The sequence below is a fragment of the Echiichthys vipera genome (assembly GCF_963691815.1).
Source record: "Echiichthys vipera genome assembly, chromosome: 1".
Taxonomy (NCBI): Eukaryota; Metazoa; Chordata; class Actinopteri; order Perciformes; family Trachinidae; genus Echiichthys; species Echiichthys vipera.
The window spans coordinates 32,753,046-32,978,781 of NC_139826.1; the positions used below are offsets into that span (position 1 = coordinate 32,753,046).

At 40.3% G+C, this 225,736-nt stretch overlaps 5 protein-coding genes across 5 annotated transcripts; 3 read left to right on the plus strand and 2 right to left on the minus strand.

The window, feature by feature from the left end:
* The first annotated feature begins 692 nt into the window (after nucleotides 1–692).
* adamts7 (a disintegrin-like and metallopeptidase (reprolysin type) with thrombospondin type 1 motif, 7) lies at nucleotides 693–84,628 on the plus strand. Its single transcript, XM_083912803.1, has 24 exons — nucleotides 693–1,080; nucleotides 6,295–6,662; nucleotides 15,919–16,102; nucleotides 17,043–17,242; nucleotides 22,026–22,109; nucleotides 22,973–23,097; nucleotides 24,469–24,618; nucleotides 26,043–26,186; nucleotides 38,087–38,231; nucleotides 44,238–44,330; nucleotides 45,685–45,830; nucleotides 46,611–46,780; nucleotides 47,829–47,962; nucleotides 50,124–50,244; nucleotides 51,899–52,143; nucleotides 52,403–52,544; nucleotides 61,110–61,236; nucleotides 63,519–63,732; nucleotides 65,385–67,184; nucleotides 67,588–67,740; nucleotides 69,027–69,200; nucleotides 69,516–69,662; nucleotides 70,894–71,056; nucleotides 79,674–84,628. The coding sequence occupies exons 1-24, from the start codon at nucleotides 960–962 to the stop codon at nucleotides 79,856–79,858; spliced, it is 5,535 nt and encodes a 1,844-aa protein (XP_083768929.1). The 5' UTR covers nucleotides 693–959; the 3' UTR covers nucleotides 79,859–84,628.
* A 530-nt stretch (nucleotides 84,629–85,158) lies between these two features.
* LOC310951979 (calmodulin-like protein 4) lies at nucleotides 85,159–90,784 on the minus strand (the record flags this gene model as incomplete). Its single annotated transcript, XM_083920466.1, has 6 exons — nucleotides 85,159–85,256; nucleotides 88,169–88,357; nucleotides 90,064–90,204; nucleotides 90,412–90,442; nucleotides 90,549–90,674; nucleotides 90,773–90,784. The coding sequence occupies 6 exons, from the start codon at nucleotides 90,782–90,784 to the stop codon at nucleotides 85,159–85,161; spliced, it is 597 nt and encodes a 198-aa protein (XP_083776592.1).
* Nucleotides 90,785–91,003: 219 nt separating this feature from the next.
* LOC310952655 (ceroid-lipofuscinosis neuronal protein 6-like) lies at nucleotides 91,004–104,128 on the minus strand. Its single transcript, XM_083921321.1, has 8 exons — nucleotides 104,027–104,128; nucleotides 100,635–100,755; nucleotides 100,406–100,504; nucleotides 98,462–98,650; nucleotides 96,120–96,175; nucleotides 93,821–93,943; nucleotides 92,877–93,157; nucleotides 91,004–92,793 (listed from the first exon to the last, which is right to left on the minus strand). Exons 1-7 carry the CDS (start codon nucleotides 104,089–104,091, stop codon nucleotides 92,887–92,889), a joined length of 924 nt encoding a protein of 307 aa, XP_083777447.1. The 5' UTR covers nucleotides 104,092–104,128; the 3' UTR covers nucleotides 91,004–92,793; nucleotides 92,877–92,886.
* Nucleotides 104,129–108,595: 4,467 nt separating this feature from the next.
* LOC310945789 (neuronal acetylcholine receptor subunit alpha-7-like) lies at nucleotides 108,596–133,329 on the plus strand. Its single transcript, XM_083911997.1, has 10 exons — nucleotides 108,596–108,722; nucleotides 115,107–115,246; nucleotides 115,569–115,613; nucleotides 121,009–121,118; nucleotides 123,383–123,462; nucleotides 124,962–125,129; nucleotides 125,245–125,439; nucleotides 128,801–128,887; nucleotides 129,178–129,287; nucleotides 130,952–133,329. The coding sequence occupies exons 1-10, from the start codon at nucleotides 108,668–108,670 to the stop codon at nucleotides 131,495–131,497; spliced, it is 1,536 nt and encodes a 511-aa protein (XP_083768123.1). The 5' UTR covers nucleotides 108,596–108,667; the 3' UTR covers nucleotides 131,498–133,329.
* A 3,711-nt stretch (nucleotides 133,330–137,040) lies between these two features.
* trip4 (thyroid hormone receptor interactor 4) lies at nucleotides 137,041–213,806 on the plus strand. The gene is made up of 13 exons (XM_083912146.1): nucleotides 137,041–137,209; nucleotides 140,224–140,405; nucleotides 140,623–140,753; nucleotides 140,960–141,178; nucleotides 141,302–141,380; nucleotides 141,476–141,581; nucleotides 141,743–141,958; nucleotides 142,059–142,188; nucleotides 142,428–142,618; nucleotides 142,770–142,894; nucleotides 143,023–143,114; nucleotides 165,041–165,143; nucleotides 213,534–213,806. Exons 1-13 carry the CDS (start codon nucleotides 137,130–137,132, stop codon nucleotides 213,596–213,598), a joined length of 1,719 nt encoding a protein of 572 aa, XP_083768272.1. The 5' UTR covers nucleotides 137,041–137,129; the 3' UTR covers nucleotides 213,599–213,806.
* The last annotated feature ends 11,930 nt before the right edge of the window (nucleotides 213,807–225,736 follow it).

Sequence of the window (225,736 nt, forward strand, 5' to 3'; positions counted from 1 at the left end):
AACGGAAATGTGTCACATTAATGTGTCACAGTGTCAAATAATTAGTATGCGTTTAAGCGCGTCGGTGCTCCATTAACATGCTTGCACATTTATAACAAATGAAGGAGTGTTATAACATATCGGAATGGATGTACATCTTCTAAAACATGTGCAGTATCCTCCCTGCATCAGTGGTCCATCCTGCCCTCATTCGTCCGCTAGAGGGGGTGCTAAGCTTTCACAGATGAACACAAATAACAAAGTAAAGCGATGTAGAGTTTAGTGACCATGTGGATTTGTTTAATACAGGCTTGATTCCATGTAAGTGTAAGACTTTGTGTTGACATGACTCCGAACGGTTTTTCGGATCAGGATCTTCACTGATCTGCTTTTAACCCCAGTTTCCTGCTTCAACACAGTTGAGATGTTTTATAACTCTGCACAAAGCCTCTGGATCTGTTCATTTTCTCTGACTCACACTGGTCCTCGTGTGACCCACTGGAAACCCGAAAGACCTCAGCTTCGGGAGCAACTTGCCAATTGGATCGAAGCACTACAGTATATCCGATTTCTTGAGTACCATTCCCCTTTAAGCCCCAGTGCAAGATAGCCCATTGTCTTAAGTCCACCCATCTGTGGGGGTGGCTCTCTGCGAAGTTTGCAGAGAACACTTTTAAGCTGTCTCTAACTGTTGGTCGGAGGCTGATGGAGGACAGAGGGGACAGCTACTCGCAAGCAAACATTAACAACGAGAAACAAACAAGTCCAAAGAGGCTGAGAATGCAACAGAAGCAGCCCGTGACAGCAGCCGATGTTCAGGCCTAAATTGGAGTGTGTTGGGGCTGTCACAGTGTAAGTGAATGGTAGCAGCAAAGCGAAAACTCCATCCAGCCCAGATGGGAATCATTTGAATTGACAACCGACGCGGTGTTAGAGGAGGCACTAAATGTTTCTAAAATACAAGTCATCGTCCTGACAAAATGACCCGTTTGGACTGCGGGTTTCACGCTTTCGGACGAGGAGTCTCTCCCATTCACCTCTTCATCGCACTTCTGACGGTCCTGGAAAACTGCAAAACATTGGGATTATCACATGAACCAGGTTAGTGAGGCTGAAAACAAAAGAGTTGACACTTTGCATTCATGATATCGCCACGTCCTCTGGTATCGGGGCTGCTTTTGTTGTGCACATTTGTTTCAGAGCGCATCTAATTCAATCCAGAATCAGGCCAGCAGGAGAGGCCAGCTGTGACTTATGTTTACAAAGTTTTGTCCTGCCCATAGTAATTAAACCCAAGATTTTGCAGCTTACTATGGTAGCCGAGAGACTTTATTTCCACTGAATCACCAGAGCCCCATGCAGGAAAGCATCTGCCCTGCCCTTGAGCCAAAATGCAGGCTCTCAGTGCAGCTGACACTGACCTCTGACCTCAGCAGTGAAGGTCAGGAAACAGAACTTTTCTAAGGATGCATCATCAATCTCATAGTGAAGCTGGTTTCCATTCTTTCTTTACAAAGCGTACAATATAAGTTGTCCATCCAAGTGGATATCATCACATCAGAGAATTCATTCTCTCTTGGGCAACACTCCCCCGCCTCCACTCCCTGCACTTTCATCCTCTCGGTCCCTTTAGTCTGGTTTGGATGTTAAAAGTCACAACTCTCCTGAGATTACAGGATGCACATTGTCTCAACCAGTATAAATCAGGTGCAGCCCCTTGAGAGGAAAACTAAGTGCTGCAATAATGATTTCAGGTGATAGATGTTGGCACAGGGATCACAGAGTGTGTAATGAAATGACTAAGAATCCAAAATGGAGAGACACTTGGACACAGGCTTCCTCCTGATAACACATTTGGGGACGTTTTGTTATTTTTCTTTTCTTTTTATTTATACAGGTCTCTCATTGAGACACAGGGCCTTTTTCTCAAGAGACACAACAGCAATACGACACAAAGTTACAGACAGACAGCAAGACAGCACATTTGTACAAAGACAAAATAGGACATAAGTCATAGAGTGATAAGTGCCAGAGTGGTAGTTCAACAAGAACAAGAGCAGACATCCACAGATGTTTCAAATCCCCAGGGGGACTCATGCTGGACAGCTTCAGTTCCTGCCGCAGCTTGTTCCAGGTTGAGTGGACTGAGTGGATGGAGAGAGTAATACAGCCATACATAATTGTGTTCATTATAAGCGTGAAGAAGCTGTGGCTTATCTGCTATAACTGTGCTGGATTCCTCTAAATTGTATCTGCTGCAGGTAATTGATCAGAACCGCACTGATGTCTTCAATTCCAATTACTTATTTTTCCACCACACATTCACATCCTTTCTGTACAACCGTCTGCTGATATAGCTACTGGAGAGCTGGCAATAACGTCTCCACAAGAGGATAGCTTCTCCACAATAAGTAAAAGTGGGGAGAGAACACCACCTGAATACCAATCCTCTCATAATATCTCGCTCTTGTACTCAACTCGGTGAAATACATTTGTAGTGTTGCCGGCTTTTGGTGCTATCATTTTCTACCGTAGCTTCAGCTAATTATAAACCTGGTGTAGGCAGTTTATTTTTGGTGATTATGGTAAAAACAATCCATAATAATCTATCATCATATTGTAATTCAAGTGTTCTGTGAGAAAATGACTTCAGCGACTCCTCTCGGCTCTGTTTTCAGGATTTAGAAACCCCAGCCCATGAACGGGAGACTTTGGCCAATCACAGGTCATTTCAGAGAGAGCAGGCATTCCTATTGGCTCAGGGCAGAGAGGGAAGAGGGAGAGCCGCAGGGCTTTTTGTTATTTTTGCTTTTTACCTACAACATCTTTAACTTAGAGTGCAGTAGGAGCCTGATCAGTGTTGCTCATGTTTGTCTGTCGACCTCCTGGCAGGCATTATTTTAGTGACCATGAACCATGAATAAATTAAATTGAATTTTCCTATTGTTGCCCTTATGGCGTGTGAAATAATAATTGCTTTGGACCTGCAGCGAAGGCCACAGCTGCTTCATGAAAAGGTGTAATGAAGTCTCTTTAATTTAAAATGAACATCTCTGTGAGAGATGCTACATGTAATTGTTCCAGATGGAAAAAATCCTTCATGTGTTTTTCATGATTAGAGCCTCGTGGGACTAGACAGCACACCTCCATCAAGGCTGCATACTGTAGCCATATACATATTTCTTCTTTAATATCCATCTGGATGCATATCTTCCTCATAATACACACAAAGACAGCTATAGTAAGCCGTAATGTTTGAAATAAATCTTACTGTTTCCAAGAATACTTAGTTGAAGGTTGAATCGTGCAAAATTTAACAGCACTGTACTCAATATGGAGAACATGAATAGAAGAAGAAGAAGAAGAATTACTTTATTTTTATCCCACACGGGGAAATTCAATTTTCACTCTTATTATCGTACATGTTACACACACAGGCCCGAAATACACACATGCACAAACAGGACCTATATATGCAATTAAGGAGAGATGTTAGAGCGAGGGGGCTGCCAGTGCCCAGGCTCCGAGCAGTTGGGGGTTCGGTGCCTTGCTCAACAGCACCTCGGCAGTGCCCAGGAGGTGAACTGGCACCTCTCCAGCCACCAGTCCACGCTCCATATATGGTCCACACAGGGACTTGAACCAGCGACCCTACGGTTCCCAGCCAAGTCACCTATGGACCGAGCTACTGCCGCCCCATAAACATGAATACACTGCAGCGAACAACTATTTCCCACGAGGCGATATAGTGAAGTAATGTTCTGAGCACTCTCCCTCTGTGTGTGTTGTAATCTGAGTTTCGCTGTCTGTTGTGATAGAAGGTCTGACCGCTCGTGCGTGTTAGTGCATTTGGCCGTGACACAATGTCCTTATTTCACATATTGGGGTGAGAGCCATGAGCAGGTAATCCCAGCCCAATATTTCTCAGTATTTTCGAGCAGCACACCTTTTTAAAGCGGTGCACTGTATTTTGTGATTGGCAACACATTTCAGATGCCATTCCAATAAAGCTTATTGAATTGAGGTGACGCAGCTCCATTGACTTCTTGCCATCAAATATTTTTTGCTGCTTGGCTTTTTAAAATGGGTGAAGTCGTTTGCACTTTAACCTCACCCTCAACCGACATTCTGCTAGCTTAGATACTGTAGATATTCATGAATACAAGTGAAAACACCTTAAGTGACCTTGCAGCAGAAAACGTTGAATGTGTGCTTTCCTTGCTCTTCATTCAGTGAGATGTTCCAAGCAGCTCAATGCCAAACATATCTAGCCCACATGGTTATGCACTGATGTATTGATGAAAAACATTCGTGCAGAGATAATCCAAGGCGAAGCTAAATGGAGAGACTCCTTTATCTTGTTGCAAAGCTCTCTAAAATAATTGTTTGCATTCTGCTAATTTCTTTTGAATGACATTAAGCTAACGATGGCGGCATTATGGGGGTTCAGGAGCAGGACTAGGTTATCTGTGTACATGTGAAGGCAGTGTGTTTGGAAATCCAGATGCTTCATGGTTTTATTTGATCTGTGAGCTGTGCAGAATAAATAAGACATTATTATAAAACAAAGATTACAGCCGTTGTTATGTATGTATTGGTCAAACACATTGGCCACATTTGCTCATGTGGTTAACATGTTTGTATGTGCAAATCAGGGATTGCTGATAATGCCTTGAAATAATATAACGGTATTGCAGTGTAGTTGTGTAATATTTATTGAATGAATTGAATATGATGAAATGTAGAGAATGGTTTTAATTGCACCAGTAGTCTGTTTCTAACACGTTGTTTGCCTCTCCTCGACTCAACTTGATGAAATAAATGTGTTGTGTTGCCAGCTGCTGCTGCTATCATCTTCTTACAAAGCTCACGTGTTAAAATGGTTTCTACTTCCACACTTTCTGAGTCACTCCACTTATTTAGAAGAAACTCATCTACAGATTTTGCTTCCAGCCATACTTGTTGTTGCCGTACACTATGCAGTCAGGAGTAAGTAGAGACTCATTATCGTACACTTATGCACTGGTTAATGGTTATTGCTTCAGGTTCCCAAGTGGTAGTGACCGTGCCAGTCAACAGTTTGTGTTCTCTGATGCTCCTATATGTGAGGCACTTCTGAGACATCTAATGTACAGTTACCTGGCTGAGTCGGAGAACAGCATCTTAGACTCTTTAACTAGCCCAAGAAAGAGCTGCTCAGTACTCATCCAGGCTCAAATCAAATCAACCTTTCTGTATATGGCGCTTTTCATACAGAAAAGTATCGCAAAGTGCCTTTCAGAGATGTACAGAAAAAGAGAAACCAACGCTCCCACCCCCACAGTCATGCACAGAGACATACACAAATATGTATAAGTTCATACACGCATTCACACATACACACACAGCCACGCTGACACACAGACACACAGACAGTAAAAAAGGATAAAAAAGCTCTGATTAGCACTGCCTAAAAGAAATCAAAAAGATTTAAGATTTCAATTAAAAGCCTGGTTAAAAAGATGGGTCTAAAGCCTCTTTTTAAAAACCTCAGCAGTCTCCGCGATCCTGAGGCTCTCAGGGTCAGGCAGGCTGTTCCACAGTCGGAGCCCATAACAACTGAAAGCCGCCTCCTCGTGCTTTTTTGAACTTACCTGTGGTATGGTTAAAAGGCCGGTGCCAGAGGACCTCAGGGTCCGCGGCGGCTGATAAGGTAAAAGCAAATCAGATAGGTAAGAAGGCCCAAGACCGTTAAGACACTTAAAAACTAGTAGAAGAACTTTAAAATCAATCCTGAAACGCACGGGGAGCCAATGCTGCGACAGAAAACAGTGGCAACTTAGCTTCCGTATGAATGTTACTTTATGGTTGAAAAATTAACCATAAAACATAATTTTAATGCATTTTTAATACAACTTCATGTGGAGGAAAAGTCTTTATAATAGAGAGCCAAATCACGTCAGCCAGAACAGACTGCTTGTAATCCATCTGCTCAAGGTACATTTTCTTTATCCTTGCTCACAATAGAGATCTTCTCACACTGTCTTTCCTGCTGCTGATTCAGCTAGTTTAAATAACAGGAATTAATGAGTATTTTTTTTATCAGAGTAATGAATTTCCCCAACTTTATCAAACCCTGCTGCAGATGACAGTAAAAAGTCAAAGAGGGATACACGCTATATGCACTACAGCTCTATTTTAACATAAAAGTGATGGATGAGACCCCCATGTTTCCCCAGTTTGTTTACAGCTTTACAGCCACTTTAATTACTTCATTACCCTCCTCTTTCCCATGATTTATTCACCCTTCTTCTCTTCCCACCATGGCTTTGACAGAGAGATCTCTGCAGGATCCGCCTCTGTATGAAGTGGTTCACCCGACTAGAGTGGATGCCAGAGGTCACTTCCTGTCCAACTTCCTGTCTCACCATGCTCGCCGTGTACAGCGCCGGGAAGCCTCAGAGGGACCGGCGGATGTCGATCGAGTGTTCTACCAGTTGCGGCACGGCGGTCACAGTTTGCACTTTAACCTCACCCTCAACCGACACCTGCTGGCTCCGGGCTTCCTGACAGAGAGGAGGTACGGTGGTCTGGATGGGGCCCAGATCCAGCCCCCTGGATCTTTCCAGTGCCATTTCTTAGGTGAAGTGTGGGATGATGCCATTGGTAAAGGAAACGCAGCTATAAGTACCTGTGATGGACTGGTGAGTAATTTCAAAAGCTTGAAGTTGTATCTAAACACAGAGGTGTCAGCTGCAGCAGAGCCCTGTATTCAGAGCTGAGTGAAGCGCGTGTTATAGATAATTGATATGAAAACTGTGGACCTCATCTAATCATCTAGAAAGCTCCCTCAAAATAACCATTTGTGTATCAAATACTCACAGTGTTGCCTTGAATTCATGAAGAAAACATTTTTTTCTCTCTCTTAGCCTCCACAAAGAAGAGAGAATCACAAAACAGAGAAAAGTCTCAATGCGTTGAAGAAATAGGCGGCCGCAGTTGAACAGCAAAACTATATCAAAACCTCCCTTTACAAACTCTCACACAACTCCCGGAGTATAATCCAAGTCTCTTTTATCCAGTTGTATGCTCAGTACTATCGACAATGCAACTACTTGTCTGAGAAGCTTGCACAGGCGCAATACTCACAAAAGGCATGTGTTCTGGAAGTACTGATCTTACCATCGGATAAAGGATGCTTGGATTATACTGCACGAATATAGAGAGTTTGTAGATGTTTGATATAGTTCTGCTGTTGTTAAACGCGGCCCCCATTTCTTCAATGCATCAAGAATTGTCTCTGTTTTCTGATTCTCAGTTGGAGGCATGTACAGATACATAAATTCAAGGCAACAATAAGAGAGTCATTCATATACAAATTATCATTTCGAGGGTCATTTAAACAGCTACACACCCCGAATGGATTTTCCATGCAACATAGGGGTGTCTGACTCTGAAGCTATCCACAATACAGACTTTGGATTGAAGTGCTTTTGTCCGGCCAGAAGATGAACGCAGCCTGACAACTATAAGCTACAATCTGCTCACTCGTATTGAGCGACTGTTCCTTCAAAATGCAGCCAGCCATTCATGTGGTGCTCTGTCTCTGTGGTCACAGATGTGTGCTCATAACGGAAAGAATCTGTGGACTGCTGAAGGAGACATCCCAGTTCATCAGAGCATTCAGAGATTTTAGACCAGATTTAATCTTTGATACAAAATTCTTAAAAATGTTGCATTCAACCCCCTCTCTTTCCTTTTAATTTCCTGTCTGCCTGTTGCGTATACAAACTATATTAAAGGTAAGACCATCTCAAAATAAGAGAAAAAGATGACGGGCCACCTCGGAGGCTTGGACTAGGTAGACATTTGAGAGCAGCCTGAATACAGAGATCTTTCCCTGCACATCTTTTGAATTTAAGTGACCACCTTAAGTTTCCACTCTGAACGTGGCACAGGGTGAGCAGATTTACACTTACACTCTCACACGCCCCGAGCCTCTGGCCTCATGCAGAGATGAGGAGTGGACGACGAAGGGCTACACTGCTTTCTAACCACACAAAACTCGTTGTCTTCAGCCCCAAATGACGCTGCATTTTATCAAATTTCACAGAAAGCTTTATGCAACTTTTTTACACATGCAGTACTTTGTCCTCAAAGCAATTTCAGGCAAAAGCAACTGGACTTAACCAAGTCCAGTTGCTTTTGACTGAAATTGCTTTAAGGATAACGATGACCTGGACAAATGAGAACATGCAAAGGCTCATGCAGTAGTTTGGCGTGTAAAACCAGTGGAGTTCCTCTTTTAAGGTGCCGGCCTGAAAAGCTTCACAGGATGCAGTCACGTCCAGAATTGATCGAGGAGTTTACACACACATGGATAAAATGCATTATCAATAATCTGTTTAATCTTATAGATTTATTTGGAAAAGAAAACACTCAATGTTGCTTCAAGTGGACCACATTCCCACTGAGACAACCCCTTTTAGTTCTCTGTTTTTATTTAGTGTGCTTGACCACGTTCAGTTGTAAAGCCAAGCCTGGTATTTTACCAAACACTACGACTCCACACTGGACTTAAATAATAACAAACATTGCCTTAAGGAAGTTAGAAACAGTCTGTTAATTCCTGATAATTCCTTGAGGGTGAATGCTGTTTTGCCATGTAACAACACCTTTCTCGTCAACCGTAAAGAGGATTATGATTTTATTAACTCTGTTCTTTATAGTGCTTTATAGTATCTGGGGAAGATAACTGTATGGAATTGGGAATCATGTATACACAACTTAAATAGTTATGTGGTATGGCTTCAGTGAGATGCTGGAAACAACAGGGACCAAAATGTCTCGAGACTATCATGAACTTCCTGCAGAGTTTTAGCTGCAAATCCATCCTGCAAACTGCATTTGAAAGAAGATTCATTGGGTCGAGATCTAAAGTGTCGAGTCGCTCACATGTTTGTGTCACAATTGTGCATTGTCTTGCTCGGAATATTCAAATCGAAACGGGTGCAGCGATGGTACAGATACACCCATTCAGCAGCATCACATCATTGCGTGTGTTAAACACTCCCCACACCGCATCTCGTGTCCATGGATTCATGTCGTTCAAGGCTAAGGCTCTCAACTCTCTCCACATCATGAGCTTTGTCTGCCCACGACCAGGACAGAGGCAATTGTTTTTTCACTCTTAATCCATTTATTATTTGATGATCCTTTGGCCCCTGCACTGTCAAGTTTTTCATCTTAGCTGTCAGAAGTAGACGAATCCTGCCGCTATAGCCCCTCTGCTTCAAGGTTATCTGGGTACAGAGATTACCCTCTGCTCACAACTGTTGTAACAGCCTTATTTGTTTTTTCTGTTGGCTAACGTAATGGCAAATGTGTTTGTGAACTTCTCACAAAGCCCTTCAACGGATATATCGGAGATGTCATGTTTTGCCCACTGCCCTTTCTGCACCTTTTAATGCTGTCATGTACAAAAATCAAAAAACTAAAACTGCTTCTGAAATGCTGATATCACCACATTTTGCACTGATCTAACCCAGTTGATATGCAATTAGATTCATATAGACCACACATCTCACAAACTCTCATCTTTAGCTGAATACTAACACACATTTTGACCATGTCCGCGTGCTGCCTGCATATATTAAGCTACAACTGCATGATTTACTGTTGTAGCTGCCTGTTGTACTGAGTGGTTATGTATAAAGGTGCCCTGTGGCGATTCCCTGTAAACAAACAAAGGCTACATTTATATTCATTGTTTCTCACCCAAACTCCTTGAGGTCTAACAAATTTGTTGAATACATCCTCTTCCTCACAACACATTGAAAAGCAACTTTTTAAAAGGTGTTTTAAGCCCTACATTGTTGATATCCACATATAATTGCTTGCAGTCTTCTCCCCTGTCTTCTCTGACACATCGCTGCATTTCATTAGCTTGACATTGCCAGACGTAATTGGAATTACGAGTTGGTCTGGAACCTCTCTTTTTTTCTGTTTTGAATTTCAAGGGATGTTGTTTACAGCCGTAGATAGAAAATGCCCCCCGAAAATCCCAGCTCGGCCCCAAAATGCAGAGGGTCCCTCTTATATTAGAAGCATCACTATACTACTCGATGTTATTGCAGAAATATAGCACTAAAAGAGTGGGCCAACATCCTACATAGTGTGAATGCACTTTACACTATGTAGTTATTCAATTTGAGATTATTAAGAGAATGTATTGGATGCCTATAAACTGTTTAGGGTGAAGTTTAAAAAAGTATTTTAACCTTATGGAAGTGCCCCAGTGTACGGGACCTTCGGTCATCAGTCCAGAGAATTGTTGGTCAGGAAGTTCCTTTTTTGCTTTTCCCTATTCCTCTTGGGGGATCCATCCACCCTGAGCAACACAACGTCCTCTATACAGTACATGCTGAATGGGCTGCTATCATGCTGGGTAGGAGACTGCTTGTTCAACAACGGAAGTCAGCTCACGCTCCATCAGTCACGACTGGCATACATTGCTTGCTAGAGTGGCAGCTTATGAATGGAAAACCTTCTCTTTGCCGGGCAGGATGGAACGGTAATATTTGAGATGGGAAAGATCTCTTTACTACAATACAGGTCCTTAAGGACAAACCCGGGGCTTAGCTTCTTTTCATTCAACACACTCACATATGCATTTGCTCACCTGGTCCCAATAATAATGCAGCTTCAGTTTTATATATTTATTAATGTAGTTTACTGTAATTCTTTTTTTTTTTTTTGTCTTAGTCTGCTGTTTTTAGTCATATGTGTGTATATTGTCCTTATTGCATGTTTGTTTGTATTCCTTTGTCTCTTTAAATTCAATAAAGTGTTAAGTGCAAAAAAATTAAATGCCTCAATGGTGCTACTCCATACTAAGCTAGGTTTATGCTCACCGTAGTGTCCCTACGAGAGGTTGTACAAGCCAAAAATGACATCATCATGTATTTTGCATGAAGGCTCCCAAAGTTGTCAGACATAGTATAAAGTGGCCCCATATGAGATAAACAGAATTGATTGGACCAGGATCTGATTGGCTGTCTGGACAGGATGGAGACATTTCTGACAGAGCAAATGAAACATGAGCTTGCTGTCTGTCTGGTTCCCAGACTAACATTTCAAGTTCACTTGTGGATCAGCAGAATAGCGTGAAAGGACCTTGTATCGTGTCACCAATCTAAAGTCAAGTGGGGATCCACTTGTAAAAAATTGCTCCACAGGGAACCTTTAATGAAGTGGTCTCTGAGCAAACACACTGTAGAAGATGAGCACTTATCCACACTCTTCTTAGAGGAGACCAAAAGCAATTTTTGACACTCAATAATAACAATACATTTTTAAAGGCATGCTTTTTGATAATTAATTGTTAATCCTTTGCAGACATTTATTTTCTGAAGTCTACAATCCACACACATCAGCACACACATGGTATCCACATTGGTGGTTCTCTGCCAGGTTCGCACAGCAGCCAGCTTCACTCTTGGCTTGTTTGAAGCCTTCAGTCTGGTCTGCAGCAAGTGAAACACATGATCAGCTGGATGGAGGCCAGTGAGTTTGGCCCTAAAGATGATGCTCATTGCTTTGTTGTTACTTTAGACATTATTGTCCTGAAGTTTTTTCAAATCGTTTTTGGCAAATTTGAGATGATAACTAATGTTGGTCTCTGAAGAATCGAACCATTTTAAACTTGTGTCTGTGAAGGAGGAGTTATGAATACTGATGAAAGACGAGGAGAGAGTCCTGCAGATTCTTTTTTAATATCTTTGTCTTTGTCGACAAATTAAAGTCTTGCTGTTGGAGGAGTTTTCAAAAGAATTACATGTTCCACATGTCAACGGATCCCATTCATTTTCTATGGAGAGCAAGAGATCTGGCCACCAATTGCATGATGGACACAGTGCGGCGAGTTGACGCTCAATGTATCTGAATTTGCTTAAACACCACTGGACCTCAGCTTTATGCAAATTAGGTCCGTCCACCGCAACGAACCAGGCTAGCAAACTACGAAGCGTCTGTCAAACTAGGCAGGGCTGTTACTATACTGCAAATTTCTCGCTTCAAATGTTTTTAGAAATGTTTATTAGTGTGCCATTTACGTGTAAAATGAGAACATTTGGGGCAAAACAGTCAAGCCCAAACCAAAAACCACAGTCCGTCTTGGGTTACAACATGTCTTTCCGTTAGTTTGAAGGAGTTGATATATCTCCATCAAAAGGCAACTAGGAGGTACTGTAGGGCCATACATCTTCATATCAGTGGTAGTGAAGTCCAACAGTGAAATCAGCTGGTGCACGTGGCCATAAAGAAACGTCGGTATTTCACTTGGAGAGTGCTGTGTGAGAGCCATGTGGAGGCAATCCCTGCCCGAGTTTCTTTTTTCTCCATATTTTCAGTACACGTCCTTTAAGTACTTTATTGTATTTTCAAACTCCATGGTTTGAAAACTATTGTTTGAAAACTATTTTTTTTTTATGTCACTGTCATTAGCGGTCTAAAAAATACCTTATTTATGGCGTATCTCTGGACAACTACTGTGTGTTTTGTATGCAATCCCATCATAACCTCCTGCGACAGATTACCGAAAAGGTTAGGAATCCATGGGTCTAATCAACCAGAAACTTTTTTTGCCAGAATATGTGGCCGTGCAGTAAAACTAATTGTCCCACAAATAGGATTACGACATGGGAAGGACTTACCTCTATCTGGAAGTGCATGTCCTGCAGCGCTGTAGAAAAACAAAGGCTGTTTTCATCTTATTCTTTATTGTATTCAAGCAAAAGTGTGTCACTCCAAAGCCTGTGCAATTGTTCATCCAAAACACAACACAGGATAGATCCCAATACAAAAGTTGCAGTTACCATGAATGTGAAATGAACATACTTCCCTTTTTATTTTCTTGAAATGTTGTGGATCTAAAAAAAATTTGTGTCAGACAAAGTTTGTTTTTGAGGTGTTGCATTCGTGAACCATAGAAAAAAACAAGAAGCTAAAATCGTATTTGTTCCCATGTATAAATAAATGTGTATTTCCATCAGGATGTATTCCTTCAAGCTGTGCGATGTCACAGTCCTGTGAGGTTTGGGTCAGGCTAAAAATACAATAACAGGAACTCAATGAGTCACAGGTATAATGGATGTTGCAGAGGTTGTGTAGGTGACAGTGGTGCAGAGACGTCTTGATATTTACAGGAATTCAGAGCACACACAAACAAACGCACACAATGCAGGAATAAGCGTTATTTACATGTTAATGCACATAATTGAAAACAGTCTAAATACTGTATATACATAACAGCAATGTGTCATCCCTGACTATGGTGTGATTATAACAACAAAGGGTGTTTGCATCCCCTTTGTGTAGTTGTGCTAAAAGTGTGAGTCACCTGATATAAATAAATCAAAAACCAAACCCACAAATCATGTCTGCACTTGATTGCTAAGACAAATGACTGCGCTTGATTATATTTAATATGACTTTTAATTTGCACTGCGACCAGCTTATAAAGGTTTAGAGTCACAGGTTCATTTACTAAAACAAGAGGCAAAAATGTCTACACAGCTGGTGCCGTGTTCACAAAGTTAGTAGGTCCTAACTTGCTGATTTAGGAGTAACTCTTAAAAATAAGCGGCGTTTCACTCCTAGTTTTAGGACTCCTAAGTCACTAAGAGTAAATCAGGAAGGAGCTAACATGGCTGCTGCAGTCAACATTTTGGATAAATTAAATAATGGTGAGCTTTTAAAAAGGTATCGCCTTAATAGAGACGGCGTTATGAACGTGGTAGAGTTGATCAGGGATGCCATCACATCACCAACAACGATAAATGTCCTATCCAGACCCCACATAGTGAGGCAGTTCATTCGCTTCCCCATTTGAGTGTTTTTATTATAGATTTCACTCTCAGGGACTTGTTCCCTCTCAGCCAATCACTGTGGGCATAGAGGGAATGAACATGATGTCATCCATGGCAACGAGGTCAACCCCGCCCTCAAGTCTTATCTTAGGAGTCCCTCCCACTACTTAGTAAAAGGTCTCAGAGGCTTTGGGAATAGGTTTAAAGACATTACTCTTAACTAAGAACTTTTAGTGCTCCCTAGGAGTACTCTTAGCGCTAATATAAAATGTTTTGTGAACACGGCCCCTGCTCTGTCTGTGACTGCAAGACGTTCTACTCCACAATTTTCCCCACGTGGGACTGCACAGTTCATGTAGCACCATCCCTCCTGTCTGAGCCTCAGTGGGACTCTCTGACAGCTGAGGGAGAGTTCATACTGTCGGAGCAGAAGGTGGACAGAAATTAAATATAGGGCAAGGATGGTCAAGAGAAAAAAGGAGTGGGGCTACTGGAATTTGGTTTTGGCGCTGTGCCGACGTGGTTTCGGGTGCAGTAATTTATGTGACATCTGATCTTTCTCCTGCCTCAGATGTGCCCTGAATGTCTCCAGCAACTTAAGACATCAGACTGTTTGAACTGTTTCACTTACTGAGTTTTTGTTTTTGTGTGTGTGCTGAAGACGTGTCATTTTAAGGAAAGATTTAGCAGTTTTGTCTGATTTCCAGTACTGAATTTATATTAACAGATTTTCTCAGCTCAAAATTGCCCTTAGGTGTGAATGGTTGTCTGTCTCTGTTCGTCTTTATGTGCCCTGGGATAGACTGGCGTCCTGTCCAGGGTGTACCCCGCCTCACGCCCGATGTCAGCTGGGATCGGCTCCAGCCCCCCCCCCCCGCGACCCTGACAGGGACAAGCGGTTGAAGATGAATGAATGAATGAATGAATGAATGAATGAATGAACTTATGTCTAATGGGGCTTTTGTAAAGATCCCCAAATCTAACTTCCATACTAAGCACTTAACTTACAGGAATATCAACACGACATTCAACAAAAGATGTTTCTTTTCCTTTGAGGACTTTAACTGTGAAGCACCTGCAGAATTTGATGAGTTTGCAATTCAGCTAATTGGAAAAAAAGGAATAATGCATTGATACCCGCACTAACAAACCGGCGCACACATTTAATTTATAGTTTATATTCATGCAACAATGAAAGCTAATACTGGAGACTTTTCTGTTTGCCGCTACCTTTTCCGTAAATACAATCATTCATGAATTGCTTGTACTGCACTGTAACTGCTTCTCTTACCTTTTGATATGCTCGTGTTTTTGATTACATTTTTAATTTAATGCCATTTTATGTTTCTTCCCAATGCTTTGAATGTTTTATAATTGAATGATTGCTTGACTTTGATATTATTGTCATGTTTTGTTCGTGTTGTATTTTAAATGTAATGTTATATGCGGTCCTTTCCAATGCTTTTAATGTTTTATGTAAAGCACTTTGCACAACCTTGTTGTTGAAATTGTGTTATACCAGTAAACTTGCCTTGCCTTACTAATACTTAAAAAGTGGGGCTATCGATCATTTTCATTATCTATTCATCTGCTGGTTATTTTCTTTAATTAATTCATCACTTTGTGTATAAAAAAATCAGAAAACACTGAAGAATAGCACCACAATATTCTAAAGCAGAAGGTGACGTGATGTCTTGTTTTGTCTTGTTTTGTCTGAAAAACCCCAAAATATTAAATTTGCTGCGATGAAAGCAGATGATTTGAAAGAAGCCCTTTTGTTCCCAGGTCTGAGCTACTGCAGCCCCAATTCTCACATTTAACAACTTGGAACCACCAATTGTTTTTTGCAGTTTTGCTCAATTAACAAAATAGTTTAGTGGTTGATTTTCTTTCGATTAACTATTTGATTAATCGACTGACATCTCTAAAGTTAAGTGATGTGTCCTCTTATATCCATTAGTTACAAATGTATTGTGGCAGAAGAGCAAATAAAATACACAAGTACATTGCATTGCTTGAAATTTTAATAATTACTGTTGAATTATTTGTAAGAGAAGAAGAGAACTGACGAACATCCCTTCTTTTTCTTCAGACAGGACTGTTCAAGGTGTCCGATGAAGAGTTTTTCATTCAGCCTCTGGAGAAGTCGAGCGATGAGACCGCAGCACCACAAGCCCACGCCATCTACAAACGCCACGCGTCCCCTCCCTCCAGGGGTCCAGTCGTACAGCCCATCTCAGGGAAACCAGCTGTCAACGGTACCTGTGGAATCAAAGGTAAATCACAATACACACACGTTCATGCATGCACCATGTTAAGTGACACCATTAACAAGTTTTATAATGCTTTGAACTTGTTTGATGTTCCTCGAAGTATAAGTAGCCTACATTTTGCCAACTCGTGTCCATGTGTGAATGTCAAGAGTTCTGTTTCTCTCTCTTGAGTCTGTCTCCGGCAAATAATCTGCAGTGGTCCATAGAATAACAACATAACATCAGCCACTTAAAGTAAAGTATGCTCTGTGTGTGTGCGCGCGTGTGCGTGCGTGTGTGCGCGTGCGTGTGCGTGTGTGCGTGTGCGTGCGTGCGTGTGCGTGTGCGTGTGCGTGTGCGTGTGCGTGTGTGTGTGTGTGTGTGTGTGTGTGTGTGTGTGTGTGTGTGTGTGTGCGCGCGCGTGTGTGCGGAGGCTCACATTTTTGGGATAATGGGAGTCAATTTCAGTGGTGCAGGAAAAAAAGCAGATGGGAATCAGAACAACAATAGGTCCCGTGCTTTAATCTGCCATTATATATTATCTGTCAGTTATATCACAATGTCAGATTATATTGAAATGTACTGTTGTGCAGTTTCTGATAATTCTAATATTCATGAAAAAAATAAACAGATCAAAATGTCTGTTTTTGTCTAATCCAATAAATAAATAAAAAATACCTGACAAACAAAGAAACATCATCACAATGATTAAAATATCATATTCCCCACAGTGGCCTGATAAACCCTGTGTGTTATTAATCATCCGACTGATTAATGAGCCCATCACTTTGTTATTAAGCCTTTTGAAGAGCAGTTACTGTATTACCCTAATATTTTAATAAGGACAGTAAGAATGATAAAGGCAGAGAAGCCAAGAGCAGGATTTTGGGTCCAAGAAAAACGTGTAGGCCTTTCTACGCGTTAAAAGTTGGCACAAATGTCTGTTTCTATCTCTCATCTCCAGAAAACCATCAAAGTTTTGGAGACATTGAGAGGCAGCGGGAGCGGTGGGAGCTCCGCCAGCAGAGGAGAAGGAGGAGGATTCGCCAACGCTCAGTCAGCAAAGAGAAGTGGGTGGAAACGCTGGTGGTGGCCGACCCTAAAATGGTGGAGCATCATGGGAGCAAAGCTGTGGAAAGCTACGTCCTCGCTGTCATGAACATTGTAAGTATTTGACATTAACAATAACGTTAACATAACATTTACATTCATCAGAAAATCCTGTTTGAATAATAGTTTCATCATCGAAGCTTTCATCAACGCACACAAAAGTTTTTGTAAATGCTTTTTTGCTTCATGTTGAGTTATATGAGAACATTGATTCAATGTTTTTACATATCTGCTCAATTGTAATTGTGTTAAATTGTATTTTTCATCTTGCTGAAGCATCGTTTTAATAAATTAGGACACTTATTTGTAATAACCTGCACACTGACTGTAATAATAAGCTCATAAACTAACTCTAGCACATTTACATTGAGTTGAAAACTGAAATGTTAATTAATGTGCACTACCCCAGGTTAATTACTACAGCTAGTGTAGGTGTTTAGCTCGGGCACAATCTTGTATATTTAATCTGTACAAAAACCTGAATGTAATGACAAAATATTGTGGTTTAATACAGCTGGAAGGCAGATTTTGGGTCTTCTTGGTAACAGCTGTTAAGCTCGCTGTTTCCCCCTGTTTCCAGCCTCTGGGCCAAGCTAAACTAAGCTAACCGCCTCCTGACTCAAAGTTTTCTATTAAACTTGGTTAGTTGATATACAAAATAACTAATGCTACGGTGGCCTAGAGAGCTCAATGCAATTAGACAAACACCAGCAAATGAAGAAAGCTTTAAATACTAAAGACTTTTTGATGCACATGTCGGACCAGCCTCCAGAGCTAAGCAGCAATTCCTTCTAACATTTTAAATAATATTTCTTCAGATTATATCATACAAAATAATAATAATAATAATAATAATAATATTTTAAAAAATGATAAAAGGTGAAGGTCTAGATACAATTTATTTATTGTAGCAGGCTTAAAAATCTCAGTCATAACCTAAATCCTAACCTTTTAACACTTTGAAATGATTAGCAGATATTATTATGAGTAACTGAATTATGCAGTTAAAGGTAATATTAAAGAAAAGCTTCATAGATTAATATAAATGTTTTGGATGATAGTCTGGGGCCAGTTTCCGTTTTTCTGTCCTTGTGTCAGTTAATAACACAATGGATCAATTAAACTCTACTCATTTCACGCTTGTCATTACTGCCTCCAACTTAGGGGGTTAAGCAAACTGACTCTGTGCCTGGTATTGATTAGCACATAAGTGGTTTTTCCAAAATAAAGTCAAGTCTTTTCTCACCTCGGCTACTGAAAGAGCTATCCGAGGACAGAAAATCAGGATTCACTGAGAGAGAGAAGCCTGCGGATTAACAGACCTAACAGACAATAATACACAGAGGAAGCCACCATTATTCCCCCACATCCTCTCATGGTTTGTTTGAGTCCTCTAAACTCCAGCTTTGAACTTTAAAGCCCCAGTTTTGTGAAAACAATCTTGCACCGCATCAAGGGAAACAACCTCTTACCCAAACAATCAGTAATGGCATCAGCTGCTCCATTGTCTCATCACCGACGCCGTCTTACAGTTGTCAACTTCACGAGAGGTTCATATTTTTGTGTTCTGCTGTACTGAGTGCACCCCGTGATATGATTTACACCCAGCCAGGATAGTGGATCTCAGCAACAACAAAAAAAATGGAAGCCCTTCTTAAAAATAGCTCCGTACTTCCTTTCACATGGGTATCTTATTATGACTGTATATTAACACACAGACAGATCACATGGACATAAAAAAGATGCAGTTGAAATTCAAAAAAGCTCTATTTGCCCTTCAAGACTGGGTGTGAATGTGCAGCGTGTGGCTTGTGAGGAAACATGTCAAATCAACAGCATATTGTTGCTTTTTAAATAGCCGCAGCTCTATTTTTATTCACAAGATAAACAATAGAGAAGCATGGATATAGATAAACTGAAAGCAAATTTAATGTTGCTGTTTAAATTTGTTGCAAAGTCGACAACAACATGCACACAAACTACTACGAGAGACAACAGCAGCACATTCTGATGAATTAAGTCCTTTATGTGCCCGGAGTGCCTTCGTTACACAACTTGCACAGAAGACTTTTGTGTGTCGACGTTTTGCCCGACAACAATAAAAAAAGAAATACAACTCAGCTCAACTGTCATCTGACTCTAGCGGATATTTATACATGCAGTTATGTTATGAATGCAGAATAAGGGGCTCTCTCTTGCAGGGGTTTTCTTCTGAAATCTGATTGCCCCCCCTAGTAGAAGTCTGTGGAAGTGTCTTTAAGAAGCTGTAGCCGGATTTAGCTTAACGTCTGAGTAACGTCTGAGTGTACTGGTATCATAAGAAACTAAACGATCTAAGGAATCAATCAGTACCAACCTCCTCATGCTAGCTTGTTGGTAAGGGGGCTAAATGACGCTCCAAAGGCTACATTTTCAAAGGGGTCCCTTGACCTCTGACCTCTAGATATGTTCATGAAAATGGCTTATATGGGTACATATGGTAAGCATGATAATCTTGTGCATTATGTTGCATTTTTTCTCATGCAGTACAAGCAGTTATTTAGTCCTATTGTAAAATGGTGTATTTAAATATTCTCACATACTGGGGTCCATAAACAGTCTCCAATTGTATAAATTGAGTTGGACTGGAAAACTGAGACTCTTGTGGATTAAATAAGCTCAATTGTATTCATGTGTGATGATGTTAGTCCTCATAGTTGCCAGTTCATTGTAGTGAGAGCATTGTTTTAAACTTGTATTAAATGAGCTGTTGTGACCTCTAGGATAATCACAGCCCCATGAAACAAAGATCTTCACTCTAGATTGATAACTGAGTTTACTACAGCCTCTGAAAGACAAATAGTTGGCGGGCCCACTGGAACGTTGGAACGTTAAGAGGTTTATGTTATTCCAATGTGTGTACGCATGCACATACATGCAACCCCTATATAATTCAGAGCCCCACTTGGACCAAAAATCTTGATACGCCACTGCTCTCTTGCTGCTTGGCATCAATCTGTTAGTTTTTCAACTGTTTATTTGAATTTATCAAAATTGATGACCACTTACTCTCACTAAGTAAGCATCAGAGTGTCACGTTAGATGCGACTAAACAGTGACACATTGTTGTTTTGTATTGAACAAGACGTTTGTTGTGTTGAAGGGTTGATGGAGATCTGTCCCTTCATGCATTATGAAGTATTCCTGATGACTGAATGACTGTGAAAGAGTTTCAAACTCAATCTAACAAGCATTTTGTTTGAACGTACGGATATTTTTAAATCAGGGCTGCCCAATCCTGCTCCTGGAGGGCCACTGTCCTGCGTGTTTTAGGTTTCTCCCTAATCTAACACACTTGAGTCTCATGATTTTCAAATCTGTGACAAGCTTCAGCTGCTTAATAACGAGCACATCATTAGGTTCAGGTGTGTTGGAGCAGAGAGAACCCTAACACACATGCAGGACAGTGGCCCTCCAGGAGCAGGATTGGGCAGTCCTGCTTTACACTCTTCCTTTTTCCGGCTTCTTTACATTTGCACTACATGCACTTAGTCATTTATCTGTTATTTACCCGTGCATTTCTTTGCTCCAGCTCCCGCTTTCAGCTTTGTTGTGTTTTTTTTACGGTGTGCGTCTTGACTACGTATGTTAAGCAGGTCAGACGCTTATTACTGGCAGTGTTTATTACAGTGAACAATTATCACTATAGTTTAAAGCAATTATTACCGTTCTGGCATTTTCACACTTTTCTTTTATAATCTTAAAATGCTCCTAATAAAGGTATGGCACACTAAAATGTAAAAGAAATCCACCAAGTGTTGAAACTCATCAATATTTGATTCTCATATATTTCTGATAAAAGTCGGTCCGAATAAAATGATTTGCCGAGCTTCCTGCCCGTTATCCATCGCAGTGTCCCTTCCACTGTCACAGCTTGTGAGTCGGGGAGGGGGGAGCGTCAGAGGTCAGGCAGGGAGAAGAGGCAGGGAGAAGAGGGAGGCGGAGTTGTTCATGTTCAAATGTTTACTCAGGGCTATGCAACATACCAGAACGGTAAGAATTGCTTTCCTAGAAAATAATCCGACATGCCTTTAGTGCTTTTATCTGCAACGCCAAGTGTGATGAATGCTTCTGATCTCTTAAAGCAGAACATAATGATGCTCACAGTCTTGTATGCCGACTCCTGCTCAGCAGAGTGTCAAAGTTTCAGGCTTATTTAAATGCTGATTACTTGTTGACCTGTTCGTTCAGGGCCGAGGCTTTTTATATTCACCAATAAAGAGATTTCTCAGAGTGACTCAGGTCAACGTGTAAATTCTTGCATGAAAGGAATGAAAAATTGAAAGGGATAAAAAAAAAGAAAAGAAATCAATGTTTCTGAAAAGGAAAATGTTTCAGTCATCATAATGGCAAATTGTAAATGGACTGTGTTTTATAGCATTTATCGCTTTTATCCAAGTCACATTTCACTAAACTCAAATAACCGGGGTAAAAGCTTTGACATGGTCTCTAACAACATTCTTTCTTTTAAAATGAATGTCTTTTTTTCTTGATTTATTTTCTGAAATACCAACGTTTTTTTTACCATATATGACTCATGGCAGCAACCTTGAGCAACCACAGTTTATAGAAAAGCTAATTTTATGGATACAATAGTAATAGTAATTATATATATATAGATATAGATAGATATTTATATCTATCTATATATATCTATATATATATATTGTATATATCTCAACAGCTTATATATTGTATAAATTGTCTCACTTGGAATACTTTGACCCAGTGCCATGGCAGTAAGGACACATGTCCAACCTCCAAATTACCGCCGTTTTCTTTTCTTTGTGTTTCTCAGGTGGCGGGTTTGTTTCATGATCCCAGTATTGGAAACGCCATCAACATTGTGGTTGTTCGTCTCATCCTCCTGGAGCAGGATGAGGTAACACATGTTTGTCTATGACGATGGAAGGTGAAAGAGAACAGAAGCGTTTTGTTTACTTTCTTATTTTATGTGTGTTTCTCCTTTATTTTTTTTGTATTATGAAAAATTCATCCATATCCAAACAGCCATATGCTGTTAGTGTGTTAATGGTAATGTTTGTGTTTACATGTATAATGAAGTGAGTCTTCAAGATGTGTGTTTGGGTTCCTGCAGGCTTGTGTGTGTCTTATGTCTATGACTGATGCATTATATTTGTGGAGCAGATGGGTGTTATGCACTCACTAAAATCACTGATAAAATAGTGTACAAGTTGTGTACTTGTTGTGGGCAGTATATGTCCTTGCCATAATCATTCCCTGTCTAGGGAATGCACCTCTTCAAGCACCTGAAAAGTTTTTAGGAAACTCTTCTTCACATTCACCTGCAAATTATATATTCTATCTTGTTTTTTTTTATGTGTAAATAAAGAAACAAACAAACAAGTGTTTCACATTAGCTAGTTGATATTAGTACTCAAAAATAAATAGTAGTTATATATATACTGTAAATAACTAATAACTTTTAAAAGCTATATAAAAAAAATGTATGTGCATCATTAGTTAAGCTGATCATCATGTGTACAAAGTGCAAATACAACACAGTGACATCCTGTGTGATGCTTTCCTTTTGTCTTTGTCTGTGTAAAGGCGCACTATAGAGCTGAATTGAATGCTTAAAGCAGAGATGGTGCACTAAATGCATTTATTTTATCGCACTTTTGGTCAAATCTAGCCTCTATTGTTCTCTTTGCTGCGCATCAGTAGTGACCCATGCTGTAAACTTCTGCTACTCTATGTTCTTATTTGTACTGTGGATAACAGGAGGACTTAAAGGTCACACACCATGCTGACAACAGCTTGAACAGCTTCTGTAAGTGGCAGAAGAAACTCAACATGAAAGGAGAAGAACACCCGCTGCACCATGATGTAGCAGTACTGCTCACCAGGTAAATAACAACTCAATTCACCAAAGTGATTTCACGTCATCATGTCTCCCAAAAGAGTCATTTCATAAGTGTTGTTTCATGATTTCCTCCCGGAGCAGTTATTGATGAAATGATTTAGAAGGTTACAGAGAGACAAATGGAGGCTCCATGAATCTGTCACAAACAAAATGTATTTGTTGTTGTCTTTTTCATTTGATATCTAACAGATGTCAAGTCACCCGCTGTAGTTCTCTGCCCTTAACAGAACAAAAATCAGATCCCAGAGGTCTCAGTAAATTAACCGCAGGGGCAACAAAAAGGTTTTCTTCCTTTTTCAAACAACCATTTGAAACCATGTGGGTCATTCATACAGCGTCCCGCAACTCAGTCGTATCCTTCAAATCCTTAAAAGAAATCACAAAATGTAAAACGCTACGGGACCAAGAACAGTAAATACATTTTTTTTTAAAAACTATTATCTCAGATCCCACACTAATTCAACTTTCTTCTTCTTTCAAAGCAGTGTAAACTGCTTCTGTAGTGTTCTGTGATAAATTACAACAGAACATTTCTAACTACACCTGTGAATCTTGTGAATCACTTTTTCATTTAAAGATACAAAGATACAACAAATACCATAATAAGTTCCTTATCGGGGTCCAGTTCTTTGTTTACCCCATTAAATATTATCTCACAAAAAAAACCCAAGGAAAACTTGAATATAAAAATAACTACTTGATACATGACAAGGCTGTTACATTTCTTGTTCTTACATTTTTTGTTCTTTTTTACTGTCTGCTCCCAGAACACTGTCTCTGTGCTGCTAATGGCATCCGCTAGATTCCACTGTACCCTGACTGACAACCAATCAGAACCGAGTATCTGACGCAGTTTCAATGATTGCATTTTCCACCTCGACCCCCATTTTGAGCACAACTACATGACTACACTGTTACATTTTGTGACTGTATCTTGCACGCTCCGATGTTATCACAGTGAAAACCACAGACACGGGAAAATTCTCTAAACCTCCTGTGTTAGTTCCCACAGCTGTAGGTGTCTCCATGACTACATTTTGCCATGAACACAAACACACACACACACACACACACACACACACACACACACACACACACACACACACACACACACACACACACACACACACAGACTCAGAAGGTGATAACAAAACCAGCGTTGCAGATGTTAACAGACAAATGGTGGCGAGATATTCGATAAATAAACGCAGATTGTAGCAGATGGTTTTCTCCTGTAGTTTTACACCTCCCTTTGTTTTAATCTGTTCTCCACCACCTTATATTTCCGATCTCCAATGTGCCGTCTTTCATGTTGCCTTGTGAAGCCACTGACTCCACTTTCCACTTTTCACAGGAAGGACATCTGTGCAGCCATCAACATGCCCTGTGAGACCCTGGGTCTGTCTCACGTGGCCGGGATGTGTCAGTCACATCGCAGTTGCAGCATTAGTGAAGACACTGGCCTCCCGTTGGCCTTCACTGTAGCTCACGAGCTGGGACACAAGTAAGGTTTTACTGCACACACACATGCACACAATATATACATACACCTCATAGACGGAGGGAATGTGCGGAGACAATTGTTTATGTCTCCTATTCTCCATCGACCCCATTTAACAGTTCTACATGCAATTTGCAAAATGAAGTCCCATTTTCTTCAGACTAATTCAACTTGACTTCAATCAATGCAAACTGTGCGCGTTTGATAAAGTCATTGTATTTGTATCTTGATTGATGTCTTCCAGATGAGTCTGACTGACCTTTAAAATTACTTTTTTCTCCACTATATTGGCATTCTGTGCATCCATCTATTGTGTTGAATGCATGAACAAGTCCTGGATTGATCGGAGCTTGATGTGAATACCAAGCATCCCTCTTCTCTGTAGGGAGAAAAATAAATTGACTGAAGCTCAGGGGAACAGGGGACTGACAGACTGAGGTTGTTGTGAGGATTCAAAGCACAATTGTACGGCTCTTTTCTTTTTTTTGTAAAGAAAAATGTGTTACTTTCTCATAGTTAGACCCAATTTACACAACACGATCCAGTAGCATACAGTAGCAGAGACCTGCTAATAAGCTGTCAACCGAGCTTCAGGGATTAAAGGCAGTGTAAAAGCAATCACAGAGGTTGGATCTTTGTCGCACTGCAGTCAAAAATATCATCATGTATGAAAAAAACAAGGGTTTAAAGGATAAAAACTAAGCAGTACTCTCTTTAAAGCGCTGGAGACAATTATGAACTGTAAAATTGATGCTTCAACCAGCTGCAGGAAGAGAAACTGACACGTGTTAGTTTTAAGCTAACTATAGTTTCTGTAATAGACACTTAATCATTTTAGCACTAAGTAAGAGCACACTTCGTTTTATAAGCACGTGAAGCACATTATTTTAGGATGCGGTCGTGAACGTGATGCTAATTTCCGTTATTTTGCATAAATGGTAATTTCTTCTTCTAAAAGCCAAAGGGGAAGCTTCATCACAGCACTATGCATTCAGTGAGCCAGACCAGTGATACACTGACAAAATTAGCAAATTGTAATTCACAAATTCAGTTGACAGACACAAACAGGGACTGAATTTATCCGTTGAAAACCCTTATGTCCTAAAAAGTTCTTTCACAATTAACTTATTTTTACAGCAGCCTTTAGCAGATGTCATTCTTATTGCTGTGCGTCCTTCCTCGAAAGATCGTGAACAGTATAATGTTTGTTTTCTTTTATCATTGCTGTGCACAGATTTTTGTTGTTGTAATGATTTTGTGGCTCACTGCTGTTACACACACAACGACAAAACACTTTTAAGTGTTGGCATCTATCCAGTACATGCAGTTCACAGTCATGTATTTATTTGTTGTAGCTTCACCTACGTGTACGTGTTGTAAGACTAATTTTAATTGCCCTCTCTGTGGGATGTGCTTTTATGTCACAGCTTTGGGATTCAGCATGATGGCAACGGTAATGACTGTGAACCCATTGGGAAACGACCTTTCGTCATGTCTCCACAGCTCCTGTACGGCACCTCCCAGCCCAGGTGGTCACGCTGCAGTCGCCAGTATATCACCCGCTTCCTCGAGTGAGTGCCACTCATGCTGTATGACTACAATGCTGTCTGAAGCGCGTGTTTGAGTTCAAGGTTTCCTGTGCCCACAATGTTTTGAGAGCGTTCTTGTAAAACTCTCAAAAGCCATCAGTAACATAAAGTTTCTGTTGTGCCTGAGCCTTTATGAATTCAAAATGAAGCACACACTCTTCCATCTCAGGACATCGCTGACTGTTCATATAACGATTTGTTCTGCAGCTTCAAAGGGGAGAGAGACCAAGGATAATACCTGACATAGTTTTTGTCTTGTTTCAGAAGGTGCAGGGGGTGATGCAGGTATATTCAGACGGACAGTGGGAGAAAAAAAAGTTTTTTGAACATTCAAGCATGTAAACATTAAGGATGTTGGGGGAAAAGGGATCAGCATGGTATTGCGGTATTTTGCGTGGCAATATTTTATCAATCTTTTTATAAAACCATTTGCTTTTTTTAGTAAGTCAGTTTTTCTGGTGAAGCTGTATTGTTGGAAATACTTGTAATAGTACAGTAGCCAACACACCTTAGCATTCAGATCAATTGGACCGTAGACTGTTTAACAAACAGTTCAGTTTGTCAGGTAAATGTAACATTCATGAGGGTTGGTCAGTCTGTCTGCTTCACAATCCCAATTGAATGAAATGAGATAAACAGACTCAAAACTTTATTAGAATAAACAGATGTTGACAAAATCTTCCTTTGAGGACATCATTTGCATTTGGAAAAAAAGTCAAAAATCCCATTATTCAGCAATATAGTTCATGGCAATATTCGGCAAAATGAGAAAAAATCACAATAATATTGTATCATAGTTTAAGTGTTGTGATAATATCATATCGTGGGGCCCTTGGTGATTTCCAACCCGAATAAAAATGTTCAAAATACAAGTTTGAACCTCCAAATGAGCATGATATGGGACCTTTAACTATATAGTTGTAGACATGTTATGAGACAGCCTGTTAAAGTTAATCACCTCAGTTAAGTTGTTACTATTTCCTGACCTGAGGGCAGACACACCGGCGTGTTCAACTCGCCTCATACATGTAACACACAGTCCCTGCTGCGGGATCGTTGGTGTTGTGTTCACATACAGACCTTATAAACAGCACTCGGCTGCCGTGACCAAAGGCTCTTCATCTGACCACTTTATGTGAACTTACTGTACAGCGTGTGCCTCTTTTTTCTGACCCGCTAAACTAAATTGCTCCTCCAACGTTTTGTCAGTAATTAGTTGTAACGTCCATCATCATTTTCTGAGCAATTTCACCTTTATTGAGCTTTGTTAAACATGCTATAAAAACTTTTCTGAACAGGCGTTGCTTCAGACGACTGGTCATGAAGTTAAGGTGTTACATTTGATGATCATACACACTTCAATGAGCAGCAACTTCATATGTTTTAACTATTGTTTTCTGCCCTTATTAGTAGCATGTTGACAAAGAGGTAATACTTGGTTCTAGTAAATGGGAGGTTTGTTCATTTTGCACAAGCTTACATGCATATACAGTATATCTTGAATGCTAGTATATATCTATTTACAGTACTGTGTGCGTGCGTGTGTGCGTGCGTGCGTAAACTGCCACTGTCAAAGACTTGCACTGTGACTCTGTCTTCAACAGAACATGTGTTGAATGTCAGAGATATTTCACCATGGTTGCCCCAGTTTCTCAGCTCCGAGCATCTGGAATTCATTTAGTGGGTGTTCAGCTACTTGACAGCATTGTAGCTTCTCGACTCCGCTGTGGAAAAAAAAGGGCCGCAGGGTGATATTTACACTCGTGGGAGGTATCTACACAAAGGCTACTGCTTTGTGTGCATGCGTGTCTGGGCAGTGGTCATTAAAAAGGAGACAATAGAGAGTTGTCTCAGCACTTCAGAGCCCCATTACCGACACATTTTTAGTTAAAAGTTTGCATCAAAAGGAATTGGCCTGCCTTGACATCTCTTCTGGTCCCTTTTTGTTGTTTTTAAATTCTCTTTTTATTATGATTTCCAGGTCCACACAATCATTTATAATACATTTGATTTTTCTCATTTAGCCATCTGTAAATTTACATTTGTAGCTCAGAACAAGGTGTCTTAGTTAATTAATTATACAGAAGCAAGCAAGGACTAACTGGACATTAATACATACTGTATCATATTCCTAACCCTATTTTAGAATAAAGTGAAATAAGATAAGAACAAGAACTAAATCAAATAGAACAAAATTGTTGGGTTAAACCTCACAGACACTCGATCTCTCTGTGTAGGGGATATGAAATAAAACAAATGACACAAAAAAATACACTTTAGACAAATGATGGTCATTCTGGACATAGATTATCCATCTTTCTCACCTTTAAAAAAAAAAAAAGTGATTCCCTGTTGCAGCCTCAAAGCAAAGGTTACTTAGGATCTGAAATAAATATTTGTCTTTAGAGGAAGCACTGTCTGATGGTAAATATAAAGACTCCAGAATAAATTGATCGTCCGTGGGAAAGAAGTTTTGCAAAACTTTGTGACTCTCTCGCCAGAAAGGATTTAATGATGCACAAAATCAGAATATGTAAAAAAAGATTTGCTTCGAGGAGGCACCCACACTGTCGCCAGCATGAGGGAAAACTGGTGTAATGTTCTTCTGAGCTGGAGTTATAAACGACCTCATGAGCTGTTTTTCCAGCAAAACTCTCGCCATAAAGTTGAGTTTGTAGATTATATCTTTATATCTACATATGAACTATGAAGTTTGTTTTTTCAGCATTCATGTTCATAGTTTATAACCGAACAGAAGCAGACTTTACATTCATTTAAATATATCCTATAGACATGATTGTACAGTGTACAATATTAAACTGCAGATTCATCCTTATACACAAAATACCAGAATTTTAAACTTCTAAACAACATTAGCATTAAAAGAAACAGTCAATATCTAGTTCAATACCACAGTAAAGAAATAAAAGTCAGTTTTATTCAAAAGAGGATTATTTTTTCCCTGATTTTTTCATTAACATCCTGCACACAGCGCTGCTACAGAACAGGTCTGAACACAAACCAACACAAAGTTCATTTTCTTCCTCGTTGATTAGTTTTTGCAAAATCTGATTGTAGTTCTGCTTTTCTACTTTTGTTGCTTTCGCATTATTTTGAAAGGTGGTACTGGAAACCCATACATTTATACTCATACAAATACACTAGCAAGTACAGCCATACACTTCTTACACAATAGTGCATATATTTAAAAACACACATATAGAACAAACCTCAAAGACTTCACCTGTCCATCTTTTCTTCCATTGGTCTCTGTATTGGATGGATTGCCATTGCTTTTGGTGCAGTAACTCATATTCAGTGATCCCCGTGGCTTTACAGCGAGCACAGTTATCATGTCTAAAAGCACCGCCAGCTGTACTCTGTGTTGAGTGCTAATTAGAAAAATTTTAACATGCAAAACTAAGATGGTGAACATGGTAAACAGTACACCTGCTAAACACCAGCAATGTCATTGTGAGTATGTAAATGTGGCTTTGGACTCTGGGTCACGTATGAGCTTAGTATTACTAAGAAAATCTCTCTCTACGGAATAGAAATATTGATCGAATGAAATTGACAGACATTAAAATGACAGAACGCGGCTGATTGAGACACCAAAGAGAACAGCTACAGTTAATTTGTGATCCAGAATAATACATCCTACATTATGATAAAAAAAAAAGCATTTACAGTCGTCTGAATGATTTTTAAAAAAGACTAAGACTTGGTGACTAAGACGAGATGACCATTGAAAGAAAAAGAGATGAAGCCTTCTTCCCACTCAGCCCCTCTGAGCTGTCTCTTCATCCAGCCAGCCACTCCAAAACCACTTCATCTGGATTGATCATTTTCAATCCAGATGAAGACGAGACTTGTTTTCCCGTCTCATCTAGCCGTGGGTGTTCGTCTCGAGAACCTTTAAAACTGTTCATCCGATATCCTTCACACTTGGCAGGTGTATTGCCGGGGAAAGTGCTTTGTGTCAATTTGGTGTCCTTTAGCAAGATGGTGGCGCGATGAGAACGCACTTTACGCTTTCACCTGTAACTTTTGAACTGTAAGTCTCAAAATTCCTGAATCCCGGGGGTCCGGATAAATCTATCTGCCATCAAACTGTGCCTAAATCTGTTTTTCGTTCCCCACTCCTACGACACATTTTGAGCTACGATTTAAAAACTTGGTCTTCATCTCTGGACCAAACCAGAGAAATGAACTATTTCTGTTTTTTTTAAATATTCCATAAAGTTTGCTCAAAACTTGCAGGGCTTATTACAAAAAAAGGTGTCAGCAGCACTTCCAGGGTCCAAGCATTCAGCCTACTCTGAACAGGCCTGTATTTAAAACAGGCACATGCTCCAAATGGGCACGCCCTCTCCAACAGCGCTGTAAGCAGCAATACCCAGAGCTCTGAATTGGCACTGCACCAGTTGTCCTAAATGCCAGTGTTTCCCCCCATTTTCTCTGTTTTATCTCTCCCGCTGTCTGCAGGACAAGGCTTCCATTGTACATGGCTTTAGTTGTCCCGCAGGCCTCCACTGCTCCGCGCTGCTTCAGAGGTTTCGCTCCGTAGGTGTTATTTTATGAGGAATGTGGAGGGTGACACTGAGCTGAGTGGTTTAGATATTATCACATAGATGGGTTACTCGTAAACAGAGACCCCCCTTTAATGTCCCTAGGAGAATTCCTCAAAGGCCATGGGAGCCTTGCAAAAAAAAAAAAAAAACCCCAACTAGTTTCAAGTTCATTTAATTGCTGCATGGAGGAACCACTGACGCAAAGAGCCTAAAGATGTCTGGCACATTTCATTGCATATTTCATCAGTTCAGTCACTTAATTATCTGAAATGGGAAACTTTATTTGCATTTAGGTGTACAAGATATAAAAACACATACAGCATGTTCCATCACCGCTCATATATTGATGGTATCTAATTTAGAGGTGGATGAACTCGGTGAACAGTTAATTAATTGACGTAAACATTTCCAGGAAAGCCGGCTTTGACAGAAGCCGCAGTAGAACCTAATTTGCCCTCTGAGCTGCGTTTTAGTCCGGAGCCACTCATGGAGAACTTTTTAATTGCTGCTGTTCAATAGTCCGTGTTAGGTCATCTCAAAGTGCTAAACAATCAACCCCCATGTGTTTCAAATGATTTAGGTTGACTCATGAGTGTAAATATTTTCTAGAGATGTGACCTATAGATATAATGTGTGAATACTCTTTATCGGCTTTGACGAAATTTGAGCAAATGTTCTCATTGGAAAAACTTTGTTCACCATTTTATAACATTTATTATTTATAAAATGCTTGCTCCTAAAAGTTGTTCTAACCATATTTTCATATAAACAATGTATGAAATTGTATAATCATCTTCAGTTCTACAGAACATTTTGTTTTTTACGGCCCACAACTTTACCCTTCTGGTCCACCCTCACCGCTCTCATCAGCATTGTTCTCAGCTGCAACAGCCAGTTGTTTTCAATACAAAAGCTCTTATAAACCCACTGCACACTACCTCCTCAGCACCAAAGAGCAAACAGACACAGCTGACACCTAGCTGTTGATGATAGTGGAGGTTTTAGCACCTAAAGAGGCAGATATATCTCCTTCAGGAGTTAATAACCAAAACCGAGCTTAAAGAGGAGTGAATATTGGACTTGCATTCATCAGGTGTGCAGAAACACGACTCCAAATCAGTTCTAATGTTGCTCTGTGTCTGCCAGATATGTAAATAGGTCATAACATGTTAAGTCCACAGCTTATTGGACTTCTGTTGCCTTCAAATGGCAACAAAACAATTACTGCAGGTTTAAATTGAACATTTTGATTTGTTCCAGGTGGCGCAGTGATAATGCACACAATCACAGTAATCACAATATTGTGTTTTTGCAGTAAATGTCACATTTTGATGGATCAAGAAAAAAATAGGATAAAGTACAGCTTGCTCACATCAAATACAACTTTTTTTATCGCAACTGTACACACATAATGAGGGAAATTATCCTGTGCAAGTTAATTACATCTTGTTGGCAGCGTCATAGCACACTGATTTGATTGCAGCTTATCACAGTAGGTGGTCAGTCATTACTGTGTAAAGTAATTTAGCATGTTTATTCAAGAGTAACACCAACACTTGGCCAGACTTTACATATATATTTATTTTCAACAGAAGCCAAAGGAATAAGAACATCCGCACTTAGGTTTGCTTCACTTTCCTCACAGGTGGGCACTGTACAAGGCCAAAACTCAATGTTGGCTCTTCCTAATTCCCTCCCGTTATCCCCTTGATGAAAACTCTGTAACATGGTAGTGGAGTCTGGGAATGTCAAGGTCAAATGTATTTATAGAACACTTTTCAAACAAACCATGCGCAAAAAGATGAGCACAAAACACGAGTACTTAAATACATGCATAGATACAGTATATAGTGCATACATACAGTAGAACATACAGTACATACAGTACATGCACACATACACACATAAAAAGGCATACAGACATTCATGCATATTAATGTAGAATGCAAATAATGTCAAGAACAATTGCAGCGGGAGGCAAGGGAGTAAAATTGTGTCTTATGACACTTTTTAAAGGAGTGAAGAGATTCTGCTGTTCTTATATTTTCAGGGAGACTATTCCAGACATTTGGGGCAGCTACTGAAAAGTTTTCGACAGATGGTGGGATGGTTAAGGACCCTTGATCTGTAGATCTGAGGGGCCTAGCTGCTGTATGGGAATAGAAGTGCTGCAATATAGCTCTGGGCGAGACCATGCAGGGCTTTAAACACAAACAGGAGATTCTTGTAAGGAATTCAATACAGAACGGGGAGCAAGCTCAAAGATGCTAGTATAGGCGTTTGTTTGCAGAGTCTGGCTGTAATATTCTGTGAATAGGGGCCTGGTGGATACCAAAACAAATAGAGTTGTAGTAACTCTTCAGGATATGAGAGCATGGATGACTCTTTCTAAATCTTTAGATTCAAGATTCAAGATTCAAGAAGCTTTATTTATCCCAAGGGTAATTATTGTGCAACAGTTTCAATACAAAGATGGGAAAGGATCAGAGTAACAATAAGCAGTAACATAATCAAATAAAATAAAGCTAACGTAAAATAAATCAAACAATAACTAAGTGTGACAGAGTGCAACAGACATTGTGGTTAATACAATATACAACAATACGCAGCGTGCAGTTTAGCAGCAGATTGGAATAAAATAAGTACAAACTAAATAAGTGATAAGGAGCGATAAGTGATAACAGTGTTAAAAATGTAGCAGCATTTAATACAGAACTTAGTTACAGTAAAGTACAGTGAAGTGTAGCAGCATTCTGACTGAAGTAAGTTACAGTACAACTAAATAAAGTGATGCAGTGGTGATATAAAGTGACAAAGCGACAGAGTGACATTCACATTAGTTGATAAGAAAGTCCTGATCTTGGATATAATTCAGAGCTGGAATAAGCTAGAATGTGACTTTACGATCATTGAGGACTCTTCTTTTTATGGTGCATTGCGCTTTTTATTGTGACATTATTGATCAGTACAGGGCAATGCTTATGGATTGACTAAAGCAAATAAACTATAACTTCGACATCTTGCCTTGGTAGATGTGGCAATGCAGCTCTATATCTGCTTGGTCGTGTAAGGTCATAGATGTAATTTAAATTCATATCACAAAGCTCACATTAATGTAATCACCTCAGGGTCATTATAATCCCTTTAGAGCTGTTATTATGGATATTTGGGTGCTGGCTAATTTTCTAATGACATCCTTAAGTAATTTGGTAATTTATTTCCTCAAGCATTTGATAACAGTGAATTATTAGTGTGTGAAAGCTGTTGTTTTTTTAATTTAATATTTATAGTGTTATGCTGTTTATTTTGTCATTTGGATAAGTGGATTGTAAGTGTGCATGCTGTGAAAACCTGGTTATCTGCCGTCTTATCATCTTTGCCTGTAGAAAACCAACTTTAATAATAAATTATATGTATTATTTCCCATCAGTTTTTGTAAAACATGCACCCTGCAAGTTATAGATGAGTTCCTTTCATTGAGGTAGCCTGTGTCATCGAGGTATTACAGCTTGGAGTTAAACTTGTACCCTATAAGAATTGAAATACTTGTTTCTAGCGGCCTCTTTGGCGGTAAGATGTAACTACACTCGAGCCTGTTCTTTCAAGCCTCCGTCTTGTCATGTTTGCGGTCACTAAAGCTGGGTTCAAAATCGTTCCCTATGATAGAAGTAGTGCACTATTTAGTGTGTACGCCATTTTGTAGTGTTGTTGAATTCTCCATGGTTCAGTAGATACAGTAGTCCACTATAAAATACCCACAATGTAAGTAAAAGTAATTTGAGTGCACATACGATGTACACTACATGTACTCCCGTATACCTCAATGCAATGTGGTTGTGTTTTACTGGAGGAGAAGAAGAAGCAGAAGAGGTGCTGTTACCAACAAGCGTTACTCATGAGCTGACTGCTGTTACTCGCTCGTGAAATACATTTTTCTGTGGGCTATTACAGTTCGCAATCAGGACACACAACCATTGTTAACAAAACCACACTTTAAAACTAATTTCAACAATTTATTTGGGATGTGACATTTAAATTAACATTTACATCAATACAACCTTTAACGGCCCTCCTGAGTGCAGGGTTGTATCATAAACAGACTATGAAGTAAGTTTACAGTTCAGTTTGTTTACATGATGCTGGACGCACTCGCTTCCATCACACATATATCCGACACATCTACTGACGCAACGATTTGTTAGAAAATTCCAGTGTAGTGTCCGAAATCTCATTTGGTCATTCCCTATATAGGGCCCTATTTAATAAACACTAGGGAATAGTGAATGAGCGAATGAGGGAATGATTTCAAACCCAGCTTTTGTGTATTAACTTTTTTTTGTGCTCTTTTGTAAACTTTATTGAAACACGTTCACCACTTTACTTCCAGTCCGTCTCCTATATGTTACCCTCTTGAATCCACACACACACACACACACACACACACACACACACACACACACACACACACACACACACACACACACACACACACGTTCCTATTATACTTCTACCATTACTACAAGCCTGGCTCAGAAGTTGGAACTTCCCTATTTTCAATTACAAGTGAACACAGCATAACCCTTGGTGGCAATCTGGGTCGGCTGATCAACCGCTGTTGGCAGAACCAACCGCGGTCTGCAGCGTCACTAACATGGTGGCTTATTTACATCTAGGGAGGGAGTGTCACCACAGACACGTATTTTCGGCAAAAAGGCAAGTAGAAGTGCTTTCATTAGTGGGTCATATGATCAATCACCATTGTTTGAACTCACTCTTTGATAGATAGTAACTGGCAATGAGGCATTTAAATAGATAAAAACCTTGAAAAAAAAATACAACTTTTATATTAATATTTCAACATAATACTAAAAAGTGTGACTGATGGTATAATTGGCTAATAGTGGGAAGCTATTATGAGACACTTGACCAATAATTGAATGATGCCCTTCTCTTTTCCATTCAAAAGTGACAACATTAACACAACATTGTGTCCGTTTTAGTTTCAGTCCAATCATCCATATTGTTGCAGTCACCGATGGCTGCATCACTACAGACCATTTCACAGTGGTAAACATAAACTCTCTAAATGTGTCCCGGCTTGTTTCTTGTTGCAGTGAATGTGAGCGGCACGTAGATTATGGAGTGACATCAACTGACAGGAAATTAACAAGACTGTTACCTAGCAACGGAATTCCTATGAAAAGGTCCACAGAGCCCAAAACAGATTAGTCTGAGGGCAAAGACAGGATCGACACACACTGGAACGGGCTGGACAACTTAAGCAGCTGCAAGGGTCGCACAAACTGCACCGACTAACTATCATCATGTCATATTGTCAGGCGGTACATACAGCTGTGGACTAAACCATGATATTTACTAAGTTGGCGATAATGGCTAAGGTATACATTTAAATTAAAATGCACAGTCACAGAAGGATATTACATTCACTTTATGAATGGACCGTTCCACTTTTTCCACATCGAGACGCAGTCGTTTAGTAGAGCACAGAGTGTTTGCTTTAATTCAGCCAAATTAATTGATTCAGCACACGAATTACCATCAAAACATTGTGTCATCTATCTATCTCTTATGATTATGGATCTTTTGCTGAACGACGCCAAAAATAAACTGCCTACCCCAGATTGACCTTCATCAACAGTTTTAATTTTTCTTGATTTAGGTGCCCACTTTTTGCCTTAATCTGCAGCTTTTGATTGAACATGATTGAGGCAGAATGCGTCACAAACACGGGAACATCTGGCTTTATCCTTTATTTCTATAGCATGCTAACACTGGCTGACTCAATAATGAAAAGGAAATCTATAGGAAACAGTCATTCATTTTCCTGTAAGAGTCCATTATGATGCTTACAATAGAGTATTCAACCTGGTAATCACATATTTAAAGACACTCACACTTTCTGTCTTTGTTTGTTGTTTACCACATAGTGGGAGACACTGTATTGTTCTTGCATACAAAAGCTGATACAGTAAACAAAATGCTGCAGTGAGTGTAACGCATAGGTAGAATAGTATTAAAATCCAGGTATCAGTTGGCTTAAATTGTGACCTTTAATTAGAGTATCTCTATCAAGACAGTTAGTTTAATTTATGCCAGAGCCCTCTCCCAATATACACGATTCCTGTCTTGTTTGAGTTCAAATGAATGACCTTAAAGACCTGCCAATCAGACATAGGACCTGGAAATAGTGTTTGAAAGGGCACCACTTAAAGATCGGATAAGCATCTTGTCGTCTGGCCAGGCAGTGTAGGACTTATTGAATTGTTTAGTTAACATGAAATAAGTTTTGTTCATAATTTGTTACTATTTCTATCAAAGGTGCCTTGGAGTTTTCGTTTAAAGGTTTTCCGCGCATACATACCTGTATGCTTCCTTGCTCCACAGTACTACTAGTGTTTACTGGCTCCAGATTTAGAATCTGCTCACTCCACAGAGTTGAGGGTGTCGTCTGCCATCCTGACATGAAAGTGTTGTTTCTCGGATAAAATCCCAGACAAGACGATGAATGTTACAGGGGACTGATGATTAGCCAATCGGTGCTATGGGCGGTACTTACAAAGCCTTCTCCATTACAGCTGTAAAACGATGAATTACTTGTTTTGAGCATTGCAGTTTGGAAACATTTTGGAAAGTCTAGAAGAGCCACACAATTTAATTATTTTACCCCTATTCAAGTTGGCATAGCACTATACCGGATGCTATAGTCTGTTCTTTTTCTTTATGCCATTGTAATATAAGAACATTTTTTTGTGGAAGTTGGACGGGGCAGCAGGGAAAATCCCCTTCTTTGTTACCCTCTAATCTCAGTTCATTTTTAATCATTTTTGTTACTAGAGCTGAGCTTAAGGATAATTGGTACAAGGATCACTGCACTAATTTGGTGTTTAAGTGGTTGTTTAGAGGTCAATGCTCAAGTGTTGCTCCACTGCAGTTCTCAGATATCATTTTAACACATGGTCACTATTTCTCGGATTGTTTGAAGAAGATTCTTGTTGTATTGATTTCTGCTATTTATTAAAAGCAAACCTTGTTGCCTCTGCAGGAAAATTCAAATTCATTGGGATACAGGATATTTCCTGGTGAAGACCGGGGAGGTGTGTGTGTGTGTGTGTGGGTGTGCGTGTGTGTGTGTGTGTGTGTGTGTGTGTGTGTGTGTGTGTGTGTGTGTGTGTGTGTGTGTGTGTGTGGGTGTGTGTGCGTGTGACAAAGACACCTTTAATAAAATGTGCTTATCAGACTCTGTTCCCTTTCTCTTAACCATCCGCCCCCTCCTCCCACCCCTCACAGTCGCGGCTGGGGCTGGTGCCTTGATGATGCCCCGGTGAAGGAAAAGCTTTCTCTGAACTCGGTGCTTCCTGGGGTTCTGTACAGCGCTGCTCATCAGTGCCGACTGCAGTACGGATCTGGGTCCCGGCTCTGCGACGACATGGACGTAAGATTTGAACAACAAATATATCAAGTTAAATCCATACAAAACCATGTACAGTTGTGCGAAAAAGTATGTCCTGTATTCTCATTCGTTTCTTCTTTCTTTTCTATACTAGTATAGTAGAGTACAGCGTGTACGTGTGTCCTCGTGCTCTTTCTATTGGGTTCTGTCTTGTTTTGTTGTCAGTTTTCACATACCCTTCAATGGTTTTTAAATTGAATGTGACCTTCTACTCTTAAAGCTCTCATAACAACATGTTTCTGTTCATGCTCAGTACCTCCTCCATTCTTCCCTGATCCCATCATGTCCTCAGTACGGTGTGTGCTGTTGAAACGTTCCCGTCTAATTACTGTACCAGATTGGTCACAACACGCTTCCTATGATAATTATTGCACAAATTTAAATAATTTTTAGTTTCTGATGAATAGAATGTCGGACTTTAATCGTTACTACACATCTTACTGCCTGAATTGACGTTTGTCTTCTTAAAGGCTCAGTTTTTAAGTTTGGCAGCTTAAAAAACTATGGTTCTGGGTTCTTTACCCTGTTGGAAGTGCATCCCACCACACAGCAGCCTTAAGGCATTTTACTGTTGTTTGTTAGCATATGGAATTGACAAGGAGACATCCTGACGCAATAAAGAGTCAGTGGAGAGTAATGAATGGTTTTCCCATCTGGTGTGGGTGAGACTTCCCTCTGTGTCTCCATGATGGCAGGAGAGTAAGGTGACAATGTTTAAAGAGATCTTAGTTAGAAAATAATAATTATCAGTGGCACAAAAATATGATTTTGAAAATCCCATTCCCCAACGGAAATTGCTTCCTTAGAACAACCAACAAGTCGGTGGTTTTTCGTCGGTCGTATTCCACTGGAAAGGACAAAAACAAAAAACGAATGATACCTCTGGGGGCGCCCCGTGTTCAGTGGTTAGAGCAGGACCTCATACAGAGAGTAAAAAGCCTCGCCGCAGCAGTTCGACTCTGACCTGCAGCCCTTTGCTGCATATCGCCCCCTCTGTCTCTTTTCTCCTTTCCTCACAACCTCCTACTACCCAAATAAAGACACGAAAGGCCAGTGAAACAGTGAAACCCCAATTCATAATCCACAAGACTAAGACAAAGTGTGATTGTGAGTTACAATATTAAAGTTATTGAGTTTTCGACATTTCCAATATCCTGAGGTAATACAGGTGTCTCGATCTCCAGCCAGTCCTCACTGTTGACTGCAGTGTAGGTCCCTTCGCTATCTTAATGAGTCTTTACACATGCCTCCTTCATGTGCTGTAATAATTAAGCAATATGTTCTGCGACTGAGGACATGTTTTTTTTTTAATTATAGATGGACAACAGGATTTATGTTAGCACGTCTGCTGTGCAGCTTCCAAACCCCTTTGTGTGTTCATCTTTGGGATACAGGATATTTCCTGGTGAAGACCGGGAGGGTGTGTGTGTGTGTGTGTGTGTGTGTGTGTGTGTGTGTGTGTGTGTGTGTGTGTGTGTGTGTGTGTGTGTGTGTGTGTGTGTGTGTGTGTGTGTGTGTGTGTGTGTGTGTGTGTGTGTGTGTGTGTGTGTGTGTGTGTGTGTGTGTGTGTGTGTGTGTGTGTGTGTGTGTGTGTGTGTGTGTGTGTGTGTGTGTGTGTGTGTGTGTGTGTGTGTGTGTGTGTGTGTGTGTGTGTGTGTGTGTGTGTGTGTGTGTGTGTGTGATAATTAAGTAATATGTTCTGGGACTGAGGACATGTTTTTTTTTAAATTATAGATGGACAACAGGATTTATGTTAGCACGTCTGCTGTGCAGCTTCCATAGCCCTTTGTGTGTTCATCTGTCATTATTCACACTCTACCAGGTTCGAGCCTCTACAATAATGATCCCAGTTAAATCCAGGCAGGGTCCGACAGATCCTTTAGTATCAGTGTTAGAAGATAGTAACTGCTTGTAACTTTATATTGTATAGGTTAAATAGATCCTTGTCTTATAACAGTTTTACCAGTTGTAGACATTAGGTCACTCTGCCATTAGCAATTCATAAGAATGTTAATTGAGATGACACCTTAAAAGCTGACCTTTCAAATGTTGGATCATTTATGAACTCGTTTCACAGTCTGGAGGAGACGTAGCTCTGACTTTAGTGAGAATTGTAACACAGTGCCTCAGGCAGTATTCAAACCGAAAGCAACATTGTGTTAAAAGACGTACTGGGGTCGTACTACAATTAGTTTGAGGCTTATGAGACATTTTTAATTTAGTTACTGTGCACAATTTAATTACAATTATTGACCAATAAAAATAATGTATACAGCATATTTTTAAATATTGTTTACAGTAGCATAGAAGGATTCTACAGCCACCATCATTTGTGAGGATGTTCTTCTGTCTTTCCAACTCGATTATAAAAAGCCCCTTTCATTCGGGATTCAATAACTTTATTGCATGAAGGTTACAGATTACATTACTTAACAATAGCGCTGCAACTAACAATTATTTGATTATCGATAAATCTGTTTGTATTCTCGATTAATCGATCAGATGTTTCATCTATAAAATGTCAGAATATGGTAAAAAAAATGTTGATCAGTGTTTCCCAAAGCTAAGATCAAATCTTCAGATGATTTTGTTTTGTTCACAACTCAAAAGATATTCAGTTTACTGCCCCAGAGTAAGAAGAAGAAGAAGAAGAAGAATTACTTTATTTATCCCGCACGGGGATAAGTAGTAAAGGAACCAGAAAATAAACACATTTAAGAAGCTTGAATCAGAGAATTTTGACTTTATTTTCCTAAAATGTTCACTCAAAAAGGTCTCATTTAATTTGAGTAGTTGACATCGTTGCAACTCTCCTTGAACAAGAGTCATCCCGCAGAAGAAACCCACCTTTCTTCAAAACCTTCAAAAAAAAAAAAAAAAAAAAGAGGTTATGTTCAAAAACAACCGTGTGACCTGTTGTTTGTCCTAGTGTTTATAGTTGTTTTGAATGGCCACACGAATGAAAAGCGAGCTGTCCTAGAGAGACGCAATGTGGTTTGAATAGTGGGATTACAGGGCACCTTTTCAGGCAGTCACTCTACGGTGGCATTCAAAATGTTGCACTTCACATGAAAACTTACACACATTTTTGTGTCAAGAATGAAAAAACAGAGCTTAAGGGAGAAAACCAAACGCTGCTTTCTGTCTCACCTCCACACAGATGACAGATCTCTGCATGAAGTGGGTGTGAATGTTGGATTGTTTGTGTAATAAAGTTTGAGAAATGGTCAGGCACAGCCCCCTCCTCTAATCCGACATCGGAAAGCTGTTGACGGAGGTGGTTTGAGAAGCTATTAAACCGTCTGACAAGCAGGTCTGATTGGGCATACTCGAGCCTGGAGTGTTTTTCTAACAGCATACTGGTTTCACTTTCTGTACTGCATCTGGAAGCAGCTCGGTACGGCCAGACAGAACTGCCATCCCTTTTTTTAGCACAGGAAACTCCCCTCTCTGCATTCATCAATCCTAGAATTATGACATGAGCTGGATTTAAAATCACTGCAGCAGCAAAACGATCATCTTACCCTGTAGCTGGTGGTGGTAATGTGGGTCCCGCATTGGCATGAGGCTGTCATAATGACTTGTTTGAGATTTTAATAAGCCCATGATTAACATTGCTGGAAGCGGTGTCAGTATTCAAGCTCACTGCTGAAGAATCTTACAGACTTAAGAAACAATGCACATGTTTTTTTGATGCAGGATTTGCACTGATTGACTCCTTTGGGGGAGTTTTTGTTCTGTTATGTGTAAGAGTAAATGCTACTTTGATTAAATCCTCTCTGCTTTCAGTTTTTTAAAGGTTTGTGAAACTGCTGTATATTATGTCTGGGAGCGCAGATCTAAATAATTTAAATGCAGTAAATCAGGCCAGAGCAACAGAAGGGGCAAAGGATTGAACGGACGGAGACCACACACTTGCATTTTTCCACCGGCGATGTAATCACTCAGAGTTACAACACAGTGTCTCTATAAATATCAGTTTTTACATTTTTTACAAGCATCCCCCAGGATAGAAAAGCAACAGTGGGACGCTTACAGATTTACAACACCTTTCATACAAATCCATTCCAGTCACGTAGTTTCTTGAGTTAAACGTTGAGTAGTGCCGTTTTTTTTGTTTTTTCTTTTATAGCATGGTAACTAACCTTAACGTTCAAGTTCACTTTTATTTATATAGCACAGTTAGAAAGACCTGTAACTGTCACCTGAAGTGCTTCACAGAGCTGGGACAAAGGGACCTTGTGGATTTTTCTTGTAAGCAAACATGGTTGTGTGGGAGGTTGTCACAGTACAACAGTGTACAGTAAAACAAATCGATATTCTATACCTCTTCAACCTTCATTCAGTCAGATGTTTTGTACTCTTGGTTAAAGGGATTGTTGAAGTTTCTCAGCCACTGTGACCTTTCCATTTTCTCTTTTCATTTATTTTCTTTTGGAATTTCAACCTCTACATTGCGTCGATAATGCCTTTCCCGGACTTTATATTTAACAGTGAAAACAAGTTAAATTAGAAGCTTTAATTATTGCATTCTGAAAGTGCAAATGCTTAAATTGTTTACATCTCATAAATCATCCTAATCTGCAGTATGATGATTTTGGCCGAATGCAAACACATTCATCACAAATGTCAAGCAATAGCAGCAACATCGGGCTCAGACAATTGCAGCGATTAACCAAGACACTCGTCGTTTATAAACAGTTCATTTGACCTTCTGGTGTTATCAGTCTTCACACACACAGATTTTTCCACTGTAGAAAATAAACAGCTTGTTAGTGGTCTTGATTTGTTATTGTTGCAAATACAGGCCAGACTGTCTGAAAAAGTTATCTTTGTATTCTCAATGAGCTGATATGTTTTTATGCTGGAGATGCAATGCGACTAAAGGAAACACGTGCAAATACACAAAACCTAATCAAATGAGTAATTTCAGTTAAATCAGAAATGATTAGGAAGATGACAGTTTTAAATGACCATAAGTTTAAATCCATACTGAGAAATACTTCACCTTCTTGCCAAGAGTTACATGACAAGATTCGATGAGCAGCATAATTTGGGAAGGAGCCAGCCAGAGCGCATTGGCATTAAGTGTGGCAGCTCACTGTGTTTGTCTTTATTAAATCGCCTGAGAACAAGACTGGCTGCTACAGTATCACCGCAGATCTCTACACACATCAGACTGCTCAGTTATAACTCGACTCTGCCAGAAATTTCTCAGTCCTTGGCTGAGATAGACGCCACAGATGATGCAGTTTATGGAGGTAATGTGGCAGACTAAGAAATAATCCGTAAAACTACTACATGTCGCTTCTACACGCAACTGGTTGTAGTACAGAATAAACCAGAATTAACATCTTATTTAGTGAGCTTTTGAGGTGCTGGATCTGTGATAGATCAATATTTATACTGATATATGGTCTGGCTCTGCACAAAACAAATGGCTACTGCATACCAGGATGAATTATTAGAATTCAGTTAATATTCATTTCACACACCATCATGCAGGTCTGGCTTTATGGGAGATTGGGATGTCAAAAGTGATGGCTGCATACCTCCTGCTTCTAATCTTTATCTGATCTGCTGTATCTGAAAGGATGACACAGCTTAATCGCACAGAGCGAGAACAAACAGTATTGTAGGCTTTGGTAGTGACTGCATGCTTCGTCCATCAATATTTTCTTTCAAGTACATCCTTTTGTACTTGAACTCCAGTGGAGCTGCTGAATTCAGGCAATTTAGTCACACAAATACTGAATGTAACTCTGGGGAATAAGTTTGTATGGACTGATGAGAACGTGAGATAAATACAACCTGTAGATTGCAGATAAACTATATTCATTAAATAAAGTATATTGGAGTGGGGAAAATGCATTGCTTTCATGCAAAATATCTGCTTGTGTGTTGAAATAAATGAACAGTCAATAACAGCATTTTAAAAATGCAAAAATGTTCTGGTATTAAGAAAATAATCTTTCTCTGCTCTCCTAGAATGTATGCAGCACGCTGTGGTGCACTGTGGGAACAACCTGCCACTCAAAGCTGGACGGGGCTGTGGACGGCACCAGCTGTGGGGAGGACAAAGTGAGCCTTTCAATGAGTCATGAGTATTGTGATGAGAATGTCGATGAATGTCGTTGTTTGATTTCTAAAGGGAAGATCTTTTTCTGTTTGCAGAATTTATTGTGTTCTGAGATCACAGAAGTTATCATGTGGAAACCAGGCTGGCCACCTCACAAAATATGGTTGTTTCACACTGTTGTATGGCCATTTTGCTCAATTTAAAAGTCACCCCTGTGAAGCAGACTGCAAATAATTCACAAAACATATGTCTGGCCCCTCTCCCATTCAGACAGATTTCCAGCCAGCCAGATCCTGGGGAAGCCAATCCCAACTATTTATGACAATTACTAACAGTGGAGCATCATTCAGTTTTACATTGTTTTGTCGCTCTGATTGGTTAAAGGGCTTTTCATGGACGAATTACTGAACAGGGCTACTTGACACAAGACTAGGGAACCATAAAGTAAGGGGCCCTGACTCATAAAATGTTGCTGGGAAAAAAAGACAAAATGATCACAAATAGATGCTAAATGACCAAAAGGAGCACAAAATGACCAAAAATGACCACTATAAGACAAAAATACTACAGGGATGCAAAAAGATCATGAACAGATGCTTGAATGACTGAATATAAACACAAAATGACCACAGAGAGACAAACATGAAACAAAGATGCTCAAAATGATTAAAAATAGATGTAAAATAACCACAGAGAGAAACAAAACGATAACATAGAAGGAAAAAATGTCTAATGATGATATGATACAAAACAATGATACAAAACAACTTAAAATGGATGTAAAATGACCACAAAGAGAAACAAAATGACTACTAAAGTAGACTCTTTAAATTTGGTTTTCTTGTTCCTATGTAGACAGAGCGGGGGGGCCTTACATGTATGTTCCCTTTATCTCATAAACCATCCAGTTGCATTCAGAGGCATTTTGGTCCGCACCAGCAACAACGGTCCAGAGGTTCCTGATTTTGTAATGCCAGGCCAGCACTTCCCCTCATTATCCTACAGAATTTTTATGTCACAAAAATATATCAAGTCATTTAAAGCCTCCACTTTATAACACTATTAACACAGCAATTACACACTTTAAAACTTCAATTAAAATAAGGAAATATGACCATAAAATTAACCTGATAAAACATAAAAGATATATTCTCAGCTCATGAAAAGTGAAGAGAAAGTGTCGTGATATTTAGAGATATAATGTATGAGAAAAGGCTACAAACAGTTGTGCATTTCAGAGAACATGGTACAAGTGGATGGTCTCAGCTGCAGAAGACAATGCTGCATTCATTTCCTGTCAAGTATGTGTTCTTTTTAATGATTAAAACATTGCTGTATGTGGGTTTTTTTTACTAGCGGTGTTTCAGTGGAGAGTGTGTGGCAGTTGGATATCAGCCGGGAGGTGTAAATGGAGGCTGGGCATTATGGAGCGAGTGGTCGGCCTGTTCCAGGACGTGTGGGGCTGGAGTCAAGAGTGCACACAGAGACTGCGATAACCCAGTGTAAGTTTTACTTTTCAGCCAAATCTATTTCAACATCGTTATGTCCCCATCTAGAGGGGTAGTGGTGCAACATAAAAGTTAGAAGAGCCTGAATCTGGCTCCCTAGGATACAGCAGAAAACCAAAGGGAAAACTGTGTAGAAGAAAATGACAGCTCAGCCCTACGGCTTTAACAAACAAAACAAGGTAACACAAGGTAACGTGCCGCTGTCACCTCGCTGTTGGAAAGCCGTCAGGATGGCAAACGCATAAGCCATTTTGGGCAATACGTGTACGAATCATGATTGGCATATAGATAATGGAAAAGTTGCATGCAATCTCCTGCACACTACCTAACATATATATATATATTACATCTAACAGACACATTTCAGTACTAGACCTTCAGGCAAACTTTTGACCTGCTTGTCTCCCTCCTCCGCACCTGTCTCATGAAGTAAATGTGTGAAGTATTCTTCTGATCTATCTCTAGATTGCCAGTGAGAGACAGTAGATGCTTCTACTGGCTGGAGCCCAAACAATAAGCATGATGATATGAGCAATAACATCACAGATAGATGTAATAGAATCAGTTTATGTTTGCAAAAAAATTTTTATGGGTTGAATTTGTTTGTATATCTGACATTAGTTTTTAGTTGTTGAATGAATGTCTTTTTTTGAACAAAATTTAAAAACATATCTAAAGTCTCCTCTTTACTTCACCATTTTCCACTAAATCCAAAAAGTTTGAATATAAAAGTAAACGAGCAGCCCTGGAATGATGTCTTTGACTTTCCAACAGTCCTAAGTACCGAGGGAAGTATTGTTTGGGAGAGAGAAGGAGGTACAAGATCTGCAGCACCACACCGTGTCCTCAGGACCTGCCCACCTTCAGAGACATCCAGTGTAGCCATTTCGACAACATGCCATACAAGGGCAAGCTCTACAAGTGGGAAGCAGTCATCAACAGAGGTGAGTAGAGTGGACTTCATTCAGGCTGTGACAGTATTCAGACAACATAAAAAGTAGTAGTAGTTTTTCAAACTATTACTACAGTGTCACAGGGATGATGTAGTTTTGTAACCTAACGCCACCAGATGTATTGATTACCATGATTCTCATTTGCTCTGCATATCAATGCAGGAACTCTCGTTCTTTTGGGAAGGGGCAAAAATACTGGTTGCTGATTGGATAAACCAACTGTCTATCACCAACATACGGGCTAAATCAACCAATCAGATTAACGAAGCATATGATTGTGCTAACAGCGTCGAGGCAAAGCTTAGACAGTAAACAACATGTCGGTAAAGGATATTTGGCGTTTGTGTAACTTGAATTTATGGTTAAAAGGCACAATTCACGTGCCCTGTCCATATTCCAACAGAAGGATCCAAGAGAAAAAAGCGTTAGCGAGTGGTTTGCTCGATAGCTGAGATCATCTAATCCGCAGAATCCGCCTTGTTGTTTACACTGAACAGTCGCTTCTCGTTTCGTCAAACTTAAACCCGCCTCACAACCAACGCTGATTTGACGTTCGCTTGGCAAGCGGTTCCAAATTTTCTCCGCAGCACGTTTCAGGATGCAGGATGGTCTCATGAGGCTAGTAGTTTTGTAGGCCAACCTACAAGAATCAGCATTACCCTGGTTCCCTTGGCAAAAAGCCAATGGTATTTTTCAATTGGCTTTTGGATTATTGCAGAAAATAAGCTCTGTGGCAAACACAAGTTTTTTCTTTACTTAACTTGTTCAGCAAGATAATCTTCACAAATGAAGTCCTCTTTAATGATTTTTGAAGACTATGTGTTATGTCCAGGACTTATAATACTTCATATACCATGATTTCAAACATTTATAAAGAGTTTTACGAAGCCTTATAAATAATTGTAATCCATGATAGACATAAGGATTCTCTGAAACATCAACGAAGTGAATAAATAGGAAAATTTCTTCTGGAACCAGAGTGGTCACTCTAGAGCCGTATTCATCACAATCAATTTTGTCTCTCCTAAAACTCTTTCAGTGAGCCCTTGTGAACTGTACTGCCGGCCACTGAATGAACATTTTTCTGATAAGATGCGGGACGCCGTCACTGACGGGACGCAATGCTACGAAGGCAACAAAAGCAGAGATATCTGCGTCAACGGCATCTGTAAGGTATCAGCACTCTACCTACTATTCCACATATTCTCTGACAAATGCTGTGTGTTTTGTTGTCTCCTCTTCAGTGTTTGATCTGCTTCCTCTCTTTGAAGTCTTGATTGTTGTTGAAGTCTTGTGTTTCTTATTCCATGCATTGCTGCTCTCTTAGTCATGCAGTATATTCAGTTTGTTGTCTCTGCAGGCGAGTGTTGTACATTTGACATTCTGCATGAAAATGAGCTTGTTGATAGAAAACCGTTGTGGCTGTTATCTCTCTACCCACACTTCCAAAATGCCAGACACTGATACAGATATCGTTTGGATTCTGAGTGGACAGCAGTCACAGACTCTGATTTCATGACATTTTGTGACATTTTTGTCAGGAAAGGGGGAAGCCATGTATTTTCTACCTTACCTGGAAGCCATTTTGTGTTTTGAAGGGTTGCTGTAACATTAAAGGCCAAATCAGTATTTCAGTCTTTCTCAGTTGACTGTTCATAAAAATACACAACTCCCACAATCACATGCCCCTTCACAACGTCACCCAACTTTGTATTTGTTATTGTTTGGACAAGAGATCTCTAGTGGCACTATGCAATGAAAAGTGCAACTTGAAATGAAACTTGAAAAAATCTGATATCGTAGACTTGTAGGCTCTCTGGAAATCTTCAGGAGTACTTGAACCCTTTTTAGAGTACTACAAGAGCTTGAAGGAACCACTAAATATGGATGACTTGAAGAATAGTGCCAGAGTGAGGCAGCTGAGGCAAGAAAGCGGCGTAGAGGCTGCAAGCTGAGCTGCCCTACGTCCCCTCAGCTTGTTTCTCTGATAACTTCAGGCACTTTCACACCTGAAAGTCTGTTTCTAGTTCACTTCCCTGCTGCACACAAGACGCGAAAATGAATAGGTTTTTTTTTCCAGCTAGTCTGGTTCACATTCACACCTATTCATTTGATCTGGTCCGAATAAGTTGATGCTGAAGTAAACCAAAATGTAGATGCACTTCGGCTCACTAAAGGTTTGGGACAAACTCTTGCTGACGTGTTGTTGTTGTGGTGACAGGTGAGGTAATCATTACGTAAATCAAGTAATGCCAAAATGCGCAGTGCTTTCTGCAGTTACTACAGAACCAGGTCCAATCACGTTCTCACCACAAACGAACCGCAGCAGAGCTAGTTTGGAAGCGGACCGAGACCACCTCTTCTACCGGGTTTCCATCCGCTTATTTGGTCCACTTCTGTTTCACACCCGTGTACGATCGCCTCATTCCCACCTGCACAAACGAACCGTAACAAATGAGGAAACAAACTCAACTTCAATTCAACCGAACTAAATAAGACTGGTGTGAAAGCCTCCTTAGACACACACTTTTTCAAATCCTTCATCTGCTTAGAATATATGATTAATAACAACCAAGATCTTTAAAAAAGTTTTCTTAACTGGATGAAAAAGTGGATTTATGACAGCTTCTGGCAGACAAACACCACCCGGACACATGCACAAAGGAGATAGTACCTTGAATAAAAGATCCAGATTTTTCTGGGTTTGAAAATTGTAAGACAAAATTCAGATAATGTAAGAACACGACTCAACGAATGACATAACATTGGTCTACTCGTCTTGTGAAATTTAAATGCAGAAATGTAACATATTATACATTTAAGAACACAAACACTCTTAGTCCTGTCAATCATTTTGAGAGTGCAGCTTGTTCCCATCCTATATTTTAAATTAGGGTCTTGTGGGATTACCTCTTGTTTTTGGAGCACATGTTGTGCCTTTTATGGCACCAGGTGGGAGCAGAAGCCGCACAGTTTGGGCCGTGACAGTAATAATAATAAAGCAGCACAGAACATTGTTAAGGATTACTGTGATTTTCACTTGCTGCTTCTGCTTTACCTGAACAAGTCAAAGGCACATGGGGTGTGGCAGGGTTGTGTTCTGTGCGGTTTTTGTGGCTTTTAAAAAGTGATGTACGAATCAACATCATGAACATAACCCTGTAAGTCTTACTAAGTCTTTTTTGTGGACGATGAATAGAAAATATGACTTTGATCTAAATAGATATTCAGTCCCCAAATCACAGCATTATGCCTGTTATCTAATTTTGCCTTTGTTGTGTAATCACTGTAGGGTTTATTTTGTGGAGTTTATTTTGTTGTATGTGTGTTGCAGAATTTAGGTTGTGACTATGTGATCGACTCCAATGCTGTAGAGGATCGCTGTGGTGTGTGTCATGGTAACGGCTCCACCTGTACGACTGTGAGGAGAACATTTGAGGAGACTGAAGGACTTGGTATGTTTCTTGATAATTGTGGTTTAGCAGTATATCTCTTCGTGGAGGATATTTTGACATGGATGGCGATTCAAAGCGAAACCACAATCCCCTTTTTCCCTTTGGTGAAAGCGTAAATATCTTAGTGGTGGCATGTGTCTCTGTCTTCTCCACATTTTGTCAACTGTATACAATGGTGATGGTTTGTGACATATTGGTGCGTGAACAATTTCATTTAATTAACACCTCCAGTACAAACAGCACAACCCACACCCACATCTGCATTAATAATGTAACTGCTGAGAGGTTGGAGTGCTTTAGGTAATTCACACTCACCTTGAGCTACACACACACCGCTGACATCCACGAACGCTGCCAACAAAGACCATCCGCAAACTCAAAGCACTTTCTGTTGCTGCTGATTTGCCTTCCCACCACCAACCTCTCAGGCCTCATCAGCAAAGCCATCACAGACATAGCACATGACCTCAAGCATCACCCTCAACCCACTCTTCACACTGCACACATCCAGCCGTAGATACTGATCAGTGGCCTGGAAAAAGGGACTCTATGGCAGGAGTTTTGTCCCCTCAGGCATAGTGGCAACAACATACAGAAATAAATGTACACTGGAGATCAAAATTAGAGAACAAATGATTAGAGGCCTTTGCTTTGAATGACTTCAGCACATCTGCGCCCACAGGACATCACTAGATTCTCATACTGCTCTGGTTTGATCTTGGTCCATTCTTCTTGCAGTCTCTCCCACAGTTCAGTGACTGTAGTTAGTTTCTAAGACATTACTTTGTCACCACAGAGATTCTCTATGTGGTTTAGATCTGGACTATGATGCCTTCTCCTCCAACTTTAACTGACTTCTTTAGACACTTTGAGTTCAGTCTTTCCCAGTCAGACACAGAACATAATGTTTCAGACCCAAATATATTGAACTTGACCAATGTCATGGAATGTTTTCTGCAGCAGGAGTTGGGCCTCTTGTACAGCTAAATGGGAGGGTGAATGCAAACGCTGACATGAACCTCCTTCTGCAATATGCAATACCTTGACTGCAATTGTCTCCCAATCGGCCCGTATTTTTCACGCAAGACAATGCCTCCTGTCACACTGCAAAACAGGTTATGCCAATGTCCAGCCCAGAGTCCAGATCTAAACCCCATAGAGAATCTCTGGAAAATCCTTGGCAACAAAGTAATGTCTTAGAAACCCAGTACAGTTACTGAACTGTTGAAGAGACTGCAAGAAGAATGGACCACGATCAAACCAGAGCACTGAGACAAACCAGTAGTGTCCTGGGGGTGCAGATGTGCTGAACTCATTCAAAGCAAATACCTCTACCCTTCCTATTAATTTTTGAATCCTATAGATCTAAGAAAACAAGGCTTGTTAAATTACCAAAAAATTATCTTTACAAAAAAACATGCTAGTTCAGCAGTGGTATAGCCTCAGCAGATATTCTATCTATCTATCTGTCTATAGTTTTTATCGGTCTATAGTCTATATCGGTCTATAGTATATATGGGTCTATAGTATATATCGGTCCATAGTCTATATCGGTCTATAGTATATATCTATCTATAGTATATACTTGTCTATAGTATATATCTATATCAGGATACCTTGTGTTTCAATTTCACATATTTAAAATGTCCTTCAGGCTATGTAGACATCGGACTGATCCCAGAGGGAGCCTGGGACATCCGTATCGAGGAGATGGCTGAAGCTGGAAATTTCTTGGCGCTACGAAGTGACAATCCCAACAAGTATTTTCTGAATGGTGGTTGGACGATCCAGTGGAACGGAGAGTACAAGGCAGCCGGGACAGTATTCACCTACAAGAGGGCAGGACACCTGGAGAACCTGACGTCTCCTGGTCCCACCATGGAGCCACTGTGGATTCAGGTCAAATTCATTCTTTCCTTAATGTTTGAATTCTTATTTCCCCCCTTAATCAATACCAAAACTGGTGACAACACATAGTGGAGAGTTGAACCTAGCTCTTCAGATGTGGTGGAAACACGTAACAGGAAATGTGCAAAAGAGATTTTTAGTTTGTGATCTAGTTCCTGGCAGTATTTTGTGAAGAATGACTGGTAGCTTTCTGTACATGGTCCTACATTAGTTTTTGTTTTTTTATTTGATATTGTCTTGTGTGTTACAGCTTCTCTTTCAGGAGACCAATCCAGGAGTGCGGTACGAGTACACAATCAGTCGAAATGTCTCGGAGGACAACAACATCCCTGCGTCAGTTTTCTTCTGGAAATATGGTTCATGGACTGAATGCAGTGTCACCTGTGGAACAGGTGAGATAAAACAACTTAAGGTTTAACCATCGGTAGGCTGGTGGGTAGATGATGATGGTGAATAAATTCACCTTTTTATGGCAACTGAAATACAAACACAAGAGTGGGATATGATGATGGTACTTGATTTTGATTTGATGATATTCCTGGCCTTGAAATTCATTTTGCTGTACTTGGTGTCTGTGTGCCGTATAATACAAAAGGTGCGGTTACATGGGCAATATTTCTTCAACTGGATTGAAATGATTCTAATTAGAAATAATCGGTTAACTGATTACATGAAATACATAAAGTGATGCTTTAAGATGTCCGTTTCCATGCCCCAGGGCATGTAATCAGAATACAATCAATCTCAGCAGCTCATAATTTGGTTGGGGGTGTGAGAGGACATTTATCGCTCGAGGACAGTACATTTGGATACCCCTTCCTCCGCCAAAAACCAGAAGCCAGGGGATGAAATCGGAAGCAAAGACTGGTGGGAGAGCGTTGTTTTTTTTTAGTTTACCGATGAGGAATGGAAGTAAAATATCCGAATGACAAGACAGTCGTTCAGGGGAGGCGATCTTTTCTTCTTCTTGGACAATAATACCACATTAAAGATGCAACTCATGGAACAGTGCTACACGAAATACATACCAATTCTTCACAATCGCATTCACGCCGGCAATCATCCATACACAGTGTGGTGTTTTGTTCTCTCTCTTCAACCAGTAGAGCCGGTAGTTCTGTCCTGAGTGGTGGACCTTGAAGATCTATTAGTGGCTTTACAGTGTGACTCACACAGGATGTAAAAGCTTTTCTAAAGCTAAAAGCTCTGTGTATGTTGGTGGAATATGTTTTCACGTGTGGGCGGTCTAGTCTTTTTTTCAAATTTTTTTGAGTTTGTAGATGGTCAAAGCAGAAAAAGTGTGACAATTGTACAGTGTGTCAATACATCTGCCTTGAAGATAAGAAACAGGAACAAAAACAAAAATAGAAAACCAACATGAATCCCCCTGTCCCTCCCAACAACCCAACAACCCATGTCAGACATTGTCACAGTAACCAGCTAAACAACTGAACAACATACTGTATAACATAAAGTACAGTGAAACCAAATAGAGTGAACTCCATAGCTAATGGCAAAATAAATAAGGTAATTCAAGAAAAATGGAAGGAATAAAATAGAATAAAATTAATTTAAAATAAAAACAATATTAATAATAATATATTTAAAAATTTTAAAAGGGGGGGGGGGTGTCCTCTCCTTCCAAGCACTAGAAAGTGTCCTCAGCATCATCAGGAGTAAAAGTAAGACTATTATTAATAAGCAGTGGGTCCCAAGTTTGCTGGAATGCTGTCAAGACCCCCTCTGTGAAAACTGTCATGAGTCGTTGGAGAAACGCAACATTATCCATTCAAGGATAATGTTGCGTCTGGCGAGCAGGGTGGTAAAGGCACGACACGTTGTGTAGTAATGGGCAGATCTTTAGACGGAGGGAGCCCAAAAAGAGCAGTCAGGGGATTTGGTTCCAAATTTGTGTTGAGAGCCTGTTTGAGGGTTAGGAATATACCAGACCAAAATTCAGCAAGCTTCGTGCACGTCCAGAACATGTGTGCGTGGTCGGCTGAGGACTGCTTACAGTGGTTACAAGCATCACTGTGACTAGGGTATGTCTTAGCCAATTTAGCGTTGGTGAAATGGGCTCTATGAAGTACTGTAATAGGCCGAGCCTGGCACAAATCGAGGATGAGTGGGTGGACCAGTTTCAGAATGTCCCTCCACTGGTCATCAGTAATTTCTACCCCTAAATCATTTTCCCATGCATTTCTTAGGTGCGGCAGTGGGGACTGGGCTTAGAGGAGCAATCGTATTATAAATGACAGATATCAGTCGTTTGTGTTGTACGTTGAGAGACAGGAATTGGTCCATCTCAGCTTCAGGGCGGCGGTTCAAAAAATGTGGGAATTGCTTTTGGATAACATGTCTTATTTGAAGGTACCGAAAAAAGTGGCTATTAGGCAGGCTGGATTTGTCCGACATAGATGCAAAGGATGCAAAAACACCTTCGCTATACAGGTCCTTAAGAGTTTTGACGCCCTTATCTGACCATATGGGGAATGCAGGGTCGGTGCAGGAAGGGAGAAACGCATGTTTATTCAAAACTGGGGCAAGGACCGAAGCCCTTTGCAAGATGCACTGCTTACTGAACTGGATCTAAATTTTAATGCCATTAACGACAGCCGGATTGGATGAGACCTTGTGGGCAGTTATGGGGAGCTGTGAGCAAATTGTAGAGTGCAAAGAGCAAGAGGAAGACGTAATCTCTGTATGAGCCCATGGCGGACAGGCGTCTGCAACTTCACCGCAGTAGTGTAAAACCGTCTGGACCAGGAGATTGCCTGTTCTGCATAGACTTGATCGCTTCTTGCACCTCCAACAGAGAGATGGGTCTACCGAGCTCCCTAGTGATGTTTATATCAATCTGAGGGTGTGTTAAAGCAATCTAAGGGGTTGGGGGTCGCTGCAGTAATTGGGCTGCATTCAGAAGTATATAATGCGGTGAAATATATCAGAAAAAGACTTGTTGATCATCACTGGATCAGAAGTTTGGCTACATTCTGGTAGTTGAATTTTAGGGATTAGTCTGGAAGCACTAGCTGCACTGGCCTGCTGCGCCAGGAGTCTCCCTGCCTTATCTCCCTGCTAAAAAAAGTTTTGTTTGGATTGTTGCAGCTGTCTCTCCACAACGCGCATCATAAAGAAGCTGTGCTCTGAATGTAGTAGCAGCTGTTTCTTATATAGAGGGGAGGATGGAGAGGTGGAGTAAGTTCCATCGAGTTTTACCAGTTCCTACGCAATTTCCACCAGCCTAGCTCGTTCAGCCCTTCTCATTTGGGAAATATAGGATATCACTTGTCATCGAACAGTAGCTTTAAGCACTTCCCACAGAGTGCCGCTGCTGACATCAGGGGTGTCATTAAACTCTATGTAAGAGCCGATTTGAGTCGCAACAAAACCTTTAAACCTACTATCCGACAGTAAGTGTGAGCTGAACCTTCATGGTGAACGTGGGATTGTATCTCGTGGAAAGCGGATGTCAACTGTGGTAGGAGCGTGGTCAGAGGTGACTATTGGCTAATATTCACATGCATTCACACAGCAGAAGAGGTTGTTTTTGAGTAAGAAGGAATCAATTTGGGAGAATGTGTGGTGTACATGGGAAAAAAAGGAGAAAGCTTTCTCATGGGGGTTTCTAAACCTCCAGGGATCAGAAATACCTAACTGTGATGCATGTTTTTACTGCGTTAGCTGATTTGGATAGGGTAACCGGTGTAGGAGAAGATCTGTCAAGAGTCACATCCTGCATCAGGTTGAAGTCTCCGCCTATGATAATGCGATGACTGTTAGCGTTTGGGACTTTGGCGAATAGCCTTGTAAAAAACTGTTCATCGTCCCAGGTGGGCGCATAAACCGAAACTAAGACCACTGGTGTGCTCCCGAAACTACGGCAAAGCGGCCGTCAGTATCTAGGATTACATTTGTTGGCTCAAACAGGACCCTCTTATGAATGATGATAGCTGCCCCTCTAACTCTATCTGTAAATTTCGAGTGGAATAAGTGGCTCATCCACGCCTTCATAATATGTGGGGTGTCGGCTGTTTTAAGATGTGTTTCCTGCAGAAACATCACATCGCCCTTAAGGTGCTGCAACTGTGTCAGGACCTCACTGATTTTGATCGCTATGTTCACTCCCTTTGTATTCCAGGAGATCAGAAGCACTCCAGTACCTGTCTTTACAGCATTAGCCATAGGAACAATAATAATAATACGTTGAAATGACACTGCATGACCTTAAAGTAATCCGTAGTAGTGGAGGAAGAGTGGGCAGGAGGGTAAAAAAAAAAAATCCCAGCAGAACAAAAACTACAAAAACAACATAAGACAGTAACAGTGCGACCAATTTGAGGGATACTGCCATAGAAAAAACACATTCTGAGCTCTCTAGCTCGAACTAACCATTAAACTGAACTTCCGGGGTCTCCTCCCTAAATAAACAGTGTCTGACCCCTTAAAGTCACATGAGAGTTATAGTAAAGATAAAACATAAAAAATGTATTAAAACTTATTTCAGAACAAACATTAAATTAGTCAGAAGAGGGTGCCAAGATGCCATGGGGCAGACATGAGGGTACTTTTCTACCTCAGCTCAGATGAATAGGATGCATTTATAAAACCCTCCACTCTGCGTTAGAATGCACGCTGTATCGATAGGTCACCTCTGCACATCAGACCATAAAAAGTGTCAGGCTTCAGTAAAGCCCTTTGACCAAACAGAGGACATGAATACTTCAGATAACACTGTGGTGGTGGGTGATAAAAAGTTTAATTAAAATAAAGCTGTGAAAGAAATATATAATAACGATCTGAAATCCACATGACGAGCTTCCAGTGCTCGGCACGAAGGTCGACCAAAGACAAACTGAATTCACATAACAGTGTTAGCAGGCACAGAAACAGGATGAAGAAACAGGAATTTAAAAAGCATCCCTGGACCTCGAATCAATATGTCCACAGTGTGTTAAGATGACACTTAGCAAGTCCTGTTCAAAACTTTAACAGACAGAAAGTTGGCATCCTGTCAGGACTTTAACTGTTAACGAGGTGGTCTAAAAATAATCCAAAATATATAAACTCTGGCGGTCTGGGGCTGGCTAAAGCACAGCTACACAGTTAGCACCACGTCGACTCACGGTTATTCAGACAACATGACAGTGGCTCGTCTGTGATGAAATCAGCAGCTCCCCGCGGGCATCAAGTCTCCTCCGTGTGGGTGGATGTTAAGAAGGTTTTCACCTCGTTGACCAAAGAGAGCCTTTTCCTCCCGCCGTCCTTCATCATGATGACCAGCCTGGCAGGGAACCGCAGCGTGTGTCTGAAGCCCAGGTCATAAAGGTCAGGTTATAAAGCTCCAGCATCACCTCTCGTTATTTCTGGCACTGCTCCACCACCTCCGGTGCATAGTCCTTGTATATGGCGATGGGGGAGCCTCTTTAGTGCAGCTTGCCTCTCCTAGTGCGGGCCTCGCGTATGATTTTCTCCTTCACCTGGTATCTGTGCAGCCTGATGGTGACTGCCCATGCTTCTCGGAGAGTGTGCGGTAAGTCACATTCCAGTGGTGACTCCAGGAAGCCTTCACCAAAAACCTCCATGAGCACTTTCGCAAAGAAGGCTGTTGGCCGCGGCCCCTCCACAGGAGCACAGGAGGCCTCCAACGTCGCTCATCTTGTAAATTTGCATGTACCTCGAGGGAGCCTATCTTCTGAGCGTGGTCGGACACTGTGGTGCGGACGTGGTCCAGCTTTGGTTCGAGCGTTGAAATAGAGGCTTTGAGATCGGCGGAGAAGGCTTTGAACTTGGTGGAGAGGGCTGTGCGGTGCTCCGCCCAGAGGTGAGCAATAGCCACCATGCTAATCTCACCGCCTGCCTCGTCTGCATTGCTAGCCCCCCCCCCCCCCCCCCCCCATCTGTCGGGTTGCATACATTGACAGATTGTGACAGTGACATTCGGGGTCCTGAAACTTGAAATTATCAAAAGTTGCGGGAGCAAGACTCGAGGCGTGTCTACTCCATCTCAGCCAAGCCGGAAGTCTTCGGGCTGTCTAGTCTTTGTAGAATTATATCACTCTTAACGTCTGTTCAGAGCTGAATCCCGAATAATAGGATGCAGATTTGTTTTTACGGTGGTGTTGCAGAGTTGTTTGTAAATAGAGAGCAGTGCAGCCAGTCAGAAATACCTGCATGAATAGACTTGCCTTTTTGACCGTATTGCAGTGTGAATATATGAATTGTGTAGAAGCACAACTCGAACAGAATATGTTCTTTTAACCTCATCTGGCTTCAGTATCTATCTTTGGTATTGTGGAAGCGGAAATAGCTGGCCTCCTTTTTTCATTGTGAAGTAACATTCTTATTTCTCTGTCCTGTGCGTGGCAAGCCGCGTCATAAAAGTGAGTGTAAATGTCTCTGTAAGGTCTTCATTCCCCTTTACGACATAATTTTGAATCAGCACATCAAGAGTTACTTATCCTGTTTCCATATGCCAGAAGAGGGTTTTACCCTTTTAAAAAATCTAATATCTACCAAAGCGTGAGATCACTGAACATTATACTCAAGTCGCCATCAACATGGCTCCTGGAGAGCTACTGCCTTGCATGTTTTAGGTTTCTCGCTACTCCAACACACCTGGTTGTAATGATCTGCTAGTTACTATCCCGCAGCTGAAGCATGTCAAGGGTTTAAATATGCAGGGCAGTAGCAGGGGCAGCAGGGTTGGAGACCCCTGACTTAGAGTGTTTTCCTGCTTTTTTTCCCTGACTTATTCTTTTTTATGTCGTGTTTATGTGTTCGAGACCTGGCAGAGGACAGAGTACATAGTAGGATGTGACCAATAAGGGATTTTTGAGACTAATACCGATTTTAGAAGGAAAAATTCATAGATTACCGATGTAGAGAAATTTTGAGCTGGAGTGAAATAGACCCTTTCTGTGTGGATTGTGCAAATATGGCTCTGCAAGGGTACTCAGAAGGCAGCTTTCCTCAACAAATAACTTTAATAAAGAATATCGAGCTGTGGCTCAGCGAAAGAGTCGGTCGTCCTCCATTTGAGAGATCGGTGGTCGATCCCAGCTCCCTCGCATCCCATGTTGAAGGGTCCTTGGCAATACACTGAACCCCGAATTGCTCCCCGTGCTGCGCATTGGTGTGTAAATGTGGTGTGAATGGTTAGTTTAGACGGTATGTAGATGTCCACTGCCATCAGTGTGAATGTGACAAATAGTTTGAAAGCCCCTTGAGAAGGGAGAAGACTAGAAAGGCGCTATATAAGTACAAGTCCATTTACCATTTAATTGTTTTACTTTATACATACAATAGATAACTCAATAATGATCAGTACTGTTTGTTCAGTATCAGTCGATTGCAGTGCAAATTCTGCTGGACAAAATTTCTAAATTACCGACTAGCATCGTTTTCTGCATCGTATGTTGAAAATAAATTTTCATACTGGTGCACATCTGACCACAGGAGGGGGAGGGAGGGGGAGGGAGGGGGAGGGAGAGAGAGAGAGAGGGAGAGGGAGAGGGGAGAGGGAGAGGGAGAGAGGGAGAGGGAGGGAGAGAGAGAGAGGGAGAGGGAGGGAGAGAGAGAGAGAGAGAGAGAGAGAGAGAGAGAGAGAGAGAGAGAGAGAGAGAGAGAGAGAGAGAGAGAGAGAGAGAGAGAGAGAGAGAGAGAGAGAGAGAGAGAGAGAGAGAGAGAGAGAGAGGAGAGAGAGAGAGAGAGAGAGAGAGAGAGAGAGAGAGAGAGAGAGAGAGAGAGAGAGAGAGAGAGAGAGAGAGAGAGAGAGAGATGAGAGAGAGAGAGAGAGAGAGAGAGAGAGAGAGAGAGAGAGAGAGAATATCCTGAATTCCTCTGTACCCTGTAAAAATGGTCTTTAGGTGAAGACAAAATGTTTTTCACTGTAATCGTACATTTTAAAACAGTGATACTTCTGTTTCACCCCCCAAAAATACTCTAACCACCTTTTAATTAAATTCCTTCAAAGTTGTAATTACAGATACTTTATGAGTCTGTGCAGACAAGGATGTAAACTGCAACTTGACCCGGCTGAAGTAAGCGCACAACCCCGAGGCAGTACTTCTGGTTTCCTGCCTTATTTCTTCTAGCCTTTCTTTCTCAATCTGGCTTTCAATCTAACGTAGCCGTCTCAGAGGCATCTTTGAAGGTGTAAATTAGGCTGGAGCATGCAGAGGTGAGAGGTGCCTCCTGCTCTGGGGGGGTTAAAAATCCCCTCAGGAGGGTGAGAGTAATGATGGAGAGAGCGATCGCACGAGGAGATCAATCTGTCACTGCTTTAGGAGAAGAGTCCTTTCATGAAACCTCTATGTGACACTTTTTAGTGTGGGAGATACTGCATTGTATTTCTCTTCAGTCTTATTTTAGATGGGGGTTGTTAGACCATAAGGGAGACTGATTTGTGATGTTCTACTTGAGTTACATATGCAGGTCAAAATAATAGTAAACCGACAGAAATGTGCATAAAATGGGCAACCTTGTTTTACCACGTGCAGTGTTGACTTAGTGCTAGTTGCATATTTATGTGTTCCAATAGTGTTGGTCCTGGTTTACAGCATAGAGCATGCATTGTTCTGTATTTAGCAGTGGTGGAAGAAATACTCAGATCTTTTATTTAAGTAAAAGTATAAATACTCTGCATTCAAAAATGTTACTAAAAGTGTCAATTATTGATGCGTTAATGTGTGAAGCATCACATAAATGTTTCAGCTTTGACTTGCTCTATATTTTGCTGGGTTGCTTAATCTTTAATAATGCATCATCATTTATTATAAATTGATTTATATGTTGTATAAATAATAAAAATCAGCAAAGCAACTAATAACTGAGCATAGAACAGAAATAGTACCTCAAAATAAGTAAATGCACCTTCCACCACTGGCATTCAGTGATGTTATTTCTGGATACGTCTTATTCACCAAAGCTTCACTCTCGTCCCTCTGGTATTCCAGGTGTTCAGAGGAAGATTGTTCACTGTGTGGAAAAGACAACTGGTATAGTGGAGGAGCACCTCTGTGACCCTTTAACCCGGCCTGATGATAACCAAACCAGCTGCAACAAGGATCCATGTCCAGCCATGTGAGTTCACCCTCCAGACATTACCAAGCAGTGTTCACAGACACACACTGCAATTAAGGTACTTGTTTTTCGACCCTTGCAGGAGCAAACACTAATCCTTGTAGCGTGCATGGAAGCAAATAACCCACACTATCAAACCTCAAGTTAGTTCTGGAGTCAAAGGTTAAGTATATTTGTGCAGTGGAGAAGATGACGTTGAAGATTACGTACTTTGGAACTTCTTTCAACTCCACATGAACAGTTTTAACAACTCACCTGTCTGTAAATGGCAACATTGATTGCTTCAAATGTCAGTTACGTGCAAGGCCAGTTGCTACTCTGCTACTTAAATCATATCTTAACAGACTGCCGTCTATCAAAATGTAAAAAATCCTACATCTGCACATAAAAGTACATAAGAATGCATTCAGTTATCTGTGATGGTTATCAGCCTAGGCCTGGAAATTGCAACAATATTCTGGTTTATGACGATATATATAAGATAAATAATTTATACTGTAGTGAGATTTTCACAGTGGTAACAGTTAGTAAAATGCAAATGTGTGCAGATATCCACTAGAAACATGCAAATTACTGAAATAATGACATCAAACTTGGTTAGATTATTGTAGCCAGATAGAATATATATGTAGGACTAGAGTGAACTAGAAAACATGAAACCGTTTTGTGCTTCCAGTTTATCAGGACTATTTGCGTCCTTGGGTCATGTCTTGATGTCTGCAAGTGTATTTCTAATATACTACCTGGAGTGTTTTGTACGAATTATCAGTGAGAAGCGTTCGAAGATAAGGGGGACCCTATGGAGAATAAAACTTGTTTTCTTCCCTCATCAAACGTTCTTTTCAAAGTCTCCCAGAACTGAGGACAACTCATGGTTGTTAGGTGACGTGAGGGATGACAGAAAAGGTGAAATAACTGTCTAGACACCGCTGTCAGGTCGCTTGACTGAGAATCACCATTCCCCTGACAGTTTCCCTCCCACACATTTTATTGAACGTAACCGCAGCTTGTTAACCTTAGGTTGTCAGCAGTGAAACAGCTCATTTTCATTTTAAAGAGTAGGACTTTTGTTCAAAAGGATCAGCACTCGGTTCCTTTGCTACAGATGCTGTAAGTGCACCAACACGCACCGAGCATGAACCATTGTCCACTCTTTCTGTGGATGCTACAATTAATGATTAAAGGACAATATTAGGTTGTTGAAAGTTAATTCATTAGTCAATTCATCAGTGACAAAGAAACAGTTTTAACAATAATCAATCCTTATGAATCTTTATATAAAGGTGAAGTCATTTTTTTAACTAATGCCCTTCCCTTATAAAGATCATTTTTATTTTCACTATTTGTGGTGGTCTGCTATTACCGAAACGCATTAAGGAAGCAATGTATGCACACATTGCTTTGTGCCTGTCGTAAGAGAAGAGCAGCAGCTCATCACTTTCAAACAGATCATGGGAGTTGTCTGAGTTGCAGTCACCTTCTCCCCTTTCGGATTCCTTCATAGGATTATCTGCAGAGTTTTCCTCCTCTCCAAAACAAACGCACCTAGTGATTAAAACTGATAAAAGCACTGATAAAAAACGCTGTCATATTTAAACATCAGTCCCTCTCCAACGCTGTATGGTGTCAAAGGACATCCTGGAGGGGCTGTGAGATGAGCTGCCACTAATGTTTGCTCAGCTCGGTTCTCTGAAACTTTATTTCCAAATGTGCCTGGATAAAAAGTCCATTTCTGACAGCTCCTGGCAGACACCACAGTTCTTGAAGCCATTGACAGGCCACCAAATTTAACAGACCTTGAATAAAATTACAGATCTCTCTGGTTTGAAAATTGTTGGAAACATTTGGGGTAATGCAAGAAAACAGTTCAACAAAATATATATATACTGTATATAACATAGATCCAGTCCCTTTTAGACCTTTTAATGTCAATGTAAGTTAAGTAAGAACATGAAATACTTTCGGTAATACTCAGCTTTGAAACACCAGTATACACAACCTCTATGGAAGAGCAGATTATGAGCAAACTTTCTCACTTCTTCCAAAGCAAGTGCAGTAATAATGGTGGATTTTTGGCTTTTCTCTTGTAACAATGCAGTTAAAGTTTCTTGAAATATATCTGGGACTTCAAGTCTTGAGAGGCAGAAACCTCAACATTAAAAATGAAGCAAAGCTTGAGACATTGGTATTGACCACGGCGACTTTATCATCCTGAAGACACAATATATACATTGCGACTTTAATTTGCAGGAACCATTTGCATCTTTTATGTCCCTGTGTAGATGGTGGGTCGGAGAGTGGCAGAAATGCTCGGCGAGCTGCGGGAGCTCAGGCCTGACTAAAAGGACAGTGATCTGCATTCAAGCACTAAGTGTTGAGGAGCAGAAAGCCCTGCAGCCCAGTGAATGCGAACACATACCCAAACCCGAGTCATTATCCTCCTGCAATGCACACATCCCATGCCCAGCAGATTGGACCACCAGCAGCTGGTCAAAGGTGAGTCTTGGCCGGATTATAAGGTTCTGGTTTGTCGCCAATGGTGCTGATTGAAATGGAAATGGAAATTGTTCTGTGAACAGAAATTTTGTCTGTCACATCTTCTGAAAAGGTCTCTATGTGAAAGATGATTTTATATTATGTAGTGATTGTGGAGGAAGTCATCCATGTGCTTCTAGTTGTACTTGTATAGTGCAAATCTTAGCCAAGACCATTTTCATTTCTCAGGAGTTAAAGGTATGACTGGCATCTGCAGGCAGACACACATTGCTGATTGCTTAGAGCCAGCATATTGTTTTACTTCTTCAGGTTTTTGACCAGAGCTGTAACTACACAAAGGTCATGTCCTTTGTGATTTCTGTCATATCCATCTTTTTTTTTTAGACACACAACACAGTCGCTAGAATAAAATGTTGGCATTGTACATTTCTGCAGACCGTGTTACAGTTACAGAGTTGGAAAGCAATTATATTTAACGAGTTAGCCACGTATTATGCTGTATTTGTTGCCTACAAACACTGTAGCAACACACATAAAGGTGAAAGATGAAGTATTGTGTGTACAGTGTTGTGTCTACGATTATTTAATGAGACACAAAGAAGTGAGAATAAACATGTTTATTCCTTCAGCTTTGACTAAAGATGAGCAGACAATATCCTTCCCAGGTGTTTGGATTTAGATGGACTTGGAGATTAGGCTGCCTGATCACAATTAAACTTAGTAGAAAGTAAAAGCATTTAAATGTTGAGATTTTCTGGCTACTTTGCTTCCATTTAGGGGTTTATTTTACTAAACTGTCTATGTGTGTTTGCAGAGTTCTCCTTAGTTCACCACAAGTTAACATTAGATCATTCATTTCTCATCCCTCATTTGCATATTGAAACATTACAGTAAACTTGTAATCAAAGAATATTTTTCTGGGGGAAGTTTTATGGTTAGATAGGTTTACTGTTACGGTTTGTGTTGGATCAGGACCCAAATGCACAACTCGACTCTGGTTCAAAGTGCAACAAATAATCTTTAATGTTCAAAAGGGTGCAAGCATAGGTGCGAGGTGGAGGGGTAGTGCGAGGTCCCGGGATCCTGATGTGGTAGGTGAAGTCACCGAGGAGTGCGTGGATGCAGGTGGCGTGATGTGAGGTCCGCTGTAGGGGAATGGTGATGCAGTGAGAGAGCTCCGGGGAGCTGGCAGCAGGCAGGCAGGTCCACAGGCAGCAACGCTCAGGACTGCACAGCAAAGCAAAGTAATCTGAAGCAGGTAGCAAAAACACAAGGAGATTAGCTTCAGAAGCTAAGCACAGAGCACAGGGCAAAATATGCAAAGAAGCAGGGATCCAAACCACCACGTAGACTGACGAACAATCTGGCGATGACCAGGAGAGAAACCAGTGGCTTTATGGGAGGCTTGATTGTAGAGTGAGTTGACCTGCTTCACCTGTGGAGCAGAAGCCACGCCCACCTGCACACACAGCACAGACAGGGGGAGAGACACAGGAGGAATAATACAGACAGAGACACAAAAACACACACAAGGAAAACTCAGGGCTGCCATGGTGGAATCATGATATTTACCCTATTCATCTGAAGTATCACCCCTTAAAAATATGAGCTTGGCCTAATAACGCTCTAATGTTGTCTTTTTTTCTGTGCAGTGTTCGCTGACTTGTGGAAGCGGAGTACGTCGCCGCAATGTCACCTGCTCCAGAAACACCGGTAGTGACTGTGACCCTCAGAAGAAGCCCCTTGCCGTCAACACCTGCTACATTCAGGAATGTCCACCAGTGGCAGATAATTTTGGAGGAAACGACTTGTCTGGAAGCGGCTGGCCAAGCAACGAAGTGATCAATGAAATTAACTCCATACCTGACGTCAAACCTCCTCCCAAATACAGCACCACCAGAGCCCAGCCAAGAAGTAATAATAATAATCTCAACAACATTGTCGAGGGGGACTTTCACTATCACAATAACATTGAAAATCACTCTCCGGAAAACAGTGTTCAAGTTGATGATTTTTACTATGACTATAATTTTATCAACTTCCATGAAGACTTATCGGATGACTTTGATGGAAAAGATCCAGGGGACAGCCACGGAGTTAATATTCCACAGGGCACTGAGCCAACCGCCAGTGTGGAACAAAATACTTACATGGAAACTACCAGAGCTCCTTCAGCAGCCGTTTCTACAATGTCAAAGGCCACTGCCCACACTTTAACAAAAGAGCCACAGAACAAAAATCTGGACGAAATGAATAACAACAAGAATGCAGCAACAAAGGAGTCTAAGCAAACAAACTCTGACAATTTGGATGAGATCCTTTCTGAGGATTATCTTCTGCCTGTGTCTACCACTCACTCACCGCCTTTGTCTGCAACTCAGCATTCACCAGTACGTAAAGAGACACGTGATGAGGATGCGTGGTGGCCCGAGAACTTTGGCACAATGCCGCCTCGTCCGTTTTTCACAACAGAGGAGCCACAGGATGTGAAATGGGAGCAATATGGAGAGGATGCTGAAAATAACTATGACATTTTAACTGAGGAGGAGAATCTTGCTCAGGATGTCACGGTGCCGCCGAAACATGCTGCTTCCACTCCTGGACACCAAACCATTGTTAATAATATTGTCGCTACAACAATGAGGACTCAGGAGACAGAGGAACCTGATGGTTACGAGTACAGCTACAATGAAAAAAGCACACTAGGTCCGGATATCTCTGCAGAACAGGAAGACGTAGAGAGTCCAGAACCTTTAAGCTCTCCCACGTCAGAAACTATAATTCAGGTTAAGACTGGACAAAGTGCTTCAGACATACCTCAGACAACCAGTCAATCAACAACATTAACAACGGCCTCCAAATTGGAGGATCTGGACTTGGAGCAGACTAATTCTAATACAGTGTATGTCACTAGGGACAGAAATTCATGGGATACAGATCATGACCTCAGTACAACCTCACTTCCTGCCTCTGAGACATCCACTCCTCTCCCCATTCCCTTTTTGCTGATCTCAGGTAACCCAGATGACTCCACATCGTTGACTGGAACAGAAATCATACCTCCTACAAACCCAGAGGGAGACTCTCAGCCTTCTCCAGCTGGTTTCCTGCCAGCTGCAGTGAAACAGATACCAACAAACCCTGCCTCCACGGAAAGAACTGGAACAGATTACACATCGCGGGCTTCACCGTTTGATTCAGCTGATTTTGACTACAATGAAATAGTCGTTCCCCCGATGGTGAGGAGCAGCAGCAACACTGATCCTGGCCATTCATACCGGCTTCCAACAAACGCAGCAACCACTCCTCAACTAGTACAGCACATGGAATCACCAACACCTGCTGGTCCCATTTCACCTCTTCTGTGGCCACTTCCAGTGCTAACACCTGCCCCAACTTTAGCCTCCACACAAGTCACTACTGCCTATTGGGTCACCGGCAACTGGAGCACTGTGAGTCTGCATTAATTACACTTTCTGGTGTTGTACTATTGGAAGAAGCACAGCTGTGTCTCATTATGTTAAGCTGACACACAGCTGACACACAGCTTTGGTCCCCGCACACATTTTAAGATTTTTGGAGACACCATTTGATTTGACCTGAAGCTAATGCAGTTTATGCCAATTTACAGCATGTATTTTTTTTAAGGCACATTTATCAAATTGGTTGCTGCTGCTTAATCCCTTGCTGTGTTGTTCAAAACATTTGAAAGAATTTGCATATCAGGAAAATGCTTAAAACCTGACCCCCATTGTCAGTGAGGTTTCTTGTGCATGCTGGAGCTGTGCTGGACATCCAACCCTGAAATCATAAAGTGTAAGTAGCGTTCTCATGTGTTACTACATTTGTGCACAGTGCTCCACCAGCTGTGGTCTAGGTGCTATCTGGAGGACTTTGGCCTGCAGTACTGGCTCTGACTCTGACTGCGATCTGGCCAAGAGGCCCCCGCCAGCCCAGCAATGCTATCTGCGGCCCTGCTCCACATGGAAAGTTGAGGAATGGAGTAAGGTGAGATTACGTGTTATATGATATGCATGATATGGCCATTGTTTTACTGGAGGTCCTTACAGGTTCAGGAGGTTCTGGATTTCAGTATTTACAGTATGCATACTGCACGCAACATTACTTTTGAAGGGCATCTGCAGTACATATTAAGTATTACGTAGCCAGAGTAAACATACCTGGTAAACATCAGCATGTTTGCATTATCATTTGATGTAAATTTAGCTCAGAGTACTCTTCTGCCTGTGTGCAGCCTCACAGAGGCCCCAGCATGGCTGTAGACTCTTGGTAGATATTCAGTATAAACACTGATAAAAACAAAAACGGAAAATGATGAGCCTGAAATGAGATAAACTGTACCAGACAAATGAGGAAGTCGGACAGAGAGAAGTGTTTGTACTATGAAAGCTGTCTGAACGATTTTCTACTTGTAAATATTTACAGTTGGGAGTCATTCAGGTCAGAGTTTATCTTGTTCAGTAAGTCAAAGGACGCTGGGACTCCTGTTTGGTCTTGAAGATGTCATCCATCACTTCAGTTCATATCAGTGAAGCTTTTTTCAAGAGTCGTTTTTTCCCGAAACCAGTATTGGAAATGGCTCAGATACTGCCAAAATGACCGATGTGCTGATCTACTACCACATAATTTGTCCCCTGAAGGAAAATCTACTTCAAAGTAGTTTATTTATTTAGATATCAAATTAGAAAATGAAAGAAAGTGTGGCATTCATTCACTGTAAGCATTAGTTCATGGTTTACGAACCTGAGCCAGGCCATTCACAACAATAGAAATCATATAATCATATCTACAAAGGGTTAGTATTATACAGCTGGGAGGAGGCCTCGGGGAAGACCCAGGACTAGGTGGAGAGATTATATCTCCACACTGGCCTGGGAACGCCTCGGGATCCCCCAGTTAGAGCTGGTTAAAGTGGCCCGGGAAAGGGAAGTTGAAGGTCCCCTGCTAAAGCTGCTGCCCCCGCTACCCGACCCCGGATAAGCGGATGAAGATGAGATGAGATGAGATTATACAGGTGATTAAAAAGCTATCATTTATAATAATACATATATAAAACAATCATTTTCTATATATACAGTATATCAGATCTGTATTTGGTATCGGCCGAGTCATAAGTTCAAGTATTGGAATCACTATTAGAAAGGAAAAACTGTTACTTTACTTTTTGGATGAGCAATGAAACACATTAAAACCAGTTGCCTTTGACTCACTTCGACTGAATACTCCAGAAGCTCATGCTGTTTGAATAACAATGAGGCCGTGTCTTCTCCCAGTGCTCCAAGAATTGTGAAGGTGGCATTAAATCAAGAGAGGTCCAGTGTTTTGACATGCGCGATCAAAGGCCTCTACGACCTTTCCACTGCCGAGCCATGTCATCCAGGCCGCAAACCCGAATGACCTGTAACCTTCAGCCATGTCTCGACTGGTACGCCTCTTCCTGGGGTCAGGTGAGTAATGCAAAGAAAAATCATTAGAGACACTGTGAAAGCTGCTATGAAGTATTTTCTGGTTTGTCTGCTAGACAGAAGGAAAGCCGACCTCCAGAACAAGCTAAAACAGGATGATCTTAAAGGATTTAGGCCAAAGTTAATTTTCTTCCTATTATATGCATATCAAAGCATACCAGACTGTAAAGTATTTTAGATTTTGTAATTTGCCTCTTTTCATTTCAGTGCAGAATGAAATTCTACTTGCCATGTTTTTTAGATGATGTTATTCTTGAGTATTAATGGTGTGTGTGTGTGTGTGTGTGTGTGTCTCAGTGCTCTGAAGTGTGTGGGGGAGGTGAGCAGCAGCGTATGGTGACCTGTCCAGAGGAGGATCGATGCAACTTGGACCTTCAGCCCAGCAACATCCAATCGTGTAATAGCCAGCCTTGTGCTCAGTGGCTCACTGGATCATGGGAACAGGTAGGCACACACACACACGCATTCAGTGTTTTGTGTTTATGGCGATCTAATGGACTTGTAGATGTGACCTCTGAGGTCTCATGAGAGTGAATGTGGTTGAGGAAGAAAAGAAGGAGGCGTATCGCTGCACAAAGACAGCGTCATTATGACCTGATGTAGGTTCTAAAGGCTATTTAACATTTCACAGGGACGCAGATGATGAAAGGATTTGAGGGTGACCGGAGAAATAAGGGGAAATGGATTTAATGGGTCTATGATTAGCTCTTATTTTAATGTTTTATTCATGCATTTGTAGAAGGATAAAGGCGGTAAAGACAGAGACAGTGAGGGATGTAATGTCTGTTAATATCATCATCAAAGCAGAAATTAAGCTGTTCACATCTAACACAGAAGCATCAGAAGAGAAAGGGGAAAAAAAGAAGAGCAAGCCAAATCACTCAAGAAGAAAAGACAAAAAACGATGTATTGATGTATCAGACATGGTTTGATGTGTTTTTGTTGAGCATACAAAAAGTTTCTGCTTCAACTATCCTCTGGTAGATTGCTGATAGTAGCATATCATCCATCATCATCATCTGTGGGTAGAATTTCTATCTCCCAAAATCCACATGATCACTTTATGATCTGTGGTGTTTATATAGAAAAACAGCTGCAGGCAGTCGTCTCATAACACTGTAACCTGGCCCACAGGGAATTATGACCATTATTGGAGTTGCAGCTCCTTCATCTGTCTCTACACATGACTCCAGTCCACAAACACGTCTTTTTTAATCCCTGAACCATATCAGCAGTGTAAAAAACACACCCTCTGTAGTTAATCTGCAGCAGTCAATCGAGAAACATCGTCTACAGCATCATTAATATTATCCTCATAGTTAAAAACATGCATTGAACACGGTATGAGGCAGCTGATACCAAACTAACAAAGTATGTCCAAATACTGAGAAAAATATCTTTAACCCAACCATTTGTCAAAGAGCTTTTTTTTTAATTTCCATGACAGTATGTGGCTCCGCAGATCCTCCCTGTGATGTTCTGAGACTGAATACAAGCAAGCAAGATGAAGAATAAAGTGTTTGGTCATCAAATGTACAAAATAAATGTTCTCTACCACTGTGAAGATTGCACGGCAAATCATGAAATAAAATATATTTTTTGCAGCAAGAAGTTCCTATCCATTCAAATATGTTGTTTGTAAAATAGTTGCACACTCTCTATACTCTCTCCGCAGTGTTCGGCCTCATGCGGTGGCGGCGTGCAGCGTCGACTCATCAAATGTATGAACACAAAGTCCGAGACGGACGAAGAAGTGGATCTAACTCAGTGTGACCATGAGCTGCAGCCTGAGGGCATCCAGAAGTGTAACTTGCAGGAGTGCGAGAGCGCCCCCTCTGGTGAGTAAATCAACGTGGTGAACATTGTACCTGTTTAACATCAGCGTGCTTGCATTGTCCTTGTGATTACGTTAGTCTGCGACTTTAATTCTATACACTGTTGTTACAACTCATAGTGCAGATCAGGAGACCAAGGAGAACTGTCTGTCTGACTGTTTGACTGAAATGTCAAACTACAGCAATTACCAAGACCCAACATGAGTTATGGTTGTGATTTTTTCAGAACTCCAACAAAATGGGCATAAAGAACACACAAAATGTACAAAATACACATTACACCCAAAGTTTCTGAACAATGTCTAGAATTCAAACTCAAATTCAATGCCCTGAATGTTTTATGTATGCAAGATGTTTATTTCAGGGGTATTCATTATTAAAACATCTGCTGGCAGCAGCTTTTTGGAAGTAGTGTGCCATGCCGTGCATCAACAGAGGCACTGATACACTGGGGATCCACCAGCCCTTCGTCTAATGATGCCACATCATAAACCAGTGGAAAGGCTGACTACAGTAGCCTCAGAGGTATTCTTTGATGGCCAGGCAGTGTAAAAAGTTCCAGCTAAGATAGAGTAGAAGAATACATTCGCAGGACATTTTTAGACTGCACGTCTTCTCTTGCTTAAAACGCATCATTCATGGCATGATTTCTCCCTTATTTTGCTTCTCTGTCACACTGTATCCCAAAACATTTTTTACCAAAGTGTATATCTGGCTTTAAAATGCATCTTTCTTTGAAGACTAGACTTTTTGCTCCAGGAGACTTTATTGGAAGGCGCATGTTGTCTACAGAGAAGAAGCAGGTTATTGATGCTTTTTTTGTTCTTTTTTTTTTCAGCATAAATCGTCCTCAGTTAAGTCAAATATTAGCTTAGCATTGTGGATTTTAATCATTTCAGCCAGCTACAAAATACATCATTCAAACTATCCAGAGTACTAATGAAATTATTTATTGTATTATAATAAAGGCATTTTAATTCTTAGAAAGAGAGTGCCGTGGAGTGTAATTTTGGCTTTGGTAAATGTATACTGATACAATAGTTGTTCAAGCCCTATAAGCTAGTTTGGTTGAAGGTTTCCGACCATGTCGCTGACGTCTGTCCGTACAATGGTGAAATTGACACAAGAGCGAGCACTGACTTAGTTTCTTTAATCAGCCCGATGAGTCGGTCGGCTGATTTATTTTGTTGTAATGTGACCCATCCTTCTGCGGGATATATTACTGCCTGAGTGAAGAATTATACCAGATACATCTGACTTCTCACGTCTCCATGATCCTCTCAATCCTTCCCTAGTTCTTTCTCAAAGACAACAAAAGGTTATTTGTATCTTTAAGCCTTGTGACACTTTGTGAGCTTAGTGTCTCAAAGCCGCCTACTCTACCTACTGTGGCTAAGATTGTACCTCACTTTGGACAAAAGCGTCTGCCAAGTGCCTGTTTTTTTCTGAAACACAGCGTCATTCCTGTCGAATATCATAAATAACAATCCACATCAGAGCTTAATTCATTCAGATCCATTCGTATGCTTTGTTTAAACCAAGGGCAATCACGACTGCACAGTAATTGGACGCAGTTTGGAAACATCTCATTAATGTTACCGGAGAGAAGACATGATGGGAATAGTAATGGAGCAGAAGGTCATTTTATCCATCTAATAGTCCCATATAGTCTTTCTCAACTACACTTTTTGTATTTCCATGCAGACAACGATGAGGGAGGAAGGCTTATCGGATTGCGACATTTCATCTGACATTAATAAAAGTCTAGCCATGTGTCAATGTGCTGTGCCCTGCTGCGATATATTGACCAACACAATATACAAAGTCCAGTGGGTGGTCAAGAATAAAACTTCTGTCTGTCGCATGTTCATGCTTTTGTCAGAGCCCGTAAGGTAAAGGCTGCTCCAAGTAGCCTCCCGTCAAACGTGGACTGAAGCTACGGACCGAAGCTGTGATTTCCATCAGTTTAGTGTTAAATCAGTGCAGTGACAGAGGCGTTTGTAAGACCACATGTGGAGCTGTGTGAGCCCAAGACAGATTTCCATTTTTCTGTGCCTGATAATACATCTTGGCTGCAGGTCATTAATATCCCACTGGGTTTTCTTACAGTAGTAGGATGAGAGTTCATCCGTCACAGGGACTGGACACGTGCTTCGAGCAGAGGATATGCAGTATTTACCAGGAAAAAAACTGACAGCTTTTGCCATTAGTGACATTTTCTCTATGTAGGTGTTTATTAGGTTTTTTCCAGTTCTCAGTCGATACGTCACCCTACAGCATCAACTGCAGCGGGGGTACTGAACTCGCTTAACCTGAGCTCTGACCCCTGGAGAAATTTACATGTGTTCAAATTAGTTCGTTTCAATTGCTGTGTGCCTGTGTACATGAGGCAATTTGGCTATTGTCTCAATGTTTAATTAGAATAAAAACCTCCAACCAGTCCTTTAAGTTGTAAAATGAAATAAACCTTAGGAAATGTCACACATGAGAGGACTCGAGGACTAGACGAGAAGGCACCACGGCAAAATGTACTTTTTCTTCATTCATCTTCAACCGCTTATCCCGGGGTCGGGGTTGCGGGGGGGCTGGAGCCGATCCCAGCTGACATTGGGCGTGAGGCGGGGTACACCCTGGACAGGACGCCAGTCTATCGCAGGGCACATAGAGACGTACAGAGACAGACAACCATTCACACCTAAGGGCAATTCTTGGAGTAATCAATGAACCTAACACGTGCATGTCTTTGGACTGTGGGAGGAAACCGGAGAACCCGGAGAAAACCCACGCAGACACGGGGAGAACATGCAAACTCCACACAGTAAGGCCCAGGCCGGGATGCAAACCTGGAACCTTCTCGCTGTGAGGCGACAGTGCTAACTACTACAAAAAGCCAGCAAAAAGTACTTCATTAATATCAATTTAAACATGGAAGACTTCGGAAACTCTGTGGTTTTCAGTGAGTATGCAAGAACACATGAAAAGGAAGTGGTCAGATTGGTGCAGGTGACATTACTGTTTTGTTTTGTTTATTAATTGTGCATTAGTGTTTGCAGACAGTGTTGAATGGTAAAGATCTGTTACCAAATATTGATAGGTAAATAAGATGTGCCTGGGTGCTGGTTAGTTAGACTTCGTCTTTGGAGAGGTCTCTGTCTCCACTGAATGGTCTTATGTTATAAAAAGTTAGAGTAGAGTGGAGGGAGAGAAAGTTAGATAAATATCAGCACACATGCAAAGCAGATACAAACAATTTAAATTCATGAAGTCAATGACTATGCAAATGAGAGTTAAATCATGGTCATCTCAAATGTTTATTCATTTACACCATTAAATTACAGTATAATTATGGTAATGTAAGCCATCAATAGTTGTCAGATAATTAGCTATTGAATGAGTGGAACATTTTCATTATTGTTAATAATAATTGTACTCTTAAAAGAAAATCAGTAGAAAATCTGTCCAGGCTCTCCAACTGTAAAGGCCATTAGCTGTTAAAATGTTGTGTTGCTTAATATAAAAGGACGTGTTGATAACACATAAACAGTCTTTCAGAATGCTGTCACTAACATGTAGATACAAACTGTATGCATAAGTGAGGTGAGTACGAGTCTGGGAGGGAAAATCACAGTATACTCACTACAAAAGAACTACAGTAGACTACACCATTGGCCAACATAGACTTAAACAAGGCAACGACAATACAGCTGCATGACTGAAACATGTGTCAGCCTTTAACATACCTTCTTACATTACAGTTTAAACAAAGAACTTGATCTCTAATGGATTCTTTCACTGAACGACTTTATAAACACATTTTCGTTTAGTGAGCAGAATACTGCCATTTAGTGTCTCAAGATCGTAGTCGCAACAACAAAAAATAATTCCATCACTCAGGTTGCCAGGTTGGTCAGACCTGGTCAAGTAGCCTACAGGAGACCAGAGTCTGTTTGAGCCTGTTTGAACACATCACCTCCGGCAAATCACCATAAAAACAAGTATTGCCGAGGAGTTTGACTGACAGTTAGCGTTAGCCGTTACAGCTAAACATGAAAGTTAGCTTACCAATCAAGGAGAATCGTAGCAATTTCAGCTTGCGTTTTAATGCCGTTGAACTCCCTTATCTCAGTCCATGGTGTAAATGCTTGGCCTATACTGACTTTACTTTTTGCCCGTCTCCTGTCACTCAGCTGCTGGGACAAATAATCATCTGCAGGATTGGCAAACTCCATTTCACCCAGTGCCAGCTTACAGTAACTGCGCTGAACAACAGACAACCCTGACAACCGTGACAGAAAGTCATTGTCAAACCCTTAAAAAGAAAATGTAAATACTCATTCAGGCTAAATATATTTTTAATAGAAAAGCATTCTGTACCGCTCAATTGTTTGTTGGTTTGTTTTTAAACATAGCTTTTAATAAAGATTCTACATATCCAAGCTTTTAAGTATCATTGATCAAATATATTTATCCCAGTAAAACTATCTTGGATGTACTCCTTGGGGTCAAATTCAGTAATGTGGCCTCGTAAAATAGGTTTAAATTTCCCAAATCCCAGAGCTTAACTTCTCGTGAAAATGTTCTGAAATGTAACAGAAATTTTCCACCCTTTTTCAGCCATAATACAGTAAATAACTCACGTTGAATGCCCTCACAATGCACTGTAGATGTGGTCTTTATTAAAGTGTTACTGATATATTCTGCTAAAGCTGCTGCCCCCGCGACCCGACCTCAGATAAGCGGATGAAGATGAGATGAGATGATATATTCTGCTGATTTCAATCCAGCTCTGTGTCATGGCAGTGGGCAGAGTGTGCAGAGGAGTGGTGTTTGACTTCCGTCGGTGGCCGCAGAGGTCTGCTGGGATTCGCAACATCCGGTGCATTTAGGTTCACCTCTGCCGGATTTCAACCACAGAGGGAAGCCAAACACTGTTTATCTCTACACACTGCTCACACTGCCATGACAGAACTGGATCGGCTAAGTATCCCTTTAATATAACTTTTGTTTTTAGTATCCCTTCTAAAACAGCTGTCTGCATTCACAGACAGCTTTGGGACTCCTGATTTCTATCAAAAAGCTTTTAAATAATCTAATCTGTTAATCATATTGTCACACCTATGCAGACTTTGAAGAGTCTGATGAGTAAACATCCAGCTTGATTTGCTGTCACTGGCATTAATGGATTGAAAAGTGAATAACATTGCAATCTGCAGGAGGTTAGATTGACCTGTAATACTTCAGTTGTCTGTTAGAGCCATCAGCCGTCGCCTCCGCCTCTGAACTCACCTGAACTGAGATTCCAGGAGGAAATTGTGGGTTGTTTTTTTTTGTTTTTTCCACTTTGACAGATACTACAGTGTGTGAGCTTGTGGGAAGATACAGGACAGATGGTAAAAGGGACTTAATTCCTGAAGGACCTCTGATTCCTGCGCAGTTAGCTGCTTTTAAATGAGAGGACAAGGAAGCTGAATACAGGAACAACATCAGGCTCTGAAGAAGTGAATGTCTGATGAAGTGTGACGATTCAATAACAGCCCACCCTCAAATCGCTGTCTGGACTGGTTTTTCAATTTCATGCTTCTGCTGTAACTGCTGTGATCTACAATAACAGGTACTTGATAGTCAGAATGTGTGCACTTGTTGACGGAGACCAACCTGTATCCACAAACAAGTTGGCTGCCCTCTGACAAACGTTTCAAGGACACATACTTTTTAAAAATATATATTTGATCACAGCTACTAGGGTTACATTTTGGTGCTGATTGCAGTTTAAATGTTAGTTTTACATTTTACAAGTCTACTGAAAACATCAACTACTGGCTACCAAGACATTCCCTCGTGATGCTATTCCTATGAAAGAGAAAATCCACACTACCTGATCCGTGTAAAAATGTATTCTACAGTTCAGCTGAATGAGAAAGCAGACATACCTTTAGACTTCGACTTCTCTTATTGATCCCTTTGGGATGAACTCCCGCAAGGAAATTGAGTTTCCAGCAGCTTACAAAAGACACAAGGGAGGTATAAAAAATACAGTATAGGATAACTAATAAACTCTTAGCTAAATAAATACAGAAGGTATAAAAAAACTATAAACAGTAAGCAATAAACTCTTAGTCATATATATATTTGAGGTAGATGTAAGAATGCAGGTCAAATGAAATTCACAGAATGTAAAGTCAGATAAGTTAAATGTAGAGGAAATGTATAAGATAAAATATGTATCACTGTATATGACAGAAATGAGCAGCAAGATGGAAATTATTGCACTTAAGTGGTCGATCAAGTATTTGCACAAAAAAGAAAAAGAAGAAGATAGGTGTTCAGGTATGTAGGAGTAGATAACTAATTGCACAGTGAGTGGCTCCCACTCCTTCCCTTCGGTCCTCTTCATTTCCTCCTCTGCCCGAGTGAGGAGTTGTAGAGTGTGACGGCCTGATGGACAAAGGCGTTCTTGAGCCTGTTGGTCCTACACTTGGGCAGGAGCAGCCTTTAACTGAACAGTGGACAGGTCCCTTGAGGAGAAATTCAATTGTTTGTTGTTATTTTACCCATTATGCACACACATTTTCTCAAGTCAGGAAATTGACACATGCATTATTTGAACCTTCAGTTCCCAAGTCAAGTCACCACGGACTGAACTACTGTATTTTTTAACCTTTAACCCTGTTTCCCCATGTATTTCTGTGTAAGTGACTAATCAGGTCGACTTTTTTTGACATTGGTCCTGTGTGGCTGGTGCAAACCGCTCACTCTCAATACAATTTCGAAAAAAGTTGTTGCCATGAGTCACTTACACAGAAATACATGGGGAAATAGCGCCCATGTAATATGCTCGCACCATGATAATCCTTTGTAAATATTCTTATGATGTCAATCTGTGATCTCTAAGGAAACAAAACGACGAACACACCAAACTCAAAACAATAGCATTAGAACTGGCTGTCACTCCGCGATTGATTGACAACTCTTGTTTTATATGGAGTAAATACAGTAATTCAAATCTAAAGCTGCAAAAGGTTCATTTACCTCGGTATGGTTGTGTTAAACACAGTATGTCCTGTTGTTGTTGTTGTTGATGGTATTAAACAACTTAAAGCACTCCTGTTCGCATCCTTCTTCTGTAAAATCTTGTCTTTCCTTTTATCTGATGGCATAAAGTCTCTTAATTCAGAATCAGAAGTACTTTAATAATCCTTTCAAATTTCAAACTCCACCTAAACAAACAACATATTTAACAACAACGATACTATATAGATAACATATATTTATTAAAACAGAAATATAAAATATACATGTACAGTATAACTATATCTATATGAAATATCATATTTCAAAAGTACTGTAATAATGTGCAAAGTACCGTAAAAAAAAGTGCAAAAGAAGAAGTGTTAATGATTGAGTCCGTATTACAGAGAGGAGGTGACAGACTCTCTGAGGGATGCATTGTATAGTTTGATGACCACAGGCAGGAAAGATTTCCTGTGGTGCATCTGGGTGCGAGGAGTCTTTTGCTGAAGGTGCTCCTGTGCTGGGCCAGTGTGTCGTAGAGAGGGTGGGAGACATTGTCCAGGACAGACTGGAGCCTGGACAGCATCCCCCTCTCTGCCACGGTCCTCAGGGTGTCCAGCTCCTCCCCCACGACATCACCGGCCCTCCTGAACAGTTTGTTCAGTCTGTTGGTGTGTGCAACCTTCAGCCCACTGCCCCAGCATGTGACAGTGAAGAAGATCGCACTTGCCACGACAGACTCATAAAACATCCTCAGCATCGTCCGGCAGATGTTAAAGGAGCTCAGCCTCCTCAGGAAGAAGAGTCGACTTTGGCCCTTTTTGTAGACAGCCTCTGCGTTTCTAGTCCAGTCCAGCTTATTATTAAAGTACACCCCCAGGTACTTACAGTGTCTCCTCTACAGTGTCCACAGTCTCTACAGTGTCCACAGGGACCTCCTGGATGGAGACAGGGGTCACGGGTGTTTCACAGCATTTATATGTTGTGTTTAATTTACATGAGGATTATTTTGTCACCAAGGTAACAGCTACAACAAATAATACAAAGTGCATGTTCTCCCACAAGACGGTAGTGTCTTTTATACCCGGAAAATAATTACAGTAAAAAAAGTCACATGGAATGGTGATTTCTTTTTTATTCTCAGGAAATCGAAAGTGTTTCAGCATTAATTCTCAATCAAACAGCACATTTTACCAAAAAATACCAATCCAACTCACTATTAATCAGCATTGTGGCTGATTTGATGTTTTGTATTTCCTCTGAGCATTGTCTTGTTTCAAGGTATTGGGTTATAAAAGAACAGAAACATTTGTTCTACCAGGAGTATTTGTTAATTTCTTTTCCCACTTCTACAAGATGAGAAATAAATCCTCAGCACGTCTCTGAACGCGATCAGTGTTGAAGCAAGGACAAAAGAACATGAGCATAATGTCTGGGATTACTAACACGTGTCACAGTTAAACTTAAAGGGCATGTCTGATGATGTTAAGAGGCTTACAGCCCTCACACGGTGCCTGTGATTCATGCTGTAATGATGCAAAAGGATAAAAAGTCTGTATGTAACCTCTCTCTCTCTCTCTCTCTCTCTCCCTCTCTGTCACCCACACAGGAGCAGTTTGCCTTCGTGATCGGCTCACGTTTCGCTTCTGTCACACGCTCCGCTGGCTCGGCCGTTGCCTCTTGCCCAACGTGCGAGCACAGTGCTGCAAAACCTGCAGCCAGCGTTCCCGCCCCAGCAGCACATCTCGGCCGATGAGCCGCGACAAAGTAACCACTCATCCACAGGAACACTGATGAAATGTCAATCATCAAGTAAAGTCAACAATCTGAGCCCTTTCCTGACTTCTTCACCACTACAGACTAATTATGAATTAGTCCCACTCCAAATCTCTGCATGTTTGTGCTGGTTACTTTTTTCCTACCGCTCTGAAATTAATAAGGAAAAATAACAAAGCATAGTCTCGCTCCTATGGCAAAACAATGAGTATGTAAATATTTGTTTGCACTTTTTTATATTCTACAGTTTGACCAGAATGACATTTTTCTACTACATCAGGGCTCTCTCGTCAGTGCAGCCAGCGTAATAGTGCATTATTACACCTGTAGATAAACCACTCGTTAACCTTTATGGTTGGTACAATGCTTTCATTTTACTGACAGCAGCAGAAACGGAATAAAACACACAGGTAGACAATTTTCAATGTAGTTTTCACGTCCAATGTGGTACAAGTCTCATTGGTGCATAAATGCTTCATGTGACATTTATAAAATGATTAACTGTTTGCTTAGTGCCGCCCCTCCTTAGTTACTGTTGCTAGGCCTGTCAAACTTCTGGTTTTGCAGAGTTACTATTTAAATTATTTGGCATGATTGAAACAGTGGTTCATTGATTTCAGACAGAAGTATGAAGAGAAAATAATCTTTGTCTGTGGCCGCTGTGTACCATGAGACTCAAGCTGCAGGTCCCAGGCAAAAAGTAAACGTCCTCATGTCATAAAGAAACAACAGTGTCCCTGTGTTGCAGTGTCGAGCTAGTCAGCCCTACTATTAGGCGAGTAAGATTAAACCATTTTCTTTATTTTCACAGAGACTTGAATTAGGATAACTTTATACAAGCAGGTTAGATTCATGCTATAATTTTTTTTTCATTTTTTCATTTTAATATAACAAGAGAATAGGCTTTAGGGATGTTCATCTCATCTCATCTCATCTTCAGACTCTTATCCGGGGTCGGGTCACGGGGGCAGCAGCTCCAGCAGGGGAACCATAACTTTCTTTTCCCGGGCCACATTAACCAGCTCTAACTGGGGGATCCTGAGGCGTTCCCAGGCCAGAGTGGAGATATAATCTCTCCACCTAGTCCTGGGTCTTCCCCGAGACCTCCTTCCAGCTGGACGTGCCTGGAACACCTCCCTAGGGAGGCGCCCAGGGTTCATCCTTACTAGATGCCCTAACCACCTCAACTGGCTCCTTTTAACAAAAAAGAAGCAGCGGCTCTACTCCGAGTTGCTCACGGATGGCTGAACTTCTCACCCTATCTCTAAGGGAGACTCCAGCCACCCTCCAGAGAAAACCCATTTTGGCGGCCTGTACCCGGGACCTCGCTCTTTCAATCATGACCCAGCTTTCATGACCATAGTTGAGGGTAGGAACCAAGATTGACCGGTAAATCGAGAGCTTTGCCTTCCGGCTCAGCTCTCTTTTCGTCACAACGGTGCTTTAGAGCGACTGCAACACCGGGTGTTAACAAATGTAAACGCTCAGATGATCTCTCAGGTAATGAGTTCAGCTCACAATAACGTAATTAGCTAATGATATGGTAAGGCAGCGTTACTGTAGATAGCTATGGTTAGCCAGTGAAAATCATGTTTACAGCTTACATTAGGAGCAGAAAAGCTCACTTTTTAATTAATTCCTTACACTCTGGTTTTTAGTTTTTGAAGAGGATAAAGACACCACCCTTCAAACATTTTACATATCCAGTATCGCTCTCTGTACAGCACCAGTGTTGGTAACTCTTTTCCAACGAGAGCAGCTAGCACTAGCTCAAAAAGTCTCAAAAATTCTCTAAAAGTCGTAGGATGATATAAGTTCAGTGGTTTAGAGCCGAGGACTGGGATGAATTACATCTTCTTTATTTCTTCTTTTTCTCCCAACAGTCTGAATGAGTGGCTAAATTTGTCGCTCGTAGCTTTTAAGAAATAAAGTCGCTGCATCTAACACAAAAGTCACTAATTGGCAACACTGCAAAGCACTTTTCACGCATCTTCAAAATGTGGAAAGATCCAAAGCCTGACAAGCCTGCAGTGCCTAACAACGGTTGCTAAGCTATGATTGGACAATCGCTGTTCGAAGGAGGGGTTTAGCAAATGGTCAGTTGTTTTGTTTAATGTCTGCAGCAGCTTGTAAAAAACAGTTTTTTTAGTAGTTGTGTCAGTAACAGCTGTGTAAAGTCACACTCACTTTGTTTTTAAAGTCACAAAGTTTTAAATTTCTAATGTGAAAAGTGGAACTGCAGAAAACACTTGGTGCTAGAGGCAACACAAACATTTCGAGGGTCGGGTATTGGCCGGCCCAGTGCCTTATCTACTTGAATATGGATAATTAGGTGCTTTTGTTTTTTTACTTTTATTGAAGTATGAGTTCAATTTCTCATGATGTTTTTTTTTAAGTGATTGTGAAATTACTCAAATTAGAAAGACTTAATTTTCATTTTTTCTGCTCGTTTCTGCATTCACAGTTATTGTTAGCACTGGTGCTTTCTGTACTGCCTGAAGATGTAATTCAGTCTTTTCAATAGGAATTCAAAGACTTATCAAGGTTGTCCAGCCCAGACAGCTGCCGTGCTATCATACCCTTTAAGCTGTTATCTCAAAAATCAATGTTGTGATTGAAGTTGTTGCAGCACTGAAGATTCAATGTCAAAGGACTTTGCTGGAAGAGTGGAAAGTGAAAAGTGCTGGGAACATGAAATCTCAGTCATGTTTGATGTCTTTAAATTAACATGATACCGCGCTAACGCTACATCATGATCATGCCGGAAAGACTAAGGCTAAAGCTTAAAGGCCCAGACACACCAAGCAGATGCCAAAGAACTAGGCCAAGACCGAGTCTGACTGCTGCTAGCATGTACGTTCTGAGCCTGCGTGAGAAGAAATTACCCTCCGTACCAGCAGGTGGCTGTACTCTCTATTCGTCATTCAGCAAAGGGAAACCAGAAGACCATCAGCTTGGCTCAAGATGCTAGTTAGCACATTAAAAACATACCACACACAAATTATATAAATTGTGCATGGCGACAAGCTAAATTTTGTTAAAGAGCTCAATGGTTAGCACATTTTTCGAACCTGTTCGATCTTACAGCCTCTTGACTTTACTCATTTGTTTCCTCTCTCATGGACTGATTCACTAACCTGACTATCACCAGGTGATTTTCGGTCCGACTTGACTCCACTCCACTCAACCATCTGGGATCGTTCCATTGCAAAGGGATTTCAGGGTCTGCAAAAAATGGTCCGGCCAATACGGACCGCCGGGCGGGGTTTTATAGATGGGACGTAGCGGAGATGTGACTGTTTGTGATTCAGACAACAATGGCGGCTCGCATCGAGGAAGCAGGCGTCAACATCAATGCTGCTATTTCATCCGTGTCGTCCAATCTAGCGAATATTTCTTCTTTAAAAGAAACAGCAGAGATCGGCTCTGAAGGCTTTTTTTGGTGGAAACTAGGTTTTCGCCCCTCGCTCTCATCGGTCTCAAGGGGTTGGTTTCGATGCGAGTGCTTGAAGTAGCATGTCTATAGAGATGACGGACAAGTGTTATATCCAATCATATGCAAGTCGAGTGATCCCAGAGTTAAGAGAGGTGGAAAGAAATTCATCTGGCGAGAGTCAGGTTACTGATTCACTACAACTGAACAGCCAATCAGAGTGGTTTCTTTCAGGCTCCACCACCGATACAACAAACTGAATTGGCCGAAAAGCCACCGACTATAGTGCCAACGGTTCAGGACACACAGCAAAAAATAGGGCGTCTGACGCTCAGTAACGGCCCGACATTGACCGATGGACAACTGTCTGCCCTGTGTGTCAGGGCCTTAAAGGTGTCAGCCAAAAAGACAGAATGTTTCATGGATGGCAACAGATGGGTTTGGCAAATGTATCATTTGTCAATTTCACCAAATCCATTGCAGACCAGGACAAAACCACTGACCTTTGATATGGCAGCATCTGGGACCAGCGGGGCGATTTAATGTAGCTTCCAACCCGTTATCTAAGTTGGTCGGGGAGTGTGAATGTAAGCAGCTGACCTTGGAGCAGAGGCACTGTTGAACAGACCTTTTTTCACAGCAGCCATGGTCTGTCGAAGCAGGAAGAGCGCAGGAGTAAATAATCACATTAACGATGGCTCCATTCCATTTAGTCGGTAAGTGTGTGCACAAAACCAGAGCATTGGCACCTGCTTGCTAAATGGAATGCAGCCGTCATTATTGGCATTAACTCCACTTGTGCTTTTCCTGCTGTCAAAATCTTCTACAGCAGACATTTGTGGAAGGAAGGGCACAGGTGTACGCAGACCTTGTTATTGTCATTTAACAACTGTGCTTTTACTGCTAACACCAAATATCTGCTGTAAAAAAGGTTTCTATTCTTCGCACTTTTGCTCTGGAGATTTTTTTTTGTTCATGCACATCTGTTATTTTGTTAGTAGAGACGACTCCCAAGCTTGACGCACTTGCCGTGACTTATTATAATCACTAAAGGGATTGGACAATCAAGACAGGTCTGTAATAAATGGGTCAATCAATTGACGTGTGACTGCAGGGATTATGCAAGCCTTTATCTCTGGACTGACTTTCTGTACTTTTTTTCTGTTTCAAACATACATATTTGTACATTTGATGATTATGTTGGTTTCCAAGCACAAATCAAGATTCAGTTTGTACACTACTACAATCTCTTCTCTCAAATCCCACTGTAAACTTCATTTCATTGACATGTTCTGGAGAAAATGTTATTCATGTATTAATCAGTGATGTGTTATTACATATGGATATTTATATACTGTGCTTTATACTACAAAATAAAAACCTGTGGGGGGGAAAAAGACGAATTACAAGTTGCTTTTGTAAATGAAATGTTTCACAAATGTCTGACAAATTTGTATGCAGGACTTGAGATGACAGAAACAGCTGAAACCATCAGAAAGAAAGATACGGATGAGGGTTTATCAGACAAGTTTAGGAAGAAAATAAAATGATGGGATGTCGACGGTGCCACAGAGAAATTACTTTATCCATTGAAATGTGTAATATATCTCTCATGAACATGCAGAAGTACATACAATACACAAAATATCAAACTGGACTCCAATTTGTTTAGGTGAAGGCTCAGGTTTCAGAATTTAATGCTTTTAAAACCTAAACCCATCAGAATAAGTCAGTTACAATACAGAATAAAAACAAAGTGAAGAATACTTTCTGCCAGCACAAAATTTCCAGTTTCCACATCACGTAGATTTAATAAAGTATGAGATGTCTGCAATCTAGAAACCATCCACTTCAGCGTATGTAAAGCCATTTCCCCATTAGAAAATCAGTAATCAACAGGCGGCAGCGTCACCATCTGGGTGAACTCTTCGTAGTTGACGACCCCGTTTGACTTGACGTTTGCCTCTTTGAAGAGTTCATCCACTAGACGAAGAAGACAGAGAAAACGGCTTTGTAGGTGGAATTGACGAGAAAGAGCGCTGCCTGAAAACTCATTTGTCTGACACTATTATTCAGAAGTCCACAGGCCTGGAAAGTCTCTGCTGGTCTACTTGTGCCTGTGGGAGTTTTTTTGACTGTCTGACAACTTCAACATGCAGAGCTGCCAGCAACTATAACTTGTGTGCCGAGCCAGACTGTGAGTGTGTTCAATATTCCTGGAGTTATTAGCAAAACTGAGAAGTTTCACCTTATTAATGAGGATTCCTTCTTTGATTTAAAAGCTCACAAATGTTTCTAATATTATGAAATAGATAATTAATTTAATTATGAGCAGTATTGGTATTAGTGCTGTTGTTAATTTGAAGTGTTTAACACAGTCAAGGAATATAATGGGCATATTTACTCACATGTTGTATTTACTGGTTACTTTTATGATCAGTTTACTTTATATAGTATGATGCATTGTTACACTTAACTACAAAACCGTATAAAGCAGTTGAAATTAGTTCCACCTAAACCAGCTACAACAGTACAATGTTAATTGATGCACTAGAAAACATAATTGAACAATATAATACATAATGATATACACACAAGGGCATTTTTTCTGTTGTATAAATGCTGTTGATAATGTTGTACTTTAACAGGACTTTGTAATGTAGTATTTTTACCCTGTTGTATTACTTAAAGGTGCTCTACTCGAAATATAGATGTATTTCTATATATTTCTATTTTTACAGATATAATATAGATTGCAAACAAATGTTTTTGCGCTAACATGGACATGCGACCGGACCTTTGGAATTCTTCATCCTGTCAGTAAAGCTTTGTCATCTCTCGTGAATGCTCAAACTGGGGTATTACAGCAGCACCAGCGCACTCATCCGCACCACAGTTGCTTACTATCACCACCGTTACAGAAGAAGCTGAACATCTTCAAAGCGTTATTGTCTGCTCTTTACACTTTGGGAATCCAACAACTTGATGGATGTCTCCCCACTAAGAGGCGGCTGAGCTCCATTTAAAAATTAACTTTAATGTGCACAGCAGCTACCCAGAGGCTGGCAGTACTTTGAATAAAATCTTGACGTTGCTTTGAAGCCACTAACTGTATGAATGAAGGAGCTCTGACTTTCAAAATCAACCCCAGCTCTACCATCATCACTTTACATATGAAAGGAAATGTTGACATGTCAGAGAAGTACAGAATCCACTTAAAGGGATCGTTTTGGATATATCAGTGGGGTTGTATAAGGTACTTCTCTATAGTCAGTGGTTCACCTACAGTAGATGATGGTCAGCATGCCCCAGTTTGGAGAAGCAGGCAGGAGTATCGACACAGAAGCTAATCAATGTGCTGCTGTCGACGGGAGCAGCAGCGAAATGTATTTATCCAGCTGAAAAAGGCTCGCCTAAAAGAACATAATTTCAGTTTTAGTTAATGTTATTGAGAATGTTTTTGCTGCTTCACCTTGTCGTCACCTTTACGTGGTGGGAACTAGAGCTATTGTATCTATGCTCTTATAAAAGCCACCAGACTCCATTGAGAAAAACAGTAATCTACAGTAACCTTGCAGAGGAGAAGAGTTGCTGGTCTAATGCTGCCTCCATTTGTTAGTGTGTATTATTGTGTGACTGTTTTTTGCTTGGTGGCATTGACGAGAGCACAGCAACTGCTTCCGTTTCATCCATGTGAACACGGATGTCTGACAGTAAGGTGAAATGTTGAAAATATTCTAAAGGAAGCACACACTTAAAACTAATATGAACCTGTATAGATGGCCACCGTTCACAGAAGGACATTTTTTGCTCCTATTTTATTTTTATGATCCAAGCTTGTGTAGAGTTTTTAAAAATCCCAGCTGACATCGGTCGTGAGGCGAGGTACAGCCTGGACAGGACGCCAGTCTATCGCAGGGCACATAGAGACGCACAGAGACAGACAACCATTCACACATACGGGTGATTTAGAGTCATCAATTAACCTAACGTGCACGTCTTTGGACTGTGGGAGGAAACCGGAGAACACCCACACACACGGGGAGAACATGCAAACTCCATATAGAAGGGCCCCATCCGGGATGCGAACCTAGAACATTCTCGCTGTGAGGCAGCAGTGCTAACCACACTACAGTAAGGCAGGAGTAACGACACAGAATATGGATGAGTATACTTCAAAATAGCTGAACTATCCCTTTAAGGGCTTTAAAACTTCAAACCTCTACACAAGCTGTTCTTGGATTATCCAAATAAAATAACAGTAAACCAATACTAATCCTATTTTCATCTTGATATGATAGACTTCAGATTTCCACCACAGCCTGACTGCATTTCCAGTGTGTATTCAGGAGGATACACAGCAGAAAAGAAAATAGTAAGGTTAAGTTCATGGGAAATGGAGGAAACATCAGGAGGAAAGTTGTATTACACAGATAAGCCATAGGACTGCTATGAATGGGGCGAATTGTCGTGGATTTAAGGATGCAGCTTGCACTTCCCTGTGAGATGCTGATCTGAAGTCTAAAGCCAGACTCACTGCAGTCAGTCACCGTGATTGTTGTCTTCGTGGGGCTAAACAGGGACATGCAGTAAATGTGACATAAAGGAAAAGACTGTGAAGTGAGGAGGAGGAGGAGGAGAGGCCGGCCGGGAAGCTATTTTTTATACTGAAATGTATATTGATTTTTGTCATCTCATGGGTCAGTTAGCCTTCTCTAATACTAAGCCAAATGCCATCCAAACATTTACTGACTGCACTGTAATACCACGCATCCATGTGTGTATTGATTAAAAAGAAGAAGTTGCTGCTAGCTTCATAGAGCCCGCACAGCCCACACATTCTGCAGATTTTCATCTCAGGATTGCTCATTTATCAGAATCACTATTTACTTTACCTTCTTTGTTTGTGAGTTTCTCCCCCAACATGGTGAGCTTGGCCCGGAGCTCAGATGCCTGGATGTATCCTTTCTTCTGTTTGTCCGTCATCTTCAAGGCCTCCAAGATTTCTGTCTTGGGGTCTTCCTGTTGCATCTGCCTGTGCATCATCATGAGAAACGTAGAGAAGTCCAGCTCACCTGTCTTTTCTGGATGTAAATGAAGACAAATATTAGGTCTGAGTCAAATAATCGTGATGAAATGATGCATGTGTTGGCAGATTTTGACAAGAATTATATTACACTGAAGATGAGCAGTAAAATTGACTTAGATTGATGGATTGGTAAAATCGTTTTCCCATATATCAGTACATGTAGGGTGTCTTTCTGTATGTTGTACATATTTTCAGGTATATAAACAACTTTGTTTTTTGTTTTTTTACAAATAGGCAGGTGGGTTTCTTCAGTGTTTATAAACCACTTAAGTTACTTAAATGTATAATTGCCTTAAGACATTACAATAACACTAGAGCTGCAACCATTAGTGGATTGAATATAAAAATCACCACCACTTTCATGCCAAAATGGAAGAAAGTGTTGTTTTCTGTCTCTTCAAAATGGTGCTTTCCTGCTTTCATTGGGTTTTGGAGTGACACGACAAGACATTTAAATCACTTTGGACTTTGAGAAACATACTGTTTATTCACCTTGGGTTTGTTTAGAAAAGGTCCCTCACTTGGATAGCAAAGAGGCAGTTGGCCCTGTATTCTTTTCTTTTTGTTAAATGGGGAGAGCTGTTGCTGCTGATCTGTGATTTTATAACACTGCATTACGAAGGATGCAAAGTGACAAAAAGGAGCAAAACTGCCAGGGATCCAAACCCAGGCTGTCTGAGTGGAGATTACCTGTTTTTTTTATCACTACATTATTTAACAACATGAATGACTATAACACAAGTAAAAACAGAAACCATTAATGGGCCCTAACGTGGCTCTTGCATCTGTACAAAATATCCAGGTGCTGTCTCCATTTCTGTTGACATTACACACACTACACCTCTGAGACCAATCTGTTAGTGGTTCGCAGAGTAAACTCAAATCAAGGGAAAGCATCTTTCAGTCATTATGCAACAAACAGCTGGAATAAACTTCCTGAAGATGTGAGACTTTCACCCACTCTGACCACTTTTAAAACTACACTGAAAACTTTTATGTTCACCTTAGCTTTCTGCTAAATCTTTGCACTTTTAACGTCCGCACTGTTTTTATTATTGTCTATGTTTTTATTCTCTTTGTCTTTCTGTAATGCATTTGAATTCATGACATGTTGTGCTGTGAAGCACTTTGAGTCTGCCTTGTGTATGAAAAGTGCTATACAAATAAAGCTGCCTTGCCTTGCCTTGCCTACATATCTGCAAACTAATTTGTGTTTGAATTATTGCCTTAAGACATTACAATAACACTACAGCTGCAACCATCAGTGGATCGACATATAAAAATCCCCTCCACCTTCATGCCAAAATGGAAGGAGATGCTGTTTTCTGTCTATTAAACATGGAGCTTTCCTGCTTTCTTTGGGTTTTGGAGTCACGACAAGACATTTAAATCACTTTGGACTTTGAGAAACTGAGATGGACATTTTATACACCAAACAATTAATCACTTAATCTAGAAAATAATCAGCAGAGTAAATGATAATTAAAATAAGTGTTAGTTGCAGCCTTAATCCAAATAATAATGTATATCACGAAAGAAAAGCACTTATTTTATTTATTTATTTCACAATTGTTGCACCCAAAACAACCACACAGACAATTGACCACACTTTAAAACAAAGTCCACCTCAAAGTTTTAACATCTTAAACCACTGTCACAACTTTAACAAACTTATTAGATTTTCAGTTTGTTATACTTTACCGATTTTGTGAACTTGTAGATGTCTTTGGATTTCACCGAACGTTGGACTCGTACCCAGACAGCGCATGACTGTGATCAAGTCCTCGGCAACAATCTTGCCCTTTTGTTTCTTGTCATACAAGGAGAAGCACTCCTTGAACTCTGCAAGGGAAACGTAAGAAGTATTGGATTGGATTGTTGAGTAAGGAACATTTTCAGCTTAATTTATGCGTTATACACTGGCATTGCTTTATAGGAACTATAAAGACTGAACAAGGTCGGCCTTCCTTATGTGCCTCCTTATTTCTGTTTCCACCTGTGGTCAAAGATAAGTGTGCTGCACTTACTGCACACATGAAATACTCTTACCATTGATCTGAAGTGGCGTGAAGAATTTAGCCTGCAAGGTTACAACGATAAGGCATCACTTGGCAGGTGTACACAAAAACAGTTACAGAAATATAAACACATGGGAAATATGAAAGGAAAAGATTTGCTGCTCTTACCATTCTTGTAGATGCGTCGTTTCTTTTCAGGAAGAAGAAGAGTTTCCTGCAGTCGGCGTCAACTGTCTCTCCACCTCTGTTTAAAGTCCAACACCTGTAGGTCCTTACGTAATTTAATATGCGTTGCTGTGGAAACACAGATACCAGATCCACAGTGCTGCATTGTCCTTTCCCTTTCCCCTCACCGCTCCAGTAAAAGGAGGGGAGCAATTATTACCAGTCACCATATGATACATTGTCGTTTAGTAACAGGAAGTAGTTTGTAACCACATAAATGGTAAGTGCTAAAATCATTTTAACTATATGTGTTGTCACAAATAAAACCATAACAAGCTATCTGTAAAGACCTTTGATTTAAAGCACATTCAGGGTCAAATACGGTGAGTTAATATCAGCAAGTTAAAGTCCATTTCAACATTTTTATTAAGATGAACGTATGTAAAATCTAACCAGGGAGAAACCAGTAATATAAACCGTATTTTACCAGCAACAAAGTGATCTCAAGCACAGGAACAATACTGTAACATCACAGTAACCATTTCAATGTTACATTAAGAACAATAACATCATGTAAAAAAGAAAAAAAATCAGCAAAGTAACAACTTAACAGTTAAATTCTGTTTCCATTTTTTTTTTTAAGTGTAATTTGAATATCAGAAGTACTCAGCTCATGTTGCTTGACCTCTTGAATAATGTAAAGGCAGCTGTACAATAGACGTGTTTTCATTGCGAACACTGTAAAGTTGTACATTACTTACACACACATTGAAAATGATGCAATAAAGAACAGTAAGTTGTCGATGAGTGCATGTTGGTACAAATGGATGACAATATAAATACCTGAGAATTCAAAATAATACAAATTTAAAATTGTTTTTTTACACTTGCCTCTCTGACTAAGCAGACCCTGTTGTTTGTACATTACAGTACAGTAATATTGTAGTCATGTCACCAAAATACTTTTTTTTAAACATTCTCTTCTATCCTTTTTTTATGTCTTTGTAGTATTATATTTGTTTGTTGTATTTTCGGCAGAACTTTTGTTGTAGTTTCTAAATTGTTGTTAAAAGCGGTTGTTCTTCAAATGGTACGTTAAATCAATATCTTGTTATGAAAGTGTACATCTCACTTGAACTGTTACGTAACTTGTAAATGTATTTTTAACACTTTTTCTTTTTCTTCATCTCTTTCTTTGTGATCGGTGACCGTCACCTGGAACCACGAGTGCATTTACTGAACATCCCGACGTTTCTTCTGACCAAGGCAAGATGTTTTTTTCAGTGAATGTAACACGCATACTGTTTATTCACCTTGGGTTTGTTTAGAAAATGTCCCTCACTTGGATAGCAAAGAGGCAGTTGGCCCTGTATTCTTTTCTTTTTGTCAAATAGGGAGAGCTGTTGCTGCTGGTCTGTGATTATATAAGACTGCATTACGAAGGATCCAAAGTGACAAAAAAGGAGCAAAACTGCCAGGGATCCAAAACATGAATGACTATAACACAAGTAAAAAAAGGAAACCATTAATGGGCCCTAATGTGTCTCCTGCATCTGTACGAAATATTCAGGCCCTGTCTCCATTTCTGTTGACACTACACACACATAGTGCATATCTGCAAACTAATTTGTGTTTGAATTATTACAAACTAACAGAAAAACCTTGGGCTTGTTTGGTTTCTGGGTTAATTGGGTTGGGGAATGTGTGTGTGTGTGTGTGTGTGTGTGTGTCACTGTCCTGTTTTAATACCTTGAATAAACAACAAAATGGATGCGGTCCAAATAGGTATAAGCAATTATGGTAGTTATTAATTCAAAACACGCTGCTGAGCTGTCTGACAGCTCACACGAGGCTTTGTAAGAGTAAAATGGGATAAACAGTTTAAGGGTGAATCTTAAATGTCTCTCGCTCCAAACTCAGTAAAGCAAAAGTTCAATATGAGCGGTGAAAAGGCCCAGTCATCCTGCTAACCTGCTGTATGTCGGTGCTGGCCTAATGTATGATATCTATCGTAGTCTCAGATGTCACAAGATCCAAGCAGTTTTTTACAGATCTAGTGTATGCATAAATTCAGACCAAACATCACAATTCCAACCCATTAAAGTATGCGTGTATCAATTTGGAAACAGACAAATCCCCTTCTGAATATATGGCTGAAGCCAGCAGAAGCTTTTGTTCAACGGTGAGGTTGATGCACATCCACAACCTTCAATCGATCTTTGTCGTTGTCTGAGTGCAGTCGCTACCTCTGAAAAGAAAAGATAGACGTCAAGTCACTTAGTACAAGCGTTAAGTGGCTTCTGATTCAGAAATATTTTAAGGGATACAGACCTGGAGAGATTCAGTGGCTCTCCTTGATATGTAAGGTGTAGAATGACCAGGGTTCTGGTACGTAAATGAGTCCTGGGTATTTGTTGCGTAGCACCGGGTCGTTCCACAGATATACTACCCACAGAGCCACCAGGAGCACAGTTATACTGAAACTACAGAACAGGAACAGGCCGTTGCTGTCTGGGCCGAGGCCGTTACGCCGTTGATGTATCACCATGACAACCATGGCAAGGAAGGTGAGGAGGAAAAGTTCAGTGATTTGTCCTTCGGTGACCAAATACCTTCAAGAGATGAAGCAAGAGATGTGTCATGAATAGAGAAACACGAACTTTGAATTACAACTTAAACTTTTGCAATAACCATACAATACTGCTGTTTACTGTTACTTAATTTATTACAGTTCAATTTCAATAATTTTATGGAGAAGCAGTGAGTTTTTTGAGGAGCGCAGCATCCAACTGAAATTGGAAATAACTGAGCTTGTTTTCATCCCACAGAAGAAGCCATATGGGGTTATTTTTTGTTTTATATAAAACCATTTCCAAATAAACAACTGTTCCAGTCAGTTATCATGGCGACGTCAATTGGTTTTGTTAATCTTTGTTTTATGTCATTATGTAAACAATTAACAGTGTAAACAATGTTTTTCACAAACGTTTCACTTTATTTACTGGCAATCTGGAAAAAGAAGGAAATGCTCTGCATGCATCTGAATACTACTGCATGTATGTAAGGATGACGTGTCAATACCAATCCCCGATTTTCCCAGATTTCAAAACCAAATTGAAATGATCACAGAGTAGAAAACACATACAGCATTATTCAGATTACTGCAAATCCCTGCTGATGACGAAAACGTTATTTTCGGTTTGACAATACCATGTGCTGTACGTATGTAACGGTTTATGTAAGAAGGTTTTCAAAGACTTGAGAAGGCAACTGACCAATAGTAGAGGGCGCTGGGTCCCAGCAACAGCCAACCAGAGACGGGTATCTTCTTCTCTTCTTTGGCCTTGGTAAAGCAGCCGGTGAAGTAGATGAACAGGATGACGAAGAAAGGAATATACCTGGAATAAAAGGAGATGCAATGCTGTATGTGTCTTTTTACTTTAAAGATAATTTTAGTGTCAAGGAGAGATTTGGTTAGAGAAAGGTTGAACAATTTACACTGATAATATCTGGGAGAATACTTATAAATTATTTACCATTATTATTATTATTATTATTATAATTATTATATAATTCATTAGTATATATATATAATAAATAATGTGCCATGGCTGTAGAAAATTGGCGTCAGGTTTCTGTTCAAATCATCATATCAGGACACAGTTTCACCAAGCCTCTGTGTAAAATCAGTATAGCAAACTGCAGGTAACCATAGGAACACTTCTCATACCAAACTCTCTATTACAAGTTGTAAAACAAAATAAACCAGCTAGAGCTGAAATTAATATTTATTAGTCAACTGAGAAAAAACAACAACTATTTTGTTAAAAACACATAATTGTTTCAGTCATTTTTCAAGTAAAACCTGTTAATTATATGACTATTGATGATGAGACTTCGATGAGCCTCTACGATTAATGAATGTATTCATTAAGAAAACATAATCATTGTTTATCAAATTGTAGTTGTTAAGCTAAAGTTTAAATAACAAATTGAACACAGTCTGTCTATTAATTATATTGTTGGTAACCGAATGCAGTATGAGAATAATAATAAAGATAATATAATTAATGCACTCATCAGAGGTAATGAGGCTCCATGAGAGTCTCTCTCTCCTCTCACTCTCCTGCTGAAAACACTGAGAGATTTGTTCATTTTCAATTACTGTATGTTCTCCATCAACCGGGTTATTCAACTTTGAATTTCAAATTCAGTTAATAAACCAATTAACTCAGTGAACTAGAGGTGACTCGGGCCGGGTTTACACCTGATTGTTGCTTTTATACCAGAATAGTCAAACAGTTTTTAATATCACTCTATCTTTGTCACAGTTTGAAAAAAGAAAAACAAACAGCTCCTTATCAATGTACGTGTCCATGTGAAAAACAATATTGTGGGTGCCTTGGTGGTTAAGAGGTGCTGACCATGAATCACAACATCTGTAGTTCACATCCGACTGAGGACCTTTGTTTTGTTCCTCATCTCTCAGTCCAATAAAATAATAAAGCCACACACACTGTTATTAAAAAGATTACTCGAGGAGCACTTTTGCCCTTTGGGGCGGCATGGAAGAGTGGTCGTCCAGGAATCTGCAGGTTCCTGGTTCGATCCCTGATGCCTCCAGTTTGTGTCAAAGTGTCCTTCAGCAAGCCACTAAACCCTGACCCGCTCCTAATGAGCAGGTGGCACCTTGCACAACTACCTCTGTCATCAGTGTGTGAATGTTTGTTAATGGGCAAAGGTTGGTATGTGTTGTAAAGTGCTTTGAGGGGTTGAGAAATGACGTCAGTTTACTTTGTTGAATAGCTAACAGTAAACAGCTGTAGAGGAACAGGACATGCAACAAAGATATCAAACCAGGAAGATCGTGGTTATATGGGATGCGTCTTAAATGCTCAGCCAGCAGGATGCTAATAAACTAATTTGAACCTATCATCTTAGATTTCTGAGAGCGCCAATGTGTGAGAGGATATAGTTAAAACGGTTGCTGTTGGTTTTGCCAAATCAGTCCGTTCTGTCCAGAGCTGCAATATTCAAACCACACCCACAAGAGTATCACCACACGCTGAATACAGCAGTATCATCCAAAGCAAACTGAAAATCTGTCAGAGCTGGAGTGAATACAAAGCTGAAGAACTGATTGAGCCATAAAACTACCTCTTAAAAAATGGTGAAAATGGGTTTCATTATGAGCAGTAGGCTTATTTGAGCAGTAGGCTCATAATGAAAACCATTTTCACCATTTTTTAAAAATCATTAAAATACAGTTTTAAGACAGAATGTATCTGATTCTGCCCCTCTTTTCCTTTATGTCCTTGGATTCATTTTCCAGTAAGCACTCGCAGCTTCACACAGCTGGTGTGATCTCTCACCACAGTCAACTAAGCCTAAAATCTTCTTGCATCTATGTGTTTTCAGACATTCATAACAATCAGATTTATCATTCAACTGGTAGCAGAAAAAGGCAAACAGACTTTGTCTCATAGCAAAGCATTTGATCCTGCATTCTGCTACATTCCAGTCATTTCCCAGCACTATTCATGCACAACTATAATAATTATCATAAAGACATACCACATTAGGTGTCCTAGCTGCTCATCATAAAAATACAGCAGCTCAAAGGAGTCAATCTGCAAAGAAAGGACAAAAAATGTATTAAATATTTCTCATTACAACATTAACAGGTATGTTTTAATGGCACGATATACTGTGTTATTCTGCATAAGTAAGGAAGCGTTGGGGTCATCCCCACTGCCTTATGCAACACTGCCACCTATTGTTCAAGTACCATTTACACTTTACTGTATTATGGCTATTACGTAGAAATCACATTTACAGACTTGGCAAATTAGGGGGAAAACCTAAATAAATGAGCAGAAAAACAAACTGAAAGCAGTCACCAAATCTCAACACAGTTGAACACCTATAAGCAACTTTACAAGACAGCGTTCTCCACCACCACCACCCCCATCAAAATGATCCCAAATCAGTTCACACTTTGTTTAACCTTGAATTTGTCACCCATCATAGTTAAACACCACACCAGTTTCCCCCCGAGTGTTTGTATTGATCGACTCCTACAAGATTTAGTTAATCTCATCTGCTTTTGGTTCTTCTTTGACATTTGAATGGCATTCAAGCACTCACCAGACCTTTATGCACATCTTGATGCTCATTATTTTAAAAAGTCAAGTAATTCCAGCACTTTACATTTAAATCAATGCCCCTCCGGACCTCTTCATGTAGATTTATAATGTCGCCTTTAATCCCTTGAAACAACTTCTTTCAGCAATGCCCTTTGCTTACTTTTAATTAGCTGAAAAAAAAATGCATTGCAAAAAAGTATTGCTTTTCTACAAGCAGCAAAAAACAAAAAAAAGCTCTTCAAAAAACAAGCACAGTTTTACAGTTGGTTTTAATTCACACAACTTACGTTAAACCACATCAAACGGAGAAATCTGCACTAAAAGCACTATGTGAACACGTCTCTGAGTTTTATTTTGATCAGACTCATCTTAAAATTATCTCAGATATTGGTGTTTGACAGTCAAACATCATTCTTATTGTGTTGACCTTAACTTAAAGTTCAGTTTGTTTTGATATTATGAAAATAGATTATGATGTGGGTATCACTAAAATGTGTATACTATTGTATTGAACCTACAAAGGAAGAACAGTAAGATGCTTCTTGTTCCTTTATCTGACAAACTCGAACTGTGATCTAAAAGTCAACCAAAGATTCACCAAGTCTTGTACAAGATATCACTGAATACATGAACATCGAATAGACTCTTATGTTGTAATGGTGTCACTGGGTTCACATGCGCCTCGGTAGCTTAAATATTCATCTCTCCGCAGTAAGAGAGCAGAACTTTTCCAAGAGAAACCTGGATGGTGCACAAAGCTCACAGCATCACACACAGCTCATAGCATATCCACTTGAGAACCCTGATTTTCATGGTCTGGTACAGTATGTTCAGAACTCAGTTTGTAACAGGTGTTTCATGTGTGCAGTTGTATAACAAAGACAACCCACAGGAGAAGAAACAGCAGCGTGGTTGGATGAAAGTGTTATTTCTTGCAGTTGTGCATCTTTGTATCAAAAATAAGTGAAGACAAAGTCGGATTTGCACTAACCCGGAACTAAAAATAGTCTAAATACGTCACTTCAGACACATGTACACAGCAAACAATTAAAACTGTCTCGCTGCAGCGCCTGTACTCTCTCTGAGCTGCCAGTCAAAATGCTCTGAATACAATATACAAAAAAACAGCTTCAGCTTTCAATCCACTTAAAACTACTAATGTACAAGTAAATGAGTTATCATAATAGTGCAGTACATCTAAACATGTATGATTTCTGACTCTCATTAACATGTTTTATTTTGTGCGAGTACTGTATGCAAAGTCTCAACTGTTTGCTCCACAGGCCAGGAATCCATAGGGAGATGACAAGACGTCAAACCTTCAGAGCTTTTATCCTGCCCCAGATATGCCGTACATCAATCTTTAATATCTTGTTGACAACCGCATGACTGTCAAAAATAAGTTGCTCTGCTTTTAGTCAAGAAATGTCAGGGAGAAGAATGAGCTTCACTCCTGCCCCACGGAATAAATATGACAATATAGATATATTTTGTGTGGTATGTTGTCAGTTTGTGTCACAGGTTGTAAAGAAAAGTAATTGAACTGTCTCTTGAGTGTCGTAATGAGAAACACAAACAGATTTGTGTTGATGTTTATTTATGACATTACTTCAGGTGATAATAACCAAAATATATTGTTTCGGGATCAGTAGTTTCATCAAACACTAGCCAAACATGACCATAGGTAAAAATATTCTGTCAGTGTTCACAGTAGGCCCAACATGGAATAAAACTCTGTCCTTCTCTATATAAACTTAAACAGATACTCACCAGCGAGGCAGGTTTGAGGTCTTTGATGATGGGGTTCTCTCTGACTGACAGGTGGAGCTGATAGCCACTCAGGATGAGCCGATGATTGATGGAGTCTCCCACCAGGTGGATGCTGGCTCCCATGACAAATGTGATGATGCAGAGGTAGACCGCTGTACGAGGCAGCGCCCTGGGACTGCGCTCAATCAGCTAAAGGGAGCGGCAACACACACACACACACACATCATGTACTGTATATACCAACTTCGTCTTTTTTTTTGTTGTTTCATTGTTTCCGTTACATCTTTAGGAATTAATATCAATTTCCAATGTGCATAATACATAATAAGTAGATTTTTTTGTTTAATAAAATACATCCCTTAAAAAAAGCAGGTAACTTATTTCAGATATTCCGCCCTGTTTACTCCATTTCTCTGTGATTTGCAGCTCTCAGTGCTGTGATGTGGCAGACTCCAGACCTCCAAGAAGAAATCCTAAGGTCTTGGTGGTTATGTGCAAGAAACTCGCCAATATGCCTTGAAAAGCAGGTATGTCACTTTGGGCTGCCTTAGTACTTTTGTTTGTAGTACAATTGTAAATTTATCGTTAGACAAATCTGCAACAGGGAAAACAACGTACAAATCTTTACTGCGGCTATTCTGATTCTTAAGACCAAAACCAAAAGGGGTCTGTATCATCTTGTCAGCCAGCTTAGAGTAACAGTACTAATAGGCTCCATTCCGCCTACATTAAAACTTTGGATAACTGTCTCATAACGCTGATAATCATGCGGCTCACTTAAATCTGAGTCTACCCATCCAGCTAAGCTATGATCATATTCACGAGAGAGATGGGGTTTGTAATTACAAGCCAATCATATGAGAAAGTAGTTCAATGCATAATCAATAAGTAATATTCAGAAACATAAAACATCGTGTAAACAATATAAACACAACACAACTTAGATTTATATGAATAGTAGAGAATGATCAGATCTAAATCTAAATCTAATCCTAATCACGATCAGAGTTTACATCATATGAAGTGGTCTAGAATGAGGCAGAGAAGTAAATTTTGTTAGGGAGATGTGCTTCTATCTTTCTCAAGATGAACAAACTATGATGAGGAATGGAATATAAGCATTACTAACATTAGAATAGTGAAAAGTAAGTACGGGTTGATGCTGGAAAAGTAACACAACAACAGCTCAATTTGGCCTGCTGCAACTGTAAATAAAAAGGCTTGAACAGATACAAGATTGTTTGATACTTATAAGGCCTGTGTGACCAAAGTTTTGCATGATATTCAGTGTAAAGGCTTCAGCAGGCTAAACTAAGTTTATGTAAGGTAATTCTTAGTCATGTCGGGTTTCTTTGCAGTGATAAGAGTAATAAGAGTGCAAAAGCAACCCACAGTGAACCAATCACTGTCAGGCATCCTGTCAGGAATTTAAGACTTTCAGCAGTTATTATGCACCAGAAAATGTCATTCATAATTGGCACCTAAGGTTAATTAGCTTCATCCTGTACGTGTGAAGCCGTATCTGGTCAACTGATTGTGCTGCATACATTTTTCATATGGCTCATTATCCACTAAAGATTACACAGTAATTTCCAGACATGACATACAATTTTTAAAGTTTTTGTCTTTGTCACTGGCAGCGTTTCTGTCCATTTAGACATGTCTGTTGATTGGCTGAGAAGGTGAGCTTTTATGGCTTTTACATGTTTTATCCTGATGGTTACCAAGGTGTTTAAAATGTTAATGCTATTCAATTAGAAAGATAATGTGCTCAATTACATTTGGGCCTAATCAGTCTGATTAAAATAAATTGCAAATATTTAACTGCAAATAGTGTTTTTAATATCTCTATAGTGTAAAAGTAGCTTTATTGTCTCGTTTTTTAATATTCTTTGCATTTGTCTCTTTCAAACCCTCAGTGCACTTTGTTGTGTTAAGACTTACCTTGAGCATTAGGAATGGTGTAATGACATTGTAGGCCATGTGGAAATAGTCTCCAGCACTGGGCTTGTTGAGGGGAAACCACTCCAGAGGAAGGATAAGCTAATACACATTATGATAACCGGTGGCATTGTGTTAATGAAAAATGTGGTTTAATCATCCATTTTAACATTTTTTTTTGCAATATTACAAGCTGCAGCAAATAAGTGAAACGTGAATTGATCTACCTTACCATAACAATAGGCCTTCCAAAGTCCAGTATCCAGTTCTGCAGAGTCAGGCAGAACCACAGGACAAAGTGGAAGTGCTGCCTTTTCTGCTGCGGCACGTCTTCTTTGAAACCATCAGGAGTGCTGTCAACATACATTTAGAGTGACTGTAAGCAACATTAGGAAAGCAAAGGGGAGCACAGAGCTTTTAATGTTAGTAGTACCGAGTGCTGTAGTAGTGTTTACTCACAGTAAATTTAGATTTAAACCCATGGTTGCCTTTGCTGCTTTTTTAGTTATCTACTTTATTACTTTTATGCCACATCCTTCATATGTTGATCGAAATAACTAAGGTTTTATTGATAACAATGCAATTATCGATTCTGCTTATCGGTGCGATTCGGCCTACACAGGTTTCTATTGTCAGCACAATTGTTTTATTGTCTGAGTCCGAACATTGTAAATTAAATGAGAATACATAATCTAATATTTTATTTATGAAAACGCCATGCTTTAGACCATTATTTCCTCTATGCCATGACTGCTTATTGTTGCAAGTTATGAGCAGCGTAGATGAGTCACTGTTTTGCAATGTGACTCATGTTTTGCAAAACATGCCTGCATCAATTAAAGGAATCGATAAGCTTGGAGGCACAAGTATCATTCTGGTCCTTATTCCAATTTGCCACCTGTTCTCGATTCCTATCCCTTTTCATATAATAAAGGTGACAAAGGTTGTTACTTAATCTTTGTTTACATATAACTATTGCTGTGTGTAAATATTTAATGAAAATAAAAAATTGTATTGTATTTAATGTATTTCAGAAGACTATGCTTAATGTGTAACGGTGAAATTTGGATATTATTTTTCTTCCTGCACTATGAAATCACAGTCAGATGATGTTTGCCCCAGCAGTTGTGGATTTGCTGACCTTTTCAATTTACGGAGCATTGTGTGCAATTTCCTGCTGCGCGCTGAACACATCCACTAAGTTTCAGCAAATGTACCGGGGCAACAACAGGATGAGTGCAGCTGAATGTGCTGTGCGGGTCCTTCAGCCCGACTGATCAGGTCATGCAAAAGGGAGATTGGCTGCTTGTCAACACCAGGGAAATAGATATGGTTTACTTATAGAGCTGTCAAATTCATGTCTACTGGAAAACACTCGTCATTCAAACATCCAGACGGCATTTCAAGGAAACATGGGTCCGGGTGAAATTGCAAACCTTTATAAAGTCACTCAGGTTTTTGCAAAACTTGAGTACAAGACCTTTCAGTGGTTTCATTATGTTGCTATTGGCAACCACGACTGACACGGTTACATGGCAGCAACAGGCATCTTTTATCTAATCTCCCCGTCCCCCACTGGGACATTATCTGTAGGTATTCTGTTTGTTCTAGTGGTTTTGTGATTAAGTGGAATTTAAAAGAATTACTAATCTGACAGTTTGATTCTATACTTTTTTGGATGACGTTCCCTTGTTACTGTTGGCCTACTAACTAATTCACAGTGCCTATAGAAAGTCATGAAACCCTTTTGAAATAGTCACTTTTTGTGTTTTACAGCCTGGAATGATAATGCATAAAAATATATATATTTACACATTTTGCCTTACAACATTCAAGTGAAATTCTTATTCAAAATGTTCTGAAAATTTGTAAAAAAATGAAAAACTAGAATAGCATGGTAGGAATAGCGATGAGTCCCCAGATGTAATACTTTGTGGAGGCACCTTTTGCTTTAATTACAGCCATCAGTCTGTTTGGTTATGTCTCTACCAGCTTTGTGCACCTGGATTGGTAAATATTTCCCCAGTCTTCCTTGCAGAACTGTTCGAGTTCAGTCAAATTCTGTGGTTAGCGGCGATGGACTGCACTCTTCAAGTCCATCCACTGTTCTGTAGGATTCAGGTGAGGGCTCTGACTCGGCCACTCTAGGACATTCACCTTCCTGTCCTTTAGCCACTGTGTTGTTTTTTTTAAGTTATCAAAGCCACCACAATTGATGTCACTGTTTCTGTTTAAAGAGGGCGGTTGCCGTAGTGATGCAAAACATTAGCTGTCCTCGTGAATGCCTCTATGTTTAGTTTTTCATGAACGTTAACCGTAACGTCACCTACCTGATCAGTCTTTATAGTTTTGTTTGAGTAAATGTGTTAGTGGCGTTGTACGTTGCTTGTTGTTACGGTAAACAGGACGTGAGCAACTTGATAATATCTTTGAGTAAACATGTGTGTGACACAGAATTTTACACACCACTTTCAATGGTTTAAATAGTAAACTTATTCATGGTAAATTGAGTGTATTGCCTTCAAGACACTCACTCACTCACTCACTCACACACACACACACACCTTTAAGGTTACCACACCAAATAGGCCTACCCCAGACATAATATATTTATATATTTTTCGCAAATAATAATGCAGTTTCACACAATTATAAGAGATTTTTGCATAAAATTATATGTATTAGCCCTAATTGCGAATATCTAGAATTGAAAGCCATGAATGGAAAAAGTAACGTCATTAGTACTAGTAAGAATAAAATTGTGGATATCTGAAATGACAGTTGTTGGTGAATCCTTTATTTATTATTGTATCATGAATTACTCCTTTTGTGATGTGATTTACTTTGTATCCTATTACATTTTGTCAATTTGTGTTGTATGTATGTATATGTATGTATGAATGTGTCTTATGTCATTGATGTCTGAAATGTTCTTTTTGACTAGGAAGAATTGAACTACAGATATCTGTAAAACATATCCATTCTAGCTGTAAAATGTTAAAAACATCTCGGCATAGTCTGTTTATTAACCACGAACGGCTCCATTACGACAACATACGTTTAAGATGACCCGTGATGACGTTGAGACATTCGAGCCGTTTACCAACAGCGAATTCGCGCCGCGTGTTCGCTTTCACTTGCGCGTCCAACAGTTGACTTTGTATTCACCGCATCTCCAGTATGCGTTTCTGGACGAATGCGAGCGAAAAAGAGCAACACAGCGTAATACCGAACACGTAACAAGAACCGTTAACCGACAGCGAATCCGCGCGTGTTCGCTTGCATTCGTGCGCTCGACCGTTGACTTCGTATTCACTCGCACAGCGCCCTACAGTTTTCGTTTTTGGGCACAGGCGGGCGAACAGAGCGGAATACTGAACTTCTAACAAGAACCGTTAACCAAGAGCGAATCCGCGCGTGTTCGCTTTTGTGTGCGTTCAACCATTGACTTTATATACAGTCTCGCCGCCTCGCCAGTATTCGTTTCTGGACACATGCGGGCGAACCGAGCGGCGGAGCGGATACATGAACTCGTAACAAGAGGTAATACAATAACGTTTCCGGATCGTCTCCTTCACTAACGTCAAACGGTTAATAACGTTAATGTGAAGTGTAGCTACAAACCTATGTTGTGTTGTGTGTGAGCCGCTGCCTCGACGTTTTCGTACCGACTTCTTTTTCGGTTCCATATTAGCGACCGCTGGGCTAAGCTAAGGGTAGTGTTGCTAACGGTGACAAACGGTGGAAAGTTAAACTACCGTGTAAACTACAGTAAACATCTTTCTGTCACTAACCTACAAGTCATCTTCACTTCCTAGTTACCGCCTTTTCCCGCCCATCCGCCTCATCCACCAATCAAAATGCAGCAGAGGATTTTTTTTGAAACAAACTTTATTAGCAATAATATTTCATTACAAAATGCATTAAAGTACAGAAGAAGAAGAATTACTTTATTTATCCCGCAACGGGGAAATACATTTTTTTCACTCTTATTAATAATCATGTTACACACACACACAGGCCCGAAATACACACATGCACAGACAGGACCTATACATGCAATTAAGGAGAGATGTTAGAGCGAGGGGGCTGCCAGTGACCGGCGCCCCGAGCAGTTGGGGGTTTGGTGCCTTGCTCAACAGCACCTCGGCAATACCCAGGAGATGAACTGGCACCTCTCCAGCCACCAGTCCACGCTCCATACATGGTCCACACCGGGGCTTGAACCAGTGACCCTACGGTTCCCAGCAAAAAAAACATCTAAAATCACCTGGAAATGTAGTCCATAGTGTTCCTCAACATGTGAGAAGTCTTTAAAGCTTTTTTTGTTTTTAGATACTTTACCTACAGTTAAAGTCACCTTAAAAACAAGTTTGTGCTCGGAAGAAACTAAAGAAATCTGGCCTTGTTAATATGATATTTGCCCAAAAGACACAGCGATTTTATCACGTTATCAACTTCCTTGTTGTCAGACTCTGCATTGAAAAATAAGACAATATATGACCATATATGGAATTGACGTCATCTACTCCGCTGTTGCCCAGATACAGATGCTGCATCCTAACATTCCCTCTCTCTACTGTTTTTTATTTGTTGTTTTGTTTTGTATATATTATTATTGTTAAAGTATATTTTCCATATTTTGTTGTATATATTATTACTGTTTATTGTTTATAGCACACTGTGCACTGTATATATACACTATGTATATATTGGATTCTATTTATGTTATGTACAAAGTTTTTATTTGCTGACCCACTACTGCTGTTACAAAATAATTTCCCAGTCTGGGATCATTAAAGTAATTCTATTATATATATATATATATAATTCTGTGATCTCTGAGGAGCTATACCAAAGCACCAAACGCTGGTCTTTGTTTTAAACTGCAGTTTCACTTCCCATATAAACCACCGTTTCACTAATCTCAACATGTATGCAGTCTACATCAATACATTTTTTAATTTCTACCTGCAAGATAAAAACTTCACATTCCACAGATAATGTCCAGGCCCCTGAAAAGGTCGCTATCACTCCTTATATGTAGGATTGTTATTGGGTCCCCTCTTGAAGCTGGGCCCCAGAAAGCTTTCCCATTTTTCACCCCTGACGGGCGGGGGTCTGCACATTCCTTACTGCCTCTGGGGCCTGTGAGGATCACACTTCAGCAGATGTTCAGTCTCATATGGTTTCTTTGTGAGGCAGCCTGAAATGTGAAGCTGTAATGACAGGAGGAAATATTGACACATGAACCAATCGTGTAAAAAAGACTAAATTAACAGTATGTTGAGTACTTTTCTACGATCCCTTCTTTATCGTGTAGCATAGGCCTTTGACCACAGTCTTTCTTGTGTGTCTCTGTTGACGCCCCTTTGCAAGGTGTTCAATTCAATTCAATTCAATTCAATTCCAAAGTGCCAAATCATAACAAAAGTTATCTCAGGACACTTTACAAACTAGGTAAAGACATAAAACATAGACCCAACAATTCCCCCGTAGAGTACGGTGGCAACGAAAACCTTCCCTATTAAAGGCAGGAGCGTCGGACAGACCCAGCTCTGTGGAGGACGGACATCTGTCTTGACCGGTTGGGGAGGAAGAAAAGGAGAAAAGAGAAAGAGTTCTTGTTTGTCTTTCTAGTACCTTTGGGGTTGTATATGAGGACCTGCCTGGTGATACTTGCATCTTCTTCTCTAGATCTCTTCTTGCACAGGTCAGGGGCCTGTTCTCTCCCTGTATATTGACTAGTGGACCCACATTTGTGTTTTTAGCCGTTTCTGTTTAAGCACTTTTGAAAGCACACTGTTACTCCTGATAGTCACCTTTGTCATTTTGCTCATTTTGATTCTGTTGACAAGCCTTTTGCCACAAGCAACATCACCTTATTTTAATTTAAATTGACACCATGTTGGAGGCTCAGACAGACCGGAGGGGCAACTGAATCTTGATGACTTAACAGGTGATTATTTGACAATATTTCTACCTCTCTGACCTCACCAGATAATACATCAACTGCTCTGTTAAGCTTTTCCAAGTAATTTCATTACTGTGGAAACCTAAAAATATGTGTTTGTGTTTGTAGAAACACATTTTGCAGATGTTAGAGACACCATGTATTATTATTTTTTATTATAAAGCAGGTCAAGGTGCTATATAAATATTTAAATCATCAAAACTCAATCCACGGAGAAATGCACACAGCCCTTATAAAGAAACTGTGTCTTAAACTGTGAATTTACCTCAAAACTTTCTCTAAATTAATAAGCTGTTAGGCATTCACCTTGTGGGTTTTTTAATGATTTTCTTTTTTCAAATTAATTAAATTTGCTCATTCTACATTCTTCATGTAATTGTTATTTCTTTTTATAAACCTGAATATGAGCAAAATACGGGAACTTTAAACTACCAAATGTCATTATTAAATACACAGAACTCATTATAGAATTAAGATTAGGAAAACTGATGAATCAGTAAACAGTAAAATGTCATACACCCTGCTAAAAGCTACTTATCATGTACGTACCTCACAATGGGATAAGGACCAAAGCTGGTTTAAAGTCTAATTTCCTTTTGACTTGTGTGTACATTTAATTAGACCAAGCTCTCTGCCAGGCTGATAAAAGCATGATGAAATGTGTTTGGCAGTTTAATTATCCAGTGACCACAGTGCATCTTGACGGATGAAGCATCATTTGACATGCAGCGCACATACTGCAAATACATACCTTTTAAATCCACCTGCCAATATAGCGGCAATAAATTAGCTGCCCCGCTCCAAAGCAAACACATTAGAGAGTAAATAACATTTATGTTTGTGCTTTCCTTGTATTTATGCAGATATCGTCTCACCATGGGGGCGTGTAATGGAGGTTAATCATCTAAATACAGTTATTCGACTCCTGTTCACACATGAGATGAACTCTGATTTGTCATAAGATGCATCAAATTAATGTACTTTTAGTTGTCTAAACTCATCTCATCTCATCTCATCTTCATCCGCTTATCCAGGATCGGGTCGTGCAGCTTTAGCAGGGGACCCCAAACTTCCCTTTCCCGGGCCACATTAACCAGCTCTAACTGGGGGATCCCGAGGCGTTCCCAGGCCAGCGTGGAGATATAATCTCTCCACCTGGTCCTGGGTCTTCCCCGAGGCCTCCTCCCAGCTGGACGTGCCTGGAACACCTCCCTAGGGAGGCGCCCAGGGGGCATCCTTACTAGATACCTGAACCACCTAAACTGGCTCCTTTCAACGCAAAGGAGCAGCGGCTCTACTCCGAGTTCCTCACGGATGCTGAACTTCTCACCCTATCTCTAAGGGAGACTCCAGCCACCCTCCTGAGAAAACCCTTTTCGGCCGCTTGTACACGCGACCTCGTTCTTTCGGTCATGAACCAGCTTTCATGACCATAGGTGAGGGTAGGAACCAAGATTGACCGGTAGATCGAGAGCTTTGCCTTCCGGCTCAGCTTTAGATCCAGGAGTTTGAACCACAAGACAGTCTGAGCGGCTGAGGCTCCATGACTTTGACTCAACTTTGAGATGAACACATGTTGGGGGGGTAGTGTGCAGTTCTTGTAAAAATAGACTGATTAACAATAGAAAAGAAGAAGACAAATAAATGACAAAATACAGTTGTAATTCTGTTCAGTGACCAGCAGATGTCACATTATTTTGCAAAAAGTAAATGTATTGCAGATCCAGTCCCAGCCTGGTCAGATGTGTACATGAACTGATGAAGCCTCTTGGATGAGAGGTGAAACGTCTTCCTAGACAAACAACCAAGTCCAGTTGCTTTTGACTGAAATTGCTTTGAGGATAACGATGACCTGGACGAATGAGAACATTCACAGGCTTATTGCAGCTCCGTATGCTGTGCAACTTCTTGTGCTGTGCATCATCTTTCAGACTCCATAAACTCATTTTGAAAATTAAAGAAATGATGCAGCGGACATGCAAACATGTGGGCTATTAGTTCATGACAAAGCATGAATTTGTAGCAACAGCATATGGAGATGGAATCGACCTTTTTAACGTTTTTTAAACATGGAGTCAAATGTGCGCCCGTGATCTTACAACAAACCTCATGGCTGTCCAACCAAAACAGCAGCTATATGCATTAGGAGGAGGAGTCATTTAACACACACACATGCACACACACACACACACACACACACTGACACACACACACACACACACACGCAGAGAGAGAGAGAAAGCATCATCAGCCAGGTTCACAGAATAACTGGGGAGTCTGCTCGGTTCAACATGGGCTCACTGAATGTTCTGCTCTTCCTCGCAGTCAGCGCCTTCACAGTGAAAGGTAAGCTGTCAACTCGCGCTTTAATTGCTTTATTGTGTGCCTGTAGTTTTTATTTCAGTATTATTAAATATTTTTGCGTAAAAGTTTGTAACAAGTGTCCGACCGTCGCCACCACATGCGCAAAAAAAACAAACAAACTATCAAATCGAGCAGCTCAATTGGAAATGTCATGAGTTTTCTCAACATATAACATAAAAAATACACAAGATTTTTCATGAGTATGTATCTGGTGCGTTACACCGCCCCTTCCTCTTGTGCTGTTAGGTTGGTTGGAGTGCGACTGTGACTAATGTGCTGTGACTTAACCATTTCAACAGGAGAGTCAAAGTCTCTGTTTTTGGATAAAACTGATTGATGTGATTTTATTCATCTTTCATTCAGGACCGTGTTTTCTGCAGCTGCTAAGAAACATATTTAGGTCGTTGTTTGAATTATGAACACTGAGAAAAGTGTAAAAATATATTGTTGAAAATGTGCAAAACATCCCCTAAAGGCAAAGCTAACTTGGGGCCCCAGTCTGCCTCTTTTTTAATGAAACTCCCCCTTTCCTGAGCTTTTTTTCCCCAATGCAACTGTTTTGGAGGAAACAAACCTGGTGGCAGCTGGACACAGGCTGAGAAACTTACTGATCTGAACCTAAACCCTGATATAAACTATTAGGTGTAATGTTGGAGTGGATTTCCTTGCATGTGCCAGGACCTGCACTTAAATTGAAATGTCAGAAAGAAGGAAAAGAGAAAAAAAGTGTGAGCTGGAAATGGTTATAAAATATTATAATAAATAATAATGTACCGTAATGAAATGTGTCAGCGAGTAAGTCTCAAAGTTTACAAGTATGTGTTCAGGAGGAGAGAGAGGAGGGTCCAATTCACTCCAGCTCAATTAACCCCTGAACGCCACAATTCGTGTGTGTGTGTGTGTGTGTGTGTGTGTGTGTGTGTGTGTGTGTGTGTGTGTGTGTGTGTGTGTGTGTGTGTGTGTGTGTGTGTGTGTGTGTGTGTGTGTGTGTGTGTGTGTGTGTGTCCGTCCGTCCGTCCGTCCTCAGGGCACCTCCCCCCTCCAGTCCCTAAGGGGTGACTTCATTAATTTGAATACTAATGTATAATATTTTTTAACTCCCATTATTTTCACTTTTCAGTCATTTTTACCTTGAAAGGTACAAGTAGAAAAAGAAGACGAAGAAGAATTCCTTTATTAGTCCCGCGAATGGGGAAATTCAAGAAAATAGAATAGTCATAGACGGGCCAATTAACTGCTGCACAGGTTCTCGTGTTATCTGAATAGTTGAGGAGTGACACTTTTTCTAACCTGCTCTAATGCTCACATTTTTGACACTAGGCGAAACACTCAAGGCACGTTCAGCAGGGTTTCCCTTTTACACTAAAAAATGTTGGTGTGTGGGCTGTCGTGGTGAAAAAGTATTTTGATATGACTAACCGTCACCCGTGGTGCTTTGGGTGGTCCACTCATGGATGAACGCTGCCATCACACTCAGTGTCTGGCTAATAGGGACAGTTTAAAGTTGGATTCTGTAAGATTTTCGTCTAGTTAATTGTCTGTTAAGTTTTCATATGTCACTAAGTGAGCTAAACAATGGTGATTGATCATATGAGCCACTAACGAAAGTGCTTGTTTTTGCTGCTTTGCCGAGAAATACGATCGGAGCGTCTGTGGCTACTTTCCCTTCTCTCTTCGGACCTCCTATCAGTGTGGAGCATGTTAAGGCATCAGACCGCATCGTGCAGGCGAGAGCTGCCAATCTACTAACGTCAAAGAGTCGACAGTGTTCGGTTTCCAACGGAACTCTGGGAGATAGGGTCCCAGAGGCGCCGCCTGCAGTTACATCTTACCGCCAAAGCGGCCGCTAGAGACAATGTATCTCAATTCTCACGGATTACAATTTAAACTCTCAGCCTATCATCCTATCATCCATGTTTTTTTATGTGGGCTGCTTCATCCTCGCCTAGCAGGACGTGTCAAACGGCGGTTTTGAGGTGCTGGTGCCGGTTGTTGTTGTCACGGTATGTGCAGCACTGGAGGTTTTTTATTAGGAGGGTTGGTGGTTGAATTTTCTTTTGCTTTTCATCTGTGGATTGATTTGAAGGCCTCCTTAGCGTAGCTGTTGAGTCAAGGTTTGGTAACAATATTGTTGTATAATGCTATTTCTAATTACGAGTATATAGTTTTCTTTTTTAAAAAACCTTCTCATTATTGCCCTGCTGGACTTGGATTAATTTGAATCAACACATGTTGTGAGTTCAAGCTAAGTCCATATCAAAGAGTTAATCCCCTGCCGAATGTGGGCAAACTGTATAAATGTAATGATGATGTAACGGTGCAGCCATCAGCTTTGTGCATGTGTGTGATTGGAATTGGTGGAAATGTGTTTTCTCTTCCTTTTGAAGCGGTTAAATATAACATAAAGATGCTTTACATGGGCATATATAGAGTAAGGGAACAACTGAAAACATGGTTTGCAGCTGACAGTGATTACAATAAGCTACGTGTTGAACTTCTCTCAGTTTTTGTTGATGCTACTGAGGCAGTTTTGGAAAATAATGAGACAAGTAAGTGAGAGAGAGAGAGAGAGATTGACACATTCAGATTGAGAGACAGCTCAACAACACCGGAAATGTCACACTAAGTTCATCATTCAAAGACCTTTATTGTAGTGGGCAGCTGAACAAAAGTTTCTATATTAGAACGAGGGAAACACTGTTCTTGTTGTGGCTTTCGCACTCTGCTGCTGCTGTGTATGAACCACAATCCCTGCTGCTGCCTGTGCTCCGTCTGAAAGGACGAATCACAAGTCACCCAATGCAAATTTGAAAAACTAATAATAATGTCTTTTTTGAATAAGGAACCTCGTTCTTTGAATGGTGATTAGTTCAGAAAAACTTCAAGACATGCTGCGTCTCATCAATTTTACTGCAGATCGGCCCTGAATTTTGAATATTTTTATTGAGGCCGTTGATTTAATGCTCTTGACTCAGACTCTTCAGTCTGCGCTTGATGAGGCTTCCCTGAGAGTGGAGCATAAGGAGGCAGAAGGAGAGAGAGGTCTTGTTAGTGCGCGCACAGGTCTGAGCGCATATCTGAGGTACTTAAAAGCCCTTGTCCGTCTCTCATTATTAAAGCTGTTCAATTTAATCAAGGGGTTGAAAGGCTTCGCTTCTCCCTTTTATGGCTTCCGTCTCACTCACAATATATTGGCAACATATCAGCAATGTTCTTTGTGTGCTCTGATAGCTACTAATGTGCTGGGATTTATTACAGCAAAATATTCGGACAATAACAGACGTTGATCTCATCTTGCTGATCTTCATAGTGAAATTTGATTATGGTGAAATTTGGAGGGGGCAAGTCAGCAGGGGATTGAGCCGTGGACAAAGACAAGCTTTCAGCTAATCTTTTTCAGTCTTTTTATGAAAGAGCCGGATGCAACAGAGAGCAGAGGAACAGGGAGATACCTACAGAAAACAAGATCCATGCCAAATCATTGGGATAATGTGCTCCTCAAAGGTGGTTTAGCATAATTGAGTTGTGGCTATTAGTGAAGTGAGTAAATGCTGCCACAAATGATCCACAACTCGAGAGGGGATACGGGTGTGTGTTTAAATTAGCGACCGGTCTGACTTGAGACTGCACAGTGAGATGAATCCAGTCCAGGTAGTTTGTTTGGATGATTGGCCTGTCTGAGATGTGTTTCACCACCCTAAACTTAGTTAGAATATTTCACCCTTTGATTTAATTAATTAAGACCTCGCCAAACATATGCATCAACACATCCTCCTACTTAAATGACAGACCATTTCATTTAACGATGAATCCCAAAACGACTTATATGACTGTTACATTTAACGTTGAGAGACTGCAGTTTCTCGTGCACGTTGTGAAACAGAGCTATATTGGTTAAGTTTGGGCAACACAATTATTTGATTTTGGTTGGGATAAAAATCTGACTCTAGATGTGCGAGATTCGCTCCCCGACGACTTATACTAGTTTTTTTTTAAATTAGTGTTTTTGGTCAGACATTTTCATTGAAATCACATAGACATTATCACGATTACATGAATGACTTACAGTAAGTCTTCTCTTATGGTCTGTCCAGTCTTTTTCTTCTTCTTCTAAACCACTGAAAGAAAAACAAATCTGCAGTCAGGCAACAGAATAAAATGTAGCCAGACAACCAACAAAAAAAAGAGAGAACCCTGTATTGAGTTTAAATACCCTTCACGCTCGGGTAGGTGGCATCAACCTTTTGTATCCAATAATTGGTCGAGGAATGAGCCCCATATTTAGTTAAATAGATCTTCTTACAGAGCCACTCTGTAAGTAACCCGCTCATAGTTAGCCATTGTGCTCAAAACCTGAGTCCATTCTTTAAAAGCAGAGAAGGTTGAGGATTTCCAGTGTCATAGAGTTATCCTACTCCCTGTTATCATAGCTAATGGCACCAAAGTTTCCATTGTTTTAACCTATTCTAACCGTATGCCCAACGTAGCCATAACCATCTATCCGTAACCATTCAAGGTCAATGTTTAACCTTAACCATCCCACCTGACTTTTGCAAACCTTGGGAAGCTATCTGGACGAGAACAAGATCATGGATTGGCTCAAAAGTCACCAATGTAACTACATTATGGACTTACATCCGTAACAACGTTGGTGATCTTGAAAGAGTCAACGTTAACTTTTGGTTTCTTACAGGACACGAACACACACAAAGTTTTGTTTGAACCACCCACCAACCTGACCTTCTTCCCTAACAACAAATGTACGGAGGACTGTCTGAATGAAATGTGAATTATTCTAAAGTGATGGGTTTTAGAGCAGACTAGACTTTACAAGAGTCTTGCCTCACTGTGTGTAAGGTGGAGCTGGAGTTGGGATGGGAACCGGCAAGGTGATAGATAGATTATAAATTGAAAGAGACTTGATAATGAGCCAGAAATTCAGAGAGGGATTGGATGATGTAGGAATGGAGTAAATGTAGCTTTGGCTCGGTATCACCCTTGGCCTTCAGTTCCAAAAAAAGTTATAACTTGCACAATCATTTTAAGCCACGGTAGCATTGTGTCTTCAGGAAAGGCAACATCGGTCAGTCTTTGACTTTGGTCGAGACCGGAAAGTCACAAGCGAAGAGACGTCTCTGTTGCATGAGGCTGCCAAAGGCTGTCAAATCTGAATGAGTGCAGACTGTTGCCCTTGTTTCCAGACACAGAATAACACAACGCTTAACTAGGAACTGTAGAGGCTGCACTAATGTCCCTGGATTATGACGTTCCCAAAATTGTAAGCAATGTACAGTACAGTATACATACTGCAGCAGTAGTATTTTTAAAAGCTAATCTACTTAAAACACAGCCTTTCAGGGCGCGCTCACACTATCCTCCCGGACCGAGAACCGGACTTTAGGGTACTTGTCCCCCCTCCCTCCCCCCCCCGCGCCCCAGCCCCGTTTGTACTCACACTACCAGGGCCTCGGCCAATGCTTCTTGCCTGTCCATACGCCATCATGCCGTAACACGTCACACGCATTGATCGCGTGTGTGTGGCTTTGTTTACAAATCTTTCCATAGGCCTCGGAGTTTTTGTGCGTCTTGTCGACTGTTTTTGAATATTTTCATCCGACCAAATCTGCAGTAAACACTCCACCTCCGCATCACACCAACATGAACCTTTCACCGCCATTGTTGTTGTTGTTAAATGTCCGCGCATGGTCCGTCCTTCTATTTACATGTCCGAACAGGCGGACATAACGCTACTGCCGTAGGGCTCGTGCTCGTGCTCGTGCGCGTACACGTGCGCACGCTCGTGCTCGTACATGTGCAAACGGCTCCGCTAAAGCCCACCTATTTCAAGCGGGCCGTGGAGGGCCAGCTGGCCCCAGTTGAGCGCGGAGCGGGTGCGCTCACACTACTTAAAGGTACTAGACTTTAGCTGAAAAACCGGTTTTGGCCGCGGCCAAAAGGATAGTGTGATCACGCCCTCAGTTCCCACAGCTACATACAACAGATATAAGAGAATAGTAGCTTGACAGTGCAGGTATTCTTTGTCAGGACTAGGGCCTCTCTCAACGACTACTATGAAAAGTTGGTGAAATTCTCTCTTTCTCTCTAAACAAACTGCTTTTGCTCTTACTTGAAGAAGAATTCAGTTATATAAGACAGAGATTGAGCTGAAAACAGTCTCAGGCAGTCAGTTTATCATAGAAAAATAGGTTGTTTGTACTGCCGGATGACTGCCTAAATGGGAGTTTGGCAAAGCAATTAAAAAGGTAATGGCAATGTATGTGATTAACAGTGTTTGTCTTGCTTGTTTTTTTTTCTAACGTGATTATAAAAGTATATTTACTGTCCAGGTTTCTCTGTCTTCTGTAGTTTCTCTTCAAGGAGTAAATCAGAGCAGACTGTACAATGCCCTGTTGGCTGCCTACAACCCTCTGGTGAGACCGGTCCACAATGATTCCCAGAGTCTCACTGTTGAGTTTCACTTAAACCTCATGCAGATCATGGATGTGGTACGTAAATGACTCAAAACATTACTAAGTAGATTTACTCGAGTACTGTCCAGTACAAACCTGACGTACTTGTGTATTTCCATTTTCTGCTACTTCATTCCTTGTACTCCACTACATCTCCGACGGGAATATTGTACGAGAAGATAGAGACAGAAACAGTCAATTCTTTACCGCCGCCGTGACACTTCAAGCTACTGTGGACGTTTACATGTTTAGAGTTGTGTGATACTTTACTTTTATGAAACTTAAAAAGTGAAAACAATAAACTCCAGAATACCTTATTAATAATGTTATTTAATATCACTTCATCATTTTCTAACAGGATGAGAAGAACCAGGTTTTGACAACCAACATATGGCTACAAATGGTAAGACCTTTTTCTTTATGTGGTGACCTTTGAAGAGAAAATACAGAATTGCATTGCGGCATGGATCAGAGCAGTATTCAAACAAGAAACATGATATATTTCTAAGACATTTACAGGCTGAAAGGAACAAACACACTAATTTGTGTGTATTCCACATTTATTTAATTTATTGCATGTGTCTTCCAAGTATTGAAAGCAGGAGACGTAGTACAAGACAGCGAAATGCTGTTAGGGTGTAGGTTGGGGTGTTGAATGGATGCCAAAACATAGAACTTTTAACCGGGCGAGCGGGTTGCTTCTTTGCTTCGGTTTCTGATTTCCCTTGTGTAAAAATGTAAAACGAGCTGTCTGATGGTAAATTATCCATCCATCGATTAATCTTCAACCACTTGTCTCTATCGGGGTCGCGGGGGGGCTGGAGCTGAGCCCAGCTGACATTGGGCGTGAGGCGGGGTACACCCTGGACAGGACGCCAGTCTAATGCAGGGTGCATTGAGACGAACAGAAACAGACAACCATCCACACTCACATTCACACCTACAGGCAATTTAGAGTCATCAATTAACCTAACACATACATGTCTTTGGAGTGTGGGAGGAAGCCGGAGAAAACCCACGCAGACACGGGGAGAACATGCAAACTCCGCACAGTAGGGCCCCAGCCCGGATTCAAACCAGGAACCCGCTTGCTGTGTGGGTGCAGCGCTAACCGCCACACCACCGTGTCGCCCTGATGGTAGTTAAAGCTGTGAAAATGTTCTAAATATAATCTACATTTAAACTGATATAGATTATTTTAGATGGCTAAAATATGTTGAGCTGCTGCCACATCCAAAGCAGTACAGTGTGTTGCACAGAAGTGACCTGAAAATGGTCTTTCCCAGGTTAAGGGAATAATCAGATTATTATTCCCCTGTTTACATGAGAGAGGGAGAATGGTAAAATGATTAGCTCGACCTCCGGTACGGTAGGTGACGCTCTGCCAACATACAGCTGTTCTTCCAGTTCACCTTTGTCACATCACAAGCTGGGGGAAAATGGCCGACTTTTGGACAGAATTACGACAGAAACTTCTTCTTGGTAGTGATGTTACTTGCCATGGAAAAGTCCTCGTTTGGTTTAAAGGTAAAGGTCGTGTTGTTGTATGCGCAGACGCAAAACCCGATATTACTCTGGGTGCGCTGTTTACATGCATGAGAACTCCGTTTACTGTTAGTTATCCAAGTAGTTTTTTTCATCATGTGGTCCACAGATAAGAGAGCCTACCTCATTGGCTAAGACTACACACCTGCACCAGGAGAGCATAAATCTACTGAATGCAGATATCAGCCAGAAGCACCACCACATGATGAGGTTTTTAAACTGCATATGAACACAGTGACTGACCACCTCCAGTCTTCTAAATCACCACTTCAAAGAATCAGAACTAGTCCTTTAACTTGCTGCTGGGTGTAGCTTCATATTTGCTATTTTGCGGACATGAAAGTGGCATCGATCCTCTCATCTAACTGTAATAATGTCTTTGAGCATTTTAGGGGCAAACTGTGCCTCAAACTTTAGCCTTTAACCTGGTATTTGGTTTGTTCATCTCGTCACAATAAATGTTTAGTTCTCGTCTCACATCTGCTGGAACCCAGTCTTCTCCCTTTAACCTTCCACAGGGGCAATGCACCCTTTGCTCCTCCGTGCAGTGAGATGAACACCGATGTTTTATCGCAGCCTGTTCATTGTGTGACACACAACCGTTCCCTGCTGTTGCACCGTCAGCAGGCTGTATGCAGGCAGTTTGGTCTGTTTTAAATCACCCTGAAGAATCACAGCAGCAGTCTCACTCAAGCTCTCTCACTCCACGCCCTGCACAATCGTCTTCGGCTCTCAAACGCAAGATAGCGAAGACACAAGACTGTACCATTCTTTTGGCGTGTCTTATTTGTGAGGGGAAATTATAAATCTCCTGAAGATGCATTCATCTCTGAAAGTCACTTTGACAGACTGAAGATTAAACACTCAGTCATGTTCTGCCAGAGAGCAGTAATTATACGATTTCAGCATCGTCTTTGAGTAAACAAATAGTAAATACACTGACAGTTGTAGCATTTAGTGCATAATGCCATCATTCAGTGGCTTCAGTTTTGGTTTTAGACAACGTGTTAGTGCTTTTGTAAGGACAGCTGAGTGGTTGTAGTATTTTTGTCTTTCCCTCTGTGCTTTGTTTTTTCCAAGGTGCTTTCTCCGTCAGTGAGAGATGTAATTAAAAGTGCTCTAATGAAATAGTTTGTCACTTTGGAGAATATGATTTCTTGCTGAGAGTTAGACAAGAAGATCGCTACCACTCTTTTTTTGGTGAATATAAAGTTATAGCCAAGGGTCCTGTCTGAGGGTAAATGCCTACCAGAACCTCTAAAGGCCCTTATTCGACACATAATATCTTGTTTATTCAATCAATATGGAAAATGGGACCAGCCTTGCCGTTTCCCCGTTTCCAGTTTTTATGCTAAACTAAGCTGACCGCAAAAAAAAAAACCAGTAAGCTAAGCGTACTTCCCAAATGTCCAACTATTCCTTCATATTAAATGCAAAGTAAAAGCAGATGGTGTTATCAGAGTCAGTGATTTAGATCAGTGTCTCTGATAAAAAAGAGCTGCAGGTCGGTGAGGACGACGTGACTGTGAAAACGCACTTTATTCAGAATTTACCATGTGAGCTATACAGCGGATGCCTCCCTCCTCCAGTGTGTTTTAATCCACCTTTATTAGTGTCTGACCTTTATATTCCTTCATGCTGAACACATTATTGGAATATTGTGGTGAATGACTTATAGATCTAAGCGTGCAAATCCTCATAAAAAAGCCATTTAATCAAGGTGTAGGAAAATCAGGCTATGAAGTATTAGCCAGTTCAACCAGCTTGTTGTACTGAACCTGAAATCTTCCAATCCTCATGTTAGCATTCATTAGCCTGGACAGCGTAGGGCAACTTTTGCCCCCTAAAATCAGGTGCATTTAACAATTCTTTGGAAAAATAGTGCTCAATAGTGCTGCAACTATTGATTGTTTTCATTGTGGATTATTTACTCCATTAACTGATGTGTTGTTTGTTCTACAAAATGTCAAATAATGGTGAAAAATGTGGATCCATATAAATCCCAAAACCCAAGATGACGTCCTTAAATGGCTTGTTTTTTCCACAGCTCAAAAAGATTTGCTTTACTGTCATAGAGGAAATAAATCGGAAAATATTCACATATAAGGAGCTGGAATTTGACACGTTTGGTCTTTTTTGTCTTAAAAAATTACTCAAGCCGTGTATTTAGAGGTAATGAAATTAAAATGCATACAGTGATCACCGCCTTGTGCCAAGATGAGTAAATAAAAAGCAAACCGTTGCTTTTATCAGTGAATTTATATGTAACATCGCTGTTGTTAGCTATTGTTGTTATTGTGTGTGTTAGACGGAAATAGAAATGAAATGAACTGAATGAATAACGAATGATGGCTTAAACTGGTAAAATAAGAAATTTAAATCTTTGGTGGACATTTTTGGGCCTTGTGACTTTAGCAAATATTGGGTCGCTATGGAGACACGACCCCATTTTTGCCCCTCAATCATGATCTTTTGCTCTCCCTCTTTAATCTCTGGGCCTGGATGGGTTTTGTGCTTGTTTTTCAAAGAGTCAGATATGGTGAAGGATTGACTTTTCTACTCGTGTTGTTGTTTTGCAGTTTCTCTTTAAATACTAAGTATAATCAGTAAAACATGTCAGTCACTGGTTCTCTGTGATACTGGAGTCACTGTCCAGACTTTTGTACAAACACTGGTGCTCTCCATATGGGGAGAGGAACCATTACATTACTTTGGATTGGATTTTGACATTGAGACAAGGGACCTTGGGGAACCTTTGACTTTTATCAAGTGCCATCAACAGGTTGACATTTTGGGTGAAATGTCTCAACAACGACTGGATGGATTGCCATGACATTTCCTACACACATTAATGTTCCCCTGAGGGTAAATCGTAATAACGCTGGTGTACCCCTGACTTTTCCTCCAGTACTCCAGTAAAAAAATGTAATTATCTTGTACTTTCATGACCAAATACCTTGAAAACTAATGACATTCCCATCAACCTCCGCCAGCGTTGCCTCCTAGAAAATTATGTTCCGTCCAACTTAACTGCATGCTCAATTATGTTTCAAGGAAACCTATTTTCTCCTGAATTACGTTTGTTTCAACACGTCCTCCCACCAGCACAACAGCCCATGGATGTATTGTTCAGCCTTTCAGCCCTGCAGACAATTTTATTGGAAGCAATTTTTCTCATTCTACGAGGATTTTTAATCCATGAAGTCTTTATGTGTAGAACTTTCCTTGAGTCGAGAAAAGTGATTAAAAAAACTTTGACATCATCCCAATCTAAAGTCTACGGACCAGTGGGTGAAACACTACTGCACCTATTCAGTGGGCTGCATATCACAGACGTTAACCTAGAAGTACAGAAATGTTTTTGGGATCTGATATCCAGTTCTAATAATACATGCAAAAGCAGCACGTTTTGAAACGGTTGCAGTTTTAAACTTGTGGTAAACTTCCAAATTAAAAGAAAACTACTTGGTTAGGTTTAGAAAAACTTGATGGTTTGGGTTTAAATAAGGATGTTTATTACGTACATTTGCATGTTACATGCATAAGTTACATACTTAAAGTATGTTACATAACTTAAGTACCTTACATAGGTCAACTTGACGTGATTTATGTGCGTTCTGTACGTCAACTTTTGGTTTCATGGTACACGAACAGCGGCTTTATGGGTTAAAGGCCCATGTTTGTTTGATCCAACCAGACCTCCTCACTATGGATTTGTGATACGTCAAAAAACAATCTGGGAGAATATACGTTATCCTTGAAACACCATTGAGTTAAGTTGTCCTGGAGCATAATTTTTAGTAGCATGGGCTGCCTCTGCTGCTCTTTGTTTTTAGTTTCTCTAATGAGCAAATGTTTGCATGTTAACACGTTGAACTAAGACTCTTGGTCTTGTTTGATGACACACTGCATATATTAAGAATTTTGATAGACTTATTATTACTTTGACATTTGGTTTGAGATCCAGGTGCTAAGAATGCCTCTCCCTGATTAAGATGTAACCTCTTATTACCCTCCGTGTCCAACCTAGAGTTACAGTAATGTGTCTAAAGGTCAAACCAGATTTATAAATTAAGTTTTACACTCTCGAATGATACAAGCTCAAACTCAACTCATGTGGCATGTCACAGTGTGATGTTACCCGCAGTTGCTGTCACATACATTCCAGGTTGAGCTTTTAAACAAGGCTTACCAAATGCAGAGAGCGCTTCAGGTTTGAAAGACGTGTAAAAGTATGTTTCTGTATCCCACAGCGCTGGGAGGATGATTACCTCAAGTGGAATCCAGCAGACTACCTAGGCGTGACGGATTTGAGATTTCCCGACAATCTCATTTGGAAGCCAGACATTCTTCTGTATAACAGGTAGGAAGGTTCATATGCACGGTGTCTGATTTAGCATGCATCCCCTGTCCACTGCACAATATAAAGGGCAGAAGGATTACGTGTCTATGGCCTTTTTTTCTCTTCCAAGATTGTTACAATGGTACCGAAAATTATTTTTCTGGAACGTCATCTCATCTTCAACCACTTTCTGGGGTCGGGTCATGGGGGCAGCAGCTCCAGCAGGGGACCCCAAACTTCCCTTTCCAGGGCCACATTAACCAGCTCTAACTGGGGGATCCTGGGGCGTTCCCAGGCCAGTGTGGAGGTATAATCTCTCCACCTAGTCCTGGGTCTTCCCCCGAGGCCTCCTCCGAGCTGGACGTGCCTGGAACACCTCCCTAGGGAGGCGCCCAGGGGGCATCCTTACCAGGTGCCCGAACCACCTCAACTGGCTCCTTTCAACGCAAAGGAGCAGCGGCTCTACTCCGCTGTGTGTCCGTGTGCATGCGCGTACAAGAATGACAATGACAGGGAGAAAGAGAGATGAATAAACGGAAGAATATATTTATATTTCAGTGTTGGGGGAAAAAAAACGCAATAATTTTGTGGCGCTGGAAGTTGATTCTGTGGAGCAGCGCCACACATTGGTCTATGTATGGGAAACACTGCACCAGCGGAAACTTGGCTTGAGCTCAACTGAACATGAATAAATATAATATATTCAGGTGGCTGTACATGTCAAAATATGTTGAAATATTTAGGCTTCTGTTTCATCAGGCCTGCAAAGGCATCAGACCCCATGTTGTCACAAGACTTATTCAGAATCTCCTGCAGAGAGAGACCCACAAGCAGAAAACGAAAGCTAGATGAACCCCACTGTTGCTCAAAACAAACTTAAGCGTGAAGAATTGTGTGCATGAATGTAAAAATGTATTTCTTCTTAATTTTGAGGCACAGTGACGGGTTAATCAGAAATGTTTCTACAGATGTAAGGCACTGTAGTGAACATACAGAATATTAGTATAGCAGTAATCAACCATTTTCTTTGTAAAGATATAGTGGAGCAATGAGCAGGGAGTTATCACTCTCCCTCTGTGTGTGTTGGAATCTGAGTTTCTCTGTTGTTTGTTGTGACGGACAGTCCAGCCGGGCGTGCATGTGAGTGCGTGTGGCCGTGAAAAAAACGTCAGTATTTCACGTATTGGGGTGAGAGCCGTGTAGAAGAAGAATTACTTTATTTATCCCGCAACGGGGAAATTTAATTTTTTCACTCTTATTATTATACATGTTACACACAAATGCACAAACAGGACCTATATCCATGCAATTAAGGAGAGATGTTAGAGCGAGGGAGCTGCCAGTGACCAGCGCCCCGAGCAGTTGGGGGTTCGGTGCCTTGCTCAACAGCACCTCGGTAGTGCCCAGCGGATGAACTGGCACCTCTCCAGCCACCAGTCCTTGCTCCACACAGGGACTTGAACCAGCGACCCTACGGCTCCCAGCCAAGTCACCTATGGACTGAGCTACTGCCGTCCCTTTATACAATGTTGCAGTGATCCAGAACCTCCCGATGGGTTAGCTGTTTTTTTAAGACAGGATCATTACTGTACTGTTCACTTCAAGGTTAGTGGTGCTTTAAATATATACAGTACAGTCTAGACATGAGCTTTGGGGCAATAAATCATTGAGACAAATTAATAAACTTGTATAAATAAAAGGGAGAAAGAGCATTTTATTATATGTCCCTAATGGAACACACTGTACAGATCAGCATTAATCAATCTTTAAAAGAAAGATTGAACATTAGAGGCACTCTACTCATCCACTAATGAGGGAAAAACCCAATATACCTTATTTGTCATTGTCCCTCTGAGTAAAGCCTAGATTCAAGACTCTTTGAATTAGATGCTGCTATAGGTTAAGTTTTTTTCCTCTTTCAACATCAGCTCAACCTTGCCTCAACCTCTGGGGAGTTCACTCAGAGGGAGGGAAGTGTTGGTAGCAGGGAAGAATGAGCGTAACCACTGAATAACCACCTCCAGGGAAATGTTGCATCAGTTTGGACTCCTCGTGTGCTGCGTACCTGCTGCAATAATGAGTTCGAGAAATATCTGTATATTTCAACCGCATCTGTTCCGCTCGCTGTTTGTGGCTCAGCCGAATGTATGTCGCATCCTTATAATTAATAGTGGGTCTTGCAAAGGTTGAATGTATTTATTAAAAAATGTTTTTTCCACTGAAGCTGCACTTTCTTTACAGTTAACTCTGCAGTAATTACTGATGTAGCTCCATGTTGTCTGCAGTGCTGATGAAAGATTTGATGCTACTTACCGCACCAACATCGTGGTCGACCCCTCAGGCTCCTGTACCTACATGCCTCCAGGTAACAGTCATAATCTCAAAATCTAAGTTGGATCATTGCTTCCTCCCTCTGCTTTTTTTTTTTTACACATAAGTATATTTCAAAATATTCTACGTGTTGTTTTAGAAACCCCTGATATTCATTCAGTGACATTCACTGGCTCCAATATTACACCATGGTGGCACCCGTATCCGGGATACTTTGGCTTCACTTTTGCATAGTAGGAGGAAGTGGGGGCGTGCATCTTTATATACAGTCTATGGGTGAAACAGCTAGCCAGGCTCTGTCCAAAGTCCACGTACTAGTAACTTTAAAGCTTGCTTGTTAACACATTTTATCTGGTTTATTTAATCTGTGCAAAGCCAGTCTAGAGTGGATTAACTGTAGTTTACATGGCAGACTATTTCAGTTAAGCTGGCACAGAGACAGGCTAACTGTTTCCCCCTTGTTTGCTAAGCTAAGCTAACCGGCTGTTTCATATTGAACAGACAAATATATGAGTGGTGTTCATCTTCTAATTTAACTCTTGGGGAAAAAAGACAGTTAGTGCATATCACCCAAATTATCTGTTGCTTTTATCTCTCTGCGTTTTAAAATGGCTGGATCCCAGTGACAGTGATTTGATGTCAAATGCTCTGCCACTACTACCCCACTCTGTCAGTGATGCTTTGAGCAGCGATGCACTTTTTCCTTTCACATGGGAACCCACTGAAACAGCAGGCCTTCCTGTCACAGCTGGTGATTACTGCTCTCCCTGGCAGGCTCTTCTCTTCTCCCCCATTTGTCTCTTACTACGCAAAAGCCCTGGCCTGCCTCGCCTCAGCCTCTTAATCAATACCGGCGTAAATAGCTCCATCATTGAATTTCTTCTGGATTGATTGCCTCTGCCAGAAGCAAATTGCCTCTCAACTTTGTTCCAAAAGAACCGTCATTGAAAGCCACATTGGCGCAAAATTTTCAGTTGCAGCTTGAGCTCAACTCAACGGCATTCAACCAGTGAAACTGAACGCAGATGTGACCTTGATGGCTGTTCCCAATCATTTCCTGATGACATGTCTTTGTCACTGAGGTTAATTGTAGTAAAAATCACTCATTCTAGTCTTCCTGCTCCCCATCTCCATCAATCCCTGCTGAGGTTTATCATCTTCATGGCACTGAGAGAGAGAGAAGGGAGACCTTGTTTACTGCCAATGTCTTACATCTTTCTTAAATATGGATGGAAATGGGTTTGGTGCCTCCTTTCCTGAAGGATTACCATCCACTTTCATCTCATTGTCGTATTGGATTTTTTACTCTCGTAAGGGTGGATGGCACTTGGACTCCATATCTCATCGGAGTAAAACCTCTCTGCCTCTCCCGCTGTCTTTTCTTTTCTCAATTTTTCTCTGCTTCCTTTATTCCAGAGTAGTTGAACTCAAAATATCACTCCACCTGTCTCTGTCTCTCTTCAGCAGCAGGTGAAGTACAGTAAATATTAAAGTTTTTGTTTAATCCGTCATTCATATTTCTCACCACAACAGGGATCTTCAAGAGCACCTGCCATATCGATGTGCGCTGGTTCCCCTTCGATGTCCAGAGATGTGACCTGAAGTTTGGCTCCTGGACGTACGGGGGCTGGTCTGTGGACTTAAAGGTGTTGGATGCAGATATCACTAACTACATCGCCAACGGAGAGTGGGATCTTGTCGGTAAGAGGGGACCAGTGGCCTGTCAAGTGCAGAGGACTGATATTCAAAAACCCTGATTTCTCCCTAAGTTTCACTCCATTTCTTTCAGAGTAGACAGTTTTGTCTTGTGTCACAGAGGTTTCAGGACGGAAGAACGAGCGTTTCTACGCCTGCTGCGAGGAGCCGTACCCCGACGCCACCTTCACCGTGGTGATGCGGAGACGGACGCTCTACTACGGCCTCAACTTGCTCATCCCAAGTGTCCTGATCTCCACTCTGGCCCTGCTCGTCTTCCTTTTGCCCGCTGACTCTGGAGAGAAGATCTCACTGGGTTAGGAACACACACACACACACACACACACACACACACACACACACACACACACACACACACACACACACACACACACTTGGCTGGCTCTGCGTCATTGCATAAGTGAAAAGGATGCACTCATGAGGTGAGAAGGTGACATATTGCAGTTGTACATAAATTGGCATTTTCTTTTTGGCATCATTGTTGAAATACTACACACGCTATTAATTACTGTGCAGAATTTTTAGCAGAATCATCCCATGATTGTAGTAGCCGTTTGTCAAACAAATAAAAGTTTCAAATCAAACTTCAATTAATAGGAATGTCCAATTTCAACAAAAACATGGTTTATTTAACCAAAAAGCGAGCAAACTAAGAACAAAGAAAAATCCCGTGCTTTTCCCACTCCGGTAAAGGATTTGCCCACCCCGGTGCGTTATACAGCCTACCTATATATTTCAGGGGCCCCCTAATGTGCCCAAAGAATACAAAACACGAATAATAAACAATAAAGACCTAAACTTATTAAATAATAAACTAGAATACTAATAGGATTCTAATCATAATGAAATCAAATAAATTGATTCAGAATAATCAAAACTAACTACACACTAAACAGAATACTAATCTAAACTGCACTAACTACTAATAATAAATAAATAAATAGCTCCAACAATGATGCTTTTCATTTTAAATGTAACCGCTGTTCCATTAATGACTGTTTTTACACACAGAGTGACCAGAATTAGCCACGTTTAGACACTGTAATGCTTATGGTGCAATAAGCCGGTGCAGACAGATGTCCGTCCTCCACAGAGCTGGGTCTGTCTGACGTTCCTGTCTGTTATAGGGAAGGTTTTCAATGCCACTGTACACTACAGAGGAATTGTTGGGTCTATGTAAATCATAAATAAGTCATAGAGTGTGGTCTTTACCTAGTTTGTAAAGTGTCCTGAGATAACTTTTGTTATGATTTGGCACTGTAAATAAAATTGAATTGAATTGAATTGAATAAATTCTACCTAAAAATTTTTTTTAACAGTATCCGACCGATAACACTTAATTGTAGTTTGTGATGTTGTTGTATTGGATTGCATTATATTTCAAGGCTTTTCTCACATTTGTATTCCTCTACATATTACATCTGCAAGTACTCTAACTCACCGGATGTAGACTGCTGGTATAAAGTCTTCAATTGGCCAAAGATGTCAGCCAGGATTCTCCTCCCCTCCCCTCATCTCTGCTATACTATCAACTATTTTGCATGTTGATGTTTCTTGTTGATGCAGGGGAATAGTGACAGGTGTTATTGAAATACATTGACCTACTGTTTCCCGACACCATTGCTGCAAAAAATGACTCTTGAAACCTTCAATTCTTCTATATTTTATAATTTCATATTATAATCTCGACAGGCTGCATGTCTTGACTTGACTTTGTTTTAAATCAGGTGAAAGAATACAGCTCAAAACTAATGAGATTATCAAATTCAATTTGTTACAGCCCAAGTGGTTTCGACACAGTCCACCTTCCTTTTACTCTCCAATTTTTATTCATCTTTAAATGTATGTCCTGGCCCGTTCGTCTCCTGGCTAATCAGCTATTCTGTCAAAAACAATGGTTTTTCATTAATCCACTTCCTCTGTGGCCTTGTGAAGTAATCTGATAACGCTGTCGGTGGACCGAGAAAACGGTTTAATCTTATCTCAATTGTCACAGTTGACTTGAATGACTGAGCCCATTTCATGCATAAATTACACGGAGACAGTATCTGTGTGTGTGTGTGTGTGTGTGTGTGTGTGTGTGTGTGTGTGTGTGTGTGTGTGTGTGTGTGTGTGTGTGTGTGTGTGTGTGTGTGTGTGTGTGTGTGTGTGTGTGTGTGTGTGTGTGTGTGTGTGTGTGTGTGTGTGTGTGTGTGTGTGTGTGTGTGTGTGTGTGTTGTTTAAACTCATTCTTGTGTCTAATCATTAATTAAGTCATATACCAAAATCCATTTAGAGTGAAAACTGTTGCTTCTTTTGTCAAATATTGATATGCGATTAATCGCGATTGATTAACTACAAAGCCTCTAATAAATTTGATTCATTTTTTTAATCGTGTCCCAGAACTAAATGCAGGTTAATCCAATTTTGACAAAAATGTTTGGTAGAGGACACAGTAGTTCCTAATTATCCAGAGTAACTGAGGTGTGATTTCTGTTAAGATCATTTGCTTGATTGTTAAATACTGTGGGCAAAAATCTCACCTATAAAATGAAAAGTATGTTCACGGCTGAGGACGAGACAAAAAGAACTGTATGATTTTTATAATTAAGGCTTCAATAATATTCTCCTTAAAATAGATCAGATATATTTATACCACTAATAATCATTTGAAGGGATTCACATGCTCCACCTTGTTCCGCAGATATAAGAAGCTGTCCGGGGGTGTCAAACGTACATCAGCATGTCTGCAGTTAATTAGGATGTGACTCTTAATCCTCCTCAGTCTTCTTTTGAGACAGCCGGAACGATGTGAGCTCATTTCTGAAAGCTCAGCTCACAGGTTTTTTAATGATCCCTGTTTGTCTTTCTGTGCTCGTACCTTCTCATGTGGTGTAGTCGCTGACTGTGACACGTTGTAAGCTTCAGCAGCTTCGCTATTCTAATTTCCGGTCGTCACATTTGGCTCCACTGCAGTACCCCATTGTGAAAGAGTAGCGTGCAGTTTGAAATACAGCTAAATTAACATAAAAGTATAAGGAATCACAAATGCATGGCGTGTATTGGAGGACAAATAAGGAGCAAAATGTGAACAACAAAAAGAGTATAATGCAACAGGAAACACTTGAGTGGAATAAAACACTAGAAATATGGGAATAACTTAATTTCAAGGACCCATATAAAAAGTGAGACCCCGTGTCTTTTTATTATAAAGCAGGTGGAGGTGCTCTATAAATACTTAAAGTAGCAAAACACTTGACAGAGAAATGCACACGGCCCGTGTTCAGAAACTTTGCCTTTAATTGAGCTGACAGGACTTCTGTACGGTTGTGATGTCTCAGGCAGAAGCTGAAAACAGGTATATTCAGGCAGACAGTATGAGAAAAATAATGTTATTTGAACATTAAAGCATATTAACGTGCCTAGTAGAAACCAAAAATCTGAGTATGAACTTGGTCATTAGCATAATGTCCCCTTTAATCTTTTGCACATGATTACAAAATCATTCTTAAGGATGGAAAAGTGTGTTTGAATGTCATTTAACATCCAAGTTATGAGTGCCAGATTCCAACATCAAAGAATGATGTGGGGCCCTGCCATTACTGCACTTAAATACATTTCATTGCACTTAATAGTTTTGCTGTGAAGTTCTTACCATGATTTTGTCTCCTTCCCAGGCATTACAGTCCTGCTCTCCCTGACTGTCTTCATGCTGCTGGTTGCAGAGATTATGCCTCCCACATCGGACTCGGTGCCTTTAATAGGTAAGCCGGGCTCAAGTTAAAAGCAGTTGCTATGGGTGTCAACTGCAATCAGCGAGAAGGCACGGGGGAACATTTCTGTAGTCATTTTCCATCAGGGGTTCTCTCATATCACAGTGTAACCAAGTTTAAACAGCCATCCAGTGTTTGGATGTTTTTTATACAGAGATCTGAGTCACCATATCTGAAACTGTGAAATGAAAAAAGTAGCTTTTTCATTTCTCCGAGACACAAAGTGAGCACTGCATGACACCACTTTCTGTATACATTCTTACTGTTTCTTCTTCATCCAGCTCAGTACTTTGCCACTACCATGGTCATTGTTGGTCTCTCAGTAATTGCTACAGTCCTGGTCTTACAATATCACCACCATGACCCTGATGGAGAAAGGATGCCCAAGTGGGTGAGTGTGGTTTCATGTTACGCCATTATCTCTGACTAATTCTATGATCTCATTAACGCTACTCCTCATTTGCCTCTGGCCACACCCCAAAACTATGGAGTAGGATAATCTGCTTATTATGCTGGTTCACTTTCTTTTATTAGGTTATAGTCAATTTTGCTTCACTCACAGTGGTTCATTAAGACTTTTTAGGTCAGGCTGATTGCTTGGCTCCTGGTATTGCTGATTGCAGTGTTGTCTGGGGCGTGCCCGTTCGGAGCGGGACAATTGCAGAACATTGCAGCGTTCTTTAGAACGGCTCATACAATCGACTCTATACTTGACACTGCACTTCTTCGGGACCTCTGCAATACACCTGCCAAGTGTGAAGTTGATTGGATGGACGGTTCTAGAAATATATGAAGGACAAACATATTGCAAACACAGATTAGATGATGCTGCTACAGCACCACCTACTGGCCAAACGGCACCAAAGTTGCCATGTCCACTCAGATATAATAATATACGTGTCCACCAAATGTGGTTGCAACAGCACAAACTGTTCGGAGATATGACAAGTTCTGTTATAGAAGCCCTCGCCACAGCATTTGAGCAAACTTTGCGGGCCAGTTATAGCAAAACTATGGAACATCAAAAAATCTGAAAAGGTAACTTTTTCCAGCTTGGTCCAGAGATTTTCTGTACAAAATTTGATGCTGATTGCTCAAAATCTGTAGAAGGACTCGTTAAAAACAAGATTACACACACAATTCGAAACTGAGGAAATACAATCTGGATGGCGTATATACGTAGATAGATTCATCTGGACCCACATAATAAACTCAGTGCTCAAGGTGCTTTACAGAGTCCAGGTTCCATTCATTCACACAGACATACATGGTGGTGGTAAACTACGTAGTAGTCACAGCTGCCCTGGGGCAGAATGACGGAAACTTGGCAGCTAATCAGCGCCCACAGCCCCTCCGACCCCCTCCTCAAACATACAGCAGTCATACACATTCAGACAAGGCAAGGTGGGTGAAGTGTCTTGCCCAAAGACACAACAACCATGACACAAGAAGGGAGGGCAGGGGTAGAGCCGCCAACCCTTTGGACATTGGCCGACTCGCTCTACCAACTGAGCCACAGTTGCCCACTTTCTAAAAAGCGATTTATTCAGACAATCAGGGAAATATATATTATTGTAATTCATTACCCTGCATGCTGCTCAGAGTAATCACAGTCCACTGCTCTTCTGCGAACATCACAGGGTCCGTCCTCTCCTCACTTACTCTGTCTGCAGACACAACTACAAAGATGATGCAGAGTGACGTCACCAATATGGAAATGAGCATTCGATGTCATTCTGTGACTTCTAGTGACTTTTGGAGGTAGAGCAAGCAGATGTCTTTGGAATTATTAAATTATTATACCTCTTGAAGGAGTCGCGATACACTACCAATCCGGTGCTGGTGTTTTCTGATATAATACGCTTTTCATTGGGATTTGACAGTTTAGGAAAAGTGAGCTGATTTGTCTTCTGCAAAAGTGAAAAATTCTTGTGGTAACCCAAAGGAATTAGACATAAAAAGACTGGATGTTCTTTGGTGGATCTATCTTATTGATTTAATTTTAATGAGAGCCTTACTCATTTATTCCTCATGCATTACTGTTTGATCCCAAAGACTCGTGTGATCCTGCTGAACTGGTGCGCCTGGTTCCTGCGCATGAAGCGTCCAGGTGAGGAACGGGTGCGTTCAGCCTGTCACAACAAGGCTTCGCGGAACAGCCTGACCAGCATGGACCTCAACACTAGTGCCTCAGCTTCCCATTCCACCAACGGCAACATGCTTTACGTTGGCATGCGTGGCCTGGAGAGCATCCAGTACTCCACTGCCGCCACCTCTCCTGAGTCCGGGGTCCTCTGTGGACGGCTGGTTGGATCAGCAGGTGAGGATGAGGTGCTCCTCTCCACAGGTCAGAGCTCCTCAGCGTGCAAGCTGGAACCAGAGTTGGCCAAGATCCTGGAGGAGGTGCGCTTTATTGCCAAACGTTTCCGTGACCAAGACGAGGATAAGTCAGTGTGTAGTGAGTGGAAATTTGCTGCGTCCGTTATCGACAGGCTTTGCCTCATGGCCTTCTCACTCTTCACTATCCTCTGCACCATCGGGATCCTAATGTCAGCACCTAACTTTGTTGAGGCCATTTCCAAAGATTTTTTCACAAAATAAAAGCCTCCCGGGTTGATATTTTGGATACAGTTAAGTCCGCTATATGGGGCTTGTATCTCACTAAATATTTAACCATACTTAAAACAAAGAGAAATTGAGGGCTTCAGGCAAAATGCATGTGATGCATTTATAGTTTAATTCATGCATTGCATCATGGTGGTGTAAAATGACCAGCCTAAGACTTTTATATTACAAAGACTAATGACTTATTAAAGGAAAACATCTAAATTTTATCGTCTTTTACTGTTTTAAAATGAAAATACTACAAAGCATTGTTTAACTTATACTCAACATTCAGAACATCTTCTCTGTAAAGATATAGATATAGTGGCGTAATGGCATCCTGAGCAGAGAATAAAGTCTCTACCTCTGTGTGCTGTAATCAAAGTTTCTCTGTTTGTTTGTTTGTTGTGATAGACGGTCCTGCTGCCCCTGCATGTTACTGTGGCTGCAAAAAAATATTGGTATTTCACCTAATGGGGTGAGAGCCGTGTGGAAGCCCCAACCCACTTTTTTTCACTGTTTCGAGTAGACCACCTTTAAGTGATGTAATTTGCTAAACTACAATGAATGCAACTGTAGTCTGTTATGTGCAGTCACCAGTGTATGACTGCTCATCACATGTATTCTCACTAAACTCTAATTAATATACAAGACATTTAAAAAAAAAAAACACTTACAGCATCTTGCACTGAAATGCATTTGTTGTATCACATGCATACTGTCCATAACTGGTATGTGATGTTGTAAGTTGCCTTTCTATGAATACAAATTGTTGTTGATGATTGTCATACATGTAAGTTCTTCTTTGGTTTTATTGCTGCTTATTAACATTTTATGGTAATTAACCATTATTATACCATAGTCTTTGTGAGTACATTACATAGGTGGACTTTATTGGTGCGTCCCATTTACCTCAGAAGTCAGAAGTCTCAGCTGGGAATGTCGTCACACCTGAGTTATCAGCAAAAAAAGTAGCCAACAGTCAAAACGCCGGCTGAAACTACCTGGCTACGGTTAGCCGTTGTTAGCACGGCCTGCTTTGTAGTTTGCATATACACATAAAAAATGTAAATCACACCATGACAGACTTTCCGTATATACATATATCTAACAATACTATGTATACGGCTGACTTATTGTGACAACAAATAGTAAAAAGTGTTAATAAAAGGATTATTACAGGAGCTTCTTTACTGTTTAAAACCGGCGCAGCCATCTTCACATGTCAACTCGGGGGATGTGTGGATGAAAGTTCTCGGAGCTCAGAAATCCCGACTTCAGAGTACAACTGGAACGCACCATAACCCCTGATATATGGACACCTACAGTAGATGGAACTCCAAGTAAACTGCTTATCAGTTTAAACTGTTTGTACAGTTTTAAAGAATAATGTAATCTAATAAGTAAACATAGCAACCCGACACAAATCTTCCGGTAACAATTAATTGCAAACAAATATTTCAGCCTATCTGAACAACATTACAACTAACTTCTCTTGCAAACATACAATGATGCCGTTGTCAAAAATGGAAATTGTTTGGAAATGAAAAATAAAATAAAGTAAAATCAACTAGGCCTAAAAGTCCACCGGCTAAACTAAAAGTCATAGCTGGTAGTAGGCTACGGCTTCAGTAACCTGATAAACATGTTCAGTCTCTGTGTGACGCAGGAAAAGCTGCCGTTACTGACGTCCACTACAGTTACAGTCAGTGTGTGTGTGGGCGTTCATTATCCTGAGAGCTTTTTAACCCTTACATGATTACTGTCACGTCAAAATAGTCCACTTCTAATGTCAGTTAATTCAAATGATTGATGTTTTTGTTTTGTACTGTGACGTTTCACAAATAAATGTATTTTTTACCAGCCACGGCAGTGATGCAGTGTCTTGTTTCCACTTCTCACACTGTGCGTGTGTCAGGGTAAAATGTTGTCCTGGAAACACCGGCTGTAACGGGAACTGGAACAGAGGCAGTTTGGAGTATTTTGGTGCTGCGATGGTATTGCAACCGTGCAAGATACAGTCAAGACACTTTAAAGGTGTGTGTTGTGAAAGAAGTTCTCTGGAGTCCTCAGTGTGTCTCAAATCATACAGGAGAGACTTAACCAACGACCGGGTCTCCAACCATCTCTCCCTGTCTCCAAGTCACATCAACATTTATACAGTTACATCAAAGCTCCTTACAAACACAAGGACATCAAAGTAACCGAAACACACTACCCAATGTTTATGACCCCATTGGATGTCATCAGTGTTTTACGACCCCCAAATGTCACCATTTGCAAACTCATGTGACTCCTATCCACAAACCCCCCCACCCCTAGCACTTATCCACAGCTTGAATGTTATGTTAATCAACATACAGGGATTTACATCATAGATAAATAAAGAGTTACAAAGAAGGTAATAAAGGTTGATTTAAAAGATACGTGAGTTGGAAGTAGGAAGTAGTTTCTATTTGAAAAGGGGACATTCATTCATTCATTCATCTTCAACCGCTTATCCCGGGGTCGGGGGCCGCGGGGGGAGCTGGAGCCGATCCCGGCTGACATCGGGCGTGAGGCGGGGTACACCCTGGACAGGACGCCAGTCTATCGCAGGGCACATAGAGACGAACAGAGACAGACAACCATTCACACCTACGGGCAATTTTAGAGTCATCAATTAACCTAACACGTGCATGTCTTTGGATTGTGGGAGGAAACCGGAGAACACGGAGAAAACCCACGCAGACACGGGGAGAACATGCAAACTCCCGAAAAGGGGACAGTATAACAAAAATGTGTCCTTGCTGAACAGAACTGTGAATTGTTTTCCAAATAAGAATACTTCCCAAAGCAATTTCAGTCAAAAGCAACTGGACTTGCTTATTTGTCTATTTGTCTATTATTTGTTCCTAGACAAATAACCAAGTCCAGTTGCTTTTGACTGAAATTGCTTTGGGAATAACGATGACCTGGACAAATGAGAACACTGCTGCTCCCTCGGCCTTTGCATTGTCAAATTCAAACAGATGACGGACTGATACTGCAGACTTTTTCACATCCAGCCAGCGAAAAACCAAAAATCTCCTCTAGGTAAAATAAAAACCCCACAGTACTCAAATTCAGCTCCTGTCGTTTTGTGTGGAGGGTCGATGAATCATTCGATTGCTTTCATCTAATTTAAGCGAGAGTGAATGAACGAACTGCACTGCACAAGAAGGCGGCTCCAGCCAGTTATAAAATATAGTTTTGAGAAAATAAATCAATTTTAAAGTGAATTACAGCGCACTTTCTCCCCACTCCATCAATAAAAGAAAAGCATATTGCAGAGAATGCTTGAGCAAAAAGTACTGAACAACTATTTGAGGTCTTTAAAACTTATAGGAGTCTTATAATTGACACAAGACGCATAATTAACACTTAACATGATTTAAACATGTAATACAAGTTATTCATAAGTACATATAATACATTAAAACAACCCCTGTGAGTTATTTTGTAATATATTATTGGATATTATTTATAATATGTCCTGCATGTTTTAGGTTTCTCTCTGCTCTAACACACCTGATTTTAATGATTTGCTCGTTATCAAGCAGCTGATGCTTGTCACAGTTTGATTATTGTTAGACTCTAACAAGTTTGATCATTGTTAGACTTATTGTTGGACACAGTGAGACAAAGGTGTTGTCCTGAGGGATCCATGAGCAGGTTTTAAAAACGAAAATATAAAACAAAAAAGGTGTTAAACTGATTATTATTACTTATTATACTCATTATATTCAAGTAGAAATGATCTTGCAGTGCATGTGATCCTGACTGACATCTCATAAACTTCAGAACTGAAAAACAAGAAGTTGATTTTATTCTCCTCCGCTGTCTCTTCTGCTCTCTTCTTCACTCCTCTTCTTCACTCCTCTTCATCTCTTGTGTTCAGAAGTTAGTTTTGCTTCACTGTCCACTCCTTTCCTTTGCAGCATTAATTTGATATCTTCAGTACAAGACTCTGCTCTTTTTATTAACTTAAAATGTTGTGTTTTTAAGTCATTTTCATTTTATTTTAAGTGTTTTTTTGTTTTTTTTGCTTGCTCATTTTAATGTTTGGGTCTTATTTTAACAATTTTATCATGGGACGCACTTTCTGACTGTGTCTGTAAATGATGCTATGTAACATAAAGGTATTATTATTATTATTATTATTATTATTATTATTATTATTAATATTAATATTATATTTACAATATTTGAGTAAATTGTCCCTACTGGTTAACCATGCATTGGCCTGGTATTGAAATAGTGATGTTGAAGTGCAAAAGTCATTCATGTCACCAAGGCGACATCCCTTTTTTTTTTACGCCAGTTGCCTAGCAACGGTGTTCTCACTGTTTAAAACACTAAGCATTATTGATTTTGAATTTCCCAAGAAGAAAACACCACCTCATTATGAAAGAAGTCATTACTTAGTCTTTAAAAACAATCTTCCTGTAAAGTTCTTGAAGCTGAAGGCGCCTGAATTTTACTACATTACAAAACCGCCACCTAGTGACCGAACTTAACCCTGAATGTTTATGTTTACAACTTGAAAAGGTCTACACACAATGCCAGAACTGTATTTCTAAATGTAGAAACAATAATAATATAAATTGAAATGTACACAGGCAGTAGAACATTTTTTTTAAAAGGGAATGAAGAATAACAAAAACATATAAATCTACAAAACTAAGGGAGTAAATTTGAAATACCTAAATAATCTAAAAGTTTATTATTTTTGAGTTTTAAGTTTCCTATAGTGGTCAAATATGATTTTAAAACCGACTCCGTAAAAAAATATAAAAGGAGGGTAATTTGTTAAGATCCATCATTTAATGGATATGGTATTTTACTAAGATCAAATGAATTATGTAAATTTCATCTGCTGAATATTTGGGATTGTTAAGAATTAGAATATATATTTTTCTTTTTCTTTGCAAGCACCTTAAGATAATAACAATTTCCTTTGTCCATTAATGATGCCCCTTCTTTCTTTACAGTGATGTGGAAATATGGTTATGTTGTACCCCACTGGATTTAACTATTATTTTTTATTTTTGTTTTGTTACTATATATATATTATAAATATATATATATAGTGCAAATCACAAAACACACACAAACACACACACACGCACACACACACACACGTATAAAGTGTTTTAAATCCTTAATAATAATAATAAAAACAATAATTATAATAACTTTATTTGTAAAGCATCTTTATATACATATATACATATATACATATATATGTGTGTGTGTGTGTTTTGATTTGCGCTGTCAAAACACTTTGTAAACTGCTGTTTTTAAAGATGCTATACTAATAAAGTTATTATTATTATATAATTTTTATTTCCTTGTTGTTGTTGTTGTTGTTATATTATTGTTATCATTATTAATAAAGTTGTAAAAAACCTTATATCTGTGGGTTGGTAGGAACCTTAATTCACAGCACGACTTGTCCCCCGGATGTGATTCTCTGCCGCTCTGTGCGCCTTTGTTATGTCGCCGACTGGAAACCTCTTCCTTCAGTGTTGGTTTGACACGACACCGCTAACGGCTACATTTCTACATTAACACATTTACTGTGAGCTTAGAGTTGAGTTGTTAAAACATGTCGGAGGCTTTGCTGCGGTGGTGTGTGGACCAGTTACACCGCCAGTTTGAGCTGGAGGCGTGTGAAGACATCGTCCGGTAAGTGACGTGAATGTAACCGTTAAATTACCGACAGCCTCCAGCGAGCTACTGTAGCTAACACCTGTCAGTGTACGGGACACACAGCTGGCTTTATAGGGCTGTGTTGTGTTTACGTGCTCCACTGTTAAATTAAACGTGTCAGTCAGTTAAAGTTAGGTCACTCTCCTTTGGTAACAGGGAGATACTCATATTGAGTAAGGGGGAAATAGTAATTACAGCAAATTGGCGTGTTTTTAGCGTTGTGTGATTTACCAACGGCACAAGAACACCTCACATTACAACAACAACAACAAAAATGTATAAAAGGTAATCCTAGCAGGTGACAAGTGGTGTCAGGTGGGCATCATCATCATCATCATTATCATCATCATCATCGTCATCATCATCATCAAACAGGGAGTGGCATTGAGAGGAAGCTCTTTTCTCCATTGCCCCGATTACACACACTATAAACAACGCACAGGCAGTGGCGGATCAAGGTGGTCTTGGGCCCTTGGGGTACTGTTTGTTTGGACCCCCCCCCCCCTCTCATTATTAATCATGCTTTATCAGAAAGAAAAAAAAACACTAGAAAAGAAGAAGAGTCTGCAACCTTGGGTTTTTCAAGGTTGTCAATATGTCCATTTAGGGGTCGTCCACACGAACACGGGAATTTTTGAAACCGTTTGTTCCTCTGCACGGTTTGGCCTTTCATCCACTCGTAACCGCATTTGTGGACTCCTGAAAGCGAAGTTTTTTGTAACCTGAGTACAGAGTGAACTTTTTTGAAAAGCCCGGTTTCAGCAGCGTCGTGTGGACAGGAGAACCGAGGAAAACCGCAATTTCTTGTCAACATTGTTTGACGGGCACACTGTGCGACGGTAAACAGTCAGTTGTATCCATGGAGATGTGACCAGCAGACAGAGTTGCTGTTATGGAAGACCGAGCCAAAATACTGGTGCCAAATTATTTGTGTGTGTCTCATACAACAACTACCACATTTTAATGAATTTTGCTGATTTTAAATTCATGAGTGACAGTGAAAAGTAACTCTGCCCGGTCTTTGCTCGTGGTTGTTGTTTTTCCGTTATGAATTTTTGCAGCCTTGTGATTGGCTAAAATGGCCTTCCTGTTAGGAGCGCTATCGCCACCTACTGCTGTGGCATGTGCATGACACTGTTTGAGGCTGATTTTGCGGTTTCGTGTGGACGGAGATAGTTTTTATCACACAGGTGGTGTGGACGGGAATTATTTTTTTAACCGGAGGCCATAAAAGTTTGGTTTAAAAATACCTGTGTTCGTGTGGAATAGGCCTCTGGATTTTTCTTTAGTAGATCTTGGTCCTGTTGTTCTTTCGGTCGTTGTGCTTTTATTTTTTGTGCTCCGCTATCACATGTACTTTCTGACATTTACTGTCTATTTACAGTGAGTGACGTATCCTTTGACAACAAATCTGACCTTATGAACCCGGTCACATGATGGCAGCTGATTGGGTAAATGTGTCCCATATCTGTCCAATCAACGACTTATTTTTTAAAAATGTTTCTAAGGTCCCCAATAGGAGGCACATTTTTTTCCCAGTGAGATAAATTACAAATAGTCTTGCCAATCCGGGGTCCCTGCACACCTGGGGCCCCTCGGCTGCAGCCTAGGCCAGCCTGTGCTTGAAATCCTTGAAAATCCATGAATTTTAATGTTGTGTTTTCAAGGTTTGAAAAGTGCTTAGATTTTTGGATGAAGTGCTTACAAGTGCTTGAAATTGTATCTGCATTTCTTTCACAACAAACAGCCACAGAAGAGAACTTTAATTTCTTTCTTTCTGGTGTTATGAAACACAATTTGAGCGTACGTGTTTATAGGAATATGCTATTTAACCACAGCTATATGGTGCTGGAAAGGCTTGAAAATGGACCTTGAAAGTGCTTGAAAAGTGCTTGAATATGACCTTGAAAAAGGTGTACGAACGCTGGATATGGATGAATAAAGTTGTACAGCTGTTACAGTAGCAGGTTTACAGTCCGACAGGTGTGTTGGTTACCCAGTGCTTTTATTCCCTCACTTGTCTGACTCCATTGAATTAATGTTTTCAAAAGTAACACATCCTGGGTGATGTAACTTTTTATCTGTGCTGTTTATGTCATGTGAATGATACGTTTTGTAACTGTCTTTTGTAACAATCTATAAGCCAGCAAACTTGAAGGTTGAATATGGAGAAGGAGCACAACACCGCCATCTAGTGTCTCAAGATTGTGACACCTCACAATATTTGCAGGTGCTGGTTATTACAACGACAAAAAAAAGTGTATAAAAGGTAATGATAGCAGGTGACAGGTGGTGTCAGTTGTGCATCATCATCATCATCATTTAGCAGTTAATAGTATTTAAGAGCCAGTTTCCTAATCTAAGTGTTTACTTGATGAATTTCAGTCTTGGGACCTGGTTCAGTGTGAAGATGATCTATAGTTAAGAAGTGCTTTGTAAGTTAATAGAAAGTGTTGTTTCCACAATATGGACCCATGCTGTTACTGGGTCGACGGGCATTTGGCCACAGATCTGTTTGCTGGTCCAGTTGTTATGATATATTCTGGTACCATCTGTCCCAGTTCTTTCTTTGCCGTCAGGGCCAGAACCTGAAAGATAAATAATATAGAGATGGTTTTCTAATTTAGGTGACATGTGAACATACCTGTATAAATCGTCTGTGATCAATTCAAGCAATAAATTTGGAATTAGATAGGTGTAATATCGAGATAGTCTTCATTAGTGCTCTGTTGTACTACACATCAAAAGTAAACATGCAAAAAATTCCACTAGCAACTATTTTATCAAAAAGAGAGGGAGTAAAGAAATGTAGTACATATAAGACCTCATCTCATCTTCAACCACTTATCCGGGGTCGGGTCGCGGGCACATCAGACCTGTTGAAGTATATTAAATAGTTGTTGTTTTTTTAGGTCTTTAATGTTTTCAACATCCACTTTGATAATTAATGTAATTAAATTAAACGGTTACTGTGTCATCCTGCTGTCTAGATACATTCTGTCCATCGAAGATGCTGAAGAGATTAGGGAGTATGTGGGAGACCTCCTGCAGGGCACAGACGGGAGAAAGGGGCAGTTTATAGATGAGTTCCTTAGTAGATGGAAGAAGACTCAAAGACCGACCACAGATGCATCAAGTCTTTTTCTTGTCAAGGAACCTTTTTCATCACCAGGTAGGCCAAATAAATTAAGGTCTAAATTCCTTTCAGCCACTAACCTGATTAGAAGCTACAGTAAAGCTACTTGGGCATGACCAAACATTGTAAATAAATATAAATTCAAATGACTAAATGTCTTCTAAATGGAGATGCAATTACTGAGATATCCAAATGTATCCCAAACTTGCCATACGCAATATTTGTTGAAGGTAATTTATCCTCCTTTTTCTAGATTCACAAGACATGACCAAAGATACCCAGAAGAAGTCCAAACGAAAGGGCCGCAACAAACAAGAGGTGCTGACCGTGAGCCAAACAGAGCCTGAGCCAGAGGAAGTCAAAACCCCCATTGATCTGATGAGGGTGCGTAGTACACGTCACTCCTAAACATTTGTTCTCTTATTAACTACTTCATGAAGGTATTTCCCATGGTTTGAGTACACAGAGCGCAACACATTAAGTTGACTTGTAGACTATCCATTCCACTTCTGTTGTCATGCTAATTTTCTTACCTGCTCTATTTTCTTTTCTCCCGTCTTGTTTCCTCCCTTCATTCATTATTTTCTCAGGCCCAAGAAAAAAGCAGTACATCTTCAACAAAGAAGAAAAGTAAGTTTGTAAACCTCTATGCTAAAGAGGGACAAGACAAGCTGTCTATCTTATTCCCGGGTCGACATGGCTGTGAGTGCCTGGCCCAAAAGCACAAACTTATCAACAACTGCATCAGCTGTGGTCGAATCGTGTGTGAGCAAGAGGGCTCCGGACCCTGCCTCTTCTGTGGGAATCTGGTGCGTAAGAATTTGGAATCCTCTGAATCCTTTTTTTATTTTTATTTCAATCTACTGTCGTGCTGACAATCCTTATTTTCTTAGTGTAGTTTTCTTTACACACTGTTTTTTTTCCTGATTCAGGTCTGCACAAGAGAGGAGCAGGAGATTCTGCAACGAGACTCCAACAAAAGCCAGAAATTAAGAAAGAAGCTGATGGGAGGTGAGAGTCAAAACTAGTCCTAATTATTAAAATACTAAACTCAATGAAATAAGGATGTGGACCGATGCTATGATTTGTTTGAATTGTTTTGACAGATGGCGGAGATAGAGATTATCTCCCGCACCAAGAGGCCAAGATGAAGGCTGGCTTGGAGAAGGCTGTTCAGCACAAAGACACACTGCTGGAATATGATAGGAACAGGTATCATAAAACACGAGATAAGAGCTTCACAAGAATGAATGGGTCTACTGCTTAGTGTGCAATGTCTACACTTTAACTGGACATTTCAGTTACTGCGGAGGGTAACCATGAAACTTGGCGATGACACTTACCTGTCTCGTCTCTGTCTCCTTAATCTCCAGTGTCAGGAGAACACAGGTTCTGGATGATGAGTCGGATTACTTTGCCACTGACTCCAATCAGTGGCTGTCACCCAATGAGCGAGAAAAGCTGAGGAAAAAGGAAGAGGAGCTTCGGGAACTTCGTCATGCCTCTCGTAAGGACAGGAAGATCACACTGGACTTTGCTGGTAGACAAGTGGTTGATGAGGGAAACAACCTCAATGAGTACTACGACAAGTAAGATAATCTTTCTCTATTTTATTCAAGGCTGCAGAGGCAGATTTGTGTTGTGTATTCATGCTAAACACCTTCTAATTTTGAAATGTTTGCGTTTAAGGTTGGACGAGACCCTCATGGCTATGAACAGTGACTCTATGCCAAAATCACCTATGTATTCTGAAAGACGGGGTGGAAGGCAGACCCTCGGAGAACTGGTCAACCCCAACATACTGCAGTCTGCGCCAGAGGTAGGTCATTATTGACATGACAATAGTGACACCGTGTGGTACATTTCCAGCACTGCATATAAAAATAATTTTTCTTTGGTCATTTGTGCAGTTGTAAAATTTAATCGGAACATCAGTAAAAAAACATTTAGCCTAAGCTTGCATTATACTTTTTTTACATCACTTAAACCGTGCAGATGGTATTCACACAGATGAATACAAATGCTAATGAAAATGATGACAATGAATGCATTTTTCAGTATGTGGATGTTGGAGGCAGTGAAAGCTACAAGAGAAACACAAAGCAGGGAAAGAGCTCGGCAGAGAACAAGGGAGAAGAACGTCACAAGCTGCGGCTCCAAGACAAAGACTTGCAGGAAATGTCTGACGGGGGCTGGTGCCTCAGCATGCACCAGCCGTGGGCCACACTGCTGGTCAAAGGCATCAAGAGGTAAGGGGCAAATAAAATCCCAAGTGAGCTTTGAACGTGAACCAATTTGTAGTACAAAACTAAAAAGCCACAGTGCCAGTATGGAGACTTGTTTTCCACCAGGCCAATGAAAGTAGAAGTAAAGCTGCATTTTGTGTGTGTATGTGTGTAGGGTTGAGGGGCGAACTTGGTACACCTCCCATCGGGGTCGTCTTTGGATTGCTGCTGCAGCCAAGAAGCCCACTCCTCAGGAGATTGCTGAGGTGGAAGCCATTTACCGCCACATCTACAAGAAAGGTACACAGAGTTATTTGCTTCTAGATGTCTTACGTATAGCATTTTCATTTAAGTGCACACAAATCTTTGAAACTGAGTCTGTTATGAGCGTTTTAGTGGATCTCTGATTCCTCTTGTTTTCTGTGCAGAACCCAGGTTTCCTAAAGAATACCCCACCGGCTGCCTATTGGGCTGCGTCAACGTGACCGACTGTCTGTCCCAGGAGCAGTTCAGAGAACAGGTCAGTGAAACCTCACACCAAAACAGACTTATGGGTTTGCAAATACATCCGAGGTGTGGAGGAAAACTCAGGTCTGAAACCAGGCTATATCTCATTATTGAACCCTAAGTAGCCATAAGAGGAAGTGATAGACAGAAAGACCTGAATGAAAGTGTGAAATGGTGCCACACAAAACCGCTGTGATGTTTTGTGAAGTGGGTTTTCTTACATGTGACTTTATTTTGTTGAGATGAGAGTCAATGTTTGTGATCCAAGTACAATTCGTTTAAAATAAAAAGTCAAAAATGTGAGATTCACTTTTGGCTGACTTGGAGGACTGATTGAAGCTGTTGCTGTTTATGTTGTCGATTTTATTTTGTGTTGACTGCTTAAACTCTTAGAGCTCCCATTGTCCTCCTTTTGACTTTTCCAGTCCATCTTCCCTCGGAGGCTTTATGCTGAATACCAGATTTTGTTTCATCATAGTATTGGAATTGCATGGAAACGTAAACACACTCTTAAATTGGGATTTTATAAACATTCAGAGTCTTATTTCATCCAAGACCATGTTTACAGGACCAAAACACACACTCAAACAATGTTTTTAACAGTTTTAAATCATTGTGAATTACAGATTTATGGTTTCTTAGAGACAATCTGGTCAGTTTTATGTGTTCAAAGGATAGTTTTTCTTAAACCATTTCTCTTGTAATTCATGGAAATTTTACTGAGAGATACTGTATTTGACTGATTTGCATTTGCCCAGTGTTTAAAGATTGTTGCAATACAGCCTCTTACCAGCAGAGGTCAGACTGTACCTTTTTAACCAGCGACTCTCTAACACTTTACAGTATTCCCCACTAGAGGCAGCATGCACCTCTGAAACGCAAATACAAGCCCTCATTATACCAGTTACCTCCCATGAAATGATTCATATATACACATTAGGTTGGCATCAGGCTTTTGTGTTTATACAGCATACAATTACAGCAAAAAGGGCATATTTGTCTTACAGCTCCAGAAAACATGACTAGCAAAGAGTGATTTCAAATGAAACAATAGAGTGTACTGCTGCTTTTCTATGCTTTTCATTGTATGCCTTCCACTTAAAGTGAAATCCACCCTTAACCAGATTGTTACGAGGACTGCGGTTTGAATATGTGATGTGGCAAAGCATGGAGGGGCTCCACTGGCGGTATTGTCACTGACGCCTTTTTGGACTCATAAACTGTTTACTTGAGCTTTTACATCCATATTGGTTTAATTAATTGCAGTTTTACTAAGTATAAAGTGGAAAATACAGCCCAGAGTCGCTCTCCCATTCACTGTCAATGGAAAACATTTAAACCTAATTACATTGCCATCCTTGTTTACCCTGTAATTGCTTCTGGCTTTGGGAAAGACTGCTCTGTCTGAAGTCTATCGGTCTCATTCTTTCACAGTAAAGTACAGTACATTATATGTTTGTTATTATTAATAATGAAGTGATTAATCATATAGTCGATCGCCAGAAAATGGATCCCAACTATTATGATTTGATGTTTTCATTTTCAATAATTTATGCAAAAATGAGTAAAATATCTAAATAAATACACACCCTCATTTATTGAGGTTACCTATTCTTATTTTTATGTTGTGTATAACACCTACATGCCTTACTCTACTTACTCTGGTCTACAGTGAAACTATTTAGGCAGGGAAATGTGTAACACGCTACGCATTGCACAAACATGCCCAAAGCTACAAGCCCTCATACACATGTAAACACATGCTCGTATTGTTGATGAGATAATGAGACGCATCACTTTTGAAAATTGCACCATCCTATTTTTTATTTAAAAAAACAGAGCCATTTAAAAAAACAATCATCCCCTTCCAGGATATAGTGGTGTCTTATATCTCTGCACACATGTTTTAACATATGTGTCTTCATGCATAAAGACAGTTGTCTTGTTTGTATGTGTTTGGGTAAAACAAATGTAGCCTTAATAATGTGTGCTGCTACATGGTTTGCATTCTGACTGCCGGGACCTGTAAATCTAAGGGCTTTCCCCTTTTGTACTCTGTCCTCATTCTCTCCTCTACCACTCATTCCACCCAGGGCTGTAAAATCATGTTTGCAGGCAGTGTGACTGCCCTTTCATCCTGTGAAAGGGTGTATGTGTGTGCATGTGTGTATGTGTGTCTGTGTGTGTCCACTTGCACAGAGAAGCCATAAATAACACCCCCACCTAACACAAGGCCCCTCAGAAAAAAAAAGAAAGAAAAGGCAGATGTAGAAAATAGTGAAGCAACCAGAGAAGAACAGCTCTACCAAAGGCTTAATGATGGTGCTGAACAGTTGCTTAGTGCTTATTCCAGTCACCATTTTGGATAAAAACAGAGACTATTAGCTGTTTAGCATTTCAAGCTTGCTTCCCTCCATGTTAGCAGATGAGTGGATATTGTGTGAGTGCATAGTAGCACACAGCTGAGCGGCTGGGCTGGGAGAGTGGGCGAGGTGTAGGATTTACTGTCCTGTGCTGGCAGTTGTGGGTGGTTAAAAAGGGGGGTGGTGAAGGACAGGCAGACATTATTCTTCAGGCTTTTCTAAATCTGCCCCTAGTGATGGAGGAAATAGTTAGAGAAGGTAGAATGTGGGTGGATTAAGAGAGCATAAGAGAAACACTATGAATGCAATAAATGCAGTAAATGTTGTAAATATTTGAATATCACATATCCAGTGTGGTGGCGGTCGTTCTCCTGTTGGGGCACTGTTGTACAAAGCAGCACCAAAATCCTGAATCCCTGCTGACAGACAGTGTAGAAAGACCACCCCAGGCTGAGCAGGATTTCCATCTGCTTGACTTGGACCAATTCTTCCCCTCATTAGAAACTGACTGGTGTATTGATCCATTCTCCCCATAATCTCTCACTCCTGCAAACTCCCCAACCCCCCGTACTACTGATAATTGGCCAGCCATTATGATCTGTGCTCTGTCTCCCCCCACCCCCCACCCAGTGCTCACTCGGCAATGGGTGGAGACGTACGCCTCATCTTCCAACTGCAGAAGGCAGGGGGTTGGGAAAAAGAAAGATGTGTAGTAGATTGAAAATTGGAATGTTTTTGCAGAGTGAGATGATTAAAAAAGGATCAGAGAGCTCTGTCCAAGCTCAGCAGGTTTATGGGTGGTAGATATGCTGCAGATGGTTTACTTCACACATACAAATGACACTGAACTCTCCAATATTTTTACAATAGTACATTAAATAAAGCATAACTACACTTTGAGTACAACAATGATCTAATCATGCACGGACTCATTCTCAGTCTTCATAGGCTTCACAGCGCAGGCAAAGACACATCACGCCCCATACAGAGCTCAAATCGCACAATCATCTTACTCCTGTGGTGAAAAAATTGATTGGATCAATCCACACTCCTAATATGGGTCTAAATGTATTTCTCTGTTGCAAAGACCATATCACCAGCTGCAGAGCTACATGTCTTAGTGCATACAGAGAGGTCTAATCTTTTGGACAGGCATGCTGAAAGCAAAACCAGTGACTTCATGTGAAATGACTATGAGGGCAAGACAGCTAAGATTTTGTGAGTGTATGTGTGTTTTGTCTGTACATATGTTATCTAAATAAAGGGCCCTATTAATTTCCTGATGATGAAATGTTGACATAGTAACATAGTAATGTAATCTGGAAGTTTCAACATCCGGAGAGGTTTTTTTTTTTTAACAGTAATGCAGCCTAATGTCTCGCAGACATGCTTGATTTATTAACGTCAGGTCTGTTGGAGGCTGATATATAGCAGGTTCACTTGCACCGATGTACATCAGATAGACACATATTTGAGAGTGTGCTTGTATTGGGTGGTTTATAGCAGCGGTCCCCAACTGGTCTCGGGTTTCACATTTCACAATCCACTCAAATAATAACACGTATGTTATATTTGATTTATTAATTTCATATATAATGTAATTAATGATGGCTGGATTCCATTTAGCTATTGGTTTTAGGGTCCTGAGTGTGCATGCTGACTCACTGTGACGCTGACATGGCTCACTGGGACACTTCAGTTAAGCAGTTAATGTTATTAGTAACACATGTGCTATTTCCTACATACAGTATATTATGTAAGTCATATTAAGGCTTACAAAACCACTGACATTTAAAGCTCTGCAATAGCAGTTGTAACTAATTCAGGCAAAACCCTTTTTAACAACATAACTAGTTCATAGAACTAATTTGGTGAAAAGACGTAAATTACAAATTAATGTGGACATTTTGTTCAGATTAACAGTCATAGTGGAAGTCCCTGTGGTACTGAGCATCGTAGAGCTGTCAACCAAAAGATGTGTAAGGCGTTGTTTTGCGCCATTTCCCCCGAAATCCATGATTGGTTTTGGGTCATTCAGCAGATGTAAAATGATAACAGAGAGAAACATTTTTAATTTGCCCTCAAGAGACCAATAAAGGTCGTTCTTTCTTTCTTTCTTCCTTTCTTATATGTATGTCACAGTATCTACTGCATAGAATATTAGTATCTAAAAGTATCATCTACAGACATTCTATGCATGTAATACATAGATATTAGATATATACGTAATAGTATCATCTGCATACAGTATATGTATGTAATACATAGATAACAGATATATACGTAATAGTATCATCTGCATACAGAATATGTATATAATACATACATAATAAATATATACGTAATAGTATCATCTGCATATGTTCTATATATATAGGTACACTGATTAACAGCTAAAGATAGGTTTGTTCTGTCATTTGCATTTATGTTTTAGTTAACTTTGTAGCAATTAACAATAATTACAAAAATGTATACAGAATATTGGTGGTTGTTAATGAATCACACAATCCTGACAATGCAATAATTCTGTAGTCATATGACGTTTAAAATGAGAGGTTACCGTCAGTGTCATTGCACCAGTGCTCATAGGCCTTTATACTACTTTTATCTTTATAATGTCCAGATAATAAAACAATCCCTTATTTTGTTCTTCATTGTAACTTTCAGCTTCTTCATGAGTTTATATTGAAGCCCATTGCAGAATATACTGTATATACTGGACTGCAGCTCAGTAGATGTATGCAGCACATGTAAGATAACAGAACCCATAAGCATCCAGCACATCACATGGCTGCAAGCTTAGCCACTTATCTGTTAAAAGAAGTGCTGGTTTCTGTGGAATTCCATTTGTGCAAGCTCTCCCTCTGACCTCCAGAGTGGAGCTCCCATGCTTGTTAGGCTGGCTGGAAGCTCGGACTGATGCCTGCGTTTCCTTGTGTGGTAATGTGATATTTATATGCTGAAAGCCTTCCTGCCAGCATGCCACGCACACACACACACACACACACACACACACACGGATATATATTGGATGTATTCCAAAGGAAGGTAAGTAAGGCAATGCTATTTTTCTTCCCCCTCTTTCTCTGTGGGTGAATCCATAGCAGTGGCTGCTCCCCTCTCTTCCTGTTCCCCTCCCCCTCCATTATTCCACCTTCATATTTTCCTCCCACTTTCTCCCGAACAGTATGTTTTACAGGTCAGGGCTGTGAAATTGTATGCGTGCCCATTTCAATGGAACTATGCATTGTTCTCTCTTGCTTTCTCTCAGCTATCTCTGTCTGAACAACCCCAGTCACACATACACTCACATTCCTCCCCTTCCTCCCTTTTCCTTGCTGGGCAGTTTGCCATGACAGAGAGGTCAGACATCATGTGATTCTGCAGTGGTGTGCAGAATGCATTCAGCCCAGAGTCCCCAGGCACTGGATGACAACCAACCAAACCTCAGTCACAGGTTTTCAACAGCATGAAAAATACATAGAACCATCTGCCGGACTTGAAATGGCCTGATACACTGTTTCGAATTTCACTGCTGTCCTCAGACCACTTCACTGGATGCCAAACAGTTCCTGCTGTTGGGGAAACTGACAGTGAAGCCCCCTGTTTATTATCCCTCCTCCATCTTGTTCTGCTCATTTAACAGGACTTGTTCCTTTCGCTGTATGCTGATCACAGGAACTTGGAATAAAGATAAAGGCAACACGAGTCAATTCCGACAACTCCCTTTTGATGGTGTGAAAGACAGCAGTATTGACGAAAATGAATTAGACTCAAAGGGAGGTAACTGAACACCGAGCTGTATGAAGTGTTAGATTGAAAGCTAACCGGGTTCAAATTTGTCTTTCTTTATTCTTTAAAAATGTTCATTGTTATTGCTCTTTTAGATCAGACCTCTTCAACCTATGACTCATTTCTAAGGTATAAACTTCCATTCGTCTCTTTTCTGAACTAGAAAAGAAAGTGTCATGTAGTTTTTACAGCCCTTTAGAACATAAACAGGAAAGTCAACAACTTACTAATAATATTGCAGTTTAATATAATGGACTGTAGAAATGACACAATACGAAACCTTCTGAGTTACCCAGTTCTTGTTTTGTAATTGGTGCATTGACTAAAAAAAGACTAATATTAAAGATAATAATTAAAATTATATTAATTCTATGTTCTGAATTTTTAGCAGGGTTAATTACAATGGATCTAATATAACCTGTTACTGGTAATAAGGTGTTTTACAATATTCATATTAATATTTAGAGTAATGGAATCCCAAAGACCTTTATTCTCTATAATATATTCAACATATAAATGAACTAGAAGTGACTCACAGGAGAAGAAAGAAATATACCTCCTCTACAATTATTCCTTTGACGTTTTTTAACCCAATTTTTCATGATGCGTCTCTGTTGATTTTGTTTATTATAGAAATACCTTTTCATTTATTTTAACTTCTCAGACTTAATTCACACATTCCAGGTTAGCTGTATAGTGAGCTTCCCTGTCAACACATTTTATACAATGGTGTATTTAACATATATGGAAGAAAAACATGACACATTTCAATAGTATTAAATATTATGAGGGAGGGCACTTAAGAGGATCAAAGGAATTAAAATTAGTCAATGGACTGGAAATGTTACAGCCCAGACGGATTTAGTTTTTAAAGAATGTTTAGCTGCTGCTGTTGTTGTTGTTGTTGTTGTTGTTGTTGATTTTGAATGGCTATATTAGCAATTATTTTACGTCCCAGCAGATGCAACTGGAAGAGCCTTTTTGTTTTTAGTTTATGGGACAGTCGTCTGCTTCTCAGTTTGTGCTCTCTTTAAAAAAATGGCCCCGACTGTGTTAAACAATGTTTGCATAAAAACAGGAACAAGGAGACCTCTGTAGATTTTAATGTTGTGATCCATTTAGTGCCTTGCCACAGGCAAACTCTAACCCCCCACGATAAGCTTTAATGAAGCATAGAATCAATATGTTTGACATTTATCTCCCATCTCCACATCTGGTGTTTGTTGTTGATGCCCCAAAGTGACTCCTCATGAGGGTAGTGTCTGTGCCAGTTCTCTGCTTTGGAATGAGGAAATGAATGAAGGTTGTGTGGCACACTCAGTAAGCACTTTGCACAGAGTCAGTGGGCGGCCATGTTTCCCTGCTATGGTGTTATCCGCAATTGGAAGAGCTCGCAATTTAATCATTATTCTTTACGTCTGTTCCCATCCAAATGTGAGGACGGGCATTACCTCACTCATTACGTCTAGTCTGGCGGATTTTGAGTGTTTTTGCCAGAACTCCCCAGGTTGCCTGAGCCATTGCTTTATGTCATACATGCCTGTGTGTGTGTGTGTGTGTTCATTTGAGAAGAGATCTTTTTCCAGCCAAGCCCCGACCCAGCAGCAGTATAACCATAAGTATGTGTCCTAGAGAGAGAGAACCAGAGACAGAGAGTGAGAGACTCTCTGCCACTGCAGGGTCAGAGATTACAAACTCAATTGTACTCTGCTGGATGACATGTCTGCTCAGCAACTTCCTGCTAGCAACATCAGAGGGGAGGAAAGTATGGAGAAAGAGGGGGAAGCGAGGGAGGCTTCCAGTGCCATTAATCTTTCTTTCTTTGTGTGCAGCAAACTAAAAAAGTGCGTCTGACTTATTCCCAGGATATAATCACTGGAAAAAGAAAGGAAAATGTAATAAATAACAAAGTACAGCCTGTTATTGAATTTGAAATTATCTTTTCATCTTTATTTCTCTTTACGCACTGGAAATTCCCTTCTGATAATTCTTATATTATATTTAATAAAGATGATCTAATGCGTATTGGGGTTGGTATTGATCACTCATATATCATTCCAGTGGATTGATCCTATCCCACCGTATTTACATAGAGAAGAGCAGTAGAGTAGAAAAAAGACAAATAGTGGCAAATGATTTGTTTTGTTAACGCACTAATGGGATCATTTTTGATGAGTTGTCTTGGGTTTAAGTGTTTTCTGAAGATTGCCAGGGCATTTTTAAACAATCTGACTTGGAAATCAATAACCAACACAGCAGAGATTACCAGACTGAATTAAATTTTATAACCAAATTAAAGTGTTTCCTGTAACGTTTACTTTTGTACTTTAAAGTACCAGATGTGTGTGTGTGTTAGGGCTGGTATGAAAAACAATATAAAAAGTTTATTGTATCATATGCAGTAGATTTCTATTGTGTTTCTATCGTGATGTTGAGCAATCAGCAACGAAAATGCATTAAAGCAATATTAACATTATTTGGATGACGCTTTAGATTCTGATCCTTTCAGGTTTTGTTCATTTTGCAATAAAGTTCATAATTCAATTTAAAAAATACTCATTTGACAAGTATTTAATTCACACACAGAGTTTCTAAAAAATAGGCATTATCATGTTCTTATTTCAGACTAGACTAATGAATTATCAGAAAACATGCTGTAGCGTGATATATATCTTTATCGAGATATTAAATTACCTATATCCCCAAGCCCTAGTGTGTGTGTTATATACACCACTATTTGCCCTGCTGTGTTTATTAGAAAGTCTCACAGCTTTTGGCTCATTGCCTGTGACAGATGTGTTCTGTATCTTGGGTTCAGGGTCTTTGTCCAGACGTACACAATGTTCATCTGAATGCTGTTTCCTTTAGTGCATGAGCCCCATTAGTCTCACTCAATAAATGTCTTAATTCCACAACACAGGGGATTGTGGATTTGGTATGAACTGCTTTGGATGTAAATGGCAGGAGGAGTGTGATCATTATTTTCAATGAGGCTCTGGTGATATGTGCTGAGGGAAGGAGGGAATTCACCGCCTGCCTCATATACACCAGGTACCTGCTTGTGATCAAGCACAATTAACATCAAATACTGTATAACACACTTTTCCCTTTGAGTTGTAATTTTCCGCTGGAATGTCTTTAACTCTTTTGGGCCAACTCTCAACTTTAGAGCTGAAGGGTGAAACTACACAAAGTTTCAGAGTATCCACAAACACACTAATTTACCTGAGAATGGATTATTTATAGAAAACCCGCAATCTTTAATAAGAGCATAATAAAAATAAAAAATGTACATGCAATCCCCCAGAATGTCACAATGACAGTCACATTTTTTTAACATGTAAAAAAATGATATTGCATTGTTCAACATAGCCCCATCTTAAGGCTACAGCCACACCACCACGTTATATAAATAATCTCATTTATATTAACTTGGCTGGGAGTGTGCTGGTGTAAACAGGAAGCACGTTGTTTAACGGTACTCTGCGGTAGAAATTTATGGATGTATAGGTTGACAATACAGAAAATACTTAGTTAGAACACCAATGGCGAAACATAAGACCAGAGATTTATTGGTATGGAACAAGGACGAGGTGGAAGTAAGAGTATAAGGTGGTAACAGTTGGGGAAAACACAGATTGGGAGTCGTTGCAAAAACAAATATGGCGACATACAGTATAGAAGAGCGGCACTGGGAGCATGTTACGTCAGTGGAGGCAAAAGGAAAGGAGTATCTACACAAGGATGAAATCACTAAAGCTATGTCAGAATACCGAAGTGAAAAGACTGACTGTTTCTGCGTTATTGTTTCCAAAAGTCTCTGTTTCTCCCCATCCAGAATAAGACGCAACCCCAGAGTTTCCAAACTGAAACGTACAAAGCTGCTTTCCAAATGTCTCTGCTTTAGGCTCAGAAACACCCGAGTAGAGAAGATGCAAGACGTAAAATGTAACGAGATGTGTCTTTAAACAAAAACGTAGTAGTGCGGATATACCCTACGATAGATACGATTTGACCGCATTCAGCATGCTTTTTTGAATTCTCCATAGATGACGATGCAGACAAGTCAGTAAAAACATTGCCATCATCAAAATAGGTATTGAGAATCAATATGGAATTTTCTTACACCCTTCGCTGCCAGCTACAAATATTTCTTTCCTTGGCCGTATTTAGTGAAAATTCATGAAGCACATCGCGGACAAGCTCTTTTACCATGGTCCACTGGGAAATTTGCCATCAAAGGCTTTGGCAGACGCCGTGTGTCAAGTAGATTATTGATTGATTTACATGAAACATCATTTTCTTTCCTTCTCAAATCTCTGGTGGTCAGTGTAGCAAGAATAAGATTCAGCATAATTACCTGAAATATGCTGGAACTTCACATATCTTTAAACTGTGGGTTGCATGTGCTTTTTTTGGCATTTTATCACCAGTTAACTATATCCTTGGTCATGCCATGGAAGAACAGATCTTTTATTCTTTTAAATGAAAAGCTTGAGCTGCTTGGTTAATCACTTTGAGTCCAGAAGTCACTGTAATAATATTAGAATTGCCCGAAAGCAACAGAGTCATCTTCTCCTCTGAACTCAAATTCAAATAGACTGTGAGAAGCTATTTAGTGTTTGACATTTAGATAAGATAATAATAATTCCTCTACCCTCGTCTTGCAGATTTTTACTCAAACTTTAATGTTGAAAAATATTACTTAATGTAAGATTAAGTTGACCATAACGCCATAATGTAGTTGCAACACAACCAAAGTCCAAGAATGGGCAGGAACTATTACTATTACAAGGTTTATTACTGGTCTTGCTCGAGAAATAGTGCCCGTGTTTCAAAAATATGTTGGCAATCATAGTGAAGCTACACACGTCGAAGCTGTGTGTATGCAGCTGTAATCGGAGAGATACTTTTGCCGATGAGGATGGGAGCTTTTGGCCTTTGCAAAACCAAGAACACAAAAGTGTAAATGGATTAAATTGTGCGTTTATCCACTCAAACGGAAGCTGCTGGCTAACCATCTTACCAGCCAACCAAGCGTCTCTTCCAAGAAACAAGAACAACATCAACTAACTACATTTGTTTTATTGGATGACTATTAAACAAATTTAGCAAATAGAAATAAATAAGCCTGTTCATGACTATCACATCCATTGTGTTGTATTTCCCTACTGTGTATGAAAACCAGCTCTGAATGGTGAGTTTGCAGAGTTTTGGATAATGTGAGCAGCTCTGTCACGCTCTTTATTAGATTCAGGGAAGTTTACAAAGCAACCTCAGCCGGTATCTGAGATAGGATTACATTTGTCAAACACGTTGGTTAGTCCTCATCCTGGGAGACTCGTCTAACAGGGTTAAAACAAAACAGCCTGATCTTGCAATACTCCTTGTCATACAAGGACCTGAGGCTGCCAAAAGTATACTTGTGTTTAAAACCACACAATCTCTGTTAATTATACATTCGATAGTATGTCAAAAAAACAGCGACACTTCATAGACGACACTCGTAGCTTGTGGGCGGTAGCATGTAGCTAAAGACACTGTGTAACATTAGCTTACCAGTAGCCTGCAGCTGCCAGTCGAGGACGGAAACGGACGGTATAGCAGCGATAATAAGGAGCCGTTTTATTGTATTTCAGTTAAAACCATCATTGTTCAGAGCCTAAAATGATTCAGGGCTTTGTTAGTGTAAGGAAATTTAAAGTATCCATATGACCTTAAAGTTGTGTCTAACCTAAAAAAAAGGTTTTTAGCTCACTTACAAAAACTGTTAAAGTATAAATTGAAAAGGACTTGAAAAAGAGCTCTTATTCAACACCTCCTGCTTAACAGTTCACTGTGTTCTCCCCTGGAACGTATCAGTCAGATCGTCTTATCTATTGTAAGCTGTAGCACTAACCCATGGGCTTAGAGAAACCTAAAACTTGCCTTTGATAAGAATCAAGGGACAGCCTTCCTTCTGTGCTCCTCTCTCAAACCGCGCTCATTGCCAGCCTCGAGAGATGGAGGGAAGGGTTATTTCCCACAGGGGCTGAGTGAACACAGATGGGAGGGCCGTACCCCAGTGTCAGAATATCAAAGCAAATATTCACCTTAAGAGACAGACATGTTCATAAACTCCCCGGTCCTTCTCAATTTCCACATTATGAAATCAAATGCCCACCGTGAAGTGGTTTGTTACCTTGCTTAAAATACGAGCCATCTTGCTGACAGCACCTGTGTTAAGGAGAGCTAGATTTGTGACACCGATAAAAGGAGATTGTGATGGAAAATAAGAAGTTTTAATGCCTCAAATTCCCCGGGATTGTTCTTTGAAGTTGAGGTTTGAAAGCAGACATGGTAATTGTCTCCAGGGGTTCTTGCTGTGTGTGTGTGTGTGTGTGTGTGTGTGTGTGTGTGTGTGTGTGTGTGTGTGTGTGTGTGTGTGTGTGTGTGTGTGTGTGTGTGTGTGTGTGTGTGTGTGTGTGTGTGTGTGTGTGTGTGTGTGTGTGTGTGTGTGTGTGTGTGTGTGTGTGTGTGTGTGTGTGTGTGTGTGTGTGTGTGTGTGTGTGTGTGTGTGTGTGTGTGTGTGTGTGTGTGTGTGTGTGTGTGTGTGTGTGTGTGTGTGTGTGTGTGTGTGTGTGTGTGTTGTAAAGGAAAGTACTAAGTAGAAGGGTTTGGCTGTGTGATTGTCTGTAAATGCAGTGCAGTTGTTTAATACTTCAACTCCAGTATAATAACAACATCTACTTATTTTTTCTTTTTGGGGATTAACTTCGCCGCTAACCACTTTATTAAACGTTGCATAATATTTTTTCACTATCTCAGTGGTTTAGAAATTGTTTTGGGTTTTTTTTTTTCTTCCAAATTGCTATTTTCCACCGCACATTAGAAAATCTGTTTATTCATTCAGAGTCTCGCGCTCGTCAAACAGAAGCTTAACTGTGAATACAAGAGAGAGAACCATTTTCCTCGGAAAGTTCCAGCAGTTGGCTTGTTGAGTCTAAAAAAAAATGTGACTGTTGTGAGGCGGTCTTGTTTTCTTCTTGCCCGAGGGCCACTGCAGGAGGTGAAGTCATAAACATGGCTGGGAAAGTGGAACTGAACTAAGTGAGGAAGTCTGTGTGAATCCCCCTGCACAAACACATGACTTCACTACACCTGTCAGCACTAGTGCTAGCTAAAACGCTAATGTATGGCTTTCTCTTTACCACCTTCTTTTGTTTCACAGAGCTGTATTGTTTTGCTTATGAAGCAGGGGAGTAAAACATAGATTTAATACCTCCTGCTCCTCAGTCTTCCTGGGAATTTTTATAGTAGGATTGTGGGCTGGTGACAGCTTGAAGTCATTTACATCAAGACAATAATGAAGCCTCAATTGCTGACACGCAGAGTTGGTTCTTGAACCAAACACCACAGTACAAATACACCAAGGCGTCAAAGTTAATATCAGTAAATCCTGCTGGCTTCCTTTCGTAATAGTTTCATGTAATTATCACATTTACTGTCATTTATCTTGAATCCATCTCGTTTGTACTATGAGACACAAACAAATGTAGGTTTGTACTTTAAGATTAATGTTGTAACTTGGGACTTTTTTTTCAATGCAAAAGGTGTAGATTGACCTTTTAGTAGTACTGAAACTTTTTAAGCATTTTTAAGGTGAAGGAAATGTGTTTTTTGAAGTCGAGCAGACAGACTTAGTTGATGGTAATTGGAAAATCGTGGCTCTGGCGTGGAGCTCCTAATAATGAGACATGTCTCTCCTTTTGTTGCGGATATTAATAATGGAAAATTTTTTTAGGTGTCAGCGTTGGACACTCCTGGATAATTAATGTTCACTCGCCTAACTTGACACCAGTTGATTCTATAGGTGAAGAGGTATGTTACATTTTTAATCATCAGTGTGCCTGAGCTCCAATGAAAGGGGACAAAGTGAGATGCAATAGCTGCCTGTTCAAAAGGAAAAGGTTGACATTGCTGTGGGTTGATGTCACATGGCACCAGTGTGATCCGAAGCCTGTGTTCATGCCGGCTGAGGGTACATATGTTTGCACCTTTTGCTTCCAGCTTTAAAGGGGTTATAAAAAGGGTCTGAGAATGCTTTGGGCATGTGATGATCCCTGAAGCTAAGGGGGTTATATATACAGATGGGAATCGCAGTTAGGTTATCTTAGATTGCAGTTAATAAGAGGGCACGTGTAACATCATTAGTATGAAAGCAAAGGATGTTTCTCATTCCTATATTTTCATTATAGATTATTTTGCCAGTTATGTTCTCGATTAATCAACCAATTATTTGTCTATATATGTCAGAAAATAGTGAGTTTTGCCCGTCACACTTCACCAAAGCCCAAAGTGACTTCTTAAAATGTCATGTATTATCCAACTAATAATATAAAACTCACAGATATTTAATTTACTGTCACATAAGACAAAGAATAGCAGCAAACCACAACTGAAAAGCTGAAACCAGGGAATGATTGGCTAGAATAAATGGCACTTTTGCTTGAAAGTTGATTTATAACAATGAATCAATTATCACAATAGTTGCTGATAAATGTTTTAATTATTGACTCATCGATTTATGGGCTGATCATATCGGCTCAAGTTGGGTTTAAATAATTTGTCAGGTTCAGGTAGTTTGCTCTCTACAACAGAGCCGTTATATTGTTAAAGTACAAATCACTTGACTGGGAACAAATAACGTTCTTGCATTTCTACGACCCTTTGTAGAAAAATGGTTTCTATTAATGCAGTACCCTCCAAAAAGGTGTCAAAAGAATCAATGCAATCAGGATCAATATGCGGACAAGATGAGATGATGTCCTTGTTTTCCAGGAAAGGGAATATGTGGCTGAGAAACAGAACACAATGTTCATCCGAAGTCTAAAAACCAAATGAAATCAATTATGCTTGGGGCTACATTTACACGCATGGTGTAATTTGGCAGTTTGCCATACTGCAGTAGAGATCCTGTTTGTGTTAAGCTATTTACATGATCCGTTGATACCCTGACGTTGAGTCTCTTTGTTACCAGCTCACAAAATATTTCTATCCTGAGCTGTTCCTTCAATATCTATCGATGCAGCCACCAGTTACCGCAGACATTTTTGACCTAGCGATGGCTACAACTGAGCTCCGAACTTTGATACTTTAAGGCATCGACCAAATTGCCTCCATAGTATCGAGTATTGGAAAATGCCTTGACACTCGGTACAAAATTTGAATGACTACATCTCATCTGCATCCCTTAGCCAATAAGCATGCAGCAGGATTGTACCAAGATCTAATCATGCTGGTGATTGGCTGTCCAAGGCCCAGATCAGACAAAAGTACACAGCGCTGCACTTCTCCACTCCGAGTTTACGTTTTTTCAATGATGAGTGCAGTGGTTTTTCAAGATTCAAGAAGCTTTATTTATCCCGAGGGAAATTATTTTGCAACAGTTTCAATACAAAGGTGGAAAAGGATCAGAGTAACAATAAGCATGAACATAAATCAAATCAAAATAAAGCTAACATCAGATAAATAAGGGCAATGAACCAAGTGTGACAGAGTGCAACAGACATCGTGGTTAAGCGTAGGTATATACAATATACAACAATACGCGCTGTGCAGTTTAGCAGCAGATTGAAATGAAATAAGTACAAACTAATAAGTGAGAAGGAGCGATAAGTTATAAGTGTTAAAAATGTAAAAAATGTAGCAGCATTTCCTACATAACTAAGTGACAGAAACGTTTTTACTAATTATTGTACCAATAAACGTGTACAAGTCTGAGGTTGGAAAGGTATGAAACTAAAATGGACTTTTTAAAGTTGAATTTATAAATAAAAGCTGGTACTTAAATGATAAAAACAAGTAAAAACCAAGGGAAGAGAAGCAAACTACAACATGACTGGTACATATTGTGTAATGTAATAGCAGGCATAATAAATCCTGCCCACTTCACCTTTTTACAACATGATTACCATCAGTACAACAACACAGTCAAACGATATGCACTTAGCTGTCGTCGCTCTTTTCCCCTTTTAAGCAGAAAATGCTGTTCTCTCACTGTTTCATGCGTACTGATCAACTCTGTTTTGCCGGCCTTCATGATGTTAAGCTGCTCTTAAAGAAACTCAACACTTCCCGCAGATGTTTCACAGCAAATGTGACGTGAAAAGATTATTTCTCCTGAAGGGCTGTAAGGCTTTTGATGTGACACAGATGGAGGAATGGGTTTGCATTAACAGCAAACAGCAGATGGAACGAAATCAGCAAACAGGGAGGATTCTTACTAAAATATGATCAAACATAGATATAACACAGGGAATTAGAAATAAAGATGTCTGTCATAATGGCCTGTCTCAAATAAAAGCCTGGTTCTCTCTTCAGCTTAGGTGAATTTACAATTAACACTGTGACGTTAATGCTTTCTGACCCAAATAGATGCTTGTAGTATTTGCAAATTGATTGTTTTCAGTCCAAAAAAATAATAAATTAAATGAGGAACGCTGACTACAGTACATTAGCTGCAACATGAATATGTAATGGTATAGACACATTAACACATTCCTACATCTAATTTGCATTAACACTAACACAAAAATTGTGATTTAACACCTGGAAAATGAAACAAGACAAATGAACTAATGTATGTCATTTTTGTTTTTTAGGATTTTGAGGCTGTCATCTGCGATACATTTTTTATTCAGTGTTTTGATTCGTGATACGTGAAACACATCAACAGTATACGTGTTTGCATGTCTGTGTTGTCCGTGTGTGCTCTCTTCATGTGCTGTGCAGCGATGGAAAAACAAATAATACACTTAGTGCGTGCAAAAAGCTGAGAGGCAGTTACAGTCGAGTTTCCTGAGGGCAGCTGCATCTGTTTGAGGGTTAATGAATGCCAGAAACAGGCTTGTGTTGTTTGGTGAACACAATAGATTAAAGAACGATTGGCGAACGATTGCTGTTGCATACATTTCCCAACAACACCCTTTCACCTCCCACATGTAACCCATAGCTCAGAGACAACCCATCTGTTTCTCCATTCCCTGGGTGAAACCAGCCCTGACAGGAATGGCTAAGCAGTATTTCAAGAGTGTCCTTTCTCGGAAGACACAGTTGGCTTTGTGTAGTTCCCTATCTATCAAAATCTCTGCCTCTGTGTTTTCTCCCTCACCTTAGACTCTTATTATCTGTTCTTCTTACTGAATCATATTCCTCATTTTTACTCTCTGGTTCTCCCCCTCTCATACTCTGCCTCCCTCCCCCCCCCCCCCATTAATTCCACCCTCCTCATTTTTAAAAGCCACATGCTCCCAGCCCGTCTGGCTCAGTTGCACCCTGCCAATGAAGGGCTTTTTATTGGGCTGAGATTGAGTGCAGCCAAGCAGGGCCTGGCTAGGGCTGAGGCTGGGGCCAGCCTCGCAGTACCCCAACCCCCCCCCTCTACTGCACAGCCCACTCCACATGCCTGTTCTGGTCTGGCCCTGTCGCCCAGAAGGAGATTACTTGTCTCTGCTGCCCTTAATTGCCGACAGCAGCTGAAAAGAGCCAGAGAGAGAGACATTGTGGAGAGAGGAGAGGGAACAGTGTTGGCTTGTTGAGCTGTTACTTGACAAGCTCGGACTCAAAGGTTTGTGTTCCTGCTGTCAAACGCTGGCTCTGTACTGGTTGGTTTTTATTAAGATGGATGTTGTTTTCATCAAATGAAAATGGTATTTTGGACTGTACTAAAAAAAAAAAATGAATAGCACAGTATAAAGAAGGCAAATGATGTATCGAGGAAGGAAAGCTGTTGAAAGAGCTGTGTAGTCTAAGCCTCAGTGCATGTTACTGTATTATAAGGATGTGTGGTAAGAGCAATAAGACCACTGTGCCCTCTCACTGCCCACTAAGCCACTGTTATTTTTCATAGCCGAAGGCTTTCTTCCAAGAAACCTCTGCCCGGCCATCCCTTTTATACCTCTTCCAATGAACTTGTTAATTTCATGTTATTACAGTTGGTTTTATATTAAATCCCCTCTGGATTGATACCAGCAAATTAAATAGTGGGCAGTTTATTGAACCGACGGTCTCTGAATAAGCTGCGAAGCTGTATGAAATTTTCACCTCCTTCTTTTCCCTGCTTACAGTAGTATTTTCAGTGTAGGTTTTTGTTCAGCTGGGCTATTATTATTATGTTTTGAGTCCTTATTTACATCACTTTGCATTCATTCGTTGGTGTCTTTGTGTAATTCAGCCTTTTTCCTACACCCTCTGGTGTTTCTTTTCTTTAGGTTTCACACTAGCCGCATGATAGAAATGTCCTCAACAAGCCCACTTGCTCGCTGAGTTCTCAAGGACCGGCTCTTACACGGACTCTGTACAAGAGAGCTGGCAGAGTAAAGTCTGTTTAATGTCCGATCCAACTCATCTGGACATCTGCATTCTCACGTGCAGCTCCTCTGGCTAAAACCTTAATGATTTCAGGTTCGCAGTGCATGTGTGATAGAGGCCTCAGTGACTGAAATATGTACACACAAACTGATCAGCAGTTAAGACTAAAGTGAAAATGCACTGTTAAAATACATGACTGATTACTAGATTAATCATGAGTTGGCATGCTGGAAAGATTGAGGTGCGTTTGTATGTGTTTCCTAAAACCAGTTGGAAGGCAGCCATGCAGATGCATTTCTGTGTTGAACATGAGCCAATTGTCAGTGATGTTTATGAACAAGTAGAAGCTGCAGAGTTTTTGTCTGTCTTCTAACTTCTTCTAAGTAAATTGGCCTGAAGCAACCAACCAACCAGTGATACTCAACTCGCACTGAGGCCTTTTAATGCACCTGTCACACTTTAAATACGCCCTCAGATCTCTCCCACGTCAAACACATTGGTCCCTCTACCCAGAAAGCCCTAGGGCTGTAACTCAGACCTTTTACGCTAAGTAACCGGCATGCTAACAACTCGGATCATCTTTAACTGAATTCAGTTTGACAGTCTTTTTCACCTGCGCTGTTTTCACTTAATTCCACTCAACAATTTCTTAATTCTCTTCCTTTGTTTCTCATCAAGCTCCACTTTAATTGCATTTGTAAGCAGGTCCACTACATCAGATCCTTCCTGATGAATATAGAGGGCTTTAGCAAACCTGCTTGTCACACAACCACAATGTTTCATGCCCTTTTGATTAACATGGAATGGAAACAATTAGGTGGGGGAGGTAGTGAGGCAAAGCAGCACATTCAACAGCTTTAAATGCTAATTAGCTAATGGAGGATGAAAGAGGCAGGCAACTGGCGGGGTTTCACATGAACACACTCGAACTCTGGCTGCAGACATGCTCGTTTCATCTGAATTTAGCAAGACCACCACCATTTTGTTTCCTTGAGTACCTCGACTAATACAGCCATCTTGTGCAATGTGAGATATTTTGTTTATGATCTCAAATGAGGCTTAATTCATCTTTTCAAGAAGTGCCTCACAGTGCTTTCTTCATTTTAAATCGTCTCTTTTTCACAGGTTTAATCACCACCTCTTCTCCTCTTAGTTATGATCGATTTAATGTTCACAGCACTTCTTACAAGATTACTCTTCAAAGAAATATTCTCATGGTATTTGAACTTCAGTATTTTTAAATGTGCTTTTTTTAAGGCTGCACAAACTTTAGCTCTTTTCAGACATGGAACACGTAACATTATAAATTACTCAAACAATGAATTGACTATCAATTAATCAAAATAATTGATCATCATTAGGGCTGTAGTCAACCATAAAAAATCTTGGTCGATTGCAATTCTATCTACTCTTCAAGCAATCGATTGGTCAATGGGAAAATAAATCTGCAGGTTATCTCTAGATTACCTAACCATCCGCAGTGCACCTTACCTGGGAGAAATGAATACTACTGGACCATATATATCGATATATATATAGATATATATATATCTGTCCTCTCCTTACGTTCTTGCGTCCTCCAGAGCAGGTATTCTACCTTACTGTGCTGACAAATTTTACATCCAGGGATTTTCCACAGCACAGCAGCTGGATTCTCGTGATATCAAGGGATCTCCGCTGGATGGAAAAAGCAGTGCCTCTCCAAAGTGTTCTGGTGGTCTGCAGATGGTCAGCCGAGATAAAATGAACACCAGCGATTGTCCGACCAATGAGAATTTGGTCGGAAAGAGCATAGCGATCGAACAATTGACCAGCCAAGAAGACGTCAGCTGTAATAATTATTTTTCTGTTGATTGACTAATTGATTAGTCAACAAATTGTTTCAGCCCACATCCAAATCCATCTTTAGCTACATAGTCCACTGTAGGACAGAAGGATTCATTCATATTATTTTTTTTAAAAGTGTCCTGTGGAGCTTTTTATTAGCACTATGGGGCTTGTGTTTTCCCACCCGAGCTGGTGCTCATGGATGCAATGCACATTCCTGCCAATGGTTTTGCACATTACACAATGGTTTAATGCTGAACATAAACAGAAACTTTATTTGTTTACAAGAAAACTCCACATGGCACAAATTTAGAACATTGCCAGCCTTGTTCCATAACACTACATTTCTGGACTCACAACCTTCATCTTGTTTAACCTCTACTTAATCAATGATCGTGTTGTTCAAGGGCTGTAAGGGGATTTTTCTATCTTGGAAACAGCATACTTGACTGGGAGGCGTAATTTAATTGGAATCACTGTGTCGGTTGGAAGGGGGAATCAAGGGGCTCTTTTAGGGTGCCCACCAATGTCTAACAATTTAGAGTGTTTACATATTTTATCACTCACCAGTCGACATGGACTGTAATCTGAAATAAACATCTCTATCATCTCTCCCCAGTTTGTCAGGGACCATACAGATGGGTCGCAGACTCTGTTGATTTCCCTTAAAAGCCCCAAATTTGTCACAACCTTCAGTACTCCTTTGAGGGAGATAGAGAGACTGTGAATAAGAGAGGGGGTGGGGGGGGGGGGAGAGCATGCTGTCATGAAAAGAGCCGCTTCCTGGCTGGCTAGATGCAATCATGGGCACTATCTGATAGCACCGGAGGAAATTGGATGAGCTGAGAGCCGTAGGCTGCCAGTGATGGGAAAGATGACTCCTTTGTCACTGTGTCAGTCAATCCCATACTCTCACCTGAGAGACCAATCAATAACACAGGAGGAGAGAGGTTTTCTCTTGTCCCTGGACCTCTGTGTGCCGGGGGCTGCTGTCAATTAAGTGCTGTAAAACATCCTCTCTGTCATAAGGATGAGGTATTGCAAGTTATATGGTATGCATAAATATGTCATGGATGTGGTTAAATGTGATGTATTTCTGTAGATTTAGAAGTATGCTTTGAATAAATGATGACCTGTTGGGAGCTAACGATTCTATGTGTAATTACTGGACAGACACATAAATATTATACACATGGTCTTAACACTTTTATTTCTGTAAGTGCACATCCACATCTGAAAAAGACTATGGGTATCTTTTGGTTTTGGTGCCGTTTGTAATAAATTTCGTCTCATCTTTGCTGCTCGCTAGTCGTGCAACTGCTCTCATTAGCCACTGCATCATTAGTTGTGCAATTATAGTGCATAAAACCCAGAGAGACTTATAACTATCAGTTGCTGTCAGGGCATGTAGTATTACATCAGGCATGGAGGATATTTTGCTTGATGTAGGTATATCAACAGAGACACTCACTGAATGATTCATAGCTGCAATACAGGACATCATGAGATTTAACATATTCTGTGCACCGTATGCTCATGCTAGTTCTGTGTAAGATGACTCTAAACTGTTCTTTTCTTCCTTCGTCCTCCACACCCCTGCCTGCAGTTCCCTGGTACCTGCGAGGAGTCTGCTTCTCCATTCGTCTTCATCTGCACCTACCCCCAGGAGCTGCTGGTGAAATTCCCCATGAAAGGGAAGCACAAGATCTGTAAGTCCTACTTCTTTCATGTAAGGGGAAGTGGTGTAGATGAAATTAGCCTGGGCCGACTGAGGATCCTTTTTATCAGATTTCTCCTCCGCATTTGTGTGCATGCATGCATGCCTAAATGAACCTGCAAAAGAGTGATAGTGCACACGGTCTGATTACTATAAATTCATTAATAAAACAAAATTACACACACAAACATACAAAGCGTTCTCCCACACACACACACATGTTCAAATCCTCTCTGAGAGCCATCTGTAAAGATGGGATTTTGCTGTCAGGTTGCCTGGGGGACAAGCCAGGCCTGGATGTGCAATGTTGTTGCTGTATTGTGTGATTTATAATAGGACTCAAACACATTTTCCCTCTGCTGTCGTAGCTGCTGCTGCAAAATGATGTACCTGCGAGCTCTTTTGTTAATATTTCAAAACCCTCTAAGGACTTTTGAGGATTGTTTATGCAGCTGTGCCTCGTTCAGATCTTTCCAGATCGATGGAGAAGGTTTTTGAAAGGTTGTAGCCGTGTCTTACGAAAAAGGAAAAGTATGACCTTGCCTCCATTTTTTGGTGAAAATTAGGAACATTTAAAAATGCTTTAGAGGTTTGGCACAGACCTGACCGGTGAGAAATTTAATTGAGAGCTTGTTTTATAGGATTTTAGCAGGTCTTGGGAAATGTGTTGAATTGGATTACTGATATTGAAGGTTTCAGAAGTCTGTAAATAGTGTTAAAGCCTTTGGAGGTTGTCAATATGTTGCACTCTCCTGCTACATTTGAAGTGAAAAATCAGGTTACTCATTTTCATCTATACTTTCATTCTAAAGCCTTAAACTGTTTCTACATTTCACTCTAACTGGCATTAACTTGACCTTGAATAAAAGGCTGAACTTATTAAAACACACTGACACATTGTTACAGGCTTTCAGATGGCTGTGCGTACATTATTTAATCCTACAGCAGCATGTGGGTTTATAAATATGGCTTTGTTGGATTTGCCCATAGTAAATTGTTCACCATTAATAGACTTTATTATTAATTTTTACAATATATGCGGTTCCGGTTTCTTTCCCAGGCTAGTGTTTCTCACAAAAGAGAAACACTTAAGCCTTTTCTTTATGGTTTGGTTTTTGATGACCTTGCATTTATACCATCCACAGAGAAATGATTACGGCAGTATCTAAGTAGGTTACCTTTATTCTATGGCATTTCGCAGGTCATTACCTGCTGAGGGATGTATCGGTTTGTGGTACAATACAATTATCTTTCTTTCTTATTGTCCAATGGCCTACCACATTGTTCCAGCTCTGGCTCTCACGGGTTGTTTGAGATGCGTATTCTCAGCCAATCATATATACGCACACCATCACACAGCTGTTTAGTAATGCAGCCCTGTGACATCTGTTCTTATTTTAGTTAAACTAACAGTTAAAATCCTAAATTTAGCAGGACAAAATCCTACATATTGTAACAAATTCACCTGTAATACCTTTGATATACCCCGGATAATGGACACAGATGATTCTGATCATTCTGTACACACTGCACTGGGTGAAGGACAATATGTAATCCAAGAACCTGTGAAAAGTTTTTGGTATTGGAAGTTTACCGGTTTATTCATTATGCAACAAAGCAACATATTCTCATCAGCAGGTTCATATGGTAACTTACGAAATACAGTGTTCTATTTAAGGCTGTGAAACGGCGACTGTACGGTTACATTAAGGAAACAAAAGGCAACGGCTAGGTTTAGACATCAAAATTACCGTTACATGAACAATTAAGTTAAGGCAACAAAAGGTGACAGCAAGGGTCAGGCAACAAAACTGCTGGTTTAAGATTAGATGGTTTGGCTAAGTACTTCTGGGACATGAACACCGGCCCCCAGGGTGAAAGTCCTGTGTCTTAAGTCACTTGATTTTCTACTTTGCTCTGGATTTAATTTCTACAGAAATAAATTTGGAGGTTTACATAAGAATTACAGTGTATTACTTTCTGTAGGCATTCATATAAACAGTGAATGAGATCATTTAATGAGGATATTTTCCAATCCGTTAATAAAAATAAAATTTGTTTTACCACACGTCATACCTCCCATGCAACGTATTCTTTTGAACAGATTTGTACAATGTCGTACAAAAAGTTCTGCACCAAAACCTTTGAAAGTCCTGTGTTTTGGGACCAATCCACCACCCCAACCTACCTCCTTAAGCATTGCTCCTTTCGCTGACTTATACTTATATCTCCTGCTGTCAATCCGTGGAAGACACACAAAATAAAAACGTGGAAAACGCACAAATGACTGCGCATTACTATTCGTTGTTATATGCACAAACAATGCACGAGAACAGCCCGTGCCATCCCATTGCATTGTCTTAATTATGTGCATGTGTACAGCTTCTGCATGCGTTGCATTCTTTTGTCATGTGCGCATTGATCACAACATGCTCCCTGCTGTACACATTAGCCTGGTATTTGGATCGGTTATCCTGACCCTCTGGACTTACACAGTCCAGCCTGTCTCATTCCTCTGTCACCAGCTTGCTTTTCACTATCTCACTCTCTTGCTCTCTCACCCCCTCTTCCACCTCAATTCCCACTGCATCCCACGGGTCAAGGCATTGCCGCTCATCTTACTCAGGGGGGCTTAGCACCAGTATTTTTTGCTCCCCCTGCAGCTTACATCGACAAGATCCGCCTGTCACCGGTATTGCCGACCATCTCATGCCTCATCAGAATCAGCAAGCAAAGGGCTACAGTTCCCTGATTGTTCCATTCCTTTCAGCAGACTCGATGCTTTATTGCATAACGTGCACACGTTGTTGTTTTTTCACTGGTGTGTTAAACATTAATGTGGTGGAGAGTGTCTGTGGTAACATGTAAAACTTTCATTGTGTGTCGGCTGAGATTGATTCTTTCATTAAGCAAATCCTGCGATCATGTTGTGGAAAATTGGCAGCCTTGAGAAATATTAGCTGGTAACTCACTAACGAGCCTTGACGTTACAAAATATCAGGTTGTCAAATGTTAGCTGGTATTTTAGTCCTGGCTTTTCGTTATTTATTTACATCCCCATTAGCTGTTACCTTGGCAACAACTACTCTTACTGGGGTCCATTCGATATATACATACAGTTTAAAAGCTTATACATAACTTCTTTAATCCCCACACCACAATAAGGTGACATTACAAAAAAGAATAAACATTAATAAATAACCATTAATCTATTTGTTTACCAATCAGTGAGGAAAAACATGTATTATATATAATTATAAATATTATTATTTGAGGTTTGTTTTTCTTCTCTCAACCCTTTTTTTCCCCCCCTGGGACTTCTGAATTTTGTGCTTAGACGTTTGCAGCTTCTTGTGTTTTTAAATGAGTGGGGATTCTTTTGATTCGTCTGACTGTAAAGGTAAACAAATGGGCTGAGAGCTGCATGATGCTGCAGTCTGGGGGGCTGTTGTTTTGTAGGATAGGCAGTTCTAGCTGACACTTTGCCTTACAGGCAGTGCAGTATTATTGCATATTACAGCACAGAGCATTGAAAGGACAGGAAAGCCAGCACACCCACATATGGATGAACATTATTGGATGCATTGGGCAATTATCAAATTATGTGATTCTGCCTCTCTCTCTATCTGTTTTACAGTTGGCTTTGTAGATAATACGCTAGGCTATGCTAGATGCAGGTTGATCAGTCATTACCCTGTGGAGGAGTCTGACATTTAAAATGGCATACAGCCAAGGCTCTCCCCCTGTAATAGGGGATGTGCATTATGGTTTATGGTCAGATCCTGTGAACATTTGTGTGTGTGGTGTGTGTGTGTGTGTAAGCTGAAGGTCAGTCTGGGTGTTGAAAGCTATTTGGCTCACTGACATGAACCCACATTTCCTTTTTCTCTTCCTTATAGCTCTCCTTCACTTGCCGCATGTTTTTAATAGCCTGACATTCTCCACACTAGCTGTGTGCACATAGCCTCGTAGTTAAAGTGAAGCACAAATCATATACCACTATACTTAAGACATTTGCTTCAGTCAGTGTATGTTAGCGCAAATACAGAATGTCAAACCAAATATGCTCTTCACCCTATGATAACATTGTTTTTATTTATAGAGTGCAGTACACAGTTTACCTTTTAAGCTCTGTTTCTTGTAAAAGTGCCAAAATTACTTGAACTTGTCGAAACTAGTTAAATAACTGATCTTATAGATACAAACGCATTAAATTCTATAAGATATAAATATAACCCTCCAGCCAGAAAGACGGAACAACATTAATGAGTGGTGGGTTATCCTCGGTCACAGTGGACAGCTCATTATCTTGTTACATGCAGGGATTCATGACTGAAATCTCTTGGCCACGTATTAAACCTCAAACCAGTTGGAGACATCACAATTAGCCACTATCTGGATATCTAAGCTCAGACTACTGTACTCAGTTCAAAGTGTGATGGCTTTTGTTCCTAACATTCCCGTCCCACCCCATTTGTCATCTTAAACTGAATTCATATCGGTGTAACTTTTGATTTCTTCAAGTATCTGCAGAAGCACCATCCATCTCAATTTAAATTGGTCGCCGTCACGCTGGGACTGTTGTTCCTGAACGAGCCTGAAGCTGCTACTTGCTGTTCCGCGTAACAAAGCATTAGGTAACCTGAGAATTATGTTTGACCTTCCTATTATGATGCCTCCGAAGAATTAAAATCCTATTGCTTTCAAGCATGAAGGGTGGATACCCAGAGTAATGTCCCGTGAGTTAATCAAATGCCTCTAAGCCTCGTTTAAAGAGTGCTCAACCAGCAAGAAGGAAAACGTGCAAATCTCTTGTACAAGCACTCCGATATTTAACTGACTAAAGCACTGAATTAGTCAAAGGAAAGCAACAGTTCAAGTATTCAGAATGTGGTCGATAAGCTCAAGGCAACGAACGCCTTTTATTCAATCTTGAGATAATTTGGCATGCTTCAAAGTAATGCTCGTAGATATGGCTGAAAAATGTTAGCACAATGGAATAGTTAGCATTTGTTCTATAAAGATTCGGTCATTATAGCAACAAAACACAATAGCTTTTAAAGCAGAAAAAGGTCATCCCCAGCTCTTCACTCAGTTTGGTGCTTAACGTATAACTCTTGTGATATTACATATGAATTCAGTGTGTGCTTTGTGAGTAGCGGCTTATCTTTTTCTGTAAAGATTAGTCACTCTGATGGCTCTCTAGCAGATACAAAGGAGCTCTCTTTTGCTGAGGTTTGATCCAACTGCAGGGAGTGAAGTCATGGACATAATTGCTAAGATGAGAAATTCAGCTCCAGCTGCAGGTCACGATGAGCTCTTTTTATCTCTACTAGCGTAAGTCATTGACATATACTGTAATCTCAAAATCACCGAGACTGGAGTCATTTCAAAGGACCTCAAGGTCGACAAAGTAGTTCTCCTGTCTTAAGCCCAAGGCGCCGACGTCATTTTCTTCCACTTCAGATCATCTATTCTCATGTACGGCACAATTTAGTTTGTTCAACTCCCATTCAAACATTTATCAATAGGAAACACTTTTTGTAAAATCCCCACATTTGTTTTATAATCCATCTGTTTCATAATATTTGCTCTTACTCTTTACTTACATACCGTGTGTGGTTGGATATTGTTGCGTATGGATGGAAATATTTACTCTTGATATGTTAGATTGTATTAGATGCCATACTGGTATACTGATGCACAGCCTTAACAGCAAACTCTGTCTTGTTAGAGTTGAATTAGCCTCTAATTTAACCAGCATGAAGAGGTTCTCCAAATGGAGTACTTAGGTGTGGCTGTCACTGGCAAAAATAAATTGCTCAAACATACATGCTGTTAGCAGTACATTGTAAAGCTCAGAGAAAACAATGGGCTGGGTAATTACAGACCAATTGCACCAATTTACTCACAGTCAAACTCAATGACATTGTTAATTTCTTTTGTTTCCTATATTATCTTGACAACAACAAAATGAAGGCTTAATTTCTCTATTGTCTCTCTTTCTAATTGTCTTGTGAGCTCAGTCTGTGTACAATCTGCAGTCTTTATCGTCATTACGTGGGTGTGTGCGAGTGAAATGTCCTCAAAATCTTTGAATGGCCATTAATGGCCTTAACATTGTTATCCTCAAGACTTCAGGTCTGCTTGATTTGGCGATACCTGTGCAGCAACAAGGGAAATTCAATTGGATAGAAACACCATTGAGCTGTTGGTCGGGGTTCATTTGACTTGTACACAACAAAATGATGATTTTTGTTAGTTGTCATGGTGACTAACACACTTGAGTGAGAGAGTGAACCGACGCAGACATTCTCCAGAGCGGCAGGGAGTGAGGAGGACAGACCGTTGGTCCCAGTGGCAGCAGGTCGGCTCATTTTCTCTTGCCAATGCAGCCAACCAGCGGTTAAAGACTTTTCATCTAGTCAACTGTCTGTTAAGTTACCATCTAGTGTATTAAAGCAGGAGTTAAAACAATGGTGAGTGATCATATGACCCACTAATGAAAGCACTTTTATTTGCCTCTTTTCCAAGTATTACATTCTTTGTGTCTGTGGGGACATTCCCTCTCTAAATGCAAATGCGCCTTTATAGTGACGCTGCTGACAGCGGTTGGTCTGCTGGTGGATATCGTCACGAACAGTTAGGTTGCGTTTCATTGTAATTGGAAATCGGGAACTTCACACTTCTGAGTCAGGCTTGTAGTAAGAGCAGAAGTGTAATAGGAACATGTGTGTGTGTTTGTATGGATTTAACATAACATATAGGGGACGGTCGGAAGTGGAGAGGTGAATATGTGTCAATAAAGTTTACAAAAGAGCAAAAAAAGTCAACACACATAACGCCTGTGAACGTGAAAAGATGTAGGCCCTGAAAGAACAGGCTCGCCCGCAGTTACATCTTACCACCACAGAGGCCGCTAGAAACAACGTATCTCAAATCTTACGGATTATGACTGTGAATTAATTTATTCTGATTTAACGACAGCTGGGATCGGCTCCAGCACCCCCCGCGACCCCGACCCCGGGATAAGCGGTTGAAGATGAATGAATGAATGATTTAACCACTTTCATAATTGTACGGTCAGTTTTTGTATTGGGCATAAATGACTGGAAATAAAATAACTAACTTTCACCAGTTGAATTCTTGAAATGTGAAGAAAAAGCAGCAGCAGTAGGAAATGTTCTGTTTGCATGAGCAGTAACTTAATACAGCCCCGAAACAGCAATAGAAGAGTTAAACCGCAAGCAGTGAGGCCGATATCAGTGAGATATAATTAATACAATAAAGCTAATGACATGCATGCCTCGTTTCTCTTGTGCATGTGAGGACAATTTGGACTCACTGCGGAAATGGTGGATTCCGCCACTCGGCATGAAAAATGCTACATTATATAGAGCGGTAATTAGAGAAAGGGTCTAAAAAAAAAAAAAGACAGTATCTTTAACTACTATTGGATGACACTGGGGCTGTGATTTACAAAATAAGTACAACAAATCCACACAAACATGTAAAACAGCAGCAATACACGTCTTGTGATTTGTCTCCGTGTGCCCTGTTAAAAAATGCAGGCCACTGAAATCCAGTACAATACATATTAAACACCCTTATGGGAATAGCTCGAAGCAAAATAATCTATATTTACTTGTTCCTGTCTAACGGCCACGTGCCAAGGGACTAGTGAGTGTATATCACATATAAATGATTCTCTTTTATTCGTTTGTTGTGGATTCAACATCATATCCCTTGTACACATTGCACTTCCAGCTCTCTTTTCAATATCATTTGCATTTCCCAAACAGTTTTTTATGCAGCTGTTGTAATATGTATGGCTTTTACCCCTCAGGTTGCACCACATACGGAAATAACACAATATATTCGGTGTGGAAATATTGCGGTTGAATTTTGCTCCACTAACCATCGGCTGCACTGTTACCTTGTGATTACCTCTTTGTTTTATGTGTGAAATCGCAGCACCTTGGGATTGCAAATAGAGAAAGCCAATTACCTAACAAATGTCCACCTTTTCTCCTGAGGTGGTCATGATTTTTTTTTTCCTCCTCTATTTCTCCCCTTCACTCTTCTTCTGTCATCCACTGCAGGCAGACAGAAAGAGGTTAGAGCGACGGAAGTCCTTTTTTGATTATTTATTCATGGATTTTCCATTTAATATTCATGCCTTTTTCAGGACTATCTGGGTGCAGAAGAGAATTTGCTGCCTCGGAGGCGGCCGGGGCCAAAAATCGGGTTTCAGCTTCAATGAGCCCAGTGGATGAAGGGAAGAGAGAGAGAGAGCGAGAGATAGAGAGGGAACAAGAGAGCAGGGTTTCATGTGTTCTCTAGTAAATGAGAGGCAGGCCTTGAAGGTGACAGGCTGTGTTTATTACTGATCTGTCAGCCGGTTAATGGGGAGAAGAGAAGAGAGAGGAGAGAGCTGAGCTGTTGAGCAGAGACCAGAGGACGCAGGCATGGGAGTAAGAGGGAGCCCCAAGCAATAAACTTTGCCATACTAGATGTGCTTGTCCTTACAGATCCGCTGGCAACACTCTGTGAATTGCATTCACTGGAAACTAAACGAATCCCTGACAAATTATTTTTGCTGTATTGTTATGAAATTTGTATTTTTCGGCGAACAAACATTAACGAGAGGACGAGCTGTAACCTATTTCTGACATACTCATAAGCTTCTTAAACCCAAATTATACATTCTGCATCCACTCTATGTCCGTGAGGGGATGTGAACTGTACACAGAATACTGTGTGAGCACATCCGTTTATGCAGACAGGCTGAAACATGCTTCTCCGGGCTGCATGCAGGAGAACATACACAGGGGGTTTTCAAAGACGTAACCTCAGCTTTTTCTTTCATACTTGTATCTACGATCAGCTTGCTTGGCGTGTCTGTGTTTTTGATATTTGGAAGGAAAAATACGCTTCTTTGCGAGTCTTTGCGACCGGCTCTTACCCATAACACCGTAAGGATTCACAGAGACGTTAACGTGAATCTAACGACAAAATTCTAGTTTTAACAGTCGCATCCACGTCCATTTTGGAAGAACGCTGACCCTTGGGGTGGCAGTAGCTCAGTCCATAGGTGACTTAGCTGGGAACCGTAGGGTCGCTGGTTCGTGCTGTTGAGCAAGGCACTTAACCCCCAACTGCTCGGGGCGCCGGTCACTGGCAGCCCCCTCGCTCTAACATCTCTCCCTAATTGCATGTATATAGGTCCTGTCTGTGCATGTGTGTGTATTTCTGGCCTGTGTGTGTAACATGATTAATAATAACAGTGAAAAAAATTAAATTTCCCCGTTGTGGGATAAATAAAGTAATTCTTCTTCTTCTTCTTCTTCTTCTTCTTAACATGTCAAAACTATTTGTTTATTATTGTCAGGACAATCCCCCAAATTTCATTTCAACTACAGCTCTGATGAAAACCAACTTTCACTTGGCTACTTTTCCATTGTACACAGAAAAAGCAAGAAAAAAATGCCGATTATGAGGGAATTAATTGTCACCTTTGCCATGGAGGTTATGATGCTATCAGAACATCTCAACAGCCTAACGGATTACAATAAACATTTAGTGAAAGAGCAAGTGATTATTTTTTGCAGATAAGGATCCACGGCCTATCTAGGATTCTCTTCAAGGATGAACATTTTAAGATACATGAGATTGAACATGTCTTTCTCTGTTCTCGTGTTAATCTTTCTGCACTTACTTGAATAACAAAAATCAAATTAAGTCGTGTATCCCATGATCTAGATCACATGCACATTTTATATCAGTGAAATTACATTTTTTAGGACTGTGTAGCCTTGACAGAGCGATGCTTTGCCTGAGAGCGTTGTGTGGTATTTGATTGCACTTGAGTCCAGGGGTTTTATCTGCTGCCCTTGATAATGAAACCTCTTGGTTTTCCGTCTCAGTAAAGGGCGAAAAGCCTGTGTAAAGAAATTGCTCTTTGTTGTTGCAATAGATTTGTCTTCGCTTATCTTAACCACGCATTGTTGCCTTTATCAGTCACCATTACAAAATCCATATCAATCGGCATTCAACCTACTTTCTTTGCTGTCACGTTTTCCGCATGAACAGCACTCTTTCTGCAGATTTTATTTAGTTATTTAATGTAATGCAATTACCGTGTGTTACAGAGCTTCATGTGTACGTGTAGAGACGTGACCCTGGTTTAAAAAGCAATCTGTCTGTGTGTGATGAATGCATCTGGATATACTATAAAAGGGTGAGAAGCTTACTGTGTCCTCTGATAGAATAAATGTTACTGTATTGTTGCACAACCCAGTTTTCCTGACATGCCTCAGAGGGTTATTCTCTTGAGGTTAAATATGATTTAGTCTTCAGGAATATACCATGAATGCAAGTATAGCAAGGAGAAGAATACCTGTCTCATGCACTCAGCACAGTGGATTTGAAAACATCAGCTTTAAAACCAAATCATTTCCATGGAACAAGTAATCTTTTTTTTTTTTACTGGAAGAAAAATCAACTCAAAACCTTTTTTTTTTTTTTTTTTTTACATGCAGGCATGGGCCAATCATAAGTAGTTGTTTGAATCTTACCTCAGGCTCATGATGTTCACAGCTAATCTTTCATTCTCAGTCCAGGGTTTTAACGTTCAGTTGCTCATCTCCTCTCAAAGCAGCAAACACATCACAGTTTCTTTTGTGGTGTCATATTCTGTAGTTATTTGGGTCAGTGTACGTGCATGGAGACACGCAAGGTACATGCTGGCTTCACTTTCAACACACTGCCTTTGCAACTGAAATGTCAGTGTTTGGGTGCACTGTAAATATGTAGCTCCAATAGCACAGATTACATTATGTGCAAGTACAAAAACAGATTGTAACACATCTGGCTCAGTCTCTTTTGTGACTGGATCCTTTTGTTTTCTCTATTTTGTCCATCTTTTCTCTCCCTCTGTCTTTGTCTCAGCCATGAGCCTGTCGGAGTAATCAATCTGGGTCGGCACTGAGAAGGGGGATGCAGACAGATGTGCTTTGCAATGTGATCGATGTCCTTGATTAGTGAGAGATTACTTGTGCGTGTGTGTGTGTGTCTGTGCGTGAGTGTGTGTGTGTGTGTACGTTCGAATGATTGTTTGAGGAGGACTGCTAGCTAGCTTGAATGCAGTTAGCCGGCTGCCTTGATTTTGTTGTTGATTTGTCCGGTTGAGAATCGAGGATCAATAGGTGGATTATTTGCACAGTTCAAGAAGCTCACGGGGGTGAGGGTGTTAAACTAGACACGGCCAATGAGTCACCTAATGTTGTTAAAAAGCATCAATGGTTTTTTTTTTCCACCCAACTGCAAAGTGAATTTTACACCAAAGTCTGAAACAAACAACAAAATAACTCAGTTCTTTGTGTAGCTTGTTTTATCAACACTAATAATCAAGTGTGTTTTATAATTCGGCTGATATTCTTTTGTCTTAACATTCATCTTTTGAAAGAATTGTAACCATAACGGACGCTTAACGTGTACAAACTAAACCTGTCAGTGCTCTCTAATGTCCCAAAATCACCTCAAAAACATAATTGACATTTCTGTACTGTCATTTCTTCTATACCTTATTATGTATTGGCTGGCATACACAGAGATATCGATTAGATCTGAAACGATCAATATCAATCAATAATCAACATTCAACACAAAATGAATCCGCAACAATTTTATTGATACTAAATAGTCTCTTGTTACAGCTCCTTAAATTTTAGGCTTTGCTGCTTTTCTTTGTTGGTGATAGTAAAATTCAACATATTTGAGTTTTGGACTGTTGCTCTCTTTCTTATCTTTCAGATAAGTCAGTGAAACAAGAAAATAATAGTGAATTGCCTGATACGATTTATCTGCTATAAGCAAAGATCATCCGATATTAAGGGTGGCACGTGTCGTCTGTGTGTTTTTTGTGTTTTTCCTTCGGACACGCACGAGTAGGCGGGGGTGAGAAAAAAAAATACTGGGAGAATCATCAATAGTGCTTTTAATTTAGATAATTAAAATTGAAAGCTGATTTTTTTTAGCGCGATGGTGACACCCCTAGCGATGACATTGAAGAATTTATTTGTACGCTAATGTTGGCTTAATTTCAGAATTAAAACAACACAATTAAATAATTAAAAAACAACAACAAATAAATAAAAGATGACCATAAACATTCGAAACACACTCGTCAGTTATTTATCTTTTTTAACCAATACAGTTTGTGTTTCAAACTGCCTTACATATCATGTTTCATATTCACTGTGCTCTGCAGCAGTTTGTAGCTGAAAGTAATTTAGCTGAACATGATGTTTTTGTTGGCACACCTCAGAAAAATGTGACATTACCTAATAATGTAAAGAATGACCTGTGAAAAGTATACACATTGACACATTGCCACCACAAGGCCATCAACATTTCTTTCAAAACACAGCTTAACCAAAGTAATCACCGTACCGCACTTGTGAGAAACATCTACAGTGGTAATTCCCCTCAGAGGAGGCTGTCAGCTTCCCATCAGCTGTCAAGGTTTTCACTTTGCCAGTTTTGAAAAGAGCATTTGATTCTTGTAGTTTTCCCCTCCTTCTGAGGAGAAGCAGACACATGTAATAGCCATTAGCCTCGGGGAGAGACGGCACAGATGTGTCAACAAGGCTTGACTTTAACAGTCCAAGTGAAGTCTGAGAAAACAGTGGCTGTGTAGAGGCCTGTGTGGTTGAGCAGTGATCCAGGGACGCGGTCGCACGGCGTTGCCCCGGGACTCCAAACAGACCGTGACTCTAGCTCTCATTACAAGAGTGGGTCAGACCACCCCAATACGGGATATAAATAATGCAGTGGAAAACCTGAGTGCTGCCACTCCACTGACAACATCCACACAACCTTGTCCCTTCTGAATAAGTGGTTCAGCATTTTATGTACTCCCGCTGTGAGCTGCATATCTTTTACTCCTAGTATTATGGTGATTTTCAGCAATATGTCGTCAGCTGGGGCTGCGACTAACAGTTATTTTAATTATTGATTCATTTTCTGAGTATTTTATCAATTCATTTATTGGTGAGTTGGTCTATTAAATTCCTCGAAAATGCTCATCACAATTTCCTAAAGCTGCAGTCGACATTCTCAAATCCTCCCCAGGGGACAAATAAACAGAATTTGATCAAATTGATTGTTTTGTTCAACCTGACTGAAGGCGACATTCGAAACTGATTGGGAAAGGGCATGCACTTTTAAAACATGCCTGGCAGGTGATTGGAAGAACCACCTGCCACCGAAGTAAATCAGGAAGAGAAAGAAAACATCTTTTACCTCAAGGAAAGCCTAAGTGTCGTTCTCTTCTCTCAATGAAGAAAAACTCTCCAGTTCTGATAAAACTGATGCCATTGCAGAATCTAAGCTAACCTCTTTATCAGCTGCCTTTGTCCCCCCCCCCCCCCCCCCCCCCACCACCACCACCACCACCACCAGCCAAAAGGAGCCTGACGAGATGGATTTTCGTGTGACATGTGAGCTTGATTCTCACGTAATCTTCTATTATCACGAGAATTCGGCTGCTTTGCAACATAATTTGTCAGACTCGCAATATACAACACCCCAATACGCTGTTTACTTTCACATGTGGCAAAGAAAAAGCAGCAAATTCCTCACTATCTACAAATTGGACGTTTTGGCTTTTTTACTTTCAAAATTGTTTCCAAGTCTTTGTTTTGAACTCTTACAGAAGTCTATGTCTGCCATTTGACAAATCTAACCATCTACCTCATACAATCTGAATCCATTCATTCTCCCCTTTCTTACATTCTCAAGTCCTCTAAAAAAAAAACTTGAAAAATCCAAATCTTTATCTTAATTTGATCTCAATTTCCTGTAGCAGTCGCAACTGAAAGTCCCAAGATGAAAGAGTTGAAATTCTAATTAAGCTGTAATGGCAGCAGCAAGTTGATATTTTTCCTCCCTGTCCATTTCTCCTAGTCAGCCCCCTCCCCTGCTGTATGTTTAGCTTGATCTCTTCAAATTTATTTCCTACTTTGTAACCAGAGGCAAGAGCCCTTGACTTGCTGCCCCCACAGCCGCAGCCAAGGCAGCCATTTAAGTTGTGATTAAAAATTAATGGTTGAGTGAGAGGCAGCAGAGAGGGAACAGGGGAGGGCACCGAAAGAAAGAGACAATGCTTGAGCAAGAGGATAAGCAGTGGAGAAGGGAGCAAGCCCGAGCAGCAGCTGCTCCCTGATAGAGGGTTGGAAGGTCTTCTCAACAACTCTGCTGTGTTTAACTGCTCTGCTCACACCCCACCATGAATATTGCATTACCTCACTGTAAGGCTCCTTGTGTTACTCCCACTGAGTGTTGAGCAGAGTTGCAGTTGCCCAAGCATCCAAGTCCAGCCTGCCCCCCATTGTGAGGGAGGGGGGTGTCCACATATAAGCAGACACACCACACAAACCAGAGTAGCTTACACACCACATAATTGTTGATTCAAAGCGGACCCCTGTGTCTTTGCATGTCACAAGCTATTAAGTCCAGCCACAAAAAAGGAACATTATTTGCTGGCATTTAAAACCATTTTTTCCATTTTTTTATGTCTTGTGATCCCCGACGAAGCTGTTTTAAAGACTTTCTTATGGAACGATTTCTCGTTACTGAGCAAAAAAAAAGGACTGGGGGTGTTTTGATTAATATGCACATGAATGGCTGTATTTTAAAACGTTTTAGCTCTCTGTTAACTCAAAGCTTTCTGAAGAAGGTCAGTGGAATAAAGGGCAATCAGTTTGAGTCTTTCCAGGCCAACTCGGTGTAACATCAGTCTGATTCTCTGGCCATTTCTTTTAAAGCGGAACAGAAATACCAGGAGACCACACAAGGTCCTGACCTTGACTTCACCAGATGATGAGTAGTGGCACTTACATCTCGGTCTGCTCCATTCTTCCTTCTGGCCTCTTTCTCTTTACCGTTTCATTACAGCATTTCTCAGAGTCCATTACCCGCTGATACGTGCACTCATTCAGTTGTGCCCACATTGTTCCCCTTAAGTATAGTGCATCCAGGATTGCAGCTCATGATGCTTTGATTGGAATAGCGACCTTCAAACAAATATATCGTTAATACTATACTATACTGATTGGAATTCAGTGGTTTGTTTAAATCCATAAATATAGTCTGTTTTTTGTGGTTTGGGCCATCATTCTTACCAGCTATGGTAACAATTTAGTCAGAAATTTAAAAACTTAGATGCCTTACAAATTAAGAGTTAAGAGTACTCAGATCCTTAGTGAGTAACGTAACATGTTAGTTTTGCAATTCAAGTAATGTGTTATTTAGTTACGTTTTCAAATAAGTAATCTGTTACTTTGAAACTATTATAGTATTTCCCTGCAAGAATGACTGAACCACCGCCAGCTGGATCTTTCACCGGGGGAAGATTCCCAGGGTGACTTTTATTGGATTTGAGACACTGAATTATGTCCTTTCTCGCTCGCTGTCATTCATGTTATTACCTGCAGAGTTATAGATTTTGCTAAATAGGTGCGTCTTCTGGACAACAAACATGTGCAAGCAATCGCAAATTGGTTTTCATTTTTGGTAACGCAAAAGTACTTTTACAAGTTACTCTTCTCAGTAGGTAATGCTGTAACGTCACAACTTACTTTTTATCGGCAGTTATCGAGTAATGTAACTAATTACTAAGCTAGGGGTATCGTTATGCCAGTAGCAAACAACCCAAGTCATGAGATGATAAGACAAGTTGTTAACAAATTGCCATTTAACATAATAATCTTAAGAAATACTGTGGCATTTTGAGAAATTCTCTTACTCGCTTTCTCGCAGAGAATTGGGTGAAAATATCGCTACCACTCATACGCTAACTATGGAGTTGGCGCCAGAATTCAATTAGCTGAGCTTGGCATAAAAGCTGTGAGCACAGTGAAATAGCTTGTATCTGTTCATAATCACTGCTAAAGTTCACAAATCAACACGTTGTATCTCTTTTATTGAATCCATGCACGAAATGAAATGTAAAAGCAGCCAAGCTAGCTTTGCTTCAGTCTTTATGCTAGGCTAAGCTAATTGACCCCTGGCAATGTAAGAGTGAGATCAATCTATTCTTTTAACATCTTTTTAGAGGTGAAACTGAAAGTGAACACTGGAAAAGTCCATTGTATTTGCATGTTGCACTGTAACACTGTGCACACCAGAGCGGTAAGGTAGGACAGGTTGGGTTCATTTTTATTTTCACTTTCAAATTAAGTTGTCTTGTTGCTCGTTTGCCCTATTCACTCCATTTCAAAGTTGTCTGTGTACCAAGTTTTCAGAGATTGTCCTGTTTAAAAGGTAGCTGAAAATAAGTCTGAAAAGAATTGTTTGCTGTCGCTAAATATTTTTGGCTTTTAAACAAAAAGCTGTTTTAAGAAATGATGCTGAACAACTCTTTGAAACGCTTTAAGATCGACTGCAGAAAAGGAATGACGTAACCTCTTCGGAAGGTTTGGATTAGGGCCATAAAGTGAGGCAGCAAAAACATTTTTAATGACAGTTCTTCAGCGAAAAGCTTTCAAAACGCATTAAACTTGTCAAACATGGTAATTACTCTAATGATTTGTGGTCTGATTGTCGCTTACCAAAGGAATCTGACTGCCATAACTTCCTCAATGAGGCATCATATAAGAATTTGTCATATGTTCTTGGAAGTGTTTCCATGTTTTCTCTGCCATGTGGATTTTTTTTCTTGATCTACAATAACATTTTAGCCTTAAGGAGAAAATACTATGGGTTGTTATAACTGACAACAAGCTTTTTACTTATGACTTTCATAGACTTGTAGGAAATTTAGCACTACTTTATCGACAGTAAAGAAAAGACAGCAATTATATGACGTTGTGTCATACAGGACTGTGGTTGTGTCAATTGAAAGATCAAATTTATGGCTATGAAATGTATTTACACTGTTAGATTATGTTGGAAAACCATGTAGAAACTGTGCGTCAGTCTCAGGGTTCAGTTAGGTTAAAGTCTACATTAATGAGTTGTTGATTCTTGACAATATACCAACACAATGGGATAGAAAACTCTGTAAACTCGAGCTTGTCAGAAAGGGGTGACTGTAAGGAAAAGCATCCACAGAAATAGATGTCATCCAATAATGTCAAGTTTAAGCTATAATCAGGTGTGTAGGGTTATTTTGCCACCTCCTCTTTATCACCCACCTCCTTGTTGCTACACTCTGTTCCTTTACACGCTCGTTACATAATTTGTTAATTCTGTCCTATTTCCTCTGCTGCTGCCGCCATCGCTGTTCTTGCTTTAGGTCTTATTTGCAATGCTAATGAGGCGAGGCAGCAAGTAATGGTTTGTAGGGGGAAAGAAGCTGCCTGGAAAGATGGTGATATGGTAATATGGCTGTGGCATAAGGACAATTCTCTCGGAGAGTTGCTACATCATTTCACACACAGTGTCATTGTGTAAATGTTACGAGATCTCATAAGCGAAAAAGAAATCACCAAAACTAGAATCATGGGGACTCTGTTTAAAGCCGTTTTTCACCATTCATCATAAATGTAAATTATAGAAATCGGTTATGAGCTTATCATTTATTCAGGAAAATTAATATTGTCTCTTTCTAATGAAAATAATCTGTGCTGTTACCTTGTTACTAATCAAAATTATCGCAGAGAAGAGCTGCAGTATGCAAGGTTTGATCAGTCCATAATCGACTTCAGGAGCTTTGTATTTCCATTTGACATTTCCAGGAAGAAATGTGCAAGCTGTCCCTCAAGCTTGCCCTCACCTTTCCTTTTCCCATCGTTGCAGATGATTCTTGATTGAGGCAACAAGTAAGGAACCATTACTTCATTTCAACCCATGTCACCATCAGGCAGCTTTCAGTACACAGCTCCCCACTTATCTCCCTCCTGCCCATGTGATTGAAATTACAGTCACGCCAATAGCAAAGGCAACTAAATGGATTATTGAGCAACTGTAAGCTGTTCGCTCTACAGAGCTGGCTGTGTGTGTGCTTTCTGGCCAGAAATAAAATCTAACAAAAGCTATATACTGCACATTCCAGCTCTCAGATGAGCACAAGGGGTATTTCTTTTATTGTTTTACAGATGTATTTTTACTGGAAAGGATTTTAATCCACTCTATTTACAGTTTAATGTCAGCCGTGTGTCTTTGAAAGGTAAAGTATGCATACATAAGAGCTTAACAATAATCTTTGAACCATTGTTCCTACTTAGAAACCTGATTTGCCAATAAAATGTTGCCAGTTTAGAAGATTTTTTAGTCCCTTTTGTACTGACCCCCTACCAGGTTACAAATACTTAATTACAGCCCAACCACTGGGAACAAAAGTAGAAGCACATTAATTGAATAACTGAAACAACACTGCACAAACACTTGAATTGTAAAATTAATTTGTTTATTAATCAAAGACAAAACTTGATAATATAAGATTTTAAAAGAGGCTTTCACCAAGCTGCTGATCTGAACCAGGAGTACTGAGATGAATGCGCTAAAAGCAGCACAAAACACCATTTTCACCGGGTCGTCTCTTATGCCATCAAAATTATTTTTCAGATGCTATCACCACATAAACTTCTGTGCAATGTTGCTTTAAAGTTGTGATCTATACAATTCACATTAGGGTTGTGCGGCAAAGTAAGAAAAATTAGGTTATGAGTGCTACCTTTCATATATTGCATATATGTGGTTGCAAACATATAACATTACATCATCAGCATACTATGCAAGCTTTTGATTTGTGTTATTGATTATAATCCCTTGCATTTTCTTTTATTTTGTGAAAGTTTCTATATAACGAGCAAAAAGCATTGGTGCAAAAGAGCACTCCTGATTAATCTCTCTTTACACAAAATATAGTCAAATGCTTTCTAATTGTCAAAACGGGTAAATTGGCCATTTCATTTATGATCCCATGATGTGAAGACAACATGCAAAATTGTAGTTGGTATCCCCAGACAATGATTATTATGTATTAGATCTCAATGTAAGTAATATATCCATACCATTTATCCAGGTTTAAATCAGAATTTACTCTATATGAGACGTAACATGTCATTTTTCCCGTTTTTTAAATCAAAATGGAAATCATCACTGCTCTCCATTTAAATGGAGGAAACGTTCTCTCAAGTGTCCAATTAAAGGAAATGAAAGGGTATCAGATCATCTCTCAAAACCTTATTGCACTCAGCTGCTAGACCATCCCTGATGTGTTGTTATTTTTAAAAATATTCAGAGCAATGTCTCGTTTCTCTTTATCGCTTTTAACATCTATTTTGAACAATTGATTTTTATCAATTAGAGGAGACGGTCTATACCCTGTAGAAGTTTTCTTCTTTCCGTTGATCCGACAAAACGCTTTGTCTCAGTCCACTTTCTTATTTCTCCTTTGTTTATAATCCAAGACTTAAAGGGAAAGATGGAGTGAATGGGTTGTTGAGTTGGATGAACTAGAGCATCAATGGAGAGGGCACAAGTTAATCAGTATGTTTGTTTTAGTGGTATATTCAGTAGATTGTGTTTGAACAGGAATTGTGTGCATATGAGAGGGGTTATACTTATCCTTTTGTTAAAGAATAATAAGACAACTATTGGTTCAGCTGGCATACGGTTATACTTGCATTTAAGCTTCTTTTGGACTCACCCAGCTTGATGTACATCAGTTTTGCACCACTGAAGACTCAGTAGGTGTTTTTACACTGGACAGCAAGCAAGAAATTTGGCCTGCCTTTTTGACGGCCTGGTCCATGTATTTTGAAAGATTGTGGCAAATTGCCGGCCTGATTTAGCCCCCAATAGAGACCTTACGCATATCAGCGGCTCGATTTCCATGTAAATAGAGATTTGCTGCTTTCCGGCAAATTGGGTAGAGGGGTGTCGATGACGTGAACTGTTGTGCGACCCACAGCCGGGAGTTTTGAAAGCAGGAAACTGCTGATCACAGGAAGGAGAGACAGCAAGCAATCACAATGTCATCACTTCAACCGCAACCGCAACCGCAACAGCAAAATATCGACTGTAGAGATGAGCAACTGGAAAGCCTGCTAAATCCATGAGATACTGAACATCACTGTAAGGAAAGTAGTAAATTCTCAGATTGTGGGGAAGGTGACTTCTTCCGAAGCATATGTTAATACGTCACAGGTTCTGCTTCGCGTCACGACATGTTTACCCCTATCCCAGAAAGTCGGCTTTTGGGAAAAGAGGAATATTATATATTCACATAGACAGGACAGCAAATTGCAGCCTTTGCCTGGCCGCCAATGTGACGGCTTCTCTGTATAAAAACACCTAATGTTTCCTGTGGTGTGTCCAGAGCATGTCTTTAATTTCTCTTATGTGGAGTCAAGCAGGGTCTCTCCTAGTTTAAAATTAAACTGGCAGACACATTTTTTTAAACACATGTTGAAATAATGGTATAAAAGTATATGTTTCGGTAATTTTGAAGGTGCACAAATACATAAAGAACTTAAATATAAATAAGGTGAAGAATCTTTCAAAAGAGATTGCACCTATAGCTTTCACCAGTGTGCAGCAAGGGTGTGTGTGTGTTCATGAAGGCAGCAAGCTGTACAGTAAGTGCTGAGGTTACCCTTTGTGTGCAGTATGCTCTGTCTGAGTAAACAACACACAAACCTGTCAGATGTGAAATGTAGATTACGAGAGTTTGCTCCACTATGTGCGGTTGCCAGATAAACGACAAGGAACTCACGGCACTGTGTGCAGAGGATATTTCTTTTTCATGGTCCAAGACATCATTTTTCTTGGATGACGCCCTGGAATATTACGAGGGATGAAAAACAGCTCAAAGAATTTTAGAAGGCAGCACATTTTCCAAAGAAAATCACTTTCAGTCCTAATAACTCAACGTGTTTCACAGCCATGAATTTTAATAAGTGTTTTGAATTGGTCAGTGCTGGAAATGAATGTATTACTAAGAAATGTATTTTAGTATTTTGCAGTTTGCAGGTGTGTATGATTTGATTTAGTATATGTTACTTTGGCATTTATACCTTTTTTTGCAAGCTTTTCACATGCTTTACCTTGGAGAACTGCAAGAAAATGAACGCTATTTATTCCAATGCCATATGCATTGTGTCTCCTTAAGCAATTGAAAGTAGAGCTGCAACCATTAGTTGATTTAATTGCTTTATTGGTAAAGATATGTTTCCAAGATCTCAAATGTGAGAATTAATTACATTTTTGGTTCATTTACGTGTTAATTGAATATTTGGGGTTTTTAGACGAAACAAGACGTGAGGATGTTTCATTGGGCTCTAGGATATTGTAAGTAACAGTTTCCTGATTTTTTTACAAACCAAATAACAAACAATTGATCTACTTAGCTAAAAAAAATCAGTCACTTCATCATTATTTTTTTTTTTTCACTGTGGCCTTCAATCTCGTTTAGGATTTTGTTTTAATTTTTCAAGACCGTTGTAGAATATGTACAAAAACATGACATGCAAGGGAATTTTTTTGTTCGTATTCAACGTTTTATTTAAAGCAAGTTAAAAAAAAAAAAAGATTCCAATCATTTTATGTTGTTTTAATGTTTTCTCTGTCTGTTCTGTTTTCCAGTTGCATGACAGCACAGTTATTACCCATAACACTGCCAAAAGCACATCAGGCAATTGCTGCAAAGGTCAAAGTCAGTTTGGCTCAGCTTGATTCAGAACCATAACTGGTCCAAAACAGCTGATCAGACTCAGAAAATCTGTCTGACCCTCAGGTCGGGTTCCTTAAGCAGGCTTACAGAGTTGGCCAGCTGTCAAACATATTCTCCATTTTTAAAATGCCAAGTAACAAGAGAGACACATCCAACACCAGAAGTGTTTTACTGCTTTTATCGAGCTCTTACCAGCAGCCACAGACCAGCGCAGATTTGATTGTGATATCAGTGTGTTTGAGGAGCACACCACTTAAAAAGGCTTTTCATGTGCGATTGCCTGCTCCCCCATGGGGATGGGTACTCAGCCAACAGACAGAGAAATGAGAAAATTGAATGATGGAATATAGTCTTTTCTTGTTTAGATCGATGTTTCCAATATGATGAAAGAGCTTTCACTCGCACACAAATAAATATAGAGATACAACAAGTGTAGCATTACCAGCTGTTATGTGCTCAAACTTGTATCAACCTGTAATTAAGAGGTTAACAATTACAGCTCAAGAGCAGCAACAAACAATTATTTCCCTTATCAATTGATCTGCAGACTATTTTCTAGATGAATTGTATAAATGCCCAACAAAATAGCCTAGAGCCCAAAGCGACTTCATCAAATGTACCTGGACTTATCATTTTTTGGGCGGCATTTGACCTAAACGATTAACCCACCACCAAAATAGTTTTCAACTAATTTTCTGTCGATGAACTGATCGAGTCATCAACCGGTCGTTGCAGCTCTGTGGCTGAACACACGTGCCGATTGGACGGTTGGAATCTGTAGCACTGTCGGTAGCAAACCAGTAATCTATATAGTGCTTGAGGATAGTGGAGGCAAATAATCCTATCAGGAAACCAGAAAGATGGCGTATGTGACACTTGAATTGACTCTCAGCAGAAACAGAGGCAGTGTGGTCTCCCAAGCTTATACAATGGGGGATGGAAGTAACCAGTGACTTTTTCCTCTCGTTTCTCTCTGCAGCGATTCACTGTATGAGCTCCTAAGTCTTTATCTCTCTCTCTCTCTCTCTCTCTCTCTCTCTCTGCTTCACATAACCCTCTTCACACTTTGCCCGAGAGCACCTGAGCTTTCTGAAAAGGACACATAGACGCAAGAGACACATGCACACATATCAACTCCAGCTGAGCCCCCCTGCTTACAGTGGTGTTAGGACGCCATCGTTCTCCCTCAGCTGTGGAAATAGCCAGATTACTGATGGCTGAGAACGGATTTATCCCAACACTATGAGATTTTTCAACACAAAACAGAAAATCAGTTCATGTAATAGTAGACTCAACTTTCATGTATCATTTTTCGTCTGCAAGTGAGGATAGGAGAATAAAGTATTGTATTCGCACAGATGTTTTGTGTTGTAGGCTTGGACAGGTTCTCACTAACACCCATGACAACCGTCTTTAATAGTTGTTTTCTCTTAATCCTGGTTTAATTATGCAGCTAACATCTAGCCAAACTTGAAATAAAGTCTTAATTATAATCATTCATCTTAATTTAAGCCTTTGATCTTGTTTTTTTAAAACCAAAAGTATGTCCTTTACTGTTGACTGTGCGCCAAAAAATGAATGGAAACCAGCCAATTTAAGTACTGATCAGATGCCAGTGTTTAATTAAGAGGATGTCTCAATGTGTGGAATTGGGATCATTATTTTATGTCTAAGGCAACATCAGCTTCAACATTGCTTTCCTGACTTTGTAAAACAAAATGTTACAAATGAATACATAGATATAAACTTACTGAATTATTATTTATTATTAAGATAATAATAATATCGATTTACTTTGACTAGATTGTTCCCATTGTTACCGATTCCCAATCTAGCTATTTGAGTAAGTATTGGCCCGATACCTCATATCCGTATTGGTATCAGTGCACCCCTGCAAGGAATAGACCTCGGGTTTGAGAATAAAAGATGAATTACCACAGCAAACATGGAAAAGATTGCCTCTCATCCATTTCCTTCTCTACTGCTCAGACAGCACTCGCATCAAACAGCTGTTCCATCTGAAAAAGTCAAAATCCTCTTAAATCACTTCTGTGAAATCTTCCGCCTTCATCTCATGGCCTAATTATTTCACAACAAATGTGAAACAATACCACATTCACTGCACGGTGCGACTTCAGTGGAAAGAAAACAGTCCACAGCAAAATGTTGGAAATGTGACGAGCTAAAATCGTGTATCATGATATCGGACATTTCCATAAATAAATAAATATTCTGTATGAAACAACCACATGGTAAAGCCTATTGTTGTATACTCCTGTGTAAATTAAATGCTTGACAAATGAAAAGTATTAAGAATATAAAGTATTTTCTCATTGAATTAGGAATTTTAAATCAAAATGAACTCAACTTGAAAGGATCAAAACCTAAAGCGTAGTCCAAATGACGCAAATTTTGACGTAACAGTCTGGCCCCTGATTACTATTGAAAGTGATGGTATTGAAAAATATGTAGAATAGACATTTGAACATTGTTTTGGCAATATGCTGAATATATGTAAATTGCCCAGCCCTAAATGTGAGTTTTTAGATATTGTATTAATGACACTGAGGCCAAGAACTGAGCCGCACATAGATGGACATCACATTTTCTTGTTGCCTGGAGGGACATTAGGTTTGTGCAAGCAACACAATTAACATACATACAGAACTTCATACCAAAAAAAATAGCTTTGAAACAATATAAGTAAGGAAAAAACGTCGGTACAAAGAGCAAAACTGAAATTGTCTTTGATTTTAAGATTCCTCGGGTTGAATCCTGCTAGTCCAGCCGCCTCACACCCACACATTTTCTCATCTGTGCTCCACCTCTTCCTGCAACCCCCCACTCCCTCAAACATGCCTTCCTCTTCGTGCTAATTATCAAGTGTGCTGCTGCCTTATTCCTCCCGCAGCTTGTTAAGCTCTCCAGGAGCATAGTTGACCCACTTTACAAGCAGATCTGCAGGCCAGAACCCTACTGATGGCTCCTTCCTCTCTTTTGCACTACAACACTATTTATATACTGTATTATGGACGTTTAACTTGCACCGGAGACACAATCACATAGCAGTGACTGTTTTCTGGCTGTTTAACACAGTGATGCTGCCATATTGTTTGCAACAGAGAGCAGAGCCACGTGCAAATAATCTAAATGTAGGAGAACAGTAACAAGGGCTTTTATGTTTTGTAAATTTTGCCTTTTTCAGTTGATTTGCTTTGAGAATCAATGACAACATGATATCCTGAATTTTTAAATATGTCTTTGTGTAAGATATTTAACAAATTCTGACTTAGTCTTACAAAATATTCCACAATAGGGTGGTAACTTGTAAAATCAAGCTTAAACATCTGTAGGATGCCATTAATTACAGCAAGTCTCGCTAATCTGCTGCATCTTTTATTTGTGAAACACACACAAGGATGCTATTGTTAAAGCTGCGGCTGTTTTATACGGTTCTTTGTCTGGAAAGGTTGGACTGCAAACTCCCTGTGGTGTTGTTTCCAGTTATAGCCACCAGTAGATATTGTAAGTATGTTACTGCGTGTTAGCCGAGTCTTTATTATTATTATTTTTTCGTATGTTTTTTCAGCCGCCTACTACTCCTGCAGGCTTTGACCTTGCTCTCCTACACTTTCTTTTAAATATTAAGCTTTATTTAAGTAACTATTTTTTACAATGTAAGTTAATGAGTACTTTGGGAATCATGAAGGTCACCAGTTCGATTCCCATCTACAGGCGCAGCTAATATTACTTCTGCTACTACAACCTTTCTGCTATTGTTTTAACCTCTGCGTTTAGTGGTAATTTAAATGGTCTAACAGAAACTATTTTTTGACGGACATGAACTTCAGGGTTTCCAGTTAATTACCTAGACTTTTATCAGTAACTGTTGAAGCGTTTTACTAATTTTGACATGTATCAAACATAATATTCCACTGAATAGACACTCCACGTACAGCCCTCCTGAATTTGAGCTAACCTTTTTTGTTCCCATCTTTTGTTACAAACTGCATAAATATTGACACATTAAAGCAAACAGAGACAACAGTGCATCCTATTAGCACTGCGAAGTAAATATCAGTGCCCCCGTCATGCTCAGCTTAGACACAGACAAGACTGGAATATGCAGCTCCAATTATAAACCTGCTTGTACACCCAACTCATCACTGCTGATGTTGCCTGAAGCCCTGTCTGGATGCCTCTTCTTTTCTGAAGGTTACACCATGTCCAACTCGCCACGCTGAAGCCGCCATTAACACAGCTCCTAGTAAAAGCATGGAGTCATTCTGAACATTTCCATCATTAGCCGTACTTCCACTGTGCCTCCCCAACCCCCACTCTTCAAAAACAAAATCAATAGCATCTGCTGCAGCACAGCTAAGCCTGCTTCATCGCTGATGGAGACAAACAGTGGGTGAGCTAAATTGATTAAGTATCTAGCTATTTTTAGAGATGATGATTTCAAAGTTCCACGCTGATGAAATAGTAAAAGAGGAGCAAATCATCGAATGCATTCATGTTCTGATGATTTATACAAAAAAACAAATAAATCATCTGCTCTAACTTTGTGATAAAATAAACATGAACATGTAACCCTGCCACAGCTTTTGAAATAATGATGAAAGGGTTCCAGCACGCTCGGTTTCGAGCATTTGTCACATGCCTACACTGGTTGTGGGTAATTAACTTGGACGCAGAACGCTACTAAGCATGCATATAAGAGAGCTAATTGCATGTTGTGGCATATTTGCAGTAATTATCAACCCCACCCACCTCCACAGCCACCCATGCACTATTGAAATGTTAGCCTCTTTAAGTATTATCATAACACACGTGACAGCAAACTGTTAATCAGGAAAGGGCTCTACTTCCTTCACCCTGTGTCCCCTTCCCCCAGCTGCCTCTGTTTATTTGCTCTCCATCTGTTTTAAGTGTTTCTTTGCCTGAACGGCAGAGGGTCGCACTGGTGGAGGAAGTGTTTGTATATGCACATTTATGTTCAAATAACCACTATAGGTTTCCCTGAATTGTTGGAGGTTGTCACAATATTAATGAATCGTATTTATATATATATATGCACAAGCTTCTTTGTCAAGCTGCACACCACATTTATTTTTGGATGAATTCATCTGTGTGCCAATTGTCTGCCTGCGTGCATGAGAATAACATGGCTGAATTTCCATTTTTATGAACAATCCGCTTACCTCTGTCAGGGAGACTGATGGAGAGAGGTCTGCTGGATCAATGTCATTGTGCCTCTGGCATGCCAAGGAGCTTGTCCACTGCTTCCTTTGCTTCCACTCACCCCCTCCCCAACACACTCACACACACAGTAACAAGTGCAGTTACACTTTGTCACACGTGCAGTATTTCTCACAGATTCACATTCTTCCCTGGCTATTTCTCACCCATCAGTCGACAGGATATATACTGACATTTGACAGGCCCATCAGCATTTTTCCTCCTCTCACTCTGCAGACTGCCTGCCTGCAGAGACCCAAACATAACCTTCAGTTAACTTAACCTTGAGCTAAATGAGCTACTTAACCAGACCCAAGAGGTTCCTCTGATATTGGCTGGCCATAACGTTAGCCATAGGCGCTCACGCACCTCAGTAAGAACCTGGAAATAAGAACAAACTTGGCTCTAAAGCATTTGTTTGAAAAATATGACAAACATGGTTGGTCACTTTCAAAGTCCCAGCTGTGATTATTTTTGTCAGAACTGCTTCTCTCACCCACAAAGGAAAAAAAAACACACACACAGCATTTGGCGCCGGCTTTTATCCAAAGTAGTAAGAATTATGTGCAGTGGGGGTGGAAGCAGTAACCCTGACAGTGTTTGTGCTCCTCTCTCCCCATCCAGCTGTACAGCACCACATGGAGCACACAGATAGATAAACCCTCGCACAGAGTAAGATTAATCAGAAATGATGGTGGCTATTAGACAGCGGCAGGCAAATAAAACGTGTTCCCCAGATTCTTGTTGATGTCACTGTAAGAACACAACTCGCCAAATTAAACCCCCCTCTGGGCTTTTATGATAAACAGCATGAAGATGGTCTGGCAAAGTGTAATGTCTTTGGATTTGACTGAAGAATTCATCCCCATCAATGGCTTGTCTCTGACATGTGAGGCAGAGGCTTTGTTCTACTCACCCACTGAGGATCTTAAATATTTGAAAGATGTAAAGCATACTGTAAAGACCTCATGCAAGCTTTGTGTGGATGTCATAAAATATATATCCCTGCAGAAAGCTACAGTCATATAGTACATGGATATATTAGGCCTAGGTACTGTACTGTACATTTGTGCATATTTCAAAAAAACTATTCCAGTATCCGTGTTTACTAAATTATTTAGCAAGATGCATTAACATTTCTGTTATTTCTTTGAGTGCTGCACAATCAATATTGCGTCTACTTGTGTTGTTCTCTGTTTCAGCAGTGAATCAGATAAATCACAATCAGTCAACCCACACTTTGTTGGACTCAGTGTTCCACCGTTATTGTACACTGGTAACACAGAAACTCTCTGAAGTTTCTACTGATGATTTTTTTAAAGGAATGTTTGGACTTCTTTAGGAAATACTGGTATTTGTTTTTAGCAGAGATAGATGAGAAGATTAATACCACCCTTATGTCTTTGCACTAAATATAAAGCTAGAACCAGAGGCCAATTAGCTTAGCTTAGCATAGCATAAAGACTTGCAGGGGGAATCCACAAGCCTATCTCTGTCCAATGGTAACAAAATGCAGTCCCTCCTAGGTTCACTAATTAACATGTGATATCTTGTTTGTTTAATCTGTACAAGAACTTAAGATATGTAAACGACTTTGCGGTTTTGCAGGGAGTTGCATGCTGGGACTATTTGTCTTTGGGCTCAGGGATTTCTTGGTGTTCAAGGAAAAATCACAAAATTGGACCTCACTTCCCTGAAAACCATTCTTAAATCATTTTCATTTTGTGTAGAGAATGAACAATATCCAACGTGTTAAACAGTGAGCTTTAAGGGTTCCTTTTTGTTTAAAACAGCTTTTTAAACCTTTTCAATCCTCACAAGGCTTTTAGGTTATTGACTAATCTCCGAAAACCGTATCACACGTGCCAGTGTAAACGCTGTGTAAACGCTGTGTATACAGCTGATATCCCTGTTGGACACGGGAATCGCCATTTTAGGAGTTTGGAAATGCCGTAGTAGTGTGGACGCTAGGCGTAAACGTAGCAAAAGTAATGCGTTCTAAAACGAAATGCACTACTGTGGATGTTGCGTGAGGTGCTGGTAGGTACCTTTGGATCATATGCTAGCCATTTCCCCCTATTCTAGACTATTTATTCTAAGATAACAACTGCTGGCTTTAGCGATACCTTTACAAACATAAGATTGGTGTTGATCTTCTCATCCAACTCTCACCATGAGAGCAAAAGAAAAACTATACCTTTTATAACAGAGAACTTCTCAGAAGACTCTGGCCAAGCCCCCAAAAAGTAGCTTTATTCAACGTTTGTTTTCAGTTTTAAATTATATTCGTGCACGTGCATTCCAAAATTAGATTTAAGGTATCATATTTACACAGTATATTGAAAGAGATTCACTTATTTCCACATATTTCTCTGAAAACAAGAACATGTTGTTGGAGTTGCACTGAATTTCATTTCGTTAGTCAATCTGGGCTCGTTGCCCAGTGTTTTAAAGGCAAATGTTGAGAGTAGCTGTTGGGTCCAAAAGCAATGTTATGCAGTATTTATGAATAAGGCTACTACATGTGCTAAGGCACAAATGGCTAATAAAATAATCTGTGCATATTTGTTCCACTTTCTATCTTAATAGCTGATGCACTAGTGTTATGTCTCTGAGTGGCAGCAGGGTCCTTTCCTCAGAGGTGAGTCCTGTTCTTGAGCCGACTGTTAAACAACAAGCACTACTGTACATCACTATGCAGGAACAAAGCAATGCACAAAGCTTTCCATCTCCTGACCTTAAGTCTACAGTGTGTATGTGTGTTTGAGTGAGGGAGTGTGTTTCTTCCAGCGTGTACCGTGTATGTGAGGAGAGAGTGCCTGCAGGGGTGTCAGCGGAGGTTTAAGATATTCAGCTTGCTGTCAGCACCGACACATTTCTCCCTCTGCACCGCTGCACAGATATGCAAATCCAGCCTCCTCAGAATGCAGAGCACCAGATCAGCTTCAATTTATTCCATTCTGCTCCTCTCCCACTTTCTGCACCCCCCCCCCCCCACACACACACACACACACACACACACACTTCACTTCCCTCCCCCCATCTCCATTCTCTCTTTGGTTTTCTGTTTGGTCTTAGCTGCTCTGTTCATGGCATATGCCCCCAATGAGGAATTGTACGGAGGTGAGAGGATTTCTACTGAGTCTGGGCTTAGTGCAAAGAAGCGCTTCACTCTTTCAATCTAGTACAAGGTACAAGAGGTGCAAGATTGCCTGAGTGTGTTTGCGTGTGTATTTGAACTCATATACTCTTACATGTGTGTGTGTTTTATTCTTGTAGAGGATTGTTTGTATTGTGCACATGCAACAATGTACCTCTCCCTTCCCTCTTGTTAATTACAAGAGATAGAACAGCGTCGGCCTACATTGCTGGTGGTGAAACACAATTAGTCAGTTGCCAAGCCGCTCTCAAAAAGGCTATCTCACCAACACACAGTGTCATCAGTAATCTAGTCTCAGCATAATCTAAATGCCAATGTCTATCCTCTGTGATCCATCCCCAGCCCACACTACATTTACATTCTAATTAGATGTGGCCAGGGCCGCTTCATAAGGACCCTTTTTAATAACACGACTGCATTCACCTTTTCAGAGTCCCACTGCAGCTGTAAAAAAAGTGGGCTACACTTTATATTTTGTCCCTTTGACATTGTGGCTACTGAGGATTTAAGTAGCTTTCTAAAGCCCTCGGCACCCGAGTGTGTGTAGCCTGACAAGAGGGTTTCTTGTCTCTCGAGGATGAATCGTAAATGGAATTGTAAGAAATGGAGATGTAGTGTCAAAGCAGGGATGAAACACAGACAATATACACATCACACCCAATTTGTACGTTATTAAGCATAAAGGATGTATAATTGTAGTCCTAGTGGGGTTGTTTTTAACATTTGTTTGACTAAAGACTTCATTTTTGGTTCTTAACAATGATATATTACTATGTTTAAATTACATTTTGAGCTGCAGCTAATGATTATCTCATTAACACTTAGTCTTCTGATTGTTTTCTGGATTCACTGAGTGGTTGTTTCATATGGAGTCAATTAAAAAAAAGATTTATCACAGTTTTCCAAAGTAAACATGTTCAGATGTCTTTGTTGTCTGACAGTCCAAAAGCCAAAAATATTCAGTTATTTAAGAAGTCCTGCAGCTATTCTTCTTTGAAAAACTTAAAAAACTGACTTAAATTGTTAATCAATTATCCAAATAGAGCAATCTTTAATTATTAGATTGTAATGCACTCTTTAAAAAGAGTTGCATTTCAAATAGCAATTTCAGAAACATCTTTAAGTCCTAGACAGGGAATCCAGTCTGTGGATTAACATTGTTATCTGGGCGTAATTAGCAGTTGCTTTTTTAATAATTCTGTTATATGAAAACTCTCCTTTTCTCATCTGCTGTTTCAGCAGCATGCAGTCACCGCACTCTCACAGTGTTATTAGCTGCCAGAGTTGGGACTTTGGTGACAGTGTTGTTCGAAACACGGAGATATTATAGAAACCGATGTGAAAGGAATAAAACATCTTCTGGTTGGCTGCCCTCATTTTCACTCGTGAATGCTTCGTCGAGGGTGGTGAGCGACACAAGATTTTCTCATCACCAGCGTTTTCATTGCAAAGTGACAATATTTGATTTTACCAGCGGAGAAGATTACAGAGAAGAGACGATTGGCAGTTAGTCTGTAGCTGCCAACAAACAAACATAATTGAATATTTAACTAGTTTCTAATTCTGTGCTCTGAATCTTAAATAAAATGTTGTGTACAAAGCATATTTTCCAACAAGTCCTCCGAATTAAACAACAAAAATACACTGGGCCTCATTCACCAATATCTTTTTGAGAAAAAACATCTCTGCTATGATTAATTCGGACTGGAAGCACATCTAATCTCGTCCTCCCTCCTGTCTGAAGCCGACTCAAACAGGAGGCCTGTGGCTGATCCTCTCTGGTGTGTTTAGCCATCTTGATGCACACTTCGCTTTCATTTAACACTTCTGCTTGTCAACCTCAGGGAGAAGCTAAAATGTCACCCAAGAGTCGCAACTTAGCTCGAGCAGCGGTCGGTGGGTGGGGAGAGGCCAGATCCAGAGTTTCTCAATGAGAGAGAAAGAGTAGATGTGCTTCTAAACCCTTATCTGAGTTTTTCTTTTTTACATTTTATGAGGAAAAATCCGTCTGGCTTACTTGTTGTAGTGAGCGGGTATAATGTCCAGGGTTCCTACACTGTATGGAATTAAATTTGAGTAATTTTCAGGTCTGGATGAGTTTGGAAAAGGGAAAAAGAGTATGGAAAAATGTTTGTATTGTTTTTTTTATTATCTCACTTTAGGTTTAGTAAATATATTAATATACAAATTGAAATTGACGTTAACTAACCCATCATAGCCGACCTGTAGATGATATGAAACTAATCAAGCTGGCTGTAGAATGGTGTTGTACTGACTGTTTTGTAGTTTAAGATAAGTATACTGTGATATAATACCGTTACGTCTATGCTTCAAATTATACCATGATATGAATTTAGCCCATACTGTACAGCCCTACGCCGCTATCTGTTTTGCAAGGACACCGTTGCTGCATCGAGGGCTTAGAGCCGCCCAAGAGGAATGATTGGTTTAAAGAAATACAAATAGCCCAGAGTGTTTTTTTAAGCTGTTTTGATTATTTTGAAGTCTCAGTAAAGAAGTAAACATTCACTTGACCCCTTAGCTATGGAACAACTTAGCTCGACCATGTTTCTTTAATTTATATTCTCTTTTATAAACACGTGACTGAAAACCAGTCAGACATCTTATTATGTCCACGTTGGTTAAAACTGGCTTTCTGAGAGTCTAATATGGTTTCTGAGTTCTTCTGTGGGGTCTAATGAGCTTCGAGCCCTCATGGATAATACATGGCGCGGTGTAGTGATATATTGAAAATGGAAATTTAAAGCCGAGTTATCTTCACTGAATCCAATTTTGGAGACATCTCTGAGTTTATTATCGCGCATGGCCACTCACAAAGATGATGTATTCTTGGTTAAACACACTTCACCACACATTTATGGAGAAATGTACATTTAAAACAAACTATACCTCTTATGATACTTCAGAAATGGTGAGTTCTGTGCGTCAGAGGGCTTTAAAATGTGCCTTGAGCTCTGTATCATACTGACGCTGCACTAACTGTGTCCATCTTCAGTGGAGCGTAAAGCCAGAGCAGTGGATTGTGAGAGTAGTCTGCAGTGAATTAGAAATCGTATTCGTCTAAGCAACATCTCCGAGTCTTTGTATTCTCTGGGATCTACAGTCAGGACGGAGGAAAACATTAATGCTCAGACACAGTTCTGTGGGGAAAATGCTGAATATATCCATATAACACAGAGAGTTCCCGCCCACAGTCGTACGATACATCCATACTTTAAACCAGAAGTGACACAGAGCGCAGAATTGATTTGATTTTCATCTGTATCCCTCATGTTGTCTCCAGTTGACTTCTCTGTATTTTTTGCTGTTAGCTTATGAATGAAAAATCAGAACCTCGTGGCCGTGACAATACAATTCACTTGAAACGGGCAAATAACAAAAACACAAGCTTTTATGTCTCACCACATGCAGCCTCAATACAATTCACTCCAACGGGCGACATGAGGTGGCGAAAAGTCAGAGTTAAGTTGCTCTGAAATCTATTGTTGTTGGATCCAGAGATTTATTTGCAATATAGCTGTAAATAATCAGAACAAACCTGTTACAATGTGTGAAGTATTTCCCATGATGCTTTATCAACACTGCTGAGCTCCAGTCCTCTCAATAGCAAACTGTTCTGCAGCACCAGCGTATTGTAAGAGCGTCGAAGGGAAGTGATTGATAAGCTGTGAGGCTCTGGTCCTGTTGTCAAGAGTCACTCGTAGCTGCGGGGGGGTAACCTGCTCTCTCTGTTTGGGAACATCAGCCCAGGCAACTCCCAGTAACTGATGGACCGCCGTCCTCAGCCATTACAGGTTTTCCCAGTAATTGTGCTTGTAAATCCAGAGCCAAGTGTTTCTTTTAAAAGCGTCGATGTTTATCTAACGCCACTCTTCAAAAGAAAGGATCAAGCACAAGTGGTGCTATGACAGAGTAGCAACACATGGCTTCCAGACGGAAAATCCATCTGCTCATTCATTTGTATTCACCGGGAACTGATACGTGAGCACAAATATAATCTCAGAATCTCCTCATGAGAATTAGTAGCTTGATGTGTCTGTTACATCATGTCAAAAGTGGCTTCTTCCATGAAAAATAAACAAAATAATCTTCAATAATCAGCTGTAATAACAAATGTTGAAATTTGGTTCTGCGAGACTCCTTTGCTGTCTCTTTTACTTGTTGCCATCACTTGCAAATAAAGTAAAGTGAGTGCTCTTTAGCCCTTAAAGCCACACTCAACTATTACTTAAGTGTAGTTATAATGCAATGGGACGTTGCGTCTGTAGGAGCGTCGGGATAGTGGCAAATACTTCATTTCAGTCTTAAATAGGGTTGCAAAGGCGTTTCCAGTAAACTCTCTACTCTCCAGTATATTTTCCATTGGAGGTAAAGCTCTGGAATTTGGGGAATATTTTACCTTTTTAGCAAAAGTTTCCATGGGAATATATGGGAGTTAATGGGAATTAACAGGATTAAACTGGGCATTTTGGGTTAATTTATATTAACTCTATTTAACTGTACACTGTGCATTCTTCCATCACACGCACTGATAATTGCTTGATTCAATTCTTTCATTTAATTTTACTTATTATTTAAAGATTTTTGGGCTGGTTTTTGCCTTTATGATAGACACAGATAGGAAATGGAGAGAGAGAGAGGATGATGGGCAGCAAATGGACACGTGTCAGATTTGAACCCCACGCCATTAAACTGACAAACATATGGAGTCAAAAAGTAGTTTTTAAAAATTTGTATCGCAAATATTTGCATGCATATCTGCTAAAGATAATACAGAATGTTTATTTTATGTCGGTTAATGAAATAGTAAATACTTTTGGTATCCATTACAATTTTTTACATTTTCCCGTTAATTCCCATGGAAAGTTTCCAACTTTGAATATTCCTGGAATATAGTCCTAACCATAATCCTAAAAAGTGCATAAAGTGAGCAAACTGACCAATCAAAGCATGTGTGGCTGCAGCAGCAAACCACAGTGAACTGAGTTAAACAACAAATGAGTTTCGTTTCAATTCAATTTTATTCATGGTGCCAAATCATAACAAAAGTTATCTCAGGACACTTTACAGAGTAGGTAAAGACCACACTCTATGACTTATTTATGATTCACATAGACCCAACAATTCCCCCGTAGAGTACGGTGGCAACGAAAACCTTCCCTATAACAGACAGTTTTATCTGAGTTTAACATCAGAAAATTGCAGGTCATCCAGCTTCTTACTTCCCTAATGCCTATTTCATTGCCTTCAAGTTCAACTTTTCATTTGCAAGAATGATAAAAGTGCCATTTCATATTTCAAAAGTTGCATAGTCTTGTCAACAACCAGCGTCTATTTTGTCCATGTGCACAGATCTTTTATACATTGGCATAATGTGTTTTTACTGTTTTAGTATTGTGTTACGGCGGAGCTCCGGGCAGAAACAACAGGGAAGTCTTATTAAGAACCCATGAGTGTAAAAACAAAATCTTTGTCAGCTCCGGGCTCATTGTGAAACATTTATTCCATATTTCCAGAGGACTGAATAGATGCAATAAACTTTCAGTCGGCACTTGCCAGGATATCTGATTGGCTGTTGACAGTCAGTGACTGCTAAAGGGTTTTAGTTGTAGCCAACATTTTTTGGCTGACAGACTTTAAACTGTTAACACATCAGCTGAGCTTTCCATGTTGTTCGTGTACAGGAAATTAAGCAACTTTTGGGAAGTTGTTTATCATCTTTGTTTGCAGTGCGACAGGAACGACCACTAATAGAGCCAAGTGACTACAGATTGGAGGGCTGACATTGGGTCTAAAAGAAAAATAATTACATTCAGCATTCCAGTTGGCCTCGAAATATGACTTGATCTCAATTTGACAAATTGTCGGAGGCAGGAAGTTTTTAAATCATAACAGTGTCAACGGAAAGCTAAGTAATGATCGACTACGTTCTCAAATGTTTTATAACCGCAGACCCATTTCACGTTGGCTGAGGTGTTTATTCTTACACCCAGAAGCCTCCAGCATGTAATCAATATGTATACTGTGTGACACCTTTGTCCAACTCTCGGTTCAAGTTCACACAGTTGGATTGATTACCCCCAACAGGCTTCTTTCACTCGAAATAACCCCAGTCTGTGTGAGGTTTCGCTCTGTGGTCGTGTAGGAACTTATCCGGTGGAACTGTGTCACCAGTCATACAGTTTTTGGCTTAATTCTATCAAACTCTCTGTTTAACCTACAAATATAAATGAGGGTGTAATGTTTTGAGTTAATTTAATGGTGTTAAACTAAAGTCTAACTTCTCATCTTTGTAACCAAATATGCTTTTAACGGCCTAATTTATCTTTGTGTTTACAAGAGTTGTGAAAAGGACGCTAACACCGATGAATTAGCTGCGTGCTCCTCTCGGCTGTAGTCGGACACCCCGATCTCCACGCCGTAAACACCGGAAGCTGCTGGTCATCCACATTAACATTGATGCTGTCACAACATCCGGGACCATACTTCAGTCCTTCACAATAAAATGACATGCTTTAACTGCTCCAAATTATACCGTAAAGTCTTCCTAATTTCCATTTTTTATGTAAACCACCACCTGAGTGTCGCCCAAACGTTCTTACTGCGTTCTCTCATCAACGTCACTTTAGTTTACTAATTTGACAATTTGAAATACTCATGTGAAAATATGAAACTTCACTTGTAGATTCTTAGAAGTGTGTGAATTAATTCTACTTGCACTTCAGTGGCGATCACCCAGTAAAAGCAACACGAAAAGACCGAAAACTGCGGCAGACCAGATTCGTCCAGGTTGGGCTAATACCAGGGAACGGCGTCCGACTGGTGATACAATTCCTATATATACAAAACACTATACTCTAAACATGTTGCTCAGGCTCCACTTCTCCCGCCCTCAATTAGCATTTTAGTTTGGCTCATATTTGCTAATACATTTGGAAGTTGACCGTAACAAATGAAGTCTTATATTCACTGTCAATGAGCAATTGAAGTTTGTACCTACAAGCCTTTAAACACTGAAGTCGTAAAGGATCAACCCATTCAGATGTTAACTGCATGACAGGGTGTTTGATCCACTCTCCAAATATAAGCTTCACTCTGTAACCTTTAAGGTGTATATATGTACACGTCCAACACAAAGTGCTGTTCCAGCAGCATGAAAGCGGAGAGAAATACTGCTTTCATCAGCTGGAGGTGGTCTTATCACTCAATTTTGTAACTTTCTGAAACTGACAATCTGACAGTCACGCTCGCTCTCTGCTGCAGTTAGCCAAGAGCGTGTTGGGAAAGAAAAAAATGGGCAGAGCTCCAAACACTTAACAGATTTTTTTTTTTCTCCTACAAATTCCTCACATTGCTGCTTGTGCATCTGTGCTGGTAGTGATGGTGTTATTGTGCGTTCAGAGAAGTGAAGTTAAAAGATATAATTACAAACAAAAGCCAGGGAAAATATGCAGCAATACCCCGACTCTACCCTTCACCCCCACCGCACGCTTATGAATCAGTGTAGTACAGCTGGTACTAAACACACATCAGGGAATACAGCAACCTTTGAGCTAAATGTACATGTAACAACTTTTATTTTTCTGTTGCGACAACCAGCCCCCCCTCACCACCACCACCACCTACAAAGGTAGAATAAAAACTTCAGTTTTCTGACATGATGAATGTCTCAAAGTCCAAGTTTGTTCTTTTTACACAGTCCACAGTACCTTGAGGCTGCTGCCACCACAGTGCAATGACCATGTGTTTGACATAGTATTTTTTAACTGTAGATGACTAAAGCCCCTTTATATATCACAATTATTGTGAGTAAATATCACAAATTCACGTTTTTTTTTACAATTATTGATCAGGGAATGTATTATTTGACAATGTGGAAGGAAAAAGACACACAAGCATTCTTTTGGTCCTGCATTAACACACGTCAACCTACTTCATATTGGAAATAGAGGGTTTAGCACGAACTCATGGAACTGGAGTTACATCCAGTGACTACTACGTATCCACGAAAGAGTCAGAAAGTAAACAGTAACACGTTGTGAACCATCCCCAGCCGAGTTTAAACCGTTTTGGTCCAGCTTAGTAACGTTTTTATACCTTGACTTGAGCATAAAGCAGTGGATGATTATCTCAAAGACGTTGAAACATATTTGAAGTGTTGGACCCTTTAGCAGTCACTTTTAGACGGCACAGATATCAGGTATTAGGCATTTGTTTATTTAAAAGGGGACAGTGCAATTTCATAAAACACATGATTTTAAATGGTTTAAAAAAGCCAGAATTCGCAAGAAGGCTAGTTTTCATCTGTAGTGCCCTGGCCATGATGTGAAAAGGCAATAAAAAATACAATTTAAAAAGAAAAGAAAAGAAATAGAGAAGAAAACAGAAAAACGCACAAGACATGTACAATATAATACAAAATACATGTGCAAAAAATACATCACAATATAACATTTTATCATAACATCAAAACATCACAATATCCATCTTCCACAACAACTCCCTGGTCATTTTCTAGATATCCAAAAATGCTCCCATTGTGCCAGTTATAAATCGGGAGTGTCAGTTCCCTCTGACATCTTTACAGCTCCTTTTCTCAACACTTCAGCCGGGTGGCACGACGACTCTCTCTCACACAAAACAAACCTGTGCACACACAACTTGACTCGTGAGGTTGATTTTCACAGGGCAACAATGCAGGAATCAGGACACCGTAGATATCGTAGCTTCTACAATTCTCATGGTTCTGAAACCACAATTGTTTTGTAACCGTGGATACGGCGAAAATCTGTTAATCTCGACATCCCTATTTCACACTGCAACACCATACCTTATCTAGACATTACCCTGAGGAGCTGCGTGTGGGAACACAAATGTCCGGATCATTTGGACCCGACATTAAATGGACTTCTCCCTCGTACAAAGTCTCTGTAATGTACGTTTGAGCCCATGTGTCAACAGAGCCGCTCATTACTTAGCGAGGAAATGGGCTCGGGATGCCGTTTCTATCATGCGGCAGGCGTGAAACCATAAGAAAACAAACAACCGAGGGTGAAGAAGAAGGGTGATTTACACAAAGATGGCAACGAAGATGTCTAATTGGAGAGACGACGAGGGCCAGGACCATCTGTCGCTGAGCATCGTGGCCAAAATCTTACGGGAAAAGACTTGGTTGTTTATGACCCGATTACAAACCAGCTACGTAACCGCTACGTAACCGCAGTTTAATCTACGTCATTTATAAGCGGTATCCAAACATTAAATAAACGGTTTATAGCACACAATACAATATGACATTGTCAAGTGTTCATAGATTGTACAGTATTTGTCAACAGTTCTAACTTTTCTATGAAGATATTTCATGTTATTACAACTGTGTGTAACTACACGTCTATTCATATACCAGCCTCCATGTATTATAATGTGTCTTGTGAATGCTAAATAGGGGGACTTAAAGTGTTGCCAATAAACCTAACTTTCAATCATCGTTTTTTAAGTGGAACTAAATCTGTTAAATGAGTTAATCCTCATGCAGCGGTGTGGGTGGCACTTAGTGAGTATCCCAGATAAAATACATTTGACAAATTGTAGCAAGCTCTTTCCTGAAGAAAATTAGAAATGGCTATTAAATGTCAAAAACTGTATTAATCCAAGACGGCATATTATATCAATTAAAGCAGGGGAAATCACATAAAGCCATCAAAGAAGAAAAAAACAATGAACTGTTAACAGTTGCCGTCTATGTTCTAGTTTGCATGAGAGCAATTTGAGAGCACTGATCTGAAGCAGCTATCTCCATGTCCTCACTGCTCCACATCCACCCACCAACCAGCCCCACCTTTGCCGTCCCCTGACTTGTCAGACACTAGTTCTCTAGCGAGTTGTGATGAACTGTCATGTGCGTGACTAAACCGGCTCAGCACTGCACTGGTGGTTGGAGAAATCACTCAGCCATTACAGCCCCTCAGTGTCTGTGAAAACAGCTTCAGGCAGGGAGTTTTGGACCAAGAGATGGAGAGAGACTGTTTTCTCTGCAGTGGGAAGCATGGTTCATGCTTCTCCCTAACCCCTTGCAAACAGCATGCCAACGCAAGTCTCAAACAGCACCTTCTCTATCCACTTGTAAATTCACCAGCTCGGCGGCACAGGAAGGGAATGTAAATTAGGTGTGACTAACAGCAAGATGGGGATCCAGGCAGTTTTTTCCCCTCCTTTCTGGCTGTTCTCCCCTGGCTACCGAGGGTTTTGTACGCATCCACTTTCCTGCAGTGCTCGGTTTCACATACAGAATGACTTCAGCTGGAGGTGCACTAAGCTGTGGCCAGATAAGAAAAGAAAAGAAAAGGAAAGAAAGGATAGAAGGGCAGTGTTGCTGAGCGGAAATCGGAATGAAGCCTTTTTATAAAAAGAAAAAGAAACTATTCATCCTGTCGTGCTTCCTGAAATATGGGAAATACAGCTGCCACATGGGATTCCTCAGAAGCATTTTAGCTGCATTGATTGCCGCTAGCTTTGTAAACATAGCTACACTAAATTCTTTTTACGTGTTAAAGGGTAAGGCCGGTGATACAGATTATCGCTCTGTGTCATAAAGATCCAAACTATTAAAGGCATGTCAGTGAGTCGCCCTGAATGTGAATATAGGCACTGTAGTTTACTCTGAGTCAGTCTCTCATACACCAAACTGGTGGTGTAAACACTCAAACGTACGCCCAATGTGTATTAATCCACAGCAAAAAAAGTCCCCAAGAAATGCACTACTTTCTCCAGTTTGAACAAGTCCGCTAGAAACGACAGTACCTAGCTGCTAGTAATTAGAAAATGACAGGACTTTTCTTGCCCATGCTAGCGGCGTGGCTCTTGGCAACATATTCTCATCAACAGGTTCATATGATTTCTTACGAAAAGTTATGTCTAAGGATTTTTTTTATTACAGATTATGACGTTCTATTGAACCCTGTGAAGCGGTGACGGAAGTGGACCGCCACAGCTACGTCTAGGCCCCAAACGTTAGGGTTAGGTCAGGGTCAGGCGTTAAAAAGGTTAGGATTAGAAAAAAAATTGGGATTTGGCTTAGTCTTCTGGGACACGAACACCGGTCCCCCGGATTTTAGGACCCCACTCCACCCCCAACCCCACCGCCCACCCCTCCTGAAGGGCTGAATGTCATGGAAAGTGTAGAAACGAGACACGTTGTTGGTTTTGGTTGATTTAGGAGACTTGTTGACAAACATTTGTGGGCAGTAACGCCAGCTGTTTCTACCAGACCCATGAAATAAGTGTCAACTGAACAGTACTACTTAATTAATAATTAATTATTATTATTATTATTTTAAGCAGTACCTGCTGGATGCATCCTCCTCCTCCTACTGTTATTATTTTATTATTATTTATTTTCTATAAACATTTTATTGAAGGAAAGAAACAATACAGCTGCATTTTGTTTTTTTAATATAACCACAAAGTTCCCCTCACATTATTATTATTTATATTTATATTATCACCACTGCTATCATTGCCACTATTCCATATCCACTGCTTTAACTATTAGTCATATTTCTGTTGTTATTGTTATTGCTATTATTGCAGTTATTTTACATCATACTAGTAAAGTCACAGTATAGCCCAGTATTGTTGTCATATTGAATTGTCACATTTGTTCATGTTAATATTGTGTGGCATCACTGGGTCTCTCTATATATATATATATATTTATTTTCCCTAACCAGTCAAGAAAAGAGGGGTATTAACCACCACCCTTGCTGTAACTGTTGAGTTTTGCTCATGGAGGAATTTTTGGGTCTCTGTAAATCATAAATAAATCATAGAGTTCGGTCTAGACCCCCTCTATGTGGAAAACGTCTTGAGATAACTTTTGTTTAATGATTTTATAATATATACACAACTGAACTGCCTTCCCAATTTTTTCCTCGACGCCGTGTTTGAATTCAAACCATTAAATCCTGTCATTTAGTTTCGCATTGTTAAAGATTTTTATCCCTCTAAACCTCTTTTTACTCCCCAGGCAGTATACTTGTGATAGAGTCTGAGCTGGTGAGTGTGGGAGCCCACTGGGAATCAATGTAACAGATACTGTTGAAGGTGTTACATTCAATCGCAGAGCTGGTGCTGCTCCACTTTTAACTTTCCCATTTCTGTGTCATCATCTGTAGGCATGAAGTAATCTCCTCATGTCAAAAGAAAGTGTGACACCAGAGTGTGTATCAGCATGCGGTGCGAGTGTATATGCATAGCTGTTCTGGGTTTATTATCCAGGTGCGTTGGGACCGGCGTGTAATAAAAAGGAATGCAAAATTCAGCCTCTTTATTCTTCAGCGCGTAGGCAGTTACTCTCCCAGAAAGAGAAACAGCAACCTGCCAATTATTCTTGTGATTATTACTGCAAGGAAGCTGATGGTCTGCGTGTTATTGATGTCGGGGAGGATGTCAATGGACCTCTATTTCAGTCTAATAAATACTCTTTGCACTACTGCCCCTGGCTTTTTTTGGGATTATGTGCTTTCCATGAGCGATGAGCTGCATTCTCCCATCATGTGTGATGGGAATCGTATGCATGCAGTCATATTTGCGGATATGTAAGCAGAGTATCCAAGTGTGAGCGTCTGTGTGGCTGAGAGTGTGTTCAGGAGTGTGTTTTACGGTCTTGATGATGGAGCGCCAGTCCTCTGCAGACAACCTGTGCTTATTTTATGGCCTCCTCCCCAGCTGCAGCATGTGGGCAATAAACCTTTCTCCAGCAATCTCCAAACAGTGCAGCAATCAATGGGAAATTATCTCAGCCAATCGATGCGCCAGCCTTTCTATTTCTCCCTCTCTCTACCTCTCCTGCTGTCCTATCTGTATCCCTGTCTCCCACCACCCCTCCCCTCTCCCTCTCCTCATCCCTTCTGTCTCATTTTTGCTGTCTCCCTGTTTTTTCCACCCACTCCTTCCCTCTCTCTCCCCCCCACCCTCCTACCCTCCCCCACTTTTACTTGCGTTCCCTCCAGCTCTTTCAGCTCGGCAGCACCTACTCTGAAATGCGACAGCTCAGCAGCTCCAAAGCCATTAAGAAAAGTCGCCTTCACCCAAGGAATATGTAACATTGCTGGATTGACTTTCCTGGTGAATATAATGAGTCTGACTTGTTCATACAACCAGAGAATGCTCCCCCTGACAGACGTGACAACAAGGTCCAGTTGCTGTACTCTGTGTTGCTGTTGCTGCTGCTGTTGTCCTTGGTCGTTTGTCACCAGTTGCACAGAACCTCGTTATTCTCCACGTTTCACCTAAGGATGTATTTTAATAAGTTGAGGAAATTGCCTAAAGAGCACTAAGTGGTTTCCAACATGCGGTCCTTTAAGCAGCGTTAATGCTCTGAAGTTGCTATGGTGACAGAACTGGCATGACAATTAACAGTTTCTTGATTCTCTCACACACACACACACACACAGATAGCAGACTAACTACATTGATTAACCCTAACACTATCTAACATCTTGTGTACACATACAAGGAATGTGACAGCAATGAAATCATTTTACATTTTATTTTGGCTCACATGACAATATTTATGTGAGAAGGGTAGTTTGTTATGTGACAAACACCTGACTGCACTTTCCTATCGGCTCTACAGAGGTTTATAACGTTTTTCAGCTTGTTGTTTTGCTTTTTTGGCCCCAACTGTTCTTTTTCCTCGCTCTCACAGCGCAGTTTTTTGGCCACAGCAGTCAGCTGTTTTAAGTGAAAAGGCTCTAAACACGGACTGTAAGCCACCTGTCCAACACTCAATAGCAAACAGACTGGCTGGTGAACACACCGGAGCGTTTAGCAGCTACAGAGCCAAATATTTCCCTCAGGAGTTGGAGACAATAACAAGAGTAAGTGAATATTGGACTTACATCTGCCAGGTGGTGTTGACTTTGAATAAATGCTAATGTTGCTCCATGTCTGATGGAAGGGTAAATAGGCAACTGTTAAACAACTTTATAAGGTGATAATACTGTATGTCAGTCTTGTGTTTACAGCTTGCTGCATTGCTGCCAGGTGGCCCAAAAAGGAATAAATGGATTCTTCCCTCGAGCGCTTGAGATCATTTCTCAAACTTCATTTCTCAAACACAACATGGTTTGATATCAGTTCGGCACATCCATGTGAGGTTTTAGACCTTTTTTGAATGTAGTGTTGTGGCGTAAAATCTTTTTTTTCTAGTGTTCATTGGCTGGGAGATCCCTAATTACAGGACTTGTATTTTCTATATCAAAATCTATCTAATAAGTCACTTTCAATATGTTTTCATACAGAAGCAACATTTATTTTTTTTAGAAAAACCTAGAAAAAAATGTACTTTGTGCAGGAGGCATTTTCATTTCAGCGTCCTGAAGTGTCCTTGAAGATGAAGCATCTTTCGTTATGCTAGGATGCACAAGCGGCCTAGCACAGGGCGCCACAGTAACAGTTGCAAAACTTGCAAACAATTCTTGGCCTTTGTTTGCCACCGATTGTTTTAGAGACAGTGGTGAAGCAAATGAGGTTGTTTGATTCTGGTATGTAAAGCTCGGACTAACCTATTGACATCGCAAACAAATTTATTCAACTGGACATTTGTAAAATTGAGGGTCTTTTATGTCGCATTTTCATTATTAGGCTAACGTTCGTATAACTGCATAGTATGTTAATTACTCAAAATATAAGGAGACTAACAATGGCAACCACATTTTCACTTTCAACAACACTGATGTTGAGCCCTGCACTACAACTGCTAAATCCTCATTCGCTGAGTGCTTGTTTTGACTTCTATAATCAGTGTGTTCTCATATATGCTCATGCACTGTTCATAGAAATGTCATGACAAGGAAAACAACCAGAGCCAATTTTCCACAATACGGACTCAAGCTCTCACTCACACAACACCCAAAAAGAATCAAGAGTGATGCATTTCTCTTCTGGGGGATTTATCAGTTAACCAATCTTGGATAACCCCCTTTGGCAGCGTTCACTGAAAAATTCCAGAGGTGTTTCCACGCCTAAGCAGCACTCGCTCCTGGCAATGCAGACAGACACTGACAGCCATTCAGACAGGTTTGGAAATGGTGAGCAAACAGCACTTCTCCTAAACACCTTGTTTATGCTGCTACTACCCACAGAGTTCAGCCATAACGTGACAACATGAAAAAAAGCACAGGAGACACCCACCCCTGCCTGTCACACTTGTATCATTTTTCCCCCTCCTCAGCCATGGGGAAAAACAGCCAGCTAATGCTGTGTTTGACAAGCAGGAGGCTTGTGTTAGATGGAGTGACTGGCTTATTATTTGCCTTGCAGTTAAGGATGGGGTCAATGCAGGTTATCAAAACCCAGCTGAGGTTGGTTTCCACAGAGAAGGACAAAACAGCAGACCATAGTTTCTGAGAATGAGCTTTAATGGAGGAATTTGATATTGTGATTGTAACTGTGAACGCTGTATTTAGAGAGAAAGGTTTCTGTTGCCGTATGTCAGGAGGTCACCTCCAGTCAGTGGCTGCAGGGGTTTTGTTTACACACCATAGCTACAAGCGTTATATAAATAGCAACTTGATCAAATCCCTCCTTAAGATTCTCAGCTGTTTTCATCCTCGTCTGAGCTTCACATGAAACCGTGAGCAATAAATTATAACAGTGGAGATTCTCACAACAATGGAGGCTATTGGGCTTGGGAATGGCAGCCTGCTAATCAGCAAGTCTGTGCAGGTGCTGTAAACTCGCATGGCTGCAAATACAAAACAAAGCGATTAATGAAAGAATCCTTTGACTGTTGCATTCTTGGGAGCAAAGAAACATGCACAGACATTAACATTCCTCGGATGCATCAATGAAGTTCACTTAGAAACGATTGTGTGGTGTAATGTTTATTAGTTACTTCTGTAAGCACTTCCTGCTCTCCATTGATTTTGACCATTCTGTTCATGCCTGGTACTAATCACGAAATTCTTAGTCAGCTGTCACTCCTGTGATTTTGTCGACTAATCAATTAGTTAATTTAATGGAGAGATCTGTAAAAGAATCATGCAAAAGCACTCTTTAATTATTGTTTGTCCTGTTTGAAAACCAGGTGCAACGCCAGCTAATTTTAATTTGCTCTGTTGGAGCTCATTTTCTGTCAGAAAATCCAGACTCACAAATCAAATCGTAGTGTCTGATGTGGGAGGGCGTAACAAATGGCAACAGTGATGTGCCATTAAAGTCGGCTAGATATGTCACCTTGTTCATTGCTCTGATTATTTGTAGTCAGTTATAGTGCTATTCAACTGATAAGGACAGGGAAAAGTCTCCTTAACAACAAACAGTGCTGCAGTCTGTGTCCACAGACAAAGTGGTCAGGTAAAGGGGGAGAGGGAAAGAGAGAGAGACCAAACACACTGTGCACATGGCATCTCATCAATTCATGTTTTTTTCCAACTGAACATTGCAGTGTTTTTATGCTGACGATACCATCTTGTATGCCATAGACTCATTTGCAAATTAGGCCTATTCCAGATGACAGTTAAGTCTATTTTTAATTTGAAGCTTAATTCTACTTTGGAAATTCTTACTGTAAATCTAATAGATACAGTAAAACATTATAGGAATTTTAGATTGCAGAGTGTCCCACAAAAACTTGAACACCTAGCTCAAAACCTTAAAATTAAAGTTTAATCTTTACACAGATGCCGAAGTTTTTATCTCCTTTCAAAACAAAAACAAACATTATACTATCTGTGCTATGTACTCTGGATTACAGTTAGACAGACATGGGTAGATGGATGGATGGATGGATGGATGGATGGATAGATGGATAGACAGACAGACAGACAGACAATTGCTTTATTCATCCCCCAAGGGAAATTATTTTGTTGCAGCAATCTGGTACAACTGCATATGATACAATACACTAGAATAAAAATAAGATAAAATAAAGAGACAAATAACCAAGTCCAGTTGCTTTTGACTGAACTTGCTTTGGGGATAACGATGACCTGGACAGATAAGAATATTCACAGGCTTAAGATAAAATAAAAATAAAAATATCTGGGTATAAGAAATAAGTAGAAACACAGAACTGAACATGGGCACTTAGACATAAGCACGAGATAAAGCAAGATACATTAATAAATAAATAGAAAGGAGCAGTGGCAGGATCATGGTAAAATAAAATACTAATGTTTATGTATATGTACATGGAGATTAGTAGCTGTTTAAAGAAATCAATATAGCTTGAACCATGGGGTGCCAGTAAAGTGCTGAGACATCCTTAGTTGAGTTCTGAGTGAACAACCGTGACACCATATTAAACTGGAATAAACTGAAAAACAAGCTGAATTTGAGGAGCTCTTTTCCAAAATGCTATAAATCCATTTGAATAGTTTTCAGGAAAATGACATTTTTTACCCAGACACACACATTTGGTTAATATTCAATTTATCTTGTCAAAATGTTTTTAATTGGCTCAGTCTGAACATGTTGAACGGAAACTCTCCCGCTTCAGAGCGCCGCCATGTTGGATCGCATAGAATGCTCACTGAACTCTGATTGGTCGAGAGGACGTATCGCATTAAGGCTAAAAATAGGTTTGGCGCTGGTCGCGGTTTGGAAAGGAACTCTTGCGACCATTTTAAACAAGGAAATATAGCGATTTGGCATGAAACACTGATGAAGCAGTGAATAGGTTCTGTATACAGCAAAGTGGCATGAAAAACCTTTTTTTAAATTTGGCTTTTATCTCGTTTTGGAAAAGAGCTCTTCATTTAAAGACACTTATTTGTCTGAGGGACTTAAAAGCTCTGATTATTGTTATTTTTCGCAAAAAAAAAATTGTTATACGTAGTGTAGGTGTTGGTGTGATGACAGCTTTGTGTGGCTCAAATGTCTTGTTGAATGTTGTTTGCATATTATTTATACTAGACTTAAAACATTACAAGGTGCATTAACTTGAAGCTCACATTTTTTGATTAACAGGGTATTTTTGTGTGTGTGTTTCCATTAGAGTTTACTGACTGTACATGTACAGAACTTATTTAAAAGACACCAACAGAGATTGCGGTCTAATCGCTCTTTGCAGCGGAATAAAGTGTCTGATTGGCCTTTTACCTCATCATCGTTCTCTCTCGATGCCTGTCTCTCCACTGTCTGTCCGCGGCCGCCTCTAATCAGCTGGCCTTGAGCTCTCTGGAAAGGTCACTGTCCCTTTGATGGTGTTTTGATTCATCCCTTCCTCTTTTCTCCCCTCCCACTCTTCCCTTTCACCCCCTTTTCTCTCACAGGGAAGCTGGAGAGTCAATACCACCAGGGTGCCAAGAAGGGGCTGGTCCCATCAGCTGCAGAGTGACGTCAGAGGAGAAGTTAAGAAGGAAAAACAGTCTGATCTCACAGGAACATGGCAGATTATATTTTCCAACAATTGGCTTCATTCTCCACTGGGTTGTCATGTCGTCAATCATCGACATACATAAAAGTACGCTATTCATAGGCATGTAATCATTTCATTGGCATTGTTTCTATCATCTGCTTCTGTAAAAAGATCCTTTCTATTTCACTTTTGCTTCCAATTAAAATATAATTTGTCAAAATGATAAAAATGCTTCTACGTTATTAAATACAGATGACATCTTTTAGTATATTACTCTGACATCTACTGGGTTCTCATTTTGTTTTAGTTAGCTCGTCTGGTTGTAATGAGACAACAGAGACAAAAACCTAAAAACTAAAAGAGATATGGGGGTGACGCAGAGGAATCCCGCAAAAACAATACAGGGCTGTCAAGGGAAATGTTGATTCTGGCCAGTCGGTGTAATCCAACGTCACCCAGCAACACACTGTTTGGACTGAACGAACACATGCATGTGCACATTCCTTGTAGTGTGTAAACTTGTTTACCTCATTGAGTGGGAGGATAAAATTAATGCTGCCATGATACCTTCCAGAGTTGTAAATTCCTGCCTCATTGGAGTAAATACTCACACGGTCTGATAAGCCCTCAGACTTGTGGACTTATTCGACCTGGACTTCTGGGACATCATTGCATCTGTTCTCCTGTACCTGTAGCACCACGCCCACACTGAGGAAGCCCTCTGTGCTCTTTGGAGGCATCGATATTTCCAGTCTAAACAGTCTTCCTTTCTTTGAATCTCTTGTGCATGTCATTTGACTCCAGCACGGGAACGGCAGACTCCGCCACTGACAATGTAAACTACTTTATAGGGAGGCAACTAATGAGTGTAAACACATTTAATGGCCGGCCTGGGAACCAGACAAATCTGCCGGGTTCATGTTTTATTTGCTCTGGCCCCCCCTCACATTCAGACAGACTTCCTGCAGCTTGATGTCTGACGGACCAATCGCGACCGTTTATCTCATATGAGGCAGTTATAAGAAGAAGTTTTTATTCTCACATCCCACGCAACAGATACACTCTCCTTTTATCTAGGCAGCTGCATTTAACAGGCACCTTAAAATGCGACCTAAAGCTTTTATTTATGCTTTGTCTATTTTTCCGACAATAAACACATAAACGCGATGTCGATGTCCAATAAAAGCGCTACATAAATGTATTTATTTACATTTTGCAATTAACCTACAGGCATCCCGGCCTGGGTCTTTCTGTGTGGAGTTTGCATGTTCTCCCCGTGTCTGCGTGGGTTTTCTCCGTGTTCTCCGGTTTCCTCCCACAGTCCAAAGACATGCACGTGTTAGGTTAATTGATGACTCTGAATTGCCCGTAGGTGTGAATGGTTGTCTGTCTCTGTTCGTCTCTATGTGCCCTGCGATAGACTGGCGTCCTGTCCAGGGTGTACTCGCCTCACGCCGATGTCAGCTTGGGTCGGCTCCAGCCCCCCGCGACCCCGACCCCGGGATAAGCGGTTGAAGATGAAGGAACCTGCGTTGAGCAGAGCGTGATGTGGCAGGAGCCAGAGAGCAACAACAAACTCTAACCCTACACTGTACCTTTTCAGCTGGATGCTTTAAAATGTGCGCTCGCTTCAGGTTAAACCGATGTGACATCCACGGTCTGCTGCCGCTAAACAGGCTCACGAAACTCAGATCAAACTGTCAAATTAGTCCGCGCTGATCAGATCCGAATCAAGAATCGTTACTGTATTGCCCATTTTCTCGCTTAAATGAGAGTATTTAGCTGCGATTTAAGAAAGTTTGTAACCGGTTATAAACTCCGGCGTTTCAGACAACATGACGCTGCTTAGTTTCTTAGGATTTTGAAACCCTATATTGCCATACATGGTGATATTTTTATGAATTCAAATGTGCCCGGGTGGTTAATAACACGTGTTTCCGTCGTGTTACAAACTCCGATTCAGCTTCTGTGAATGCTTTACACTGACTTCAATAGGGTGAAAATCTTCAAGGATTATAACTTTAAATGGATTTTGATCAATTAGAATCTAGAAAGCCTTTGTTATTGTGCAGAATACAGCAAAGTTAACCCCACACATTATTAGTGGCAACTTCCCGCCCTCTCAGCCATTAATCCCACTCTTGTTAATAACAAAGATGCCTCGACATGATTGTGCATCACAAGTGTTGTATTAACTTATGATGAGAAATCCTTCAGGATTACTCCAGATTGTTCGCACCGTTGAGTCCCCGGTATAAAAGCATTCCAGCGCTCACTTTTTAGTGCTGTTGAGACCCGAACAATCAGGCTTTTACTACTCAGGTCTTGAATGAATTATTTACTAGTGAATAATAGTTTGGTATGACTCAGGGGTTAAGCCTGCTTTTTAAAAGGGTTATCAGCTCTGTGGCGGACTCGTTCATCATGCCAACATCTTCGCTTCCTTTAAAAACAAACTGAATCTTGAGGAAGACGTCAATCTCTTCTTCCTTAAAGGTCTTCGTGTGCTTATATTCAAGTACACACAGATTTTGGGCATCTTTATATAACGAAGTCTTCAGGTGCTGTTGTGACAGGCTGATATTCTGCCAGGGTAATGTCATTTTGTGTTTCAACATTTTACCTGTTCTTACGTTTCCTTCCAAATGTGTTGAGTGGCTCTTTGACAGAGCTGTTTCTTGCCAGAGGGCGTTTTCCACCGTGGTTTTAAAAGCATCACATGAATCACCAGCAGACACACACACACACACACACACACACACACACACACACCCATCCTGAGTTGTTATGTTTTTGCCTGTGCCTGGCATTGTAATTCGCTGTTGATTAGCTTAGATTTACTCTTGTTTGAGTCGCAGATTAGCTACAACTCTCTGCTCCACTCCATTCAGCATGAAAACGCATAATTGCGCCAGCCCTCCCAGTAATCTCCCACCCAGAGAATGTAAGAGGTCTCTTTTGTGAAGTTTCTCCATAGAAGGTGGGTTTTTCTTCAGAGAGGCTGCTTAAGAATTTACTAAATTCAGCCTCCAGTGAATAAAGGATGACAGCTACGTGCCCAGTGGGTGGCCTTTTCTTCTGTCTTCCAGATCAGGGACATTTCTCCCGAAACGAGAACAGACATCCCAAGTTCACATAAACAAGGGCTCTGTGCCGTCATGCTGAACAATTAAGCACATGCAGTTTTTTTTACTAAGCCTCTTTAGATAAACCATAAGATCATGTGCTGTTGGTTTTTTCATGGATGCGATGTACTTGAAAACCGCCCTGTCGTCTGAGCTGCAACAGATGAAATGTTATCTGCAAATCATCCTGTTTTCAAAGGAGGTTAGACATACTTGGAACTATTTTTCATAAGAGATAAAGAGATCTGAGAAGGCTGATCTACTGTCTGTTAATGATGAAGCTACAGCCAGTTAGTTTAGCTTGGCATTAAGACCGGACACGGGGGAACAGCTAGCCTGTCTCTCTCCAACGGTAACAAAATCTTCCTACCAGCACTTAAAGCGTTTCATCCAATTACTTTAATCTGCACAAATAGCCCAAATTAAAATGTGCCGTTTTACAGGGGATTATGTTCTGGACTATTCCTTGTTCAGTCATTTGGTACTTTTTGACCACAGGAACTTTCCCCAGGAGCTAGGAACCTTTTGAGGAACTCACTTCTACATGGTCTAAATTGTCCCAGGGCTCGGCGCCGCGCACATTTCACTCGAATTCGCAACTTTAAAAAGCTGCATGCGAACTGTAAGACGTATTCAGGAGCTCATGTGCGAATAACCTCACGTCCGGGTGTGTTCACGCTTGTTGTTTTTTTTTGCAGATGTGGCAGCCAGTAGTTCACATAAACTGTTTCGTTTTGGATTTAACTTGTATTTGTTGTCGTTGTTACTGGTGCAAAAAGCCCCTTTGTGCACTCCCAGATGACTGGGGCGAGCGAGTGCACGGACACGCGCATTTCCAGCAGCAGCTTCAGAGCACAGAAGTCAGAGAGTTCAGTGAAGCTCAGCAGAGACAATTAACCCCCTTTAACTCTCTCTGCTCACTGGTTATCACTTCTTCAACTGCACAACAAGTTCATTTCCTGTTAACATGAATGCCTTTGTGTATGTTTTTGTGCAGTTTGTTTACTTTAATTTCTGCAGCGCCACACGATGTGTTAGCTTAAATAGCGAGTGGAAGCCAGGTTACAATAATAACTGCTTCTCTGTAAGAATACTAAGTCTAACATTTACTTGCACCTTATACAGTTAAAACAGTTTAAAGTATACATAATGACATAATTAGACTATTCAGTATATTATAAAAATAAAGGTACGTAAAAATCAATTAAATGACTGATTGGAAATGTCTTGACATTATTTGATTAATTTCATAGCGCCTCCAAAGTTCGTTATGCGTTCCTACGTTTTTTGCTTTTGGGAAAACCGTTGGTGCCCTGGTGTCAGGTAACCCCTCTGTAAAAACGTAAATGTTGTTTTAAAATTTAAGTTTTTAAAAACCACTGAACAAACAAGATTATCAATGAGTTTTAGTCATTACTTTACTGTAACTTGTACTTTACTGTAACTTACTTCAGTAAGAAAGGCTGCTACACTTCACTGTACTTTACTGTAACTTACTTCAGTAAGAAAGGCTGCTACACTTCACTGTACTTTACTGTAACTTACTTCAGTAAGAAAGGCTGCTACACTTCACTGTACTTTACTGTAACTTACTTCAGTAAGAAAGGCTGCTACACTTCACTGTACTTTACTGTAACTTACTTCAGTAAGAAAGGCTGCTACACTTCACTGTACTTTACTGTAACTAACGTACTTCAGTAAGAAAGGCTGCTACACTTCACTGTGCTTTACTGTAACTAACTTACTTCAGTAAGAAAGGCTGCTACACTTCACTGTACTTGACTGTAACTAACTTACTTCAGTAAGAAAGGCTGCTACACTTCACTGTCACTTTACTGTAACTAACTTACTTCAGTAAGAAAGGCTGCTACACTTCACTGTACTTTACTGTAACTAACGTACTTCAGTAAGAAAGGCTGCTACACTTCACTGTGCTTTACTGTAACTAACGTACTTCAGTAAGAAAGGCTGCTACACTTCACTGTACTTGACTGTAACTAACTTACTTCAGTAAGAAAGGCTGCTACACTTCACTGTCACTTTACTGTAACTAACTTACTTCAGTAAGAAAGGCTGCTACACTTCACTGTACTTTACTGTAACTAACGTACTTCAGTAAGAAAGGCTGCTACACTTCACTGTGCTTTACTGTAACTAACGTACTTCAGTAAGAAAGGCTGCTACACTTCACTGTACTTTACTGTAACTTAGTTCTGTAGGAAATGCTGCTACATTTTTAACACTGTCATCACTTATCGCTCCTTATCACTTATTTAGTTTGTACTTATTTTATTTCAATATGCTGCTAAACTGCACGCTGCGTATTGTTGTATATTGTATAAACCTACGCTTAACCACGATGTCTGTTGCACTCTGTCACACTTAGTTATTGTTTGATTTATTTTACGTTAGCTTTATTTTATTTGATTATGTTACTCTGATCCTTTCCCATCTTTGTATTGAAACTGTTGCTCAATAATTTCCCTCAGGATAAATAAAGCTTCTTGAATCTTGAATTGATAATTGGACATTTTTGGACAGAGCCATTGCAGCTGTTCACCCCTGATTCCAGTCTTCATGCTAAGCTAAGCTAACAGGCTGCCGACTGTAGCTCCATGTGTAATGGGCACATGAGTGAGTGGCATCAGTCTTCTCATTTATCTCTCCACCAGAAAGTGCATAAGGGCGCGCTCACACTGTGTATTTCCCAAAGTGTTCAACGTTAGCTTCCAATCCCGCCTGAGGCTTTTGCTGCTACATCACAAAACATCCACCCTGCAGTCAATGATGCTGGTGGAGAGCGCTGAGAGACACACCACAGTGGATGAAGGAATGTAGGGCGTCAACTAATTTTGAGCGCCAGTGAGAACTCCTGACCGAATCCCTGTCGCCGTCCAAATTTCATCCAGTTAGCCAAGGATTTAAATTAAATTAGACATTAAAAAGGGTAATGTATTTATTCATCATTGGGGCTGAAAAAGATGCCCAGCGGAATCTGCTGATTGAATTTAAATGCAATTGACTCCGGTCCAGCAGTATGCCCTCTTCACCATCAAGCCAAGTTTCCAGTTGTAGAAGCAGCAGGACCTTTGTGTGCTTGCTGAGAGACTGATTGGACAGAGGGCGCGGGGTCCCATCCCCCCATCCCCGCAGGCCTGGAAGAGGAATTAGGCTTTGGAGCACTTTAGAAGGGGTGGCAGCCGGCTGAGGAACAATACAACCTGGGAACAGCTTGTGGCTCATCCATCTCATAATGTGTCACAGAGCGCTGCCTACAGAGACACAGAAGGTGGATGTACAAAGGAAATATTTAGAAAAGGATATTGTCAGTAGTGGCTCATTTTGAAGACATTTTGACAGCAGAATGCGATGCATTTAAATCATCACAATAGTCACTCAACACCTCAATAACATCTCAAGACTTAATGCACAAGTCTCTTTCACACGTGCACCGCAAGACTGAAATTATATTGACAGTGCACAGCAGGCTGGAGGTGAGAACGCAAATGTCTGAATCAGTCGGACTGGACATTAAACAGACGTGTTGTCCATGATGACATTTCTATCATGCGTCTTGCACGAAACCGGAAGAATACAAACATCCTAGGGTGGAGGATGACGCCAACAAAATTGTCTGAAATGAGATTCAGGGACTTATGTTGGTAAGAAGGAGATTAATTAAAGGAATGGTTTTTGGAAACATGGTTATTTGATATCTTGTCGAGAGTTAGACGAGAACCTACATACCCTAATTATGTTGCTTAGCTTAGCCCAAAGACTGGAAACATGGGGAAACAGCTAGCCTGATGCTTTCATTTTTACACTTTTGTACGGATTTGGTGGTAGGCAGATTTAGTTGCTTTCGCACAGAACCAGACTAGCTGGGTAAAGCTAAGCTACCTTGCTTATGTTCCATGAGAGTCATATAGGGTGACCAGACATCCCTGTCCCTGTTTTTAACTTTCTTGCCAAGTATTATATCAATTATAATAATAATAATAATAATAATACGTGGTAAAAAACACTGGGCAGCTGAGGCTACCGGTTGACAACTCAATTGCTTTGTGCTTGTTTTGTTACAGTGGTCAAAATACATACGGTACATGAAACCAGAATTGTTTCCCCCTTTTCATTTCATAGATATTAACATAAGTTATTTTAATTAGATACTGAACGACAAACTGGAACCGTCCCTGCTCTTCAGTTCAGAAATCAGGTCACCTTAGAGTGGTATTGATCTCTTCTAACTCAGCGAATAAGCAGATTTCCCAGAATGTCAAACTATAATTCATACTGTCTGTGTGAATCATACCTACGATAGCATACCTTGATGTAGGAAGTGGCCTTTATAACGTAGCTAAGTAGAGCACTTTGCCTTTGTCTCCTGAGTGTCCTAGCTCGTCAGCTTTGGTCAGTCCGAAGGTACACGGAGGCTCCCGTCTGAGGAGAGGAAGCACGTGAACTTTTGAAAAGCTTTCACCGCTCAAGGCAAGTGAGTCAAATGCGGAGAGAGATGATGTTGTAAATGTCTGTTTGTGTTCTCTCTTCATGAAGAGCTACGACCTGTTTGCCCTTGAGGGGCGTGCAACAGTAAATGTTAATATCTGCTCCATAAATTACCTTTCTCCACAAATGACTGCGATCAAAGCAAATCTTTGTTGTGCAAATATAAATCTGCACGCTAACGAGACCGGACTGACTTTTACAAAAGGTTTCTGGCTTGACAAGAAAATGATTGTGACTCCTCAGAAGGAGAGCAGATGCATAAATTCAATTAAAAATGGATTTCCCATCACAAATGGCTTTCACTCGCTGCCATCTCTGAAGATCCACTGATAAGTGATCAATTTAGTCAGTGACCTTTTCACCTCGCTGAATGAGACGGTACTTCAGCAGCAGCACAAATGTAGCAGGGGATGTTTTAAATTATGGCTACATCCATTTTCCAAAGAGAATACTGTAAAAATACTCAGTAAAATCTGCAAACTAAAGCGGCTCCTGTGTGTCTGTGTTGGGTTGAATGCCTGTCCACAGAAAAGCCCCCCACAGGACGTCTTTTAACGCACATGACGACACACAGAAGACCGATCAGATGATGGTCTGTCTTCAAGGCCCCTCCTGTCACGAGGGCTAAATCTCCCAAACATAGTGATTTGTCAAGCTTTAGTCTCTTGAATATGTAAAACAGTCCCTTCCAGGCTTGTGTTTTCTTAGGAGCAGGCACTGTAACAGATACATAACATGATTACTCTGGATTAACTATTAGCATATTGCTATATGATAGACAATAAATACAAACCCGGGTTTTGCCACAGGCTTACGAAATGCGTTCTTATTCCAGAGAACATCTTTGACAAAATTTGGATTCGGAGAGACGACAAAAGGATAAAAAAACCTTCCTGTCACCAAACCGACAATAAATCTTTCTTTCTAGATCTGTTAAATTCAAAGATGAAAAGCTTTAGGGCTGTGGTGTGATTTCTGTTTGATTAATTGGGTCAAATCTGCAGTTTGCCCCAGATAAGGTGGAGAAAAGAAATGTCATTACTTTAATACGTGATCCCATTTTGGTCAGAGGGGCATATCGTGTGTTAAAAAGACAAATTAATAAATCTTTAACCACGTGTGAGTTTCCTGTTTACAGTTTGCAAACTCTGCCTCAACTGGAATCTCTTTTAAAAGCCCACTTTTTACATAGTAGCTTTACTGTGATTTCACTGATTTCTTATGACATTTTAGCTCGTTTTATTTTGTTGTAGGTTCATTTCACTGTGTTTAAAATCTGTCTTATGTTAGTAAAGCACTTTGTAACTGTGTTTTAAAAGGTGCTATATGAATAAAATGTATTAATATTCTTTTATTTTGCCTTTAATGTGATATTCAAGTCATATATTTGTCCCGAGACTCGTCTTGGAACCGGATCTGTCTCTTGTCACTTGGTTTTGAAATGATCTCCCCAGCGAAATGTTTCCAGAATGACTTTATTGACGTTACTGTTTATCGTTGATTAATTCTTGGCTCTTGGCCAATCTCATGTTCATGAAAAAGTATTTCTGCAAAGCTTAATGCATGTTGAAGTCTGCGTGACTCCCCTTCATTAAGCACTAATGGTAGACGACCTTCGCTGGTGTTTGCACGGCTATAACCAGACAATCAAACCACAGGGGAAAGAAACAAACATACGACTCCTCTCCCTCTCATCAGAATATCCTATAACGAGACTTTTGCTGTCTCGCATTCACTCCCTATAATAGACACTCAATCGTTTAATAATGAGTGCACACGCCATTGATTTTTTTTTCCTTTCCTTTGTGGAATGTTATGCGCGCAGAATTTAGACACTCGTGTAACATGTTTGTGGGTCAATAAAATGCACTTAAGTAAAGATGAACGTAGCGTCTGGGTCTGAAAAGTGAAGCCAATGCGGAAATGCCGTAAACCTGCATTCTTTCTCATTTTCAACAGGGGGCGGCTCCACTGGTTACAAAAAAGAAGTCTTGTTTGTATAGAAGTCAATGAGAAAACTTCATTTATCGCTTCGGTTAATATTCTCCTGATGTGTTTATGATCTCAATCACTAGTCTCTAGTTTTTTTCAATACAGCACGATGTTAATTTAGTAAATTATGGTCCCATTTAGTGAACAACAGATAAAGCAAGGGGTGTTTTAGGCCGTAGCTACCTTGTGATTGACAGGTCGCCATGTTAGCAACAGGATAGAGGTTTAGCGATACATACGCAGCATCATGAACATTAACTACTTACATGTAGTTTGGTGCTCTTAATCCTGGAGCACTTGGTCTGAGCATCTCATGGCACTGCAGATGGGTTTACCGTTGAAAGCACGGTGAGTTTTGGCACTATGGTGGGCTAACACAGAGGGCTGACAGAACAGCGTTATTTGACAACCTGGGAATGAGAACAACCGGGAATATCTGTACGAAATCATGACAATCTATTCATTAATGAGACATTTTCAGCCTGGACCAAAGCGGTGAATGAATCAACACACATGGACTGACAGACTGCCATCCCTAAAGACATGCCTCTAGCCTGTCTAAAAATGGAAGAAGAAGAAAAGACATAATGCAGAAGAAAACTCTACGGTTTTGTGCCGTGTCAGCCTGGACATCGTTGATGAATTAGGTCATGGTAAAAACTATTTGTTGAATCCTTGAGATCTGTTAATAATGCTGCAATAATGGATCAAATGCTGTTGTCCATGTATTAGTCAGTTGTGTTATTTATTGATCACTGTACTCTACTGTATGTGTGTTACAGCCATTCACAAGTGTGCTACAGTGCTGCCAGTTGACACGGATCTTTGATTTAAACGTGTTAAAGAGCAAGTTTCAGACGGGTTTCAAGACTTTACAGTTTCTTTTATGGAGTAATGGAAAGACGATCACACGAATGAAGCCAGCCCCTCTGTGATTCCACATGGCTGCCTGATTAGCCCTTTTTTTTTTTTCACTGATGGAAAACACATGGCGTCCACACAGCTTGTTCATTTCAGGTTTATAGTTGGTGCGACGCTCAGCAGCCAGAGCACTTTGGCTGTGGACGCTTGAAGGGCAGTCATCATCAGAAATCTGTCCCCCCACTTCCCACTGACTGTTATTTAGCTTTCCAATGGAGGCTGGCTTTTCCCAGGGGAAGGTGTGAGTGTGCCTGCCAGCAGGAATGCTTTGGAGGCAACGGAGGAAGATGGAGGATGGATGGAGGATGGTGCGTCGCTGCTGCTGCTTTTCCCCCTCTGTGTGAAAATGAGTCCATTAATTCAGCCTCCCCTCCTCCCCTGCCTCCCCTGCCTCCCCCTCCAGCCCTCCCTGTGCCTGTTGTCTCTGTTTGTTAGCGAGATGATTCCTTCTGTCATGTCAAAGGCAACATTATCATATTCTTGTTGCCTGGGAAACCAGCGCTGAGAGAGACAACGACTTAAAGCCTCCGTGGTGTTTGAAGCTGGTAAACATGAAAGGTTATCCGCGGAGCTGTGAGAGTTGGAAATCCTAACATATATGAAAGGGTCTTATTGTTGAAGGCGTTTTTATTTTCCGGCACACTGTTCTCAGAGATATTCCCCCCTCCGTTGTTTGTTAATAGATTCAGTTCAGTGAAATTATAACACGGCTTAGATAGTCGCAAAGGTAACATGTCCAATTTGCCCCGAAGCGTGAAGATCAAGTTTTCACCTCAGCATTGTTTTCGTTTTGTGTAATCAGAGTATTAGCAGTGCTGACATTCAACAAGATGCGCGTTTGAAACCGCAATTATTTACAGATGATAGGAAGGACTACCTCACACAAACAATGTTTCTTTAAGTGTTGCTCATGTTCACCCTCTAAATCTAAATCAAGTGCACGCAGAGTGTAACAGATGATCTGAAAAAGGATTTTAATTAAAAAAAGATTTATAACACTGCATGGATTTTGTCGTTATGCATTTCAATTTACAAACATAAACTCCCATGTAAAATGTACATTTCTATTAAATTTGTAATACTGTTTGGGCTTGAAAATGATTCATTATGCAACCTTTTTCTTTTTTGAAGCATGACTACTGATATTTATTAGGAGAGGTATCTTCATTCGCCAATTTCAGCTTCCAGCCTCTCCTGCACAATGTTCATTTCTTTTCTTTCTCTTGTCTTTTCTCTCTCTATATATATATGTGTGTGTATATGTTCAAATAAACTTACTAAACTAATTAGGTTTCATAAAATGTTTATTATGCACTGCATTAACAATAGCGCACACCATTTATATCGAGTTTCTAAGCTGTAAATAACACTTTTATTAATGTTTAATAAGTCTATCAGTTGTTGCAGCAGTACAGTATGAACAACAGAAATACAGATGCCTCAAAGACACATAAGAGGTACATAAACTAAAATACAATAGAACAAAGTAGAAACTACACATACAAGAGTATTTGGAGACATTACATGGTAAAGTGAGTGGTGATAAAGCAGAAGAGTCAATGTAAACAGCGTA

Coding starts and splice junctions, on each gene's coding strand:
- adamts7 (XM_083912803.1), top strand. CDS start 960: ATGACCCGTTTGGACTGCGGGTTTCACGCTTTCGGACGAGGAGTCTCT. Junction 23,098..24,468: donor GTAGCAGTACTGCTCACCAG/GTAAATAACAAC, acceptor CACTTTTCACAG/GAAGGACATCTGTGCAGCCA. Junction 50,245..51,898: donor TGAGGAGACTGAAGGACTTG/GTATGTTTCTTG, acceptor AATGTCCTTCAG/GCTATGTAGACATCGGACTG.
- LOC310952655 (XM_083921321.1), bottom strand. CDS start 104,091: ATGGAACCGAAAAAGAAGTCGGTACGAAAACGTCGAGGCAGCGGCTCA. Junction 100,756..104,026: donor TCACACACAACACAACATAG/GTTTGTAGCTAC, acceptor GTATGTTGACAG/CACTCCTGATGGTTTCAAAG. Junction 96,176..98,461: donor ACCTCAAACCTGCCTCGCTG/GTGAGTATCTGT, acceptor CTTTCTTTGCAG/ATTGACTCCTTTGAGCTGCT.
- LOC310945789 (XM_083911997.1), top strand. CDS start 108,668: ATGGGCTCACTGAATGTTCTGCTCTTCCTCGCAGTCAGCGCCTTCACA. Junction 115,614..121,008: donor CCAACATATGGCTACAAATG/GTAAGACCTTTT, acceptor TGTATCCCACAG/CGCTGGGAGGATGATTACCT. Junction 123,463..124,961: donor CTGTACCTACATGCCTCCAG/GTAACAGTCATA, acceptor TCACCACAACAG/GGATCTTCAAGAGCACCTGC.
- trip4 (XM_083912146.1), top strand. CDS start 137,130: ATGTCGGAGGCTTTGCTGCGGTGGTGTGTGGACCAGTTACACCGCCAG. Junction 141,381..141,475: donor AAGAAAGAAGCTGATGGGAG/GTGAGAGTCAAA, acceptor TTGTTTTGACAG/ATGGCGGAGATAGAGATTAT. Junction 141,582..141,742: donor CTGGAATATGATAGGAACAG/GTATCATAAAAC, acceptor CTTAATCTCCAG/TGTCAGGAGAACACAGGTTC.